Genomic DNA, 282,584 nt, shown 5'->3' on the forward strand with positions numbered 1-282,584 from the left:
CACCTCCAGGCTAGATTTTCTCCAAGGGATTTTCCTCCTTCTGAGATTCTGCCTCCTACCTGGGTCCTTGCTCTGAGTCCAAGGAAAGCCAGTTGGTCATGGAGATGGCCTTTCTGGAGCCCAGGTTTAAGCACCTAAAACAGTTTAGAATGAAAGAACAACTGTAGATTCTCTATATAAGACACTAAGGGTGGTTTATGTGAACAAGTAGCCATTCTCCTGCCCTGCCAGTTTTCTGTCCCCAAACACACGTAATCGCTGACAGATCATGGGCAAAACTCACTATTGAGGCTCTGGGACAGTTTGAAAAAATTCCATAAAATGGTGGTTCAAAATTCAAAATTTATCTCCCTCATCAGCCTGGCCTATGGTGCATTAGTGGCCCCCAGAGCTAAACTCAAACAGTTCTAGTCCTCTTGGCAAGAGGAGGGGACAGGAAGGGATTCACCTTAGGCTTAAAAACAGTCTCTCTTTACTGTCAAGAATGTTCATAAGCCAGAAGGGCAGTCTAGGGAAATGGAGACTAGCCTGTAGCCTGGTCTTTGTGGCTGAGCTCCAATCTTTTGTTCCCCCGACATGGTCCACCCCTTAGTGGAATACAGAAGGAGAAAAAAGAATTTAAGTATCACCATCAGCTTTTTATAGTCTCAAGGAGTAAAAAAAAAAATGGTCCTGCCCCCAAGTGATCTAGGCCTCAATGGACTCTACCCAAGAATTGGCTGGACTATGCAAAAGCTTTTTTTATATGGGGTGTTTAAGGCCAAGAAATCCAAATATCTGTCTGGACCTGATGATCTATTTTGTGGGTCATCCTGTCCCAAAATTCCTCTCAGGCCTTCCCACTTTTCTCTCTAATCCTGCCTTCCATGGCATGACACAGTAATGGTAGCCATCCCTGTAGTCCCCAAAGAGCAATAATTGTGGCCATGGGGGAAACGGGGAAAAGTTGTACCCAAAAATTCCCCCTGGGAGGTACCCCAGTTATGAGAGCACTTAGGTAGGAGCTAGGTTCACCTCTAAGCTGCCTTCCCTCTACTGATAGCCCAGTGGGGATAACCCCAAGACTAAGACTAGTTTGGCTGCCAACAGGATTTGATGATGACTTCGTTAGTGACCATACATTTGGGCTTGTTGTTCTACCCTCAGACCATCTCTGATGCCAGTCCCATGAAACGCTCAGCTTCCATGCTGGGCCACAAGGGCAGGCGCTTGGATGACTACTCTCTGGAAAGAGTTACCCCAGAGGAGAACCAGCGGCACCATCAGCGACGTCGTGAGCGAGGCCACCGGACATCAGAACGCTCCCTGAGCCGATACACAGATGTGGATACAGGTTGAGTGTCACCTGTCCCCTCACTTCCCCTGTACTGGTCAACCATCTAGGCAAGACAGTATCTTATATTGTCCTTCTTTGAGGAGAAAACTTGTAGAAAATAGCATGTTGCCCATAGTAGGCTCGGTGAATCAAGGTATGGGTTTGTCAGGCTACAGATAGCCTCTGAAGCCCCTCCAACTCTGATATTCAATGAAGTATGAAAACAGGAGCCTGGGAGTCTAGAGGAGCAAAAACACAAGCCAGGGAACAACTGGAGCAACCCCTCTGGACAGTTCCTCTGCACTTCCTCTTCAAAGGCTTGAATGTCTGTCAAAAGTGTAAAGCCATATAAGTAGAATACCAGAGCTTGCTCTGCCCTGAGCTATTGCTGTAAAATAAACCAGGCAAGGCAGCTAGATGACTCAGTAGTTTGAGAGCCAGGCCTGGAGACAGATCCTGAGTTTAAATCTAGTCTCAGACACTTCCCAACTGTGTGACCCTGGGCAAATCACTTAACCCCATTTGTCTAGCCCTTACTGCTCTTCTGCCTTGGAATCAGTAATCAGTATCAATTCTAAGATGGAAGGTAAAAGATTTTTTTTAAACTGCCCTCAGGTCACATGGTAGTGACTGCCCCAAGGTCTCAAATCATTGCTGACCTCCCCTCTTTGAGTAAGGAACAAACAATCTTCTGGGTCAGTTTGCCGTATTCCCAGCATTTGGGAGCAAAGGAAGAGCTACAAGAAGCTCAGTCTAATGAGGGAGCCTGGACCAATTTATATGAAATACTCATAGAACACCAGTGTTAAACTCTGCAATTGTGATGGGCTCTGGGAGTTTCAAGAAGAATGGGGCTAGTGTGACCTCTAGGAATCAAAGAAGGCTTTATTTTTTTTTATTTTACCTTCTGTTTTAGAATCAATACTATGTATTGATTCTACAGTAGAAGCCCAATAAGGTTTAGGCAATGAGGGTTAAATTACTTCCCCAGGGTCACACAGCTAGAAAGTATCTGAGACCAGATTGAAATCCAGATTATCCTGACTTCAGGCCTGGTACTCTTATCTACTGTGCTACCTAGCTGCCGCTATGGAAGGTTTTATTATGCAGGAGGTGGTACTTAGAACTAAGGAGAGAGAATATTTCTGGCAGAGATAATAGCAAAGTTAGTTGAGACCAAATGACCCTAGTATATAGAGGATACTGAGGAAGGAGAAAGGATATGGTACTCACCCTTGAGGAGGTAATAGAGTGAGATGCAAGATATGTAGAAGATAGCATAAATAAATGTGTATATTCTATGCAAATTATGTAGATGGGGGAGGGGGGAGAATGAACACAAATGGAAGGAAGTCTGAGCCCAAGGTTGGGTGTGCAGTGTGAAAAATTAAGACTTTGGAGTCAAAAAGCCTGATTTCATGTTCCAAGGTCTGCCATTTCTTATCTGTGTAACTTTGGACTCTCCTCCCTGGAGCTCAAAATTTCCTTGTCTAGAAAATAAGGGGATTGGACTAAGATCTCTAAAGTCCTTTGGGGCTCCAAATTCCATAATATTATGATCATACTTCAAGGAAGACTTCATAGAGGAAGAAAACTTTCATCTGGACAAATAGGGTTAGAATTTTGGGAACCTAGTAAGGATTTCATGATGCATCAAAACAAAATTTATTAATAAAAATTAAATAGGATTAGCATAAATGGAGGTAGAATGGCCTATGTTGAAGGAACTGCATAAGCAAAGGCAGGGATGAATAAAATATAGATGAAAGGAATGATTCTGATATGGGACTTAGGTAATGTGAAACCTGTTCTGCCACCACCTCTGTCACTTCTGCTATATTTTTTAATAATAATACCCATGTAAGTAACCTTGGGCAAATCACTTAACCTCCTTGGACTTGTTTCTTCATTTGTAAAATGAGGAGACTGAATTAAAATGTGCCAAAAGTTGCTTCCAACTCCAAAATACTATAATACTTTAGTGAGAAGTCTAATTGATGGGGAGTCTAAAGAGCAGACTGAAGAGTGCATTTGATCATCCAAGACTCTGAAGGAGAAGCATGATAGCTTAGAAAGGTCTTTTGTTGGAGTGTCAGGGTGGATGGGAGCAGAAGAAAGGACTTCACCAGGGGCAAGTGGAAGCATGAGGTAGTGAGAACTTAGAAGGTCTAGGATGGTATCCATGGAAAGAAGAGTTAGACACTGGTCAGATATAATGAGTAAATCAAAGGATGACTTTTTGAGCTAGGAAGAGAATAATAAGTGGAACTGATGTTGGTGATGGAAATGAGTAAGTTGTTAGGAAAGGGAAGGCACAGTTTTGACAATGAAGTTTCAGGAAACAAGAAGCATCTGAGTAGAGATGTCCTTTAAGCATATGGAGAGGAGGCAGACTTGGAGATGTTGTAGGGATCATCTACAGAGTATGTCTTATGGAAAGGTGTGAGGGGGCCCAGCTTAGGGGCGCTAAGAGGATCTGTTTGAGGTCACCAGCATGAACCTGGAAGAAAAAAAGAGGCAAAGAAGTCTGGGGAAGAAGGGGATAGTTTGTAGAAAGTCTTTTCACAAGAAGGAAATAAGTAACATCAGGAGAATGGGTAGTGAGTAACTCTGGCAGTCTTTCCCAACCCAGTCTCCCCACCCCACCCAGATCCAATGTCTGTGATCAAGGCAAAAGTCTTTAAGGCATCCCTGCCTCCCTATTCCCTCCTCTCTTGTATCATGGCTCTCTCTTCCTATCTCTGGCCCAGGCTTAGGAACAGACCTGAGCGTTACCACCCAGTCTGGGGATTTGCCTTCAAAAGACCGAGACCAGGAGCGAGGAAGGCCCAAGGACCGAAAACACCATCAGCACCATCACCACCACCACCACCACCACCCATCCTCTGACAAGGAGCGCTATTCCCAGGAGCGGTCTGAGTATGGACGGCCCCGAGCCCGAGACCAACGTTGGTCTCGTTCCCCCAGTGAGGGCCGAGAGCATATGGCTCATAGGCAGGTGGGTCTGGCACATTGCCCCTCTCCCCCTGGTTCCACTTGGTCATGGAGAGCAAAGAGATATGAGGAGTAAAGATCAGGCTGGCAGTTTTTAGGGCAGGGCTGAAGAGAAATCTAATTTGGGAGACTGGGTAAAACTGATCCCCCTTCATTCCCTCTATATTCCTCTATCCCCTGAGCAGTCCCATTCATTGGAATGGGGCCTGATTTTGCCACAGCTCTCCTTCAGGACCCACCCTCTCCTGTGGGTTCCTCTAGCTCTAGATTAAGCAGAATAGTGGTAGGATACACTCCAGGGTGTACAGAGTGGAAGGTAGCAACAGAGAGCAAAGGGCAGAAACACATACATAGAAACACTCACTAACAAGTAGCAAAGGGCAATTTGTGCACCAAGTCCTTTTCAAAGGAGCACTGACCTGAAAGAGATTTGTGTTTGGAATCCCTGAATTGGTCATAAGAAGGGCAATGACAAGTCTCCCCAAACTAACCAACCACCAACCCAACACACAGGCAAAGGCCCAGCGACTGCTGTAGCTCTTAGAAAAAACACTCTGAGCAAGAAAGTAGAATGGGAAGGGATCAAAGCCTCTCACCACTAACTTGTTCCCCCCTCTGACCTCACAGCCACACATTTCCTCCCTATCTCCCCTGGGAGGAAAGACCTGCTGACATACCTGTGATGGGGAAAGGCCACAGGCTGAACCCTGAAACTGCCTTTGCCTTAGCCCTGGCAGCTGCCTTCCAAGTTTCCCCATGTTCCCGGTCCCATGAGAGCCCATACATAGTGGAGGTCAGAGAGAGGAGTTAGTGCAGCACGTGTGCACAGGCATACACACACACACACACACACACACACACACACACACACACACACACACACACACACACACACAAGATGGGACATCCATTCACTCCCCTCCAGGGATAGACACCAGCTCTCTGAAGTGGTTCCCATACCCAGGAGGGCACTTCATCAGCGGCCACAGATGTGGTGCCCTCTTTTCCTCCCCATGCCATCCCCTTCTACTGCGGCTACTTTTATTTAAGTTGTTTGAAATCCCTTTTTGGTTTTCTGGACAGTGCCTCAGCTCAGTTGGCCCTGCCTGGCCCTGGCTCATGCCCCCTGCCCGCTGCCCTGCTGTGTTTTTTTTTTTTAACCCTTGGCTTCCCTTTTTTTGGTTTCAGTTATGATTTATTTCTGTCCTCTGGACTCGTGAGTAATTTTGGGAACTTTTGCTACTTTAAACCCCGAAACTTACAAAACTCCATTTCTCATTTCTCTTCTCACTGTTTTTGTGTTTGTTTTTTACTTTATCTCCCTTGTTGTCTCTTATTTTCTCCTCCCTGTGGCTGTTGCTTTCCTCCTTTTTTCCATTAAAATGTTGTGTTTTTTTCCCTTCCCCTCCCTCCTCTGTTTTCTGTTGGGTTTTATTTTCTGTTGTTTCCTTTGCCTCCTTCTCTCCATCTTGTCCTCTGTTTCCTCCTGTCTCTTCTTGGTTGATTTTGTTGTATATTTTTTTTTGATTTCCTTTGTTTCAATTTTCGTGTAGGGCAGTAGTTCCGTAAGTGGAAGCCCAGTCCCCTCAACATCTGGTACCAGCACACCGCGGCGTGGACGCCGCCAGCTTCCCCAGACCCCCTCCACCCCCAGGCCACATGTGTCCTATTCCCCAGTGATCCGTAAGGCTGGCAGCGCAGGTCCCCAGCCGCCGCAGCCGCCACAGTCAGTGCGCCCCTGCAGATCCTCCACTCCTGGACCACGGAGGTACCAGGCCCCCTCTGCTGAGCACCAGGTGGGGGAACGGCCCTCCGGAGGGGGCCACGGCAGTAGCCGCTCACCAGGAATGGAGCGGCATGCCACTGCCCCACCAAGAAATGAGTCCCCGAGGGCTTACCGCCATGCTGGGTCCCGGTGGCCAGCACCTAGCCCCCATACCTCAGAGGGGCACTCAGGACCCAGGCACCACAGCGGCTACTATCAGAGCTCAGACTACGACGCCGACGGCCCAGGGAGCGAAGAGGCAGCCTTCACTTACGATACCCCGCCACATGCCTCCTCTGGTACCGGGCGGTCGCCCAGGACTTCCCGGGCAGGAGGCCCAGCCTCAGTCTCGCCCTCCAGACACGGACGGCGATTACCAAATGGCTACTATCCTACCCACGGACTGGCCAGGCATCGAGGGCAAGGCCCCCGGAAAGGACTGCACGAACCCTATAGTGAGACTGACGATGATGACTGGTGCTAAGTCCTGATGTGTGTGCGCCTCACACACACTCACACACACACAGACACACCCCAAACTCCCCTCATTCACACATGACCTACTATACCTGGAAGACAAAATTACAATAACTGTCATGAAAAATGGGGAAAAAATTTTTTTAATTTCAAACCCTTATTAAATTTGCCTAGCAGGGATGGGCAAGGGGAGGGGCAAGTTGGGAAGGGAAGCTGGAAAATAACCAGATGGTGAAAGAAAACTAAGGACTAACAATTTTCATAAAAGAGAAGAAAGAAAAAAAACTTTCTTGAGAAAAGCAGTAACAAGGGGGTAGGAACAAGGATCTGGAACATGTCTGTCCTTTTCAGACACAGTTAGGGCAAACCCTGAGAAGAAAGGGCAAAAACTTTGAAGTCTGGGGACCTGCTGAATCACGCCACAGCAGGCACTTTTCCTTAGAGCCCTTCAGGAGGACAAACCACATAACTAAAGGGGTTTGAATTTGTTCAGCAACTTTGGAGAACCTTGGGGAAAAGGAAAAAGAGGGAAAAAAACATTTTTAAAAAGCAAAATGGGAAGAAAAAAAGAAAACCTCTATTGATGAGTTTTATCATCTCAACCAAACTTTTCCTTTCCCTAATGAATGAGAAGAAGAGCTAGTGCCCATTCTCCTGGTGGAAGAGGGACCTGATGCAATATAAATGCACACAGCACACCCCCCCAACCCCCTGCAGACCTTCCTCTACATTGAGACAGACCTGCACTCTCACACACACACACACACACACACACACACACACACACACACACACAGAGGAGTGCTTGCTGGTTATACCAAACCCTATTAATACTGCCTGCAGAAATAAATTTTAAAAAAATAAACTAAATTTTAAAAAGGACAAAAAAAAGATTGAGAAAAGCAGCATTTTTTCTGACATTTGGTCCTGCTTGAAACAACAAAAAACAAAACCACCAATTCCTTTGCTTCTTTTTTCCTTTTTCCTACTTTGTTTGAAAACTGTGGGCTTGGGACTGTGAATTATTGCATGAAATTCAAAAGAAAACAAAAAATAAAAAAACAAAACAAAACAAATCAAACCAAAAGGGTTTTTGGGTTGCCATGTTCTTAGTCCTCCTCTTGGTAAGTAAGGTTCATAACCACAAGCAAGCTTTTTCCAGAGACCACAAAGAAGGCAGTATTTTTCTCTTTTTTCTCCAAGGAAGTAAAAGTAATGAACAATGATGAATCTGAAGGATCCTGAACCAGGAAGGGAGGGATGAGGGGAGGTGAGCAAGATGAGGGTCTCCCCTAGCCAAGAGAAACTGGAATAATCTTTGCCTTCCCTAACTGGATCATTTTGGAAAGCCAATTGGAACTGATTTTTTGAGCTAGAACTCAAAGCAAATGACCCACCCACCCCCTGTCCCCTTGAACCTTTATAGTAAGGATCTCATCTGGCTTCTGCATGCTAATGATGAAAGATTCTATCAGCTGCACTCTTTGGGGCTCCAAGTAGTTAATTCTTGACTGGCTCAGAGCAGCCTGGGAAACTGTAGGCCATGGATGCCAAGAGACAGGAGATGCTGAGGCTACTGGTCCATTGTAGAACACCCTCTTGTGAGGTTTCACCAAGAGTTATCTGTGACATCTTTCTTGTTGTGCTATGCAAGCTCTCTGTGGAATGGGCTCCCTGCCCTGGCCAGGTTGGCTTTGGCAGGCTAAATGAGTTTTATTTCATTTGTTTCTTCTGGTGCCAAGTTAGAGCCAAAAAGATTATATTGTGGGACCACAGACTGAACACTGCTAGGAACAATGAGCTGCCTGACAGCTTTCTACTTTTAGGCAGAACCCTTTTCTCTCTGAGCCCCCTGAGACTGGGGTCCAAGGCCAATTGAGTATCAACATATGTTGAATTTTGGAGGCTCTAAGGGGAGATGAACAAGCTGCTCCCAGTTCTCAATGAACTATTCTTCAGATCTTCTGAAAGCTGAGGGGGTTCTTTGATCATCTGAGTTCCTCAAGCCTCAAGAACTTGATTGTCTGCAATTTCCCACACCAACTATTTAGGTGAATCCTACATCTCTCTTTACATGGTTCTCTACTCCAAGATTCCTTTGATTAAGATCTTGAGGAAGAGGTTGGATCAACCAGATTCCAATTCTATCCTCGTACCATATGAAGGCCAGGCAGTGAGCATAAACTAGACACAAGTAATATGGAGAGATGGATTCTAGCTCAGTACATTCTTCTAAATTTCGGCCTAACCCTTCATGGTTCCTGTGTAGAGATTATTGAGCTACTAAAGCTGAAGTTGGGCACTTCAGAGTGAGTTTAGGACTCACAAGTTACTGAGGAAATATGTCTTTGGAAGTTACTACTAATGCCCAGTTCCTTTTGCCAGGATGTTTGCCAGGCTTAACCAATGAGGTTTAAGTTAAATCATTACAGATAGAGTAACTGCAGAGTAATCCCAGGACCTGAATTGGTGGCAGGTATGCAATGAATCATAGCACCTCAGAATTGGAAGGAGCCTGTGAAAACATCTAGTCTAATCCATTCTAGAAGAATTCCCTTCTCCTCACAATATCCTCAACAAGTGGGCATTCAGCCATCATTTAAAGATCACACTATTTCCCAAAGTAGCTAATTCTTCTTTTTGGTTAGCTCAAGTGGTCAGGATCATTTTTATTGGGATTTTGGGGAGTTTTCCCCCCTTAAACTAAGCCTAAACCCACCTCTTTGAAACTTCTAAGCATTAATTCTAGTTTTGCCTTCCAGAGCTAAGAAGAATAAATCTAATTTTTTTTTTCCATATAGTCCTTCAAATACTTGAGAACAGCTATTGTGTCTGTTTTTTCTTTTTCTGGGCAGCTAGGTGGTGCAGTGGATAGAGCACTGGGCTTTGAATCAGGAAAGGTTCATCTTTATGAGTTGAAATCCAGCCATAAGACACTTGTTAGTTGTGTAGCTCTGGGCAAGTCACTTGAACCTATTTGCCTCAATTCCTCATCTGTAAAATGAGCTGGAGAAGGAAATGACAAACCACTCCACTATCTTTGCCAAGAAAATATCAAATGGGGTCACAAAGAGTAGGTCACAACTGTGACAACTCAACACAAAACAACATTGTGTCAGGGCAGCTAGGCAGCACAGTAAACAGAGTGCCAGACCTAGACTCAGGAGGACTTTGATTCAAATTTGGCCTCAGACACATTCTACTTGTGTGATCCTGAGCAAGTCACTTAACCCCAATTGTAAGATAGAAGGTAAGGGTTTTTTTTTTAATTGTGTCTACCTTTCTGATCCTTTTTGTCTACCCCTAACATTTTTCTTCTCCAAGCTAAGCAATCCTAATTCCTTCAACCAGTTTCTATATGGCATGATTGGGAAGTCCCTCATCATCCCAGCTGCCTTCTGAATGCTCAGTGTATCTCCTAAAATATGGCATCCAAATGTGATATGGAACATGACAAAGTATAGACAGAATGTTCATTTGCTTTTTGGCTGTCATATGAACTCATATGACTTGGAAGACCACTAAAATTCCCAGTCAGTTTTTAGATAAACTATGATCTAATCAGGCCTCTTTTATCGTTTACCTTCAAAATGGGTTTTTAACCTACATGTAAGACTTTACATTTAATGCCTCTTTAATTTTTAACTTCTTAGAGACTAGGCTGTCAAGACCTTGATCCCATGGTCATTATCTCACCAATTGTGTGTTATCTACAAATATGATAAATGCCATCTATGCCTTCATCCAAATCACTTTTTAAAATATTGAATAGCATTAGAAAAGGGAGCACTTGGCTGGAGATCACTCTCCAAGCTAACATCAAACCCTTTATGAGAGAGGCAGCTGGGTGGCTAAGTGGATAGAGAGTCAAGCTTGGAGACAGGAAGTCTTAGATTCAAATCTGGCCTCAGATTGTGTGACCCTGGGCAAGTCAGTTAATCCTAATTGCCTATCCCTTACCATTCTTCTGCCTTGGAACCAATATTTAATATTGATTCTAAAACAGAAGGTAAGAGTTTGTTTTTTTTAATCTTTCTGACCACTCCTTGGGTCCAGTTATTTAAGCAGTTCTTAAACCACTTAACTGTACTATCATCTGAGCCCACAGTTGTGTACCATCTTCTCCATAAAAACAGCATAAGAGAATTTTATGGTAACAAAGCTTTCTTCCTGAGAACTAGAGAATCTATGCAAGTCTCACATATTGGCCCTCCTGCCTGCATGCCCCCACAACTCTTAACATCTACTCTCTCTCTCTCTCTCTCTCTCTCTCTCTCTCTCTCTCTCTCTCTCTCTCTCTCTCTCTCTCTCTCTCTTTCTCTCATATCTGTGTGTGTGTGTGTCTCTGTGTCTCTGTTTCTATCTGTCTCCATCTCTCTCCTGTATACTTGCTTTTGAAACTCTGAATGTTTTACCCATGCTTATCTGGCTTTTATTGAAGTGGAAAAAGACAACTTTAGATGCTTCTTGTCTTTGTAAAATCAAGTTTGGCTTTAATTAGAATGAGATTTCAAATACCCTAGGATTGGACTTCCCAGGGAATAGAGCAAAAAGTATAATCTGGCTAGACATAGGGTACAGGCAGAGATCTACACTACATGAAGCTTAACTTTCTTCAAATATGCATGTTTGTGTTGACAGCCCCTGGGGTCTGAACTCCAAACAAAGCCCAACTTAGAGATCCAAGCAGCCAGTCTAGTAGGTTTCCTCTGGTAGCTTGCCTGCTGGGTCTGGACTGCCCTGAAAGCCATGCATAGGACAAGAATTGACCAATATATAAAGAGAGCCCAGAAATGACAGTGCCTCTTTTTGTTTCTGTTCTGAATATTGGCCAAGGACCACCCCTTATCATCAGAAATGTGGAGACTATAGTCATTCACTCCACAAGACTCCAAGGGCAGCAACTACCTCTATGAGAAACAAGATCCCTATGTGGTTTTGAAAGCTACTGCCTAGCATAGGGAGCTCTTTCATAGCAAACAAATTACTAATATTCTTATTGAGAATAATAAAAATATTAATAACAGTTTTTTATAAATTTTTAAACCCTTACCTTCCATCTTAGAATCAATACTGTGTATTGAGTCCAAGGCAGAAGAGTGGTAAGGGCTAGGCAATGGGGGTTAAGTAACTTACTCAGGGTCACACAACTAGAAAGTGTCTGAGGCCAGATTTGAACTTAGGACCTCCCATATCTAGGTCTGGCTTTCAACTCACTGAGCTATCTAGCTGCCCCCTATTTTTTTTAATAGGCAATGGGGGTTAAGTGACTTGCCCAGGGTAACATAGCTAGGAAGGGTCTGAGGTCACATTTGAACCCAGGACCTCCCGTCTCTAGGCCTGACTCTCAGTCCACTGAGCCACCCAGCTGCCCCCACCCCCTATTTTTAACAGTAACTCATATCTACAGCATACTAAAGATTGTTGCAAAGCACTTTCCTTAGAACAGCCCTATGAGATGAATAGCACAAGTATTATCCTCTTTTTACAAATAAAGAAACTGAGTTTCAAAGAATTGTCTAGTCACAGCTAATAAGTGATAAAACCTAAATTAGAATCAACTGACAAACATAAACACACCTGCTATATGTCTGCCATTGTACTAGACACTGCAGATATAAAGACAAAATGAAACTGTCCTTGCCCTTAACGTATTTATATTTTATTGAGGAAGACAATGCATACATATGTAAGCAGGAGCAAAGCTATACAAAAAAACACCAAGACAAGGTAGTTGGAGGGCACTAGAATCTGTAGGGGTCAGGAAACATTTCAGCTAGAAGACAGTACTTAAACTGAGCTTAGAAGGAAACTGGGAATTCAAAGAGGAAGAAGGAGTGGCATAAAGACCAATCTGCAAAAGCATGGAGATGGGAGATATTGGAATATCAAGGGTGAAGAACAACAAGAAGGCTTGTTTGATGGACTGTAGTGCATATAAAAGTAAAGAATAATGTATAGTATGCCTGAACAGATAATTTAGAGTCAAGTAGAAAGAGCTTTAAATGACAGTTTTAACCTCAGAGGTACTCAGGAGCTACTGAAGTTTATTGAAAAGGGGAGTGACGTGGTCAGGCCTGTGCTTTAGGAAAATCATTTTGGGAACTTTATAGAGGGTACCAGAGAGAGGATTATTGATACAAGGAGACAAAGCAGAAAAGTACTGCCATGATCCCAGGCAAGAAGTGATGAGGGAAAGGGGCAACTGGATAGCTCAGTGGATTAAAAGCTTGCCCTTTTCCAGGGGCAGAGAACTAGTAAATATCCAAGGTCACATTTGAACTCATGTCTTCCCAACTCTAGGTCCTAAGTTCAAATCTGGCCTCAGACACTTCCTAGTTGTGTGACTTCAGGCTACCTACTGACCTGAGAGTGAAGTCTGAGAAGAGGTCCTGAAACGTACACTTGGGGCATATCCATATATGATGAAAGGGGTTGAAAAGGAGCCTTTAGAAAGATAAAGGAGAACCAAGAGAGATTAATATCATGAAAACTAAGAAATGAAAGCATTCAGGATAAGAGAGTTCTTTATAATATCAAATGCTGTAAATCATGAAGAAGAAGGATTATGAAAAGGCCATCACATCTGGTAACTAAGATCACTGGCGAGCAGTTTTGCACCCAGATACCCATATCCAGGATACTTTGCACTACATCCTGACACTTCTTGGTTATATAGATTGACCTAACAACCAGGGCTTTCTCCAGTGTTCCAGAGGCCAGACCCCAAACGAGACCCACCTCACACTGTAACCTCTTGCCTCTTAGCTTAACAATCTCAGGATATACCTGTTGCTCTATGCTGTGAAGCTGGCTTTCTGGGCCTCACAGAATATGTTACTACCTGGTGAAGTTGAACTCAGAAAGGAAGGCCTTGAACAGTCTAATCACCTGCCTCTTTTGATGAACTTCTCTCCAACCATTCTCTTTGCCTAGATTTCATTTCTCAATGGTTAACATGCTCCAAAACTCCCAGATCTCTCTCCCCATTCCAGTGATTCTGAACACTACCAATATACTGACCTGGCTCTATGGCCCAACTGTCTGCACTCTTATTCCCATCCCCTTCAAAACTATCCCCCTATAATGTCCACTACAGATATACCCATTCTGTATCATCTTAAACATTTTCCTTTCTTACTCCTTTCATCTTCTGGTATTTACTGAGGCCTGGCTTTCTATTGACAACACATGCCTGGCCACCCTTTCTAGTACTGGTTGAAAATTCACATATGTCTCCCCCATTAGGCTGTGAGCTCCTCAAATACAAGTACGGTCTTTACCTATCTCTGTATCCTCCAGCATTTCAGATGTGTGCCTGGCTTATTAGGAGGTGCTTATTAAATGCTGGTTCATTAACTGAGCAAAGTATCTCAAACCCTGTGTTTTCAGTCCTGCATGCTTGAGAACAAGGACCCATCTGCCTACTGAACTCCAACAAACTCTAAAAACTTGAAGAATTATGTTTCTTTTGTTTCTATTTCCTAGCTCCTGAAACCTCTAAGTCTATATAAACTCTGTAAACAATTTCTAGAACAGCTGTTGCTAGGGAAAACAATGAAACCTAATTTTCCTTGAATTTGTCAAGTTCCATTTCTGAACATAGATAAATATGGGACTCCAATCTCTACCATCACCCCCAGGAGATTCTCCCTCTGGAGAAGGGAGGAGATGGTGCATCTTTGTTTTGGACAAGAAACTTAAGTGTGGGTGGGATTCAGACCAGGGAACACAAAAAGTTCTGATTTCATAAAAGTTGACACTGACTACTACCTTGCAGAAAACCTAGAGGCAAGGATAGAGAAAATACTACCCAAAGAGAACAGGGTTAGCTTGTGGTTTTGTGATTCTGGATAGTATTGTTATAAGTGGGAGTGAGAATACAGAGAAAGTCATGTTTGGGAAAAGCAAGATAGGAAACTGAGTTAGCCCCTTCTAATCCTACCACCTTAGAAACCTGAAATTCCAATAACCTGAATTCCTTTCCTTCCCCTCAATCTGTTCCAATTTTGCATGGCTCTCAATGATTATACACTTTGGCCACTACAAATAATCCAGGATTTGTTCTCATTTTTCCTGGTCTCTTGAAATCACCCCCTCCTTACAGTTTAATGTTTTTTCCTCCATCCCTGCCATCAAATGACTGTACTTTATAAGACCCAAGACTCTCTCTGCTTCTTGCCATGTCAGACACCAATCCCCAAAGACATTTTCAGGGGTGAAAGGCAACATTTGAGTTTAAGAAGACCAACTAGACTTTGTTACACCACTGGCAAACAAAAAAAAGAAAGTTACAATAGTGAAAATTTACCTTCCCAGGCTACCTTCTACAACTCACTTGTAGTTAAAGATAATGGAAGAAATACAGCTTAAGGGCTGTAGATAATGATGGAAGGATGGCTTCTAAAGCACCAAGTGTTTACAGATACTCTACTTAGAGTAAGGGGAAGCTGAAGAAACTTTCAATATCTCAGCAAGGCAGAGGAAGGAATCTGGTGGCTTTGGGACAAATTGGCACCTGTCCCCACATCTTGCATGCCTGTCCATGTAACCCAGCCACATTCTGAGAAGGAATGATGTACACAACAGCCCATAGGATGGGAGGTTGCTTGCTGGCCAGCAAAAGGGCATTGGGAATCCTTAAGAGATTTTAGAGCCATCTACCTGAAAGGGACAGGAACCAATTGGTTAGGCCAACTTTTTGCCTATGGGCCTCAGGATGAAGCCTGAGGCCAAATATCTTGCCTGTACCTTCACATGCCAGCCCTTCAGCTGGCCTGGGAAAGGTAACCAACTGCCAGGGTAACAAGGCACATCTTGGAGAAGGGAAGGCGGAACCTAAGCAGGGCTCTCCTACCTAGGACTTGAGAGAAGTATCCTGCCCAGCCAGAAGATTCTGTCACCTTACCAAAGAATTTCCCCAGAATCAAAAAATCTGCACTCTATTCTCTTCCCTTTTTTAACTTCCTCTATTAGACTACACCTGAGAGGGCTCTTTTGCCTCTTTTTGTATCCCCAGTTTGGTGGTATCCCCAGGGTGTGGTGTTTGGCATATAGTAGTAGGTGCTTAACAAAGGCTTGCTGACTTGAGTTGAAAATCAAGACATTTACCCAACTCTAGCCCTGAGATACCTCTACCATTTTGCATAATCTTTCAAATATCAACAAGTGTGGATGACTCCCTTATCTCTTGAATTCATCAAGAAAAAGCTCTGTATTCTTTTACTAATACCTTGCTTCTCTCTAAAGCTCAGTTTCCTGCTCTATAAGCTAAAGGAGTTGGAGCAAATAATAACACCTCAGGTTCTCTTCCAGAGCTAAATTCTCCAAGGCACTGTGGAATCACTTATGCCATGACAAGATTCCCCAGAGCCAGCTCACTGCCTCTTTAAAGACAATTCTAGCTCTGGAAGTCTCAAAGGTCTAGAGATGAAGCCTCCTAAATGATTGGTCAGGTGACAACCACAGCTGCTGGTGATGCTGGTGAAGCTAAAGGCAGGAAATGGGATAATGGTACAGTTGGCTGGTAGTACCAAATGGGCAGGGAAACCAATAGAGCAGGCTTTTATCTCATCCTCCCTCAGAAGAAAAAAAAAAGTCTCATATTACTATTCAGTTCTACTAGTGGGTCTTAGTCACTTCTCATCCCAGTTGTCAGTGTCCCTAGATGGGGTGTCAAGCATCATTTTGCCTTTTGATTATGCCAACCTAGTCTCAAGACCTCTTTACAATCTCTAAAATCCCTTCCCGCTCAAAGCCCTATGGTGTTCCATGGTTTTATGTGATCACCTATGTGCACGGACACGTCTTTTCAGAGGCATCTTGAGGGGGTAAGGAAAGGCACTTTAAAATAACCCCTTAACCCACCAAAAAAAACCTGGAGATAAAGCCTCCTGAAATTGCTGAGAAGTCAAGTGCAGCTTAATCAGGGCAATAAGTAATGATGCTGGGAAGAAGAAATCCAGGGCAAATGATTAGTGGTCTTATGTATAAGGATAGGGAAATAATAATGCAGACCCTCAAAGAAGCCTGCCCTTCCATGTCCCCTGCCAACCAGCACCTGTTACATGAGAAGAGCTGAGATTAGAAAAGCAAAGGCTTATCAAGACTATAATGCTTGTAAAATTGAACTGTGACCTTAAAATTGACTTCAGCACAAAAGTTGCTTCTCTTTCTCTCAGCATGTCAGAGAAAAAATCCCTTCACATTTGATTTGTTGCTTAAATTCTTCCTCTTTCCAACGCCAAGACTGTAAATGGATAAATATTTAGTAACATATCCTATCTAAACTCAGCTGATGGCTCAGTCTTTCCTTTGCTAGGCAGTATGACTAACTGGGGAAAAGATACTAGGCTGTTCAGGCCATCCTGCTTTAATAGCTCTCTCATATGTAACAAAGAGATCACTCAATATGAGATTCACCTAAAAGAACTGGAAATGTGTTTAGCCTAGAGGAGAAAAGATTCAAGGAAACACATAATACCTGTCTTCAAATATCTGAAAGGCTCTATGATAAAGAGAAATTAAACTCATCCTATTTGGCTCTAGGGCACTGAACCAGAAGCAATGGGGGGAAGGTACAAAGAGGCAGAACTAGGCCTAATGTCAAGCAAAACTTCCTAACAATTACAGTTGTCTATAAGTAAAATGGATTGCTTTGGAAGGTCATGGAAGGTTCCCTTCACTGGATGTCTTCAAGCAAAGATTGAATGACCATTCACTTCTTGGGGATGCTGCAGTGAGGATTCCTTTTCAGGCAGGGGTTAGATTAGATGATCAATAATCCCTTCCAACCCTAAAATTCTGTGATCAATAAGTATTTGGTGAATAATTATTATATTCACAGAATCATGCTAAATGCTTAGGGAACTAAAGAACAAGCAACAATCCCTGTATTCAGGGAGCTTACAATTTTCTATGTCACTTAATGCAAGGTTTTCATTTTGTACTCAAAGAAACTGAGGCACTGAGGTTTGAAATTATTTGCCCAAGGCCACACAGTCAGTTAGCAGCAGAGAGAGGATTCAAAATCACTCTTTTATTCATTCATTTGACTAACTTTTTAAACATGCAAGGTACTGTGCCTGGAACTCAGCATTACAAAGACAAAAAGAAAAACAGTCCTTTCTCTGAAGGAGTTTACATTCTGAAGGATTATCACATTTAAGCAACTACATGAACAAGATGCAATTTGATAAAGGAGAGAGCACTGGATAAGGGGGAGGGGAAAGTTAATAGAAAATATCTCCAATAAATTACAACATTTTAATTAAGCCTTAAAGAAAGCTTAGGATTTTGAGAGGCAAAAAATGAGATGGAAGTATATTCCTGGGCTTCAGAACAGCCCATCAAAGGTAGGAAATGAAATGCCAAATTTAGGGAAAATCAAATAAGCTCCTTTGGCTAGATATCTTTCAAACCTAAGGTCCTTTCCAATACACCAATATGGCTGGGAAGACAAGATATACACATGAAATAGTTAACACCACAAAACAGTAAATAAGCAGACATTATGCTGGGCAGGTACTAGGTACTATGGCAGATTCTGAGATGATAAAATTTAGTCTCTTCCTTGTCCTCAGAAAGCTAATAATCTAGTAAGAAACAGAAGACAAACTCATTAACTCATTCATCCTCAAATAAGAAATAGATCTTAAGATGCATTTTTTAAATTTATTTTTTTAACATTGTTTTATTTGGTCATTTCCAAACTTAAGGTGCATTTTTAAAAGGCATTGGGTCTAGAACAAGGGAGGTGGTCATCCTGTCCTGTTCAGAAATATCTAAGGAACATATGAGGAATCCTGGACCTTTTCAGTTAGTGAAGTGAGAAGGGGAAAGAGTTGGGAGACTGAAAGGTTTGGGAAAGCCACTGAAAGACTACTACAGACTCAGAAAGATTGTATTATAGTCTGAATGTTCTTATCTAACAAAGGTTCTTAACCATTTTGGTAGCATGGTCTCCTCTCTTTGATAGACTGGTGAAGCCTATGGACTCTTTCTCAGAACAATGCTTTTAAATACATAAAATAAATTCATAAGATGTTGGATCTTATAATTTCAAAAAAGGTACATTAAAAGTTATTACATGTAATTGGGAAAATAAAATATCTTTGAATTTTAAAAAATCCTCGATGTTGAATACTGTGTTCAGTTCTAGGAACTATATTTTAGGAAGGCCTTGATAAGATACAAACTATCCATAGGAGGTTTACCATGATGAAGTGACTTGAGATCATTATTAAAAAAGAAAAAAATGTAGTAGGAGAGCTGATAGCTATCTTCAGTATGTGAAGGGTGTGAAGGGCTCTCATGTGGAAAAGGGCACAACCATCCTTCTACCCAAGTTCACAATCTCAGAGTCATCCTCATTCTATCTCTCTGTATTCAATCAGTTGCCAAGTACTTCCATACCTCTCACAAATGTTTTTCCTTCTCTCTTCACATGCTCAGTTCAAATTCTAATTGAGATCCTCTTACCCAAATTACTATAACTTACTTACTGGTCTCCCTGCTGCTCTCTATAGTCTTAAAACATAGATCTGACCATATAACTCTCCATAATTCAAAAATCTTCAATGGCTCCCTATCCTCATGCTGACATTTAAAACTCCCCATAATATGACTCGCATCTACATTACTTAAGTCTTCATATGTTTTCTTGTCCTTTGTGTTTTACTCAAACTTGCCTTCTAGCTATTTACACAACACTATATATCCTATCTTGGTGCCTTTAAATAATTGGTCTCATATCTGAAAGGCACTCCTTCCAGAAACCTATATCACATGCTTCCTAGCTTTATTCACAGTACTACTACACTACACAAGGCCTTGTAATCTCCCCATACCCATCTGCACTCCCTCCTCTTTAAATCACTTTGTATTACTTTGTATATGTTTTATATTTACTTAAGTTTTTTTTTTTTTATGGTCATTTCCAACATTATTCATTGGAAACAAAGATCATTTTCTTTTCTTCCCTCCCCCCCTCCCACCACCTCTCCCATAGCCCACGCGCAATTCCACTGGGTATCACATATGTTCTTGATTTGAACCCATTTCCATGTTGTTGGTATTTGCATCAGAGTGTTCATTTAGAGTCTCTCCTCAGTCATATCCCCTCCAACCCTGTAGTCAGGCAGTTGCTTTTCATCGGTGTTTTTACTCCCACAGTTTATCCTCTGCTTGTGGATAGTGTTTTTTAGATCCCTGCAGATTGTTCAGGATCACTGCATTGACACTAATGGAGAAGTCCATTACCTTCGATTGTACCACAGTGTATTAGTCTCTGTGTACAATGTTCTCCTGGTTCTGCTCCTTTCGCTCTGCATCACTTCCTGGAAGTCATTCCAGTCTCCATGGAATTCCTCCACTTTATTATTCCTTTTAGCACAATAGTATTCCATCACCAACATATACCACAATTTGTTCAGCCCTTCCCCAATTGAAGGGCATCCCCTCATTTTCTAATTTCTGGCCACCACAAAGAGTGCAGCTATATATATTCTTGTACAAATCTTTTTCCTTATTATCTCTTTGGGGTACAAACCCAGCAGTGCTATGGCTGGATCAAAGGGCAGACAGTCTTTTATCGCCCTTTGGGCATAGTTCCAAATTGCCCTCCAGAATGGTTGGATCAATTCACAACTCCACCAGCAATGAATTAATGTCCCTACTTTGCCACATCCCCTCCAGCATTCATTACTTTCCATAGCTGTCATGTTAGCCAATCTGCTGGGTGTGAGGTGATACCTCAGAGTTGTTTTGATTTGCATCTCTCTGATTATAAGAGATGTAGAGAGCACTTTTTCACGTGCTTATTAATAGTTTTGATTTCTTTGGCTGAGAACTGCCTGTTCATGTCCCTTGCCCATTTATCAATTGGAGAATGGCTTGATTTTTTGTACAATTGATTTAGCTCTTTGTAAATTTGAGTAATTAAACCTTTGTCAGAGGTTTTTATGAAGATTGTTTCCCAATTTGTTGCTACCCTTCTGATTTTAGTTACATTGGTTTTGGTTGTACAAAACCTTTTTAATTTGATGTAGTCAAAATTATTTATTTTACATTTTGTGACTCTTTCTAAGTCTTGCTTGGTTTTAAAATCTTTCCCTTCCCAAAGGTCTGACATGTATAATATTCTGTGTTCACCTAATTTACTTATAGTTTCCTTCTTTATGTTCAAGTCATTCACCCATTCTGAATTTATCTTGGTGTAGGGTGTGAGGTGTTGATCCAAACCTAATCTCTCCCACACTGTCTTCCAATTTTCCCAGCAGTTTTTATCAAATAATGGATTTTTGTCCCAAAAGCTGGGGTCTTTGGGTTTGTCATAAACTGTCTTGCTGAGATCATCTACACCAAGTCTATTCCACTGATCCTCCTTTCTGTCTCTTAGCCAGTACCAAATTGTTTTGATAACCACTGCTTTATAGTATAGTTTGAGATCTGGGACTGCAAGTCCTCCTTCCTTTGCATTTGTTTTTTCATGATTTCCCTGGATATCCTTGATCGTTTGTTCTTCCAAATGAACTTAGTTATGTTTTTTTCTAATTCAGTAAAGAAGTTTTTTGGTAGTTCAATGGGTATGGCACTAAATAAGTAAATTAATTTGGGTAGGATTGTCATTTTTATTATATTAGCTCATCCCACCCATGAGCAATCAATGTTTTTCCAATTGTTTAGATCTAGTTTTAACTGTGTGGAAAGTGTTTTGTACAGCATATGGTAGGGTTTTGGATTCTAATCCACTCTACAATTTGCTTGCGTTTTATGGGTGAGTTCATTCCATTCACATTCAGAGTTATGATTACTAGCTGTGTATTTCCCAGCATTTTGATTTCTGCTCCTGTTCCTGCCTTTTCTTCTTTCACTATTTCCTTTTACACCAATGTTTGCTTTTAAACAGTCCCCCTTGTTCCCACCCTTATTTTACTTCCCTTTCTACCCCCCTTCTTATCCCCCCTTATTTTCCCTGTAGTCTTTCTAAAATTAACCCCCTCACCCCATCCCTCTCTTGTATTGCTTCCCTCCCCACCAGACTGTTTGTTACCCTTCTACTCCCCTATAGGGCACAAATCTATTCTCTGCCCCCAAAGGATTGGGTTGTTTTTCCCTCTTTGAGTCAATTTCAAAGCAAGTAAAAGTTGAGTATTTCCTGTCTCCGACCTCTTTACCCTTCCAGTGTATTGATGTTCTCCCCCCTCCCACCATGAGCTTCTTTATGACATATAAATTTATCCCCATTTGTTTCTTTTCCCATTTCTTTTAATATTAACCTATTTTTAAGCTCTAGTTATATATATATGTACATATATATATGCATACTCATGTGTATATGTTTTTGCATGCATATATTTATATACCTATTTATGTCTTGTCCTTTCATCCTATACAGTTTGTCACTGTTCCTTCTAAGTGTACTTCTTTTTGCTGCCCAGGTAATAACAACAGTTTTTAATAGTTACCAATGACCTCTTTTCTTATAGGGATACATATCATTTTAACTTATTGAGTCTCTTAAAAATTTTTTTTTGTTTTGTTTTGTTTTTCTTTTTTCCCCTCTTTTTTAATTACCTTTTGATGATTCTCAAGTTCTATGCTTGGACATCAAATTTTCTATTTGGTTGGTCAAATTTTCTATCTGGTCTTTTCTTTATGAATTCTTCAAATTCTTCTGTTTTGTTGAATGACCATACTTTACCCTGTAAGAATATAGTCAGTTTTGCTGGGTAGTTGATTCTTGGTTGTAGACCTAGTTCCCTTGCTTTCTGGAATATCATATTCCATGCCTTTCTTTTTTTCAGTGTGGATGCAGCCAGATCCTGAGTTATCCTCACTGTGGTTCCTTGGTATCTGAATGACTTCTTCTTGGCAGCTTGTAATATCTTTTCTTTGGTCTGATAGTTCTTGAATTTGGCTATAACATTCCTGGGTGTTGTCAGTTGGGGATTAAGTACAGGAGGTGATCTGTGGATTCTATCAATCTCCCCTTTTCCCTCTTGTTCTAAGATATCGGGGCAGTTTTCTTTAATAATTTCCTATAATATAATGTCCAGGCTTTTTCTTTTGTCATGGTCTTCTGGTAGGCCAATGATTCTTAAATTGTCTCTCCTTGAACAATTTTCTAAATCCTCTGTTTTGTGAATGAGATGCTTCATATTTTCCTTGATTTTTTCATTCTTTTGATTTTGTTTTATAGTGTCCTGCTGCCTTGTGAGGTCACTTGATTCTAGTTGTTGTATTCTGGTTCTTAAAGACTGGATTTCATCCTTAGTTTTTTGGTCGTCCTTTTCCTTTTGGTCTGATTTTCTTTGGAGGTCATCTTTCATCTTCTTCACCTCATCTTTCATCTGCTTTGCCTCATTTCCCAGCTGGTTGATTTTGGCTTTCAAGACACTATTTTCTTGTTTTAGTTCAAGTGCCTCTGTTTCCAGATAACTTATCTTAGTTTTTAAGTTCTTTTCCCAATTGTCTTCAGCCTCTCTTAATTGTGTTTTGAATTGCATTTTAAGTTCTTCCAAAGCCTGTATCCAATTTGCTGGGATTTCTGATTTTTCCTTTGCTGATCCCTCCCTCTCTGTTTCTTTCGCTCTTTGCTCATTACCTGTGCAGAAGCTGTCTATTGTAATTTCTTTCTTCTTTTTCTGTTGTTTGCTTGAGTTTACCCCTTCTTTGCTCCCTGATTTTGTCTGTGCGTTTTCTCCTCTCATTTTTTTTTTGTTTTGGGGCTGTCAGTCTCCCCTCTTGGAGCTTTGTCAGATCTCTTGGTACAGTCTCTACGGGAGGAATGTTAGCTTCCTTGTCCTCTGGAGGCTTTTGATCAGATTAAGTTCAACTGGGTTGGGCTGTATGTGCTCTGAGGCCAAAGACTCCTGGAAGGCTGGGCCACCCAGGCTCTCTCCAGTTCTCTTCAGCTGCTTCCCCGCTGTCGGCAAGGTTCCCCAGTGCCTTTGCCTGCCTCCCTGAGCTCTGAGGAGTCCTGATGGGATTAGGTTCAACTGGATTGGTCTGGATGTGCCCCAAGGCAACGGTGAGACTGGAGCCAGATAGAGGGACCCAGCCCCGGCTGTCTCTCCCTGGCTTCCTCCCCGCTGTCCACGCTGGACACTCTGAGCCCGGCTCCCCGCTGCTCACAAGGTAGACCCTCCAAACCAGCACCTTTGCCTGCTCAGAGGTTCCCGCTGCCGCTGGGAGCTCAGCCCTCTGGGTTGGGGTTGAGGGGTCCTGGGACCTTCCCTCTGCTTTCCCCTTAGACCCAAGTATTCTCGGATTCCAGCTTTTGGGGGGCATACCTTTTGATTTGAGTCCAGAAGGAGGGTTCCCCACCTCTGTCCTGTTGTTCAGTTTGAATTTCGGTGCCCCAGGAGCATTCAGTTTGTAATCAGTAAGGAAGGGTTTTCTGAGGTCTGAACTTTTGCTGTTTGCTAAGCCGCCATCTTGACTCTGCCTCTCTTAAGTTTATGCTTTATCCTACCAGAAAAATGTATTATTTGAGAGAATTTTTTTCTCTGTATCCCCAGTATCTAACCTAACAGTGCTTTAGACAAAGTGAATACTTAATAAATGTTGGTTGAATTGAATTAAATTGAAATGAAGAGCAGGGATTGGATTTATTCTGCTTAGCCCTAGAGGGCAGAACTAGGAACAATGGACACAAGATTCAAAAGGCAGATTTAGATTCCACATAAGGAAAAATTATCTAACAGTTTTGGAACTTTCAAAAATATAAATAGGTTACCTCAGAATAAAGTCTGTTTCTCCTTATTAGAATAATAATGATGATGATGATAGTTTACATTCTATAGCACTAAGTGCTTTACAGTTATCTCTTTTGAACTTCACAATGACCCTAGAAGTGCTATTATCTTCATTTTACAAATGGAGAAACTGAGGCAAGGAGTTGGGGGAGGCTGTTTTGTTGTTATTTAAAATGACTTGCCCAGGGTCACACAGGTTTATGTGTCTAAGGTTACTAAATTTCAGCTGAGGTCTTCCTGATACCAAGCATGACACTCAAGCTACTGTACTACCTGGCTGTCCCTAAAGACTAGAGATTTTTTTCAAGCATAGATTGGATAACCATTTGTTGGGTTAAAGAGGAATGTGATCAAAGAAGGTTAGCCAAGATGCCCTCAGGTACCCTTCCAACTCTGATTCTGTTATTTCTTTATGCAACACGTATTTGTATTTGCCAAGCACTAGTGAGGATTCCAAGTTTAACTAAGACATTGTCTCTGATTTCTTTGACCTTGAAATTTAGTCAAAGTGCCTTAAGAAAGGTGCAGCCCAAATGCTAATTGGAAATACAAGGTGGCATGTGAGCTGGGCCTTAAAGGCAAGCACATCCAATGAGTAACTGAGCCAAAACATGCTATAAAATAGAGTTTCCAAGGAAGAAGAGATCAGCATAAGTATTATTGGTAAAAGTATCATGAAAACTTGATCTGCCTTTGAAGGAAGGGCTGTATCTGAACATAAGGAGAGGAGAATATTCTTGGGCAGGAGGAACAAAAAGGTAAAAGTGGTGACAAGGATAAGCAAAGACTATTCACAGGATATGTAAGGGAAAGGAGTATTCAGAGCTGTGTGGAAAGAGAGAACTGGAGGCTCCTCCGAATGGAGAAACTGAAAGTGGGAAGGCATAGGGATAGTCTGACTTCAGATGTGTATTTTAATAACTTTTTATTATTTTTTATATTGGTGTATTTCCAAATAATTTCTCTTCCTCTTTCCCCTTATCCCACCCACCCCTAATATACCTTCCCTTAAATAAAATTAAAAAGTCTTAAAATTATTTTTAATTATTATAAGTGAACTTTTTACAACTTTTAAGATGCCAGTGGTTTCCTTTCATTGGAGACCTCTCCCTAACAACAGGAAATGAGTCAGGGATCAGAAATCAAGAGAGATATCAAGCTAGAATAAGACATAAAACCCATCTGCATAAATGTGATATCAATGAATATAGAGAAACTCTGAAAAAAGAGCAGATAATCTTATAAGGCAGTGATGGCAAACCTATGGCACAAGTGCCAAAGATGGCACACAGAATACTCTCTGTGGGCATGCAGCCACCCTTACCCTCACCCCCAGAGTTCATTACTAGAAAGGAAAGGGACTCAAGCAATGCTGCTCCCTTTCCCCTCTCCATTGCACCTGATGACATTTTTTCCCATCTCTTGCCCCTCTGCCCAGCTAGCCCAATGGGAACACTCCCCCCACTACAGTGTGGGGTAGGAGGTGGGGGCATGCCTGGCACTTGGTCTCTAAAAGGTTCTCCATCACTGTTCTAGGCAATATATGAAGTAATCTTGGACCTTTTTAGTCAGTGAAGAGAGAAGGGGGAGAATTGGGAAACTTGCGAATACAGGAGTTTAGAAAGCCACTGAAGGACTCAGTGAACTCAGAGAGATGGAATTATAGTCTGATGTCGTGTTCTTAATATTCCCCTAGAGCAGTGGTTCTCAACCTTTCTAATGCCTTGACCCTGCAATACAATTCCTCATGTTGCAGTGACCCCAAACCAAAAAATTATTTTGGTGGCTACTTCAAAACTGTAATTTTACTACAGTTATGATTCAGAATATAAATACCTGATATGCATTATGTATTCTCATTGCTACAAATTGAGAGGTTGAGAACTGCTGCCCTAGAGCCCTAACTTCTTACGTAGCAAAAACTTTAGCCTCACAATTACTCTCAGCAATTTTCAAAAATAATTTGAAATAACCAAAGCAATTAAATCAATAGCACCTCCTAGTGGTCTCCATGTAGCAATTAAAAACACAAGGCTAAAAAAGTACTGAATAATGACATGTAAAACACAGTGGAATTGCTCATTGGCCACGGGAGGGGGTGGGAGAAGGGGAGGGAAAGAATATGAATCATGTAACCATGGAAAAATATTCTAAATTAATTAATTAAATAAATAAATTTCAAATCACACGCAAAAAAAAGTAGTGTATAGAAACCAGAGCTGGGAGAAGGTCCAAAACTCCCATTTGACAGAGGAGAAAACTAAGGCCATGAGAGGGAAAGTGACTTGGTTTCCCCAAGCACATGCAAGTCCCATATAACAAAGTCTCAAATCCAGTATTTTTCTCCTAGATCTCTATGACAGTAAGATCAATTTTTGGCCAAAGACCAGCAGGTAATACTCAAACAACAGACACAAATTTTTAATAATCATTTAGGAAATGCTCAACTTTACAGATAAGAGATGAAAATTAAAACATCCTGGTACCACTTCACCCAATAAACCTGGGGGGAAATAATTAAAAACAACACAATGGGCAAGGCAGAAAAGAAACAAGTATATTCACTGATTGCTGATAGAATTACAAATGTAAATAATTTTTAAGCATTTTAACAATATGAAATGAAAACTACAAAAACAATCATAACCTCTAAATTATTCCATTGTTAGAAAGACATCCTGAAAATGTTATTTAAAAAATAACAATCTATTTGGTTTAATGGATCATTTCAAAGGGACATACCTCCATAAAATATAATCTCCTTAGGGACAGGAACTGTTTCATTTTTGTCCTTGAGTCTAAGGAAACTCTTCATAGTTCTGTAATCTTAAGAAAATCTCACACACTTCCTAGGTGTGAGATGATGTCAGGAAAAGTCACTTAATCTGGGGTTCAATTTCCTCATCTGTAAAATGAGAATATTAATCATTGTATGTACTTATATGGTTATTGAGAGGAAAGTACTCTGTAAATCCTTAAGTAAAATATAAGTGTAAGCTATTATTATTTGCATTTTGCTGCACTGTTTCTATTGAAAAGCCTTGCATGGCCTTTGACCAAGTCAAGAAGAAACTAAACATCATGTCAGAGGTATCATATTGATTCCTTAGCCATATCATAAACCAGCTCAGAAAGTAGCCCACATCCCACTGGCTCTTCAAGAACAGCCAGAGTTCATAGAGACTGATACATTATGGTACAATCAAATGTAAGAGGCTTTTCTACTAGCAACAATGCAAAGATCCAGGACAATCCAGAGGAATTTATGAGAAAGAACACTATCTACATCCAAAGAAAAAACTGTGGGAACAGAAACGCAAAAGAAAACCTTATGATTGATCACATAGTTCGATATAGATATGATTAGGGAAAGATATTCTAAATAAAAAATTAAAATGTTAAAGAGAGGATTTCAAAGCACTAAAAACAAAACAAAAAAAGAACAAGCCAGAGTGACCTTTTGCCTTCTATTCTCAGGCTATGACTCAACCTTTACATCGTTGCTAGGATCTTTAACTCAAGGCAATGCCTTGGCAATAATACAGAAGGAAGGGATCATACTTGCAGAAATATAATGCATGTTTTTTTATTAAAGAAAAGATAGCAGGGCACTTAGGTGGCTCAGTGAATAGAGAGAGAGCCAGGCCTGAAGATGAAAGATCCTGGGTTCAAATCTGGCCTCTAATACTTCCTAGCTGTATCCTGGGCAAGTCACTTAACCTACATTGCCTAGCCCTTTCCACTCTTCTGCCCTGGAACCAAAACTTGGTATCAATTAGGATACAGAAGGTAAGGGTTTAAAGACAGAAGGTAAGGGTTTAAAAAATAAAAGATAGGAAAGCTGATGACAAAACAAAAAAGTTTGTGATCCAAACTTCCCAAAGGTGGGATAGTGACAGTAACAAGACCATGTGAGCATCACATCAATTTGGATCTGGTCAGGCTTTTTAGGTCAAAACAAACTAACACCTTCAGATCTTTGGACAACTTGTCTATCATAGATGCCATTACTGTACAAAGACAAAAGAGAAGGAAGATGATAAAGTGGGAGAAAACTGGATTTACAATCCCAGATGACCTGGGTTGACTGTGTTCACATCCCAGTTGTGATATTTTCTTGCAATGTGATCTTAGGTAAGTGAATCCCTTCCCCTCTCTGGGTCTTAACATATCTGTATAGTGTGTGTGTTGGATCAGATTATTACTAAGGTCCCTCCTATTTTGATCCTATGAGTCTTCCTTGAACTTTGGTGAGAATATTTTCTCCAAAGAACACAGAACAACTGAAGTCCTATCTTACCAAAAAGTGGATTCATATATGTCTTAGGAATACAAGGCTCTTCTTTGTCTTACCTGCTCCCCATCAAAAAAACCTGCACATAATAAGCATTTTTCAAATGAGTAAAGCCAAACAGAAAGGAAAGAGTTAAGAAAAAGCTATAAAAAGCAGGCTTTTTCATGGCCCAGACCATAGATATGCACAAACCTAGGAAACCTAGAGTCAATAAGAAAAGATCACAAAAGCAAGGAAGCACCCAGTGATGCTGCCCACCAAGCAGCTTCTAGTCTGCAGAATAAATAAGAACTTTAGCTATTTTTTGATTCCTATAAATGGCTATTTTTGTGAAGTCTGAAAACCTTAGGAGGTCTTTTAAAACAGCTCCAGAACCAGAGTTCATAGGTGACAGCCTACAGGCATCACAAATTCTTTACCTATGAATAGAGAAGAACAGATGCCATGTGTCGCTGTCTTATCACTGCTAAGGTTTTATTTCTGTTGATGGCCCAGAAAGTTTTTCTCCTTCCTTCTTCCTACCTCTCTTTTCCGCCCACCCTCAAAGAGTTCATTCTACCAGGTTTTTTTGTGAATGTAATGTGCCAATTTAATGTAGCACTTATAATGACTTGGAGTCACAGAAAGGGTCCTCAGACATGATGCCTTCTGTCCACTTGTCCAAGTTCCATCTAAACAGTAATTCCCTCAGGGACCCTTAACTGAATACTGACTCTTATGAAGTATTTAGGAGACTTGGAATCTTGGGTGAGTCACTTCACTTCTCTGTGCTGTGTCATTGCCCCATCAGATCAGATGAACTCTTGGGATTCTTTCAGATCTGAATTTTAGGACCTTATAAATAAAAGAGATCCAGGAAGAATTGATATCAAAAACCGTTTTTAAAAAATGTGTTATGTGCTGACTATGGTCTAGGTACTATAAACATAAGGTCTAGGCACTAACTTTAAAAAGTCATAATTTAGCAGAAATACAAACATAAGGAAAGGTATGCCAATAATGAAGAAAATAAAAAAAAAACTCTTACATTCCGTACTAATATCAGTTATAAGACAAAAGAATAGCAAGAGGTAGGTGATTGGATGTTAAGTGATTTGCCCAGGATCATACAGCTAAGAAGCATCTGAGGTTGGATTTGAATACAGATAAGAAGCACCTGAGGTTGGATTTGAACCCAGGTCCACCAGACTCTGGCCCTGGTGTTCTATGTGTTACCTAGCTGCCCCTAAGACAAGGGGTTCTAAGACAATTTGAGTAGAAAGAAAACACCTGCTTGGAAGAAGGGGGGAGGGAATCAGAAAGTTTTATCAAAGAGATGGCTCCTTTCCTGAGCTTTGAAAAAGAATCCCAAATCTATTGTAATAAAGCCAATTTTCAGAACAGGCAGTAGAAGGCTGGCCAGGGAAAGGAAAGCCAAAGCAGGTTTGATGCAGCGTTCACCCAAGGCAAAGCTCAGCCCTAGGGGAAGCCCAGCTGATGCCTCAACCTTGTCCGCCTAACAACATTAATATAGGAATGCCACCAGAGGGCTCAACCAGCCTCAGACTGGCCCTGTTGACACCACCTGCTTAACTTGCATTTGATTTTCTTCATCCAAATGACAACAAAGCAGGATAATGGAAGCATTCATTTGGGGGGGGGTGGGGGGGTGAAGGGATCACAGTGATCGTTTGGTTCAGACTCTTCATTTTAGAAATAAGGAACCCCAGCCCTAGTTTCAAATGACTTACCCAAACTCACCCAGATATATAGTGATAGGGTTAGAATTAGAAACCAGATTTTCTAACTCCCAGTTGAATCCAGAACTATTTCTACTACCTATAGAAGCTGTACTATGTCCTCTCCTCAACCCCACTTTTAATGTCTTTCTTACCAATCCAGATATTAATAAATAAACAAACAAATAAATAAATGTGAAGGAAGAGAATACTTCAACAAGCCATAACAAAAGTAAGACTTCCCAAAGATACAACCCAAAATGTTGATCAATATGGGGCCAAGAAGGGCAGACCAGGAAAAGCTAATCACAGCACCTTCCTAGGCTAGATGGACTAGATAAACCAAGAGCCTGAGAAGCACCCCTGCTGTGCCCCCCCTACCCTGCCCATGGAGAATTCAGAGTGATCAAGATCTCTCTGTGGCCCAGAGGCCATCCCTATGCCAAGAGGAACCTCATACTGCTATCTTCCTTTGGGTGATTCTTCTGTTCTTATCATAATTCCTATAAAAGGATCTAAGATTCATCATGGAACATGAAAAGGGATGGAAAGGGAGAGGGGAATGAAGGAGTCGGCCACAGAAGGAAAGAAGGGGCAGAGAAATAGTAGTGGGAGAAGAGGAAGAAAGAACTCAACTTTAACAAAAAGGTTAAAGAAGCACTAAGAAAGAACTAGTAACTGGCCCATTACTGCTAAATGACAGCACCTAACCCCCACTAGATCCCCACTGTTAACCTCCTGCCTTGAGAGTTATCCCACAGCAAGGAAAAGCTTACTTGCTATGGTTAAACCTAGAGCCAGTTACAAGAGTCTGGGTGGTCACTAGGCTCTGGGAAGCCTTGAGTAGGAGGGAACATCCCAAGATGGGAAGTCCCTTGTTCCTCCCTCCTCCCACCCCCGCATGGGCCTCCTACACCCCCATGCGGAACTACAAAGAGACACCACTGACTTGTGGATGCCACATACTTTAGACTCATCTCTCCCTAAACCAACATTTTCTCAGCAGGGGATGGATACAGGAGTAAGAACTGTACTTAAATATCTGTCACCTATAAGGCAAGGAAGTTTCTGAAAATCTATCAACACCCAAGTGGGACCACTGTCTGCCTATGATAAATACTGAAAGAGATGTCTACCGTTATGTCAAGGGCCTTTCTTACAAGTCTTTGGGGAAAAACCTCTTCCCTTTGGCATTAAGCAGTACCTTAAACTTCCCATTAGGACATAATAGAAGCTAACAAGTATAAATAGGCTTGGAAATGGAAGAGATAAAAGAGTGCCTGAAGGTCTGTACTATTTTACAGGTTTCTCTTCTCAACTTCATTCCTGCCCATTAAAAGATTAGTCCATAACCCCAAAACTTGCCTTGTTTTTCCTGCTTCAAAAATGTTGTCAGACTTTGCACTCCACTGGAAAAGGGGGTGGAAGAACGCATTATAAAGTTATGCCTTTAAAAGAGGACAACCCTGAATTCCTCTTTCCCCACAGTGACAATAACCTCCATATCCCAGACTGGGGCTTGATACCAGGGATGGCTGAACACCACATATTCTTCCTTCAGCTAAATATATTTCAGCCTCAGTTGCATTCCTTACACCGCACTCATTTCCGCCTTCCTGTCCTGGTCTTAGTGCCAAGACAAAACCTCACTTCCACCTCTTGTAGGGAATGAGGGAGAGAATCTGTAGAGCTGCCTGGAATGTAGCTTTAAGGACCCTGATCCTCTAAGGGAAAAGGAGAACAAGTAGGGGCATGCTCCTAACACACACAGGGAGCTTGCTTCTCTCCCCCAAAGCATAGCTGCTGCTTCTCCTGCACTACCAGGGTGTTACTCACTATTCCAGGCAACCTCTGGCACAAGACCAGGGTTTCTGTGGGATGAAGGGAGGGAATCACTGGGTGTGGAAAGACCTACTTTGGCCTCTGGTTTCTTCGTTTCTCCACACCCACAAGAGTCTTTGGAGCTTTAAAAACAAAACCACATACACAGAAAGAAACAGATACATCATGTGAATCTAAAGCTGGAAAGGGGTAAATTCAGTCCCTCCTGAAGACCTCTTTTGCAGAGCCTAGGACAACAGCAAAACCATTCTCCCAGTGCCTTTCCACAACTATATGGAGGGCACAGAGAAATGAGGAAGGCATGATGGCCATTATTTCAGTTCAAATCTCTAGAAATCAAGGCTCTCACATTATAAAATAAGGACACTAAGTTGTCCTTTCAGTGTCTTCTCCAAGTCCTGGAGCAAAGGGTCCAATAGCAGCAGTGTCTCAGTCCTTTCTGGAAGTGAATATGGTACTCAGATCACCCCCAATCCTCATTATCAGGTGTGTTTTCCCGAACTAGATTAATTCTACAGTTGTATTTGGTGGGGAGATAACCCACGAAACACACGAGGGATCTAAGTTCAATCTATCAAGCAATTATTAAGTGGCATGGCACTCTGCAACAAAGGAGATATCAGAGTATAAAACACAGTTCCTGGGCACAGCCAGTTCTGGGGAGAAAAGTTTAACATACCCCAAGATATAAGAGGATAATTAAGTATGATCCTAAGAGCACAATAGGGATTCAAAGGAATAATAATAATAGATAGCATATATATAGTTCTTTAAGGTTGGCAAAGTCCCTTATACACATTATCCTATTTTATCTTGAAAACAATCCTCTGAGTACTGCAAGTAGTTTAGATTAGCTCAATGACTTATCCAAAGTCATCCTGGTAGCATATACTGAAGGCAAGATTTAACTGAGGTCTTTCCACATTTCTGTTTAACTGCTTTGAGGCAGCAAGATCACACAGTGGTTGAGCAGGTCAGGAAGACCTGCTTGAAAAATCTAGTCTCAGATATTTAGTATCTTTGTGGCCTAGGCAAGTCTCTTAATCTTGGTTGGCCTCAACTTCCTCAATTGTAAAAAGAGGCTCATAATACCTACCTCCCAGGCATGTGAAATGAGGTACTATTTATATAACTCTTAGCACAGTGCCTTGCTCTGTTATTGTTGAGTCATTTTTCAGTGGTCCCCAATTCTTTGTGATCCCATTTGGGGTTTTCTTAGCAAAGATACTAGAGTGCTTTGCCATTTCCTTCTCCGGCTCATTTTTTTATAAATGAAGAAACTGAAGCAAGCAGGGTGAAGTCTTTCTAACTCCAGGCCTAGCATTCTATTCACTGACCCACCTAACTAGCCATACCTGGCAAACAGTAGACACTTAAATGTTTGTTCTTCTCCCCCAATGGAATTTTTTTAAGTCCGGAATTATCTCCTTTGTGCCACTAAGAGAGGACTGTGGGCTCTAGTAGTTAAGTAAGTTAAGAGGTCAGCCCTTGGGGGCAGCTGGGTAGCTCAGTGGATTGAGAGCCAGGCCTAGAGATGGGAGGTCCTAGGTTCAAATCTAGCCTCAGACACTTCCAAGCTGTGTGACCCTGGGCAAGTCACTTGACCTAGCCTAGCCCTTGCAGCTCTTCTGCCCAAGACAGAAGGTAATATAAACAGGAGGTTTATATATATATATATATGTTTTATATATATATGTTTTAAAAAAAGGTAAGCCTTGAGGTGAAATCTGAAGAATGGGTACAATTTAAACAAGGGACAGCACAAGAAAAAGCAGGGAAAGAAATAATCAAGGGTTAGGACAATGAGAATGCCTACAGCTTGAAGGGAAGGGTACATAGTAGGGTAACAGGGGGACAAATAGTTAAGATCTGCAAAACAAACATTTACTAAGCATCCCCTGAGTGGGTCTGGGCTAGGTACCCAGTAGGAAATCAAGTTTAGATAAGATATATCTACAGTAATGGAGTTTAGAATCTAGCAGGAAAATAAAACTCATGTAAAGCTACACTACACTTTACTTGCTAAGTACTAGAGAGCTATCTAACAAAGTGCTATGTAAGATTCCATGAAGAAGGTCCTACTAAATCAACTAAACCTACTAAAACCAGGAGAAGCTCCTGGGGACATGGGACATTGTATCCCCAAATTATAGAAGTATTTCAGGCCAAACTGTGAGCAGGGAAATGCCTGTGCTCCTTTACATCCTAGTGATTCTTGATAAGACCTTAAGAGGAATATTTTCCTTGGATTGTCCTTTAGGTTTGAGATGGACACAGAGACACACCTCCAGGCTATGCCTTGATACCATCAGGTTGTATCTAAGACATCTATCTGTCCCCTAAACTATGAGGGTCACCCCCTATGTCTTCAAGCAAACCTTTGTCCCACCCCACACATACTACCCCAAAGCCACCTATTAACGGTTGTAAAGAATATAAAGACCCCAGAATGGATGTGCTTGAAGAGGCAGCTTCCCATCTATGCTGTCCTCCTGGCCAGATTCAACATTACCTTCTAATTAATACATTTCTCTTTTTATTTTTAAGCTAAGTTGTGGAGTCTTGCATTCTTGCAAAGGGTGCCCTTCCTGAACCCAGGGGGTTCACCTCAAGCCCCCCACAACACTGGTGACTAGAATGGACATTTAGATTGTAAAGGACAAGTAGTAATTTAACAAAAGAGGGGAAAGAAATGCATTCCATAAATGCTGGCACACACCCTGGATTCCTGATAAGGATTTTTCCCCCAAAGCTCTAAGACACCACCTGAGGTCCAAGCAAAACTGGGTCTAAAAGGCCTGAGGATAAAGAAGCATCACAACCTCAGGACAAAGGCATCATAATCCAAGCAAAGCAATGAGGAAATGAACCTGAAGGCAAAAAAAGGATAACCTTAGAGGGGCTCCCTTATTTAAGCCAGTTAAAAGGCAAGGGGCAGCTAGGTAGCACAGTGAAAGAGCGCCAGGCCTGGAGTCAGGCCTGACTCAGGACCTGAGTATATTTGTATTCAGGACCTGAGTACAAATTTGACCTCAGATACTTCCTGATTGTGTGACCTTGGGCAAGTCACTTAACCCCACTGCCTAGCCTTTATGGCTCTTCTGCCTAGGAACCAATCAGGAAGTCCTTGACAGAGCCAACTCCACCAGCATCGAAGTCATGGTCCTCCAAACCCAGCTACGATGGTCTGGACAGGTCATCCGCATGGATCCACAGCGAATACCAAGACAGGTATTCTATGGTGAACTGTCAGCTGGACTCAGGAAACAAGGCCGACCAAAGAAAAGATTCAAGGATCAGCTAAAGTCAAACTTGAAGTGGGCTGGCATGACACCAAAGCAACTAGAACTCGCTGCCTCTGTCAGAAGCAACTGGCGAACCCACATTCACCACGCCGCCGCCACCTTTGAAGATGAGCGACGTCGACATCTTGCCGCTGCGCGTGAACGCCGACACCAGGCCACAACCTCATCTCCCGTAACAACTGGCGTCCCATGCCCCATGTGCCACAAACTCTGCGCCTCAGCCTTTGGACTCCAAAGGCACGAGGGTACACCGTAGATGAAACTGCACAAAGACAATGTCATTCTCAGTCACCGAGAGACTACCACTAAGCCTAGAAACCAAAACACAGTATTGATTCTAAGACAGAAGGTAAGGATTTTTAAAAAGGAGGAGGAAGGGGAGAAAGAGAAGGGGTGCCAGCTGATCTCATTCTCAAGATTAAGAAAAAACACAGAAGTGGGTCCTGACTACTGGCTTTAGTCAGAATGCAATTGTTTCAGTCTCAGAGTAAACCCACAAGCATTGATGGAAAACTAATAAAAAACAAAAAAAGGAAGGGGGCAGCTAGGTAGCTCAATGGATTGAGAGCCAGGCCTAGAGACAGGAGGTCCTAGGTTCAAATGTGACCTCAGCCACTTCTAGCTGTGTGACCCTGGGCAAGTCACTTGATCCCTGTTGCCTAGCCCTTACCACTTTTCTGCCTTGGAGCCAATACACAGTACCAATACACAATATTGACTCCAAGACAGAAGGTAAGGATTTTTTAAAAAAAAAAGGAATAGTTCAAATAAAAATAGGAGGGAGAAAGATCTGAGAATAATGAATTAACCCAGAATTTGTTTCTCAGCCCATTCTTTTCTCATTCTTTCCTATCAAGCAAAATTACAGAGACTAACAAAAAACACTTGTCTACAAATTTCCTGTACACCTGGTGTGCCAAGCTAATCAGGAAGAAGTACACCTCTCTAGCAATAAGTTAGTCAAGACATAAACATAGATAACTAAAATACAGATTATGTGAAGCCTCCTTTAATTCTACCACCCCCAGAGAGGCCAAGAGCACATTAAGTAGATAACAGAAATGTCAAGGCACTGTTCTGATTCTTATTAGACTCTTACTAATGACTACTGGCAAGATACTTAACCACTCTCAGCCTCAATTTCCTAATCTGCAAAAATGGGACTATTAATATTTGCAATCAATTACTTGTGATGAGGAAGATACTTTCTAAGCTTTAAATTACCTTAGAAATAAAGTTATTAAAGGCATAAAATACACAATCACTTGCTTGATCAACCAGACATTAAGATTAAGCACTTTCTGTCAGTCTCAGTTTCTTCCACAGAACAGGGATCATTCTACTTTTCCCAAAGTTCTATTAATAGAGAATATGCCATAATTTGTAAAGCATCCAATATCAAAGAAGAAGCATTGTTCTGCATCCATTCACTTCCATAAAGGTTCCACCTTTAAGTTAAATGAAATGCACTTATCATAGCTCCAAGTGGAATTCTAGGAGTCAAATTGTTGGTACGGCAGGGCTACTCCAACAATCTACAAGCCAAGGCCCAGCCCTCTCCAGGTTCCCAGGTCTCTCTCCCTCCCCTGGGAGCATTAAATAAAAGCTACTTGACCACTTGCTCTGTAGATTCTAGAGATATCTTTTTCAGGTAGTAGGAGAACCTATCTGGTCACTACGGTCTTTTTCAATTCTGAAATTCTGGGATTCCTGCCAGCACCTTGTCTAATGATTTGGAAAATGGGAGAAGCAGCCAGTGACCCAGAAGTGAGTAAGAGTGGCTTAGCAGCATTCTCAGACCTGCTGCAGGAAGCCAGGGCAAGGTTCATCCAGGAAGGGTGTGCCTCAGGGAGGGGGCATGTTTGCTCCGGTTAAGGCTTGTCTGCCCGGCACCACAGCCTAGGCTGGCGCCAGGAAGCCAGAGGCATAGCTTCTAAGTGCAGACTTTTAACGTTCACTGATATGAGTGGTTTGCTCTCTAATCCCTAATACTGAGAATCTCAAAGTACCTTGTCAACAATACTTAGTACTCTATTAGACCCTTTCTTGGCTCTATGAAACAATTCCTACAGGGTTACTGAAATAATAAACTATGATAAGAAAAGCAAGTATGTATGATAGATTTAAAGAACAAAGATGTTCTACTCATTGATACAGTTTCTTTTTGCACAATAAATAAGGGGGAAAAAACCATCTTGGTCCTTCTCTAGCCTCTGGTTTTAGCAAAAATCTGAGGTTTAATGAACCTAATAGCTTCCCCCACCCCCAAAAAAAAAGATTTTAGAAGTTTAATTGTCGAGGTTACTACTGCAGCTTGGTAGAGAAGTGAGAGAACAGAAGAGTTTTAGGGGAAAATAGTCACAGAGACAGGAAAAGTATCCAAAGCCACATTGCAAATTAATAAAATAAATGATGAAAAAACTCAAGAGTATCACTCTGTAGCCACTCCAAACCCAGCAATCTGTATGATTGAGGATATAGCATGCTTGCCATGTAACTATTGAGCCCTCAGGAATAATTTACACAGAATTTTGCCTTTATTTGCTTAAAGATATCCCTATAATATTCTTCTCATAAGAAAGGATTCTGGAAATTTACCAGAATATATCATCAAAAAGGATACAGAAATGGGGCAGCTGGGTGGCCCCATGGATTGAGAGTCAGGCTCACAGAGACAAGAGGTCCTGGATTCAAATGTGATCTCAGAAACTTTCTAGCTGTGTTAATTTTGGGTAAATCACTTAACCCCCATTGCCTAGCCCTACCTTGGAACCAAAACACAGTATTGATTCTAAGACAGAAGGTAAAGGTTAAAATATATATATGAATCATAAGATTTGGAACCAGAAGATCATTCAATTCAGCTTCTTCATTTTATAGCTGAGAAACCTGAGATCCAGAGAAGTGAAACCCAAGATCACTTATTGAGATCTGTGCCCAGGTTCCTGGAATTCTGGAGCTAATGTTGGAGAAAATTTTATTTAAGCCTCTTCTGTGACAAAGTATTATGTGATGGCAATGACTGCTGGTGTCCCCACTATTAAACATAAAAAATGTAGAGTTAAGACTGGAAATGGTACCCTGAAGCAGTTCTTCCACCAAAACAAGCACAATTGTATGTGCACAAGTGAAAATTATTTTCATATTTAAAAATTTATAATTGATTCTCTACATTTTCCCTTACATTCCTTTTCCCCACACCATCTCTGGCCTCCCCGGTCTGAGAAAATAAAATTTGCTCCAGTGAAAGAAATGCCAAGGTTAATGGGAAATTTCTTAATTTCCTCAGTACTGTGATATACATTGTCCTGAATTCCTTCCCTGCATTTCTTCCTCCTCTCTCACCCCCAACCCTGCAGGAAGATGCCCACCCTCCAGAGAGTCCCTTCAAAGCAGCTGTTCCTGTATCTACAAGCTTCAGGCCAAAGGGTGGCTGCTTGGCAGAATGTCGGAAGATAGCACAGGAAAAAGGAAACCCTTGTAGGGCCCCAGGGATAATGGGGAAACAGAGCCGACACTACCTTTTCTCAGGGTCTAGGAGGAAGGGAGGAGATCTACATCCCTCCCACCCCCACCTCACCCACCCTCCCTCAAATGCTGCAATAGAAAGCAGTTTCCTACAGCTAGCTGCCTTTGCCTTTCCACACCATATGGGATCCAGAAATGCTTTGATCTCAGTTCCATTAAGCACATCCCCAGTTTCTTTATTTCATTATGTTACCTACCCCGCCCCACTAGGATGGTTCCAGTCCTGAAAGGAAAAAAAAAGGCGAGGGGTGGGGGTGGGGGTGGGGGTAGTAATCTTGAAAGGTACATTACGTATCCGCCAAAAAAAAAAAAAGCTTCAGTTTATTATTAACTGCCCCCCCCCATCCCGCCCCAACCCTTCCAATTTTTGAGCCTTTCCCTTGTGTCATAATCATTGTCTTTTATTTACTATCACTGTCTTCACTCCTATTTCACATCTGCCTCTGCAGTTGCAGCCCGGGGTTGGAAGGGTGTTTCTACGGTGGGGGTGGGAGACAGAGCTATTAAAATATTCCCTGGAACCTCCTGGGGGTGGGTAAGGAGGGAGAGCAGCTGGCAGCCAGATGTGGGTGTAGGATGTAAGCGCAGGGGAGGGGATTAATTGATGCCAGTTGCACTAGAGAAGGGGGGGGGGGATGCGGCTAGCATCAGCCTGGGCCGGGGAGGGAGGGTTGTGAGGGGAGGCAGACAATTACCGTGGTGATTATTTTAACATTTACGGAGTGCCAACAATGTGCTAGTTGTGCTTTCAATCCAGAGGTCGGGAGCTGGCTGCAGCAGGAAGGGGCCTGCTGTAAAATGTCGGGGCGGAGAGGGAAGGAGGGAACAGAAAAAGGGGTGGGGGACAGAAAAGGGAGGGAAAGAGAAGAGGAAGGACACCATGGGGGGAAGGGCAGGGGTGGAGGAGACCAAGGAAAGGGGGCCAAGACGAGGGGGGGAGGGAGAAGGGCACGAGAAAAGGATCTAGGGAGAAAGGATGTGGACCAAGAGAGGGGAGGGGAGGGGGCGGAGGAGAGAGAGGGGGGCGGGCTCAGGAGGGTTGGCAGCCGGGGACGGAGGCGGGAGAGGGGCCCTCGAGGGAGCACTCAGCCCGCCAGCCCAAACCCGCCCTTTTTACCTTTCTACTCCCCCCCTTCCTCTGGCCATAAGGCCCAGGGGGCGGAACTCTGGCGAGGGGCGGGGGTGTAACTGGCCCCGGCCGCCGTCGCCGCGCCCTCCTCCACTGAGATTTCTTAGCTCCACGTCTCCCGCCCCTCGAGGGCTGCGGGTAGGAAAAGGGACGTGCGCGGGAGCTGCTTGGGATATTGAGGCGCGTGCGCGAGCAAGGCAAAAGATGACTGAAACCCGTGCGCGAGCTGGGAAGGAGACTTAGCCATGCGCGAGAGCTGAGCAAAGAGATCCGCTTCGCGCGCATGCGCCGTATGGATCCGTCGATTTAGCTAGTGGTAGAAGTCGGTGCTGGGTACCGACAGTTGGTCTGTCGAGGTGTAAAATGGTTCTGCCTCTAATCTCAGCTCACCAAAGATCTGGAATTCACCGCCTCCTCCCCCTCCCCAAATAACGTGGTACTGGGGAAAGAACAATGACTCAAGTCAAAAAAAGCTTTTAAACACTGTTCAGACGCTTCCTTTCAGGAGTTTCAGCCTTAACTGTGTCCCACTCTTCGTGACTCCATTTGGGGTTTTGCCAATGCTTTCTCCGGCTCATTTTACAGATGAGGAAACAGAGGCAAACAGTTAAGTGGCTTGCCCAGTCACAACCAGTGAGGTCTTGAACCAGCACTCTTATCTACTTCGTCACCAGTATCCCTGGGCCTCAGTTTCCTCCCATGTAAAAGGGGGTAATTTGCAAAGCGCTTAACAGCTATAAGCAACACAAATGTTAAGTTCGTATCATTATCCCTGAGCCTCAGTTTCCTCTTATGTAAAATGAGAATGGGTTAAACTAACCCGGGATCTCACAGATAAGGTTGAAGACTCGCTTTAGGTGTATTCTCCGGGGCAGGGGGTGAGGCGACGCAGAGGTTCCGAGAGCCCCTCCTCATTCCCAAATCGCAGTTAGGGGAGCGGAGGAAGTAGCTAGAGAAATGGAAGCTTTCAGCGACACTTGGGATTCCCTTCCCTCCCACGGAGGCCAACTAATCCAACAAACCTAAAGATTTTAGGGAAATTGGCGGCCTCTCCCCGCCCCCCACCACAAGACCCAGCGGCCACTTCCTCCCTTACCGGAGACTTCAATAGCAGGATTTGCATATTTAGAACCCCACCCATTTCTCACCCTAATTTGCTCTCGTTCTTACAGTTCTGGGAGCATACACCCTCGGAATTCCCCTCCACACCCTTTCGCACGCTCTAGCCCCATTTCCTCGTCTGGAACCTGGCCCTGGGAGACTTGTCTCCAGACTCAAGAAAAGGCCCCGGGGGTTGAAAACCCGCGGAGCTGGTTTGAGGGAGCAGCCATCAAGACCTCGACCTTCCATCAAACTATCTGGAAGTTCGCCTAGCTGGGGACAAGCCCTGCCCCCACCTGCGCTTGAAGGAAAGGAGCCTGAGGCCTGGGAGAGCATTTCAACTGACCCCAGCCCATAAGCTTTTCCTCATTCCCGCTTTCTAGACCCATCTCAAAGACCCAGCAACTGGTCAGTCCCTGGGTAAGGAGAAGTCGGTAACTCCCTAGCTCCTCTCACTAGAAGGTACTAGAAGCAATGCCAAGAATTAATTCAAAAGGCTTTGAGCTATTCAGAAGCAAAGCCATTCATTCCGTTCTGGCCCTCCCTCCCTCCCAGTGCTTTGTACCCACCCATCCAACTTCCCGGTTAGCTCTTTCCTCGCCCTAGTCATCCCTAAGAATTATGCTCAGGCCCTTCTAGTGGTCAGCCTCCAAGATGACCAATCTCCACTAACTCAGCTAGAAAGATGGTGAGCACTGGTCAGGCAAACCTCGGAACCTGAGTCTCCTATATGGAAGGAGTTAGACTTCCTCTAGGAGGAAGCCCCTGAAAGGTACCTGACTCCAGAGCCAGGGGAAAAGAAAAACCCAGCCTGGAGATGACCGGCAGAGCATAAGTTTCCTTCCTCCGGAAGGAAAGGACTTGATGGTTCCTGTCACAGGATGTGAAGCCACAGCCGAACTGGGGGCCTCTTAGCTGGAGACAAGCCCCCCTCTCTCCAAGCCCTTCATCCCCGGAAATGTGCAGCTTCCCCCGCCCACTCATCCTCTCCACCCGCTCGAGCTCGGAGTTCCCCCGGCGGGGGGAAGGAAGAAAAGGGGAATTAATTGCTGCCTCTGCGGACGGCTCAGGTGCCTAACACTAGAAATGAAAAAAGCGACTAAAGATGGAAATCACCCAAGTATCCTCAGGGACTAGAGAAAGAGGAGGCAGAATTTAGCACTGAAATCTCGAGAATCTTCTGACTCCCTCCTTCATTCACAGCCCTGTTTCTCTGCACAGGGTACGTGGGGGCGATAAGCAGAGTTCCAAGACTGAAACAGATGCAATACTCGGGGCAGAGCTGTCCTCCGTCTCCTATCAACTCCCAAAGGCAGAGGGAAGGTGGCTGAAAAACTGAGAGCACTGTTACCGGAAGAGGGGACTCAGACTGCAGATGCGGTCCTGTAGGACTCTGGGGAGGAGGCGGGAGTGAAGAAAGAAGTAGGAGAGGAAAGAGGTTCCCTCCCCCTCCTGCTCGGCTCTTCCAGCTCTCGGGTCACGGAAGGAGCCAGCTTTGCGCGTACAGCGAGGGCGGGCTGAGACCGGATAGGACGCCAGAGTACAGACCTAGACGAGATCAATTTTGGCTATTCCCCAACTCCCCAGGCAGCCGTCTCCTCCCTTCCCCGCCCTTTTCCAGAGCATCCTACGCTCTACACCACCTGCGGTTGGGCTGGCGGCGCAAAGCGCCGCCCCTGGCCTCCCCCAGATGGAGCCGAAGGCTGGGAAGAGATGCTAACTAGTTGACTTGGGTGTCCGGACACTTTACGACCCCTCCCCCACTGCCTTCTCCCGCCCGCAGTTCCAACCACTCACGAGTCCTAGAAGTCCAGGAACTCTTAACCTCTCTCGGGGAGGTTCCGGGAATATGGCCTCACCCCCTCCTCTCCGCCCTCAGTTTTGCCCGGAGGCTTACTGGGGGCTATTGGTTGGGAAGTCTGCTTGCTTTTGGCCCTAAAGGTCTAAATCTGACCTCTGGCCTTCCTTCCCCCTCCCCCAAAAGACCCTTAGACAAGACCCCATTGAATTTAATCAGCCATCGCTAGATGTATAAAACTTCAACTTTTTTTTAAAGGGAATGCTGAGGCACACAGAACTCAGCTCATCCTAAAGTAGGAAAAGGGAATTCCTGAGAAGGGAGTGGAGAGTAGTAAATATATTGGAGGGATCAGCCTCAGACTATAGGCTCCTGCCACCCACCGGATTTAGTAGCCTCTTTCTCTCCCTCCTTCGTGGTAATCCTGCCCAACCAGTTCCTCAGGGCAACCAGCCAGGAGAGCAATGTGAGAGTCCCACTCCTGCTCCCATTAACTCTCCCTCCCCAAGGAGAGCAAAGAACAAGGCCTGAAAACAGAAGCTTGAATTGAAAAGATCTTTTTATTTTCAGTTTGGCAATATTACAAAAAAAAAACTGGTTTTAAACAAAAATGCAAGCTTGTTCCAAAAGGAGTAACAGAATGTGTTTGTAGGAATATAGTTTAATGGCTTAATAGAACCAGGAGATCCAGATTAGCTCTTGCGACTACAAACTCACTGCTTTGGGACTGTTTTCCCAGGTGTAAAATCAGTGGATTAGGAGTAACCAACAAACGGGTTTTGATGCCTCTTCAGGACCTAAAAAACCCACCTTTTGATTTTGAATTTCCTTCGTTTTATAAACTAACCCTACAGAGTAACTACAATTTTGATGTGGTAACAACATTCCCTTTGATTCAAAGTACATATATTTCTAGGACTTCTCTATTTTCTCCCCCATCTTCATCCAGTGACTCAAAACTAGATGATCAGTCTAGTCTATCTGAGGTGGACAAGGGAATGGAATTTCAAGCCCCTATTTCCGGATCATCATTAGTGAGGAATTTAACAAGGAATCACTACCCTTTCTAGGTTAAATGACTCATAAAACCCTAACAGCTCCACACCCACATTTCACTCCTCCAACAGCCACTCAACCCCCGCAAGAGCAGTCCCACTCCCTCCCAACTCATCACCCAACACTCATACTGAGTTCATAAGACAGCAAACAGGAAGTTCCCCAAGCCCATGATGTCAGTATGATCATATGAACAAGTGTGTCATTGTAGAGGTGGCTGAATTTTAGGGGGGAAGGGAAAAAAGGAAGCCAGTGATACTCATGAAACACCAATGGATTTTATATAAAAACCTTTAATGGGACAGACGTACCGCCCCCAATTAAAAAAGTTTAAACCCTGAGAAAGGAGATTCTACCCAGCCTCCCCCACCTCATCTCCCACCCCAGCAAACACCCTCACACCCAGTACTTGCTGCTCCACCACCGCCTCCTCTGGGCGGCCAAGAACAGACATTAAGTTAGGTAGGAGGAAATACCAAGTCACGTCAATAGCACCATCGTATATGCCTCTTTTCAATAGAAAGATCTGAGGCAGATCTCTTAAAAGTGAAGACCACCAGGGTCTCCATGAGTCTCTGAAGTCAGGATGCGTGCTGGTTGGCTTCACTGACATCCACCCAGTCCGGCGCCGAGGTCTCTCTTTAAGCCTCAGCTGGAGGAAGACTACCGAGATCAGAAAAAGTCCCACATTCTCCTCTCGGGCTAGCCTCTATTTAGCAGCATTATGGAGTAGATTCTCCAGATCAGCAGCTGCTCTCTCGTCCCCCCCCCACCACCACCACCACCACTCCCCTTCTGCCACCAAAGCAGTCACCAGCGCCTGGGGAAAGTCAGGAGTCGAAATCAGTCAGTCTTCTTCCTCTCTGGGAGGTGGACGGACCAGAGTCTGAGGCCCCCCCGTCTCCCCAGTCGCTCAGGGATGGACAGCGGCCTAGACTTAGCTCGGGCCAGCTAAAGCTACGGGCACAGTCCGGAGTCCAAAGCTCAGTTTAGAAAGCCACCACCGTCCGCACCAAGATGTTTATCATGTTGTCTGCTTGGCGGCAACCTGGCTTGAGTTCACAGGAGGGAGGAGCAGTGGGTTTTGGCGGCCCCCCGGTGTTATTCAGGATGCCAGAGAAGCGCTTCTGTAAGACTCGGGCCAGACTCGGGAAGGGGCCCTCCTCCACCTGCGACGGCCGCCTCCCCAAGTCCCCAGCTTCGACTTCAGCCTTCCCTTCAGCTGGCACTGTTTCTTCCTCCAACCTAGCTTTCTTGCTGGGGATCAGGCCAGCATCTCTACCCTGGCCCAAGGTACAGCTCCGACGCTTGCGGTTGGCTTTCATTGAGAGTTGAGGCAAAGTGGCAAAGGTTACCGGAGGCAGGTGGCTGCAGGCTGGCGCTGGCTCGGTTTCCCTCGCATCCTGCGTTTCCATGGGCTCTGGGGCCGGAATCGCCTCTTCAATCGCTTGCGGAGAATCAACTTCAGCTCCCGCTTCAGCTGCCGTCATGGGCTGAGGCAGGTTCAGGGGCGCGGCTGCGAAGGATAGCTCCGTCTCCTCTGTCTCTACCTTGGAGGAGAGGTAGAGTTCCCTGGCGCTCCGCATGACCAGCGATAGCTGAAGACTCCGGTGCAACCTCAAGCCGCCGCGCTGCATGCGTGAATGATACATCTTCCACACAGACATGGTCATGATACGTTGCGCTTCCTTCTGTGCCTCCATGCTGGAACCCGGGGTCAACAACAGAAGATGGGCAGGTAGATTAGTAGGCTATCTCGGGGAGACCCTAGGGCAAAGCCCGGTAACTGACGAGGGGAGCAGGAGATCAAGCCTTCTAGTCTATTTGCTTTCAATCCCTATTCCTAAAGACGCCCGTCTCAAACAGGAGACAAGATTCTTCCCAACTACAAAAGGAAACTGAGACCGTTTACAAGAATGAGCTAAACCCGGTCCGAGGCCGAGCCCTTTATACTTCTACTTGCGTCACCAAGGAGCCGCACCGCCCAATCAGAAAGCCTTACTCGGGCTTTTCGACTCGCCACCGGAGGCCCTTTAAAGCCACAGGACGGAAATGCCGGACCTAATTCAAAGCCCCCGGGAAAGGGGGGGAGGGGAAAATGGCCAGGACTGGACCGAGTTGGATGTGGAGAGAAACCCCTCTTCCTCGACTCCGTGCAATTTTCATTTTGTTTCTGCAGTTGGGAGCATATTGTTTCTGAGCTCGGGATGAGATATAGGGAGACGAGAAGAACCCTTCAAGCGCTGGGTGCGGGATATCCCAAGCCAACCTCTACTAGCAGCCATTAGCCTAGAGACCTGCCGCTCGAATAAAGGGGCAACAGTGCCTTGTCAGCAAGTAACAGCGGGTTCAGACCTTCTAAAGTTCCTTTCCAGGATGTGCCTTGTAGCGGGGCAAGACAAGTCCCCCATTTGCACCCTGCACCATATCTCAAGCATCTAGAAGAGCCCACTGGCATTTTTTGTCTTACAAAACTAGCAATTTCCCAGAGCTATGTCACCTCTGCTAGCTTTGAGACTGAGAAAGGAGAGCAAATTATTAAACGTCATATGTCACAGATTCACTCCTGCTTTTCACGCCCAGACCGAAGGATGATTTTCCCAAAAAGAAAGAGGGTGCGAGTATTTGTGGGAAAACTAAGGGTTTTTCTAGTTTCCATAGTTCCGACTTCCCTAAGTCCGGCCCCTTTAAGAAAAAGGCCCCGCCTCCTGTGACGCTATGGTGCATTCCCGCCACTAGTTCTCGTTTCCATGACTAAATTAGGTAACGGTGACGTCCGGAGGCCCAGAGACGGTTTGCCGGGTGCCGGCTTTGCTTCCTTCCTCTTGCCCAAATAAGGGCAGAGGCCCGGAATCGTAGGGTCAGTGCAGTGTATGAGAAGCCTCCTTCCGGAACCCCAATCCCGAGCCTCGGAGCCGACCCGCCTCCCAACGGAAGGAAGGATGGGATTTAGATCTGGAAGGGAATTTAGAGATCATTTCACAGATAAGAAAATTGAGGTCTAGGAAAGGAAATTGTCAGAGGTTACAGGGTTGTAACTGAGTTAGCGTTTCGTACCCACGTTCTTGCGTTTACTCTTCTTTCTCCTCCGCCTCCACTCCAGACTGCTTCCGGATTTTCTTCTATCACGCCCCTACGTGGGTAACTTCCCTAACCCCTTTAGAGTGTTATCTTTACTCATTAGAATTTAAGTTCCTCAAGGGTCAGGACTGACCTCTTAGTAAATACAAATATATTCTTGGATTAGACAAGTTCCTTAATTGTAAATGCTTAATAAATGCTTATTGACTAGATTTCTTTGGCGTTCTGTCCCGGGAAGATTCCTCCTTATTTTCCCTAGAATTAACTGCCTCTCCTGGTGGGCCATTAGGATCCGGCCAGAGATTCCTCTCCCCCACCCCACCCCACCTTCCTTGCGTAGGTGTATGGCTCACGAAGGTGTAGGGAGAAGTGAGTGGCTCGCCCCCATCCCTTCCTCTCTCCCTCCTTTCCTCCCCGGAGTTGGGCCTTGGTATCTATCTCCTCTACCACCCAACTTTACAGTGTTGTCCGACCCGTGGGCGCGGCACAAAAGAGAGCAGTTTAGTCTACCTTTTGATCCATAAATCTCCTAAACTTGCATTAAAGAATTAATCCTCGTTCCTTTCAAACCTCTTCAGGTCAGTTAGGCGGCTCAAGACCATAGGTCAGGGACTCTAGGGGTTGCGAGTGGAGGAACTGCCTCTTGTAACTGAAAGGGGCAGAGAGCTGGAACTAGTAGTACTTGGTATTAGTGCTTGAGGATTTGAGGATTAGAGACGATTATGGAAGAAAGATTGAGTCCGGAGAGGGAGTCACGTTGGGTGGACAAGACTAGAGAGCCCAGCCCTCTGCCTTTCAGAGGCTGGCTTCTTTGTTTAGCACACTGCCCTTGTTCGTACACATTGTCGGCATGCTATCGCCCCTATTACACACTGCTCCTTGGGATCTGTAGGTCTGTCGGTGTCTCCCTTCCAGGAAGCTGGCTCTGCCCGTAACCAAGATGGTGGGCAGAAATGGGGAACGGGGCCGGGATGCTGATGAAGCCACAGAGAGGGCGGAAGTCTCTGAGTTCCGGCCTTCTGGGGCCGCTCCCACCTCCCACCGCCGTGCCAGGACCACGTCTGGTAGATCCCCGCGGTAGGGAAGGGGGAATTGCGTGTGGGGGCGAGGCCTGCGCTCTTTTCGGAATCTGGGTACTGGCCTCTGCCAATGGACTTGTGTGGCATGGCTCTGGAAGACCTCCTTTTTTGTAGTCCGAGGCCGGCGGCTGAGGTGACAGGCAGCGGCCAAGACCAGCAGAAGATCGGAGGGCCGTCCGGGGCGGAGCAGGGGCGGGGATCGTTCTACCCCGCCCCCTCCCCTCACCCGAATGCTCCCGGCGCCTCAGCTGAGGGGGAAGGCACGTGGCATGGGGTGGGTGGGGTGGGGACTCCCGCTCCCTCCTCTGCCCAACAAATCCAGATCTTTGGCTGGGGAGCAGAGGTGGCCGACATTTCCCTCTTCACCGCCCCTATGGGAGGTGCAGAAGGCTGTGAACACCTCTTGGGGACCGTACCAGAGATAACGAGAGCCCTATTTGGAGATTCAGGTCACGGTCAACAGGAAAGAATTCGACTGGACCACCAATGCGCAACAGCGTCCGGGGCATTGAATGGGACCTGGAGGACCTGCAAGAGACTATTGATATTCTACAAGGTTGAGGGGAAGGGAGAAGGGAGAACCAAGTGTCCAAGAGTGCTGAATTTCAAAGATGAGGCCAAACCCCATCTGAGACACTTAACTAGCAGTGTATCCCTGGCAAGTAACTTTACTTAATGCCCCAGTTTCCTCTTCTTTAAAGTAAGGATAATCGCACTTAAGAGGGTTGTTGTGAACAAATTGAGGTAACATGCAAAGTGAGATATTAAATGTTAACCATCATCATGCTGATCGTATATGGGCATCTACAGACTATATGGCCTTGGGCCAGGCAAATTTTATAGTCTTCCGATTCAATTGAACTTAAAAATTATTGAGGATTTCCCCCAAGGAACTTTTTGTTTATATAGGTTTTACCAATATTTACTGTATTAGAAACTAAAATGGCTTTATTTATGAAGTTTTGACCTCATTGATTACCAGAAAAGGTTTAAGGGACCACCTCACCACATTTTGAGAGCAGCCGGTCTAGATGGGAATAGACTTAATAAAGAGGATAGGAGGTAGGGTCCTGGGGATTCCACCTTACACCCATAGGAGCCTTCTGTCTCCACTTTAACTGACCATTAACTCTACTTATCAGAGTCCAACCCTGGAAAATTCAAAATTGGAGCTTGGGCTTATTTAGTGGAGGAAATGCAGAAATCTGCCCAAGTGGATGAAAGCCCAGGGCTCTGATGGCATAAGAGGCAATAGGAAGATTCTGGACTTGGAACTTGCTTAGGAAGTGCTCATGTTATCCATCCCTAGGAAAGGGGGGAACCATATAGACAGCAGCTACAGCTTTCATTGATAAGAAAAACAAATAGGTAACAAAATGCCTCCTACCTCAGCAGCTCTGCCAAGGATTGTTGTTTGCCTCTTCATTTAAAAAAAAAATTCTTACCTTCTTAAAATCAAGTTCAAGACAGGAGAGGTAAGGGCTAAGTAACCGGAGTTAAGTGATTTGCTCAGCTAGGAAATAACTGATGCCCAGGAACCCTCTTGTCTCCAGGCCACTGAACCACCTAGCTGTCCCACCTACCCCTTCATTTTAATGCTGAATGATTTACATTTATAGATGGAAAAAACTGAGGCTAACATGGTGTGTCTTGCCTGGAAGTGCTGGAGCTAGGGGTGAGTGTGTGTATACCTAGTATTTTTGAGTGCCTAGGTCTCTCAGGTGTCTTTCCCCTCTCCATATGCTGGTTGGTAAGTCAGTACCTCCAAAGACAGTAGCCACTATGATCAGTTGGATGTCCATCTCGTTTTAGCCAAATCACAATACATCAGGGAACTAGCAGGTAAGAAGAGGAAGAGATAAACTGGCCCAGATTATCTGCAGTTGGTGGGACCTGAGAAGTGGGGTTACCAAACCAATGAACCAAAGCCTCCCCATAACTGGTCATGGGCCATCCAAGTCTTGAAAGACATCAGGACAGGCTAGCAAAGAGCTGAATGAGCAGAATGTTATGATACCTCTTGGAGCTTAGGCCCCTACATACAGAGGTAGGAAATAGGTCTCTTGAGGCTAAGCAGCTTGTTGGATGACTATCCAAGAAATAGATGCTACTCAGTCTAGGACTGGATGGGCTCCTCAGAAAATTAGCCAAGGTATCCCATATGACTAAGGGACAGTGAAGAACACTCCATTAGACAATCCTATTACTTTGATCTTCAGGGGTATGTGGAGAGAAGAGAGCTCCAGCCTGGGCCCTTTTTGTTCTCCCTCTCAAGGGACACCCCCTCCTATGCCCCCAGACCAGCTGCAATAGCATGCCATCTTGCTGTTCATTGTGATCCTTATGAAGTTCTGCCTACTTTTCTCCCAGTGACCCCTCAAAGAGGGTAAAAGGACCATGGTAACTGCACTTTAATTTTGCCTAGAGGTGAGAATTGGTTATAGCAGGAGAATTTGCTCTTTTGAACCACCCCACTGGCTGGATTTTTAGCTCAGCAGAAAATAAGCTACTTGGGGGTAAAGGAGTACAACCTTTCCTCCAAGTTTTTCCACATTATATGCCAAGGGCAGTGCCTCTAACCTTGGGTTGGGTGAAAGATCTACTTTGCCCCAAGTACAGATACCTTCTAGATCAGTGATGATGAACCTATGGCACAGGTAAATGGCACACAGTGCTCTTTGTGGGCATGTGCTCACCTCCTCTACCCCCCCCCCCCCAGTTCATTATTAGAAAAGCAGAACTGGAACAGAGCTGCTCCCCTCCCCCTCTCCACTGTGCCTGATGACATTTTTTCACATCTCCACCCCCCTCTGCCCAGCAGGCAGTGGGAGGGCACAGGGGATAAGGTGGGCAGCTCATAGGTGGCATGATGGAGGGGAGCAGAGTGCTCTGAAAAATCCCCTCCCCCTCTCTACACTCACTGAGGACATTTCTCACTTCACTGACAGTTCCACCCAAAAGCCCAATGGGAGTGCTGGGGGGAGGGACCCAGTTTGGCATTCTATCTATTTAAAGGTTTTCCATCACTGTTCTAGGAATATCAATTGAAATAAAAAGCTAGCTGCTTTTTAAATCTTGCTACAGGCTTACCTTGGGCTTCTAGAGTTTGGGGAGGGAATTCAGCTAAAATAGGCGGTGTTCCCTTTATGCTTTTTGATGGGCACTTAAGATGGGGTCAGAACATGACAGCAACTCCTTTCTCTTAAGTAAATAAATGGAAACCAGTTACAAATGCCATTGTTTATTCTTATCAGTATTATTATTCCCATTATTCACATTTCTCCAGCTCTGCTCCTTTTTACAGTAGTTAATGTGCAAGCCTCATTACTGGGGTCACAGGGGGTGAGGCGGGCTTGGGGCTGGGGAGCCTTGTGTGTGTTTTTTGAAGGTCACAAGGTCATTGGCACTTCACACAGACAAATCCTGGCAGCCCCAGGGTCTGGGGAAAATTTTTTTTGTCTTTTTCTGATTTTTTCCTTCCTTTTTTTTTTTAAATGGAAAACTTGATTCTGGGCCTGACTTCTGGAGGTGGTTGGTGGAGAAGCAGCTGCAGCATCAGCAGAAAGCACCCAGCATTCCTGGGCCATGCAGCTCAGCAGAAAGGCCATCAAATGGACAGGGAGTGGGGTGGGGGGTTAGATGAGGGATGGTTGAGAAAGGAAAGTAAAGAGCAGGACCCTGGGGGGGGGGGGGGGGAAGAGAAGGGCTGCCCAGAACATGGCTGTCCATGGGGGACAGAGGCAGCTCCCCTTTGGTAAGGCACAACCCTTGTCTTTGGCTCTCCTGTGAGGAGCTGACTCCCCCACCCCCCATCCCCAACACAATTCAGCACAGTCCCTCGGTTCCATGCCAGGCTCTCTGCACCTTTTGGCATCTATATAATTAGGGGCTTGGACATGATTCCTGGGTCCTTTTCAGCTCCAATAGTCTATGGTTCTCAGAATCACAGCACAAACATCTGTTTGCAACCAGGGAATTTGGAAATCCACAAGTCTCTCCCCTCTCCTATTGCCCACCCACTGCCTCCTTTATTGCTAAATGACACCTCCCCTCAAGCTTCCAGGTGTATAAAATAGGAGATCCTGGTGGCTTTTTCCAGGGAGCACAAGCCTAAAGGGAAGGGGGAACCTGGGGACCAATAAGGGTTGGGGTTGGGGAGACACTCTGAAATAACTATCACACTGGAGGAGAGAGATTAGGCCCGGTATGGCTAAATTTCACCCAATCACTGCTCCTCTCTCATTGTAGCACCCAGGTCAGTGCCCATGGAAGGACAACAGCTCCAGAGCCTATGCTAGGCCAGGGGCCAGGAATGTGCTGAAAAGTAGTTGGTCAACAACTCAATTTTAAATTTCAACTCTGGCCCACCCCCATGCCCCATGCTCTGTTCTTTCCCTCCTAATCCCCATTGATCGAGCAAACAGCTCCACAGGCTACATGGTTCATAGCTGGATTTAGGGACCACAATATATAAGGGATACACATACTGTCCTTCCTCCTACCCCAGGCACCAAGGTAAGACGGGGCTCCCACTCTGCCTCCCCTCCTCACTGATCTCTCCTTCCCCAATTTGGTCCCAGAACCTCATAGGTGACCCTAGCTAGAACACCTTGAGGGGCCTTGTGCTTTGGGAGATTTGGGGAAGAGGAATTAGGGCAGTTTCAGGGAGGGAGGGCAGATAAGGTGCTTGTATTTTAGTGGAAGAAAGGTCTTCATGTCCCTTCCCAGGGGCTTAGGAAAGTGACTGAGAATTAGACACAGAAAATGGTATAAGAGGGCTCTGGTGCTGGGGTAAAAAAACTGCTTGCTCTCTTTCTCCCTTAGCCCATACTAAGCAGGGTTATTTAAAAAGAAGGGTTTATCCTGAGGGCCTAGGAAAGATCAGGCAGACAGAAATGGGCTAGCTTTGGGAAACAGGGTAGGGGGCACAAATTTTCCTCAAATGGCCTCTTCAAAAGGTTTCAGATTTCCCCTCTTCCCCTCCCCCCTTTTAAAGTAACTGGTAGCCTGTAACTGAGCCACGGGGTTGTCCCCTAGATGCACTGTGCCAAAGTCCTCCGGTCCAAGGGATGGGAGCTTCTTCTAAATGCATGTCTCCCTCACCACTATCCCTTGCCAGACCCTGTAGAGCTAGACAATACAGGTGACAACTCAAGTCATCTTGGTGGATAGCACAATAGGGCCCACTGGGCCCTGGGCAAAGTCCTTGGAAAGCAGAAAACATAGAGCCAAACAATGAGAAGGGTAGGTATTCTCTTACACTGTCTGCAAGTGGACCCCAGTACAAAAGCAGAAAAAAAAATCAAGGACAATGCCACAATCCCAAACTCTGGCACTAGGCATTTCTGAAAGAAATGACTCACACATAACAGATTAAGGGACAGTATCCAGCCATTAGACTCTCAGGCAGGGCAGTTCTGACTTTGCCTCTTCTAAGAATCATAAAGCAGAGAAGCCTAGGAATTACATTAAGGGGCAGTTACTGTTTTGTGTCACTTTTTGTCTCTCTATCTCCAGCTCTTAGCCCTTAGTATTGGGCAAGTGGTTAAATCAACAAAAACTTACAACTCATTAGCTGGTGAACCTAGAGATGCAATCAGTGATGATGGACACAGAGCTGCTGATAAATCTGGGACCCTGAGGGATCAAAGAAGTTTCTGCCCTCGAACCTGTAACTGATCCTGTAGCATCACTCTTAGGGAAGTCTGGAAAGGAGGCAGAAGTAACTGCAGGTGCCCTTAGATGCCTAAGCACCTACCCTCAAGGATGGCCTCTTCAGGGCCTTAGATCCAAGAGATGGTGTGGTGAAGAGAAAATAATACTAAACTTGGAGTCAAGAAACTTGATTTCTATGCCTAGCCCTGAAGTCATATACTTTCAGTGAGTCAAGAATGAACAAGATAAGCTCTATATAGTCCCTCCCTTTTACTTGTAAATCTCTGAACCAATGAGAGGTTGAGAAAGAGTATGGGATTTGCCCCAAAGGCAGAAGCACCCTAACTCTTTGGGAGAGAGGTCACCCAGGATTGGAGGGGCCCAAAAGGGGAAAGACGGAGAAGAGACAGGAGAAGAAAATAAAAATGAACCCCCCTAAAAGTCCATGTTCACATATAACAAACCAGAAAAGATCATTATTAAGGAAAAGGAACAGCCACAAATCAGCATATTTAAAATAATGAACAATGAGAACTAACCCCCTAGACAGGGCCTGTCCAGGTTGGACTTGCCAGAAAGTCTTAGTGGGAAAGCCATGGACTGGAAGAAATGAGGATCATAAAGGACAGAAGGGCACATTAAAAGAAAAACTGACAAAACCAATAATACATGGTCAGATTGTACCCACCCTATCCTATCCTACCCAGCACTTTCTAGATCCCAAAAGCCAATTGAGCCTACCTACCACACCTCCAGATTGGGAGGTAGATGACATGAAGGGGGTTCTGGGGAAGACTCACATTCCTACTGGTTTGAAAAGGATCCTGATATTTCCATAAGATTTAACACTTGCTACAAAAGGTATTCTTAAAAAGTCTATAAACAGAGCTTAGGGGAAAGAGACAAAAGAAAGATGGGGACTGGACAGGGAGGGAAGCCCCAGGGCCCCCAGGATAGGTTTCAGTCCACAAAAGATGGGGGTAGGGGGTGATCAGACTTCAGTGTGAATTGAAACCCTCCCAGCCTCATTGCCCCCCATTCTGCCAACCCTGCTCTACCATTCCCCTACTCAGATTCAATCTTGTTTTACCAAAGCAAAACCATTCAAGTCATTCCTACCCTGCACGCACGCACGCACGCACGCACTGCTCTTCCCTCTACACTACCCTCAAATAATGACTTGATTCAGTGCCTGCTCCTTCCTCCAGAAAGCACCAAAATGGATTAAAAATGGGAGGCAGCAAGAGTATGTTAAGCAAAAGACTGCTGGTCCATAAGTCTAGAGAACCAAGTTCTAATCCAAGCCTCCCTGCTCCTTTGCCGTGATATTGGCAGATTGCTTTACCTGGAGGGTGGCAGAGAAACTTCCATTTCATCCCTGTTCAATGGGGTCACTGCCAGTTGCTCTTACTATCCTGCAGTATATCCCAACAATAAAATTAAATAGACGGGAAAGTTCTTTGGAAAAGTGGGGTTAGAATGAAGATGAAAAAAGCCAGAGACTCTGGAGGAAGAAGGAAGGAAACGCAGACTAGAGACCTGGAAGAACAAAGTATGAAGGGAGCCAGAGGCTGACTGGCCTCTAAAGGCAATCTTCCAGGGAGGGCAGGGAGAGTCCAACCCCCCAGATGCCCACTGCCACAGATACTATAGGGGCACTGACTGTTGGGGGTGGGGTGGGGAGGAGAGGGGTAGCTGTTTGCCACTGAGGCAAGACTGTTACTCATTTTCTCTTGCTTGTAGGACGAACATGCTTTTCCTTTCCTGGTAAATATTTATATATATATATATATCTATATATATATTATTTCTAGGTCTATAGATTTCTCTCTTTATATATATATAGTTAGATCATTCTGAGTGTGTTTAAAAAAAAAGTAAAGGAAATAAAACCATGTTTGATACTCTCCCAGCCACTCAGTGCCTGTCATGAAATGGGGAATAGGGCAGGAGACCAGAGAGACTCCCCACTTCAGCCCACACCATGGGACCACAAGGCCACCTGAATTTCTGCTCCTTGGTGCCACGTACACCATGGCAAAGAAGTGGTGCTATTGGAGGGTGGGGGTGAATGGGACAGACAGCAGCGTGCAGTGATCACACGTCCCCTCTGGCAAACTGGACCAGGGAGAGGAGGGGATGTTAACCAAAGAATAAACGAAGTCCAATGTGAAAGGCAGAGAGAACCCTTGCCAAAGGGTAGCCTGCAGTAGGGAAGGAGGGAGAGGAGAAAGGGTGCAGGCCAGGAAAGGCCAGGCCAGGCAGGGCAGGGGAGAGGGGAAGGGTTATTGGAGGGCTTCGGCTGAGGGCCCAGCATCACCATCATGGCTGGCTGTCTCAAAGCCATGCTCCACACCCATCATGTCAGGCTCCATCTTGCCTGTGTCATTGATGAAAGTTGTATATGTATCGCCTTCAGCCATGAGTAGCTTCAGCTTGGGGATCCAGCTCTTACGCACCACCCTTCGGGCATTTGTACACATGTCCGCAGCGATGGCATTCATCTCACTCTCCTTAAAGTTGGGGGCGAAGTTCTGGCAGTAGACTTGGGGAGAGATGAAGGGAGAGGAAGGAAGGGAAGCCTTAAGGATCATGGCTCATTCTGTCTTCCTCACACAGAATTGTGCTAAGCACTAAAGTGGCACTTTAGAGTATTTTCTTAATGAATGAATGCTGCTGAACCAGCCCCCTGGCCCTCCTGGGTACTGACTCTATATTTCCCAAGCCCTGGATTCCCTCCCTTCCCAACATGCCCCAGTGTCCTTACACTTGACAGCATGGAGGACCCGGCTGTCCAAGGGTTTTCGGCTAGGGTCATTGGTGGAAGATCGGATGCCTGTGCCACAACTGTTGGCCAGAGTGTTCCTGGAGGGAGAAGTGGGATCAGAGCTGAACTACATGGGATCCTCAGTTTTACCAGCCCAGGCCAAGGGAGGGCATTGAACCCTTCACTCCAGAGGGGGGAGGAAGGGACAAAGCAATAGCTGAGTTTTCATGGAGCCCTTAGGCTAGGTCTCGGGACTCCATGGATGCACCAAAGGCATTAGTACATGCTTGCTGTTTTTAAATGAAGGGAAGACTGGGCCTCACCTGTCAAAAAAGGAGGCAAGGAGTCGACGAAGGAGAACTTTGTGCCTTGTGCCCGCACTGACGTGACAGTTCATGAGTTGTGCCCTTGTGATGTATACATTGGTGCCTGGTAGAGGGGAAGGGGGAAGAGTGGCATGCTGAGTAAAGGCCAGGCAAATCACACAAAGCCTCTCTCCCTTCTAAACCAATGGCTAACCCACAAAAGTCCATTTAACCCTACCCAGCCCAGCCAGATGGACCTCTAGCCTAGGCAGGGGTTTGGGCACAGTGAAGACAAATAATTAGAGTCAAGGGGCTAAAAATACAGAATGAAGCTGGAAAAAAGTAACTAGGACTTGAATGGAGTTCCAGGAGACATCAAAGCTTAACTGCTATGCTACTGTTCAAGCCTAGCCCAGCTCCTCCTCAGATTCCCACCTCAAGAAGGCTCTCCTGGCCTGGAAATGCCCTCCCAATTCTTACTTTTCTTACCTTGGAAGCCCTACAAAAGTCCCATTTCCTGTAGTCTTTCTTGACTATTCCAAACCCTCCAAAATCTTTTCCCTCTCTTGAGTCCTAAGAATTTAGTAACTGTAAACTGTACCACTCATTTACAACTCTTAAAATTTTTCATAACCACATGTTCTTTTTCTCCAAGTAAACTGAACTCCTTGTGATCAAGAGATCTGATAGCCTTGTTCAGCCCTTGTGTTCCCTATTCCCCCCTACCCCACCCCAGGGTCTAAACACAGTGAGGAAGGCCCTTTCAGACTCCCGGGCCCACCTGTTACGAGCTCCAGCTTCTCAGCAGGGTCTCCCTCATCGTAGAGCTTTGGATGGCATCGATTGCCAATCTGGTTGATGAGCTCAGCTGGCAGTGAGGCCAGGTCTTGCCGCACCCGGATTCGGTTGCGGGACTCGGAGGCCACTTGCTCCGGCAGGGCCTCCACCTTCTCAGCTGGGGAGAGAGTGGGGAGGGGAGGGGAGGGGAGTGCCGATGGGGGCTGTAGGGCCTCCCCGGGGCTAAGCCCCTCCCTCCCCCGCCCCAGGGGGCTCCCCCGCTCACCTGTCTGGCCTACATTCATCATGCTGTACATGGTGTACATGTTGCAGATCTGGCGGTATTGTTCATCAGAGCCCTCCTCCCCTGCATCCTCCTCCTCATCCTCCTCATTGTGGTAGGAACTGGGGCTATCACTAGTGTAGGCACTGGATGTCCCAGGGCTGGTCCGTTCTGATGTGCTGGGCCCACTCCCCATACCCGCTGTCCCTGCTGGCACTGGGGTTGGTGCCATGCCTTGGGGCAGCTGCTGCTGCTGCTGAGGCTGCTGAGCCAGGGGCTGTGGCTGCTGGGATCGGTTCCCTCCTAAGTCCGGGCTTGAGAACTTGGCCATTTTGCGGCTGCCATTGCTACCACCTTCTTTCTGGCCACTGTCCCATAACCGCTTGGCTACAGGCGTGCATTGAACCGAGTCTGACTCTTGTTGCTCAGTCTTAACTCGAGAGACAAGAGGGAGTGGGGCACTGCAGGCTGGCCAGCTGGACGTCTGGGCCACAGGGCTCTGAGGCTCTGACGAGGGCGTTTCTTCCACGTGTAGGCCCTGTGAGTCACAGCTGGGTGAGCTTACCTTGAGGAAAAATTCTGTGCCCTTCTCCATGATCTCCTGGATCTGGAGGAAACCAGCAGTGTACATGAGGAGGAACTGGTCGCCCACATTCATGCTGAGGCGGCCAGTGTAGCAGAAGCTAAGGATCTGTTGGAAGGACTGGGGCTGCACAGCAGCAGGCAGCTCCACCACTGCACTCTTGCTGCTATTAAAAAGGTCCCGGAAGTAGGAGCTGCTGGCAGCCAAAACAGCTCGGTGAGCCTTGAAAGCATGGCCTTTCACCACTACTGACACGTCACAATAGAGACCCTGCAACCGCTGCTCATTCAGGCATTCCAGGATACTGTTGCCAAAGTTGGGGATCTCCATCTGCAGGGTCTGAGCCATGATGGGAGCAGCTTGAGGAGGGATGGGGGAAGCCCCCCTTCCCTCCACCCAGGATGTCAAAGTCCTCACACAATGAGGCTGAGCAAAGCTCAGGGGCGAACCTCCCTGGATAACAAGAGGGAGAAGCTGAGGCACCAAGTGGAAAAATAGACTTGGAGCCTGGGGATCCTAGCCCCCAGGATCCAGGTCTAGGTATTAAAAGATGGGCAAGAATGGAAAAAGAATTCCAGGAGAGGGGAGGGCCTAGATGATAAAGAGGGTATCAAACTAATCCCATTGTTGGGGAGATCTTGTGAACTCTGCCCACCTCTCTGGAGCTAAGCTGATACTGCCATCAGAGAGCTAGTTTCCATAGTAGGAAGAAATATGACACCTGACAGTTAGCCAACAAGAGGGCCCCAAGCCCCCCAAAATGGGCCATGTGGGAATGGAGAAGCTATACAACTTCCCTGCTTAAGCTTAGCCTTTGGGCTATACTGCTGCTCTCTGGGTCCCAGGTGCAGTGATTTTCCAAAGGGATCTGTGGACCAGATGGTCTATTGTCTCTTAGAATTGTATAGCAAGAAGGAACTACCTAGATGATCATCTAGGGCTACTTTTTTTTTTAACTTTTTAAAAACTCCTACCTTCCATCTTAGAATCAATACTAAGTATTAGTTCCAAAGCAGAAGAGAAGTAAGGGCTAGGCTTACTTGCCCAGGGTTACACAGCTAGGAAATGTCTAAGGTCAAATTTGAACCCAGGATCTTGCTTCTCTTGGCCTGGTTCTTTATCCATTGAGCCACCTAGCTGCTCCATGAGGCTACTTAAAAAAAAAAATGTGTGTGTGTGTGTGTGTGTGTGTGTGTGTGTGTAGTATATACATATATGCAAACACACACACATATATATTCTGATAACTCTCCCAATAAAATTGTTTTCCTTTATTTTATGAATTTAAAAACCTTCAGAGGAGTCTGCAGCCTTCCAGAGATGGATGGATAGAAGGGTCCACGATACAAAAAATGTTAAGAGCCCCTGATCTAAGTCAAATCTCTTCATTTTACTGAGAAAGAAATTAAGACTGTAGAAACCAGGTCTCTAGTATCTTCGCCATGATTATGGTAAGTATAGGGAAGGAAAAGTGGCCAGAAAGCAGGTCAAAAGCCTATGGATAGACCCAGATAATAACTGCCCTTACCCAGGAGATGCCAGTTGTCTCCAAAGATAGGAGCTGGCAAGAGGAGGGGCTGAATAGCCAATAGAGAACAGGGAAGACTAAGGAGGCAACAAGAGTTGGTTAGAAGGAATGACAAAAATAAGAGCTGACATTTATATAGCACTTAAAGTACTTGCATACATTATTCTCATGGATTTTGAAGACTATTCTTACCACCTAACTGTCCTGAAAACACCTGAGGCTGGGCTGGGCAAAGGAAGGGAGTTCTCAGTCTCCACAGGGCTTTAAAAAAATTTCAATTAGTAATTCTTGGGGGAGAAATTATTGCAAATTGCTCTGCTAATCAAGCATACATAAAACCTCATACCTGGTTAATTAGAAAGCACTTTTATGGGCTATGGAGACCTAATTGACTAGGGAGAAGAAACCAGAAATGTGTCTAGCTTAGGTCCCCATGTGATTTCTACTGACCCCTGTCAGGTGATGATGACAAATTACTCATGGGTCAATGAACCAGGAGGAGAAAAATGATTCTGGGATTACAGTAGGGTCCAACTGACAAGACATGCAGAAGTCCTCTTGCTGACCAGTGACAAAGTTTAATAATTTGGGGTACATACTTTTATAGGGAAAATGATGAAGGCTAAGGGATTAGGTAAGCCTTTTGCAGGGTGTTAACAATGGTTAGTAATGATTTACAAGATAGAGACAATGGGGATTTAGATTACCTCAATGGCTCTAAGCAGAGTTTTCTATAGGATAATAAATCACAGGTAATTTAACATGTCAATTCCACATGTCAACATATGACTTTTGTATAGAGTACTGTATGTTCTTCTCACAGAACTTCTGCATCAGTAATTTTCTTGGAAGAACAGACAATATTTGTTTTTTTCATGCTAGGGAGAAGGCTACATGTTTGGCAACTCCTAAACTATGGCTTTGATTTTTACTGGGGCCTATTCCCACTACTGGGCTATAGACACCCACTTCTTCAGGGAGCCAGAGTGGGGGGGAGGGGGGGGGAGGGGTTGCTGGTGCTTAAAGAGAAGGGACCAAGACCTTATAGGTTTTTAAAGACTTCATTTACATTTGTACCTCCACCCCCATACCCCAATTTACTTGTTACTTAGCAGTCATTTTCCCAGACTGGCTGACCCTCAAAGGAAGCCAAACAGCCTGGACACTAGTCATGTTCCCTAGACCAACTACCCCATTTACCCACTGCTTGGGGGCCAGAAAGTGAATGTCACAAGTAATATAGGTAGTTTTAAAGACCGATGGAAAGGGAGAGATAGGGAAGGCTAATGGGAAAGCAGCAATAATAATAAATAGCATCTCCAAATTCTTTTAACATTTTCACATGTACAATTTTTTTCTCCCTCAACAACACTGTAGGGTTGGATTGTGCAATTACTGTCTCCATTTTACAGATGAGCAATTGAGGGAGGGAGGGGGACAGGGTTCATAGAAGACAAAGAAGGAGGACCCTTGGAGGTTCTAACATGACTTACCCAATGACACCTACCTAAATTTCACCAACATATAGAGATCTCTCATCAATTCAATGAGCATTTATTAAGAACCTACTGTATGCCAAGGCACTCATGGTCCATGGAAGACTGTGCCAGAACCTGAACTACAGCCCTCTCACTACAAATGAGCATCACTGCAGGAATGAGCTAAGCATCATTTTCTCCATTAAGCCCACTGACTAGGTGAGGGTTCTGCCAGCAACTCTAGTCCTAAATTTCCACCTAAAGCTGGCTTAAACCAGGGATTACAAGACCAACAAAACAGCTCCAATGTTATCTGAGTTACCTCGGTCCCCAAGGAGATGAAGAGTTTCTCAGCCTCACTGGGGTGGTGGTGCCTTACATACCACCACAAAGGGAAAAATGAAATAGATAGGTAACTAGGGGCAAGTTCCTCCAGAAATGCCTTCAAATACACCCATCCTGAACTAAAACTTCTCCTGCCTCTCAAAGCAAATCTTTCTCAAACCCTGGGAGTGATGACCTTTGTTGGTCCCGCCACTCTCAAGGAAAGGATAAGGCCATCCTAAAGCATAAGTCAAGTGAGTACATGGAAACACACTTTAACCTACAGCTCCCCTCTCCTCCCTCTACATAGCAGAAGTTCTCCTTCCTTAGCCATTCTTTCTAAAGTAAGGAAGGAAAGCCTTCTACTGTCACTGGCTGGCCTCCAAAAACCCTCATTTGATCCTGCTGTCCTCACTGACTAACATCTCTACCCATTTCACTGGTAAAAAGTTAAATCCAACTGGACACAGTAAGTCAGTTTTATAATGCATGCAAAATTCTGCAGCCTCCCACACTTTCCATTTTCTCAAATGAATTACTGTCAAGGATCACGCTGAAATTGAAAAGATCATTTCATTTGAAGTCAAAGCACACGGTTTCAAAAACTGAAATCTGGTCCTTACTACTGATGGGACTTTGGGCAAGTTGATTACATCTCTCTGGGCCCATTCCTCCATCAATTACAGGACAGATTAGGACTTGATAAGCTCTAAATGAGCCCTCTTCTAGTTCTAGAGCCAAGATTCCTAGAATTTGTGTTTCTAACTGCTTCCTTTCTTCCCACTTAACTCCAACCCCTACAATTTAGTTCTTCCCCAAACCCTCTCAGCAAGGTTACCTGCCTTCTCTGTAGCCATGGACCCTGGGGATTACCTCCTGCTCTGGCTTCTATAACATAGCATCATCTTGGTTTTTGTCCTACCTCCCTGACTGTTCCTTCTCATTCTGTGTTGGTATTTCTGTATGTATAAGCACTATGATGAAGACTGTGATGCCAATTCTCTATCACTTGTCTTCTGAGCAATTGAATAAAAACTGGATTGTGTTAGCTTCTGTTATCCTTCCTAGACTAAAAACAAGCAAACTGGAAATCATCTCTCATATTTTTGTTTTTGGAATTCCATTGTATTTTATAAAAAGTTTTCTTACCTTTGGGGTCAGAAACTTGAGAATCAGTTCAAGTACTCTACCCAATTACTCTAATCCTTAGTGAGCTCCTCTTTTTCTTAGCACCCATAGGGTAGGCATCTTATTCTGCTGTGCTTTCCCCAGCATTTTAAATCAAGTCAGGAAACATTTATTTAGTATCTTCTATATGACAGACACTGTACTAATAAGCCCCAGGAATCTAAGGAAAACATAAACAACACACACATTCACACAGAGCTCTCAAGAAGTTCAATCTAATTGGTGAGACTATGCAAACAACTATGTACAAACAAGATATGTAATAATAATAGCTAACATTTATGTAACATTATTATGTGCCAGGACCTAAGCACTTCCCAATTATTATGTCATTGGGTCCCCAAAGCAACCCTGGGAATTAACTGCTATTATTATTATTCTCATTTTACAGATACAGAAACAGAAGCTTTAAGGGGTAAAGAGACTTGTCCAGGTAAATTTTAGAGAGAAACTTGCTCAAGGTCACACATCTAAGTAAGTGCCTGAGGCTATACTTGAACTCATGTCTTCCTGACTCCAGGCCAAGCACTATACCACTTAACTATTCTAGATACACACTGGAAAATTGGAAATACTGGAAATTGGAAAAAAAAAATTGGAAGACACTAACATTAAGGAGGAGTAGAAAAGATCTCCTGCAGAACATAGAATCTGAGCTGAGATTCTTAGGGAGCCAAGGAAGTTAAGAGACAGAAAAGAGAGAGTCCTAGGCATGAGGGATGGCCAATATTCAGGAGATGTAGTGTCTTGTTCAAGAACAGCAAGGAAACCAATGTCACTGAATGGAAGCTGTAAGATGTTAGGAAAGGTAAGAAGGGGTCAGATTATAAAGGGCTTTAAAAGCCAAACAGAGGGTTTTATATTTAATCCTAGAGATAATAGGAAGCCACTAGATTACTGAGTAGGAGTGATAGTGAGGAAAGCTTGAGTGGATGATGGACTAGAATGGAGAACGATTGCTGGCAGGTAGCCATACCAGGAGGCTACTGATATAATCCAGGCATCAGGTGAAAAGAGCCTGCACCAAGGTGGTGGCAGTCAGAGGAGAGAAGGGAATGTATATGAGAAGACAGACTTGACAGGTCTTGAAAACAGCTTGGATTTGAGGTGAAAGTGACTAACTGAGGATGATCCTTAGTTTGAGCCTGGGGAACCAGAAAGAGGCAGTGCCCTTAGAGCAATACAAAAGATTAGGAAAAGGGGAGGGCTTGTGGGAAAAGATCATGTGTTCCATTTTGGCCCTGTCAGAGCTTAAATGTTATGGTTCAAACCCCAGCTCTGCCACTTACTACATGCCTCTGTGAATCCTCTCTGATTCCTTCCGAATGGGAAACCAGACATTTCTTACTTTTCTGTTATATCCCAATAGCTTACTTAGCATAGTGCTTGACAAAGAGTGAGGACTATTAAAAAAACAAAACAACAAAAAAAAACCCCAAAGAGTAAGGACTTAATTTAAAGCAAACAAAAAAAACCAAAAAAAAAGATGGAAGGAAAAGCATCCTACCAATTAAAGTTCTGTGAAAGCAGATTATGATGAAATTCTCACTTATGGGAAGTTTTTAAGGAAAGGCTTGGAGTCCACATGTTGGGAAAGCTCAGGCAGACAATATGGTTTTCAAGGTGCTAGTCAGCTCTGTGATTGTCTCATCAGGTATCTTGACATTAATTATCTCAGGAAATATCAAACTTATACTATTGATTTCCCAAACCAATTCCCTTTCCCAACTTCATTCCTACTCTCCACAGCACCAGCCTTCTTCCTATCTCTCCACATCATCTTCCTATCTCTCTAGATCATCTCCAAATCCTATCAATTTTTCATTTCTTGCCTCTTACTTCTGACCCGGCCATTTTATTCTTATATGTGGTATGTGCAAGCATACATATCCATGACTCCCTGGCCTCTGTTTGAATTACCACAACCTCCTAAACAAGATTAGGGTCTCAATCCATCCTCCACAAACTGCCAGACCTAAAGTAGAGATGACTGATCATGTCACTCTATTCACTAAGAAATATTCAGTGACTCCCCAATTGTCTGTAAGAGAAGCCAGTTATGGGTAACCTTGGCTAGGGTGACTATGGGTGATTAGGCTAAGTAATTTTAACTTGATCATGTAGACAATTGGTAGCCACATGAAACCTAACACCTTTGTATTTTTTTCAACAAGTCCTCAACCAATCCTCCTATTTGCCCAAGCTCCAAATTTAGGAATGAGATTGGTTCTTCTTTTTCCAGATCCCTATAACCAATCAATTGCCAACTGTTTTTTCCTCTTCTTTTACATGCATCCTTCCCCTCCAGTCAAACTAGTCTCTAATCATACACAATGCTCATTCTGACCTGCTAAACTTCCCTTCTACTCTTCCTTTTGCTTGGAATATCCTTTTCCATCTCTAAATCCCATCCACCTCTCTTCCCTTCAAAGCCAGCTCAAATATTCTTCAACTACTCTAATCCCCAGTGAGTTCCTTTCTTCTCTGAGCATCACTATGATAACTCAGTACTTACTTACCATAGTGGTTCAAATTCCAGCTTTTCTACTTTATGACACGGTGACCTGGAGCAAGTCCCTTAAACCTCTGAATGAGTTTCAATGACCTCACCTGTAAAATGAGGATTTTGGACTAGATGACATTTGAAGTTACTTCTAGTCCCAAATCTATAAGATCAAAAAATCACTTCAATGGAATGAAAGAAAAGCAACTTCTGAGAAAAAGAATTCTTACTTCCCTTTTCCAATTTACCATCTGTCAATGGTACCATTTCCCAGACTGGATAGAAACTTTTAGTCATCTAACCTTCCCTAGCCTATACCCCAGTATCCAAGATATTAAAGCTGTTACCAAGACCTTATTATTCTTCCTTCACAAAGTCTAGAGGTAGTTCCAAACAATAGTTCCTCTGTGCCAAGCCCTAGGCAGTACTCTATTGGGTGACAAAGATCACCAAGAAACTGTGGTACCTATCATCTCAGAACTTCCAAATCTGGTAGATGAGTCGAGACAAATGCACACAGAATGCTCTTCTTTCATCATTATAATAGGAGTCACCTGAATCTAATCCCTCCTCATCCATTCTAGGGATCCTATAATAAATAGCCTGCCACTCAATTACCCTGCAAAATCACTTCCCCAAAGCCTACTTCTTTCTCATCAACTCCCCAGAAAACAGTGAATATGATAGGGTAGAAAGAGTGAAAGACTTGGAATCAAGAGGTCCAGAGTAAAAATCTCCATCCTGTGGTTCCTTTCTGGGGATCAATTTCCTTATTGGTAAGAGAGGATTGTCTGGAATGATCTCTAAGATTCCATCAGGCTCTAGAACCTTCCATCCCATACTCAATCAAATCTCTCAACCCTAATCTGACATTCAAAGTCCTCCACAATCTGACCTTAAATTTACTTCTAAGGTCTCCCTGGACACAAACATTGGCAACCTAGTTTCACTATTATCCATCTTATCCTAGAGTGACTTCCTCCTTTCTTCTTGTCAATCCAAACTCTACCCTTCCTTCAAGGGAGGGATTTAATACCATCCCAATTCAGAAAATCTCTCCCCAACTCCTCTGGGTACTCCTATAGAGCCCTCCCTCCTCCGGTTCTGATTGCTTTTTTTGTACTCCAAACACTTAAAACTCTCATTTTCAGAACCTTCTTCCCACTCCTGACTCTCTGCCTCTGACTCACATATCAACATCACTGATTCTAGAAAGGGTCTGTCAATGCAATGTCATATTGCTCCACTCACCACCTCTAAGACTTCCTAGGCACCATTCACCCTAAATCAGTTGAAAGGATATAAATAAAAAATTCCTTCCTATCAACTGAGCCTCCATTTCTTCCCAGTTAAATATGAGGTGAGGAGAAGGAAGTTAAGGAGGGTGGGAGGGAGGGAGGGAGGGAGGAAGAAAGGCTCTATCAAATATCTACTAAGGGCCAGATACAGCAATAAGCACTTTACAAATAATACTTTATTTGATTCTCATAATAATCCTGGGAAGTGGGTGCTATTATTCTCATTTTACAGTTGAAGAAACTGAATCAGAGGCTGACTAGCCCAAGGTCATACAGCTAGTACCAGAGGATGGATGTGAACTGGGTCTCCTGGACTCCAGGCCTAGTGCTCTATATAGCACTCATCTATAGAAGAAAATGAAGCAGGAAGGGGGTCAAAGGATAAAGTTCTTTATGAAGCATCACAGCATGTAGAAAAAGAGAATGAGAACATGGATGCTAGATTAACAATGTGGTACAAACTGCCACAAGAGCAAGTAATTCTTGCAGCTGCATTTTCCTTATCTGTAAAATGGAAATAAACATACCTGACCTGCCTTTCATAAAAGGCTGCTAAGCACTCTGTAAGCAACAACCCACTATACATATCTAAGGGAGGATTATAATCAAACTTCTTTGCCTATCACCCAAAGTCTTCTACAATGTGGCACCACCCTACATTTCAAATTCTCCTACTGTTCCCTTGTTATACTAGCCACACTCCAGTCAAACATGTTGGCTCTTTCTGCTGCCCTTCAGGTTCTGGACCTTCACTTATGTTGGCCCTTGTGCCTGAAAGACTCTCTTTTCCACTTTCTTGGCATACTAGCATTCCCATTAAATAGCTTAAATATCATTTTCTCTGTAAATTCTTCCCTGCTTCTGCCCAGTGGGTGACAGCTTTCCCCCCTGAATCTCATTTTGCTTTGCAACTCTCTAAGACATGTAATAATGTATATATTCTAGTTATCTGTGCTTGTGTCTGTTCCCTTTTACTAGACCTTGAGTTGTGTCAGGAAACCCAGCACAATGCTCAGTCAACATCAGACATTTAAAATGTTAGTTGATTGATTGAAACATTATTCTTACAACCACTACTGATTGCTCCCTCTCCACCCCACCCCTCATAGCCTCCCACCTTAAGAAGTCTGTCCTCATGACTACCCTAAAGCTGGGAACTGAACTCAATGAGAGTTCTGGCAACAGAGCAATGCTGTCCTGACCAACTGTACCTAAGTAGAATTTAATCTCTCTGAGGCCCTAGAAATGCCAACACAGCACCAGGTCCTACCTACTCCCTAGCAGTATTTTTTTAAACTAAGTTTTAAGGAAGGATTCCTCATCTCCAAGAAGGGACTAGCCTTCCTACCCCTTAACTCCCTAGCCCAGAACCAAGATGAGTGAGGCTAGAATGTAGTTGTTCCCCAAAGGGACAGTCTCAGGAGAGCCTCCAAAAGTTCAGTTCAGGTCTGATATGTGAAGGATATTGGCCATAGGTTTCCTACAATGAGACTTGGGGGGTGGGGGTGTAGATTTCTAACCTTTCATTAAACCTGGAAGAACTGGCCCAACCCGGTATTTTGCTCAGGCCTTGGGGCTCCCAAAACATCTTTCTAGATATCATCCCAGTAAGATGATCAGGCAAGAGAGGAACTAAGAAACAACTAAGAATATCAGGGTGGAAATGCAAAGCTAGGAATGAACAGTCCCAGACCAAGCAGATACAATAGAACAGGATTCCAACCAGGAGCAAAGTGGCCAAAAGCACAAAAGCCAAGCCCAGATCCCCTCGGGAAGGGAAAACAAACACACATACAAATCTGAATCCTACATATCCCGAGGGTATTGTACCCAGAATCTGGAAACAGAAGAACCCTTCCAAGACAAAAGGACCCTTTTCACCAGCCCAAAGACTACTCCAGGCTGGGGCTACCAGGGTTTTATAGGTTTCTTACAAAACAGTGTGCATTCAGACCTTCAAAAAAGGAATTGGGGCATAAAGACCTTCTCTTACCCAGGACAATTCTGGCACCTTTTCATCTCAAAGGACTAGGTAGGTATCTGTTCTGCTTCCTAAAAGCAAAACTCCCTCTAGGCCAAGCTCAGTATGAGCAATCTGGAAGGTTATGGCTTCTGAGGATGCCAAGGGACAAACACTATGGTTAACCGGCCCAGCCTGACAGTCTAGGCTGTATCAATGAGACTCAACTGCTTCCCAGAAGAAATTTTCTTCTGCTCTCTTCTAAGTTCCAGAGGACAGGCCTACATCCCTACTGTTCTGCAGCACTTCCTTGAGATCCACTGATCCTTTGGTCAGGGAAGGTCTGCATGTTTCCTATGCATTTCTTTGGCCCCAGATTGTGAGCTCCTGGAGGAAAAGGACCCAATCTTCTACTTCTGTGGTCATCCCCGTTTCTTATAAATGAAGAGCTCAGGGACCAGAGATGGGAAAGCTCAATGGGTTCTGGACAGCATATCCCAATGGTGATTCCCCTATCTTCAAACCATATGATACAAACCAATTTCATCCCATGGAGGCTATACAGGGAAGAGAAAAGCCTAGTATCTTTAATTGCTAAAGAACACAGAAAAGGAATAGGGATGTGGTATCATGGAATCTCTGCTAAAAAATCAAGCAGACCAACCCCAAAAGGAATCTTCTCTAATACTCCAGCCTCCCCCTCTTCTCCCCTCCCCACCCTACCAAAGCAGGCACACAAACTTTTCAAAAGATAGCTCTCCAGGGAACAGCTAGGTGGTTCAGTGGGCACAACACCAGCTCTGGAGACAGGAGATCCTTGGGTTCAAATCTGGCTTCCAACAGTTCCTAGCTGCCTGACCCTGGGCAAATCACTTAACCCCAACTGCCTAGCCTTTACTTTTCTTCTGCCTTGGCACAGATACTAAAGATTCTAAGATATAAAAGGTAAGGGTTTTTAAAAAAAGATTTCCATTAGTTCCCAAGGCAGTTCATTTCTTTTTTGGACAATTTTTATATTCTCTACGTCAAACTTAAGCTTACCTTTCTGATAATACCACCTAGTGCTCCTAGCTTTGCTTTCAGGGCCAAGGAAGAATAAATCTAATCACTTCTTCAAGGTAATTCTTCAAATACAGGTGCAAAATCAGTCTGAGGGTGATGCTTATTCTCCTCATGGGCTAGTAGAATAATCAATGAGAAAACATCCCATGTTGGCTCAAGGGGTAGATGAGGGCCACTCCCAACTCTCATTTAGGTCCAGGACAGTTATCAGATCTTTATCAGGGGAGCTAAGCTTGAGGGGAGCCATTCGGGAAAGCCTTCAGACCAAGACCTTGGCTAGTTCTAGAGCTGGCTAGATGGGGACAGCCTCTCAGTGACCCAGACTCACTCTACTGGATGAGGATCAAGCAGTCATTAACATAACTAAGCACCAATACATTCATCTCCACCATTCCTTATCTCTTCAAGTACCTAGAAAAAAAGACTAAAACTTGGGTTGAAGAGATAGCAAATCTACAAACACATTTCCTTTTCTAGAGCCCTCAAGGAGCAAAGAATAGGAAACTCCAAGAAATTTGAGCTAGGGAAGGCACTGCAAAGCACACAATGTTTGTTGAATGGAACTGAAGGCCCTGGCATTGGGCAAAAAGATGCCCAAGCAGCTGCACTCCAGCCCTCCAATCCCAAGGCAGGCAGGAGGAACAAAACTATCATTCCCTGGCAAAAGGCTAGCCAGGCCCTCCCAGGAACCTTTTCTATTGGGTTGGGGTTGAGGGAAGGGGAGGGGCAACTACCCTAGGGCCACCCCCTCAGAAAACAAAATGCCTTCGTTAGGTGTTCCAGGCTGTTTCTAAAGCTGCCCACATGCCACCCACCCAACCAGCCGGCACCCAGCAAGGCAAGGAAACACAGCAGAGTCATAGCCAGCACTGAGCTAGGAAAGGAGAGAAAACAGCCTTGGGAAATGAGAAAGAAGAGAGCTGCACCTGGGGAAGGGAGTGGAAGAGAAGAGTTGAGGAAAGGAAGAGCCTGTCCTAATGCCCAGTCATCTGTGTCCCAAGTACTTTTTAATTTCTATCAGGACACCAAATCCACAGCCTTGTCATCTCCACCCCACCCCAACACATTCTAGGTTCTCTCCCACCCCAAAGGTTTCAAACAATTAGAAGTCACCAATCCCTTCAAGGCCTCACAGCCATCTCTGAAAGCACATGGCCTAGATTTCCCCCCTTCCCCTCCCCTCAACAAACACAGCTGCCCAGCAACTCCCAGTGAGGAGGGGAGAGGGATCACCCGGGTTACCCCCCCCCCTCTTTTCCCCAGGAAGACAGGGAAGTTTGCTTTATCTGGCCCCTCCCTTGAACCTTGTTTGCTAGAGGGGGAGGAGAGCACTGAGGAAGAAAAGAGAGGGAGGAGAAGGGATGGATCTCCAAGTCACCTCCTCAGCCGAGCTAGGAACAGGAAGGGGCTGCCCAAGGTTACCAGGCCACACAAGGCTGCTGAGGGGTGGAGCTGCAGAGGATGGGGAGGGTCGAGGAGGTACCTAGGGATACAGCCTACAAAGTATTTCCAACCTATTAACTCAAATTTGCCTGAAGGCAGGGCTAGGAGGTGGTGGTAGGGAGGAGGTGAAAACCCCAGGGCTAGGAGGAGGGGGTTTTCCGGGACCAGCCCCCTCCCCCAAACTCCAGAGAAAGAAGGGGGGTAGGACACTGGATTTTAGAAGGGAGATGATTAATTGGGGGGGGAGGGGAGAGAACAGGTCTGCAAACACTAGACAAGCTAAAGGGGATAAAGGGAAGGGGGTGGTCACCAAAAGTTCCTGAATATGGAGGGTCCAGAAAGGTAGCAAAGTGTAGACCTGGGGGGGGGGGCAGGGGGAGAAGCTGAGACCCAGGTTTGGGAGGTGGGTTTACTTGAAATGAGGCCGAGGAGGGGATATAAGGAACCGACCAGGGTGGAGCATGGTTGGGTATGGGAAGGAACCTGGGACCAGAATTAGGATAAGAACATAACCGAGGGGTCTGGACCCTGCTGAGATGATACGGGAAAAAGGGGTCTAGTCAGGGGTCATGGGGCCAACCAGAGTCTAGGCAAGGGTCGAGTCTGGAGCCGGGGTCTGGGTCCAAGGCCGAGGGCTGGGGCTGGGATCGAGGTTTGGTCCCGAGGTCAGGGTCGGGGCCTGAGCTGGTGTGGTGCTCGCTTACTTGCTTGCTCGCTCACCTGTCCTGGGCCGGAGCCAGGGCCGGAGCCGGAGCGGCCGGCAGGGCTGCGCCGGCTCGGGCCGGGCTGTGTTGTGCTGCGCTGGGCCGGGCCCTGCTCTGGCCTCTCTCAGTTCCTCGGGCCACGGGCCCGCGCCCGCCTCGCGCCTTCACCTCAGCCCCCACGGCCGCCGCCGCTGCCTCGGGCTCGGTCCCGGTCCCGGTCTCCTCCTCCTCCTCCGTCTCCTCCTCCTCTTCAGCAGCAGAAGCAGCAGCGGCAGCCGCGGCGGCCATTCATTGTCGGCCCAGGCCACCTCAGCCGAACCCAGAGCATACGATCGCCGCGGCGGCTACGGCCAAAAAAAAAAAAAAACCGGCCTCTGCTGTGACGGCGGATACGGAGATGGGCCGGACGTTTCCTTCTCTTCCCGCCCCCTCCCCCCTCCCAACTTGTGCTCGGGGCAGACCTGACCAGCTGAGCGCCGAGGGCTTATGCGCTCCTCCTCTTCCCTTTCTCCCACAGCCTGCGGGGGAGGAGGTAAAAGAAAAGAGATGGGGGGCTGGGATTCACTAACGTTGGAAACTAGCGAGAGTTAACTCTCCACTCTTCCCCTAGTTCTTTATCTCCAAACTATTCAAAGGGGGGAGGAGAATAAGCTTTACCAAAGGATTTCCGTGGAAGAGGAGATGTATTACTCCCTGTGCTAGGGCTCAGCCAATCAAAAGGAATCATCTGCAAGGGCAGATAAGGACCAACACCAATCCCCACCTCTTTTGGGGAAAGTGGCTTCTAACTCTAGGAGTCAGTTCCATTGAGGCACTTCATCATTTGCAACCTAGAGGAGTTAAGTAGGGCCAGGGTAGAATGAAAGAACACTCTGGAATCTTCCCAGCCATGTCCTTGATCAAGAGTCCTTGGAAACCCACTAAGCAGTGCTTGCCTGACCCTCCTGCTGAGTGAACCCTGTTACAAGAGGGAACTCTCCTAGGATTAGTTTCTCTTAGTAAATAAGTAGATGTCACCTCTCTCCAAATATATAGTTGGCAGCCTTGAGGAGATCTAAGGTAACGGAAAAGGGGTTTGTCCCTCCAGTTTCCTTCACTTGTATAGAGAGCAGGGAATCAGCCTCCTTTACCTAGAAACTGAGTCACAGATGCCCAATTTACCTGTCTACCCAGAACCAAGGGTTGTAGTAAGGGTCAAAAAAGACAAAGTGTTTTGTAAACCTTAAAAGCACTTTATAAATGTTCCCTATTTTCTCTCTTAGAACCAGCTTCCCCAGGGACCCTCTGCCAGGTATTTTAATAGCTATGGGACCTGTTTCTAACCCTGTTAAAATGTCGAAATGATAGATGCCCTTCTTCTGCTGTTTTTTGGATTTGAACATTAACTCCTTGGGGGTCAGGGGATAATCCTTTCCCATCTTTGTATTTCCAGTACCCAGCAATTAATAGGTATTTAATAAATAATATTTGTTTACTGACATTGATTGCTGTACCAAATGAGTGCAAGTTTTTTTTTTTTAAGTCTAACTGTAAAGGCAGAAAATAATTAATGAGCAGCTCCTGGCATGGACCTGGCATCAAAGGAGATGCTCCACAAGTTTGCCTGGACAAGTTAAGAGTTAAAAAACTTTGGTTCAAAACTCTCTCACCTCAATTTCTACACCTTTAAAATAAGAGTATTGGACAAAATGGTCCCTAAGCTCCCTTTCAGCTCTAATAATCAGTGAATAGGAGTAGAGATTTGGGCTGTGTCATCCATTTAGGCTTGTTCTATGGCGAAGTTACACACTAGGTCCTCACTTCAGAATCTACCCTCTTCTGGTCCAGCAAAGTCTAGCTCGCGTGTACAATTTGTCCCTTCTATCATTCCGTAGCCGTCGTCTGGGATTGGCTATTAAGATCACCTGACTATTTACTCTCCGGGGGCAACATGGCGACGCCCGAGAGGTAACTTCAGAAACGTGTTCCGTTTGAGATTTCCGGTTTGCTGTTGCTACTGCTGCTCCAGATAAGGTGAGAAAGATCTTTTCGGCGTGAGGCAAAATGACGCAGTGCCCGGCCCGACTCCGAAGGTGCTGACGGGGAGCTGTCCTAGGTTTCAGGCTCTCAGGTTGCCTTCCTGTTGTGGGTGGCCGCCCAGAACAGATACCCAGTTACACTCTTAAGCCCCTCCCTATTCCTTGGGGGAACGTGAGACCAAGCACCACCTTGAGGCTAAAGACCCCCAGCGAAAAGGACGTTGTGGGTGGCGTCCGATATCTGGGTATTAGAAAGTTGGGGGTCCAATTGCAATTTGGTCTGTTGCTACTCTTTTTACAAAAGGGCAAATTGAGGCTCAGAGTGGTTAAGTCACTTTCCTAGTCGCATAAAGAGTTAGTAGGAAAGGGACCTAAGTCCTAAGGACTCCGAATATGAGGAAGAGGGGATCATAGGGTACTGGGACCAAGAGATTGGGTTTTAGTTTTACCTGAGGTTCTCTAATCAGGACTTTGACTGTTACTTCTCCTTTCCCTCACCCTCACACCCACACCCCAAGCAAGAGCCCTGAGTAGATGTTCGTTCGGGCTGCTCTGTGGCTCCAACTTGGCTTTCCCAGGGTCCAGAGAATTTCTCAAAGGTTCTGCCAAACCCAGTTCATGGAGGGTACGAAGGCTTCCACACAAGGTCCCCCAACAGCCGACATAGAGAATGGTGCCTGTGGAGAGCAGCCCCAACCTGAAGCTGAATTGGGAGAAACGGTGATTTCCGAGGGGGCTGTCAGGATTGTTTTCCCCAACAGCAATGAAGTGTTTTACAACCCTGTTCAAGAGTTCAACAGAGACTTGACGTGAGTGGAAATCCCAGACAGACTTAAGAACTGGGGTCAGGGATTGGTCTGGCTAAGAATTGAGGGCTGGGATCATTAAAGGTTAGCTGAGTCAGGGGTCACCCCAAATCAGCTGAGCCTTATACTTTCCTGCTTGTAGACAATGGGCCTGATCTGCCCCTTCTGATACCAGAAGCAGATCCCAGGCTGATGTTGGGATGGGGGTTAAGGGTTCCCATGCTTATTACCCTGCCCCTACCCCTCAGATGTGCCGTCATTACAGAGTTCGCTCGGATGCAGCTCTTGTCCAAAGGAATTCAGAGTGAGAGCCTTCCTGTAACACCTCCTCACCTTACCTCCTTTCACGATAATTCTCTGCCCCATCCCTGTGCCCCCCCTCCGCTGTTGACCAGAGATAGGGCACACTCCTGGGCTCTCTCATATCTTTGGGAGTTTTTCTTTTGGGTGTACTTTAGGATAGGACTGGGTGGGTCTCCCATACCTTCCCCATGTCTGGAGTCTGGGTATCCATTGGCAATCAGGGAAGCTTTCATAGAAAACCTCTGAGTCATTGATCCCAGATCCCTGGAAGACAAGGATGAGGGGAGGGGTGTGGTGACTTCCCCTGGAGGAAGGGATGGGGGGGCTTCCCTGGGAGGAGGGATATGGAGGCATCCCTAGAGGGGAGGGGTGTGGGGGCTTCCCTTGGGGCAAAGGGAGGGCACAGATCATCCCTTATACCAGGATGATTTGGGGGGGTGGTGGCTATAGTTGAGGTGCCAGGTGAGGAGAAGCTTCAGAAGGTGGTTGTGAACCTGGCTGAATCGGAGGAGGGAAGCATGGAGCCCTGTCCCAGGGACCAGCCCCAGACAGCAGCTGTGGGGAACGTCTGTGAGGTGGGGCTGACTGGGGTCTTTATGGGGGTTGGGAGGGTAAGGGAGGCAAGGGTCTGCCCTCTAACTCTCTGGGAACAGGGAACCCTTATGGAACTTATGGGTAGGAAAAGGCTGGGAGGTCTAGTTAGATTGTAGGAGCTACTGCCCTTTGACCTAACTCATTTCCCCTCTCCTCCAGGAGGGGTTACGTGTGCTAGAAGGCTTGGCAGCATCAGGCCTACGCTCCATTCGATTTGCCAAAGAGGTCCCAGGCCTCCAGGTAGTGATAGCAAACGATGCCTCCGCCCGGGCTGTGGACCTCATACGATGCAATGTCCAGCTAAACAACATTAGCCACCTGGTTCAGCCTAATCTAGCTGATGCTCGGTATGAGAGCCTGCCAGAGAGTTTTGTGGGGAGAGCCAGGGGGTCTGGGCTTGCCCTAAATGACATGTGCCTCTTATTCCCAGCTTGTTGATGTATGAGCACCAAAGAGGATCTCGGCGATTCGATGTCATTGACCTAGACCCCTATGGAAGCCCAGCCATATTTCTAGATGCTGCAGTGCAGGCTGTGTCTGAAGGAGGTAACCATGTAGCAGAGAGGGAGAAAAGGCCTTTTCTGACTCCCAGTTCCCTGACTTGCAAAGTATTGGACTTGAATTAAAGAATCTCTAAGGGTCTTATTAGTTTTAGAACCTGTCAGCAGCATAGCTGGCAGCCTCTAGTCCCTGTCTGTTGATTTCTTCTTTCCCCAGGCCTACTGTGTGTGACCTGTACTGACATGGCTGTGATGGCAGGGAATAGCAGTGAGACATGTTACAGCAAATATGGAGCCATGTCCATCAAAAGCAAAGCCTGTCATGAAATGGTAAGGGCTCTAGGGAGAGCATAGTCTTGCCCCTCCTCCTATGCTTCTGGGTCCAGGAATGAGTTAGATTAAGAGCCAGTAAGCATTAATACATGCTATATAAGCACTGGAGATAAAAAGGAAGACCTCTGAAGACAATCTCTGTCCACCAAGAACTCCAGCTAATGGGAGAGGCAATACAGAAAAAAGAGACTGAGAATCACTGGACTGAGGGGAGAAGATGGGGTGGACCCTATACAGGCACTATGTGCAGTCCAGAAGGAAAAGCCCTGGGTTACTGCCAGAAGAGCTGAGTTCAAATTCATCCTCCTCTCCATATATATATATATATATATACACATGCCTTCTCCCAGGCTTACTGCATTGAATGCCAAATTTTAAAGAGTTTGGTTGTAATATTAGCTATGCTAATTACTACCTGTGTGATACTAGACAAGTTCTTATTTTTATCTAGGACTTAGTCTCCCCTTCATATCATTTTTTTTTCATATTGCCTTTTCATTAAGGGGATGTGGTGGTTGTATTCATCCCCTTTGAGAATTTTCTGGTTCTAGGACACTTGTATTAAAAAAAGTGCTAGAGGGGCATTCAAGCCCCAGCCTATAAGAGCTAGAAATCCCATGATCCTTTTAACCACTTCTCCTTTAGGCTCTAAGAATTGTGCTGCATAGCCTGGACCTTCGGGCCAATTGCTACCAGCGATATATTGTCCCCCTGCTCAGCATCAGTGCCGATTTCTACATCCGAGTCTTTGTTCGTGTGTACACAGGCCAGGCCAAAGTCAAAGCCTCAGCCAGGTCAGGCCCCTCTGACTGGGCTTTCCAGAACCCCTGGGACCATGGGCTCACTTCTCTTTGTACAAGGGGTAGGGTAGGCCAGGGTGAATTAAGAAGGACTTCCTGGAAGAGGGTGGTCTGTGATCTGGTAAAGAAAATGACTAGGATAGGAGGGTGACCTGCCTGTCTGAGAATCTCTTCCCCCTACCCCTCTACTGCTTATCTGTCCCTAGTAAGCAGGGCTTCGTGTTCCAGTGTGTTGGCTGCGGTTCCTTCCACTTGCAAAGACTGGGCAAGGCAGTGAACAGTGGTGGACGGTAAACCATGAAGCTGTTATCAAGGGTTGGGGCTGGACCCTGGGGATACGAGACAAGGATGAGATGGAGGTGTGGAGAATAAAGCCATGGCCATTGTCAGAGACCAAGTAATTAAGCTGAGATGGGGAAAGGGGAGGCAGAGCTAAGAGAGCACATAAAGGCCAGATCCCAAAGTAGGGAAACTGAGGCTGGGGATGTGAAACAGCTAGGCCCAGGGCAGTAATGACAGAAGCAGAGAGGGATCAACCTCTGAAGGGATGTGGGGAGAGTCAGAGAGAACTGACTTGGGCCAGAAAGTGAGGTCAAAGTAAGGGGGGAAAGGGAGTATATCTGACTTGCCACTCTTTCCTGTGTCTCATATCCCCACAGGGATAAATTCTCAGCAGCCACAGGCCCCCCAGTGGGGTCTGAGTGTGAGCATTGTGGGCAGCGGCATCAGGTGGGTCCCCATTTAGGCTGAGCAGATAACAAAGGCAAGGTGGTAGAGTGCTTATTCTCATTCTCCATCTGTGTGTGTGTGTGTGTGTGTGTGTGTGTGTGTGTGTGTGTGTGTGTGTGTGTCTCCACAGCTGGGTGGCCCTCTGTGGGCAGAGCCAATCCATGATCTGGACTTCGTGGGTCAGGTCCTGGCTGCTGTCAGCAGGAACCCTGGGCGTTTCCGCACATCAGCAAGGATCCGGGGCGTCCTTAGTATGGTTACTGAGGTAGGGGTCAGGAGCCAAGGCTGGGATGCTTGGGGGAGAAGCCTGAGTTCACATCCCTTCCCATTCCTACCTAGTGTGTCCCCTCTGACTCCAGGAGCTGCCAGATGTCCCCCTGTACTATACTCTGGACCAGCTGAGTAGTACCATCCGTTGCAACACACCCAGGCTCTTGCAGCTTCGGTAAGGGACACAGCCCAGCCACCACTCCTGGGGCAGGACTGAAGGGAGATATCCATAGACACAGGACACAGTAGCAGGGATGGAAGGGGGAGACCCACAAATGCAAGGGATCTGTGTGGAATCCCAGCTGCCCAGTGTGTGCACGTGGATATCTGTGGGACCACAGGCTCCGGGAGGGTCGAACATGAGACACGTAGATGTGTAGGAGGAGATGAGGGCCCAGATGGGCACACTCTTAGGGGCACAGAGTCCCTTGTCTGGTGCCCTCTGGGGGTCAGATGTTTCATGAAGCATATATCTGGCTCCCAGATCTGCTCTTCTCCACGCTGGCTTCAGAGTGAGCCTTTCTCATGCCTGCAAGAATGCTGTGAAGACAGACGCTCCCCCCTCTGTGCTCTGGGACATCATGCGCTGCTGGGTGAGTAACAGGACAATAGCATTAGACTGGGGTTGCCCAAGGAGCCTCATCGACTGCCCTCCCTCCCCAACCCCTGACCTCCAGGAAAAGGAGAACCCGGTGAAACGAGAGCGACTCTCAGAGACCAGCCCGGCCTTCCGAATCCTCCAGGTTGAGCCCAGGTAGGAGGGTACATGTGGGCACACGAGAACACGTGGCTCTGAAACACGCCTTCCATTTGGCAAACATTGTCCATGGTGGACATTGGGGAGCTTAGGTTCTTCATGAAATGCCATGGCTGCAGACACTCAGCTAGGCACACACAGCCCCCCACACTCACCCACATTCACTCATCCTCCCTCCCACACCCCACGTCATCCTCAAGGCTGCAGGCGAATTTCTCCATCCGGGATGATGCCAACCCCAGCTCCCGACAGCAGGGACTCCAGAGGTTCCAAGCTAATCCTGAAGCCAACTGGGGGCCAAAGGCCCGAGCCCGCTCAGGGTAAGAGTGGGCTCAAGAATGGACAGGGGGAAAGCGAGCCAGAGGAGGGGGGTTGGGACTGAGGGAAGAACTCACAGCAGTTCTTGCTCCCAGGGGAAAGGCCACCCTGGAGCTGGCAGAGAAACGGCAACAGTTACAAAATAAACGGAAGGAGCCCAACAGGGACCAGGGAATGGAGAAGCTCAAGGCCTTCCCTTGCAAGAAGTTCAAAAAGGTGGAGGGAGCCTCTGTCCTCCTGGGTGCTCTCCCTTGCTCCCACCCATCTTTCTCTGCTCTCTCTCCCATTCTCTCCTCCTACTCCCCTCCTCCATCCCCTACATTCTCTTCTTTCTGCTATCCTTCAGTGTTGGGAGCATCCTGGAGATAACCCCATTCCTGTCTCCTTGCAGGGCACTTGCCTCATGGGGAATGGATGCTGGTACTCTCACAGCCCTGAGGAACCCCAGGGCCAGCCCGAGCCCAGCCCAGTGCCCTTGCCTTGAGGGCTTCCCACCAATACTACCCATTTTGTATTCTGATAATAAAAAAATACTCCTCTCTCTCCACCAAGAATGAGGCATATGTTGTTGATTTTGCTGGGCCTTTGGGGGGGGTTGAAGGGGAGGCGGGGTGTGCCTGGCTCTCTCTGAGGCTGTGGGAAATCTCTTGTTTGACAGCCATTGGGGAGAAATGGGGATCCAGGTGCCCTTTGTCAGCAAAGGGGGATTCCAGAGACTCCCAGGTGGGGTTTTATCTGAATCTGTAAAGGGCTTCATGTCTTAGAGTATGGAGTTCTTTGTTGGAGGCTAGCATTAGCTACAAGTTAGCTACAAAAAACAGAAATGAAACAATCTGCCCTCAGGGAATGGATGTTCTCCTGTAGAAAATGAGTTCACTGTGTACATCAATCTAGAGTGATTTCAGGGGGCAAGAAGGGCAGAAGGGCCAGGGGATGAGGAAAGACTGAGCCTTGCAGGAAGCTGGGCCTATGTATTATAAGAGGTGGGGAGAAAACGAAGACAAGAGAAGGTTGAGGGCAGCTCGGTGCTGGGGAAAGAGCCCTGACTCCCTCTAAAGTACAGAAAGTTCTTGTTATTGGAAGAGCTCAGGGAGAAGCCAGGCGAGGCACCCTAAGACCCAGATCCGATTCTGCCTCGAAATCTTCTGGGCCAATTCATTTAAGCTCCTTGGGCCCCCATCATTCTGAAAAACGAGGTGGAGCGTGTCAGCCAGTCCTTGTGGGTCCCTTCGGCGTATCATAGGATCATTGGGGGCGTCTTGCCTTGGCCAACAGAGGAGGGTAAGAGGGTGTTTGGGTGGCTTTTCTTTCTTTTTTTAAAACCTTTCCTTACATCTTCAAATCAATACTGTGGATCCGGTGGCAAGGGCTAGGCATCGGGGGTTGAGTGACTTGCCCAGGGAGGCTGGATTTGACAGAGCTGCCCCGATGGCACGGCAGAAACTTGAGCGGGCCGGGCGAGTTTGGGGGAAGGACAATGGGTCCTTTTCCAGGAGCGGGGGGGGGGGGGGGGGGGGGGGTGGGGGGGGGGGGAAGAAGCACTGTCTCTAAATCCGGGGAGCCTGTAGGGGGCGCTGTTCGAAAGTCTGTGGAGGAAGAGTTGATTGTAGAAGTGGGGGTGGGGAAAGGGCGGGGACCCTTGAATCTCGGCTACGGAGTGCATGTGTCTGAACCGAATCCTGCGGCTGGCCACACGGGGGCAGTGACGAGATAGAGCCGCCAACACTTTTGAACTTGGCCGCAGAGCGGCCACCGGCCAAGCTAAGCTCCTCTACCCCGAGGCGCCCGCTGCCTGCCCAGCCACCCCCAACTGCAGGGGCCCCAGCCTCCGCTCCTGCTCGACCTGGAGCCACCATTAGGAGACAGCGTTGGCGTAGGAAGTTCAAAGAACATTGGCCTTAGAGTCAGAGGATCTGAATTCGAGTCCTCCTCTGCCTTTGCCTAACTGGACAGCAACTTTGCGGCAGTTTCTTTTCCTGTCGGTTGACTCAGGAGGACAGACTTAATGGTCCATCCTTTCGTGATACCCCTCCGCCCCACACCCACACGGCTCTCCGTCCATCCCACACCCCGGGGGAGGAGGGGCTGGGGTTTGAGGAGGGACTGGAGAGCTCCAACCACGTGTTCTCTGGACTTCGGATCACTTTCTCTTTCTATCCCGCCACTGGGCTTTCTGATTTCTGCCGCCCGCTCTGTCCAGTCCCTGATGAGCCCCTCCTTCGATTCTCCTCCCCAAAACTTCCCCACATCCCCAACCCTGCCCCCCACTCCCGTCTGAGGGGAGTGCCCCGCTGTGGGCTGAGCCTTCGCTAGTCTAAACCGACGGGCCCCCGAGTGGCTCGGCGGCGGGGGGGGGGGGGGGGGGAGGGAGGGGAGAGAGGGAGGGAGTCCAGCTCTGGGCCGAGTCCCGGAGCTGGCGAGCAGGAAACACCTGGCGGGGCCGCGGATGCAGCCTACGCGTGTTTCCTGTCCGGCTTCCGCCCCCGCGGGGAGAAGAGAGATGGGTGAGGGGGGCGCAGGCAAGAATAGAGGGAGGCGGTATTCGGCCCAAAGAGGGAGAAAAGCCCCAGCCTCAAGCTCTGGGGACCTATGGTGGAGGGTGGGGGAGGTGCACACAGGTTTTGCACTTGTGTATCTACTCCCTTCCCTTCCTTGGCCCTCAGTTTCCCTGTCTGCAACGAGAGAATCCTTGAACCAGATGAGCTCTCTTACAGTCCTTTCCAGTTCTGAATGTCTGGTTCTGAGTGTTTCTGTGAATCCTTGCGCGTTGTGGAACTGTGCGTGCCCAATTGTGAGCCATAAACCCCTGCCTCCCATCTTTCTAAGGGCAGATTGTTTGGGGAAGTCGATGTTTTATGGGCTTGGGCTCTTGTCTTATTTTTGGTAGTCAGTACAATGAAGGTTTTTGATAAGAATTCATCTCTTCCCTGACACTAGCGTTCTGGGCCTTAGTTTCCCCATTTGTAAAATGAGAGGACTGTTCCATCCCAAAGGTCTCTAGTGATTTCTTTGGCATAGGAAACTCCTTGATGAGGAAACTAACTCTACCAATGTAGGCAACCACCTACCTGCTTTTGCAATTTTTTTTAAGTGACTACCTCAGGGTCACAGAGCTAAAATGTGTCAGAGGCAGAATTCGAACCAAGATCATTCTGGCTTCCAAGTCCACTCTCTATCAACTAAACCACTCCTCTCAATTTGGGGTGGGGGAAGGGAGGATGGATTTTGCTGTGTTCCAGACTTGTGACTTCATCTGTGGGAAGAAAAGATACCCAATGTAGAAATCACTGGATGCACTTTGGCAACTCATTTATCATTTGCAGAGAATTTCCCATAAGCACTCAAAGGGTTTGGTCCTTAGCCACAGTCACATAACTGTTTCAAACTCAGTACTCAATTCCAGGTCACCCTGACTCCAGGACTGGTCACTGATCCATAATTCTAAAGTGCCTCTGAAGTGTCTATATAAGCATATTTGTGCATGTGTGTGTGTGTGTGTGTGTGTGTGTGTGTGTGTGTGTGTGTGTGTGTGTGTGTGAGACAGGATCCTAGCATGTGACTGGGGCTGAGCCAGTTTGGATGTATATGTGTGTATTTGTGTCTGTAGCTATGAATATTTGGGTACATAAATAACGGTGTCAGTGCCTGGGTATCAGGAGGGCTGGGAACCATCCCCTTCTTCCCTGCCCCTCATTAGGATTTCAGCCCATCACCCCCCAAAGCCCCATTAAACAGTGGTGTTTAATTTGTGCCAAGATGGAGGGACTGAAACTCAGTTTTCCCCAAATCACTGGTCAACTTGACAAAGAAGCTTCACCCAAGTAATTTAAGAAGAGAGGGTCAAACGTGAGAGTGCCCCATTCCAACTCCCCTTCTCCCATCTTAGCCAGGGTCCCCATCTTCAATCCAGAGAAAAGCCCCTCCCAGTCAGTGTCCATCGTTTTCTCAAAGTATCTTTCTGATGCTGCATCTTCCGTAAAATGAGATGAGGTTAGAGTCCAGTTACCTGATCATGTGAGAAGAACATTAAATTTGGAGTCAGAAGCCCCGGGCTTAAATAGCCTCATTGTGTGTGACCTTCCCTTCTTTTAGAATCAGTTTCCCTGGCTAACAAATTAATTTGGGAATAGAAGGACCCTTCTAGCTCTTGAAGCCTAGGTCTACAGTGAGGGGAGGAGTGGAAGAAGATCAGAGACAGCCAAGGAAAACTCATTGGGCTCCTTTCCTGGATCCACCCCTAATTCTGAAATCAGGGCAAGAGGAGGCACTTATCTCCCGCTGCCTCTCCTCCTGATTTTCTGGATCTCGATCTGTCTACCTTTCTATCTTGGGATATTTTCTGGAGGACAGGAATGGGGATGAGCTTTCATCCAAGCGTCCCTGTGAGGTGGGAGTGGGGTTGAAAGCTTAGAAAAGACCTTCGACCCAAACTCTGCAACCTCAGGGACCCCATGTAGCTTCTGTCCATTCCCCTGAGAGAGAGAATACTTGGGAACAAAATGCTGCCAAGTAGCCCGGATGCCAACCCTAAAGAGTCTCCTGTGACAGTTTCTGAAGTCCTTTTGTCTGGCCACCTGCTGATCCCTCCAAACCTGGTCACAACAGACAGGGCAGGGAATGGGATTGGGGGGGTAAGGGGGATAATAAAGTCCCAGGAGTCCCTTCCTACAATGTTCAAGACCCCAAACCCCAAGGAATTTGGGACACGAGGAAGAAGTTTATTGAGGAAAAGGAGGGTGTTTAAGGAAAGAGGAACAGAGGCCTAAGGGATGGGGGTGGGGGTCTGAATACTCAGTCACAAGATCAGCAACTCAGGAAGGAATGTGCCCTCCCTCATCCATCTGGACCTACTGCCATGAAATCCATGTCACCCCATGGAAGGAGGGAGTATGGAGGAGAATTTGAGGGGGGTGATGGGGAGTAGGCTAGGTGAATAGCCCAGGTATCCCAGAACTCCCAGGCTTAATGAGCTTGAGAGAGATTGGAAGCTATTTTAGGGGGAGGGGAGATAGAGAACTACTAAAACTTCCTTTAACTCACCCCCAACTTCCCCAAATTAGAAGGGCCTCATGGTGCCTCAGCTCAGAGCCTGACACCACCCCTACCCCCTCCACCCTGAGGGAGCCTGGTGTGGTGGAAAGACAGTGGTTTCAGGACTAGATGACCTGGTCTATTTTGAATTTGAATCCTGGCTCTACCATTACTGTATGACTTTGGACAAGATCTCTGGTCCTCAGTTTCTCCACCTGTAAAATGAGGAGAGGCCTTTGTTTGTCTGTATAATTCCTTCCAAATCTAAAAATCTGTAATCTTTCTTCCTTTCCTTCCTTTAACTATTGGGGAGAAAATTACCGAGAAACTCCTCAGAAGAGCACAAGGGCTCCTTTATGGAACAGAACACCAGAGAAAGAAAGTGACTTGTCCACAGTCATACACCCTGTATAGTTATTAGCCCCATTCTCCTGGCCTCCAGAGTGAAGTTTTCCGCCGTGCATGGCTGTTTCACAGACATACAATGTGCCTCCCTTAACACTAAGTCTTGGGGAACTCTGACAACTTCTGGGGAGCCAAAGACACTGAATTCCCTGAAGGAGATAGGAAATAATGATGGCTATTCTTCAGCTCCCACCTGAGGTCTAGACAGCAGTCAAATGGGCAGGGTCCATGCGACCTGGTGCTTGAATATCCCTGCCCATTTCCTCCAGGGTCGGCACCAGCCCAGAATCCTTATCGGTGCTGGCCAGGCAGTCCCCAGGCCTTATCTGCCCCCTCCAGAGCATCCTCTGCCTCCGGGGAGGAAACCCGCCTGCCGAGGAGGGGGTGGTGAAGAGGGCGGGCTGGAAGAGATGGGGGCGGGGGCCATTGGAGGCAGCATTTCCTCTGAGCAGCACACTGTGTCAGGGTGGAGGGAGCCTGGCCGGACCCAGTGCCCGGCTGGAGGGGGCAACCCTGGAGGATTCTGGAGGCAGTGGGGCTTAAGGGTAAGAGTGGGAAGGGACGAGGGGTGGCACGCAGTGGGTGGCAGATGACTGGGATCGTATGCCCTGTCTTGGCCTGGGGCACTCAGACCCTGGCACACACGTCCTAGGACGCTTGGGCCCTGGTACATAATATCCAAGGCCTCTTGGATTCTGGTACACATGTCCTGGGACTCGGGCCCCAGAAGCTAACATCCTAGGCCCCTTAGTCCTCGCTATGTATGCTATGGGGTCCTCAGACCCTGGAACACAAGTCCCGGGATGTCATAGATCTTATTGCATATGTGTATGGCTTCTTAGATCCTGGCACATATGTCCTGGGCCCCTCAGCTCCTCCAACGTGTCCTAGGCCTCGGATGCTGGCAGCACCGCACCTCTGGACAAAGAGAATTCCAACCCAGTCTCCTCTGGTTTCTAGTTCCCTTGGGCTCTGGATACTTCCTCTGAGCCTGGAGCCTTGAGCCCCATGCTCTCTGCCCCCAGGGACATCCCCTCGGCCCAGAGAAGAGAGTGATCAGGTGAGAACCATCAGAAAGGAAAGTGCTAAATCCAAAAATCAACCCTAAAAATCTCACCTAAGATCAGAGGCTGGAAACCACAAGGCAGCCAGATTTGCCTGAGAGGGCTTCTTGCTGGGGTTCATGTGAGCTCTTCTGCTTAGGGGGAAGGGAACTAGGGGAGCCCACGTGGCTGGAAGCCTCTTTGGTGAATGGGAAAACTGATGTACATAAGGGACTTGTGGAGCAGACCCAAGACCATAGGGGAGAGTCCTAAGTTCCCATAACCCTGTGATCTTTCCATTCCTCCCACATGCTTACTTCTGAGGCCTACTGTTCCTCAGAGAAGCAATGCCCTGGTCTAGCTTCCAGGGGATAGGACCATGCCCTTCCTAGATCCCAGGCAACCCCACACTCTGGGAAAAGAGACAATGTAGAATCAGGAGATACCGATTCTGGGGTTTGATTCTTGCTCCAGACACAAGTCTGAACTGAGCCTCTTTGATCCTCAGTTTCCTCCTCTGTAAAGTGGGATAATAATATCTCTAAGACCTAGCCCCTAGGCTCATTTTAAGGCTTCAACAAGATCATGTGTGCTAAGGCTTTGAGCTAATATAAACGCTATCATTATAATCCCCTCCTTCAGGCTACTTAACCCAAGGTGGCCCTTCTGCCTTTCACTTACCTGACCAATGTGGCTTCCCCATTCTTCCTTGGCCACAAGGTATTAGACCATAAATAGACTAGAGGGATTCAGTCTGGAAGAGTCTGAAAGAGGATCTAGTTCAACCCCACTCCTTATTTTATAGAGGAAGAAACTAAAGTGAGGAGAAGGCAAGCAATTCCTCTAAGGTACTACTGGTAAATAGTAGAGTCAGGATTAGAACTCAAGTTCTCTGACTCTAGGCTCTCGTCCCCAAATAGAAGTAGTTTAAAGGATCTAGGACTGGAAGATAATTTTTAAATCATCTGGTCTAACTCATGTTGCAGCTGGAGAAATTGAGGTCCAGCAAAGAAAAGGGACTTTCCCAAGGAGCCCAGCTGGCATTTGAATACCGGTCCTTTGACTGGGCCCATTTCTGAGGGTCCTCAAGCTTGGGATCTGAGCATATAGGGCGTAGTAGTGGAGATGGAGATCATCAGATAGCATTCCCTTCTCGACTTGGTTCCCCTGCAGGTGAGCACCAGTTCCACTGAGGGGCCATCATCCTCTGGGTCCATGTGCCCTCCGGGGGACCCTGTGAAGCTGGGCCGCACCATGATGGAGAAGCTAGAACCTGTGCCTGCCCTACCCTGCTCAGCTCCCTCTCCAACAACCAGCAGTCTCTCCCCTGTGTCCGAGCCTGAGCCAGGCACCCCGCAGGATGGGGACGATGGGCACCCTGCCTCATCCCCAACATCCCCCAAGCTGCCTTCCCACATACCCGTCATCAGCCTGGGCCACAGCAAGCCTCCAGCCGTGGCTACCACTGAACTCACCACACCTCCCCCACTGCCCACACTAGTCCCGCTCTCTGCCCTGACAGCTGGCCCGCCCCCACTGGCCTTGGGTGGCCTGCTCCCGACACACTACCACCCACACCCCTTTCTAAGCAGGTCAGTCTTGGGCTGGCCCTCTTTTTCCTAAGGGTTGTGGAAGGGGCCCCTAGTTCTGGGGGAAAAGGAACTGGGGGAATATGGTCCATCTTGCCTCCCCTGAGCCTGTTGCCCTGGTGTTCTGGGCCCCAAGGCCTGGGGAGGGGAGGGTGAGAGGGTCTGGGTGCTCAGTGACCCCCTGTCCCTCTCAGTGTCTACATCGGCACCACTGGCTCCTTCAGCATCTTCCCCAGCAGCCGACTGAAGCGGAGGCCCAGCCATTGTGAGCCTGACCTCAATGAAGGTAATGGAGCGTGTGTGTGTGTGTGTGTGTGTGTGAGTGTGTGTGAGTGTGAGTGTGAGTGTGAGTGTGATCGGCAGAGACAGAGAAAGCACGAGCGCATCCATCTTAGGAGAGCACATGGTTTCCCCTTCAGTGGAACCAGGAGGCCCCCAGCTCTCAGTCTCAGAGAAATCCCCTAATCCTGTCACATTCATTCACACACATACACGAGCAATCACCCCAGAGACAGCCATACATAGTAATAGCCCCAGAGACAGCGACAGCCACAACCTCACACAAAAAGAATCACAGCCACATACAACCATAAAGACGACGTAAAGTCGGACAGCGATAGCCCCACACACAGAATTCAGCTGTTTTTTCAAGCACGTACTAAAGCAGATGTGTTGGGTCCCCGTAAAGCAAAGACAAAAAGAAAACAGTCCCTACCCTCAAGGAGTTTATATTCCACTGGGAGAATGCAACTTGTATACGGATGAGTAGGTAAAAAGATGATTTGGGTTTTTTTAAACCCTTACCTTCCATCTTGGAATTAATACTAAGTATTGGTTCCACGATGTAAGAGTGGTAAGGGTTACTAGGCAATGGGGATTAATGACTTGCCCAGGGTCACACAGCTAGGAAGCATCTGAGGTCAGATTTGAACCCAGGACCTCCCATCTCTGGGCCTGGCTCTCCATCCACTGAGCCACCCAGCTGCCCCCATAAAAAGATAATTTGAAGGACTAACAATTGTGTACATAGGACTTGAGGAGCAGAAAAGGTCTAGCAGTCTAACTTGACTTGAACCTTGAGGTTTGCACCTAGGGATCCAAAGAGATGGAGTCGAGGGGGTGGTGGAGGGAGAGCATTCCAGACACAGGATAAAGGTTTTGTGCCCTCTCACACAGTGATGAAAATGAAATGCCACTCTCAGATAAGTCGGTTTGGCAGGAACGTAAATTTTATGAAATGCAGTAATAAGAAAAAAGGTCTATTAAAAACAGAAAGCAGGACAGAGTCAGATCTTGGAATAGTTTATCTTAGAAGTAATACCAAGCCCAGGGATTGTAAGCATTTTGGGCCCAGGGATCAAATGACCTTTTATTTTAAGAATATTAATTTGGCAGCTGCAGAGAATGGGTTGGAGAAGGGGAGAGACTGGAGCAAAGGTAAGCAATTAGGAAGGAGGCTAAAACAATAGCCTCAGACGGAGGTGATATGGGCCTGCACTAGCTAGGGGGATGGTGATGAGAAGACAGATGAGCACAGATACCAGGGATGTGGTGGAAACAGAATGGTGAGTCTTACCTTGGCACCTGACAGATTAAGGGAATAGATGGACAATCCATGCCCAGCAACAGTCACTCAGACGTCACAGATAAAAAGATTCACACACAGATTGGTCAATCGGCCCCAGATATCTCCCTTACAGACCAGTCACCCACCACACTGATGGGAGACAAAAGAATCTCAGGCCCACAGTGCCAATTAACTACATATAGTGACCATTGCACCAAGAGCATCCCTATGCACATGCATAGCTATTCTTCTAGCCCTGATAGCCTGTGCTCCTCAGCCCTGGAAGGATTGTTTACATCCGGGATTTTTCACCGGTGGGTGGCTTTCAGGAGGTACATGAACTTGGGGGGGGGGGGCAGAGTCCACCTTTATCTTCACTAACCTCTAACTGAAATTCAGTGATTCAGCTACCTTCTTCTGAGAAGGGATTCCTAGGCTTCACAAGACTGCCCAAGGGGTCCATGGCAAAAAAAAAAAAAATCAAGACCTGAATTAGATGTGCCCAGGCACCCTGCCTGTTGGGAAGGGGATGGCCTAACTCATTGATTCCAGGACAGGAGGGAGGGTTGGCATATACTCTACAAGGAAGGGCAACATGGCTGGGGTGGAAGTTGAGAGGCAGATAAAACTGGCCCATCCCCAAGAGGAAAGGAAGCTGAAGGCTCGGGCACACCTCCTAGTTCTAAACCCTGGGGTTGGGGTTCAAAGAAGGCTGGACCTAGACAGCCTAGATTCGCACTGAGCTGTGTAGGTTGCAGGGAGTAAGACCCTTGGACTCCCGACACCCCTTTCGGGCTGTTTCCCTCACAGGGCACCAACCCCTGAAGGTGGCTCGCCGAGTGTTCACCAACAGCCGGGAACGCTGGCGGCAGCAGAACGTGAACGGAGCCTTCGCGGAGCTGCGCAAGCTGCTGCCCACGCACCCGCCCGATAGGAAGCTGAGCAAAAACGAGGTGCTCCGTCTCGCCCTCAAGTACATTGGCTTCCTGGGCCGCCTGCTGCGGGACCAAGCGGCCGCCCTGAGCCCCGGCCCGGGCCCGGTCCCGGCCGTAGCTGGGGTGGCTCCGCGCAAGCGGGAGCGCAGTGGTGCGGGAACGAGCGTAGGCGAGGGAACGCGCCGAGTGCCAGGGCGCAGGGCTGAGGCCGTGCGCTCCCCTCCAGCGCCCCCGCCCCCACCTGCTTCCCCCCACCCAGAGGGAGCTGAGCAGCCCATCAAGAGCGAGAGCTCGCTGAGGGACAGGACGACCGTGGGGTGCGAGGCTCGGTGACCCTCGCAGGAAGGGATGGGAGGAATACTACAAGTGGCATCTGAGCGGACCCCAAGAAGGACATCGCCTCCGAGGAGAAAAGGGAGAACAGACCTTTCCCGGATTGTCCTGAATATCACAATCCCCTCCCTTCCCCCGTCAATCCCCTGGGTCAAATGGATCCACCGGGAAAGAGGGATGGAGATGGGCAGGGGTCGTCGGTGGGGAGAAATGGGTGCCTTGGCTGCTGGCGGGGGCAGGGAACTGGTCTAGGCTGGCCGCCCAGGTACATGGTCGGGGAAGATGGGCGAAAGGCCATCCAGTGTCTCCAGAGATCGGGGTATGACGTTATCTCTCACCCCCTTGGCACTCTTAAGTCCTCCCCACCACAGCCTACTTTAATCTGTTTTGCAGTCAGCCCAGCTCAACCACCTAAATGTCCTCCTCCCGGGAGCACGTTTCTTTGGAGGTTGGGATCCTACACCAAGAACAAAGCAGACAGCATGAAAATAGTGCCTCATTATTCCCGCCGGGCCGATGCCTTGGGGAAAGGGCAGGGGGTGGAATAAAAATTAAAAATAACAGTGCTGGAGCATCTAGTTCAACGTTCCCATTTTAGAGACCAGAGAGGCAGGCAGCCTAATGGAAGGGTAGAGAGCCGGGAAGACCCAAGTTCAAGGTCTGACCGCCTCAGGCATACCTTGGCCAGAAAAGCCAAGTCATTTAACCTCTGGGTTCTTTGGGCAACTGTCATTTACAAAGAAGGTGCCGACCTGCACGCATAGAAGCAAGTTTCTACACCACGAAAACTCTTGTTCGGGTCCTATCCCATCCGATAACAAAGAGAATTCCGTTACGGAGGCTTCTGAGACTGTAGTCCATGGGGTGGGCGAGATCGTAAGTGGCTTCTGTCTTGGGCTCCAAGTGGGGGTGGGGGAGGAACTCCAAACTAGGAGTGGGGAATAAACCTCACCCGACAGTTTCTTCCTCCGACCCAGGGGTTTCTCGACCCAATAGACGGCAGTCCCTTTTCTGAGTCCTCCCAATCCCTTTCTTGGTTGTTCGAGAAATCATTTTAGTCTTAGGGACTTTGCCCCAGTAATTCTGGAGAAAGTGGGCGTTACCCTCCCCTTGGGATCAGTTTTGGGGACTCTTAAACGTGGGAAGTAGGGTCTCCGGCTCCCCTTGGAGAATGGAGGGACCCAAGGGCCAGGAAAGAGCCCCAGAGCGAATTGCCCAGAACTCCGGCCACCAAAGCGAGCTCTCTTTTTAGGAGAGAAGAGGGAGTGGGAGAACCCCCAATTCCCGATGGATTCAACCCACCCTGCCTTCACCGCCCCCACCCTCCGTCCGCTCTCGCGAAGGTTCAAGATCTCTTCGTCTTTGTTTTTCTTTATTTCTTTATTTCACATACACATTAGCCATTCAATGGAGAAGCTGGAGAGAGTCAGGCAAAGATGGTGTAACAGAAGCGCAGTGACAGGGGCCGGGGCGGGAGAAGGGGCAGGGGAAGGGAAGGGGAACATACGGGCTGGCTGCCTACCTGCATTCCGCTAGGACACTGAAAACCCAGAAAACAAAACAGACAGTAAACTACCCTTGTTTCTTATGTATCTCAGTGCGGAGATGGGGAAGGGAAGGGAGGGGGACCAGGCTGAAGGAGGAGCAAAAGGGACAGGGGGATGCTAAGGGGAAGCACACCAAATCCATTAGTACTATATAGAGATACTCATATATACTGCGTTTCTTAGCCTAAGAAGAAACTTGTTTGACGGGACGGGCGGCTTTGCTGTCCGCGATGCTGGTGCTGTCCGGGCGCATGGATCTCCAGGGAAGGGGGGCGTGAAAGGAAAGGGGTAAAGGGCTATATAGTGCGGCTGGCCCAGGCTGGCGTGGGGAGTGGTGTCCGGGGGAGCGCCCCGGGGATGGGCAGGGCTGGAGGCCCTTGGATTCTCCATTGGGGGAGGGGGACAAAGTCCTCTTGACTTTATTGCTCCTTTTTTTGTGTGATTTTGTTAGTGTTGTTCGGAGTCGGGCGAAGGGTCTGGATTGGGAATTTGGGGATGGGAGTAGGGATTCATCTGATCATCTGGTCCACTCTGCCCCTTTGGGAGCTAGAGCGCGGCGTCCGCTCCACCAGCACGGGGGAGGGGGGGTGGGAGTGAGGAGAAGGCACTAGGTTGGCCGGCCAGCGCGGGTGGGGGGGGGGGGGTGTAAGGCAAGTCGATTGGGTTGTGTTGCGTGTGTGTGTGTGTGTGAGTGAGTGTGTTTTATGTGTCTGTGGGTGTGATGGGGTTGGAGGGGCCGGTGTTATTTGAGTTAGCAGGTTTGGTCCTTCCCTGAAGCGTCAAACCCTTTCCACAGCCTCCGGCGGGCGCTCTGTGCGGCCGGTCTGCCAGGGGTGCTGAGTGGGGCGGGGGTCAGAGGAGGGCGCCGGGGAAGGGAAGGGAAGAGGAAACTAACCAACTTGCAGAGCGCTCCCTGGACAATGCTGGTGTGGGGCAAGTTGGCGTCTGGCTCAAAGAAAGGCGCTCGAGGGGGTGGCGTCGGTGACTGGACACTGACCTCTGCAGGGGATGGGGACAGGGGAGGGGCCTCTGTGTCCGGATAGGGGAACGTGGGTGGCCCCTGGCCAGGGGCCCCCAGGAGATCCGCGCCAGCCCGGGGCAGCCTCGCCCAGCCGCCGAGCGCAAACCGCTGTCCCGTGCGTTAACATAACAAAGGGCTATGCGTGGTTCCTAACGTGCGGTATGATACTTAACTGGTTCATAAACTGACGTATAATAGAGTTGGGTGGTTTTTTTTAAATGTACTTTATAATGTACAAAGCACCAGGATTTTTTTATTTTTTTTATTTTTAACTTTTTTCTTTTTAAAAATTTTCCTCTCGTCCTTTTCCTCTCTGATTCTGTGGTGTTTAAATGTGGTTTAAATGTGGAAATCCTTCCTTCAGCCCTCCCACCGACCCCGAGAACAGACGGCGACGCAGGGCAAGCCCCGGATCGGCCTCGTCCACGCAGGCAAACGGCTTCAAGAAAGAAAAAAGAAACAACCGAAAACGAACGAACGAACGAAAAAAAAAAGAAACGAAAAAAAACAAACAAACGGAAAACCCACTTGGGCATCGGTGCCCGCACGCGGCGGGCGGCCCGCTTCTTTAGTGTCCCCAGAGCCGCGAGGACATTGCAACAAAAATAGACTTTTTTCTTCTTCTTAACAATCTCTAACATACAAAGATAGGAAAACTCTCCAATGCATTGCACTTGGTTCAATGAAAAAAAAAGTTCATTCCCCCGTATATATATTTTTGTTTTTTTTAAAGGTTTTTGTGTTTTTTCTTTTTTTTTTTCTAACAGTCCCCGCTTCCTGTCGCCACCGCCGCCTCCTGCCCTCAAACCGAAATGATGGTAATCAGGGAAACAAACGGATTCCATGCAAATCCCCACCCCACCCCACCCCCATTGCCGCGGCCCGCTTCTATCTTGCTCTACCATCCCCCCCTCCCCAACCCCCCCAACCAAGACGACTCTAAGCCGAGACTGTCCTAATTTGGGGGTTCCCTGTGCCCCCCTTCACCTCAGACTGCCCCCCCACCTAGGCTGGGCAAGGAGGTGAGGCACACGCAGCTGGCCTGCAGCTTTATACCTAGTGCGAGGAGGGAGCAACAGAAGCTCCCCAAGACCCCAAGCTAGGGCCTGGCTCCGTGAGGTTAGGGACACATACAAGGCCCAGGCACGGAGGTTTGTGCGTGGCAACGATTGTCTGGGGGAGTCCCCAGGGAAAGGGGTGGGTGAGCGGAGGCAGGGAGGAGGCTGGACAGGTCAGCTTTAGGCTCTTCCCTCTCCTCTCCCTGCTGCAGGTCTGACCCTGTTTTGCCAACCGAACTGGAAAATCATTGCACTTTGACCAGGTAGCACCCCTGGCCCCAGCCCGGCCTCAGCCGCCCAAGCCGGCTCCTAACCCCACTCTGAGTTGGGAGAGCAGCCAGCACATACAGGGAGGCCACAACCCCCCAATTCCTCCCCTTCCCTCTCTTTCCTGGTCCTTGTACAAGGCTGCAGATAGGGACAGACACAGTCCACTTTAAACATTCAAACCTCTTATGGCTGAGTTGAGGAGGTGGGGGCCACCCTGGGCAGGTCTGAGGCTCAAAACTACCTTTCCTCCCCACCCCCCACCCCACTCCCCCTCTTAGGGCTGGCCTAATCTCTCCTGATCACACCATCCACAGCCATTAGCCAATGCAAAACCGATAGAGCCCATTGCTCCCCCCAACCCAGTGCAATGTTGGACAGAGGCTCCCAACCTGGGCTTTATGTTTCCATAGAATGTGTGTGTGAGACACGAGAAGAGAGAAAAGAGGAGAAGAGGAGAGGGAGGAGGAGGAGGAGGAGTCGAGACCAAAGAGAAGCGAGGAGGGAGTAAGGCACAGAGAGAGAAGTCACACAGAGTGAGAAGGAAGTCCTGGAGAACCTAGAGCCTGTCTACCTATGGATGTTGTGTGGGCCTCGAGTCCCCTGGCCCTTTGCCCTTGCCCAATGCAAGATCCTGCCCAGCCAAGAGAGAAGACAAAATCAGCTGGTTGGCTTTTGGGCCTCTCTCCCTGGTCTGAGCCCATGGTGGGGGGAAGGGAGGGGCACAGAGAGGGGCAGCTTTCTAGGACATGTTGATTTCTTTTTGTTCCCAATTTGATAACAATTTCCCAACTACAAGAGGAAAAAAATACAGCTAAAAACGGACTAGAGGAAAGCAGGGAAGGAGAGGGGATGGAAGAGGAAAAGTGGGAGAGAGAAAGCTCTGGAATACTAAATGAAGTACACCACCACCCAACCTTTCCCTCTAAAGGAACATAAATGAGAGCAAGTCTGTGAGCACAAAGCCTACCTAGGGTAGATGTGACTTAGCATCCCAGCCGAAAAGCTCTCAAAAGGCCGGCAGCCAGCTGTGGACCTGGGGCTGGTAGGGCTGACTTCTCTCCTCCAATCCAGCTTCTGACTTCACCAATCCAGCTGATGCCCTTGACGTTAGTTTGGCCTTTTAGGCCAGCCCAGGGGGAGCCACAGGCCAGGGCTATTCAATTAGCCTCTCTGGAAGATTGTTGTTTTGGGGGGGTGGGGAGGGGTAGGTGGAAGGACTGCTGGTGTCTTAGAAGAACTGGGTTGGAGGAAAAGTTAGAGGGCGAAAAGAGCCAGGGAGATTCTTGTGGGGACAGGCCAGTTCTCCCTTTGCTCAGACACTTAGAAACTGCCTCCCCAGAGTCCAAGCTCCAGTCTTGGCCTCACTCCTTCCCATCTCTTTTGGGCCCTGTCTCCAGGGGGTTAGGGGAGGAGGGAGGCCAGTGTAGAACAATGGAGCATCCAAGGCAACAAGGGGGGCTTAGGAGGGGGACAGCTGGCTGGTCCTGTTGAGAGCATTTCAACTTGTTCCTACAGACTGTACATAATGATAAGGTGACACGAAAACTGTCTTCAAGGCTGGTGTGGGGAAGAGGGTACAATACTGGGCTAGGTCTATTCCAGGGGCAGGCTCTGCCTCTCTTCCACGGGCTCCAGCTGACTGGCACCCCCTCTGGGTCAAGTTCACATCAGAACTTAGTCCCCTTTTACCCTGGTTCATAAGAATAAAAGCAGAAAACAACCACAGTGGTTCCAGTAAGGTATCAAAGACCTTCCTGGATCCTTGGCCAGGCCTAACTCTCTGGGGCTCTCCCTCCCCCAGGCCTTCGGCTCCTGGGTGTTGGAACAATGGAAAGAAGCCTTGGAAAGTACCCTTACACACCCCCCCCACAACCAAGGTCAGATCAGAATCAACTGCCCATGCTGGAGGAATAGGACCAGGCTAGGAAGGGGGTGGGGAGGGGGAAGAGGGATAAGAAGGGTTCAAGACCCTTGGAGATTTCTATCATAACACCTCAGTGAAGCCAGTTCTTCAAGCCCCAAGGGGACAGTGGGCCTGAGGTGTGCTGGGGAAGTGTGCTTTGCCATCTACCAAATAAACAACCTTGGGCAGGAAGGGTAGAGCTTGGGACCCTCCCAACAAGGTTGGTTATAGGTTGGAAAACTTTTCAACTTTCACTCCATTCCCCTTGGCTTTGCCTGGGCTGTAGCCAGGAGACCCCAGTAGTGAGTGTGTGAGAGTGTGTATATGTGTGTGTGAGTGTGTATGTGTGAGAAAGAGAGGAGGGGTAAGGGATGTCAAGGTGGAGGGAGTGGACAGGGGGACCGCTCCTTGTCACCCTTTTATGTTTGTGTTTGTTTTTTAAATTTGTTTTCCCCAGTTTTCCTTTCCTCCTGGCTGCTGGTGTGTGGTTCCACCCCAGGCCCCTTCTTCTGGGTCCTGACAGCTGGGCTGGGCTCTGTGGGTGCCAGAAGGGATCCCCTGGCAGGAGAGGGTAGAGTGGGTGATGACTTTTAAATATTTGCTTTTTGGTGGGGTGGGACTAGTCGGGCTAGGCTGAGCTGAGCTGGGCTGGGGGATTTTTCCATGTCTCAAAATTTCTTCTTCCCCCTTTATCCTCTTCTTTCTTTTTTTCTTGTAGATCTTGTCAGAGGAACCAGGACTGGAGAGGGATAAGAAAGGACAAGAGAATGAAAATGTGCTGGGGCTCTAGGCCAGATGGCTTCATGACCTGATCGCCTCAGCTAGTTTGCCCTCCTTATAGGGCCTCACTTCTCCTCCCCTCATCCCAGGGGGCTAGAGCAGTGATGCACCCTAGAAAAGAGTCACAAAATTACCACTCTATCTGGACCCCCCACCCCCTTCCCAGATGGCCCCCTGCCCCCAGTGCCAGGGAGCCCAGCTGGCCTTCCTGTGGGCACTCTGCCCAGTGGGTAGGACCCCCATAGCTGGAGCTGGCACAGGCCTAGGATTTGGTCACGTTTCCAATTGTTTGGGTTTCTGTATGAGTTCTGGAGGGTGGGGGTGGAGAGAGAGAGGATGCCAGGCTGGGGCTTTTGTCCCTAGGGTATGTGTGTGTGTTGGTTGGGGGGGGGAAGCTTCTGTTCGATTTTCTCTCACTCTGTCTCTTTGGATTGAAAGCTGAAATTCCCGTCTGTACATCACAGAAGAGGCCCCACCAGCTGAAAGGTTAGGGGCATGGGGTGTGTGTTGGGAGGGGGCCTGGGTGAGGCACCACATGGCACTGATACACTCCCTGGCAGTGCCAACCCCAAGGGGAAGGGGCATGTCACAAAGCCTGTTACCATCTGCAGCCGCCTGCTTGCACAAGTGAAACTGCTTCCCCCCAACTGCTCCAGGATCCTCCTCTTTAAGGACCTCTGGGAATCCGTGGAACAGCTATTTCCACTATCAGCCAGCAGGGGGCACCACACTCCCACAGAATCTGCCTTGTAAACCGTGTAAATGGGACCATTGATCTTGGCTCAGCATACAGAGACCCTCCTTTCCCTTCTAACCCAGTCCCTCAACTGTACCAAGCTATAGTCCCCTCACCCTTCCATGGGAGGAGAGGCAGTAGGTGGGGAAGGATGCTAGCCTCTCCTGCAGGTACCTTAGTCCTTTGACACCTTTGTCTGTGGAGGGTCGAGGGGAAATAGTCCCCCTGTTTTCTGGGGTGCTATATACTCCTCCACAGGCACCCTGACTGAGGTGAGCTCGGCAGCTAATCGTAATCATGGGGCCACGCTCTAGGAAGGGAAAAGCTGGAAGTTCTTTACTGTGCTTAATACATTCATAATTATACTTACAAACAATTCATTACACTTATTAATAACCGATGAGTAAGAAGTACTTGCTAATAACTAATCATTCCTATTTCTCTAGCACTTTAATGTTTATGTCATTTACAAAGGGCTTTCCACACTGTGAGAGATGTAAATTTCCCATTTCATAGATGAGGAAGCAGAGATGAAAAGAATTGAGTAACTTGCTTGGGGACATGGAATGGCAGAGCAAAAAGTCCTCTCAAGTCAAAGGACCTGAGTTTTAATCCTACTTCTGAAGATGGCTACATCTTTCAAAGATTACCTTCCCTGGACAACAGTTTCCTCATTTGTAAAATGAGAAAGTTCAATGAGATGGCCTTGGAGATCTCGTTCATCTTTAGAGCTACGATTCTATGGTCATACAACTCTTAAGGGTCAAAGTCAAGAAATGAAGTCATGGGGCAGCTAGATGGCTCAGTGGATTGAGAGCCAGGCCTGGAGATGAGAGGTCCTGGGTTTAAACATGGCCTTAGGCATTTCCTAGTTGTGTGATCCTGGACAAGTCACTTACCCCCCACTGCCTAGCCTTTTACTGCTCTTCTGCCTTGGAACCAATACTTAGTATAGATTCTAAATCAGAAGGTTAGGATTTTTATAAAAAGGAAACAAGAAATAAAATCAAGTTCCTTGGATTCTTTCCACCATTATAGGTTTATAAAAGCCCTCATTGGGAATCCTAGAGGGTAGGATGTGCACTGTCAGATATATTCTTGTCAACACTAGCAGGTATGTGGCGAAAACTAAAAGAAACTGAGTTTGTATGTTGGCCCCTCTCCATTAGACTGTAAGCTCTTCAGAGGGCAAGGGCTATCTTTTTCCTGTTTTGGTCTCCTAGCTTAGCACAGGACCTGGCACATAGTAAGTGCTTAATAAATGGTTAGCAATTGATAGAAATTGATTCTGAATCCAGAGGACAATCTAGGGAGGAAGGATAGCACTAAGTGTTGAATCCCTTGAGAAGGAACACCTGATGCTGAGAAGCAGGATGAGGGATTAGGGTAGGGGCTGACTAGGACTCCTCTCATTGCTAGGATCAAAGAACTTAAGAGTAGGAAGAATTTTCCAGGTTGGAAATCATCTAAGGTCTCCAAACCCCCATTTCACTGGTAAAGACCAAAATCCAGAGAAAGTAACTTGTCCTGGGCCATACAGGCAGTAAGGAGAAGAAATGGGATTTGAATGCAGGTCCTTTGATGCCATAGAGAGAAAGGCACTGCCCTGTATTCCTCCTCACTCTCAAATATACAAGCTCAAGTCCTATTTCAGCACTCTTCCAGGTCTTGGTTCCCTCTGGGAGCCCAAAGACAGACATGTGCCTTTCTAGACCTAGGGCACAGAGACAGGTCACTCACTAGTCCCAGGCAGAGACAAAGAAGGCAGCAATAGGCAGTCACTAGTTAAAGAAGTGTGTCTCTGCCAAGAGCCAAAAGGCCAAGGTCTCCAGAGCTGTGTGATTTATTTGATGGCTTCTCCTGCATTGGGTACACAACTGGATGGATGGATGGATGGGTGGATGGATGGATGGATGGATGGATGGATGGATGGATGGATGGATGGGTGGAAGCAAGACTGGATAGATGGAGGAATGAATTGATAGTTTCAAACACAAGGGAGGGAGGATGCAGTCTCAGAGTAAGGGAATGAGTGGTGGGCATTTACTCTAACAGGTGGCTCAGGTAGGGGGTCTGACCCCTCCCCGCAGGGGACCAGAATCTGAGGGCCTAAATGGAAGTGTCTTATTGCACACTCCTCCTTGTCTCTTCCCCAACTGATTAAAACATGGGACAAGGCACTGCCTGGAGAAAGAGAGCAAATTGTTGGAATTCTCTTTTCTTTCCTTATTCTTTTGTTCTCTCTCCATCTGGTGCTCTGGGGGATCAGCTAAAGTCACTGGTTACTGTGGTAACAGTGCCCCCCCATCTTTAACCAACAGAGCACAGACCCCAAGCCCAAGGGACTTACAGTTTGTCTTGCTCTTTTGCCCCTCCCCAAACAGATACACCTACTTGCCAGCATTTCCTGCCCTATGTGAATATTTAGAGGGGAACTCTTTCCCAAACTTCCCAGAACTTTGACTTGGCTTCAAGAACACTGAGCCTGGACAGCCAGAAAGGGAGACTTTGGGGTGGGGGGTGGGGTACAATGGCAGCCATCCTTGGAGTGCCGTCAGAGCAGCCCAGGGCTCTGGGCAGGCGGGAGAGGATCCACTCGGCCGCCCTCTGTTTCTGCCTAGCCCAGAGCTATGTGGAAACCCAACTGGCCTCTCTTCCTCTGCCCTCCCTCCTTCCCTCCCTCCCTCTCTCTACTCCCCCCTCTCTCCCGGTACTCTGCCAGCAGGGCTCTCTCGGCCTCCCTGGCACAGAGCTGAGGGGGCTGGCTCCAGCCCCTGCTCAGGGCCATTGTTTTTCTTCTCAACACCCCCAAGTTCAAGTTCATCTGGGTGTTACATCATGTCTGGTTGCTCTGGGAAACCAGACGGGTCAGACGTGACTCCGGGGAGAGGGGGTGGGAGGCAGGGAGGGGGGTTTGAAGCTCCCCTCCCCTCCTTGCCGCTAGGGAGCTCTGAAGTTCTGAAGTTTGACAAAGTTGGGGTTTTTTTTGAGGGAGGGAAAGGGGGGAGGAAAACCCCAAACCGCACAAAATTTCAACCAACTTTCTCTGGATGCATGCAGGCCTGGCAGCAAAGACACTGAACATTAGCAGAAAGGCCTGGCCTCTACACTCACTCTTTTTTCCTCCCTTTGGTCTCGACTGTCCTGTCTCTCACAAGGTTCAGGAGGAAGAGCAGACAACTCTTCCAGGGGGTGTGTGCGGAGTTCCAATAGACTTGATTGTGTAAAAGTCGAGAGGAGATTGGGGTGTGTGTGTGTGTGTGTGTGTGTGTCTGCACGCCAGGGCACTATGGGGAGAAGTGAAGGACAGGAGCAAGGGGGGGGGGTGGTCCCCATTAGGCCAAGGACCTTCTCAGACTTGGTCCCATCTGAGGGTCCTGGGATGGGGGCAGCCCCCTTCTCCTTAATCGGACTCAGCTGGGTGCCTGGGGGGGCTGTTGTCCCGAGGTGGGCAGTGGCAGTGGCAGTGAGAGAGCTGCTCTACTTAAAGGTGCTCCAACCCCAGAGTCTGGAGTTCACCCAGGCTTGCTCCGTCCCACAGGGCATGCTATAAGATCCCTAAGCTCTGGGAGTGAATGGGGAGGCTCCTGAACCCCAACTCTCCTGGCTAGAGCTAAGCCAACCAGAGGGCCAGAGTCACGGAGCATAATACCCCGTTCTTCCCCTAAGGCCTTGGAGTTCAGATTTTCATGGCCTTCCCAGCCTTCCCCAACCAGTCAGCCCAGCCCCAGCACAGTGGCCTTGGCTGCCTTCCCCCAGGGCCTGGGCTGCCAGGGCTAATTAGCCAATTAGCTGATTAGCCTGTGAGCCTGGGGGCTGCCTGGGGAGTGAAACAGGCTCAGCCAGGAGGAGGGAAACCCTGGGCCCAGGCTCTGGTTCTGCTTTCCTTTCTGGCCACAGAACCCCTGTTCCCCATAGGCAAAAAGGACTCTCCCAGAGGAGCCCCATCCCCTTTACGGGGCCTAGGACTAGAGAGGTACAGCCTTGGAGCTCCAAGAGGCCTTAGAGACCCCCAAGAAGGCCCTTGGGGCCAGTGGGGCCTGGCTAGGATGGGAACCAGGGCTCTTGGACTTCCAGGACAGCCCACCGTCGATCCCCCTGGCCTTTTAGGTGCAGAGGGGCTGATGGGCAGAGCCCTCCTACCTGAGACTGCTGTGGGATGTTTAGAAAGTTGCCGTCCCGGGGTCCGATGCTGACAAACCGGTTGGCAGAGGAGGCGCCTGTCGTTGAGAATGCTGCGGGGGAAGGAAGGAAGGGAAAAAGGGAGAGACTTGATAAGTCCAAGTTGGCCCTGTCCCCCCTACCCGGACACTGCCCTCGAGGGCTGCTGAGAAAGAGAGAGAAAGAGAGAGAGAGTCTTGGTTAGGAACCATCATCACCCCATCTCCTCCAGCTAGACAGTGCCCATAGGGGCCAGCTTGGAGGGGAGGATGTCCTCTGGGCCTTCCCCTACCCAGATTACACACACACACACACACACACACACACACACACACACACACACTCACACACACTCACACTCGAGCTCTCTCTCCTCACACAGATACACATTTATACCCATACTGCATACTATAATTTAACACAGCCACTCTTGTGCTTCTCCCCTCTCCGCCCAGCTTCCGAGCCCCAAATCACATCTTTTCTGAGGGCCCCAGAGAATGAGGTGGAGGGGGCCTGGAACACCGGCTCCTCTAGCAGCCCCAATGTCCCTCCTATTCCTGCCTTACCCAGCAGATGGGCACCAGAGGCAGGCCCTAGGCCTATGGAGCTCAGGTGCTCCTCTGGTCCTACGAACAGCTTCTCTCACTGCAATAAACTCTATGCTGGCAAAAGGCTTTAGGAGGGAAGATTCCCTTGGCATAGGCTGAGGCTGTGGTCACTCTTCCCAGCCTGTTCCACACCAGGGGCTAGTAAGAGAATCTTTGGCCCACCCCAAAAAAAGGAGACTCTACTCTCCGAGGCCAGTCCAGGACTGCTCTTCTTTCCATGGTGGGCAGTTCTGGGCAATGTCGGGCAAAGCCACGCTGGACGTTCAGATTTGGGTCCAGCAGGGGTCTGAAAAGAATAGGCCCAGCTCAGCCCATGCCCACTCCCCCTACAATTCATGTGGACTCTTCCTCTCCTGGGAGGGGCTGGGTTTAATACTATGGTATTCCTGGGAACTGACAATTGAGTCAGGCCAAATGGTCCCGATGTCCTCAGGACCCTCTGAGCTGAGGGGTCAAGGCAGCATCTCCGGGGCTGGTCCGGAGGCAACTATCCCAAGGGCTCGTGATGACACAATTCTACTGGGGAGCAGAGGAGGGGGAAGGAAGAGGGAGGGCTATGTGGAGGTGGGTGGCTGAAACTTGTGTCGGCTTCTCCAAAAGGACAAAAAGAAAAATGTCCTTAGGGTTAGGCCACTGGGATAGGGGGTCCCTACGAGCTTTCCACTGCTGGGCCTGAGTTGGGCCCTTACCAGACACACACCAGAGACCACATGCTCACCAAACTCTTCTCCGTCTCTCTCCAGTAGAAGCCCCTACCCTGATCATTCAGGGTATACCTTCTCCCACCCTTCTCCCAAGGACCAAGCCTGTGTGTTGGATGGTGAATGGAAACAAGGGGAAGACATGGAGAAGATGGAGAACAAAAGAACCAAAACCATGAAAGAGGAAGAGAGAGACATAAAAAAGGCCAAGAGCCAGTGAAAAACATGGAGAACTGAGCCTGCCTCTGCCCCACCACAGTCTAAAGTCTACAGGAAACAGAGAACCTTTAAGCCCAGGCTCCCAGGCCACCTTCAACACTGTCCGTCTGCCGTAGGTACCCTTCTCTTCCCTTAGGCACCACAGCCCCATCTCTATCTCTCCACCATCTCCTTTCCTTGTCTCCAGGCCAGACGTGTCCTCTATGCCTTTTGACTCTTTAGATTTCTCTCTCCCCTTTGCCAAAATTGTTCATTGCTTCAGAAACTGCGGGGATGGGGGCGAAGCTCAGGGCTCCCTGCCCCTACCTCTAAAATGGGAGGATGGGTATTTGGGAGCTGGAGGGGAGGTGGAGGGGAGAAAAAATAAGAGGAACAACAATGAGAAACCAAATGTAAAACTGAAGGAGTGAGGGTTGGGAGGAGGCAAAGGTACTGCATCTTTAAAGACCTTACGAAATGAAGGGTGAGGTAAAGAAGGAATGGTGGTAAGGTGATGGTGATAGGATTGCCTTGAGATTAGATTTTGTTTTGTGTGTGGATGGTTTTTGTTTTTAATTTTTTGTTTGTTTTTGGTGGTGGGTTTTTGTTTTGTTGGTTTGTTGTTGTTTTTTTTGAGGGTTGCATGGGCTAGGGTGGGAAGGACAAGGAGACAAAAAGAAAAAAAAACAGCAATCACGCATGAGGATGGGATGGCTGCACCCACCCCCCATTCCCTCCCGCCAGCTCCCCTTGGCCCAGCCCCGCCCTGGCCCGTGCCCCCTCCCGCCCCCCGGAGGGGCCCGGAGCAGCAGGCAGTGGGGAGTCTGGTGGGGGTGCTGGCTGGGTGGAGGCCACGGTTGATCTGGGACTCTGTGCTGTGTCCTGGAGCTCTCAGATGGGTAATTTGACTGGTGCTGGTGGGCCAGGGACTTTTGGTTTGATTTTGGTTTTTCATCGTCCACTTACAGGGTGATGTAGGAGTCAAGGCGGCGCCGTCTGGGGTAGTGCTGGTGGATTTGGTATCAGGCATAGGAAGGGGCACAGGTCTGGCCACTGGAGGCGGCGGTGGTAGCAAAAATGACCCCGGGACTTTGCCCTGGCCACTACCGTTAGGCTGCGAACAACATAAATAGAGTGACGCATGAACGCACATCACATGGCACACAGACACATGCTCCCTGCGCTGGGGCTGGCAGCTCCCTTAGGAGGTACAGCCTCACTGGCTGGAGCACTGGCTCCCTCGTTAAAGATGCAGTATTTGGTTCCTCCATGGGACAGGGGCTGGGCTGGGCATGGGGTTAGTTTCTCATTTTGGTCTCTCAGATGTTGCTCTTTTTTTTCCTCCTTTACGTTTGGGAGTTCAGTTGGGTTATCAGTCATTCTTGTTTGGAAAAATGTTTTAATTATGAATTTTTCAAAATGCATGTTTTGATTATTGTGTAAAAGTGGTAAGTGAAGCTGCACCAGGATAACTATATGGCTCCTGCACACTGTCTCCTGTGAAAAGAAAAGACGGCGTTGCATTGTGTTCCCTCCACAACTCACCCTCACCCCCAAGTCCCTCCCCATTAGGCCCAAGAGGGAAGAGTGACCTCTATGCCTTTGGCCTTCAGCAGATGTCCACATTAAGTAGAAATTCCTAAGGAGACGAGAGAACTCCGACACCTCCCCATCCCCACCCCACAGCATCGGAAGCCCTCTAGGTAATGGTATACCTGCATTGCCCCTGCAGAGATAATTTTGTTTTGTTTTTTTTATCTTTAAACAGCCAGGAAAGGGAATCCATACATTTCGGTACCCGTGTCTAAAGCCTCTGATCGAATGCTTCCTTTCATCTACCCTAAGTCTTTCCAATAGTTATTTCGGGCTCACCCTGCCTTGCTCTAACCAGAGAGAAAATGGAGAACATTTTGACCATCTCCCCGCCACCTTGACCCCCTGCTCCTTTTCTCCAGGCAACATGACCACCAGCTTCAATCAGCATTTCCTCCGGGAACCAGCCATTCCAATCCATGCCCCTCTTCTTCCTCCTGGAACGCAGTGAGGCAAGAGTGGGGTTCATGCTGTTCCAGTTCCAGCACTTTCTGATGCCTGCACTGCTCACTCACATTCAGATTGAGGCTAAGGGAGATCAGGGGTTTGAGAGAGATCCTTCGGTTTGGGCAGGCTTCCTTACGCATCTTGGGCAGCCCAGTGACGAGGTGGGAGACCCGGACTCTCCAGAATGGTAGCCTCCGCACTGTGCTCTGTTGCTCTGACTAGCTCATGCCACTTAACTCTGCTTGCCCATCCCAGTGTGACCATGGCCAATCAACAGTCTCTGATGGAGGTAACCCACTGATATCCTCTGTTCCACTCTCCAAGAAGAGAACATTGCTAAGAAGTGCCGGCCCTGAGCCCTACTGAGTGAGCGGCGGTCATCCCTGCTGTCTGCCTCTCCCGCTAATTCCCCAGGTCCTAGGCAAACAGGAAAGGCCAGAAAGGAAAGGTTTTTAGATGTGAAGGGACAAACATGGAACAGACCACAAATGTTCCTGCGTTAACAACAGTCATTGCTTTGTCTCATCTCCCCAGTCTTGTCCTATTTCGGTAAGAGAATAATCATAACAATAATAATAACTCACATTTTTATAGAGCTCTAAGTACTTAAGAGAGGCTTGACAGCCACAGGCCAGTCTGGTTCTTCCCCAGAACTGCCTCAATTCAGGGCCTAATTCACAGAGATCGGATCCAAGAGCTTCATGGGAATCAGCTGAGTGGCCCCAAGTACAGTTTGGGAAGAATACACATAACATTTGTTCCTTTTTATTCTTCCAACATGCTTGTCCAATATGGGGCTCTGCACACAGCAGGTGCTTAATAAATGTGTGTTGAATTGTCATAGAGCATTTCATAGGATATTAGAGCTGGATGGGAACTTTAGGATCCTGAAGTCTCTCTATGAAACAACTGAAAATTCTGAATCCCATTGCCTGGAGCCCGGCATCAGAGTTTGGTTATTTTATTTTAGAAATCCTTTTCCATCGCTTCTTTCTCTATTCTGGAATCACAAACTGTGAGAGCTGGAAGGGTCTTGGAGATCATCCTCTCCAATCCACTCATGTTACAGACCATCTAGAGGTCTAGAAAGAAGGGAACTGCTCAAATTCCAGGAGTTTAGTAAGAAATGGAACTCGGGCCTTCTAGTCAGAAGCCCAAGCCCAGTGCTCTTTCCACTGAACTCTTCTCTGTTGATCTGACCATCTTTGATGAATATGGAAGCTCCCTAGAAACCATGTGAAGTTTAACACAACCAGTTCTTTTTCTCTCAATTATTTATTTTTTTGCCTCTTCAGCTTGAGATAGATTTTTTTAAATGGTGTGTGTCTGGGGACCGGGTGGGGGTGTTTCCTATGATCTCCAAGATGTGTTTCTACTTCTTGGGCTTTGTCCATTTGGGAATCATAAACCCTGACTTGTACTATTCTCTCTCCCTTCCTCAGGTTGGCCCTATGACCTTGGGCCTTTTACCCATCTTCAACTGTAATTGGTTTCATCCTTATGATAACCTTGGCAGAGCCTCGTTTTCTCTGGGGAGCCTCTGGTTACTCTGCCAAGGCTGCCTTCAGATGTCCCAACAGGCCCCAAACAGTAAGACTTTTTCTTCTTCCTACTTTTCCACCAATCCTCCCCCCCCCCAAAAAAAAAGCAAAGTCACTTTTACCCACTGAATGTCAAGATCAGTCCCCGGTCTAGCTAGGCACAGCATGGTGAGTGCTGCTGTCTTTGTTTCAATCCCTGTGCCTACTTCCTGGCTCTGTCACTGTTCTGCTGCAGGGAAAGGATTCTCTATCCTTAAGATAATAGAAGCTCTCAACTCAAAATGAGACTGATCAGCAATGGTCAACAAAGAGTAAAAATGACGGATGTGAAGGACCATTTGTATGATGTCCGAATACCTAAGCTCAGGCTACCGCTGGGCTAGACCTTATTTGTGGGTCATTGTGGTCTGCAGGAACCTAGAAAAGTCAAGCTAGTCCTATAATCAACAGGGGAAGGTGAAGCCTGCCTACAGACCCTTGGACTAATTGCATCTCCAAGTCCAACTCTGAGCCTCAAGAGCTGCCTTAAAGTCAATCTGTTCTCAGAACTATTATGTGCAGGGTTAGGTTTTAGTAGGTTCAGATTTATATCCTGGTCTCTCTCCCTGTTGGCCTTTAGCTCTAAGGCTAGATGTAGGGCTTCACAGCAGCCTCCAGTGGTGAGAAAACAAGATTCTCTGTTCTTTGGGAGCCATTTTCCTGACTCTCAGTCTCTCTGGGGCTGGGAGATAAGCTGGTTGGTCTCCTATGGCCCTACGGACCCAACAAATGCGGGCAGAAAATATTAGAAGTGATCCTTATTTGAAGTCTTTCCTTACAGACGCCTATAATTTGGGGGGGGGCTGATGGTGAAGATAGAGGTGGATGAAGAAGGAAAACCAGTGCCAAAAAGTGAACTAAACAATCAGCAACAGACACTCTCTTTCCCCACAGGATGGGGAGGCTAAGGAGGAGAACAAAAGAGATCATAAGAAAGGAAGATGGGAAGAATGAGAGGAGGAACCTGTATAAGGATGTCAAGAAGTGAGAAGGTAGAGAGTGGCATAGGGGTTGAGGTCTAATGATCTCTACTGCTAGTCTGCCAAGCCTGGAAGAAGAGGGAAAAAGGTGAAAACTAGGGTTACACTGTGTGAAAGGAGAGATGAGTCAGCTCTAGTATCTCTGCCCAAGTAGCCACATTTGCACTAGAGAGAGAAAAGTATCTGAGGTACCTTGGGGAAGCCTAGTAGTTATTTCTGAACTTGGAGTCTCCTGGTTTCCTCCTTCCCTTACTTAGATTCCAGGCTCCAAATGGGGTCCACTCTGTTTAGGCTTTTCAGTTGGCAAGGGATGTGTTGTGATGAAGAGGTAGGCATGAAAGGATGTACTTTAAAGGATATGCCTCCCCACTCCCCCCCAAAAAACCTCCTTCTCACCCTGCCACATGGCACCATCCAACTGTGGCTCTGGCATCTGGCCCTAGAAACCACTGTTTTCTGGCCGTCGATGTTCCAGTAAGGAGGTGAGACTATGGCTCCAGAAGGGAGCCTGCTGGGCAAGGAAGACCTCTTTGTTGGGCTGGGTTGTCCCAAAGTCCTAATCCTTTATAGTTGGGTCTGGGCACTATGTAATATGTCAAAAGAACCAAAAAAACAAAACAAGGCTAGATTTTAACTACTGTCCTTCCCTGCCTTGGTCTCCCAAGACATCTGAGATTGTAATTGGACCTCCAGGCTGGAGGATGCCCTTTGTTCCTTACTGTCCTGCCTCTAGATGGATCCTGGGGTTTACAAGTCTCTCTACTGGCTCCAAGAGACAGGCAGATAGACAGACAGACAGACAGACAGACATATAACAGACAGAAAGACGGGAGGGATGACATTGCAACCCAGGCTTTCTGGGGCTCCCTCAAGGCTTACCTGCCCTGTAGCCTGGCCTGTGCCATCCGAGCACACGAACTGCACAAACTCCTTCAGTGAGTCCTGGCCATGGTGGTGGTGGTAGCGGATGGTCGGATGGGTGAAGTAAGGGCTCGACTGCTGGATGATGGAGGTCGAGGGAAAATGCAGAGCAGAGGCTGTCGCCCGGGGGCTCCCTGCAAGTACCACAGGAAAAGAAGAGTCATGCATAGAGAAGTGTGTGATAGGGCTGAAGGGGCAGGAACAAGGTAGGAGGGCAGAAGGCTAAAGATCCAGATCCTAGGGATGAAAATGGGAGGGGGCAGGGATTTCTGTTCCAGGTTCCGAGTGAGGAAGCTGATAGAATGGGTTGCCACTGCTCCACTGAACTCCATACTCATCTCTCTTCTCATTTATGTCTATGGACACAACCCTGCAGGCACACACACAACTCCGAGTCTCCTTGCAGCCCCATCTCGCCCTCCACTACTTTAAAGACGTCTAATTTAGGCGGGGTGGACAGTCAGACTCCCACAAACACAGATTACGGCACCTCTGCAATTTTTCCTTTCTTTTAAACCCTCACCTTCCATCTTTGAATCAATCCTGTGATCAGTTTCAAAGCAGAAGAGAGGTAAGGGCTAGGCAGTGGGAGTCAAGTGACGTGCCCGGTGGTCACCCAGCTAGGCAGGGTCTGAGGTCACCTTTGCACCCAGGACCTCCCATCTCTAGGCCACTGAACCACCCAGCTACCTCCACCTTTACAGTCCCTGAGCATCCCCATGGCTGAGCAATGTGTTGTTTCCCTGGGGCGAAGCCAGTCAGTCTCTAAGCTAGTCTTCAGACAACAGAGGTCATCACTCTTCACATGAATAATCTGGCTATACCTCCTGGGCACATTTTCTAATGGGCACCTTCCTCTCAGATGCATGGACCTGGGCATGTTCAGCCCTCCTTCATAGGCACAAGCACAGACTGCTGCAATGAGTGGGCACAGAGGCACACTTCTCACAGATGCAAACATACAGGCAAAGCTCTCACAGACACAAGCACACATTTCACACACACACACACTCGTCCCTGCTTCCCCCCAGCCCCCACTTCAGCCTTTCCCTGTTTCCATCTCCCCCTCCCTTCCCCCTGCCCGTCTGTTTCCAATCAACTAGCTTTACTCTCAGTTTCATTAGGGGGCAAAGGAGATTTGGCTTCTCTCTGGAGTTCATAAAAGCAGAGTCTGGAGCCCAAGATGATGGGGAGGGGGCTGCCTATAGGCTCCCCTTCCCCCCAGACACATTCCCTCCTTCCCTCCCTGAATCCGAGTGCTGCCTTTCCTGGATTCTCTCGCCTCTGGGCTCCTAGCCAGGGGGCCCTGAACCCTGAAGTGGAAGCTAAAAGGAACGAAGCTCCCCATCCTTTCCGCTGTTCCTCCCCCCAACCCCCAGCACTTTAGAAGGGACCAGAAGCTCAGGCTGGGCTTACATCTATGAAAAAACCGAAGAGGGCCTCCAAGGGATGTCTCTAGATTTTAAGACAGAAGGTTGCTGGTGCATCAGAGCAATGAGAAGTGGATGGGAGACCAACTGCTCAACTCTCACCTTTCCAGCCTGCATGCTCCTCAAATACAACCCATTTGTCCTGGTGGTCCCTAACCAGGTCTTATTCATTAGAGTGAGAAAAAATGACTATAAGTTCATTAGGACTTAGGGTTAGAATAGGCTTAAGGGATTGTTTAACCCAATGCCCTCAACTTACAGATGAGGAAACTGAGGTCCACTGAGGCATATGACTTGCCCAAGGTCACACTGACAGAAGAGCTGGCATGGTTTAGATACAAAGACAACCAACAATCCTCAGTGGTAGGACAAGCCAATGAGAGCTGGCCTGGGGGCAATGTCCCTTTCTCTAGGAGCATTCCTCTGTCTCTGTCTCTGTCTCTGTCTCTCTCTTTCTCTCTCTTCCCCTCTCTCTCTCTCTCTCTCTCTCTCTCTCTCTCTCTCTCTCTCTCTCTCTCTCTCTCTCTCTCTCTCTCTCTCTCTCCCCCTCTCTCTCCCCCTCCCTCTCTCTCTCTCTCTCTCTCTCTCTGTCTCTGTCTCTCTCTCTGGGTGTGTCTCTTTCCTCTCTCTTCTCACTCTCTCTCTCTCTCTCTCTCTCTCTCTCTCTCTCTCTCTCTCTCTCTCTCTCTCTCTGTCTCTGTCTCTCTCTCTGGGTGTGTCTCTTTCCTCTCTCTCTCTTCTCACTCTCTCTGCCTCTCTGTCTCTGTCTCTGTCACACACACACACACACACACACACACACACACACACACACATGCACACTCCCTAAGATGATTCTGAGGAACCTAAGACTCAGCCATGGCATGGGGGGATAAGGAAGGGGAGAGGAAGGAGTTCTAGGAGATGAAGTTTATCTCTGCCCATCCTAAATGTGACCAGAAAACTGATCCTCAGACATGGGGATGAAAGGGGGCCTCTGGGGCATGACCCTGGATCCAAAACAATGATTTCCTTCCCCTCAGGAGCCTTCCCATGGGTCTGTGGAAAGTAGAGGGAGAACCTTATTGAATCCCCAGCCCTGCCTCACTAAGTCTCAGCCTTTTGCTACTGTGGGAAGGAAAGGGAAGTCCAGTAGGCCTCGCCTAGCAGACAAGGAGATGCCCTATACCCTGTCTTCCTTGCTGTCCTGATCTGCCCTACTCTGAGAGAAAGGGAGAAGGGGCAGGGGAAGGATTTCACTGCCAGTTTCAGCTGCTCCACTGACCTCCTCAGAGGGCTGGGGGAATGAGGGGGTCAGAAGTGGCCACTGCTGTTTGGAAGCTGCTCCCCATATCCCTCCTCCCAGCCTCTCCAGCCCCCCTGGCCTGGCCTGGCCTATTCAGAAAGTTGGGGCAGAGGGGAGAAATGCCACTCCCAGATGGGGACCACCCCCACGCCATGCCCTGCTGCCCTGGCCTGGCCTACTCAGAGAGCCGGGTCGGAAGGGAGGAGGGAGGAGAGGGAGCACGCCCCTGCCAGTTTGGGGCTATCCCCCACACCCCTCCCACCGGCCGCCCCCTCTTCCCCCCCCTCCCCAACCTCGGTTCTCACCTGGTCTCACTCCAGCTAGCACGGGCAGCGGGTGGTGGGTGAAAGCCATGCGCGGGGAGCTGGTCTGAGAGGAGAGGGCACTGCAGAAGTCCAGCTTTCCTGACTTCTTTAGAGAAGCCGGGCCTGGGGGGGAGGAACCAGCAACATAGGGTGGGTTTAGCAGAGGCCTGGGGGCAGGGTTGGGGTGAGAGGGGGTGCAGTGAAGCATGAGAAAGACGGGCAAGCCCAGCAGCTCACTTCTTTCATGATTCCTACCCAAACCCAAGGTCTTTGTTAATGCCTTGCTACCCCCACCCCACCCCTTCTCTCTCTCTCTCTTTCTTTTCCCTGCCTGTAAGACAATACCAAGGGCATTCTGCATGCCACGCTATGGGATAATGTGGGCCATTGGGGCACTGGGAAAGAGGCAGGCAGAACGGTGGCTACTTGGGCTCAGATATGTGGAAGCTTCGAAGGAAGGCCCTTACCACTTCTCTACATCAAGAGCAATAGGGAAACATGCAGGAGAATCTCCAGGAGCCAGGGCAAAAGTCTCACAGGCTTGGCAAGAAAAGGAAAAAAGGGTGGTGGACAGGTCTTGGGGGGAGGGAAGAAACCAGAGTGGGACTCAGATGGACAAGATGGTCAGGGGATAGTTCACTGTTTCTCTCCCACCCTGTTATCTCCCCTTCTCCCTTACATCTTGCTTCCCCTTCCTGCCTTCTCCTACTCAGTAGATACCTGGGGTATGAGGGGCAACCTTGGTCTCTGCCGCTTATTCTCCAACAGAGTTGTCTACAAAAATGGAGAGGGGGTGAGGAATCAAAGAGGCTCAAAAATCAGAGTTCTCTCTGTTCTTACGGAGCACAGATGCAGGCAGAGGAGTAGCTTTGAGGCCATGGTCCCTCCAGAAAGAGCAGGACTTGGGGCTAGGGAGCATCCTGGACAAGGCCTCAAAGGGCAATGGAAAAAAAAAACCAACAAAAACTCTATCAAAGACAAGGACAGCTAACATTTAAAATGTTTTGTCACACACTCTCCCAGATAACCAGATAAGACTGGGCCTAAGCCTGCCAGAACTATTTCTCTCTGGGATGATACATGGTTAGGGGAAGAATATGAGTGGCTAGGTCACACTAGATTCACTATTCACTCTCTTGAGATGTCACCATTAGATTCCAGGGCTAACACTCAGCTGAAAATGAGGATGGGAGAGAGTGAGAGAGAGAGAGAGAGAGGAGAGAGAGAGAGAGAGAGAGAGAGAGAGAGAGAGAGAGAGAGAGAGAGAGACAGAGAGACAGAGAGACAGAGACAGAGAGACAGAGAGAGAGAGAAATAGAGAGAGAGAGGAGAGAGAAGAGAGAGAGGAGAGAGAGGAGAGAGAAAGGAGAGAGAGAGGAGAGAAAGAGAGAGAGGAGAGAAAGAGAGGAGAGAGAAGAGAGGAGAGAGAGAGGAGAGAGGTCAGAGAGAGAAAGATGAGAGAGAAGAGAGAGGAGAGAAAGAGAGAGAGGAGAGAGAGAAAGGAGAGAGGACAGAGAGAGGACAGAGAGAGAAAGGAGAGGAGAGAGAGGAGAGAGGAGAGAGGGAGAGAGGGGGGGAGAGAGAGAGGAGAGAGGGAGGAGAGGGAGAAGAGAGAGAGGAGAGAGGAAAGAGAGAGGAGAGAGAGAAGAGAGAGAGGAGAGAGAAGAGAGGAGAGAGGAAAGAAAGAGAGAGAAGAGAGAGGAGAGAAAGAGAGGGAGAGACAGAGACAGAGAGAGGAGAGAGAGAAGAGAGAGAGGAGAGAGAGAAGAGAAAGAGGAGAGAGAGAAGAGAGGAGAGAGGAAAGAAAGAGAGGGAAGAGAGAGAGGAGAGAGGAGAGAGAGAGACAGAGAGAGAGATAGACAGACAGAGAGAGAGAGAGACAGAGAGAGAGAGAGACAGACAGAGAGAGAGGGAGAGAGAGAGAGAGAGATCCTTGCCTGCCCCTAACTCTGAAAGCTCTGGGATTGGCAATTACAGATGTCCCTGGGTTTCACTGGTGCAGTGTCTGAAGAGCGCCAGGTTAGAGCAGGTGCTACTCTGCATGGCTTAGGGGCAGTGCCTTCCCCTTGGCAGGAAGGACCCTTGCGTTGATGGCAAGGGGCACAGGAGCCAGGAGGTAAGTTTAGAGGTGCCAGGGTTGGGAAGGGGAGAAAAGAGGTGCCAAAGGCTCTAGGGCTGACTTCTTCAGGGGACAGCCAAGCTGAAGGGATGTGAGAGCCATCCAGACAGCAAAGAAGAGGAGGTGGGGGGGGGGGATGGGGAGAGGAGAGAATGGAAGAGAAAGGGAGGAGGAGAGCTCCCAGTCACCAGCAGAAGTGTTATCTGGCGGCAGCTGTGTGCCACCTGATAGCTGGCATGACAGTGGGGGTGGGGGAGCTCCCGCCAGCTGTGCACAGCTGTCCCCACTGCCACACAGCACCTCCCCAGCTGTTCCTGGTCCTGCAGCTGGGCTGCTTAATTGGCGATTTGTCGGCAGCACCGGGAACAACATGAATAGAGTCGATGAGGGAGAAAGGGAGAGGAGGAAGGGAAGGAAATAGAGGAAGAAGAGGGGCTCAGGAGCCAGGGGCTAAAGGGCAGCTATCCATAGAAGCAGGGGTTGCAGGAGGATAGGGGCAGCATTGGCAAGGCTGGAGAATCCTCACTCCTAAATGCCACACACTAGAAGGAAAGTTAGTGCAGGGGAAAAGCAGACCTACTAGAAAAGAGCCTAGCAGGGAAGGGTCCCTCACTCTTCCCAGGCTCATAGGACTGGCTGCTCAATGCCAACTTGATGGCACTGACATTAGGGCACTTCCCCCTCCCCATGGGATAATTTCTATAGTCCGGAGAGGAGCAGCTGCCTAGTTGTGCCCCACTGCACTTAATGTTTTTTCATGCATTCATTCGTTTATACATTCATTCATTGGCATTGGGGCATGGAAGCCTTCTCTCTTGCCCTCTAGTCAACCCAGTTCATTCTCTACAATGACTTTCCCACTTCTTCAGTCTCATTTCTCTCTTCATCCTCACACCTACCAACTCCCTCAAGACAAAACTCAGAACCTCTGTTTTGGTTGGCCTAATTCAGAGGGGGCTCCAGGTGCCACACCAAAGCAGCAGCTGTCCCCAACAGGGCAAATTTTGGGTAAAGCCCAGGATCTTAGAGCCCCTCTGCACTCTAGACATGAAGGTAAGCACTTCTTTTCCCATTCTGAGGAACCAAAAAACAAACAACCCAGAGATAGTATTTGGGAGGGAAGGCGAAGAGGCAAGAGTGAAAGACAAAGTAAGAAAATACTCAGAAAACAGTCCCATTTCCCTCTTCCCATCCCCTAAGTCCTTTTCAAATGGAGGAAGACCCCAAACCGGCCCAGCCTTGTTTCCAGGAACAATATTGCCTCTATTCTTTGCTTTGAAAGCTCTAGACAAGGCAAATGTTCTAAAAGCAACAGGATTTCCATCAGTTAGAATTAGGGTCCCTAATTCGTCCTGTAGACCACTCAAAGGCTTGGCTGTTCACCCTGTTGTACCCATACCATGTACATCGGCCTATTTATGGGCCCACCCATCCAGGGGTTGTACAGACACTCATGAATTCTCACATCTATGCCTGTATGCCTACGTCTTTATCAAACATTGTGCAAATAGCCTCCTTCCATCTTACCATGTGGCCAAGCTTCTCTGTCCTGCCCACAAGCATGGAGACATTGTACCATCCTCTCCACAAATGCATAAGCTACCTGTTCATCAAGGTACCAGGCATGTCCTCTTGACCCACCTGTCTGCACAATGCAGTATAATTTACATGTGTACTCATGCTCACACCTACTGAGGCTTCCTGGACATATGCTCCTTACACACACCTCCAGTTTTTGCAAAACCCTCACCTCACAACCTATGGGACAAATATGCCCACACGTGTGGCCTTCACATACCCCTAGGTGGTGTATATATTTCCTCCTCACAAACAGGTAAGTCTATACTCACAGACACATCCACCCATGTATGCACAGAAAACCTGGGTTTATAGAGGCATTGCTCACAGACTTTCTTTACACACACACAAATCCATATTTCTTCCTATCGGAGTAGAAGGAGGTAAGAGGTAGGGGGTGAGGAGGTTCAGGGATAGGGTCTCCCTGCCTTGGGAATAGCTGGATAGGAATAACTAAGAGAGGTTCATTTTTTCTTAGGGTTAACTTATTCCATGAATTCGTCACAAGACCCTTTCTCTTCCCCAAACTCCTCACTCAATCTAAGACTCTCTCCATCCTTTTCCCCTTTGTCTTGGGCCCCTCAGCTTTCTCCACAGGTGAGTTCTTTGAGCAGTGAAAAGGAAACCAGGGAAATGGTAGTGATTTACTTGAAAAAAGCCAGCAACACAAAGGCTGAGAAAGGGACTGAAAGAGAAATGAAAACTTTCTCACTATGTAAAGCCAGAGGTTTTCTTTTCTTCAGTCTCTGCCCTCCACTTGCCATCTTGGTCACTGGTAAAGGGGCAGTAAAACTCTTCCTAATAATTATTGCTTGGTCTGGCACTCACTGGGAAAGGTCAGGGTAGGGGGAAAAGCACCCCAAACTCAGCAATATGGGGATCCCTAGGGTAAAGTCAGAGGGAACAGGCAGAAGGGCTAGAAAAGGAGTGTCTTTGTTATATATACCTAAGTCACTTATTGAAGAGAAGAGAAGGAGTTCACCCCAATTTAGGACTAGCCTAGACTCCCTAGTCCCTGATTCTAAGCTGCTGCCATGGTATCTGTACCTGCATCCACATCATTGGGCCAACCACTGGACTGGCTGCTGCCAGCTGCTGGGGACCGTCCTGTACCAGGGTAGAACACATCATCCACGGGGCTCTCCATCTCGCTGTCATCTATGGACTTAGGGCGCTTGGTGGTGCTGAGGAGGAGAAAAGAAAGAGAATCAGAAAAGAGAAGAATGGGAAAAGGTTCCAGGAAGTTATTCCTAGTTATTCTTCATTCCCAAGAAGTAGAGGAGAGGGAAAGAAAGAACTGACTGGAATAGGAGTAAACCCCTACAATTTGGAAGTTTTTTTACCAGCAACCTGGCATATATTAAGAGAAGGGGGCAATCTCTATGCCTCCTGGCATTATCTGACACGTGAAATCCTGGGGTTGGCATCCCTTTAGAACTGAAAAGATCCTACCACCCCAAGTCTTAATAGGCTACTATAGCATTCTAACTTATACAACCTTATTTATCTCTGCGGTGTACCAAAAGCCTGGGATGATATGGACAGAGGGTCAGTGAAGGACAGAAAGTTCAGTGAGTACCAAAGGCTTCACCTACCTGGTGGAAGGTGGGGAGGTGATGGACCGCCGCCCAAGGGTCACCTGGTTTATGTTGTAGTAACTGGGGCTCTCCAAGTCCGCCAGGGAGAAGTTAGGCCCTGACGCCGTAGCAACAGGAGCTAAGTGAATGAGAAAGGAAGCCATTAGGTCAGAGAACAAGATAGATTAGTCTTTTTTAGGTCTCTTGTCTTCAAGAGTTTAGGGCAGTAATGCAAATATTAATAATATGGAAATAGTTCTTGATCAATGACACATGTAAAACCCAGTGGATTTGCTCATTGGCTACAGGAGGGGGTGGGAGGAGGGAAGGGAAAGAACATGAATCTTGTAACCATGGAAAAAATATTCTAAATTAATGAATTAAATAAAAATTTTCAAATTAAAAAATTAAAAAAAAAAAAGAGTTTGGGGCACTTGAGGCTGACCCTTCTCTTTGATCAGGATGGAGAGCTTGGGCTCGAGCATCAGGCCCATTGTGCAGTTGGAGGCCCAAGATAGGCATGGGAGCAAGGCCATATTCTTGAGTGGGGAGGGCCTCCCTCCTGACAAGCTTTTTTATAGTATAAGTTTTCTCCTCCATGGTGGTGGAGATTAAGGCAGCAGGCCAGTCTTTCTTAGGGTCTAAATAGCTTTGCCCTTGATTGACTCTTGTTGAAGTCATCAACTCTGCCCAAGAAAGGGGTGCAAGTAGTGAGTATTGGGTAGAAGAAGGAGAATCCTCTGTCCAGAGGGGTCTCCATCTGCTTTCTCCCCAAACCTAGCAGAAGAAGGAAAGCAATGGCCAGGTGATCAACATGGGCAACAGTGGTGTCCCTCCCAATCCAACCTTCTCAAACAGCCTGGTTCTCAGCCCCAGAGGAAGGGGGCTCACTTACTCTGTGATACTCTGACCAGCTCAGTCACATTCCAGACCCCAGAGGTCACAAAGCAGTCCTGGAAACTTAAGTGCCCTATAAGGGAGAAGAAGACAAGTAAGCCAAGGGGAGGGAGAGAAGGAGACTCTCTCCCACTTCTCCCACATTTGCCCTGGAAGTGAGTATTTTGGGGCCAAGGGAAATGGAGTCCCCCCAAATGGACATCCCTCCAAATGCTACAGAAACCCTTGAAAATGGGCAGTTATGTGGAAGGAAGGATAAAACCAGACGTGGGTAGGTCAGGGAAGAATGGGAGAGAACAAGTAGAAGGGGCTCACCATTGGGCAGTGGTTTGATGTCCGCATCTCCTTGCTGGTTTGAACTGTCTGATTGTCCGGATTCTGCCAAAAGATACAAAAGAGCAGATGGGGTCAAGGCTCAGGTTTCACCCCAAGGCGGGCTGTCGAGCTGCACAGGAATAACCTAACCCTAATTCCCTTTTCCCCACCCCTACCCAAGAGTCATGGCCCAGATGTCAGCAGAGGGGAACGTTCCAAGAGATCTCAGGAGAAGGAGGTCAGAAGAGAAGAAAGGGGGTTCAAACCAAGACATGGATGAAACTGAGGAAAGAATTCAGCTCCCAGACCAGGTTTCCTCCCACAACTAAAGGGAGGCCTTAGGCGCCCCCATCCCCCACATCCTTTTGGCTGGCAGATGAGATGCTCCTTTAATTAATTAACTCCATTCCCAACCATTCTTTCATGCCCGTCTCCCCCCTTCCCTCCCAGATACACCCTACCCCACCCTACCCTTTCACCTTTAAGCTTGCAGGCACTGCCTGGCAACCCAGAGGGGGGAGGTGTGCCCCCGACGCTGTCGCCCGTTTTGTGCCAGCCAGTCTGGGGCTGTCTCATGCCCCAGTGCCACAGCTGCTCGGAGCTCAGACACAAGGGTCCTATTGTACAGCTCTCAGAGAGGCAGGGATAGTGTGTGTGTATGTGTGTGTATGTGAATATTTTGCTGAGCTTGGGAAAGCCCCCTTCCCTTCCCCCCCCCCCATCCACCAATGCTTTGTGTGCCAGGGGCACTACAGGGACCTCCAGAATGCCCGCTTGGGCATGGCAGTTGGCAGGAGGCTAAAGAAACGGGGGGGCCAGAGGCCAGTTGGGGGTGGGGATCTAGGGGGAGACAATGTGGACACCTCTGAGAAAGGATGAGGACAGGAGCTAAGTTAAAGCAAGTTCAAAACTGGATTGGAACTGGGCTGTCGGGAGGTATGTGGGGGAGAGATTTGTCCTGGAGGGGGAAGAACCACAGAGCCCTTTCTGGTCTGATGTCTGGGGATTTCACTTTGTTGACTTCCTGAACATAGAAGGAGCCAGAATCCTGGTATTCCTATCAAATGTAGAGCTGGAAGAAACCATCTCTTCCAAATGCCTCATTTTACAGATGAGGAAAATTGAGGCACCAAGAGATGATTTCATATAGGCAATAGGAAGAAGGTCTTTTGACTCCAAATCCAATGCTGTTTACTACATTCCATTACTTTTCTTCTGGGGAGTCTTGTCTTCAGACTACTCCCCCACCAGAACCCCTATCCTTCAGAGCCCCTGTTGGCAAGGGAACGATGGTGCCCAGATCCTACTTCAGCCACAGAAAGGGGAAGCTGGGATGGACAAAGCAAAAAATACTATCAATGCACCAGAATTCTCAAAGGAAAGGTCTTTCCACACCTTGGACCTGGATTGCAATATAGAAAGGTCTTAGTTTCCCAGCCTGGCTCAGCCTCCCAGTGAAGGGCCAAGACCATGCCCCAATCCCATTAGCCTATACTGTGCCAGCCCTGGGCCCCCTACCTCCCACATAGCTTTTACTGGATAGGGAGAGACAGCTGCCCACAGGCCCATTTATTTGCATGCTTTCCTAGGCTTTGGAAGGAGCCGATGAGAAAAGTCCCACTTAATGAGGAATCAGACTAAAGGAGCTGCAAAGAAGGAATAACTTCTCTTCTAAGGAAGTGCAAAGCTAAGAGATAGAAGGTGGGAATATGTAGATTTCTAGTCTCCTTAATTCTCCGACTCTTGAGTTTCCTCACAATTAGAATGAGAAAAGTGTCTAGGAGGGAAATGGGCCCCCTCTCTAGGTAGTGGTTCCCATCATCCAGGATTTTCAAGTGGACGCTGGATACCCTTTCTGGCGATTTTGTAAAGGAAACTCCTGCTCATCTCCGACATGGGTTGGTCTAGATGACCGGCAAAGTTCCTTTCAACTCTTCCAGGATTCTTCGTGGAGCTCAGTTTAAGCGCCTGTCTTAGCTAAAGGATTACTCTTACTGTAAGATAGATGTAGGACCATTAGAGGCCATTTCCTCGATACCCCTACGGTGGCTGCTACTCCAACCCTTTCACCCACCACTAGGGTCCTCTTTCCCTGACCACAGGTTCTGTTGCTTGTCCCCACCTTCTCATAAGCCTGGACTTCATGGTCCCAGAGGCAACCTAAAGGTCAGAGCGGCCTAGGAACAGAAGGCCTTCAAGGAAAGCTGTCCAGGATCATTCCACCCCAAAATTCAACCAATATGGGGGACACGGAGCCCCCCAACTGTCTTTCTCTTAGCCTGGACCCCCTTCCAAAGTTCTAGAATCTTCCTGCCAGTCTCATGCCACTTCCCTGCAAAATCTCACTGCTTTCTTTACAATAGCCCTTAGTTGGAGGAATTGGGGGACACAGAGACTCTACCCCCATAGTTGAAGGAATTGGGGACACAGAGCCTCTGCCACCTTAGTTAAAGGAATTGGGGGACAGAGAGCCTCTGCCCCCATAGTTGGAGGAATTGGGGACACAGAGCCTCTGCTCCCATAGTTGGAGGAATTGGGGACACAGAGCCTCTGCTCCCATAGTTGGAGGAATTGGGGACACAGAGCCTCTGCCACCTTAGTTAAAGGAATTGGGGGACAGAGAGCCTCTGCCCCCATAGTTGGAGGAATTGGGGGACACAGAGCCTCTGCCACCTTAGTTAAAGGAATTGGGGGACAGAGAGCCTCTGCTCCCATAGTTGGAGGAATTGGGGAACACAGAGCCTCTGCTCCCATAGTTGGAGGAATTGGGGACACAGAGCCTCTGCCACCTTAGTTAAAGGACTTGGAGGACAGAGAGCCTCTGCCCCCATAGTTGGCAGAACTGGGGACACAGAGCCTCTGCCACCCTAGTTGGAGGAATTGGGGGACAGAGAGCCTCTGCCCCTGTAGTCAGAGGAATTGGGGGATACAAGAACCTCTGACCCCCTAGTTGAAGGAATTGATAGCGTTGTGACTTTGTGGGGAAAGAAGTGAAGGGGAGTCTTGGGGGAAAAACACACATGCGGCCCATGTTCTGTTCTTGTTCAAAGGAAGGCCTAACCTAACTCGGAGGAGTCCGTGGAGCTGAAGACCCACAAAGTCACACTTCAAACCTCCCAGGAGCTGGCTCTGAAATTCCCCTTGGAAGGGACACACCGCTAGAATTGCCCCATCCCATTCCCAAATCATCAGGTGAAGCCAAGAACACACACGCACACGCAGGCAGACAAAAGGAGAGAGACACACACAGGCAGAGACTCAGAGAGGGAATGTGGGAAAAGAGCAGTCAGGAAATCATTTCTCCTCTCGGAACTCACCCATAAACATTATTATTATCATGATGGTGGCTGTTATTACTTTAATTTCAAGGCAAGGAATAAAGATTTGGGTAAGGGATATTTCCTTCCCCCCAGACTAAAAGCAGATCCAACTCATCCGAACCCCTCTGCCTCTCTTCCCGTTCGCTTCTGGCAGCCATTTTAAACCTTGGCAGCCATCTTACTGCTGGCGGCTCCGGCCAGAGTCCCCACAATGCTGACAGCCGCCAGCCCCCGAGATGCTGAGCTTAGCCCCAGGACAAAAAGACTGAGAAATCTGGATGTGGGTACCGGTTGGAGGGGGGAGGCTGAAGAGCCAACCTGGGGGCAGCTGGGTCTGCGCCCCTCTGCTTGATCCGTCACAGAACACACCATTTGCACCCTTTTGGTCAGCAAGGGCTGAGAACATGGCTGTTCCTCCGACAAAGGCCCCGGTCATCTAGCTAGCACACAAATACCGGATAGCATTTATTTGGCACTTTAATATTTACAAAGCGCTTTACAAATAATATTTCATCTTCAGGACAGCCCTAGGAGAGAGGTGTTTTATTCGTTCCCATTTTACAGTTGAAGATACTGAGGCAGACAGAGATGAAAGGATTTGCCCAGGGTCACATCTGCAGATTTGAACTCAGATCTTCCTGGCTTCTAGGCCTGCAGCACTCTCTCTGCTCCGGGTATTTTTCTGGACTGGAGACAAATTAGCTAAAATATAGGAAACCCATTACGCAGATAGAGAAACTGAGGCTCCAGGGTTGGATGGGAAGCAATGGGTGTCCTGGTAAGGCATGTGGGAATGGATTTATCCGTCCCCACTGAAAGGGTTAGAATGGGCTCGTCCTAGAAGCGGTGCCAAGGCCCCTTCCTCTAAGGCTCCAGCAAGGCCGTTGGGTCCCTCCTTCTCCTTCTCCGTGGATCCAATTCCAATATATAACACGGAGACCCCAGCGGCTCAGATTCAGCCCTATAACAGGGAGACCCCCTGGGCAAGCTTCCTGGGGGCCCCTTCCTTCAGCGTTGGCCAGCGGGTCCTCGGGCTGTTGCCCTGCTTTTCAGGCGCTCACACTGGCTGAGGAGAGTCGTGGGACTTCTGGGAGGGCTTCCCAGCCCACCTGCATCATCATCATCCCGTCCTTCAAGGCCTGGGCTCCGAGAGGACCCTTCAGGCCAAGGGCAAGGCAGCCAAGGGAGGAAGAGAAGGAGGGAGGGAGGGAATGGCTCCTTCATTACGCCCCCTCCCCAGCCCTGATCTCAGAGCTCTGGCTTTTATCTGGCAGAATATGGCTTATCGGAGCCACCAGCTGAACAAACACACAAATCCACGGTTAGTGAGAGAAAACACTTTTCCTGAACTCTTTATCTCCTGTTCACAGGCCCTGCTTGCTCCCCACTGCCAATAGCACAGGAGGGGAACTTTGCTGCTGAACAGCTGTTTCTGCCTTTATTCTCTGCTTCTAAAGGTGGAGGGTTTTCACTCTGCCTCTAACTGTGTCCCTTCCTCGGTCTCCATTTCCCCCTCTCTCTCAGTTGTTCCCTTCCTTTCTTTCTCTCCCCCAAACCCCAAACCCCAAACGCTCTTCACCTCCCAATTCCCTACTGGTGTGTATAGCTGGGCACACACTGATCTCCGTGCCTTCACTTTGGAGGCTGCTTTCTCATTGAGAGACAATAGGCCAGCTGGTGGCCTGTGGGTAAGGGAAGGGGGCAGGGAGGATGTTGGCTGGCATGATGAGGGCAGGTGCCCAGCTTCCTTCTTTATCCTCCCCAGCCTAGGCCCTCAGCAGCCCCCCAGCCACCCCCGCCAAAGCCTCTCCCATTTAATTCCCCACCCTGGCACCGTCCACATGCTCCCAGAGGATGTGTTCTCAGCCAGAGGTCTCCCCTACAGCCTTTACCATAGAAACAGGCACCTATCCCACTGCCCTGGGGCCCACCCTCTCTAAACCCAGCTCAATATCTTCACCCAGCTGGTCACCTGGGCAGGGGAGAAAGCTCCCTTCTCTAGCCACAAGCTCTTAGACTAATTTATCACATAAAAATATTCCTGATGGTAGGATTTGTCATATAAAGATGCCCTTGTTTGATTTATCACATGAAAATATCCCTGATCATGTTTGTCACATAAAGATGCTCATGACTGTTTTATCTATCACATGAAAATATCCCTGATCATGTTTGTCACATAAAGATGCTCATGACTGTTTTATCTATCACATGAAAATATCCCTGATCATGTTTGTCACATAAAGATGCTCCTGATTGTCTGATTTATCACATGAAAATATCCCTGATCATATATTTGTCACATAAAGATGCTCCTGATTGTATGATTTATCACATGAAAATATCCCTGATCATATGATTTGTCACATAAAGATGCTCATGACTGTTTTATTTATCACATGAAAATATCCCTGATCATGTTTGTCATATAAAGATGCCCCTGTTTTATTTATCACATGAAAATATCCCTGATCATATGATTTGTCATGTAAAGATGTTCCTGATTGTCTGATTTATCACATGAAAATATCCCTGATCATATATTTGTCACATAAAGATGCTCCTGATTGATTTATCACATGAAAATATCCCATATCATATGTTTATCATATAAAGATGCCCCTGTTTGATTCATCACATGAAAATATCCCTGATCATGTTTGTCATATAAAGATGCTCCTGACTGTTTTATTTATCATATGAAAATATCCCTGATCATATATTTGTCACATAAAGATGCTCATGACTGTTTTATTTATCACATGAAAATATCCCTGATCATGTTTGTCATATAAAGATGCCCCTGTTTGATTCATCACATGAAAATATCCCTGATCATGTTTGTCATAGAAAGATGCTCCTGACTGCTTTATTTATCACATGAAAATATCCCTGATCATATATTTGTCATATAAAGATGCTCCTGATTGTCTGATTTATCACATGAAAATATCCCTGATCATATATTTGTCACATAAAGATGCTCCTGACTTTTATTTATCACATGAAAATATCCCTGATCATATGTTTGTCATATAAAGATGCTCCTGATTGATTTATCACATGAAAATATCCCTGATCATATGTTTGTCATATAAAGATGCCCCTGTTTGATTTATCACATGAAAATATCCCTGATCATATGTTTGTCATATAAAGATGCCCCTGTTTGATTTATCACATGAAAATATCCCTGATCATATATTTGCCATATAAAGATGCTCCTGATTGTCTGATTTATCACATGAAAATATCCCTGATCATATATTTGTCACATAAAGATGCTCCTGACTTTTATTTATCACATGAAAATATCCCTGATCATGTTTGTCATATAAAGATGCCCCTGTTTGATTTGTCACATGAAAATATCCCTGATCATATGTTTGTCATATAAAGATGCTCCTGATTGATTTATCACATGAAAATATCCCTGATCATATGTTTGTCATATAAAGATGCTCCTGACTGTTTTATTTATCATATGAAAATATCCCTGATCATATATTTGTCACATAAAGATGCTCCTGATTGTCTGATTTATCACACGAAAATATCCCTGATCATTTGAGAGAGAAATAGTAAAAGGAAGGGAGTGGAACAGTGAGCTACCTGGATTCTGGCCATAAAACAAACATGTCTCCTCATGGGTCTAGACATGAGGACTTTTTAGCCTCATCATCTGATCACAGATTTAGGACTTGAAAGGCTCAGTGTATTTATGCCCAACACCTTCATTTTATAGATGAGGAAACTGAGGTCCAGAGGGATTAAGTGATCTGAGTGGTAGTTAAAGATCAAAGGAAAGATTTAAACCACAAGAGTGCCAGGCCTGGAGCTGGGAAGACCTGGGTCCAAAATCCAGCCTCAAACACTTCGTAGCTATGTGACCCTGGGCAAGCCACTTAACCCCTTTTGACTAGTCCTTGTTGCTCTCCTGTTTTTGAATCCATACTAAGACAGAAGATGAGAATAATAAATATAAATAATAAATTTAAGAGATAATAAGAAATATAAATAATAAATAAAAAATAATAAATTTTTAAAAAAAGATTTGAACCCCAGTTCCTGCAACCCAAGAGCCAAGGTATAAGGTATATGCCACGTACCATACTATAATGCTTTCCTAAGCTTTGTTAAAGTTAGAGGTTAAAAATGGTGTTTCTCACAGAAGAAAAATATCTCCTCAACCACATGGCTCGATGGGGATATGATCGGGGGATGTAGACTCTAAATAGATACAATCAATAATATGGAAATAGGTCTTGATCAATGATACACATAAAACCCAGTGGAATTTCTCCTTGGCTATGGGAGGGTACCATGGAAAAATATTCTAATGTCATTAAATAAATAAATATTTTTAAATGGTGTCTCTGTATCTGGAACCCCTGCCCACTACCACAAGCTGATGAGCCGGGTCTGGGGAAGAACAAGAGGGTTCAGTCTCTCATTGGGGACGGGCAAGAATGGCCCAAGGGGAGCAGTAGCCGGCGTGTGAAGGAAGCGGAGAAGGGACAATTCCGAATTTAGTTCCAAAATATTCCGGCTCTAAATTTTATGCTCCTCTCACTAAGGTCTAAAGCAGAAACCTAAACTGACAGACTTTGCTGAGGGCTCTGGCTTCCAGGTAGAATTCAGAAACCCTGAAAGAGGGGAAAAAGCAAAAAAAAAAAAAAAAAAAAGGAAAAAAAGGCTGTGGGCTGGCGGTTCCTGAGCAGCCTACTAGGGAGTGAGTTCCAAAACAGAATTTGGCAGAGGGCTGCAAGGGGCCCCCTTCAATCACTTGCACACATGTGATCCGTTACTCCCCCACTTTCTGAGTGTGGGGACTGTAAGAACGTAGGCCTCTCAGCCCAGAGCCAGGTTTGGCAAGAAGCCACCAGCACTGGACCCTTCCTCTAACTTGGGTTCACCCCGATGAAGAAGTGGGCCTCACCACCCCCCTCTCTTCCTCCACAGCTTCCTGGCCTCATTCTGCCTTGTCCTTGTTTAGCCCAGTCTCTTGTCTTCCTTCTCCCCATTGCCCCTCTGGGTCCTTCTCAGAGGTTGTGTGTGTGTGTGTGTGTGTGTGTGTGCAAAAGAACACTCGCTGCCTTTTATTTGGGGTTTCCATCCTTGATGGGAGGCTACAGTTGCCAGGAGGAGCCCAGCACTGCATATAAACCCCAGATTGATGGTGTGTTTTTAATATATATATATATTTTTGGGCTACAGACAGGGAGATATTTATGGCTCCCGCTAGGTGAGGAAGGAATGTCCTGCTACAGCGGCCTCAGCTCCCACTCCTAACAAACTCTGCTCTGTTAAAGGGACAGTCCGTAAATCACCACCCAGCTGCTTCCCACAGACATTGATTGCTCCACCAGCTCTTTACGGAGCAGGAGGAAGAACACACACGCTCACTCCCTGGAACATGTGTGCACTCACACATCGTGCTTAGACATACAAACTTTAAAAGAGACATGCAGAGTTATATGTACATTCAAACATCTTGCAAACGCACACATACAGACACCATGCTTCGAGATACTCCTACACGTACACCTAAGAGTTTGTTCCTCCCTTGCCTTTCTAGATTTAGAATTAGAGGACCTAGGTTCAAATTTTGAGCTGGCAGCTAAATCACTTGATTAGATGGTCTCAGTTTTCCCATTCATAAAATGGGACTATTATCTTTACACTACCTGTCTCATGGTGCTATTTATTGTAAGGAAAATTGCTTGTAGACTTTAAAACTCTCCAGAAACGTCAGCTGTTATTCACTGGAAGATCAATTGCCCCTTGGGAAGTGATATGGATGATTCTTGTGCCTGCCCCAGCCCATCTCTCTTTAGTTTCTCCTTAAAACCAAGATCCTTCTTATAAACAAGTGGGGTGTGTGCTCTGGAATGTGGGCAGAATCCCAGGGGGTGTGTCCCAGATAGGAGACAGGCCTAGGATTTGGGGTGCCCAAAGGGGTGCCTATACTCTAGTCAAAATGACAGTACCCAGCTCCCTAGAAATATTCAAGAAGCCAGGCTACCCTGGAGCCCCTGCCTTCCTAACATCTCTTCTGCAGTGCCAAGGCATAAGAAATCCAATCTTGGGTTGGGGGAGGCGTGGGTCCAAGAGCCTGGACTATGGTAGGCAGAATTGAAGAATGTGACTATTGTGCGTCCTGAAACTCAAGTCTAGGAACCTGAGCTGTCCCTTAGAGCAGAGAGGGTCTAGAGGGGTGGGAACGGGACACAGAGGCTTCTCCCCCTTCCTGGTATGGGGAGGCAGTGGACCAAAGTGGCCCTTGAGAACTCAACGAGACAGGAGGGCACATGAGACGCAGACTTCAGACCTTGAAGAAATTGCGATCCTGGGTGCCAGCCCTCTTCCTCTAACTTTCATATCTCTCTCAGCCTAGCCCCTCAAAACCTGCAGCTTGGGGCCCAGATGTTCCTTCAAAAGTTAAACAGAATTCAGAGTGGAAAGGGGTCAAAACAATTAATCAAATACCTCATTCACTCTACTACATGGCACTAAATCAGAGCTAGCAGAGATAGGGTTTGAACCCAGGTCTCAGGATCGTAGAGCTGGGGTTCTGTTTGCCACATTTTCTAAACAACCAACCTGTAGACTCTCCCAACAGAGGAAGGGCTGCCACCCTCATATGAGCTCAGAGGAGCTCAGGCTAGTACTTTGAAAGGGTGGAAAGAATGCTGGTGCCAGGTATTGTTGGGGCAGAGGCAAATAGGTATACAGTGGCAGGGTCTTATAGTTGGAGTACATCGCTTCCAATCTGGCTTTGGTACCTACCACTCATGTGATCTTGGATGGACATTTAATGTCTCTAAACCCAAGTTTCTACCTTCGTAAAGTGAAGGAGTTGGGCTGTGGGACCATCAGGAAGCCTCTGGCTCTATATTCTGTGTGCAATCTTATAATAACAAAAAATAATAATAGTCAAAAAAGCATTTATTAAGCACTTAATTCATGTTAAATACATGCTTTATATGTTATTTGTATTTGTATAGTATATATTTTAATACTACATATTATATTAGATAAATGTTAACTATACCATTAAGCACAGTGCCAGGTATTATGCTAAGCTAAGCTTGCATGCTTTCAGGAACCCTCTTTCTTCTCTGTCTCTCTGTCTCTGTCTCTGTCTTTGTCTCTGCATCCTCTGCCTCCCCTTTCTCCCAATAATCATAGACCAAAAGATGCCCGTATAACCCATGGGTAAAAGTGAGTGAGTAAAAGGGGAAGCAGGAAGTAAGGAAAACAGAACAAAGAAGGCTAGTGATTGAGGGGGGCAGCTGAGATACCCCCACTGACTGGTAGTGGGACTTCTCCCAGATAATGGGGGCTGAGGGCTTGGCTGGTTGGCAGATTAGAATACAGGATCCAGAACATGGGGGAATTGATTGCCTGGGGGCCTCGCCAGTGGGTTAGCTGTTCTCTTCTCACCCAAAACTAAGGTCCTCTAAGAATTCTTCATAGCCTAGCTTAGTCTGAAGCACCTAATTTCCCAGGAAACTCATAGAGTGTTATCCTAGCTGACTTATTTTATGCCATAGACACTGCATGTCTATCCTGGAAGTCAGAGTTATTTAGCCTGGAATTAGAGCAGCATGTTCAATGCCCAGGATGCCAAGAGACCAAGCAGAAGCCTGAGAAAGCTGGCCCTTAGGGCTTGGGACACAGCTCTCCCCATTTTACTCAAAAGAAAAGAATGCTTTGCTCTAGAACAAAACTTTTCATGCTCTGACGTCCCATTAAGAAGGCTGCTCTGAGCCCCTTTTAGCCATTGGGAATACTGGATTCTGCCCCCTTCTTACCTTAGCCACATCTATCCTCATGCAAAGCCAAAGAAATTGCTGGTATGTTTGTATCTCCCCACCTTGAAAACAAATGAATCAGGAACCCCTAGCCCCATCCCCAACAAAGAGAAGTTCCCTGCTCAGTCAGCCCCTTGACTCACAGGCTCATCCAATCTTCTCTCTTACTTTTTATGTCACTAATGCCCTCTTTCAAGTTCCTGTCCTGTCCCTTAAGAGAAAGCTGGCACTGCACTGTCTAGCCTCTGCCGGAGAAAGCTTCTTCCGCAGCCATCACATGTACCAGCATTCAGCTGGCCCAGGGAAAACCCCTTAAGATGGTGCCCAGGCACTGGGCAGGCATCTAATGCCAGGCGAGGCAAAGTGAATTCTGTTTGCAAAAGCACCGTCTTACTCCATTCTAAAGGACCATAGGAAAATAAAGGAAGTGGGGAGATTCTGTAAAAAGAGATAAAAGAAATAAAGAGCTAGAAAACACGAGAGTAAGGAAGAATCTAGGAGGTGAGCTGAGCATGATTTTTCCAGCCTGCTTAACCAGACGCTCAAAGCCCCAGCCAGAACACACCCAAACTGCTAGTCTTAAGTCAATAAACAAAATCCCTACCAATGGAGGGGGGAGGGCACAGAGCTGGACAAGGAGATGACAAGCCATGGCTGCCCCTACCCAAGCCATGGTACGGAGCATGGTAGGTAGTAGGCAATCATTAATAATCCATTTCTATAGCCCTTTAGGACCATGGAGCTCTTTACTCACAACTACTCTTGGGAGGGAGGTAGAATGAGGAATAGTTACTCATTTTATAGATAGGGAAACTGAAGCTGAGAGAGGAAAAGTTATTTTATTTGTGTTGCAGTCGTGATTCAAACCTGGGTCTCAAAAGACCCACTCTTCCCCACTACTGCTGAATGAATAACTACGGTAACACAGACACAGACTAAGAATCAATCACCTACTGTTTGAGCTGAAAGGGATCTCAAAGATTGCCTACTCCAAATCCCTCAGTTTATAGGTAAGATAAACTGAGGCCCAAAGAATTAAGTAATTTGCCTCCAGGTCATAAGAATGAACAAACTAACCACTGAATGACACACACATGGAACCATTGCCTGAACGCCTTTGGTGTGGACAGGCGTTATGGTCTTTTCCTGGGGAGAGGGCTCAAAGTTGCTCTTCGGTGAGTTTAAATGGGAAGAATTAGCAACAAAAGAATGAGGCAGGCTAGGATCAAAACAAGGTGAGGTAGAGAGGAGAAAAGAGAAACAGCTCTTGGCCCAGCTGGGCTCATCTCCCTGCCGCAGGGTTGGGTTGGTTTGACTACATGGCCTAATTTCTGATCAGAAAGCGACAGTCATCTCAGAACTAACCCTTCATGGGAGGGTGATGACTTTACTTCTCTTAGAGGGAGATACCATTTGGATCAAGGAACTGCATCCTTGTGACTATTTGTGTAGGGGTGGGATGGGTAGTGAAGCCCAAACCCAAAGAGTTGGGCACCATCATCCACACAGAGAAGAAACAGAAGGGAAGAATGTCATGGCCAAGTCTAGCAAGATGGGGGCAGGACCCATCATTCCCCATCCCTCGTGGTGCCTTGACACAAGAGATTTCACACAAAATGAGTTACAGTGACTGTCTGCTGGTAACTAAATACATGCAAATCATATGAACCAAGCCAATGGGCAAAAAACAGAAAAATGAGCTCCATTCCAGACTAAGAATGGGCCTGGGGGAGACAGACAGGGTGGGCAAGGAGTAGGGTGGGTCCAGTCTCCTCATCCCAAGTCAATTTTCAATTCAATTCAACAAGCATTATTAGTAATTCTTATAGCAAACAAACAAATAAACCCAAAAAGACAGAAATGAAGTCTCTACTCTCAAAAAAATTTACATTCTACTGGGACATACAAGACATAAATAGATAAGAAAATCCAAGAGAAGTTGAAGGAGATACCACTAACAACTAGAGATTTTAAAAGCAGAAAAGCTTCCACTAGGAGGTGGAACCTGAGCTGAGCCTTAAAGGAAACTTGGGATTCCAAGAGGTGGGGGTAGAGGAAGGGGGAGGAAGTACATTCCAGGTTTGAGGATGAGCCTGTGGAAAGGAGGTGGAGATGAGATGCCAAGTTTGGGGAGCAGCAAGTTGGCTAGTTGGGCTGGAACTGAGTATTTGAAGAGTACTTGTATGCTTTAAGGCTAGAAAGGTAGGTTGTAACCATATGGCGCAGTGGCTTAAATGCTAAGCTGAGGGAGTTTATATTTTATCCCAGAGACATTAAGGAGCCAATGGTGCTCCTTGGGCAGGAAAGTGACAAAGTCGGACCCGTGCTTAGGAATATTAGTTTGGCAGCTGGGTGAACAATGGATTGGAGAGACAGTTGAGGCAGAGAGAGCAGTCAAGAAGCTACTGAAATAGTTGAATGAGAGGAGTCTAGTGCAGCTCCTAGCCTAGGCCTATCCTGGCACCCTGGCTGAGTGCCAAGAGGCAGCAAAGGGAGACATGACAAACCAGGGAAGGGGATTCAAGGTCAACTCCCCTCCTATCTCTCCACCCTGCCCTGTGCTGCAACTACTGATGGGTGAATGTGGGAGTAAGGGACAGCTGAAAGCCCAGTTCCCCATACCAATGTGCATATGCTCTCTTGTCTCTGGGCCAGAAACAAGCCCAGGGCTGGGTCTCAAAGGAGCCCCCATATAGTATAGTCCCAAGAAGGCTCATCTCTCCACCTCCCACCTCTATTTCCAGCACTGACCTTTGTTGAGTCCCAGCTCCCCCTTGAGCCTGCCCAGCCCAGGCCAGACCAGGCTTGACCCCTCTTGCCAGCTGTTCTTGGGACTATTAATAGTGGCCCCCACCTCCCAGGGCTGAGCAATCCTGTCCCACATTTACCCTTTGTCTAGTTATTTTTAAAGGGGCAGAAGGCTTCATCTAGCACAGGAAATGGGGCCTTGCTAAGCCAAGCAGACCCATCAGACCCCCTAGTCCTGAGCCCGGGAGGGAGTGGGAGTCTCTAGAGGGTCACTGAGAATAAAATGCACCTGGGAAAGGACAGGAACTTGAAAGAGGGCATTAGTGACACGAAAAGTAAGAGGCACATACTGATTAAGAGAAGCCCATATGGACAACAGACAGAAATGAAAAAGAGCTGAAAGGAAGAATGAGAAAGAAAGGATGAGAATACAATTAAATCTAACAAATATTAAAATAAAAGACTAGAAGTGAGAGGCAGAAAGTTGGGGGGGGGGAAGGGAGGAAAACACAAGAGAAATAAAAGGAGGAAATTACTCCTTTAAAAAAACAGAAGGAAAAAAACTTTCCTAAAAATACTTGGTGGTGGCGGCTGAGTTGTGCTGAGCCCGTTGGGCTCCATCCAGCTGCCTGCATCTGTTTGGCAGGCACTCAGCAGCAGCAGCAGCAGCAGGGCAGGTTACCCCGTGGGGGGTGGGTAGGGTGGGATGGGGGGGAGGGGTTGATGGCAATTCAGAAGAAAGGAGAGAAGGAACCCAGGTCCTACTACCTGGGATTCAGGGGGAATAAGAGGGTCATAGATTCACAGAGTAAATAAGAATAGACAAAGGAGCAAAGCCTAGGAGGAGGGAGTCTCCAGTGAGGAAGGGAAGCACCTTGGGTGGTTGTCTGGGAGGGAGAGGTATGGGGAAAATAAAGTCAGCCCACCAGTCCCTCTCATACCTAAAGAGAAGGAAGAGAACCAGTCTTCCCTCAGAGCTTGGGACTGAAGAGGAGGGAGGGAAAAGGCAATAGACAACTCCCTGGCCTGCTTTCCCATGATCACTAATTCTGCTACATAGAGTCTTTTCCCCTGATACCTCTCACTATCCTTCTAACTCCCTAGGAAGGGACTGTCAGGAAAACTAGGAGAGCTATGGGAAGAGGAGCCCAGCACAGCTGGCAAGACAGCTGGTCCATGCCTGCCCCATGACCTGATCATGCCTTCCCCTCAGCCCCAGCTTCTGCCTCCTGGGCTGTCTGAACATATGGACACTGAGGCCAGGGGCCATCATGCCCTCTGTCAGTCTGTGGGCCAGCCCCAGTTATAACAAATGACCACTGAGTGGGACCTTAAAACTCCATATTCCTATGGTTGTCACAGATATATTAGAGGTAGAAGGGGCCTTAGAGCTCACCTTGTCCAACTCCCTCATTTTAGATATTGAAAAACTGGGACTTTGAGAAGGAAAGGGACTTGCCCAAGTTCACACAGGTAATCATCGGCAAAGACATTCCAATGCTTTTTCTGCTAAATGACCTATACTAGCCAATCCATTCAAAGTACCTATTATCTGTCTGGCTCTATGCAAGGCATGGTGAGGGACCCAGAGGAAATATCTGGCCCTCAAGATGTTTACACTACATGGGGAAACAAGACCTGTGTAATAATTAGATCACAATAAAAAAAACAAACCAGGATCCAAATGTGGTTCCCCTCTCTTGCCTTGTGGCTGGGATCAGAGCAAGGCATTCTTGCCTGGTCAGGTCCTGAGAGAGGTTTGGAGGCCCAGAGGGTAACAGGATGGGGCAGGAAAACAGGATCCTAATAAGCAGGATATCAGAACCAGTGAATGGACTTTCAAAAAGCAGGCTGGCCATGAATGGGAGAAAATTCACCCAAAGGCAAAGAAAAAGAGGTTGGCTGGCACTCTCACCCAAGCTGAAGCTAAACTGACCATTTCTTTCCTCAGACAGATATACACAGCCGTGGGCTCTGTACCAATCAGAGAATCTGCATTAAAACAATGGCTCTGCCTAATCCTCTCACAAAGGCTGGATGTGGGACAGCCAGCAGAAGAAGGGGAGGCATGGAGTACCACTTTCTTCTCTCAAAGCTGGTAAATAAGGGCATAACTCTTAAGTAAAGAAAGAGAAACTTCTTGCCCTAGACTCACTATTGGGCAAGAAGTACTGGACAGTACAGGGAAGGGGGTGAAGGACCTTGATGGCAGTGTTCTCTTTTCCTCTCTGTGGTGGAGGCAAGACAGGGATAATTAAACTCCTTCCACCCTTTCCAAGGACTGAGAAACAGCATCAGAGAATTTTGCTCCTTGACCTCAAAGCCCCAGCTCAGATGCTGAACCAGTCAGGAGTGTGAGTTCTCAATATGGCTGGGGAAATGATGGGGTAAGGACTCTCAGTCTGGCTAGTGCTTTCCAACTCAGAAAAGCTGTAATGGCCCACCAGGAACCCAGATGGGTAGCATCAGGTTGGCAAGGCAAGTCGAGTGACATTGGGCACAGCTGGGCATCTGGCAAGGCAATAGCTATAGCCATTGTTGGTGCTACAGAGCAGAGATGGTCAGCCAGGAAAGGGCAGAACTGGTCCAGGCCCAGGGTGGGGGGTGACAGGGATGCCATGACTTAGAACTTTTGTGCTTAAGGTGGCCATGTGACCAATTACTGCTTTCAGTTTCCAAATGTAGGAAATACAAGTTCATCCTAGAAGGAAACTACCACGGGTGTGAACTGCCAAGCTCAAGGTGCTTGCCCACCTCCATCCCAGAGAAGAGATGTACTTCCAAGATGCCATTGCTAGGTGGCGCAGTGAGTTAATGCAATATATGCCCTCCACTGTCCTAGGAGAGCCAAGGGGCAAAGCTAAAGGCAGGCTGGAGACCCTGGCAAGAGCTCCAAGCCATGGATCCTCCCTCATTCCTCAAAACCACAAGGGCCAATAGGAGAGCAGGAACATTCCCTGCTGAAGGAAGGTATCCAGGTTGTGGCAGCAGCACTGCTTCAGGGCATCAGGGCCTGTTAAGGGCAGGGCAGGGTAGGAGGTAGCTCAGGCACTAGGCAGCTGGGGCTGAAGCAAGGCAGGGCAAAACGGCCACTGCAACCTCCTCTGCCAAATCCCATGATGTGAAGTGAGGGGCTGAGCTTCCCCTTCTCACTGATTAGGAACAGCTTGCAGTGCGGAGGCTGGAGGAAGGGGAGTGGGGATGGGGGTGGGGGTGGGCTGTGCCAAGGAGAGGTGGGAGGGCTGGGCTTGCCAGGTGCATGGACTGATTCTCGATGGAGAAGAGTACAGGTAGGGTGATGGGTCAGTCTATGGCCTTCCTGCCAGGCTTCCCACCCATGATGCTCTGGACTGGCCTTGCCCAGGCTAGAGGAGGCTCTGTGTGCTAGGGAAGGAATCTAATTCAATGAGCCCTAGAGGGCCATTTTCTGGTCACAGGAGCCCCACTCTTGTTCTGCCTCTCGGTGTATACATAAGCCTCTAGCTATGAATGGCTTGCTCACTGTACCACCCACCATCTACCTTCATGTACAAAAATCTATGGCTCCAATTCGTGTGTCTCTTTGGTAAGGAGAATGAGAGAGTGTGTGTGTGTGTGTGGGGGGGGATGGCGGTGGGGTCAGAGGTACAATTTTCTTTGCCCTTGCCTACATGTACATCTTGAGGGGTTTCCTTACTACCTTGACTCTACATACAAGCTCATTCTGTTTCTGACTTTCCATGGGCCCATGAATGCATCTGCCCTTATTAATACCTGGAAAAGAGGATGCCTCTCATTTGTCACAAAGGAACAAAGGAAAAGTGGGAGCCAGAGACCCAAAGTCAGAGATAGAAGCCCAAAGACAGGGTGAGCAAAGAAGAATCAGGAGAAGGAAAAAACCTCCCGGCACTGGCAACAGTGGCCTGGACCCGGCACACCCTCTCTTCGGCAGTGGAGAAAGGCTCCTTTGTTCAGTGGGGAGGTTAGTTGAGGTGAGGCCCAGCCCCCCTCCTTCCTCTCCCCTAAACCCTGGGTAATACAGTTCACTAGCCTGGTCTGTCCTACTTCCTGGGCCCCCTTATAATGACCCCTCAAAATTTCCTTGCTCTGTGTTGACCCTCTTTCTCTACTTGATATTAGATTTCTATCAGATATAGGGCCTTAACTGCCTTCTAAATCTAAGAGCAGAACACAGGATGTAAAGGCAAAGGTGGTCCATCTCCTTTTAAGCTCTATTCTCCCCCCCCCCAGACCAGACACACTGACCAGAAGATAAACACTAGTTGAGTCAAGTAGGCCCTCTGGAGCTGAATGTTTGGACCCCATAAATATTGCCTTATATTGAGCTAAAATCTACCTTCGGCATTATCCTCACATTACTCCTTCTGCTTTCTGGGGCCATGCAAAGCAATTTTAATCCTGCTTCCATATGACAGCCTTTCAAATATTTGAAGACATCAATCCTGTTCCCTCCTGCTTAACTCTCCTCTTTTGTAGACTAATTATCCCTAGTTTCTAGAGCTTCAGACTCCCATCTTTACCTGAATGTCCAAAAAAGCAAATTTCTTATCTTTTCCCTAAACTTGCCACTTATTTTCCTATTTTTGCCTGAGGTGCCACCATTCACCATTCAACCCTTAATCTCTTGTATTTGAAATTTTTCATTCTTTCCTCCCCTCTTCACATCACCACCCAACACCCAATCTGTTGTCAAGCCCTAAACTTATCACCTAAACTGGCTCCTTTTCTTCATTTGTAAAATGAGGATAATAATACTTGCTACAACTACAAATAAATCATAAGTGAATGTTGCAAAATTGCAAAGAACAAGCATGGCTCCAAAGAAGAGATGGGAGTTGATACCTCCCTCTACTCCTTTGTAGAGTTTAGAGGTCAATGCATAGGATACAATGAATTTATTTCAGAGGGTGCTTTTTCTTATGTATTGATCGGTTTTACTAATTCTTCTTCCCCTTTTTTCTTTTGCATTCTTTAAAATGTATTATTTTTATATAAAATTATATTATATATGTAAAATGTATTTCTGTAGGAACAATCTCAATCCTCCCCATTCTCATCTCATCATCACTGCCCATATCCTCTCCCCTGTGCCTTCTAACTGGTTTTCTTCCATCTAGACCTTCCTTGTGTACAGATCTGACTTCATCACTCCTCTACTGAAAACCTTTCGGTGGCACCCTATTGCCTACCAAGTCAAATTCAAACTTTTTAGGCTAACATTTAGGACCCTTCATAATCTGACACCTCCTAGCCTTTCTATGCTACTAATCTTCAAATCCTTACACCAAAGTGCTGTCCTTGCTATCTCCCATACACATCATCACCTCCCCCATCTTTGTGCCTCTGCTCACAGACTCCCCTAGGACTGAAATGACTTCCCATTTGCTGAAAAACTATTCATCCTTTAGGGCTCAACTCAAATGCTACTTCTTTGGATAAGCCTTTCCTAGTGTGGTTAGAAAATGGGAAAGATTCATTTGGAAAAGACACGGGGATTTTTAGTGGCCTAAAAGCTCAGTCTAAGTTACCAGCATGACATAGCAGTTGAAATATTAATGGCATCTTGAGCTACACCGTCCAAAAAACAGAGGGTGATCCTGTTTGTCCTTGCTTAGAGCATCCTAGGAGCATGGTTTTGATTCTATGTACCACATTTTAGGAAGTCTATCAGCAAGGTGAAGTACATATGGAAGAAAGTGACCAGGATGGTAGAGGAACTGTGTGTGAATAAGGCCATTGCAAAGAGTAGCTGAAGGAATTAGCTTCCTACTACAGGCCAGGCACTGTGCTAGGTGCTTTACAAATACCATCTCCTTTGATCCTTGAAACAATCCTAGGAGAGAGATGCTATTGTCCCCATTTTACAGCTGAGGAAACTGAGACAGAGAAAGGTTAAGTGATTTGCCCAGGGTCACACTGCTAATATGGATGAGGCCTGATTTTGAACTCAGATCTTCAGGCATTCCAGACACAGCACTATGCCACTTAGCTAGATGGATGTAGGAATGGTTAGTCTGTAAAAGAGAAAACATGGAAGCTAGAAAAGGGGGGGGCACAATAAGAGGTCTTTACGCATTTGAAGAGGTTTCATGAAAAAAGCTGCATGGTCCCCAAAGGCAGTAGTAGTAAGAGTAATTGGGAGAATGATCCAGAAAGATAGTTTCAGCTCAATATAAGGAAAAATTTCCCAATAATTAGAGATATTCAAGACATAGTGGAGTAACTGATAGAAACCTGTACCTGGTGTCAGGAAGACTTAATTTCAAACCCTTAACTATCTATGTCCACACCATCTCTGGTCTGACACTGCCAACACTCTAGTGAAGACTCTTATCACCTCACATGTGGACTATTTTAATGACCTGATGGTCTGCCTGCCTCAAGTCTTTCCCCACTCCAATCTATCCTTCAGATTTTCCTAAAGTGAAGGACTGATCATGGTGCTCCCACATACACACTCAATAAACTTCAGTGGCTTCCTATTGTCCCCAGGGGCAAATACAGAATGCTCTCTCTGGTATTCAGAGCCCTTTAAAACCTGCTTCCTCTTACCATCCAGGCTTCTTACAATTTACTTGAAGCCACAATACTCTTTAATCCAATGACACTAGCTTTCTAGCTGTTCTACAAACAAGACACCTCATCTCATCTCTCAGATCCAAGTATTTCCTCTAGTTGTTCTCCATGCTTAGAATGAGTTTTTCTTTTAAGTTTCAAATAAAATCTCATCTTTTACAGGAAGCCTCTCTCAACCTCTCTTAATTCTAGTGCCTCCCATCGGTTACTTATTTCCTATTTATCCTATATATAGCTTGCTTTTTATGTGTTTATTTGCATGTTATCTCTATTAGATTGGAAACTCCTTGAGGGCAATGACTACCTTTAGTCTCATTTTTTTTTATCCTTAGTGTCTAGTACAAGTGCCTGGCACATAGTAGGTGCCTAATAAATGTATCTTGATTGATTATGTGACCCTGGAAAAGTCACTTAATCTTTTTGTGCCTCCATTTCCTCCTCTACAAAATGAAGGGTTTTAAGTTCTTTTCCAGCTCTAAATCTATGATCCTATGAAAACTGAAGCAGGCTGCTCTAGGAGATGAGGAATTCCTCCTATTTCAAGAAATTGAGATCTTGTATAGGGTATATAGAGGATGATGTGGGTTTAACTTCACAATGATACAATTCTATGCTTAACCTATTAGTAATACTCTCCCTCTCTGACCTCAATAAAACTTAGTATCTCTTTTGTGCTTATCATGTATCATTTTGTTGTTGTTCAGTCATTTCAGTTATGTCTGATTCTTTGTAACACCTATTTTAGGTTTTTCTTGGCAAAGATACTGGAACATTTCCTTCTCCAGCTCATTTTACAGCTGAAAAAATCAAGGCAAACAAGATTAAGTGACTTGCCCAGGGTCACACAGCTATTAAGTGTCTGAGTCCAGATTTGAACTCAGGTCTTCCTGACTCTGGGTCCATTAAACCACCTAGTGGCCCCTGTCATTTTGTGCCAAAATTATAGATGTAGTTAGTATTCTAAATATAGTGTATATATGTCCCTCTGCCTCAATAGAATGTAAACTCCTTGAGGGCAGAGACTCTAAATTTTGTCCTTGTATTTTCAGTACCTGACATACAGTGGTGCTTAATAAATGTTTGTTGAATTAAAAGGAATTGTAAAAAAAAAAAAGGAATTGTATGTGTAATGTACTACTAATGTTTGTGTACTACCAGGAACTATACCTCACCCTTCAGCACTATTCACAGAGCATTTATGACCTGAATTAGGTGCTTAAGAAACATTCACTGAAGTTGTCATTGAAGGAATCTACCAGGCTGTGTCACTTGCTAAAGAAGCTTGGTGCCCATGAGTCATTTGTTCCATTTATGCCAACAGTAACCACAGTTCTTCCCTCAAATGGCTAGGCAATCTGGGATCTCTTGTTACCCCATCCTAGATAAGGGCTCCAAGGAAGTCTAAGGGAAAACTCCTTCCCCTGGTTCAGAGAAGCCAGAGGGATAGTAATAGCTTCCCTATGGTACCATGTGGGCTGAGAATTCCTGTCACCAAGCAGTGAGGCTGGATACCCCCTGGGGCAGCCATTAAAAGAAACAGAGAGTTAGCCAGACCCAGGCTATGCTCTCCCTTCCCAGGGGACTCAGACATACTCTATACATGGGGAAGTTGAGAGGTGGGTTCATCTGTCACCAGTCAGGGTGAGCTCTAGGAAAGGAACCCATGGCCCAGCAGCCAGTTCTTGCCAAGGATGAGGCTGTTGTGGGGGTGGGCAGGGGGTGTAGGGGAGATATTTTTAAATCCGTCACCTTTGCTCGATGCTATTTCTGTCCCTGAAAAGCAGAGAAGCGCCAAGAAGCTCCCTCTTCTGACAGCTGGGGGGGGGGGGGAGGGCGGAGAGAGAGGAGGAGAAGCTGGAAAGGCAGCTGGCTCAGGGTAAGGGAGGTCACTGTCTACCCACAGGGAGCACCCTAAAGGCTCCCTCTGTCCCCTGGAGCTGGGCTTTCCCAAAGCTCTGAGACATAAACCAGATTTGGTTTCCTTCTGTCTCTCTTCCCTGGAGTTAGATCCTTATGTCTTTTTTTTTGGGGGGGGGGTGGAATCCTTCCCCAGGGCCTCATTCCCTGGCCTTCTATAACCCTAGTAAGGACAAACAGGCAACAAGGAAGTCCAAGGGAAGGCGAAAGAACTAGACTATTCTTACTTCCGACACCTGCTTACCTTTTTAATGGGGTTACTTTATTTCCTCAGAGCCCCCACAAAATCCTCAGGAAGCCTAGCTTCTAGGACCCACCCAACCAGAGGCAGAATACCACATGGCAGGAGATGGGGGAGGGGGTGCCTGGCTCAGAGAGTAAAATAAGACCCTAGACCACCCCCAACCCCCATCCCAGACCTCAGGCCTGGCCTAACCTGGCCTGTTGCCCAGAGGCCACTGGGGCCTGGCAAATAGGAAAAAGGGAGGAGAAGGGGTTCTGGCTGGGCTGCCCCACAGGGAGCAGCAGCAGCTGGAATTGCATTCGGGCCTGAAAATCCCCCTGAAATTGTCTGCAAAGAGGCTGAAGCTCAGATACACAATGTCCTGCCAAACCGTAGCCCTTTTAATTCAATTAAGCAAGGAATAGACTTCCCAGATCTGCGTGTACTTGTGTATATATGCGTGTGCATGTGAATGCATCCTGATGTACATGAATCCTGGTGGGGGCGGGTGAATCCTGGGGAGAGTATGTAGGTGAGTGAATTCTAGAGGGTTTGTGAGCATATCCTGTGTGTGAGAAATCCTAGAGAGGTTTGTGGATGAATTCTAGGATGGGGGTAGTTGAATGTGTGGGTAAAATCCAGGGGGAAGGAGATATAGATGTGTGTGTGTGTATGAATGCTATTGGAGAGGGGGGTAGCTCACAGGGTCCTAAGCAGGATATACACATTTCAGGGAGTAATGGGTCTTTATATGTCTCCTTTGCCTCCCCCTCTACCCTTATTCTTTGGTCTTAAACCCTGGAGTAAATGACATCATGGCTCTCAACTATTTATGTGCTTGGCTCCCTTTCTCTAAACAGCCCCCTATTCCCTGGCTTTGGGAAGGGAAAGCTGGAAGGATACAGCCCTGGAGACTGAGGAGAAAAGTCAATGGGAGAGTGGGGATGGGAAGCAGAACCTCTCGGGTAGGTGAAGAGTAGAATTCTTCTACTACAGTAGGCAGGGGGGAAATCTGTTGTACGTGGACCCTTCAGTGAATAAAGATTTAGAAATGAGTTTTGGAGAAAATTAGAAACACAGCTGAAGCCAAATCCAGCTCCCACCTCAACCCTTCCAAGAGAAGTTCAGTTAAGATTCAACTCTGTTCAGCTGCTAAGGACAGTTGTGGGAGAACAAGGGAATGTGCATCACTCTTGACTTCCTGCTCGGCCCTTTCCCATCTCATTCCTAAGGAAGCTCTTAGGTTTTTGCCTCACTCCCCCTCTCCCCATATCTGCCACCACAACTCACAAGGCTGTCTGTCCCTCCCTTTTCCGGTCTTCCAGTTTCCTAAAGACTCTTCTTCTCCCCCCCCCCCCCAGGTGTTAGGAGGCAGGAGGGGGGGGGACTGGGTTCCTTAATTCCAGTTGCTTCCAGGATGAAATCTCCAGGGGAGTAGCATCTGAGCTTCTCTCTACTCATCCTCTAATTCTATCTTCCTTCTCATCCCTTTTTGGGGGGGCTCTCGGGGCTACCATGGCTAGCATCCCCCATCCGCTTCAGTCCTCCCACCCCAGATCCAGTAGGCCCTCTCCTCTCCATGCAACACGACAGGGAGCTCATCTTTCCAACGGGCCCTCCAGAAGCCTCCGACAGCCCGGATCCGGGAGCAGAGCCAAGAAGAGAGGGGAGGAGGATTTTTATAAGCAGCGGAAGGATTGAGGTGGGGGGGAGGGGAGAGAAGGGAAAAGGCACCGAATCTCCAGGTAGTTGGGGGATCGGGCAGCCTGAAGCAGAGGGTGGAGAGGTCCTGAATGTGGAGGGAGGAGTTCTCTTCCATTTAAATCACTAGCTTTTGGAGATAAATGGATATAGAAGCCTTCTCGTCTCCCACGCCCCAGCCGGCCCCGGGACTGCGCTGAAAATATCCCTTCTCTCTTTCCCTCAGCCACGTGTAAGCAGCCGCAGTTTCAATGCGCCTGTGGCGTCCAGTCCAATGGCGGTTTCTGGCCTGACTCCTCGCCCCACTCCCCTCCTGTCCTATAATGGGCAGGAGCCTGAGACCAAGAGTGCAGATCTGATCCGCCTTGCGGGCCGCAGGTGGGTGCAGATTCTGCCGGGCGCCCCAAGGCCGCCTTGCTCTCGGCGAAGAGCTAAAGGGCCGGGCCGCGCCGAGGAGTGCCAGGCTTAGCTGCGATGCGCTGCCGGAGGGGACCCGGACTCCGGCAGGCGGGCGCGGCAGGAGCGCGAGCCGAGTCCCCCAGCTCACAGGGCTCGGCGCGCACTAATGGGAGGCTGGCAGCGGCAAATTGTTGTTTACTTTTAATTAAGTAAACAATGTCGGCTTTCCCGCCTCCTCCCCTGCCAGCCCAGCCAGTAATTTGGGGGATGACAATGGGGTTGTTTCCTTCCTTCCTCCTGCTCCCCCCCACCCCACCACACACCCCCTTTGCCGCACTCTCTCCGCTCCACTCTGCGCAGCGCCGCTGCCGCAGCCGCTTTAGAGCAGAGCCAGGAAGGGTCTGGGCACCGGGTTGGGGTGGGTGGAGGGATGCTGGGCCTGTGCATCGAGAAAGAGAGAGCAGGGAGGCTGGCAAGGTCTTTCCCAGGAGAGCTAGGGCAGACTGGCCAGGACGCTGACCACAGTGCCTCTGGTGCGAACACAGAGGCCGTCTATTTCCATAATGCTTCAGTACTGAAGAGGGAGGGGTCACTTTCCCTTAAGAATCTCAAGGCGGTGTCTCTTTTCCATCTTTTCTCTAGAAACCCCTCTAGGAGGGGCAATGCAGGAGGTTTCTCTACAAGAAACAGTGGGAGAATCTGGGAGGACAATATGGTGTAGGGGAAAGAGTCCTGGATTTGCAATTGGGAGACCAGGTGATCCAATGACTTATTTTAATGTGTGGGAGGTTGAGCAGGTTATTTCATCTCTATGGAACTCAGTTTCCTCATCTGTAAAAAAGAGAGAGTTGAACCTCTAAATTCTATGAAACTGAAGCCCTACTTAAGGCCATACTCTCTGCAGAGCAGAATGTTTAAAGATAGGTTACTCTGAGAAGGAAATGATGCTCAGAGAGATCTTACCTAGCTATATACAGAGCTGAAGTTCCAATCCAAGGAAGGATTCTAAGTGGGAATCCATTGCTTTCCACTACATCATACTCTCCTTTTGAATATCTCACTGCCCCTCAAGTAGTCTATAGTCTAGAAAGGGGATAGGACACATACACAAGTAACTCAATTCAAAATGATACCTAAACATTTGAGAAGAACAAAAGTATGGTATTGTGGGAATAGCTAAAGGAAGAGATCAGGCTTCCTGGAGGAGGGGGCATACCAGAGTTCTATTTTAAAAGGTGAGTAAGATTTCGACAATGAGACATGTGGGAGATAGGTGTAAAATAAGAAGGTATTTCCTTCTTTGCTGAAAGCAGCAAAAGCAAAGGCAACAATGGGAATCTCTAGTGGGACAGGGATCTTCCCTAGAAAAGCTCATTCATATAGTACTTTACAGTTTTAAAAATACCTTCCTTGGGGGCAGTTAGGTGGCTTGGAGGATTGAGAGCTAGGCCAAGAGGTAAGAGGTCCTGGGTTCAAATCTGATCTCAGAAACTTCCTAGCTATGTGACCCTGGGCAAGTCATTTAATCCAAATTGCCTAGTCCTTAAAGTTTTTCTATCTTTGAACCAATATACATTGGTTCTAAGACAGAAGGAAATGGTTTAAAAGAAAATACCTTCCTTGTAACAATATGATAAAATCAGCAAATTCAAGTACTACTATACCCATTTTAGAGATAAGAAAATTGAGGCTTAGAGAGGGTTAGATAATTCACCCATAGTCAAGGGTTAAAGTGGTAGAGCAGAGCACTTGAACTTTTGACTCTGGAAAAAGTCCATTCTTTTTTCCACTATACCACATAGCTTCCCTAGGTTCTCAGGCACCTTCTGGATCAGTATGCCTGCAGAAGAGAGATTCTCTGGGAAGAATGTGAGAATCTGAAGTTGTTGAGTCCTGTCTGACTCTTTGTGACCCCATTTTGAATTTTCTTGGAAAGATATTGGAGCGGTTTTCCATTTCTTTCTTCAGCTCATTTCACAGATGAGAAAACGGAGGCAAATTGAGTTAAGTGACTTGCCCAGGGCCTCACAGCTAAGTAAATATCTGAGGCCAGATTTGAACTCAGGTCTTCCTGATTTCAGATCCAGAGCTCTATCTGCTACAATGCCTAGCTGCCCCTGGAATGCCTGAAAGAGGGAGGTGTAAAAGTATATGAACATCAGTTGCTTAAGAGCACTCTTTGCCAGCCAGTCTCTGGATAATACCATGAGTCCTAGAAAGGGAGGAGGGGTTGAAGAGTAGGTTAAAAAGAGTTAACCTCACTTCTTGGGTCTTGATGTTGTAGACAGTATAGCCTCATGGTTTCTAGAACATCTCTGAATAGATGAATAGGCTCTGCTTCAGAGAGCTCCAGAGAGCTCTAACCCTACTACTCCATGTCTTGGAGTAAGCCAGATTTCAAATGAGGCATACTGACATTGGTGGGTAACCCACATCTCCAGTTAGTCAGTCCCAAGTGAAGACTGGTCAAAGCCACTGGCCCCTATGTTTGATCTTCATGGATAGCCCCCCATACACACACACACACACACACACACACACACACACACACACTCCCTCTTTCCTGTATTGCTCACTACTCCTTCTTGAGGGTGGAGACTATGGCAGCAAGGCAAGCTAGGGATGGTTGCAATTTCAGTCAAAGAGTAGGCCCCCCTAGCTGGAAGCAATTTTTTCATTAGGACCCCAGGGCCTCCCACCCCTTGGTTTTCATCCTTCACTTCCCTCCTCCAAAACTGCACTCTAGTCAGCTCATATATATAAACAGGGCAACATACACGTGCACCAAGCCACCCTCGATCACCAGGGCAGCCTGAGTGAGGCAGGGGGAGGGGGGGGCGGGGAAGGACACTGCTACAAACCTTCCATGGCCTGGAAGAGAGGACAAAGCCTGGGGGGAGGGTAGAAAAAGGCTCAGTCCCAAAAATGTTAACTAAGCCTAACAGGATAGAACGCAATGCCTGTCCCTGGCACCAGCCAAGTCTGCCCTGCTGGTTCCAAAGGGCTCTAGAGCCACAACAAGCTAGACCAGAGTTCAAACTCCAGGGTCTCTTCCCAACTTGCCTCAGAAGAGAGACAGGTTTGTGGGGCTCACCCTCACAAAACTAGAAGGGCCTCCCTACTCTAAATTTCACCCCACATCCTCTAAAGGCTAAACCCACACAGTCTCATTCTAAGGTCCCTTGGGCACTACCTTAGTTAAGGCTTTCCTGCTCCGAGCTCATTTGGGACCTGGAAAGAGCAGACGAGCTCTCCAGGGGGTAAATGCTCTCCCTCTCCACCCCAGGGTCTTCCAATAGGGGGCAGATGCTACAAGGGTGCGGGAGGGTGGTCTGGGCGGAGGGCGGGAGGCCCAGTGAGGGGCGGCTCCACTCTCGGCAGACACATGTGGTTGGACTTAAAAAGCTATTAGGGGAAAGAGGCGGCTGGCGGAGTGACGGCCGGCCTCACACCGAGGGGGGGCGGGGCGGGGGCAGGCGGGGAGATGCCGAGGCGGTGAGCTCAGCACCTCCCTTACTCCCTCCCTGTTAGAGGCCCCTGGACACGCGGACTCCAGGGACCCTACTTCAAGCACGAAGACAGATCCAGAGCCCTGGGTGGGGGAGGCAGATGTGTCCACTCTCTGGGTCTACGTTTCACCTTCGGTGCTAGAATCGAGGATCACCAGTAATCTGGGGACGCTGGACAGAGGCTAGGCTAGAGCTAGACCTCAGGCTCCTGCTGCTCCCCCTCCTTCCCCGGGGTGGGGTGGGGGTAGGGTGGGGATCTCCTTCAGCGGGTGCCTGGGGCTGGAAGTCGAGGAGGGAGGGAAGGGGGGAGCGGGCCCCACCCATCACGGGGCCAGAGAGAACCGACGGAAAGTTCCCTAAAGCCGCCAGCTTGTAAAATGCGTTTTTTTTTTTCTTTCCAAATTATGAACATTTTTTTAACGAGGGGGAAAAAAGGCAGAGCTGCCATCCAGGTTTTCATTAGGACCGTGTGTTTGTGTGACTTTGTGTGGCTGTAACTGGGATTGATTGGGGCTGTGTGACTGTGACTGTAGGTGAAGGGTGTGTGTGTGTGTGTGTGTGTGTGTGTGTGTGTGTGTGTGTGTGTGTGTGTGTGTGTGTTTCAGTATTCCTTTTGGAAAGAAATGTTTTCCTACCCCATTGCTGCCTCTCCCTTCCTTCTTGCCCTGACAACCAACAGGTTCCACATTTGCTTGGCTCCCCATCCCTTCTTTTGGAAGCACTTTAAGAGTCCCTCCAGAATCCCCTCTATTTAAATTGATGCACCAGGAGAAGTCATTCCTCTGCTCACTATTTCCATTGTGTGCACAGGAAGGTTGGACTTAGGAATCCACCTTCAGGGGTCCCAGGCACCCTGACCTTCCCTGCCTTCTTCCTAACTGACAACAGCAGGGCAGGGATGCTCTGGGAAGCCTCGCTGTCAGAAAGGCTTAGAGGAGGAACGGGGAGGAGCACTAGATATGGAGTAAGGGGGCTTGAAATCTGTTCAACCCTTCACTAGCTCTGTGACCTCTGACAAATCATTTAAGCTCTCTGGGCCTTGGTTTCTTCAACTATAAAACAAGGGAAGGGGACTAGATAAACTGAGAATAGCTCATTATCATAGAGGACCAGAGTACTGCATACACAGTCAGGGAAACCTGCATTCAAATTCTGCCTCAGTCTCTTATGAGATGAGCAAATCACTAAACTGTTCAGCCTCAGTTTTCTCATTTATAATCTAGAGATGATAATAATAGTGTATACCTCCTAGGTTTATTTTGAGGATAAAATAAAATTATGTTCTCTCTCTCTCTCTCTCTCTCTCTCTCCATATATATATATATATATATATATATATATATATATATATATATATATATATATATGTATGTATACACATAAAGTGCTTTATAAACCCAAAAGTCATATAAAAGTTGTTATTATTATTAATACTGTTATCATTCCAGCTCTAAATCCTAAAATCACACTGCCTTTCAGCTTACTCCAGAAAACCAAGCCTTGGACCCTCTTACTCTTCTTGGAAAATAATTCTTAGTGAGGATATAAAACCCCCTGGAGAAAGAAATGGAGAGGAGAAATGAGAAAGGGTCCAGTCCTAGTTATGGTATTTTATTCAATTCCCAATTCAGTCTTGCTGACCCTTATATGCCTCCCCCCAAAAGCCTATTTTCACTCAGAAGAAAGCACCCTGGACAGTTAGAGCATGTGGGGTTCCTCGAAGGCTGAATGTCCTTGGTGGGTGACAGGAAGGAAAAAATGTGTGGGTGTCATGTCAGAGGGACATGGGGACTACCAGGCCAGAGCCCCAGGCCTCATGAAAAGGAGTCAGGCTGGGCGGCAGGAGATCCTAGTGTAAGAAACATTTAAAGAATGTGGCTGGCAGCTGGCCAGTGGACCAGGACCACAAAGAGCCCTTTGTTTATGTAGTGTGTTGGGGCTGGGGGGGGGGGGGACAGAGTATGGGGAGTGGGGCGGGAACTAAGTGGAAAAGTGCCCCCTTAGTGGATGGGGGGGTTGGTAGGGGATGCCTGCCCTTTCTCCCACCTACAAACCGATATCCTCCCAAGACTAATTACCCCAATCATAATAATGAACCTTCTCTTTAACTCTAGAAACTGCTTTCACTTCTAAAAAGCAAGTTTTGTGGAAATGGGTGGGGGATATTAGCTCTCTCCTCCCCAAAACTCTGTTCCTTCAGGCCCAACTACTCTACTACTGTAATGAACTTTTTTTCTTAACAAAGAAACTCTCTTCCCCACCTAAAATGCAAGTTTTGCTGATTGTGACACTGAAGTAGTTCACAGTGTCCCAAAAGCATCTCAAAGTACCCTTTCCCAGGGTTTCCCTTTTGCCAGGGACAGGGGCAGGGACAGGTCAGCAGAGAGGCAACATCACTTTATGCCCCCTGCCAATGGGTTTAGAACACTGGGCAGGTATTTCCATCTGGCCCTTATCACCTTTGGACTGAACTATATCTGGAGGAGCCAGGGTAGTCCCTGACAACCTGTTTCTCACTAGGTGCCCAGTTGCATCCCCTTCTCTGAAAAAGGAAAGAGAAGCCTTAGAAAGGATTTCCCTTCCCCCTTCTCAGCAGAGTCCTAGGGCCTCTCTGGCCCTTTCCTGGCATCTGGAAAAGTTTGGGAAATGAAAAAAAAGTTTGGAAACTTTGTTGCTCCCCAGCCCTGCCAGAGAGCCAAAGTCAGGAGGGGGAGGGAAGGAGAAGGAAAGTTTGAAGAGAAGCAAAGCACCCAAGGCAGGAGGGAGGCACCCAAAGGTGCCCATCCAGATAGCCTCCACTAGAACCTCAGTGTTATTTTATAACCTCCACTGGAACCTGCCAACTTCACTATAGCCAACAGCAGGACAAAAAAACTCATTCACCAAAACCACCCATCACACACATGCCTGTGGTTGCTTTTCCCTGCTTAGTTCAGCCAGAACCTTCCTTGTACTATCCTCTTTGCCTATGGATGCAAACTGTTAAACAGATGTATACTTCCCTGAACAGCTGGGCTCTAGTCTGGGCAAGGGGGCAAACTGCAGGTCTGAGAGCAGAGCCACAGTCTAGCTGATGGAAGAGACACTGTCAGGCTGCAGGGTGAGAGGGGGAAGGATATCTCAAGTGTCAAAGCCTAGGAATAGAGAACCAAATACTGTGGGGTTGTAGGACATGGCTTAGAATTGGGGAGATGAATTATACATTCTACTCTAGGTCTTCCACTACCTAAATCCTCTGTAAGCAAGGTGTAGGGATAGAAAATTAGACCAATAGATTTAATGGCTAGGTATGTGGCATCCAGGCTCAGCAAGAATAAGGAATGAACAGAATCCTGGGGGAAGGGATGGAGAAGGTCAAGGAGCAGGTCTCTCATTGTCCTTCTCCCTGTCCTAGAGGGAAAGTTATCCAGCACCATCTTTATCCCTGGAGGCCTCAGGTCCTGTTATAGCTAATTTGAGTTGGTTCACAGTTTGTTCTCTTGCTAGTGTAGTATGAGAAGAGAATAAGGCTCCAGTTCTGAAGTAGAGAGAAGCAATGGTCCAGGTCTGGACATGCCCAGTGCTCTCCTAGAAGAGCCCCCCAAGCAATGCTAGTAACTGGGCAAGTTTATGTATGGAGAGAGAATAGGGCAGCAAATGGACAAAGAGAGAAAGAAAGACGGGCTTTCCCGTAGCCCCAAATCTGACATCAGCATGCATATAATTCTACCCCCAAATTCTGCTCCTCTCCACAAATGAAGGGCAAATAAAGGATCCACCAATTTCTATGGATGGCCAAGGACTGCCCTGCCTGAAGGCAGAGAAAGCTAGTCAAGATACCATCTGGACTTCTTTGTCAGGCCTAGAAGTCTAATAACCTAATCCCAACACCAATTTAATGTGGTTTAGTCTGCTATGATCTCTTAGAGTTGGGGCTGGGGAAAAAGAGGGAGAAGTATCCTTTAGTTGCCAATAGATTCTCCTTTGAGTCAAACTAGCAGGGGAATCTATTTTGCTATCAACTAAAACTACACCTGTCTCATTCTATAAGATTTCACCATACCAGGCTATACTCAAAAAGTGGTTATCACTTTTTTTCTCTGATAGGCTCAGAGGTTCCCTGTTTTCCCTGTTCCTGGTAGTACTCAGTAGACCTGAACTGGCCTTGCCAATATCTCTTCATCCTTCATTGGACCCTACAGGATATTGGAGAGAAGATCAGAGAGTCTCAGTCTGGAAGGGACCTTAGCCATCATCTAGTCACAAAAGATTTGAGAAGGGAAAGGGAGGAGGGCCTTTTCTTGGGTGGTCTCAAAAGTGACGGCTGAGTGAGAAATACAAGTCAGCCTGTCAAGTTCCTTGTTTCATCTACTTCTAGAATAGACAGCAAAAAGAAACCCCACCAACCTTCTTCCTCAAATCCTCCTAGCAATTGAAAAACAAACATCCAGACCCCCAAGTTTCCACAGAGGTAGAAAGAAGAAAACAAAAGCTATCTGCAGAAATGGAGGAACAGGGGCAGGGGGGAAACAAGGAGAGGACCATTGAGAAGGAAACTGAAGAGGGAGAGAAAGAAAAAAGCCACGTGGAAAGTCAAAGAACTGGGGAGGGCTTCTGCCAGGCTAGGGAAGTTATTTGTCAACCAACTACCAAGCTAAGAAGCTATCAGGGTACTCCCCTTTCCAAGGTCTTCTTCTGAACGTCTGGTTTGCCCTGCTTATTCCCACAACCCCTAGGGGCTGGGCAGACGACAGTCAGCTCCTCCCCTTCCCGAGCTTGATCCCCTCCTCCTGACCCCCTTCCCCCACCTAGCATTCACACCTGCCAAGGCAGTGCTGGGGTTTGTGTTTCTCTAACCCATGGGGCCTGTTGACACAGATTAGTATCTGCTGGTCAGAGGTCAAGAGGGAAGGATCTTGGGGTCAGGACCTGAACAACTGGAGCTGTAATGAGCCACGTGGGGAAGAGGCCCTGACAGAGGGGAAGGGAAGGGAGGGGAAGAGAAGGGAGGGAATGCCTGGACCGAGATCTCTGCTGCATCCTCCCCAGCTTTGAAGCCCTATGAATCAGTATGACCTTCTCAAAATGGGAGAGTGGGGAAGGGAGGGCTTAATCCTTTCCTCCCTGCCTGCCTCTACAGCCCCTGTGGTTTGAAAAGACCTCCTATCCCCCTTGCTCCCCATTTCCCAGTTCCTCAATCCACTGCCTCCGCTAGGGGTTGGGAGCTAGAAAGGAGAACAGGAGTTTTAGCCCCCAATAAAGGAGAGGGGCTAACATTATAGAGTACTTTAAGCCTACCAACTCTATGATGTAGGTAAAGGAAAGATGGGTTATGTTCATAAAAGCCACCCACCCCTCCGAGGTAAAGCACTTACTAGAACCCTTCTCCACTCTGGTCCAGAGCTTTCTGGGGTTTGCTGGACCAGGCAGCTGCTTGAGCAGTGGGCAAAAGTCCCTTCTCCCTCTGCTTCCCGAGGAGCCAAAGCAAAAATCACATCCGGCTGGCTCTTCTGTACAAAGACATTGACTCTGGTTCCTCCCCCATGCCTGGCATAGCTTCTGGTTCTACCTGAGCACCCAGCCTGGCCTGGCCCTCCTTCCTCTGGGACACCTGGCAGCAGGCAATCTGGCTGACTCACTTGCAGTCCTCTAGCCGCTGGCAAAGCTGGCATGGGGAGTTGGGCAGAGCCCCAAACACCTGGCAGTGCCACCCTAGCCCCACCTCATGAGACTGAGTTTGTACCCAAGCCATGGAGCTGCTCCTGCCTCACACTGCTATTGCTTCTTCCTGCCCTTCACCTACTCCTCCTGCCCTGGAGTTTACTCTGCTTCAATCCCATTACAGTGAGGCATCGAAGGACAGAACCCCGAGGGCTGTGCCCGTTGAGCCAAAAGCTCCCTGGACACTCCATCACTAACAGCACTGAGCCTGTAACCATGTTCTTTCCTCCAGTGGCCTACAAGGTGTTCTTCCCTGGCCTCCTCTGACCCTGCAAGCCCATGTGCAGCATTAGGCGATAGGCAATGGGGCAGGTAAAGAAGCATTCTTTCCAACAGGTAAAGCAGCACCTAAAGACAAGACGGTAGATGAAAGATGGTATGATTTAAGTCTATGTAAATGTAAATGACAGGGCATAAGGTAGGCACACCCATACTTATAAAGTCCAGGTGAACACGAGAATTAAGTTAGCTAAAGAAAGGAGTCATTTTAGACAAATATAAAGGTGCTCCTGCTTAACAAGACAGGGAATACCCACTTAGAACTCCTTTCCCTGACAGGTAGTGCAGGCCAAAAATAGAAACCGTTTCAGAGAGTTTGGGGACAAATTAATGGACCACAGCACCATAATGGGTTAGTAAAGGGAATCCTTCACAGTTGTTTCTGCAGATCCTTAAATTTTAGAGACTAAATTCAAAAAAGAAATCATGTTCTCCTCAAATCCACTATTTGGTATTCTGAAGAGACCATAGGACAAACCCAGACAGATAATTCTACTAGGTTTAGGTCTGAATGGCAGCCCCAGCCTCCTCCCAGGTGCTCCTGCCAATGTCAGCCCTCCCCCAATTAGAGCAGACTGAAGATAATTGGCCCTCCAAAAAGACCAGGGACAGCTGCTAGGCCTATGGGCTGCCCTTCTAATTTAATTGCCCTCTTACTGGCCCTTTAAGAGTTTTAGTCTTGGTCTGCTTCTTAGTCCCCTCCTGTTTTGGGTTTAGAAGATAAAAATCTCTATTTGTGTGGGCAAGCTAAGCCAGTGTCCCAGGAGAAACAGATGAGAAAGGAGAAGGAAACCTCGGGAATTCGCATGGAAACTATCATGAATATGCTGCCATGTATATGCCCGTGTTCACCAGCTTCTTTCTGTCTGTCTCTCTCACACACAAGCATGCAGACACAGGAAGCACATGAAAAGAGCCACAAAGATTTTACATGAATATAAGTTCCACAACCTAATTTACAGAAAATTTATAAAACAAAAAATCAACTCGCAATGTTTGACAGGTATCTCCTCCCCTCTTGTCAGAAGTAATCCAAATCCCAAACAGGGCTCTCAAAGATGAGTAGCACAAACCCCAGGAAGAGAAATGGGGTGAGGGGGAGAGAGAGAGAGAGAGAGAGAGAGAGAGAGAGAGAGAGAGAGAGAGAGAGAGAGAGAGAGAGAGAGAGAGAGAGAGAGAGAGAGAGAGATGGAGAGAGAGAGAGAGAGAGAGAGAGAGAGAGAGAGAGAGAGAGAGAGAGAGAGAGAGAGAGAGAGAGAGAGAGAGAGAGAGCAAGAAGAGAGAAGGTAAAATTATAAGGTTGGAGCTGTCAAGGGAAAAAAAGAAAGAAAGCAAGAAAGCAACTCCACTATTAGGGTCTCCATGTGAAACCCGGAATACATAGTAGCTGAAAATCTCAGGCTTTGTCTGGAGTAAACACAAAACACAAGCACACAAGGGTTTGGGGAGAAGCTAGGAGCCACACATGGATAAGAATGCACATATTTAAACTCACAAACATCCTACAATACAAATAGCATAATGGAAAATGGGCTGGTTCTGGGGCAGGGAGATCCTGGGTTCAAATTTGACCCCTGGTGTTTATCTTGTGTGACTTTGAATGAGGCACTTAATGCCCCTATTCTCTTAGTTTCCTTAACAGCAAAATGAGAGTTCAGTCATATATGGTCTCTCAGGCCCCTTCCAGCTCTAAATCTAAGATCCTAAGTATACCTGACATCTTTTACCCAACCAAATACAGATATCCTGCAATATAGCCACATAGAAGACACCCCATTCTCCCTACCATAACCCAAGGTATTCTCTATAAATGTGTCCTTCCCTCTAGGGGCAAACAGGGTTGTGCCAAAGTCAGAAACAAAGGAGGGGTGGCAGACAACAGCTCCACGTGGACCTTATACCTAGCAGACAGTGGATAAATACTTGTTGAACAAATAAATGAGACTTCAAAACCAACCAGTTGAGAAACCAACTCCTCAGGGGGCTCTCTTCTCTGTCCTCTGACCTTCCTCTCTGCTATAGCACTAAAATGGGCCAAAAGCATAACTGAGAAAAGATGTACCATGGACTTGGGGTCAAAGAGAAGTGAGTGTGTGATATGTGAACATACCCATAGAACAGTTTGTCTCCTGAGGGGAACTGATACCAAGATCTCCTTTTTCCTCCCCTCCCTGCCACGATGGGTCTTCCAAATCCTCTCCTCCTTTAACAATCCCCATCCCACCCCCAAAGAGTTCTGTAATCCTGAGCACTAATGGGTGGAAACACGAACTTTGGTAGGAGCAGGGAAGAGACAGCTGAGAAAATATCAGAGCAAGGGGCACCTAAAGCATTCAAAAGTCAGGCAACTGTCTTCTAGGGTGAGTCCCTGTCCTTAACTCCAATTTCCAGGGGCATTTGGAGGGAATTTTCCTGTGGAGGGGGGTCCTAGTTCCATAGGAATAGAATGAAAGAGAATTAAAGCCCCTGATTCCCACCATTTGGTCAGTCCTTATTACCTCAATGACTATTTCTACCAGAAGCATTTAGAAAACCTACCTTACAGGCACTGTTTTGGCCCCTCTCACTGAACAGGGAAGTCTTGGAACCCAAGACCAAGGAATCTTTCGGTCTTCTTATATAGTTCTTTCCACAGTTCCCTCTACTTTTTCTTCTCCATACCAGTGTGCATATCCCTGAAGCCATTCTTCCCATTCTTATTCTGCATAGAATCACAACCCCACTAAAAGGAGACTGGCAGCCTCCTGAATAGGCATGTGCCATACATGAGCATAGAATAAACTGAACCTCACAAACATGACCACTGGGCACTGAGCCCTTTGCAAGCATAGGGTCCTGGACCACTCCTTGCCCTGGGCTTTCTAATTCCTTTGCTTGCTGCCCTCCTGTCCCCAGTCTCCAGAGGGCATGCCCCTGACATGTCAGAAACTCTTGGCCCAGAACCCCCATGATCTTGAAATTAAACTCTTTCAATCAGGAAAGAGTCCTATACCTCTGCTCCCTTCCGTAGTGCCTGCCCCCATTCCCTGTCCTGGCTCCACTCAGCTCAGCTCCCAGGAGGGGCTGTTGTCCCTGTGCCACATCAAAACACGAGGCTTTTAATAGCAGCTTCCCGTGGGGCCGGGCTCCCCCCGCCTCTCACTCAGCCCTACTCCTGACGGCAGAGACTCAGCGCCCTGTAATTACGGCAATTGTAATCTCTTTTACTAACAGGTAGATTAATAGCAAGGCAGGTTCACAAAGAGCCCAAGAAGGAAACTGCTCAGCTGCTGAATAGACTGGAGGGAACCTGACACATCCCAGCAAGCACTATCACAGACACACACACACACACATTGACATATACTGTGGGATTGTGGGATAATGGAAAGAACTGAATTAGGATTAATGAAATTTGGGTTCCAGTTTCGACTCTGCCCCAAAGGAACTGTGTGACCTTAAGCCAATCATCTCAAGTATTTGGGCTTCAGATTCCTCAAATGTAAAATAAGGGGCTTAGGCTGTAGGATTTCCCATAACTTTTCTGGCTCCAGAATTCTATAATATACACATTGACATTTGCAGGCCCTCGTATTGACCCAGATACTGATGCTGGAAGTACCCAAAGTCGATCTTAAAAAGCCTTATATTCATTGCAGATATTAAATCCACTTTTTGTTGAGGAGGAAAAACTGACCAAGTCCTAGGAAGCATGTCTGCCTCAAGTAAGCAGATATATACACTAGTCCAAGGTGCCCAATGCTTCCTAGCACTACCTCTTCATACCCACTGGCATACTCTTACCCTATTTTAAGATGAAAAAGCAAAAAGACTCCCAAGTAGTAGGGCTGCATTTGACCCTGGGTAGAGGCCCTGGGTACAGATCTTGGTTTGGTCATTTATGTAGTAGTACCTACATGATTTGGGGCAAATTCCTCCAGAAGCAGTTTTCTGATCTCTAAAATTAAGAGGATGCCCTAGACCTCTTTGTTATTTTCCAGCTTTCTCCATTTCAACTAGCTCAGGACCAGTCCACCATGTTGTGTGATGGAAGAACTTGCAGTACTGGATTTGGAGTCATTGGATCTGGTTTGGAATCCCAGCTCTGATCCTACTTCTGTGATCCTCCTCTACTTCCCACTTCCTTCCTCTAAGACTATGTTTCCTCATCTATTTAGGGTTCCATTATGCAATCATTCAACTTGGACTCAAAGACCTACCTTTCAAAGCTTATTACAGACAATTCTTCCCTTCACACACTACAATCCAACTAAATGATTTTTCTTGCTATTTTTCACACATGATATTCTATATCCCATCTTCATGCCTTTGCCTAGGCTGAACCTCATTTCTTTCATGCCCATTCTTTCTACCTCTGCTTCTTAGTTTCCTTCAAAGCTTTGCTTCAATGTCACTTTCTGCATGAAGACTTTACCAATTCTCCTAGTGTCTGATCCCTCTGACTGATGCATTTATTTTGCATACATTCCATTTATAATTATTATTCCCCTTATCTCTGTAGGCTCTTTAAGGTCATGACTCTTTCTTTCTTCTTCCTTCCTTCCTTCCTTCCTTCCTTCCTTCCTTCCTTCCTTCCTTCCTTCCTTCCTTCCTTCCTTCCTTCCTTCCTTCCTTCCTTCCTTCCTTCCTTCCTTCCTTCCTTCCTTCCTTTCTTTCTCTCTCTCTCTCTTTCTTTCTTTCTTTCTTCCCCCCAGCTCTTAACACAGACACTAAGAGGAGAGTAACCAGAAATAAAGGCTCTCCTAGGACCCTGAAACAAAACTAGGGTTAACTACAACTATGATGGGTCAGATAAACTTAAGAAAGTTGAGTATTCCAATACTCCAAAATAGCATGCTATGTGTGACTAAACATGTATAAACACAGGACAATGCTGCCTCATATATATGATTGGGGATGAAAACAGCCAAGTATGCCTCTATTCATCAACACAGAAACTGTCAGGTCTGGATAGGTAAGGGTAGGGACTCTGGATTATTCTATGTCCCTAATTCAAGGGTGGCCTTTATGTACATTCATGTGTGGGAGAAGGACCTAGGGAGAAGAAGAGGATCTGGATCCTGATGGATCTCTGTATATGTAATGACTGGCTGCCCAGGGAGAGGGGCTCTTCCTCCCTCACTTTACTAACCTTCCTCTGCCTGCTATTGGGAAAATATGTGTGGCGAGTGGCCCAGACTCCTAGGAACAGACCATGAAGCCCAGCAAGACCTCAGGTGTTGGTGGCAGCTGTTTCTCCATAAGCTCTCAGGGGGCATGTGCTGGCCGCCACTGTGGGCTCACACCTCCAGCAGCAGCGTTGGGGGAGCGGCTGCCATGAAGGAGCCACAGCCGGCACCTGCTTATGCCAGGCAGCTGTACCAGCCACTTCTGCAGCCGCAGGGCTCCCCCGACAGCCTTTGGCAAGGGGGGGCATTGCCATGCCTGGCCCACTGTGGCCATGAGGAGAGGAGACTTGACAAGGCCCTCTCCTCCTCAGAAAGCTAACTAACAAGGAGCAGGCTATGAATATTTAAGATCATCCCTTAGTCTCAGGCTCCACACAGGGTATTTATTATCTACTACTGGAATGTCTTTCCCAAATATGCATATGGGTTTGGAGTCTATGTATGCTGAATATCTGGTGGGTGTGTCCCTTGGTGGTTTTTACAGTGGGGGAAAGAATGTGTGTATCTGTGATTATCAAGGGATGTGTGTGTATAAGTGAACAGAGGATAGATGAGAAATTGTATTTATCCTATGTCTGTTTATCAGGGGAAGGGAGTGTGTGTACATATGAACAGCATATTAATTATACCCACACTCTCATCCCACAGTGGAGTGTAGCATTTGTGTGTGAATTTTGAATGTAGGCGACTATAGGTTCAAAAATGGTAGATTAACATAATGTTGTATGCACATGTATGTACCAGGGATGTGTGTGCCTGTGCATACGTGTAGGTGATGAGTAGGAATGAGATATGGGTGTGTCTGTCACCAAATAGCCTGATGAAGCAACCTAACAAAGACAGTACTACCAAACAGAAGCCATCAAAAAAGTAAGCAAGGCAGAAATTGTCCCTGCCTGCCAGAAAGTATCATACTAAAAGTAACAGAATGAAGCCGACCTTGGCTCATGTAATACAATCTTAAATATATGCTACATTTAATAAGGGAAATGTGCCTTTGGCCAGAACAGAAATACATTCTGGTAAATAGCTGTCCCACTGTACTCTAAACAGGTTGCACTGTGGCTAGGTGACCATGGTGCCCTCGGTGTAAGGCAGAAGAGTAAGGCACTGTGGTCAAGCCTTCCCCTTAAGTAGGACTTGATGCCAGGAAAGGAAGATAGACTGTAAGGAGGATTTAGGTTATGAGAAAATATGAACAAAAAAAAGCAAATTAGACAAAGGGATTAATGATTCCTACTGTGAATGAGGTAGAGAGCAAGTGAAGGCTAGATGAAAGAGAGGACGTTCATTAGATGGACAAAGGAAAGATAGGCGCCAAGATACCTTTAGATGAAAGGGTAGGAGGCTTGAAGGAGAAGATGGAAGGCAACAAAGATGAGTTGGGTTGACTCTCCCAAAAGAGACTCTCCAAGAGAGGTTATTAGTAACCTATAATAAAAGATGACTCCATTTTAAGCTATTAATAATTAATAATTAGCATCAATAACCAAAACCACTAAAATAGGGCCAGTAGAAATGTCCCAGCTAAAGGACAGCAACAAATCTCAGGCCATGCCATCATAGTAACCTCTCAGAGCCTCTTGAGGGATATGACATTTCTTTTTCTTCTTTTCATCTCAGGACATTAGGATGACATTGGATTTTATCTATTTGTTTTTAAATTTTTTATTGATGTTTTCTGCTTCTTATATAACCATGGTATCCCACTCTCCTTCCCCCTTCCCTTCTCTTCCTTTTACTTTCAGTCATCCTATATAACAAATAGTACTTTTTATAAAGAAAAAAGAGTCAGCACATCTGATCAATACATTGAGAAAGTTTTAAAATATGTGCAATGTGTAACATCTGTTAACACCTCCATGAAGAGGTAGGTTGGGATGTCTTCAAAGAGAGGGATCTGCTTTCTGACAAGACAAAAATTCCAATGGGCACACACAATATTATCCCTGCCAGTGTGTACCAAGGGGCATCAACAAGAGAAGCATGATCTGGCAGCAGAAAAGATCCCTGTCTAGGGATGAGTTCAGCAGCCCTGTAGGACAGGTCTGTAAAACACATGGGATCCAGAAAGTATGAATACACAAGACGCCTTCCTGGGTAACTCCCATTCAGGGACAGCCATGGGGTAAAAGAGGAAGCTGACCAGACTACAGAGACAGAAGGTCCAATGACCTGAGAAGCACTACTCTAAACCAAGGCCTTCAGATGCATAAAGAGTCAAGAATCTGACTATTCTCTCAATCCTCATTCTCTGACACCTTCTATATTCACTAACATAGATAAAACATATTTGGGGAAACAGTTATTCCAGCTTATTTCAACAAAATAACAAATAGCTTCTTCCTCAATGCCCACAATCCTCAGGGACCTCCCTAGACTCAACTTTCCAAAATCAACTAAAATATTCCCAACTCAAATCAGGGACTCCACTCTTTCCACTTTTTTAAATCCCTCCATCTCCCTTATCTCTAATTTCTAAAACAAAACAAGACTCTAAAGCTAACCATTTCAGCTTCTCAAACAGAGGAAAGTCAGCTCCTTCCTACCTGAATCCAGTAACAACTTTCCTACAACTTTCCTTTCCCAAACAGAGCAAAAACCTTGGCCTGATAGCCCCTGCTGCAATACCAGCCAAGGCTTCTTGGTGATGGCAACCCCTAATACACCGAAGCCCTGGACAGCACTTGACAGCAGGTGGCAGATTATCAGCTTCTGCTGCAGGGAGAGGATATCTGTTGCTGTTTCTCCTGCAGGGAACAAGACATATAAAAGCCTTTCCATGCTGTGAGAAGCAAGAGCTGCTGGGATGGGAAGCCAAGCCCATCCAAGGAAAGGGGCAGTGGCCAGGCCAACTCATGCACTCTGTCCATTGTGTGGGAACAAGGAATACCGAGGACATCCTGACAGAGCTCTTTGCTAAAGATAAGGATGGTTCAAGAAGAGTCCTTGCCAAGCCAGGCCAGCATTTGAGTAATTATATTAATGAATTTCTGGGTTGCAAAATCTAATATTAGCCAGTGACTCTCAGCACTGTCTTCCTCAGTCATCACCCCACGTGGGGCCAGGTCACTCCTGCCCAGCAGCATTATACTAATAGTCTAGCTGGAGGTAACTTAGAAGAAATGGCTGATTTTGAAACTGTGCCCAGAGATTCATAGGCAGGTTCTACTTTATAAACCATGACACTATAAATAAAATGTCTTGCCCCATCTCCTGGGCCCAGAGCCTCTCCCTTGGATAGGCTGAGCTGGCTAATATCTGGAGGATTGTTGATCCACTAGGCTCCACTGGTCTTTTGTTTTTGGAGGTACAGCTGCTCTCCTTGAGGCTGCTCTTGGACTGAGCAGGCAGAGCCCTACTGGGACCCCGTGGGTACTACATCCCCATCCATGCTCATTGGTGGTGGTGGTGGTACCACTCCAGGACCTGGAACAAGAAGCTGGGCTAAACACACAAAATTGAAGACATAGCTCTGCTGAACCTCTGTCTCTAGTCAACTTCTTCCTCAAGACAGATCCCTGCACTTTCAACCTGGACCCAGTCTTGAGGACAGTGGTAATGATGACCCTGTTGGTAAAGCCATGCTTCACATTCCATGGTTAGGCTCTCCACAGTCTGGCAGAACCTTTTAGCTCCTCAGGGTCATCCTTCTGACTTTGTATCTACAGATGAAGGCTTAAGCAAGCACTGTTGCAGGCAAAACAAAATGTTTCCAACATTATAGTGAAAAGTCCACAGCATATAATGTGAAGTAATAATACCTTGTGATATGAACTACTAGGATAGCTTAGCTGGTTATTGGGTTTTTTTTTTTGTTTGTTTTTTTGGTGATTGTTGGGGTATTGGGAGAGAGAGAGGCAAATGGATCTGTAATTTCATCTATATAGGGAACTTCTGATGTGAAAACTCCCTTCACTGATTTTGATCTTTTTTCCCCCTGTAATTCTCTAGTCTTAGAGAGTTCTGTGGGGACATGGAGAGTTTAAGGGACTCAGCCATATTGGGGTTACAAAGCTAATACATGTCAGAAAATTTTGAATCCAGGTCTTCCTGATTCCAAGCCTAGCACTCTATCCATTTTGGTATAACTGAGTATGTAGATTTCTGGTAAACAACTACAAAAATTGCAAATCAGTTAATAAAGTAGTGATAATACTGAGGATGGAGAGAGGGTATAACCCTTAATTGCCATGTCAAGGAAAAGGCTGAATTTAGATTTTTCACAACTTTTTCTTATTTCTTGCCCAGTCTGTATCATGTGCCCTTCGCCAACTGGGCCAAGGGCCCTATCCTCAGTAACTGGCTGACTGCTTCATGTATTCCAGTAACTAGTGATTCTCATTAGTGGCCCAATGGGAAGAGATACCCCAAAAGCCCAAGGGATAGGGGTTCAACTTTCACTTCTTAAGGCTCTTTGGTGAATTATTGGTGAAAACAACAGTGGAAAAAGATGTATTTGAGGGCAATAAATACCTTGCAAAAGCTCCCCTCTGTGGGGCCAATCTTCAGCCAAGTCAAACTACAGTTTGAAGTTTCTCTCTCCAGGGGATTCTACTCTTCTATAGTGATATTGTCCTTGCCTTAGAAACAGCCTAAAGCTTATTATGCATCTAGACTTTAGGGCAAGGAGATGATCAGCATCACTGACAGATCTATTCCAGTGCACACCTTTCTCTCCTCAGGGCTAACTTTAATCTTTTCATCTTCGGGAAAAGACTACATCCTCTCCTGGTCTCAGAAGATATTCATAGTTACTCATCATCTTATACAAATAATATTTCATACATTTGAAAAAATAATTGTCAATGTTCTCCTCCACCTACTCTCTATATGTTAAATTGTCTTAATTATTTTCCTCTTTCTTTCTGGACCCAATCTCCTAAGGTTTTATTATTTCCTTGGCTCTCAGGGACGCTACCTGAAGTCTACACTTCCTCTTTCTGGTAGCTTAGAAACCAAAATGGGGCCAAGGACTTTAGAAGGGCCCAGTTTAAGTGGTGGGATTCCTTGTCTGAAAAAAGGGAACAGAAAAACACAGGAAAGTGAAAGGAAAACCTTGGAAGAATGGGGAATTTAAACTGCCCAAGATTGTTATCCTAATCCCTAGAAGAGATGATTCCATTGGACTTCTCTCCTCCTCACTTACTGATATATTTGTGTGTAGGGGGTTCATTTCCTCATTTGGATTTTTATCCATATCCCCCTTCTTTTAAAGTCTTCTCTTTGCTTTGTCCCCCTTGGGAGCACACGGTTGCTAAGGAAACGATGATGTCATAAGAGATGGGTGGGGCCAAATATTCTCACCCTCCCTTCCCCCCTCCGCCTCCAAACGCAGTAAGGAGCCTGTTGACGTCACTCTTCGGAAATTTATAGCCCAGCTCAGGAAAGTATTTACATGATGGTTATGATGTGACCACATATCCAGTGTGAGGAAGGTGTCTATACATAGACACATATAATATCCCTACTGTCTGTATCTCCGGCTGAGCGTTATATAACGGACATTATGTAATAACGCCCATTATACAATAATTATATACTAATGGTGATATAATCTGCAGGAATAATAAGGGTATACTCCCAGAAGGCTACACCCGCCACAGTCTCCCGGAGATCGCCTCAGGGGAACCTCTACGCTGCCGGACGCCCAGTCTGCAAGAATCACCAGGTGTCAGTCCCCTCTTCCCCTTCCCCGCGAGGTTTGGTGCCCAGAGGGGCCTACCTAGCCTCCCACGAGCCCTGCGGAGATTCTCTGCCTCTCTCATTCTGAGTTTCGGATTTCCACAGGCTGGATCTCCAGTTCCCGACCCTGACTCCGACCCCTGCGGCCGGCTCTCCCACATCTGGGCTGGAGTAGGAGCGTCCTCCCCCACCCCCCCGCCCCACCCCAGCTCTTTCCGTTAAGAGTTTTGCTGCCAAAAACAAAGCATTAGAATAAAATAAGCCCCAGAAGGCGAAGCGTTGCCGTTGCTTTGGTCTGGGTTTGGAGCGGGAAATGGGAGAAGGAGGAGCCGTTTCAGTGACCCTGCAAATCCCTAATGGGAACGAAATGATGGGGAATGGGGGACGGCTGGGGGAAGGGGGCAGGAGGAGAGCTCCGACGCCTTGGGTGGAAGCAAGGCAGTCTTCCAACCTAGGGAACAGATCGGACCTTCCGGCCGCCCCAACCCCCCCTTCCCCCCCAGTCTCTTGCTATGGAGGGAAACCTTTGCTCTCCTGGGAAAGGTTAGGGAGCCGGGCTCTTCCCGACAGCTAAGCTGGAGCAACAAGAAACTGCCAAGCAGGCCACTTCTCGGCCAGCAATCCCGCCTTGGCCCCTGGGGAGGATTGAAGGAGCCGAGTGATTCGGCTGCTCCCAGCCTGCCTCTGGGGCTCGGGAGCTGGCCAGGCCCAGCTGACAGGCCCACACCACACCACCCTGCCCTGGCGGATGGAGGCCTGGCTAGCTCTGGGGCAGCGTGTCTCTTCTGTCCCTCTTGCCTGCAGGCCAGCTCCAGGATCCGGGTTTTAATAATTCCGTGTCCAAGCCAGTCCCAGAGCAGAAAAAAGGCTGAAATTCCTGGGGAGGGGCAGGGGAGGGTCACATACTCCCCAGGCTTAGTCCAATGATTGAAATACTGAATGTCTGGGCCAAGGCCTAAAAGGACAGCTCTGGGGTGATCCATAATGTCCCTTCTGGCTCGAAATCCTACAGTACCGTGATCCTAGCTCCCCACATAGATCTGAATGAATATCTAATCACACAGAGAATACCTACAAAAAGCCTGGCTAGGGTCACTGAATGTGCAGACTTATTCCTCTCCCACAGCAAGTGCCCAGGACACACTGACCGCCACACACTGAGCTACCTCTGCAAAGCAGGAACTTCCTCACATCTGCTGGCAGGAGAATTCGGAGCTCCAAGATAGGCATGTTATTCCAGCCAGCAAAAGGCTCCTTGGGAAGGCTCCTCAGAGAGAGAAAGGGAGGGGAAACCGAACCAGACACCACAGATCTCATCCTTTGCAGTTCCATTCCTTTGTTCCAGTAGGTCAGAAATGTAGTTGGAGCAAAAGATGGAAATTCCTCTTACTTTAAATACCTCTATTTCTTCATAGAGACCTGCTCTATTTTCCCAGAGTCCAAGTTCCATTAGCCAGAGCCAATACATGGGAACCCAAAGCGAAGTACCCTTTCCCCACAGATTCCTAGAGTCCCAAAGTAAGATGAAGAGGGTGGAGTCTTCAAGAAAAAGGCCAATGGTGAACCCAGAAAAGAAAGGATCAACTAAAATCATTACATTCATGTTTAAAAATTAAATTCCAAACTGATTCTTAGCATAGCAGCTTGGGTATAATGCTAACCAGGTTGTACCAAGATCCCCTCAAAATTGCAGCTCTTGGAAAGTACACTAAGAAACTGGGGTCCCAGACATCAAAGGCCTCACCTGCATTCTAGGTCTGTATCAGTACTTCACCCCCCTGCCAAGAACTAAGTGTGCTCCTATTCAACTGGGCCTGTCAGTAGTGAGGGTGAGATTGGCATCACAGACAGCAGTGCCGGCTGGATGTCTTTCTCAGCATACCCTGTGTGCTCGGCAGAGGGGGGAGCTCTCGAGCTGAGTGATGGCCCAGGCTGGGAGAGAAGAGGGGGTGAGGACCAGGGTGGGCCCTGGCATCCAACCTCAAGTTCAACTTGGATTTGTTGGGAACAGATGTTGGGAACTGCCTTGTCTAGTGGGTTTTTTTCAATTTGGCAATATCAGGGAAGTTCAATATACTACCCCAGTGATGCTGGCGTAGTGAGAAAAGCCTAGGGCTTGTATTAGAGATCAAGATTCTAGTCCCAGCTTTGCCACGAACTTGCTGAGTGACCTGAGTTACATGATCTCTCTAGGACTCATTTTCTTTAACTCTGCTTTAAGGGAGTGATAAATACCTGCCCTGTCAACTTCAAGGTACTAATCTGAGGAGAAAATGAGACAAGATATGGAAGTTGTTCAAAAGGCTTGGCCATCTATTGAAGCCCTAGAACAGAGACCTTGATGTCCTAGCACCTCATCTCAACAGCCTCCATCTGATCTCCCTTACCCTACAACAGAAGAGGACAGAGCTTTTCTTTCCTTAAAGAAGAGCTCTATTCCTCTTTACCATGCTTGAGTCTGTCCACCCCAAATTATGCATTTTACAGTTTGCAGACTCTTATTCTCTGATACATTGAGAGGTTGTAACTTTTCTTATAGATTTGATAGTCATTTTATTCATCTATTTATGGTGTGAAATCATTTCTGCTCTGGCAGTCAAAATTAATCCCAATTTTTACCTAACCAAAAAAGGAATGTGGTTTTACCAACTTGCTATGTATTTAACTAGGACGCTACATCTGATTATGTACTTGAATGCTTCTGTTAACATGAATGCTCTTTGAGTGAACTAGAGCTTGCTCAACAAGGAGAGTGAGCTGGAGTTTTCTGGAGTACTAGTTCTATTAATGTTAGCCCAAGGTTGTCAGAGACTGACATTACCAAGCCACTTTAAATGTCAAGGCCCAGGGTGACTTCCACCAGAAACGGTATGATAAATTGGGCTGATTCAATGGTAGTTAGGAGCAGGAAAAAGAGAGAAGCCTACTTAAAGCCCCTACTGAGGTCAGGCCAATAAATGATTGCCACCACTTAGAGAAATATGGTACTCCTTTGACAAAGGCAACACAAATTTTCAAAGGAAAAGCCTGGGAATATTTGGCTAAAAGAGAAAATTTGATTCTATTTACAGCGTAATAACAATGGACTTTTCCCCAACAGCCCCTCCAATGCTAACTGTGGCTACTTGTGTGACCTTAAAGAAGTTAAGTTTCTCTAGGCCTCAGTTTCTCCATCTGTAAAATGAAGAGGCTGAAGTAGATGATCTCTAAAAATCTCTTTTAGCCCTTAGTTCTATGATTGTGCAGTTTTTTATCGTCTTTGCCAATTTAATGGGTATAAAGTATACCCTCAGAGTTGTTTTAATTCATAATTCTCTTATTACTAGTGATTCAGATTATTTCATATGTTTGTTAATGGCTTGCATTTCTTCTTTTGAAAACATTGATTCTGTCTTTTGACCACTTATCAAAGTATGGCTCTTAGCGATACATTTGTATTAGTTCCCTACAAATCTTGGCTATAAGACTTTTATCAGAGCTATTTGATGTAAAGATTTTTCCCATCAATGATGTTTCTTCTTAATATAATTACATTGGTTTTGTTAATGCAAAATTTTAATTTTTTGTTATCAAAATTATTTATTTTTATAATTACCATTATCTCTTGTTTAGTGATGAATTCTCCTCCACTAAAATTTTGAAAGGTAGCTCCTTTTGTACTTGACTGATTTTTTAAATGAGTGAAGTCTTGGATGTAGGTCATATATCCATTTGGAGCTTTCTGCGGTATAAGATGTAAGATGTCTTTCTAAAATATGTTCTGCCATACCACTTTCCAGTTTCCCCAAGCAGTTATTGTTGAAACGTATCTTCTTGAGTAGTTTAAGTTCTTTGATTTATCAAACAATGCTAAGACTTTACCTCTTCCTCATCAAATTGTTGAAGATAACAAAAAATAGAAATAAACAATGTTAGAGAACCATTGGGGAAATAGAAACAATGATACTTCATTGATGGAGCCGGGAATTAGTAAGATGATTCTGGAAAACAATTTGGAATTATGCAAGAAAAATCATGGCTATGCCATTCTTGGGCATATGTCTAAAGGCTGATATTTATATAATACTTTATCTTTATCTTTTGTGGTCCCCTATATAATACTTTAAACTTTGCAAAGTGTCATATAGATATCACATCAGATATTATTATACCCATTTTACAGGTGAAGAAACTAAGGCTCAGACAGGTCGTGAATTGCACAAGGTCACACAGCTAATAGGTGTTGATGGAAATATGTGAATCCAGGCCTTATCTCTGAGACCAACATTCTGTCCACTATATCACTTTTGACTTTCCTACCACAAGGAGGTCAATGACAAAGAAAGGTCCCGTATATAACAAAATATTAATATTAACCCTATTTGTGGTTGCAAAACAAAGCCCAAAACATTGAAAACCAAGTAGGCGCCCATAAGTTAGGGATGATTGAATAAACTTTGGCATATGATTGCAATAACATAATTCTGTAAGGAATGACAAATCTGAAGAATTCAGAGAAACATGGAAAGACTTCTATAAATTGATACAGAATGAAAAGAATAGTACCTAAAGAACAATATACAAAATGATTCTAATAAGATAAAGAAAAACAATACTAAAATACTGTTGAACTGAGATTAATTTTAATGACCAATCTTGGTCCTAGAGAAAAGAGGAGGAAACTTACCTCCCTCTTCTAGGTAGAGAGGTAGGAGATCATGCATGTGGAATGATGCATGTACTATTGTCAGATGCAGGATCTTTGGTGGTTGGGTTTTACTCAATTTTTTCTTTTTACAAGGGAAGATTCAATGGGGGGAGTACATTGGGAAAATGATTCTGATGTTTAAAAAAAGCATAAATAAAAGTTATTAATTGGGAAAATTAAATTACAGTTTTTAAAAGAAGTCCAGAAAACAGGCCACAGACAGGTAGAACAGGGTAAAGCGAGGTCCAGTAAAGCACCCCCACAACCACCCAATGCTCTGAACATTCTCTCTGCTTACTGGAACCCCCTTCTTGCCTCGCTAGCTCCACAGCTCCAATGTCCTTAAGATGGCGTCAGCGGCCTACGGGGCTGGGCATTTGTCATAATGATTTCCATGGTGCCCTCAGTGCCAAGAAAACTAGTCTTCAGAAATGCCAGCATCTAAATTTACCCATCTCTCAACCCCCCAGCCTCCCCCTCCCATCTGCCAATGAGGTCCTGCTAAATTGCCCCCCCCAACCAATATATTCTCCCTGCTGTTGATGCCCATAGTGACCCACCCAGTAATTAGGGTCTTTGGTTTCTCTTTCGATGGAGGTATCTACATATCTGTCTGCGTTTCCTAATATATCTCTTCTCTCTCTATTCTTCTATGTATGTCAGGAGACGTGCTAAACATCCTATAATGTTCATGTGGGTATTTCTTCTTAATCAACCTCTCCGTGCTCACTTCAGGTAGAAACACCTAACCCAATACTGTTGCACATCTAATATAGGATAGATTAGACTTTGAGAATTAAAAAACAAACAAACCCTGAGCTTAACTGATTTTTCTCCTGTTGCTACTTATTCAAGAACTACTTATTCAAGTACCTACCTCTGTAGTTACAATAATGACCAAAAGATATCTGACAAGAAACTAGGGGCAAAGTCACCCCAGCCGTGCTCTACGAAACTGCTTATTAAGGGCACAGATAGTAGGGCAGAGGTCTCGGGAGTCAGGTATTCATTCTATCTCCTCCCTCTCTGCACCCAAATCGTGGTAGGGTCTAGCCAAGTTCCTACCGTCAGTTCTCTTGATGGCAAAGGCTTGATCCTTCCTAAATCCATCTCTACCTTCCCTCACACTGGGGTAGTTCTACCTCCGGTCCTCCCCTTGCTTGGACACCCCCCAGAAAGTTGCTGTTCTTTTTCCTACCCTCAACTCTGTACTGATGTTCCAAGGAGCCAAGTCCTCTGGGAATGAAGCAAGCAACCCAAATAAAAAATTTTTAAACCCAGAAGCTCTTTCTCCATTCCCCCTCCCCCTTCCACTGGCAAATGAAAACAAACAAGAAATCAAAGAGCCCTTTTGTGTGAGCACCGGGCTGACACGGCTGGGGCCTTTGAAAAGACCTCTGAATTGGACACTAAAGGATAAAATAACTGAAGCGTGGCAGGTCCTGAGACAGAGGAAAGGAGAGGGAGAAAGAGAGAACCACCTCCCCTGGGCAGAGAGGGCAGCCGAGTGTTACCCTCTCTGCCCAGCTGCTCCAGGACACCTGAGTGGGGAAAAGGAAAAATGATACTTCCCTCTCATTTCTATTCTTGCCAATTCCCCCTTCTAATCACTATCCCAGGCAGTTCCCTTTTCCTTGGCATCCCAGGAGTATGGCCTTGAAGGAGGTCCCAGGTCTCCTAGTTCAGGCCTTAGACTCTTACAGGAACATTAATATACTTTATAAACACCCAATTGGACCCTTTCTCACCTGAAAATGAACTAATCAATACAGGATGAGAGGACCACAAGAGATGCCAAGGAAATGGAATCTGCATAGTATTGTGGAAAGCAAACTAGATTTAGAGTCAAAGACCTAGTTTTAAATTCTGACTTACCACTTGTGAGACCCTGGGCAATGTAACTTCTTGAGCCCCAGATTTCTCATCTTTAAAGTGAGGAGCTTAAAAGAGATGATTTTGAATCAGGTTCCTTCTGCTCTAAATCCTCTGCTCCTATAAACTCTCTGACTGGTGCAGTATTCGAAACATTAGCCACTTTCTGTGTACAGAAAAGGGTAGGTGTTGGACCTCAGGTCAAGAGACAATAGGCCGATCACATCTGATCTGAACATCCTGGCAAAAGTGGTCCTCTTTCCTTGCTCTTTTATGGTTATCCCATACCTTAGCAGACCAAACTAAGATTGGGATGTTTTCTTTTTGCTCCTGCTTCCAATTTTCCAAGAAACAGACACTTCTATAAATTAGCCACCTACACCAGGTAGGGAGCCACAAGGACAAAGTATTATATAGTAGGTAAGCAGGACACCAGCACGAGAAGCAACAAGAAAAAAGTCACAGTTAGGGTGAAGCTGAGTCTGACTTTTCTTCTTAGTTTTTTTCCTCCCCAGGGAATCTTGCATAGGAAAAAAACAAACATGAGAAACCAGGGACCCAGTTTTGAGTCCCAGTTCTGTTACCTGTAAGCTGTACACACATAAGGTATTTAATCTGAGTCTCAGTTTCCCCATCCATAAAATGCAAATAATAACATTTGCCCTACTTTCTTCACAAATCTTTTATAAGAAAAGTGTTCTGTAAATGGTAACACTAAATGAATATAGCTACTTTTATTTTTATTACCTACCACCCACTGCTGAGATCATGTGTCCCCTATGCACCTGTACCCAATGATCCTTCCATATTGCCACCTGGTGATGGGCACCTTCTTGAGGTAGCTTCCATTGCCTACACTCCCACAAGCTAGAACAACCCCAGAGGATACATACAAATGTCATTTCAGGGAGTGGCAAAGTCGGACAGCAAATGGATAACCACCTATCTGTTTCTCCTAGGAAGGAGTTGTGAGAAGGGCAGGAAAAAGGAGACTCAGGAAATGGGTGTCCCCTCTCACCTCATCTTTTACTGGGAAATAAGACAGACCTGGGGGAAGCAAAAAGTACTGGCTGTGGCACATTTGAAACTCAAGGACAGTAGCAAAGCCAACAGGACAGCTTCTTTACTTTCCCCTAAACAACCCATTGAGTAAAGAGGGGAGCAGCCCCTAAACTCTAGCTCTAGCAAAGTTCCAGCTTCTGGAGGGATAGGGAAAGGGAAAAAAGAAAGCTCTTGTACCAGTGGACTTCCCTAGACCCTGGGCAAAGTTCACCTGGAGTTTGAGGTAAAATGGGCACTTGGTTACCTGCAAGATGAGGGGCAAGGAACTAACCAGGTACTCAAGGCAAGGTACGGCATGTCCATCATTCAGTACTTTTCATGCTAGTATTTTATGCTCCCAAGGCTGCCACCCTTTGTAGGTTGCAAGATTAGCCAGGAGTAGCAATAGATGTACAGCAAAGCATCTGGGCATTGAAACGGGTCTTGTTTTTTTCAGTTTTCTCTTGCCTTTTAAAAGACCAGTTCTCATGGCAAGGAGGGTTTGATGTTTCTCACCTACTACACCTTAGAATTCTTCACTGGAGTTTGGGGACAATAGCCTCAGTACCACTTCTGTAACTCAAGAGAAAATTGAGAGATTTTAGCCTCATCCTGTATCTGATCTCCCATTCCAGACTCTTTTCTCTCATAGCAGGAAACTCATATGCCTCCCAAATCAAAAGGCTTTTTTTTTCATGTTGAGGAAGCGTTCTTCTTTTTCGGTAAAGAATGAAGATTTGGGGAACGAATGTTAATTCGGACACCATGCTTTCAAAGTGGAATGAAGCTCTTCACACCACTGTTATTACGTCCTCTTTCTCCAGGCAAGCCATTTCCTCAAGCTTCATCTAAGGAGCAACCAATGGCCTAAACGCACTACAAAAACCCAACCACCTGGCAAATGGCACAACATCCTTTCAAACTCACCTTTATACTACCTCAAACGAAAATGGCTCACTCTGGGACGTGTATTTACTATATTTACAGATGAAAAATCAAAATTCTCCTTTCTAAGCCAAAGACAATTTCCCCAGGGACCACCATCTTATAGTTGGAAAGTGTGGGAGAGACTAACAGAGGAGATAGGGGAGGATACTAAAAACAATCAATATCCCTTCCCAAACTGTCATTGTTCAGGGCTGGGCACAAGCTCCTAAACTATCCAATGTGTTAAGAGAAGAGGGTGATAATTCAGCTTAGGGAATAAGCAAATGGAGAGGAGTTCTAGTTAGATCTGACCATGAAGGAATATACACTACTACAACATCCCACCTCCCAACTACTTTTCTCCTAAAGGGAAAAACAAAGAGTCCCACTTGTGGCCCAATTGCCCTACATATACCCTGAATGCCCCCAAATCTCTCTAGCCTATATGCCATTCAGCTCAATCAAAGAAGTGAGCTGCTATTCAAATTGAGACATAATTTTTTTTTTACTTTTATCCATCTGAATTATGTAGGGTTTCAGGGCCTAAATGATTTGATGAAGTGCCTTAATTCTCTTTTTTTTTTTGACTGTGGAGACTCAGCCTTAGCAGAGTTTATTTACTATGCCTTAAGTATGTCCAGGCTATAGTTCTGACCTGTTTAGTCCCCAAAAAAGACAATGTAAGGACACAGAACATAGTGAGAATCGTTCGTTCAATCCGACAAGGCCACTGAGCTTTTTAAGTCAGGTCATTACTCCTTTCTCCGAGAAGTCTGCCTGGTTAACTCCAGAGATGTAACAGTGAAATGGTTTCTTGTGACATTCTCTTCATCCCAACTCTGATGTATGTTTATGGAAGTCAAGAATGTTACCTAAAATGTGAGGAAACTGAGGACTAATTCAGCTGTAAGGATTCAAGTAGAAAGCTGGATAGGGCTGAATTGAGGGAAAGGAAGACATATCTTGACTAAAATGGTTAGCCTTCCTCTGACCTTATCAGAGGATACACAACCCAATTCCTAAGACATCTGCAGGTTAACCTGGGGTCAAAGCTGCCCCACAGGCTCTGAAAATGGCATGATGAAGTTCCAAGTCTCTCCTGTCACTTCCAACCAAAAATAAATAAAAAGACTTTCTGTCTTAGTCAGCAGACTTGAGAATGGAGTTACTTTTTGTTGTTGTTGTTGTTGTTTAATCTTTCAAAAAAGAGAAGTCTCCTGATCTGATAGTTTACTCTTCACCAGCAATAGCCATATTTACCCCACACCTTATAGGGCTAGTCATGGATCTAGGGAGGCGCAAGAAGGCAGTGCCCAGTGGCAGTGCCCACAGCCACCGTGCTAAGAAAGCCACTTCTTTGGGCATGAAAAAACAGATGAAACAGGAGGACAAAAATAATTCTTTTTTTTCCAAAGCTCTCTTCCTATGTAAAACTAATACTAACCTCTATTGAGTTCCTATAAAATCAAGACTCAGAGTGCCTGAAATTTTATTTATGTATGGACACTCTCCCTAGTACCCAAATAGAATGTTAATAGCAGCAGTTTCCCTTCTTTTTTCCTGTTTCTTGAATGAAAAGAAGACACATGTACACACACACACACACACACACACACACACACTATGACACAGAAAAGAACATTTGAAACAGTCCATTAAGTTCAGCTACGTTCTCCTATGATTGCCTAACCAGAGAAAGGAAGAACTGAGATGAGAAAGAGAAAGCTAGAATACAGGAAAGGGGAAGAAAAAAAAAACACACACACAAGAAAAAGGTTTGGTAGCCCTCTCATTACAAGTTGGTTGGGCATAATGTAAACACACTTCTGCTTTGCTTAATCACAGAGTGCCGGCTCGTTTGGGTTTCAAAGGCGGCAGTAAATTGGGCGTAGCTGAGTGGAGGCTAAAAATTAACCAGCCATCTCTGTTTCAATTTGTAAGAAAACAAAAGCAGAAAGAAATTATAAAAGGGAGAGAAAGAAAAAATAGAAGAGGAATTAAAGCCCCAAACCCCAAAAGCAAAGTGAAAAGGGTAAAGAAGAAAAAATTACTAAAAAAAAATTCTTATAGAGCAAAGAGATTAAAAGAAAAAAAAAGGGGTTTTCTAGGAGGGAAAATATTCTCTGCCAAAGAAAGTGGCATGAGAAATATATCATTATAAAAACTGCCATGCCATCATCAATGGGCCACACAAGTGTGCCTGACTTTTATTTACTATGCATTAAGTATGTCCAGGGTACAGATCTGACCCGTTTAGTCCCAAAAAAAGACAGTGTCAGGAGTCAGTGCTTTGGAAGGGGAAAGCAGAGTCTCTCAAGTTCCCCCCACCCCAGCTTTCTCAGTGAAATCACTGCCCAATTCTTCTCCAGCAACCACTAGGCCTAACCAAAACAAGCCCCTTTCCCATTCCTACCTCGTTCATCTTCAGCCTAAGAGTCTAAAGCGGGGTACCTTAGCGTTGGGCACATTCTTTCATTTTTACTGATTCACAGAGGGGAGAATCTAGTCTGATATCCATAGAATATTGCCGTTTCATTTCCCGCTGACATTAACACTGCCTAGTACCATGCCAAAACAACATTTAACAACAACACAGGGGGTAGCTGTGGTGCCCCAATGCCACTTCACTTTCTTTTAAATATATAACAATAAATATTGAATTCTCCCCTCTAGCAATCTCTCACCAACACAGGACAAATCCTGGGCCATTCCAGTTCCAGACCAAAGAGCCATGAAGCTTTTCTGAAACAAATAGTCCTTCAAAAGATGGAGACATAAAATAGGGGATGTGGTAAGGGTATTGAATAGAGAAAGAATAAAAAGGGAAAGAAAGGGAAAAAACAGAAAAGAAAAAGTAAACCCTGGGAATAGGGCAGGCCCCTGCTAAAGTGTTACTGAGGCCTACTGTGCTTTGATCTTTTTTTAAAACAATAAAACAAATAGGAAGATAGTTGTAAATCCAATTAATAAAATAAGATGAAAACTGTTCAAAATGACCTACCAGGAGTGTGGACAAAGTAAGCCAGGTAAAGATCCAGTTCTTTGATTGTGACTCCAATGTGGTGAGGCTGGACACACAGGCCGGGGTTGGAGCACTGGGGTGACTTGTAGAGCCGCTCCCCATCAGTACTTTCCAGGGGGATCCCCTTAAACAAAATCACCATGACCAGGTCGAGCCGCCACACCTTATCGGCCTGGCGCAGGCAGTCAATCCGGCGGATCTTGCCCTTCTGGTCAGGGTTGGAGAGGACACAGCAGGGGGCCTTCTTGCCGGTGATGGTCAGCACAAAGTCCTCACGGTACTCGGGCCGGATGTCCTTGCGCAGCTTGGCCAGGAGCCGGGACGCCCACTTCTGCTTGATCTCGGGCTTCTCCCCCAGCAGCTCATCCTTCACTGCCCGCTCCTCGTCCTTCGACATGCGCTTCTCATGTTTCTTGAAGTACTTGCGCTTCCGCGCCTGCAGATTGAACCAGGTGTAGGAGAAGGCACGGACATGAGGCAGCAAGGCCTCGATGAACGGGTGGAATTCATCCTGCAGGCGGCAAGACGGGAGCATGCGGGGCGAGGCGGGGAGCCGGCAGGAAGGGAGGGAGGGGAAGATGGGGAGGAAAAAAAGAGGAGGAAAAGAGAACAAAAAGTGTTAGAAGAGGGATGCTACCAGGAAATAGACTCCCTCCTTCCCCCCCAGTTCTTTTCCTTCTAGTCACCCCTGGAAACTAGGGTTAGCCAGCTTAGCCAGACAGGCACTTGCTCCCATCTCACTCCCAGCAACCAAAGGAGAGAGAGCCACTGAGTGCCTATACACACACCTATTCTCATTCTCTCTCTCTCTCTCTCTCTCTCTCTCTCTCTCTCTCTCTCTCTCTCTCTCTCTCTCTCACACACACACACACACACACACACACACAGACAATATCTCTGTTCACACACACAAGCAGCTGATATCCCCATTGCACTCTGTTGAGCCCATGCAATATCCATGTTATATTGCAGGGAGGATCTCTGTATTATCTCATGGAGGTACAGTATCTAAACATATATGTCTGCACACTCATGCACAAGGACTCGTGCATGCAGAAACCCCCATGAGCCCAGATACTATTCAATTTTGGCAACCCCCAAAAAAAGAAAATGACACCCACAAGAGGCGAAAGAGATTTAGATCTCCACCCCCAGGTGCCTTTTCATTTTCTTCCTTCTAGATCAGTTTTAACATCTACCCTAGAATTTATATTGATCAAATACAAATCTTAACTATGGAAGCATGACATTATCAATAACATCAATAATAATGTTAATCAAAGTAATAATAAACCAGACATTTATTATTCTATAAACAAATAAACAAGGTGACTGGCCTTGGTCACATCAGGGTTAAAAGATACTGGGTCCTTTTCCACCCTCTTCTCTATCTTCCCACTGACCCCTTTACCCTCTTTTCTCTACTCGGTCAGGTGTAAAGAGAGCTAAGATTTCTTTCTTTCTTTTTTTTTATTTGGGGGTTAAATAATATTTGACTCCTATTTGCTAAATATAAAATCTGGAAAAAATAAATAATTACCATTCCTCCGAAGCATCCCGGCAAAGCCCAACACCAGATTCTGAAATTCTGGACTCAACAGAGTTGTGAGTTGGGGGTGGGGGGGTGTGGAAAGGAGGGAGTGGGAGGAGGAGGAGAAAGGATAGGATGAAGGTAAAAATTTTAAAAAGGAAGGGGGTGTTATTGGTTTTCTACCGAAGGGGGGCTGGGCTTGGTTGGATTCTCAGATCCCCCCCATTTCCCCCTTAACCCTTCATGCACATGGGGGGGGGATTATTTTTTTTTTCCTTTGGAAATAAGAGAAAGGAAAGAAAGAAAGGTCAGAGATGGCAGGCAGTGAGAAAGCCCGTTGCCAAACACGCCAGGTAAACAAAAGCCAATTTTTTTTTCAATTTCCCCTCCTGTGCATCCCTCCAAAAAAAAAAAAAAAGATATATGCAGAAAGAAAAACCCAAATCCAGCTCCCCACCCCTATCCCTACCCCACCCCCACCCACCCCACTCACACCCCCCGCCAAAAACCCAGGAGAGAAAAAGCAGCAGCTGAAGAAAAAGGCTTTCGGCTTTGGCAACGGCACAGGGATGTAAACTTAGATCTGCCTCTCTCTCCGCCTGTTTGGAGGAAAAGGGGGAGATCGCAGATTCCCGGGGAAAAGGACGAGTTCTGACCGGCTGCAGACCGTCGCTGGCAAAGGGGGGGGGGGGAGTGAGAGAGAGAGAGAGAGAGAGAGAGAGAGAGAGAGAGAGAGAGAGGAAGGGAGGGAGGGGGAGACAGAGACAGAGACAGAGACAGAGAGAGAGGGAGGGAGGGGGAAGAGGAGAGGGAGAGAGAGAGAAAGAGAGAGAGAGAGAGAGAGAGAGAGAGAGAGAGAGAGAGAGAGAGAGAGAGAGAGAGAGAGAGAGAGAGAGAGGAGAGTGTGCTGTGGTGTTTTTTTTTTTTGCTTCTTTTCTCTCTCAAACTCCCTCTCTCTCCTTTCATGCTCAATCCCCATCCATTTGCTTGTGCCAAAGCCAGAAAAAAAAGGGGGGGAAGAGAGAGAAAGAGAGAGAGAAGGATCCACCTATTTGGCAAAGAGACATCTACTGAACAGCCAATGGCTGCATCAAAGGGGAGGAGGGAAAGGAGGAGAGCCTGGGAGGGTGGGGAGGGACTGGGCGGTTAGAGACCAAAAACAATTTGCCAAATCGACAAGTTCATATCTAATGAACAAGCAAAGTCCAGCAGTTATGAATTTTTTATTCCATGCTCCCACTCTGGTAGATTTGGCAGCAAGACACAGCAAATTTAAGGGGGGGGGGGCAAGAGGCGGCTGCGGAAATTATATTTTTTAGCCAGAAAAATAAATAAATAAAGGAATGCATATAAGCGGGAGCCCCAGAAGGCCTTGGAGAAAGCAGCTGCGCCTTCTTTCTGTATTTTGGTTTCAATCTCTCTCCCATACATGCATGAGCTCTTTTTCTGTCTCTTGCTTCCTTTTTTTTTTATTTAGGGAGAAAAAAATGGGGAAAATGGAAGTTATCATCCCAAGCTATATAGGTTGGTAGTTCTACAAAAAGGAAGAGAAAAGGAAAAGAGGAGAGACAGAAACGGACAAAAAGAGACAGCGAAACATAGAGAACAAGAGAGGAGAGGCATACAGAGACAGAGTAGGAGAAAGGATATATATATATATATAAACAACTCCTCCTAGTCTCTTACTAAATAGAAAATTCAGCTGATTACACCCAGTCAAAACCTTACCCCTGAATCCCTAGATTTGATTATTTAAAAAGAATGATAGAGAGACGAAGGAAGGGAGGGAGGGAGGGAGGGAGGAAGGAAAAGAGGAAGGAAGGGAGGGAGGGAGGAAAGGTGGGAGGAAAGGTGGGAGGGAGGAAGGAAGGAAGGAAGGAAGGAAGGAAGGAAGGAAGGAAGGAAGGAAGGAAGGAAGGAAGGAAGGAAGGAAGGAAGGAAGGAAGGAAGGAAGGAAGGAAGGAAGGGAGGGAGGGAGGGAGGGAGGGAGGGAGGGAGGGAGGGAGGGAGGGAGGGAGGAAAGAAGGAAGGGAAGAAGGAAGGAAGAAAGGAGGGAAGGAAGGAAGGGAAGAAGGAAGGAAGAAAGGAGGGAAGGAAGGAAGGAAGGAAGGAAGGAAGGAAGGAAGGAAGGAAGGAAGGAAGGAAGGAAGGAAGGCCCACAACCAAAACCAAAGACAAAAAACAACTGATGATAGTTCTTTACCAGACTTCTTCCCAGCCTCCATCAGCATATAGTCCTCTATCACACAAGTTTTGAAAAGATTCTATGAAAAGTACCCACACAGTTTAGTTTGCTACACTGAAACAATGTATTATCACTGTATATCCTTTATCCCAGTCCTACACTGAGGGGCCTGTAATGAGCACCAAACAACAGGCAAACCAATAGAGAAATTATAGCAACAAAAAGATTCATATTCAATTTTAGAAGTTACTTCCTGACTTTTATCATTTTTCCTTAGATTTTTGTATTCCATTTTCTTTCTCACTGTTATAATTTTTCTTCCTCTTGTTTAAGAATAATTTTCTTTTTGAAAGGGGATTTTCAAACTTCTTTATTTGGCCACCTGTCCTACTCTCCAAACTTACTCAGAGTGACATGAGAGGCCTAACCTGCATAGCACAAGGTGTCTATGGCAAAAGAGCAAACAATGACAATAAATTAAATGAAAGTGAGTGAAAGAAGTGGGGGGAAAGGGATGGAAATGGGAAATAAGGCAAGGGCTTTGATTCAGATGAGTTGGATAAATAAGGAGAAATGGGATAAGGAGAAGATCAGTGCTCAGCCTTGGAAGAGCCCTCGTAGTAATTCCTTATGGTAAATAGCTCTTCCTCCAAGACCCTCTTGACAGAGCCAATAGTTGAATACTGTGAAAAGAGGCAGAGACCTAAAGAACAGTGAATGTCTGAGAAAAGAAGTTGAGGAAGTCTCATATTTCTCCCTAACTATTCCCTCCAAAGAAGGTCCATGAAGAAGTCACTGCATTGGGACCTGAGAAGTAGCTAAAGTTAGAGAGGGGTGAGAGAGAGAGAGAGAGAGAGAGAGAGAGAGAGAGAGAGAGAGAGAGAGAGAGAGAGAGAGAGAGAGAGAGTGCTCAAGGCCCTAGTCTCCAATTAGACTAAGACCTAATCTAGCAGTGGGGGGGAAGGGGATAACCTTATTTAAAATATCTCACACTATTGCTTTATTTCAGTAAAAGTCTTATGGGTTCTGAACTCTTACATAGATGCAGCATATAGACAATAGCAAATTGGAAGGAGGCTAAAGCTAGCCTGTTATTTTCCTCAAGTGGCATATATACAAACACATACACACACATACACATATATTTAGAACTGCATATGGGAAGAGTAGAGTAGTATGTATAAGTATGCTATGGTTATTTTTCAAGAATATGTCAGATAATAATAACTGGCTAATGTACCTTGCCAAAGTATGGGGTTGGGGGCATGGAACCTGTCTGATATAAACCAAAATTCCAAAACAACTTTTCCCCTTGAGATGTAAATAATGTGCAGCAAAGTCAATAAGAAAAGACTCCATCATGCACTCAAACGTGCATATATAGAATAATAGAATAAGTATATGTTTTCTAGTAATTTGTTTTTCATTGATCATTAGACACTGACCAGGAATATATTTGGCCTTAGCCAGTCACTGAGCATTAGCAGCAGTTTCTCTCTGTGTTTATGCAAGCACACAATCCGGTGGTGTCAACAAGACAAGGAAATAAAAATTTTAAGGCAGGTAACCAAGAGGTCAAGTAGACAGTAGACAGATCATAGCTGGAAGTTTGTGGAGTGGTGAGGGACCCATGCTCCTAAGGTGGACCCAGGCAGATGGGTAAAAATGTTGACTTCAGAGATGGACAAAACTGATACCAGAGGTTAATTGTGCTTCTAACACAATGCCGACGTCCGTCCCCCCCACCCCCATACACACATACATACACATACACACACACTCTCTCTCTCTTTGGCCCTCTTCAAGCCTCAGAAAGATGCATCAGTGACAGGACCTTCTCAAGCCAAGGAATCTGAAGAGAAAACAAGAGTTAATTGTTGATTTGCATGGTGGTCTGTTTCCATTGCCTTTAAAGGTGGGTAGAAGAGAGGTAATAGGGAAAGGGGGAACTCTTACAGGTTCTCAGTCAACTTTATATTTTTTCTCTCACCCACCTCCCTCAGGTAGCAGTTAAGGGCTATGTTCCATAGGAACACACAATGAAGAAAGGTATTTCCATTATACTGTTGGGTATACCCCAAATACCAAAAGAGGAAAATTTCCCCCATCAAAATAAAAAGAAATTAAGTCAGTCAAACCTCAAGCAGCACTGTCTGCCCTCCTGTCACCCCGCTCCACCTGTGTTCCATTTGTGGCAGACAGCAACCCTGGGAACACGCCCCTCAGGAGCCCCAGACAAAAGGGGACTGTCCCCCTTTTGTTAGTAGAGTGAAAGCTCTTGTTAGAAAACTACCTGTGCCCTGTATCTGCCTCTTTTCCTCCTTTTCTCCCTCCTTTCGTTCATCAGGGAGTTCAGACAGCTCTACACTGGGCGGACCAGGGCCAAGACACAAAAGCTTTTCGACTATTAAAGGTTTCTCTAAGTTTGAGTCACCCAGAAAGTGCAATGGTTCAGGAGATGAGAGAAAAGAAAAGAAAAGACAGGCAGGTAGCTGGAGACAGAAAAGACAGAGAAAAGGGGAGGAGGCAAAGAGAAAAGTCAACAAAAGCAAAAGGAGGCTCAAGAGGAAAGATGAACATATTAAAGAGGCAAGAGTAAATAAAACCAAAAATAGTAAAAGAAATTATTAAATAAAAGCACCATCCAAAATGGTAGAGAATGAAAAAGGGAGGTGTTTGCCCTTAATTTTTTTTTTTACCAAAGTCAAACACTGTGCTTTTAAGAATTTACTTGAGTCTTCTTGTTGTAGAATGAAATATAGCTTGTCTGTGTGATGGAGAATTCTTTGTTGCTACTGTACAGAATCTGAGAAAATGGCAACAGTTTGTACTGAAATATACAAAGTATATATGTAGGTTTCAGTGGACACTAAATATACAGTCTCCAATAAAAGGGCTCAGAGAAAAAACAGGAGAGAGGAAGGAAAGAAAAAAGGAATGAATGGTCCAAAAGAGAGCAAGTAAAGCCCTGGAAAAATATACCCAAACCAATGCATTATGAGATTGGCAAAAAAGAAGAGGAGTGAAGACAGAGATGAAGGTAAAGAAGACTAGAACAGGGAAAGACAAGCTACAAAAAGGCTTATTAAAGATGTGGGAGAAATTTTTGGGAAAAATCAGCAGTTGGGAAAAACAGCTATTTCTATGCTGTTAAAAAAATAATAAAGCATATTGCTCTAAGAAAATGTAGTGCTTTCTTCAGAGGCCCAGTGGATAATTTAAAAGAAAACAGGACATAATACCTTTATCTTGTAAGGAGTCCTAAAAATTCTTCAAGTCAGCAAAAACCTTTTCCCATTCCTCTCACACTTGCCAATAGTAATGTGACCATAAAGGCTTTAGTGGTCATGAGAACCATGACCCAGGATTGTAAAGTCAAATTTCCTTTAAAAAAATATCCTACTTGCTTACAGCCTAATTTCTTTAAGATCCAGCTTTAATTCCTCTAGACCCTGGCAGTCTAAAGAGCCCAAGGTAATTTAATTGGCATAGTTATACTACAGTTAGTGTAAATAATCCACAAGTCTAGATAGAAAGCACCAGATAGACTAGTTAGCACAAATAATCTACTTTACTATATTAGCAGCCTGTGGAAAAGGGCAAAGGAGAAGGGAGGCCAAAAATGTTGCCTCAGTTAGTTTTTCCCCTTCCTGTGGTTTTACAATTCAAACCAGCACCTGTACTAGTCCAAGGGGACTCAGCCTCTAACTCACTATGGCCCTGTTCAACACTTTTAGTTCCCGAAACCTCACCTTCAATTTCCCCATAACACCTGGCTGAAGAATGAATGGTCAGCCAGTGGAGAGGCATCAGTGCTATGTGAAGAGCCAGGCAGCGGGGGCAAGAAGGGACCAGGGCAAAGACCAGGATCACGGAACAAAAGGATAAGGAAGAGGACACCAAAAACTGTTATACTATGCAATTGCCAATGCTTGCCGAGAGGAAGAAAGTTCTTTGTGACCAAAGCAAAGCTGATGAGACAGTTACCTGGAAATCAAACAAAAAGTACTATTGCCTGAATGATCAAGTAATTTGGTCAAAGCGGGTTTAGGGTCTAAACTAGAAAGACAATTGCCTACATCTTCCACTTTGCTTTGTTCACAAAGACACAGCCTCGGTGAAGTCCTATCTTCAACAATTTGCACTGGAAGTAAGTAATAGTCGAAGTCTTTTTTTGTTTCTGAGTATTCTCCTCATCCCTTTCCCCAGCCTATTTCCCAGTATTCACCCACCCTGGAGGGAGTCCAACCAGTAATGGGTGCAGAGTAGGGCAGACATAAAAAATAGGCCCAACTACATATACCTTCGAGAACTGGAGGGCTTCCCCCATTCTTTTTCTCTCCTTTTCTTTTCTTTTCTCTCCTTTTCTTTTCTTCTTTTTTCTAATATTTTGTTTTTCCAGACAACATGCTGGGCTTCTTTGGACTGGGTTTTGGCCAGGCAGTCAGCCTCCTACCTTCCCTCCCCTTTCTCTGGCTTCCAAGTATCTCCCACTCCTCCAAGCACATGCTCCCCCCCCCCCCCCACCTTTGGCACTGAGCTAAATGAAGGAGAGGAAAGATTTTGGGGGAGAAAGGATTTGGGGAAACAAGGAATCCAAACTCTTCTCTCTTGTGAAAATGGAAATTCTTTATTTTCCCTCAAGCTCCACATCTCCAGTGAAACAGAAAAATAGAATCTTTTTTTTTTTACTTTTATAAAAGCAAGTCAAAAACACAGTGGGTAATGATTCTGTCTTTGCACACCCATGCCTCACCAAACAAGGTCAATAAAAAAAAACTTATAGCCTAAGCACTCTTCTTTACATTTTATATTACTTATACATTAGTCCTCCTCTACAAAGGATTATGTCTTTATACACATATGTACTAGAATTCTGTGCCTGGATAATGAAGAAAATGGAGCATAATTCCATCCTGAGGTGTGGGTCTATCTAGTTTGCTAGACAAGGATGGCAATTAGCTCAGGTGCTTTAAATGAGTAATCCCTGAACCAAAATACTCTCCCAAACCTTATACTTAAAAAAAAAAGTCCAGGTTTGGCAGGATGGGGAAGTGGGGATAAGGTCTAGCTCATGGCCAGGTTCCCTGGCAAGGCTGGCTTATGTGTCTAGGCCTGTGCCTTAGGGAATCTAAAAGGGGGAAGGAAGGAAGGCCAGGACAGGCAGCTCAGAAGAAAAGTCTCAGTAAGTCCCACAGCAAGCGCATCCCCATCCCTGGAAGAGGACCTGCGATTCTCGTGTGGGGAAATGCTTTTTCTTCCTAAATCCAGTCACTTCGGACTGATGGTTTTTTCAGGAGCACTGCAGATACAGGCACAGTAGCGAAATTCCAGAATCGACCTCTTTCATTTCTAACCTATTCCTTCTGCTCCCGAACTGAGCTCCCAAGTTCGTGCCCTGTGACTAGCTCTGATCCTACCTGTTTAGTTGGAAAAGGTCGGTAACAAAGGGCTTCTAGGAGCTAGACAAACATTCTGCTTTAAGAAACTTGAAGTTTCACTTGTGGAGTTTTCTCGTTTTGGACCTGCGCGCACAGACATACACTCGCACACGCGCGCACACGCACACGCATTCACACACAGAGTCTCCCTACCCTTCTAGCCCTCGGGAGCAGCTTTCTGCAGGTTGCCCCGGCAACAGGAGGTGCCTGGAGTCTCGGGCAGAGAGAGGGGGTCCCAGGATTTTACTATGGGTTAAAGAAAAGTCCGGGCAACACTATTGTGAAGGGCGGTTTCCTTGGTCTGCTCGGGACCGAACCTATTTAGATAGAGGATGACGACTCCCCTCCAAAATGTTTTATTACTAAAAATAAATTATTGATAGTGTTACTGCCAAAACATGGGGATAATGCCTATTCGCACAATATCAGAAGCCAGTGAACAGGGGCACAAATATGAGTGCCACATTTAAGTACACTAGCAATACGTTTATATAGGCTGACAGACAGTGCAGGCTGAGCTTTCCCTCTCTCTCTTGATCTCTTTCCTTTTTTTTTCCCACTCCCTTTCTCCTCCTCTGAGTTCTCCTGCTCTAACATAAACTGTTTGCACGGGAAGTTTCCCTCTATGACCCGATTCAACACACACAAGAGAAAACTGTGTGACAGACTCAACGTCCTAACGAACTGGAGTTAATTAATGCTAAGAAAGAAAAGAGGCTCTCAGGCTGTTGAATCATGGTTCACTAGCCCTTTCAGTTTGCTGTGGGTAGAGGGGGAAAAAAAAGGCTTTTTGGTTCAAATATTTTTGGGGGGTGAATAGAAAACAAAAACATTGGGGAAGGGCTGGAAAGGAGAAAATGGTCAATACCTGCCCTGAAGTGTAGGCAACATGAAGTCAGAAAAGTGTTAAGAAAGGAAGGCTTTTCCCTACCTGAGTGATTACTGGGGGAGAGTAGAAAGAAAATGAGATGGGAATGTAGGGGAGAGGATTAACTGGTTTATCAAAATGACTATTAAAAAATTCAACTAAACCACTAACAATACCAACAATATGATTTGAATAGAGCTGGGAAATGTGTAAATTGTACAGAAAACTGAATTGGAAATGGCAAGATAACAAAAAAAATTAAATGGGGGAAGGCATTGAGGGGGTCAATAATTGAGGGGGTCAAGGAGAACAGCTGCAGTTTTGTTTTCCAGATGTTGATAACAAAATATTACTGGCAAAGAAAGAGCTAACTCTTTAGTGCTTTTACTCTTTGGTCTCAGGGTGTTCTAATTGTAGAGACAGACACAGAGAAATGGACAGACAGGGCTACATATCTCAAAATGAGGCTCCAAAATCCTTGCAACGAGTCAGATCAGTCCATAAGTATTGTCACAGCCCCAGGATTTTTACAGTCCTGGAGCATTCTTCCCTGGGAGACCAGAGCGGGGCAGCTGGAGTCCCTGGAGAAGGCAAAGACAAGCTAAAATGGCACATTTTAAAATTAAAATCTTTCCCCAAACCTGATTTTTTTTTAGACCAGGCCTTACATTTCTCTGATTTCTCTGGGTTACAATGTTTCTTCTCCCCTTTCCCCCAAAAAAGGTGTTTTAAAAATATCCATAAACATAGGCAGCAGCAATATCACCATGAATTTTTTTGCTTGCATTATAAGTATATAAAACATATACTATACAGGACTCTATTTTTCCTGTGATAAGAACCAAACGTTTAATTACAACAAGCCCTAAAGAAAAGTGCTGCTGAGAAGACTTGTGTGAATCTAATGCCTACCCAGTGAAGCCACAGTATAACCCCTTGCTTGAAGTCGTACTGTATACATATTGGTTTGGTGGTGCCTGAGACGAACTGAAAGCAAAGCTTTCTGGCAGAGCCACTCCCAACCCCTGCTTTTACAAATGGGGCAGAGGCCTGTCAATATTTTGGGTCAATTGGAAAAATGAATCCAAAAGGGGTCCGTATCCCTTCATGTTTGGCAAAAATAAGCACCAAGCTGGGACAAGTCTATGCCAGTCCTTCCCTTCCTGGCCTGAGGTGGGAGGGAAGACAGAGTAGTAGATAATAGGGGTCCTAGGAATGGGAGAGAGCACGAGGGGGTGGGGCGAGGGTGGGGTTCAAGGACCCTTCGAATTTTGCTCCAAAATTGAGAAGATCGTACTGACTGTCTAAGCCATGCCAAGTTCCTGCTCACTCAAGATCACCCCTCACTTTTCACTAAGTACTACATTTACTTTATAATTGGGGGGGGGGGGGGAATTTAAGTCAAGAAAGAGAAAGCGTCAAAGAACACCTCCCCAAATATCATTCCACTAAGAAAAAAAAAGTTTTTGCACTTATTTAAAAGACAAATGCAAGGAACTGCGAGGGGGAACAGAAGACTAAATAACTGGGGTGGGGGGAAGGAAACAGGTTTAACTAAAAACGTCTGAGACAGACAGATAGAAATAGAAAGAAAGAAAGATAGATAGATAGATAGATAGACAGACAGACAGACAGACAGACAGACAGACACACGTGCTCTCATCGGAAAGTAAATACCTACGTGCTACCAGCCCGCGAGGTCTTTGGGTGTAGACCCCTGCGAAAGTTTAGCTCCACGCTTTTTTTTTTCTTTCTTTTCTTTTTTAGAGAAGAAGACAGTCCTCAAGAGCCTCTATTTTGCTTTCCTCTGCACATGGCTGCCCTAGCAGTCACTACTCACCTCTGAACCCTGCTTTCCACTTTTCCAGAGTACAGCCCCCTACCCCGACCACTGTCCTTGGGTACCAAAGCTTTGGCTTTACTCTTATTCCCAATTCTTTGTCAGCCTCAGGTATATTATTTGTCTCCGATCCTCTCCCTCTCCTGTCCCCAGTCCATTTTCACTACCATAAATCTCCCACCTCTCCACGCATACTAACAGAGCCTGTCCTGGGTGAGGCTGCTCCAGGGAGCGGCTGTTGCTAGAGTGGGGGACTGAGGGCTCAGGAACTTATGTGACCAGGCGTGACCCCCGAAATGTCTGTCTGCGACGGCCTCATTTTCGGTTTTAATTTGCAATGAGGCTTTTTCTTTTCTTGTTGGGGTGGGGCTGGCTTTCTGGAAGAGATGGAGGTTTGGGGTTTGTTTTTTAAAGACAAGAGCTTCAAGGAACCCGAGCCGGGACGCCATTAAAAAGAAAGCTTGATCCCCCCCCCCCCCGGGGTAGGGGCAGGCTGGAAAGGCGGTGGGGGTCTACGCTTAACAACCTCCCCTCCCCACCCCCGACTCCGAGTGCCGCCTGGAAAACGCGCCCTCGGCTGGCACAGGGTACAGGAACCCGGCTCTTTCTTTCTTTTCTTTCTTTCCTCTTTCTTTCTTTCATCGCTCTATTCGGTCTCCACTGCAAAACAGCTAGTGGGTCAGGGCCCTCGGGGGTGGGAGGGAAAGGGGTGAGTGTTGTCTCGGAGAGAAGAAAAAAAGACTCCAACTCTGGCGGTTCTTCGCCGCAAGTTTCCTGGCTTTTGCCAGTTTGGGGATTTGCGAATCAGACCGGAGCGAAGGGAATGAAGGAAAGAGAAAAGCCCCCATTAAACCACGCAGCCCTGCCGAAAAGCTCGGTTTCCAATCTTAAATAAGACAATGCCGAGCAGAGAGGGGACGAGTTATTTCTCGTTCTTTTAATTATTCCGACGCTTAGCTCTTACTGAAACGCCACACACATCCGCCAATTCAACCCCTAAAACACGAGTACTTTCCCCGATCAGAGACTTTGTAAAGGCAAACCCTGATTCCAGGCTGCAGAGGCACTGTGAAATTCTGCTCCCCAAAGAGGCACTTTTGGGAAAAGAATAACAATTCTTTGCATTTCTCTATTGCATTTTCAAACCCGCCGGAGGTTCCAAACACTTTCCTACGATTTCGCCGCGGCAGTTCCACAGAGAAGTCTGACAACGAGCCTCATTTAAGAGGAAAGGGCTTTACAATTCCAAGAAGCTTTGTAAATAAGAGGGATTTCTCCCTCTACTTAAAAAAACATCTTTCCATAATTCAGCTTCTTTCTAACTCAACTGTTAATTTTTTTTTTTTTAACAAAGCCATTGGGAAGTTTTCGGGTAATTTTTTAAGGGAAAAAAATGATTAAAACCAAAAGGAGCCAAAAGCTGCAGGAAAGCTCTGGGCTCAGGCTTCGCTGAGCCATGCTGAGCCGCCTCTGGGATCTTGGGGCCAAGTGTGCGGTAGGCCAATAACCTTGCTCCTGGCCCCAGAGCTCACTGAACCGGGTTGAGCTCTCTGTCTGCACAGCAACGGAGTCCTCAGCATTCAAGGAAAACCGGCGAACATCGCCATCAAAATGGGAATGATTGAGATTTGGTTGGGTGAGAGTTGAGATATATGTTACTGCCTTCCAGGTGCTGGGATAAACCACCTGTGAGCAGAGCGGGGCAGAATCCTGGACCAGCAGGAGGCTAGGGTGCTTTTACCGGAGCTGGGCCATACCTTAGGGGTAGAAGCCCCAGGGCCAGCTATTTGCAGCTTGCTTCACCGCCTTCTACCCAACAGGTATCTCCTCTCTATAGCCATTCAAAACTGATTTTTTTGGAAGTAGTTAAGCACCCTCTAACAGAGGAACTGAGTTCGCTAATCAAAAGAAGAGCGATTCCTCACTTTCGCGAAATTACTAGGAATTCGGATCTCACGCAGGGAGGGAAAATCAAGAGAAGGTCGACAGTTCTCCAATTCCCTGGCATTGCCTGGGACACTGAACACATCTGCACAAAACTGGGGAAGGTTCTTGTGGTCTCTACTCAACAGCCATCACCCTCCCTTCCCAATCGGCCTTAAGTGCAAAAATAAAGTGCCAACCCTCTTTGCCAGCAAAAAGGAACTTGCATTTGGTTCCTTGATCAGAGTTTTGGGGAGCAGTGGAGAACTAACTCCGAACTCCCTAAACCTAGAGGCCAACAATGTTCCCCCAATGAAATCCCCTTTCCTGACTGGCAACCCCCAACACAGCAAAGAAAAGGGCTCTAAGGTCTCACACCTAAGCTACTGTGTAGCTAACCTGTGTAGCCAGGTCAGGACAGACCTTTGAGCTACCTGAGTGTCCTCCTCCCATCCCCGGCCGCAAGTGATCCCCCTATTTGTCTGATGATTCTGGGACTGTTACAGAACCCCAGTCAGCAAAAGAAAAAGCGGGGGTTCATAGGGCTTATGGAAGGTTTTTCCATCTCCATAGTTTTCAGCAAACATCAATTAATTGCCCCTTCATAACATTCTCTCTTCAGCTTTCATTATTTTGATTTTATTCGGCATGATAATAAGGAAGAAACTGAGGCAGAGTGTGGTTTTTTTTTCCCCCGGTCTTTGACTTTGCCAGGGTCTCCATGAGAAGGCATAGACACCAAGGAAGGAAAGAATGATGAAAAAAGAAAAGAAGGAAGAGAAGGAAGGAATAAGAGAGGGGAGAAAGGGAAGGAAGGAGAGAAAATAGGGCTGATTGGCCCAGAAACCTGGAGACAGAACTCAAAAAAAAAAGCATTTGTGTTGAAAGCAGGGTCCACCCCATGTAACCAGGCATGGGTCAGCCCAGAGGATCCACAGGCTCAGTGTAGCAGCCTCTGTCCCCAGGACTGAGGGTGGTAGCACCTCTGTGGCTGGGGAGGCTGGGGGACTGAGTGGCAGCAGAGCTAGTTCTACTCCCCTCAGCCTGGCCCTCAGGCATCTGAAAGACTGAATGGGGGTCTTTAGCCTACAGCCTCAGTCAGAAGGTGAACCCCTCACTCTTCGATGTCCTCAGCTTGGGGTGGCCAATTTGGCTGAGGCAGGGAGAAGAGGAGGTTGAGAAAAAGGGCCACAGTTACAAAAGGGGCAGGGGCAAGAGGGGGATAACAGGGGACAGAAGAGGATGAGAAAGGGGGAGAGAAGCACGGGGAGCAGAGGTGGCAAAGAGGAGGATGCAAGAGGTGCAGGGTGGAGAAGGGACACGAGTATGAGAGACGTGCAAGAAAGGACACTGGGATGAGAGGAGGTGGAGGGATAGGAGGGGGATGAAAGAGAACAGAGGAGAATGAGAAGGGGCAAGAGGATCGTGGGGACAGGAGAGGCATGAGGACAAGAGGGGGTAAGGTGATAAAGGAGGACGAGAGAGGCACTGGGCCTAGAGAGGACACAGGATATGAGGGGACAAAGGGCCTGAGTGGGACCACCTAACGTAAAGAGTCCGCGGAGACCCCAGCGGGGCTAGAGGGAGGAAAGTGAGGCACAGCCGAGCCCCATTCTGAATATGGGGGCGTCAGGAAGGAGACAAGAAGAGGTGAGGGGTATTCTGGGCGCTGAGGATGCTGAAGGATGCGACAAATTCTCGCTGGGAAAGGCCACAGGTCCAAGAGTGGGGGGTGGAGCAGGGGACTACTGGCAGGCGCCTCCTCCCCAATCTAGTCCTTCCCTCACCTGCCTGCCACCGGGAGGGTCTGAGCTTCAGGATTCTGCGGTCCTCAGGGCGAGGATGCTCCACCCAAGGACTTGCGACACGCGACGGCTCCCCCAGCTTGAGGGCTCGCGCGAGTCTCGGGGCAAGGATGGGCGCACCGTGGGGAGGGGGCACCGGACTCTTTCCCGCCTTTTCCCTCTGCGCAGGCGTTTTGGCGGGGCTCATGTGCCCTTTGCTCACTCGCGAGGGTTGCCCCGGCCGCCGAGAGCTGGACTAGAGAGAGCTTCTCACCCCAGACTCGGGTCTGGGGACTTTGACAGCCGCGAAACCCGGAGAACTCAAGCGGACCACTAGGAAATGCTGCCAGCGGCCCTGAGGCAGTGGTCATCCCATGGCCAGAAATTTGGTCAGCCCAAAACCTGGGGCAAGGAAAAGTCAAACATTTTTCTGAGAGGAAAAAAACAACTAGCAAATAAATGATTCCCTAGATTCAGGCAGTCTGGCAATCGGGCTTGGGCCATAAAACCCAGACCTCCTTAAAGACAGAACCCCAGGACTCCAAGTTCCTTAAATATCAGGAATTGGAGGGGCCAAGGAAGGAAGGAAGGAAGGAAGGAAGGAAGGAAGGAAGGAAGGAAGGAAGGAAGGAAGGAAGGAAGGAAGGAAGGAAGGAAGGAAAGAAGGAAGGAAGGAAGGAAGGAAGGAAGGAAGGAAAGAAGGAAGGAAGGAAGAAAGGCAGGGAGAGAGAGAGAGAGAATTCTCAAACACATATAAATTACAAAAGATCCAAGGGTGGCACAGAGAGAAAGAGAGCTGGGGCAGGCTTTGGTAATGCCAGGCACTGACTGACCCCAGCATGGCCTATTGTGAACATATGTAATTTGCCTCCCAAATTAGGGTGCACCTGTCCTGGGAGGAGGAAGAGACACTGGCAATGGGCAGGTAGACAGTAGCAATAGAAAGGGGAGCAAAATCTTTGTGGAGCCCCCATTCCCTAGCCAGACTCAGCCTGGGGACTCTAGATGGAGCCTCTCCACTCTGCTCAGCTCAGAGCTACTGGTGAATAAATGGTTCTTTGTGGAGAGGAGTTAAGGGCTGTCTGTCACTCAGGATTAATTTAAGCAACAACAGCAAACACCAAAAATTAAAGTCCTCCATTCTTCCCACACACACACACCACTACCCTCTGCAAAAAGCACAAAGTCAGGGGATGGATTTGGGTGGGTTAGGGGCACAGAAAGGTGACTATTAACCCGTCAGGCTAGGCCACCTACCCCTTCCATAAGCAGAACCAGCTGGTTCACCTGGGTTAGCCCTTGCCCTGAGGATAAGTAGAGCTATAAGCATTTCTGGGTGAGGAGAAAAATAGATGTTACCCCTAATCTCTTAGGGCTCCCTCATAGACAGAATGCTTAGGCAAAGGAGTTTGGGGGGGGGGTAGAATATAAGTCAATAGCAGATGGTAAAAGGATGGGAGAGGAATGTGAGGCCCAGGTATAAGGAGAGGGGAATCAGAGTGTGGGTGTAAACAAGAGGGGGAGTCATAAATAAATAGGCATTGGGGGGTTGTGTGTGATTGATTCACTCAGAGACAACTCTGAGATGCAGGTAGGGGTTTTCCATCTTGGTTCAAGTGGAATTTTGTAGGTTTTACTGTATTGAAAATGGAGGTGGTGAAGGGATAGATTCAGTGATAAATGTGATATAAAAACAAAAAGTCTTAATAAAAATAAGATAATTGATTTAATGAAAAAGCCAATCAAAGCCAAATTTACACTATTTTAACCTTCCCCCTCAAGTTTAGAGTATATACATCCCAGCTCCAGACTGATATAGGCTGAAAAGCTTGGTATGCAGGGCTAGATATCTCTGAAAGTCTCTTTCAGAGTCCTTCTAAAGCATAAATGTATGTCCTCATGCATGTTCCCCTTTGTGCATGTGTATAAACACCCAAGGGAAATCCAGGCACTTTCCAAAGCCCTTAGAGGTCATCTCAATCAGCCCCTGTCATTCTTACTTCCCTCCCACACTTTCCATAGTATAGTTGTGAGTAGCCCACAGTCATGCATGCTCCAGTCTGCTCACAAAACTCATTCTCTAACCCAGAGCCAGGATCTCACCCAGAAGCTGGGCCAAAGGGGAAAGGCCCCGCCAGGGTCTAACCGGGATGTCATTAGTGACTATTATTTTTGGCTGAGGAAGGTCCAATGAGGGAAGCCCACGGGGAGCAGGAATAGGCAAGGCAGGGGGAGGGATGGTAGAGGGTGGAACAAAGAAAGGGAAAGGGGGAAACAAAAAATTTTCAGATTGAGGAGGAGGAAGCGCCCAAGAATCCAGGAATCTGAAGAGCCCACCTGGTGTGTGCCAGGCCCTAGCTCCCAGAACTAAGCTGCCCGGAGGCTGGCACCTGGGCAATGCCTGCTCTCCCAGTTTGGTGGGAAGAGAAGGCCCTAGCCAGGAGATACACAAAAATGTATGCGCACGCGCACACACGCATACACACACATACACACACAGAGCACACTCACACACATCCCCACCTACACACACACACACACACACACACATATACACACAAAGGAGATGACTGCCAAACAACCTGGCACAGTGAGAGAGGGGAGGGGAGAGGGGCCACTGTGCCAGGGGAGCCCACCGCATGCCAGGCCTGCCCCCGCATTATCCGCCCCGCTTGGCTTGTACCTCTGCGGCCTCACTCTCCCCCGCCTCCCACACTGAAGGCTGAGCCAGAGAGGGAGCAGGAGTGAGCCCCTGAGCACAGTGGCTAGAGCTGGTTTAGAAAGGAGGGGAGAAAAGGGCACTGGGGTTTCAGCAATGTGGGGTGGGATGAAATCCTTGCTCATGCTAGCAAAGGACAGGCACTGCCTCTGAATCACCAATGGCTACCCCAAAACACAGGGGTCATGAGAAATGGGGACCATTTTTCTTGCCATTATGTCCCAGATTACAATGTTATTCCAAATCCTGAGTTTTCATTTTTCTCCATATCATTTCAGATTCCCCATCCCCCAGTTTTCTGCAGCTTCCAGGGCTAATATAGCCTCCTTCTCAGAGCCATTTGTAAACATATCCAGTTCCTTACCCCCCCACGCCTAGACTCACAGTCTTACATATACCGAGTGCATGCAAAAGGTATACAACTAGATACCGTAACATAGGACACACACACACATCCCATATACATATGAGCTACACACTCAATATGAGATACACCTATCCTTTCTCACATAATACCCCTAAACAGGAATGAGGGGGGAACAATTTGAAGAATGGATCAGGTTAAGCTGAAAGCAAGAGACTGAATGCAGGGAGACTTGGAGTAAATTTAAATCTGGGGACAGGTCTCTGAGCATTTATGGGAGCCCCAGAGATTTCTCTTCTCTACTCACTCAAACCCAGCCTAGCACTCCCCCAACCTTTCCCTCCAAGGCTTACCTCTTAGAAAAGGTGTACACAGCCAAGGTTAGTGGAATAAAGGCGGAAGGGGAAAAAAGGAGAGTGAATAGGAAGAGATAATGGAGTGGGGAATAAGGAATAATTATAATAAATAATAATAATAATAAATAAGGAGTGAGGAGGGTCTGTGTCTCTGGCTCAGGAGTGGGGACCAGAAGGAAAGGGCTTGAGATGGAAGGATTGGAGCATCAGGAGAAGGGGACCTGGTCCTAGTACTCCCTCCAACAGTTGGCTCAGCTTCATGATGGGCCCCTGCTCTAGGCCTCTCAAAGCTATATTTGAGAGCCTGCACTTTTTTTTTCTGCCCAAAGCTGACCTCTTTTGGAGAGGTCTTGAAGATCCTTCTCCTCAGGCCTAAATCCCAGTTTGATTCAGGAACCTTTAGTCTTCTTAGCCACTCCTAATCTCAGGTTGTTCCCCTTCCCTTGGAAATCATTAGAGAAACTAAGAAAATCTAGTTGTCCACTAGGCCAAAGTGACCAGAAACTGGGCAGAGGATAGGGAAGACAGTCCTAACATGGTGAGAGAGAAGACTGGGGAAAGGTCTCAGGTTCCTATGCTGTATAAGCAAGCACATGAGGGGCTCATTGCCTTCCTGGTAACCTCCCTGAGGATAGGGACTACATTGTATTATGCTTATGATACCCTGTAGCTTATAGCAGAGTAGATACTCAAATGACTGTCAAAGGAATCAATGCAATAAGTAAGTGTGGGGAGTGAGTTTGATTGTGACTGGATGTGTGTGATGTCAACCAAAAATGTTTATAATCCTAGGTAAGAGCGTAAGAGGGATGTGTGTGTGTGTGTGTTTGTGTGCATAATTCTCAACATAAGACTGGGTATGTGTCTAATGGGGAGTAAGGAATATTATAGAATTGTAAAATTTAGACTTTCGATATCACCTCGTCTTATCTCCCCTTCCCACTCCTCTTATCCAGGAAGGCACAGAAAGAGGTCTCAGGTCCAGACCAGGGAGATCTTTGGATGCCCCTTCCAACTGGTATTTAAGGGAAAAGAGAGTAAGGGGCTCAGTGTCGGGTGGGGAAATGGCAAGCCCCCTCAACAAAAGTCCTGGAACTCCTCTTTCAGGCTGAAGAATGACTAACCTCCAAACTGATTCCTTTCTAGTCACTTTGACCCCTGAAAAATAGCAACAATAGTATTGGGCCAGATAGGAGGAAATGATACAGAACTTTGAAACAGTCTGAGCCCAGCAGCGGGAGTGAGACCAGATAAAAAGCAAGGGCAATGGGGATGAGATCAAGTATAAAATGTTCATTTTCCTTTTCTCCCCCCCCCCCTTAAATTCTGATTTGTCCCTCCCTATTTCTTCAGTTTATGATTCATCTTCTCCCCCTCTACTCTGTTCTGTGCCCCAACCTCCCAGTCTCTCCTGCCCTCAATTCTTTTCTTCCCACCTTCCATCGGCCCCCTCTTCTCCTCCCTTCTCCTTTCTCTCTCTCCTTTCCCTTCTCCGCCCTTCTAAGTCCCCTCCCCTTTCCCCTCTTCTTCAGAGGTGTTGGGGGGGCCTGAGGTGGAAGGGGGTTGCTGCTTGGCCTCCCTCCCTCCCTCTAGGGTTTGGAATTTCAAACGGGGCCGGGGCTCTTGGGTTGGGAGTTTGTTGCCTCTGGGCGGGGCTAGGGGGCTGGAGGGAGGAACCTCTCTGGGACGGGAAGAGGTCCCCCCCCACCCCCAGCTGCTGTGAGTTCAGTGTGAAGGAATCAGAGACATATGGATCCCATTTCCCACCACCACCACCACCACCACCCCTACCCCACCCCAAGGGGGAGGGGAGAGCTCCGGCAGAGGGAGATCGTTGGGAAGGGGGGTAGGGGTAGACAGAAGGAAGAGAGACCTTGGAAAAAAAGATAGGGAAAGTGGGGGGGGGGGCTGTGAGGCTAACAGCAAGGGAAGCTGGCCTAAATGCCCAGAGCAGTTAGATCTTCCCACCTCCTATCACTCTCAGCGAGGAGATGAGTGTGTGCTTCAGTGTGTAACTACATTCGAGTGTGTGCTTCAGTGTGTTGGCTAGGTGTAAATGTGGCAAGGAAGCTGAGCCACCCTGTTCTAGGCAGAGCTGGGTATAAGGCAGTCAGGAAGGACCCTTGTTGCTGTCTCCCCCCTCCCCGAAAAAGGCCTGGCAGAGCAGGGGCTCTTACCCAAGTACCCCTCACCAGACATATCTCCAACCCCCCCTCCAAAGATGCCAGTGTTTCTGTGCCGTGCCCCAACCTGGGTACGCAGGACCACCCCCCAGCACACCAGGGCATAAGGGGAAGCAGTGTCGGGAGCACCCACCCCTCCACCCCCCTCAGATAGTGTGTCTTTAATACTCCACAGCAACGGCGGCGAAAAACAAGTTTCCACAGCCCGCTCTGGGCTCACGCCAGCCCGTCCTCAAATAACATTGTAAGTAACTTAGCAAACTTTGTTTTGTGCAGAGGAGCAGGGAGCTGGTGGGGGGTGGGGAGGGCAGTAAACCGGTTCTTCCAATGCCCCTCACCCCATGGGGGGCATAGCTGCCTTTTGGGCATTGCCTGACCACCACCCCGCTTTCTTCTGCATCCAGCCCAGCCCCCTCCCAAGCCCCAGGCCTCTTCTTCGTGTCCCTTTGCCCCTCAGCCCATAGGACCAGTCCAGCCCTACTCAAGATTAAGGTCAAGGCCAGTACCAGTTCAGAGCTGGGGGAGGAGATGGGCATGTGTGCCCAAGGCTAGGGTAAAGAACCCCACCAACCCCTCCCAAACTCCAGGGCAGAGCCCCCCCTCAACCTTGGAGGCTTGGGGAAGGGGGGAGAACACTCCCAAATACCAGTGGTTGATCCCCTTTGGTGTCTCAACTAATCCCTTCCCCCTCCCTTATCTCCCCACTTGCTTCATACTGCCCTGAGACCTTTGGCATGGCAGAACCCAGAAAAGAATTGAAGAATCAGCCTGGTCCATGTGTCCACTGAAAGCTAGAGTCCAGGACAGTGTAAGAATCTGTCACTAAACTCTCTCCAAACTTATTCTCATTCCACCTTCATTCAGCAAACATTCTACAGAGCCTATTAGTGCCTGTGGCCCATGAACAAAGCACAGAGCTAGGCCCTAGGATAGAAACAAATAATAATAACAATCTCTGCCTTTAAGCTTACACCTGACTAGAGAAGGAGATCTGAGAATAAATATAATAGAGGTGAGAATGAGGAAAATAGAGGGGTCAGAGAGATAGGGGAGGGAGAAGACAACCTCACCCTCCTGGTATTGGCAGCACAATCACATGTATACCCAGCTTAAAGGAAAAATTGAGAAAAGATGGGAGGGTGGCATCATGCCTGTAGTTGAGGGTCTCTCTCCCCTCTCTTCTCCCTCTCCTCTTTCCTCTTCATCCTTCTCTTTCTCACAGTCTCCTCTCTTCTCTCCCATCCTCTTTCTCCCTCTTCCCCCCCCTCTCTCTGTCTCTCTCTCTCTCTCTTTCCTAACTCTCCCTCTGTCCCCTTTCTCTCTCTTTCTCTCTGTCTCTGTGTGTCTCTTTCTCTCTCATCTCACTCTCCCTTTCTCTCTCTCTTTCCCCACTCCCTTTCTCTCCCTCCCTCTCCTCTCTCTCCCTCTCTCTTCTCTTTCTTTATCTCTCTCCCTCCCTCTCTCCTCTCTCTTTTTCTTTCTCTCTTTCTTTCTCTCTGTCTCTCTGTGTGTCTCTTTCTCTCTCATCTCACTCTCTCCCTTTCTCTCTCTCTTTCTTCACTTCCTTTCTCTCCCTCTCTCTTCTCTTTCTCTCTCTCCCTCCCTCTCTCTTCTCTTTCTTTATCTCTCTCCCTCCCTCCCTCTCTCCTCTCTCTTTTTCTTTCTCTCTTTCTCTCTGTCTCTATATGTGTCTCTTTCTCTCTTTCCTCACTCTCTCTCCCTTTCTCTCCCTCTCTCTTCTCTTTCTCTCTCCCTCCCTCTCTCCTCTCTCTCTCACACTCTCTCTCACTCCACACACACATTCACACAAACACAGACCCTCTAGAGGTTCACCAAGCAATGCTAGCTAGCTGCCCCTCACAATAGTACCACAGGCATGGGAGGGGGGCAGTCATTCGGTCCAGTTTTTCCATGGCAAAATCTGGCACCCCCTCCCTCAGAGATCCCTTTTTGGGGAACACAGAGCTCAGATCAACACAAAAAGCCAAAAAGCCAGGGGAGAGAATGGCTTGGAAGCAGAGCCAGAGCCAGAGCTGTAGGCCAGCGGGGAGTGGGGGAGGGGGAGGGTAGAGGAGATGCCAAAAACCCAGCCATTACAGAACGAAAGGAGAGACAGACTCCGAGTGAGTGAGGGAGAGAGACAGAGATGGAGGGGGAAGGAAGATGGCAGAGGGAGAAGGAGCAGGTTCTTCTCATTTATATAAAGCAATGATGAAATGGGAGAGAAGGTGTTGCATTTCAGAAAGCAGTGCCACCATGAGAGGGGGAAAATCTGGTGCTCCATGGCACAGGATGAATGGGAGATAGGAAAAGGGAAGAGATCAGGTCCTGATCTTCCCAGTGCCCACTCCCCTCCACCCAACCCCCAACGCTACAAAAAGCAGACTGGCAGCAGCAGCCGCTTGGTCTTCTCCCTGGGTACTGAGTGGGGGATGGGGGCAGGCACTATGCCAGGCCAAATGCCACCATGCCCACTGCTGCTGCCCATCCTACCCCTCCCACCATTGTGGGGAGGGAGGATAGTCTGGACATCTTGGGAGACACCCCCCTGAAAATCAGATTCTGATCCTGGCACCCTGTAGGAGCCCGAGAAGATGGGTAACAGTAAATAGGGGGACCCATAAGGCAGAAAATGCTATGGAATCACCAAGAGTTGGCCTCCTAGGCAAGACCCTGGCACAGACCTGACCACTGGACCAAGGGTAAAAATAAATCTGCTGGGGGGGAGGAATGGGGCTGGATAGCTAAATCTAGGTGCCCAGGTGGACATGCCACTCCTGGGCATGTCAGCTGCCCAGTATATGCAATGTAGCACCCCCCACCCCCAATCCAACAGTAAACTGTTACTCAGAGACAGCTTCACAGAGCCTAGAGAAGGGAGACAGGCAAAGCTCTGATTTACATTTCTAAATAGAAGCCCTATGACAAACCCGGATTCATACCATATCTCAGAGTGGATGAGCCAGTTTACATTATATCCAGGACTCAGGACAGTAGGGTTCAAGTCTCAGCTATATGGCATTGGGCAAATCACTTTATCTGTTTGGGTACCAGTTTCCTTATATTTCATCAATATTTTTAAGGATCTGTGATCTCCTAATATGACTTTTTCCCTCTACCAAAGCTCTTAGCAATCTTTGCACCTTAGAAAATGGTCTTCATTTTTTGCTGTAGCTAAAAACTTCAAATCAATATGATTCTCTGAATTTCATTTGCCCAGCCTTCTGATGAAAGGCTTGTAGCTTGTTCTTTCCTCAGTTAAATGGGCATCACACTTGCCCTTCATGTCTCATAAGGCTGTTGTATGAATCCATTGAGGTGATGAATGTGAAAATGCTTTGTAAACTGTAAAAATGCATATGAGAAATTATTATTTATGGCACCCAAGGTTCAGGGGAATTTTATTCCCTAATTAACCACAGACTAGAAGACCAGGAAAATCCTACCTAAGGAGAAAGAGGCCAAAATAATAACCCAACCTCATCTAGGTTAAGAGATAAGCATGTATACCTCAGGGAATCACCCAGTAATAAAATTTTAGGGCCTTAGAGATTATCTCATTTAGTCCCCTCTTTGATAGGTAAGAAATTTGAGGCCCTGAGAGGAGAAGGGACTTCCCCAAGATTATACAGCCAGTTAAGGTCAAAGCCTAGAATAGGACATAGATTTGACTCACAATCCAACATACTTTTCAAGTTTAATTCTGACCAGATATCAGAATGTTCCTAAAGGAAATGGGATATATTGGAGGTAAGGGGATGGTGGGGTGGGGAAGAGGAGCATATCTGAAGAGGATCTTTGGGGGAAAGGCAATGATAGTGATTCAAACTCCTGAATACCAAATTCCTCAGTTTGGCTTCCTAGGGAAAGACCAACCAGGATAGAAATGGTCAAGCATGCCAGAGAGAAACAAATGCATTGGGAGGAACCTGATCCTGAGCTGTGACTTCCCCCTACAAATTCTCTCTGAAGGATCTGTAGGTCAAAGTAGGCCTCAAGATAAATCCATTTCTCCTTTGTTTAAATGGTCAGGAGGACAGTTGGGAGACCAAAGTCAGGATGTAAAATGGAGCAACTAAAATTAAGAGGTGAAAAGAGTTAGCTTTGAGGTTCTTGAAAGTACTGTTTTTCCTGAAAAAAAAAAAAAGGTCAATGAATGGAACTTAAGGTCCATAGAGACATTTATGGTACAGAGAGGAGAGAAGAAAGTTCCATGGCTCCATCCAGAGATCAAATTAAATTCAAGTACTGGCTCTGCTGTGAGACCTTTAGCAGGTCCCTTATCCCCTCTTGGATTCAGTTTCCTCATTTGTAAAATGAATAGTTAGAGATGATCTCAGGGTCATTTCCAACTCTGTAATCCTATGACTTTACTAATATCTCTTGAATATATCCCCTTTTCTCATCTGACACTGCTACTACCCTGGTACAAGCCCCTCATCACATCATGCCTGGATGGCAAGTGGATCTACCTGCCTTAAGTCTCTCACCACTCCAATCCATTTTCCATTCAACCACTAAATAAATCAATTTTACTCAAATGAAGGTCTGATCATCACCCCTCTATCCCTGTCCCCCATTACATACACAATCCATAAACTCTACAGGCTCTCTATTGCCTCCAGGAGCAAATACAAAACAATGTTTGGCATTCAAAGCCCTTCATAACCTGCCCCCCCCTCTTCGTTTCCAGTCATTTTACACCATGTTTCTGGACTCATTCTCTTTAATCCAGAGACACTGGCCTCCTGTCTGTTCCACAAAAAAGGCACTCTTGGCTCCAGACATTTTCTCTGGCTGTCCCTCATTCTTGGAATACTCCTCCTCTCCAGCTACTGGCCTTCCTGGCTTCCATTAAGTCCCAATTAAAATCCCACCTTCTCTAGGAAACCTTCCCTAACTCTTCTTAATTCCATGGTTTTCCCTCTTTTTAATTATTTCCTATTTATCCTTTATATCACTTGCTTTGTATATATTTGTTTACCTGTTCTCCTTTAGGTTGCAAGCTCCTTGAGGGCAGGGAGTTTCTCTTCTGCCTCTTTTTTGTATCCTGGAGCTTAGCACAGTGCCTCATACATAGGGAGCATGTAAGAAATGTTTACCAAATTGAATTATTACCTTATGTACCTTAGCAAGATTTCAAGGAGACTATAGGAATGCCTTTTCCACTAGATGGAGGTTCCCATTCAACATAGGTTTTCATCCTGAGAGAAAGACTGTATAGGAGTCTCATCTCTGACATCATGTGTAGAGCTGGTCAATAATCATTTATTATTGTTATTTATTATTATTGATTATTGGTCAATAATAATTTATTTTTGTTATTTACTATTATTTATTATTGGTTAACAATAATTTATTTTTGTTATTTATTATTATTGATTATTGGTCAACAATAATTTATCTTTGTTATTTACTATTATTGATCAATAATCATTTATTTTTGTTATTTACTGTTATTGATTATTGGTCAACAATCATTTATTTTTGTTATTTACTATTATTGATTATTGGTCAACAATCATTTATTTTTGTTATTTACTATTATTGATTTTTGGTCAACAATCATTTATTTTTATTATTTACTATTATTGATTATTGGTCAACAATGATTTATCTTTGTTATTTACTATTATTGATCAATAATCATTTATTTTTGTTATTTACTATTATTGCTTATTGGCCAATAATCATTTATTTTTGTTATTTACTATTATTGATTATTGGTCAACAATCATTTATTTTTGTTATTTACCATTATTGATTTTTGGTCAACAATCATTTATTTTTGTTATTTATTACTTACTGTTATTCATTATTACCATGTGTCAGGCACTTTGTATTCTTGGAGACTGAAAGGAAAGCAAAAGAAAGCAGCTGCTCTCCAAGTACCCTAGATCCTAATGGAGAAGGTAATTTTTAAATAACAGGAACCTTATAGGAAGTAGATGGAAGGTACTCTCGGAGGGAAAGGCACTACCCAGCAGCCTAGGAGGCTAGGAAAGGCCCTGGTACAAAAGTTGGATATGGAGCTGATGGTATCTCTGGTCCTCTCCCACCCTTTCTCAAGAAAGGTTATTGGGGCCTAGAGTTAAGCCCAAGGAGACTCTTCTTCCCCCAGCCTTAGGACAAAGAGAGAAGGAGGGAGGCAATTGGCATGAATGAGTGGATGGGACCTGAGCTCCGTCCCACATTCTCCACAGCACAGATGTTCTTTGGGCCTAATGGCACACCAAGGAATGGAAGGATTTACTAACTCAATGAGTGCCTCCCCATCATTTTACTAAGTCATGTCCTAACCTTTTTACTGGGTAGCAGATCTCTCCTGGGGCCCAAACCTCTCCCCACTACTGACAGACACACTGAAGGAGTAGAGAGAAAGGAGGCGAGAACAGCAGTGCTTGGAGCCTGAAGCTTCTCTATAATCTGGTGGCTTGTAAATTCTTCTGTTCCTTGGAATATGTTTTTCTCTGTACATGTATGTTAAGATGTCTATGTGGGTCTGAGCAAGTGGGTCTTGCTGTAGTGTTCCGGGCATCAACTTTCATATATATGGATGAATGGACAGAGAGATAGAAAATAAAGACGGGAACAGGATTAGTCTGTTAGTACTAGATAGTTTTGACTACAGATTTTTTACCTGGGATTCATGAACTTGTTTTTAGATATTTTGACAACTGTCATTTAATTAATTGATTTTCTTTGTAATCCCCTTTGTAATGTATTTTATATTGTGTTTGATTTAAAAGTATTATTCTGGGAAAAGGGGTCAAAGGCTTCATCAGACTGTCAAAAGGGATGCAGAACACAAACACACAAAAACATTTTTTTAATCCTGATTTACGCCAAAGAAGCTTTTTGACCCAAAATCTAGATTACTTGGCTTCCATCTTCCCCTTTATCTGCCTGTCTAGCCCAAACTCAAGAATTAGCTTATAAAGGCCTTACTCTAGGGATCTTGGAATCTATTTGGGGTCTCTTAGTCCTCTGACAGACTTTCTATACCTCGATAATACCTTTTCTCCTTGAACCTCTATGAGACCCTAGTGGACGCCTCCCTGATACCAGGCCCTTTGGGCCCACTCGGCCTGGTTTCCCTTGTTTGTGGAGGGGAAGGGAACATTCTGGATTAGGCTTTCTCCCCCTGGTCTGTGCAGGGAGTTGGCACTATACCCCAGGAAAAGGGGTTTCAAGGCAGCTTTGGTCCAGTCCTAGGGTGGATATTTTCCGCTGCTTACCTCAACCCCTCTTTGGTGATCTGTGTCTGGAGGGGCACCCAGTCCCACCCACCTACTGGCTACCTCCCAGCTCAGTTCCCCCTGGGGTGGGGCCTGGGGGGTGGTGGTAATCCCTAGCGAAACTGAGGCTTCTGATTGGCTGTGGTAGGCCGCAGTGCTGCCTGCCTCCCTCACTGCCGGTGGTAGTGACTGCGGCAGCTCAGAGCTCAGTACACAGCTGCAGCCCCACGGCTCTCTGCCAGCCCAATGAGCAACCAGACTTTACTTTGGGAAGAGACATTCCTCCCCCACTGCCCAGTCCCTCATCACCCCCCACCCCCTGCCTAGCCCTCACCAGTTCTCAAGGCTTGTCCTCTTAGCTAGGCACTGTCAGCCTGTCCTCCCCTGCCACTGGTACCAGGAGGAAGGTGAGAAGGTTTCACCCCTTCCCCAGGCAATGACCACCGTGCCACCTGTAACTTTCTCCAAAGGAGTCTGGTAGTAAAATTGTCCAAACGCCCAAAATGTTTGCTTTCTCCTACCCTCTACCCCATCCCCATCTGATAATGCTTTACCTCCTCTCCCACTCCTAAAAAAATAAATTGCAGTCATTTGCCCTGCCTAGCACTCATCCCAAAGCCCCTCCCTCCACATATAGATGCTCCAGTCCCAAAACAGAATCCATTTCCCAGCTCTAAAGGATCTTCTAGTGACTGGTGGTAGCAGAGGTGGAGGCTGAGGAGAATGGAGGACTTCGAGACCTTCTCTTCTTAGTGCTCGGGCTGGAGCCAAAAATGAGGAAGGAGAGATATTCAGTCAGGGCCAAAATGCATTTGGCAGGAGGGGGGAGAAAGCCAGTGAGAGAAAGGAGAGGAGGGAAAAAAAGGAGGGGGAGAGAGAGAGAGAGAGAGAGAGAGAGAGAGAGAGAAAGAAAGAAAGAAAGAAAGAAAGAAAGAAAGAAAGAAAGAAAGAAAGAAAGAAAGAAAGAAAGAAAGAAAGAAAGAAAGAAAGAAAGAAAGAAAGAAAGAAAGAAAGAAAGAAAGAAAGAAAGAAAGAAAGAAAGAAAGAAAGAAAGAAAGAAAGAAAGAAAGAAAGAAAGCTGTCAAATTCTTATCACTTAAAACTTTTTGCTGATAAAGGCCTCGGCACCCTTTGAGATAAGGAGATTGCTAGTACTCCACAGATAAGACAATCTGGATCTAAAAGAAGAGAGGGGATGCCCAAGCTGGATAGACAGACAGCCATGGTAATCACAGGGCAGATTCAGAGAAGTGGCCAAAATCAATCTCAAATGGACAGAAGGAGCCACAGAGTAGACAGAGCGAGGTCTGTCCAACTGCTTTCCATCTCTCCTCTCATCCTACTGCTTGATTCCCTTACACACACACACACACACACACACACACACACACACAGAGCAGTGTCTCTGCTGGGGAGAAGGTGTAGGGAGAAGCTTTAAGCCACCTGGCCCAGGTGTGGGGTGTCCAGAGAAGGACTGGGCTCAACAGGGCTCAACAGACTAAGCTGAGGCTTCTACAGCTTTGGTCCTGCCTTCATGGAGGTAGCTTCTCTGGACATAGAACAAACCTGGCATCTATACCAGGTCCCTCCCCCTCATGGAAAAAGCTAGTGAGCACAGGCCACCCGCCTGTCCAGCTTACCTCTATGTACGGAACTGCCAGTGGGCCTTGCTAGGCTTTAGCACCAGGGCCCGCCAGAGGAAAGGGCTGATGAAATTCTCTAAGTACTCAGAAGGACACAATGACATGGATGGACCTATAATTGCAAAAAATATCTGTGCTTCCTCTCATGTGAAGAATACTTCACAAAACCATTTTACAACTTTTATTTATCTTATTAGATCCTCACAACTCATGAACGGGGCTAGGCTAGACAGGGATGATTCTCCCCATTTTACAAAGGGAAACTGAGCCTAAGCAAGGTAAAGTGACCTGACTAATGCCACATTCAGAATGTGGTAGAGGCAGAATTAAAACTGTGGACCTCCTGACTCCAGACACAGATCTTTCCACTGTACCCTGTTACCACTGTGTGCCAAGAAAAATATACAGATGGACAGAGATGTTCGATGGAGGCATCCCCACTACCACCATCACAATTACACACAAACCAACAAGCTTAGAGGAAGAGGCACAAAAATCACCAGAGAAAAGCGACAGACACAAGGATGCCCACTCGTCAGTATGGCTACAAAGCTCATCTCCCACCCCCTCCTGCCACTCCCACCAAGCTCGGGCTCTATTACCATAATCTACAGTGCCATGACCACAGGGACTGGTTTGGTAGAAAAGTGCTTTGCTCCGTTCCTCTGTGCCTTACCCTCAGGGGAGAGAGGCTAACACAGCCCCTGTCCCACAAACCTGAATCCAAGGGGCCTTTCCTGAGAACCAGGATGGGGCTTGGGAGAGCCTTCTCCCATCTTCCTGCCTTAGATTCTATGTCTGGGGAGGAAACTGAACAAGAACAGAGCAGCAGGTGAGATCATTATGAGAATAACAGCAGAGACATGGAGAGAGAGTCGAGAAACAAAAGAAACAAAAACCAAAACACAGTCTGACCCCTTTCCCAGAGCCTCATCACAAAATTAATATACATACATGTATGTATACACCCCCCACCTACAGGGAAGAGAAGGAGTAGATCGTGGAGTCCAGGGGACTTAATTCAGATTGGGTGTGAGGGACCTCTCTCCTCTGAGAAGCAATGAAATAGAGGGCCCAGAAAAGCTGAGATGGCAATCAAAAGGCCTTATTCGGGACCTTGTCAGAGCAGTGTGCCATGTATTAGCCAACTCAGTCTTCTGGTGTGCCATCGTCCCCTTTTTGGCCAACGTTTCCATAGATATCTTGACACCAGGATTCACAGTACTTGGTCTAATTTAATCCTTTCTTCTTTGTGTCTGTGGTTGTATAGTTTTTCCCCCCATAATCCTGCTCCATCTTTCTCATAGTTTCCTTGTCCCCCTCCTCTGCTAGCGTCTTACTATGGCCTTCTTTGTCCAGATAACTCCAATCTGCACAGATACGAGCCACGTGTCTTCATTTCATTCCTTCACCCAAGGAAGGGGGTTTGACTCAACCTTCTGACTCCTAGCTCAGGCCCTAAAGCTTTCCCCAAGATGGCTTCCTTCTTGCCCTTCCTGATCTCTACCCTCCTTCCCATTCTAGCCCCTATTTTTAAAGCAGCTCCCTCCTCCCTCCTCCACCTGGCTACTTGGGCTCCTATTTCTGTATACTCTGTGGACTCGGTTTTCTGGAGATCAGCCCTTTTACTCTGTCGCTAGATGCTACCCTAGATGGTACCCTAGATGGCTCCTCCTGGACAACTCCTTCCCATCCGGAATGAAGGTCTCTGTTTCAGTGTCCCACCTCCTGCAGCTCCACACCCACAGGCCAGAGGTGACTATCATGCCCCTCTAGGTTCTCCCACATGCCGCCAACCATCCTGTCCTCAAGTTCCCTCATGCTGATTTTCACCCCTTTCTCCTGTCCTCCTGTATCTCCCATCCCATCCCCACCTCCAGTAAGACAGGGTACTAAGCACAGTGCCCTGGCACACACGAAGCAATCAATTGATCAGACTGAATTGGAATAGCCAAGTGTGCCCTTGCCCACCCCTTTTCAGTATGGCCACAAGGATGGATGAGGCTCAGTCACATCAGCCTAGGTCACTCTGAGGATCACCACTTGGGTCTCCTGGCTTTAAGAGTTTTAATGGGAGAGGAGGGGGAAGAAAGACTGGGGAATAGGCCCTTAGGGGCAAAAGGAATGGGAGGTAGCTTCTCCAAATAGGAGCCATTCCATATAGGAGGAAACCAGGTTCAGGGGTTTACAAGGGTAGAAGCCTAAGCAGAATGACGTGAATAGTCCTAAGAAGGCTGGGGCAGGAGACCAGGGAAAGGACTTTCCAATATTACAGGATCCTCCTGGAGTCATATACCTCGTTTGAACACGTGGTCATGTGCATGTCTGTTTATATGCATGTCTATGTTTTTATATGTGTGCCTTGTGTGACTGTTCATTTGTATTTCTGTATATAAGGCAGCCTAGGTCAATATAAAGAGAATTGATTTGGGAGCCAGAAGTCCTTGGTTCATGTTCTATCTAGCTCCAACACATAAGACCCTGAGCAAGTTCCTTCACCTCTCTCAACATCAGTTTTCTCATCTGTAAAATAGAGGTATTATCACCTATCATAGACCTAGTATGAGGTAAGTAATTCACATAAATCCTATAGCTTTGGGTGAGCTATAATTTTTTTTCTGTATGTAAGCATCTAACTGGGTTTGTATCTACATATATTTGTGAGCATGTGCCTCTGTGTTGGTATGATTCCCCATCTATTTCTATGTGTTTCTTTGTATGCCTGTGTGAGCATATATCTATGTACATGTGCTTCTCTTCTTATCTCTGTGTGTATGCATGTTTCTGTTATGTGACATGGGGTTTCTCATCCATCCATCCATCTCTGTCTTGTCTGGGTGACAAGGCTCTGAACCCCTCCAGGCCCTGGCTCCACTGTTCCTGCCCCAGATTTCTCTGCTCTTCCCAAGAAATTATTTTCCCTTTCTTCCTCCCATCTTTTATCCATTCCTCAGTCCTCTGGCTCCCTTCCCTCCCTGCCTCTCTTTCTCTGTCTCCTTTCTCCCCAGATATTTCTCCTTTCCTCTCTTCACCCATCTCTCTTCCTCTGTCTCATGTCACTTTCTGTTTCTTTTCTCTGTCCCTACTCTTCATCTCTCTTCCCTTGTCTTTTCTCCTCTCCTCTCTATTACTCCCTCTCCCTCACCCTTCTCCCATTCTTTCCTCATTTATCTCTTTTCCTCCTATCTCCCCCTTTCTCCATTCTTTACAGCTCCTCTTCACCTTTTCCCCTTTCTCATTCTTTTTTCTTCCTTCCCTCTCAAGATCTCTTCTTCCATCTCTTTCCTCCCTTTCTTTCTCCTTTCTCTATCCTCCTCCATCTTTTTCCTCTCTCTTTTATTTCCCCCCTTTCCTTCTCTTTTTCTACATCCCTTTCTCCTCCTCCTTCTCTTCCCTCTCTCCTCTTTCCCCACTAGGGCCCCTGCTCTGCTCTGCTCCTGCTCATTTATTGACTTTAAAATCAAAGCCAATTTTGGTTTTAGAGAAAGAGAGTGACAGAGATGGAGAGGGAGACAGAGATACAGAGAGAACACAGAAAGGGAGAAAGACAAAAGACCACTGTCCTTCATGTCCAGTCCCAGGATCATACAGAAAAAGGGAAGGGGCAGCAGCCTGGTGTGGGGTTAGGACCCAAAGGGGTTTTTCCACAAGCCACTTTCTGGGTCCATCAAAGTCTCTGGTGTTGGATGCACTATAGAGAAACCTGACTGGAGTGGGGGGACAGTGGAACAGGGGAGAAATCTCCACAAGTCAGGGCTGAGATGGCCCAGTTTGACCTACCCTTGAGCCGAAGAGCTAAGGAACCCGGATTGGAGGCCCAATCTGTTTCCTTTGATCCTCTCCACCCATCCAAACTCCTCAACCCTCTCTCTCTTGCTGTCTCCTTGTTTTTGTAACGTTTTCTGCCTTCATCTGAGTCAATATGAGTTTTCTTTTTGGAGGGAGACATTACATTATTTTTTTTCTTTTTAGAAAGTGATAAAACCCACCCCACTCCCAAATCCCGGATAGATTGTTGATTGACTGGCTCAGACTTGGAATCCCGAAAAATCACTTGAAGCCCGAGTCAGCTCCGAGTTCCTCTTCACACATACCCCAATGCTCCCCTCCCCAACCCACCGCAAAAGGTCTGGGGTTTCCTGGAGAGGGAAGGTCCTCTGAGTCTCCCACCACTCCCTGTGTCAGCCCCAGTTCAGGTATGCTGTCTCCCTGCCTTTTTCCATCCGCAAGTCAGCAGAAGAATCAATATTTTATGCCCAAAGCGATTCTGAAATCCAAGCAAATGAGAGCCGACTGCCGGGGCTTCCTACCCTGCCACCCCTAGGTTCCCAGTCCTTGGACTCACCCCAGCTCCAACTGCCCCCTTCCCTATCCTTCTCCACACCCCCACACCCCGGGCAGGAACCAGGATTAGAGCTAGAGACATGAAGAGAGAGAGAAATAGAAACAAGGGAGAGGAGAAAGATGATAAAGTTACTTTTTTTGTTTAACAGATGGAGAAGAGGAGGAAAGGGGGAAAGGGAAGGAGGAAAAGAAAATTGCAGGTCATTAGAGCGGCTTGAAAAGAAAAGTACAGAGTTGGGAAATGGATAATTAGGCAGCGGCTGGGCCGTCCTCGCCCACAAACACCCGTGCTTGGGGGGAAGGGGGGCCGGGGCTCAGGCCCCTGCCCAGAGATTGCGGAGCCAGTGGACTTGCCAGCGTATGCTGGGGGGACACTGGAAAGAATGCAAGATTCTCAGCTATGGGATCGGTCTTAGGGACAGTGGGCTAGTAGCGGAGCCAGCAAGAAGAGCGAGAAGGTTTGGAAGCCAAAGGAAAACTCCTGGGTCCCGAGTGTGAAGCACGTTAGATCTAAACCTATGGGAACTGGGGCCTTATTTTCTCCAAATAGGGATCAGTCTCTGTTTCCCAGCTCCCTTCCTTTACAGTCCTCTGTCTCCACACTGAAGTTTTGTCGGCTAGGAGCGACTGCTGAGAACCCAAGCTCAGCCATTAAGGGTTAATGGGTTGAAGGGGAGAACTGGGGGCTACGGGCGGAGAAGTAGGCTGTAAAGTTAAGAAGCTCGGCCCAGCAGGTCTTCAGGGCCTGAGGTGTTGGTGTCCCAGTGCCTCAGCTCAAGGGTCAGAGGCAGGGTGGCCAGTGGCTTGCACTCTCCCAAAGCACAGCCCCTCAGATTCGGCCACTTCCACCAACGGGAATAGCCGAATTCTAGAGTCTGAGTAAAAAAGAAAGGAAGTTCACACATCCACACATCCATAATTCATATGAATACACAGGCCTACATTCACTCCCTCTGAGGTACATTGTAGATAGAAATTTCCAATGCACACATTCACTCACATTCTCTAAGTCCTAGGACGGACTCGCGGAGAAGCTGCCTCGTCTTTCCATGCAGGGATCTTCAGTTCAGCCAGGAGAAGGCTCAGGGCCCCCACCTGCCCTGCCCTGCCCTCTCTCTCTCACCCACTAACCCCAGGATCCCGGTAATCGGCTCTTCCTCTTTTTTGCTAGCCATCCTTACACCCGCTCGGAGGAGGTCCCGAAGACTCGAGTCACCTCTTCCCTGAGACCACCCGAGGGGGCCGAGGGACACTCCAAACTTCCACAAACCTGACTTCCCAAAGGGGGTGGATTCCCAAATTCTATGGCCTTGCTCCCCTTTCCAGGAACCCCTTTCCCTGGGCTAGGCAGAAGGGCCTTATTGAACGTCGGGCGATTGGGGTTATGGGGCCTCGGGGCGTGGAGACGACAGAGAAGTGGATCTTTCCTCTCACTCGTGGGGTCCACACGTAGGGAAGCCCCGGAGCAGAGCAGTGAACACGGTCTGTGCCTTGAGCTCCCACTGCGGGTCCTTAAATCGTGGGTTTTGTTAAGCTCTCTATTGCGTTCTATGGCGCGGGGCCTGTTGCGTCTTCTCTTCGGGTCTGAGACAGCTTGTCACCTAATTGAGTAAAGCTCTGGCTTAGAGTGCGGAGCCCTGTTCGCCCCCCACCCCACTGTCACCTCCGGACCCGAGCTGGGGGTCAGAAGGCACGGGGATTTCCTGTCCTTCGGGAGTCGGGCCGGGAGAGGACTCGACTCAAGCTCTGCCTTTTTACCACAAGCCGCACATAGCTTGTGCTGGCTAGAAAGTTTGCGGCGGAAAAAGTTTATGGAGTGAGCGGGGGGCGGGGAGAGAGGCCCGGGAGGGGAGGCAGCGGGCGCGGGAGTTAGCGGGAAGGGAGGCCCTCTGCGCTGTCAGACTCTGTCTGCCTGAGCCCCGGATTGGGATCGGAACCGGAGGTGGAGCGCCGGGAGATCGCAGCCCCGGCAGCGGCGAGACCTAGACGAAGTCAGAGAGGAAGACTTGTGGAGGGATTGACGAAGGGAAGGAGCCACGGTGCCCGAGGGGGCCGTCAGCGCCGCCCGCCTGAGTCCGAGCCGGGGCTGGAGGCCGAGCGCCCCCAGCAGCTTGCAGCCCGCCGGCCCGGGAGGGCTGCTCTCGGTCTATGCCTCACGGCGACTCCGGCTCTTTTTTATTCCCGAAATAAATTTGGGAGACGCGCCATTTTCTGAACTCTGCGCCCATGTGCGGGGAGGAAAACAAAGGCCCTGGAGAGTGTGGCCCGCCCCGCGGCCGCCGAGCTGAGCCTGGCAGGGCCCTGTGGAGGGGGGTGGGGGGGAGCGGTGGGGGAGCGGGGAGCAGAGCCCCGCACTAAGGCGGGCAGCGCCAGGCCCCGCTGAGAGGGCTTCCCCGGCCCCCCTCCCCCTGGCAGTCACACCCTCCACACGCTCTCCCACCCCCAGCCCGACATTGACACTGACACTGACACACACTCACGCTCACACTCATTCGCAGCCTGACACTCTCGCAGACACACACACGCAGCCTGGCACACGCGCGCCTACAGCCGCCGTTCCACACTGTCTCGCACACACCACCCTCGCGCAGACTGACTGACACGACATGCAGTCTCCGGGAGGCAGCCGGACCCACTCGCAGACAGCCTCACACGGAGCCACGCGCGCGCGCGTACACACCCTCCCAGCCCCGGGGCGGGGGCGGCGGCGCCCGGTTACCTGGGTGAGGCAGTACGGGGAGTACATCGCTCGCTGTCCGAGGAGCCCGCGGCTGGCGCGGTGAGGCGCGACTCAGCTCAGTTCAGCTTGGGCCGGGCAGTGGGGGAGCCGCGCTCCAGCTCTGGGCGAGCCTGCCCGGAGCCCGGCGCCGCTGCTGCAGCCGCCGCCGCCGCCGCCGCCGCCTCAGCTGCCGCTGCCGCCGCCGCCGCCGCCTCTCTGGCTGCCTCCTCGCTCGCCCTGCTCACTCGCTCGCTCCCTCTCCTCTCCGACTCTCCTCCTCTCTCGCTCTCTCGCTCTCTACTCCATGCCGCTCGGTAACCCCGCCTTGCCGTGCTGTCTGAAAGTGAAAGTTTAGACAAAGTTTGGAACCGAGCGCACTTTAGAGAGAGAGGGAGAGGGAGAGGGAGAGCGAGAGAGGGAGGGAGGGAAAAAGGGAGGGAGGGAAGCAGCCCGGCCCTCCCGCCCCGACCGCGCCCGCTCCCACCCCCGCCGCATACACACGGACACACACTCACACCCACCCCGACACATACTTTCACACATACACACACACACTTACCCTAACACACAGCCACACACGGACACACTGACACCCACGGACACACAGTGACACATCGGCATGCTTAGTGGCACGCCTCCCCTCTCCCAAACACATAGACAAGCCCACTCCCACTGGGTCGTACTGACACATTGTCGCACCACAAACACATTGTACATGTGTGTGCTCCTGTCACCCCTTTCTTTCTTGGTGACGGGAGGTATGTCTTTCCAGGGTCTTCCCCAGCTTGGGGTTGCCCCTTGCCCCCTCCCCCCACAGGGACACTTCTTGCCATTCTACCCCCCCCCCTCCCATTACTGCTGGCTTCAGGATCCCCTGACAGACTGCCCTTTCCTGGCTCAATCCCAGTCTCAGGTGAGCCCTCCCCCTTTCTGGGCAGCAGGGAATGGAGGGGTTTAGAGCAGCTCGGAGTTGGGGGGGGGGCAAAAGAGGGCTGGAGGTGCCGTTGGAGGAGAGGAAGAGGCAGAGAGAGGATGTCCTGGATTCTGGCTCAGGAACATTTTTGCTGAGTCCCAGTTCAGCACCAGGCCCACAATTTCATACTCTGAGTCAAGGGGAGAAATGAAATAGGAGTGGGGCTCCTGTGGGTGTGGCCTCATGTCCCTAGACCTAGAGAAGGGGGAGGTGAAATAATTTTGCCCACCTCCAGTCCACGGGGTAGATTCTGTGGAAAAACCTGGATATTCTTTCAATTTTCATCTTCACTTAGCCTGTGGGAATGAGGGCTTTGGTTTGGGTGTGTGTTTGGGAGGGTGGGTGTTATATATGTGTGTGAGCCCCCCACCCATGTCTCCATGCGCTGAGGCTCACCCCCAGAAGATTTCAGGGCCCTCCATCCTCCCGCTCCTCTTTTCCCCAGCAGCTGCCGATGAAAAGACTTGGGCAGAGAGGGAATTGATACGTCCTTAAAAATTCAAGGGCTCCTCGTAAACAGAAACTTTTAACACCGTTTAAAGTTTCAATACTGCTGAGGAGGGGGATGGGGAAACTGGGAGGGGGATACTGGGCAGGGGGCCCGGCTTCTTTTGGCCAACTTCAAAGGGGCCAGTCTCCTCACCTGGCCTAAGAGGACCCGAAAAGCAAGTAGTCAAAATCAAGGATAGTACCTCTCCCTACTCCAGATGCCCATATTATCATGAACACTGGTGGGCATTAAACCAGCCCTCCCCCCCAAAATCCACCAAATGTATCATTCATATAACTCCAGTTCTTCAGAAAGGATCCATGAAGCTAAGAGTAATTAGGGAGTATGAGGCATTATCTCCTCCTTTTGGACCCCCAATCCATTCTGCTGCCACCTCAGCAACTACAGAGCCCCAGGACTCGTATCTTCCTCCACACAAACCCCCCAAATTGCACATTAATCCTCTATGGAAATGAAATGAACACAAGAGAATCTAACTGGAGGCATGAAAATACCACCTCTAGACATACCAAAATACCTATTCTGGGGGCAGCTGGGTGGCTCAGTGGATAAAGAACCAGACCTAGAGACAGAAAGTCTCCAGTTCAAATTTGACCTCTGATAGTTCCCAACTGTGTTACCCTGGGCAAGTCATTTGACTCCAGTTGCCCAGGCCTTATTGCTCTTCTTCCTTGGAATTGATACTTAATATTGATTCTAAGACAGAAAGCAAGGATGTATGTGTGTGTGTGTGTGTGTGTGTGTGTGTGTGTGGTGTGTATTCTGGGCTGGCTGAGAGGCTGAGAGGGAGGGAGGAGGCAGCTCCACATTCAGCCTAGGCACAGATGAAGTAAGAATGAATGGAAGTTCAGGGTTGAAAGCCCTCTTGCTTGTCTGTGAACCTAGCCCTGCCTGCCCTTACTATCTGTGCCCTGGGCCAGCTTAAGGGGACAAGTAGGAAAAGAATTATTTGCCTAATAGAAACACAATAGGGGGACAGCTAGATGGCTCAATGGATGAAAAGCCAGCCCTGGAGATAGGAAATCCTGGATTCAAATCTAACCTTAGATACTGCCTAGCTGTGTGACCCTGGGCAAGTCACTTAGCCCCAGTTACCTAGTCCTTACAGCTCTTCTGCCTTGGAACCAATACAGCATTGATTCTAAGACAGAAGGTAAAGGCTTAAAAAAGAAAAGAAACATAATAACATGTGAACAAATATCTTCCTTGACTTTTCACTTCAATTAACTCATCTGAATCTAAGGCTGGATCTCGAACCTGGGTTTTCATATACTGTGAGGGGGCATGTATGGGGACAATGGAATTCCATTCATTTAGGGTACTTTTTGGGGAGGAAGCTCCCTCTACCAATATAGAGTTGCACCTTCTCTTCGACTTAGTTTCAGAGAGTTGCCCAGAGCACTTAAAGGTGAAGTGATTTGTCTGAGGTCCTTGGATTTGAACCTAAGTCTTTCAGGTTCCAAGACTCCATTTACTAAGCCAGAGTGTACGAAAAGCATTTCTTAAGCTGCAAAACACTAGCTGTATAAAATATATATAACAACTCCTCACATAGAAGATGCATTGTTATGCCATGATGGAAAACTGTTTCCCACTGCCACTATTCCCTTTTACAAACTTCATTGACCACCACAGTGTACACATGCACAGCCAGAAGAAACAATTATATTTTCATTGTGTTTCACTCTACAACTGATCTGGTGGAGGAGGGGTGGGGCATTGGTAAGGGAGAGGAAGCAGTAAAGATGGTCCTGCATACACACATACACACACACTCCCCGATCAGGTACCCAGACACACCTGGCCATTGAGAAATCATCCAGAAGGAGATGGGGGGGAGGGGGGTTCCCTGGAACAAGCCTCCAGCAGGTAGGTTGGGCACAGCTGGAATGTCACAGCTGGAATGCCCCAATGTTCCTCCTGGCTAAGGCTGCCCACCTGGCCTCAGTTGGCAGCAGGTGCGGCCCTTTCACAATGCAGGTGTGTGTAGGGGGAGGGGGGGAGACTGAAAACATCTAGGGGCCCAGCTGGCAACTTCCAGGGCTTTGGAATGTTTGGAGCAGGTGAGTTCCAGGCGGGAGTGGGGTGTGGGGAGAAACTCTTGGAGAGGTCTACCCTGCTCAAGTGGGCTGGGCTAAGCTGGAAGGTAGGGGAGAGAGCCTGGAAACCCCTGGAAGTCTCTTTAGGGCAGCAGCTGTATGTGTTCCACCTGGGGGACAAATGGGCAGAGGATAAGCTGGGGATGGTATGTGAAGATGCTGTCTACACTGCAGAGCAAAGACAGTGGATGATTGTGGTCTTGGGGGCTGGGGACAGATTTGTGCTTGACACTTCCTCTTCAGCTCTCTCCTCCCCACCCAACTCCTTCTCTCTAGCTCTCCTTTCCCCCTCTCTCACTCTTCCTCACATCTCTCTTCCTCCCATCTCTCTTTACCCTGGACCACCTCTTTCTCCCAAACCCTCTTCTCTTTTCCCCCTCTTCTCTCCTCCCTAGTTCCTATCTCTTTCCATTCTCTTTTTTCCTTAGTCCCCCCTTTTCCTCCCAGATCTCTGTCTCCCTTCAACCCCTCATTCCCACATGACACTCTTTCCCAATCTATTCTTTCCTAGCCATTCTTTTCCTCCAAACCTCAGGCTCCTTCTAAGCCTTTTCTCTCCTTGCCCAACCTCTTCTGTTTTTCTTCAGTCTCTCCATCTCCCATCCCCATCAACCTCTCATCTTTCCCCATCCAAGTCCTTCTTGTCCTTAGGCTAGGGTTCTCCCACCAAAGGTAAAGAAGCTCACTGATCTCTCCCTCTGACATTCCTGATCACTAAGACCTAAGGGTGGAACTGGTTGGTAGGACTACCTATGAATAGAGATAAATAATCTCCTCAAAATTCCCCAAGAGAAGAGTATGTCAGAATCTCCAGAATCTCTACACTCAAAACAAAGATCCTCAAAAAAAAAAGATTCATCTTATTTTTATCTTTGAATCCCCAACATCCAGTATAATACCAGCCCAGTTAATAAATACTCCTTGCATTAAAAGCAGCTTTGGGTTGAGGAACTGTGAAATTGGGGTGTGGTAGAGAGGTATTGGACTGAGTTAAAAATCATTTCAGGAGGCAGCTGGGTGGCTCAGTGGATTGAAGGCCAGGACTAGAGAAGGGAGGTCCTAGGTTCAAATCTGGCCTCAGACATCTCCTAGCTGTGTGACCCTGGGCAAGTCACTTGACTCCCATTGCCTAGCCCTTACCACTCTTCTGCCTTGGAACCAATACACAGTATTGATGCCAAGATGGAAGGTAAGGGTTTAAAAAAAAAACCCAACAATCATTTCAGTCCCTGTGTCATGATTAATTTGCTGTGTAACCTAGGATAAATAGCTTCACCCCTCTGTTTCCTCATCTGCAACACTGGGATACTAACACCTTCCCTGCCCAACTTGTGAGTATCAGATGAGGTAAAGAATAGGGAAAATTTCATATAACTTATTATTATTATTAATATTACAGTTATCATAATCTCCAGAGGCAGGATTGCAGGGCAACTAGACTGTAGGGCTTGAAATCAAAAAACCTGACTCTGAGTCATACTGCCAATACTTAGACCCTGTAAGACCTGGGCACCTCATTTAAAAGAATGTTAATATCTCTTGTGAGAGCTGATGTGGGCTCAAATAAGATCACGTATATGAAATGCTTTGAAAACTTGCACATTATTATTGTTCTCTTTGGAGTTCTGCAGCATACCCAGAGAGTTCTAGCACGCCAGGCCCTTAAGGCAACTAGTTTTTTCTGCCTTCTGGATACTCTGGAAGTTTAGCATTGATTCAGCTACACTTCAGGTTTTATACATACACACACACACACAGAGTCACAATTACACTGTACACCTAGTAGGAAGGAGGGGCCTGTGGGTTTTCCCTAAGGCTGTCCCTGGGGAAGCTGAGAAACCATTTGGGAAACTTTTCATTTTTTAGCCAAGAGACCCCAGGAGACCCCAATGGAAACTTGGAAATGTGGTCTGAATAAGACTTCTGTTTGAGGAAGGGCAAGGCAGGGCAGGCTTCTGGATAAACCTCTGTGTGTGTGTGTGTGTGTGTGTGTGTGTGTGTGTGTATGTTGGGCTGGGTCTACAAATGAGTGTGCTTGTGTATTTTTGTGAATATGCGTATGAATTTCTGTATTTGTAAAATGTGGGTGTTGAACTAGAGAATTCCAAAGATCCCTTCCTTCTCCAAGTCTTATTTCTTGATGATGTGTTTTTGTCTCTATCTGCCTGAGTGTGAAAAAATCTATTTGGGTAGATCTGTGTGTGAGCAAGTGAATATAGAAGCATGTCTCGGTTCTCCAGGATTGTGAGTTTATAACTGTAGTGGAACTCCGTCTAAGTCCTTGTGATTCTATGCTTGTATCTGTATGAGTGTGAGTGAATCTGGGGGAGTGTGCCATGTGTAAGTGTGAGTCTATGGCTAAATGTATGTGTAAGTTATGCATACAGTCTGGGTCTAAGACTGAGTGTAGGAGTGGGTGCGCTCTTCGTGTGTCTGTTTTGTGTAGGGCTGCCCCTGGGGGTACAAATCTGGATAGGTGGATGTCCCTGAATCACTTGGGGTGCTTGGATCCCTCACAGACATTCTCCCATTTCAGCCGAAGGCTGAAGAGCTCTCTTCTCCTCCTGACTCCCCTGCTCCTCCACACAAGTCTCCCTGACCCACAAGCATGTGTTCCTCCATCCCCCTCCTCATTTCAAGACCCCCCCCCACAGACTGAACAGTCCAGCTCTCATCCTCCAGACTCAACCCCAAATCTTCCAGGGCTTCTAGGATTACCCCCTTCTCCTCTAACAAAGAAAGGGAACAGCAGGTTTCAGTGCACTGGAAGCTGTCTATACCCTTCAGACCTGGCTGCCGCTGCCTTGGGGGCTAAGCATTGCTGAAGACAGGGACCAGCCAGGGGAAAGACAGAAGACAGAACCCACCCCGGGGTAAAGACAGCTGGGGGTGGGGAGGGGCAGCTGGCATCTCTTGGGAGAGGCTGCATTCCAGCCCCACTGGGTCCGCAGCTGTGCCCAGAAACGAGGGCCAGGCCGGGCTCGACTGGCACTGGCAGAATTCCGTTCCTGTGCCCATTCGGTAGGGGGCGGGGGTCGGCAGAGAGACTGAGGTCCAGGGAGGGGCGGGATCAAGAGCTGGGGCAAAGAAAGAAGTCAGGAGTCCTGACGCCATAACTTTCCTGGCTTTCCCCTTGACAGTGATTTAATCCGACTGACGGACAAACCGTGACCTTGTTCTCTGTTTCTCTCCTCTTCTCTTGGTGTCTCTGGGTTTCTTTGGCTCTCAGTCTCTCTCCCTCGGGGCCGCAGATAACAGGACTGTTAGGACCAGGGGAATGGAGAGAGAAGTGGCACTATCTTCTCTCAGGTGCGGGACCTCGCCCCGCCCTTCCCAATCGGACCCTGCCCAACTCGGTCCGGCCCCGCCCCTCACCCCCCACTGGGGGGCTCTGGGCGCCTAGCCTACTTCCCCAGGTGTGCGAAGCTGCCCCAGGCCGCCCTCCCTGTTCTACCTGCCCAATTTTCCACGGGGGAGGGACCTGCACCAACGTGCCCTGGCCCGGCTAGAGCGGGGGCCCACACGTGCCTGGCACGGGCACCTGTGCCACATCCCCACCTTTCCGATCACTGAGGGAACTAGAGCCTTTTCCCCAGCAGCGCCGAACAGGCCCTGAGCTACACACACACACCCGGACCTCCCTCAGGGATACACCCTCCCACCACTGCCGAGAATACACAGCCCCACGGACACACACTACAGCTTCCAAGAACACACACCCTCGAGATAGAGCCCCGAGGACACTTTGTCCCTAGATTGCAACCCTGGAACCCACAGTTTCGTGCGGACACACAATCACAGTCGCAGGATTACATATGGACCCACAATCCCACACCTCGCACTGACAGTCTCAGAGTATCTCTCAGTATTTCTCAGTCTCTCTCTCTATCTGTCTCTCTGTCTCTCTGTCTCTGTCTGTCTGTCTGTCTCGCTCTCTGTCTGTCTGTCTGTCTCTCTCTGTCTCTGTCTCTGTCTCTGTCTGTCTCTCTCTGTCTCTGTCTCTGTCTGTCTATCTGTCTGTCTGTCTCTCTCTCTCTTCCTCCCTCCCTCTCTTCTCCCCCCCCTCCTTCGCGGTCAGGATAAACTGGAAGCCCCTAAGGGGGGATAGGGGGGAGGATGCGCAGCTGTCTGCAGTGGGTGCCAGCCCCACTCCAATCCCCAAATAATGAATATTCATTAGTACATTGGGCCTCCCCGCGCGCAAGCCTTAGGGGAGCGCGCAGTCTCCAGACAGCGACGTGCGCGCTCGAGCTACTCTGTGAGCGCGCGCGCGCACACACAGCCTCTCTCACCGTTAGCACCCCCATTCCCCCCCACCCCACCCCACCCCCGCGCCAGCCTGGGCCTACCAGCCCAAGCCTCCTGAGTAGGCACTACTCGGGGTCGTAGATTCGTTCCGCCAAAATTCTCACACCGAAAATTGGGAGGGAGGGAATATTTGGTATTGGAAGAGAAGAAATCAGATGCAGCAATAACTTTCTCTCAATTATGGGGCATAGAGGGGGCACGGACCCCAGAATATACGTACAGAGTAGCGTTTTCAACCTATATATATCCTGAAGGCTTGGGGTAGGCAGCATGAAATAGGGGACCAAGGAGAGTTGATCTCAGAGCCAGGAAGACCTGAGTTCTGAGTTCATCCTCTGATACAAACCAGCTGTGGAAACCTCAGAACTTTGGTATCCCCAAGCAACTCTCTAAGGCCGAACATCACAGAGAAGCGGGAGTCGTCGGGAAGTTTTCTATGACGAGGAAATCACAGGTGCCTCACCAGCCCTAGCATCCATCCCCAACCCCCAAGATACTGTGCGAGAAATGCACCGGGGAAGTATAAAGCTTAGGTCCTATTCTCATGAAATTCACAGTCTAATAAGCCAAAGCAAAGCAACTCCTCCCCTCCTCTCCTCTCCTCTCCCGGTGGCCTCCCCTACAAGGCTTTCTTTCAGTCCTGAGATCCTCCCGTGCTCCTGCTTGCTAGGCTGGGGTGGCCCCCAGGATGCCTAAACTACCTACCATCCTAGAAAGGTCTCTCAGTTGCTGTCCTGGTGATAGATGAGGAGGAGGTCTGGTTATTTCCCACCAGGACATCTATCTCTACTTCTTAGAAACAGTTAGGCAGTGCAATATGTATGGTTAGAACCCTGAGCCTAGATCAAGAGGACTTGGGTTCAGATCCAGCCTCAGAAGCTGTGTGATCCTGAGTAATTCACTTATCCTCTGACTCAGTTTCCCCATTTGTAAAATGGGGGTAATATAACTTTACAGGGTTGTTGTGAGGATCAAGTAACATGTTCCTTGAAGGTACTTTTAACAAATCCTTGCTCCCTCCCTCTTCCCTTTCCAGAAGGCAAAAAGTAGACACTAGCCCTTTGGGGCACTTAGGTAAGAAGGGACTTGGGTCCTGGGGCTGGCAGTTTTGATAAAACACAAACCCATATATAAACCAACCACATGATACCCAATAGTTTGCACAGGGACTTGAGTTCAAATGCTAACCTTTCCATTTAAGTCCCCTTCCAATTAGATTAAGAACCTACAATCCCATAAGCAAAAGGATAATTTCTCTTTTTTAAGTTTATTTAATTAATTTAGAATATTTTCCCATAATTACAAGATTCATGTTCTTTCCCTCCCTTCCAACCTCCCCCCCTCCATAGTCAAGAGCAATTCCACTGGGTTTTGCATGTGTCATTGATCAAGACCTATTTCCATATTATTAGTATTTGCATTAGGGTGATCGTTCAGAGTCCATATCCCCACAAAGGGATAATTTCTAATATCTCTTCCACCACCAAATCCTATAATTCTATTCGTGTATAGGTTGCTTTGAAAAGCAAGCAGTCTGGGGTCACAGCTATTGCTCTGAGGGGAGGCTTTCCTTAGGGGATGGTACATGCAGAAACATAGTGGCACTGCTTCCTTTCCACCCTTTATTCTTTAGGTGGGGAAAAAAAAGACTATCAGAAGATACCCCCTCCCACTTTTTTAAACCAGTGGAGCTTTAGCTATTCCCCAATCAGTAATAATAGCTGATTCTTTTTTTTTTTTAACAAAGTGATTTGTATTATTCATATAATCACCACCACAGGAACCCTGGAGGAGGGTAATTCAGATGTTGGGAAATGACTAGCCCAAGGTCAAACTTGGAGTCTTGTGCTCTTTGGGCAGTGCTTAACTCAAACCTAGTCTCTCTAGGTCCACATCCCTTGTTCTATGAACCACTGCTAAAACAGAGTTGTCAGTCCTCCAGAGGTAGCTCACAGAAGTCGAGACTGGGAAGGCCTGTTGTGGTTATCTGGTCTAGTCTTCTCATTTCACGGATAGGAAAACTGAGGCCTTTGCAGGGCAGGGAGGCGGCTGACACGCTAAGCAAACGGAAGAGGCAGGATTTGAACCCCTGGACATGGCGCTTTTCCCACTACATCACGATAACGGCCTAGGAAGGAGGGTCTGGAAAGAAAAGATAGGGCCTGGGAACGTGTACACAGACATACCCACAACTACCCACCCGCGCCCGCAGCCGGACGAAGAGGCCTGCCTCTACGTGTGACGTGGGTAGGGACCCACGCTTGCCTCCCGGTTGGCGCAGAACCTGGACTGGGGTCCCCCCCCTCCCGCTTTGTGCCACGCTCTTCACCCCCCCCCCCCCCCGCCCCAGGTCCCTGGCTCCCTCTGCTGGCCGGTGTGTGCAAAGCTTCTCCCCAGCTGCCCGTGCCCGCGGAGCTGGGCTCCTTTAAGAGTGCGCGCCCGAGGCTCGCGGCTCCCCTTTGACGTAACCATGGCATCTTCTTGGCACGCGCTGCCCGCGCGCGGGGGAAGGGAGGGAGGGAGTGGGGGCGTTGCCATGGCGCCGGCGGGCACCGCGTGAATCGGGCCATTGTTAGGAGCGGCGCCCGGAGGAGGAGCTGGGGTTTCGCCACAGAGACCCAGAGAGATCCAGAGACACCGAGAGACGAGACAGGGATACAGGGAGGGAGGATCGGGCCTGCGGGTCCCTGGGGATCGGCCAGCCCCAGCCAAGGGGCCGGAGGCGCACGCGCACCGGCGCGCTCCCGGGGATTCCTGGCCCTGGCGCGCGCCCGTGCGTGCGGGGTGGAGGAGCGCGCTGCCGAGTCACCATCTGCTTCCGCTCTCCATCTCGCGTGGGCGGGTCGCGCTGCCCTCCTCTGCGTCCTCTCCGAGGCTTGGCCCGCCCTCCCCCGCCTCCCCTTCCCAGATCCCAGAGTACCGGTCGACCCAGCCCCCAGGAGGCTCACCAGATGTTGGCAGAATGAATGTATCTCTGTCTCTCCCTTTGCCTCTACATTTCGACCCTGTCTCTGTCCCCAGGAATCCCTAGCCCTGGCCTGTCCGGCCCAGTTCAGCAAGCATTTGCACTCCGTGTGTATCTTTCTCCCTCTGTGCGTCTACTTCTGCCTCTCTCACAACCAAGATCCCTCTAGTACGAGACCTAGGCCACAGGGATTTTCGAAGTTTGTTGATTAAATGTCTTCCTCTTTGTCTGTCTTTTTCCTGAGTCTGCCCTTGGCTCTGTCCCATAGAGCCTCTATCAAGGGTCTAGCCCACAGGAGGCTTCAGCAGACGTTGTCTGCGAATGAATGCCTTTCTCTGCTTTTGCTTTATCCCTTTCTCGGTCTCTCCCTCCCTCTTCTCTCTATTTTTTTTTAAGCTCTCTTGATACTGTGCAGGGCCTGGCCCACAGGGGACTTCAGCACATGTTTGCTGAATCTCTCCTCTGCCTCTGTCTGTTTCTCTTTCCTCCCGTTCTGTTTCTGTACGTCTCTCTACCCCACCCCACCCCCATCTTTCTCTGTCTCTATTCCCCCCTTACACTGAACTACAGGATATTTCAACACATTTTCTGAATCACTCTTATTTGTCCCTCTCCCCCCACCTCTCTCTCTCTCTCTAGTGTGTGTCCTCCCCCGCACCCCTTCCCAATCCATACTTGGTCCACAGGAGACTTCGGTATGTTTGTTGAATGAATGTCTCTGTCTTTACGTCTGGATCTTTCTCTGCTTGTTCCTGTCTGTCTTAGTCCCCGACATAGCACCCCTGCACCAATCCCCCTGAGTTTCCCAGCACCCCAGCCACCACCACCCCCCCCCCGCCTCCCTTGTGCCCCCGCCCTGTGCGCCCCAGCACGGCACGGCCCGCGGGCTCCAGATGGCTGCACGGCTGCCGCGCTTCGGGGCTCGGCGGGCAGATGTGCCGGACGCCAGGACGCCAGATTGGGCGCAGATGTAGGAGGCGGCGGCGGAGCTGGCAGCGGGGATCCCGGGAAGGGACAGCGGAGAGTCCCCCGGGTCTTGAATCTAGGAGGTGGGCAGAGGGTGAAGGAGAAGCCGGCGGGAAGCGGGACTCCTGGGTTCTCCCCGGCCCTGGGAGCGGTCCCAGCTGGGCCTCTCTCTCCGAGGGCGAGGGGGACCTGAAAGTGTGCGGAGAAGGCTTAATGGGCCAGAGGCGTGTGCAGGTCTGCGAGGGCAGTTGTGTGGGCAAGTAGGAATGTGTTTTGTGGGAGCGTAGGGAGCAGCGCGGCCCCTGTGTGGCTCTGCGGCGACCTGTGGGTGAAGCACGAGAGCATGCGCCTGTGCTCCGCGGGATGGTTTTACTTGTGTTTGTGTCAGTGCGTGGGGGTCACTTTGTGAAGGTGCCTGCTTTATCCGCGGACGTACTCAGTGTGTTTCCAAATCAGGAATTCTGGGGGCCGCACCCAGCGGTGGATGCTTGGGTGGAACACCGAGGGCTCCGCTCGCACGCAGGGGTGGGGAGGACCGTTGGGCTGTCGGAGACGCAGTCCCCAACGCTCCTGGCTCAGCCAGCTGCGGGTCCCAGGTCCTTGGACTCCTGGGACGGCCCAGACCGCCGAGGTCGGGAGCAAATCCCGGACAATGGCGGCCCCTGGTGTCCACAGTATGTCCCTGCACCGGAGCTCAGCTCTGTCCTGCCCAGGGTTCTTCCAAACCCAGGCCAGAGCTCCAGAGCCCCAGAGTTTAAGCTCGCTCCAACCCAGTGTACCGCAGCAACCCAGCTTAGAACCTGGAGTTGACTCTATCTCAGAGCGCAGAAACCAACCAAGCCTGTCCCAGGGACACCCTCCCGGGACATGATTGTTGCACCCCCAAAGAGACAGGTAGGGCAGGAAGAAACAGGCATAGACCAAGAGCTTGAAAGGGAGACCCGCGGAGCAAGAGGGAGAGAAGGGAGAATCCAGCAGGGGGATTTTAGGGGAGAAACAATTGTCAGGAGCAAAAGAAAGTTGGGAAGGACCAGAAATACGCTGTTCTGCTGGCAGTTGCCCCCCAGACTTGCAGTCACCCACCTGTTCCTTCCCCCCAAGGACATGCATTCTCAGACAGCACATACCCACACCCTGGGGCACACACATGCACAGACACACTGGAACACCCAATAAGATTCTGTTCTCCAAACGCTGGGGTCAGAGAAGAGATGAGGGAGGCGAAGCCAAGCCAGGTCTCTATGGAATCCATGTGTAGGGGCCCCTGCCAACCTGCATCCCTGCCTGCCTGTATCCCTCCGGGCCAGTCCTAGGCTCCGCAGCATCCCCCCGGGCCCGGCAGCCTCGGCTGGTGGAGGTTTAATACAGATGCCAAACTGGTAATTGTAACCAGGGGTGACAGGGTCACCTTGAGTCCCAGATGCTCCACCGTGACAGATGGTGTTGGCAAAGCTGATTAGCAGCCGCAGTGCCAGCTCCCGTGCCACCTGCACCACCCCTCCCCCCGCTCCCCAAGCAGCCATTACAAACCCATTATTCCTAGGCCCCGGAACTAGGGGCCTCCTGTGCTGGCAGCACCCAGGGAAGGGGCGCCGATGCCCTTACGCCCCCAGATACAATGTTTTCCAGCTGGTACAGAGGGTGGGCACAGCAAGCAACATCCCTTTGCTACTTGGGAGGAAAGGCTAAAGGCAGTGCCAGACCAGGTAGCTGGGAGGGAGCCACCAGGCCGCCATCCTACATATGGGCATACATTCGGGGGTCAGGGATGGGGGCAGTTCCTATTGCCCACAAGGGGCATGGCCTGAGAGGAGAGGAGGGAGCTGGGAGCTGGCCAGGGCTGTCCCCTGCAATCCTTGCCACCGATGGAGACCAGGCGGGATCCTGGGCCTCCATCTCGTGGAGAGGAAAGGGGCGAGGGCCTGAATGGATTGTGTGTGGCCTCTGACCTCAGCCCCCAGCATCACAGGCTGCCTGCCCGAGCTGGAAAAATCTCCGTACTTTGCCCAAGCGGCAACCCAACAAGGAACCGTCCTGTCTCTGTTTGGAGGCCTCCCTATCTCCCCAGGCAGTTGTTTTTGGACAGCTCTAATTGTTAGGAAGTTTTTCTTTATGTTAAGCCAGGAAGCAAAGGGGCACGGAGGGCCCAGGACAGCTGAATCTCAGAAGGGATGGAGAGGACCCAAGGGATGGAGAGGTTTGGCCACCGGCGTTAGGCCTATGAGGTCGATCAAGAGGCCGCGTTCCCCGTGTCCACTTCTGAATACCCAACCTTCCATCTCCATCAACATGTCTCCCCTGGGAAGTGACCCAGGCTCTCCCCACCTCCAACCCCTGCGAGCTTCCAGCCAACCCTATTCCCACCCATCTCTGCCTGTTGCTTGGCCTCCTGGCCTTTCGGCCTAGCCCCACCAAGTCAGGAGGAGTTGGTGCCAAAGTCCACGAGTCTTTACTTGCCTGGGAACCAGGCTCGAAAACTCCCCCTCCATGGGAAGCCCAGAGATGGGGATGCCGGTAATAAAGGCCGGGGTGGGGGTGGGGGTGCTGTTGAAGGATGGCAGAGTGAGAGATGGTGGATGAGGAAGCCGAGGGCTAGGGGGCCGGGGGTTCTTGGAAGAACAGAACCTTTTCTTCTTCCCCCTCCAGGCAGCTCCCAGGTCCTCAATTTGGCCCTGGCCTATCCATCTGTTTCCTCAGGTAGTGCCTCCCCCACCCCCATCCTGCTTTCTTTACCTGGGAGGCTCCCTTCCTGAGGAAGGGAGAAAGCTAAGGGGGGTACAGAGCAGCCCCTCACCCCCACTCCTGGGGGGGTGAGGAGGCGGGGCCGCCAGGGGAGGGGAGTGAGGAGGCAGAGTCACCACATGTCCCCGCGCCTGTGCCAGACGTCCGCCATCTGCTTGGGGGCCCTGTTCCAGCTCCTGCACAGTTCCCGGTTCCCTCCACCTTCTCCCCCACACTGATGGGTAGGCGGGGGTGGCCTAGAGCCCCAGAGGGGGGGACTGCCTCAAGGGCAACATCCCCACTACCCCCCAACTTCCCCCCCCAAACCAAGAGCCCCAACAGCTCCCTCCAAGCCCTAAAAGCTTCCTCTAGAGTCCTAGACAGGGAGGCTTAGTAAAGGAACGCTATGCCCACCCACCTACCACCTCTTGGCCCTGAGCCCAGGTTTCTAGGTCAATTTGACCCTGATGCCTCTTCCCCAAGGCCCCCCAACACTCCCCAAAAGCCTGGAATTTCCCCCAAAGGCCTGGCATCCACAACCCATCCCAGCCCCCCCTCTTTCCCTCATTGCACCCAGGTTGGAAAATGAGCTGACACAGGCAAGGACAGTTTCGAGCAAGCAGATCCTTTATGTTTTTACAGGGCAACTTAACTCTTAATAAATAACTCTGGAGGCCCAAGGCTTCTAGAACCTTTGGGCCTACTGGTCTGGATTGTATCAGGCCAGGGACCATCGTAAGGAAGATGGGAGAAAAGGAAGCCCAGGAAGGTCAACATAGGCCAGAGAAGCCCTTCAGGGGCCCACTGGGGAGCATGTCTGACAATGGGAGCATCCAGTGGGCATCACCTTCCTCTCGCTGTACTCCTGTTCACATGTGTGTGTGGCACTGACAGGCCTCCACGAGTGAGGTGGACACCTTCAGCCGTCTATGGGTGGAGGGTTTGCCAACTACCTGGCACCAGAGGACCACGGACACTCGGCGCTGGCGGGAGGGCAGGCAGCTGTTGCAGAGGTGGGACTTGGTGAGGCCTGCGCTGGGAATGTAAAAGGAGCTGCAGCGGCCGAAGCAGAACTTGTTCTGGAGGCGGATGGAGGTACAGCCAGGCCGGGAGACCACCTAGTGGGCAAGAGCAGAGACAGGCCTAGAATGGCGGAGACCCACACAGTGAAAGGAGAAATGACCAAAAGGCAGAGGGAGAGAGATGGGGAGGGTGAGCGAAAGGCAAGCAGAGACAGAGATAGAGAGAATTGGATCACAGGGACAGGACTAGGGCCCAAACCCTAGACCCAGCTCTCTCTCTTTCCACTCTCCTGCCCCTTTCCGCCTAGCTGCCTGAAGACTTACCTGGGTGAAGGGCACAGTCTTGCATGTCTCCCCAGCCACATCCTGGGCACGGAGGGGCAGGGACATGGCAGGCATCTCTTCTTCTTCCAGTGGCATCTCCCTCTGGAGATTCAGTCTTGAAGCACCTTGAAGCTCCTGCTTGCCAGGCTCGCCAAGTTCCCCCGAATCTCCTCCCATTTGCAAACCCAGGAAAGTCTCCCAGCTGTGGGAGATAGGGGTGGGTGAAGCAGAGATCTGAGCATCTCCCGCCAGCATCTCTGGCCCATCTCCGGAGCCCACCCCCGGAGGGGGGAAGTAAATGCTGGATCCTTGGGAAACCGGGGAAGGCAAAGGCCTGAGCATTGGAGCTGTCGTCTTGGAGGATGGGGGGCTGGACCAGACCCCGCTCATCAGGCTGAGGAAAGCTGTGAGTTGTCTAACCAGCATCTTCTCAATGACCAGGCCCTCCGGGTTTCTGTGCGAAGATGCTGCTGCTGTCACTCCAGCCGGGACCAGGGCTCAGGGGTCAAAGCGACTGACCCTGCTGTCTACGAGTTTCTGTTGTGTGGGGTCTGGGGTGAGCTGGAAACTCACTCTAAATAGACCTCTCTCCATGGGAAACCCCACAGGAGGGAAGAAGAACAAATTTGCTTGGGCCCACTCCCATGCCTCATTCCCCACAGAGTTCTTTCAACTCCCTCCTCCTCCTCGGGCTGTATTCCCAGCCCCAGGCCAGCTAGGTGTGTGGTCTGAAGCCATAGGAGAGCGGGAGCCTGGATGAAAGGCTTGAAGACAGTAAGGTAGGCATAATGGAAAGAGCCCCAGATTTGGGGGAGCCCAGATCTGGGCTCTGCTACTTACTACTGGTGACACCCTGGGCACGCCAGCCAGAACTCCATCGGGCCAGTGGGTTGTAGCCAGAGAGGCAGAAGGTCCTGGAGGTAGGCTGAAGCCTGGATGGGATCTTGGGCGACTGGGCCTGATCCCTTCCCTCCCCCATCTCACACTCAGGTGAGGAGCCCCAGAGGCCGTGGGAACAGGGCTATCCCAAGCCTCCCAGCTTCCCCCATTCCCCCAAACTCCCCAGCAGCCAATTCCCAGCTGTGCAGGTAGGCATGGTGAAGGCTGCCCTCTGGTGGTCTCTTTCTTCCATGGGGAGCAGAGCCTGCTCTAATTTTCTGGGTCTGGTTCTCATAAATCCTCCCCATATCCTCATCCATCCTTAGCAAGGAGAAGCACAAGATAGAAGACAATGCCGAAGGACTTTGGAAAAAGAATGCTATCGTATCTAGAGAAAGAACTGTGGAGCAGAAACGCAGAAGAAAACATATGATTTATCCCTTGTTTATCTGGGGATAGGGTGGGGGGTTTGGGTTTTCAAAGATGACTCTATTACCGAAATGACTAATATGGACGCAGGTATTGAGTGATAATGCATGTATAACCCAGGGGAATTGCTTAGCAGCTCTGGGAGGGGGGAGGGAAATGGGGAGGGAGAGAACATGAATCATGTAACCACAGGAAAATATTTAAAAATATAAATAAATGAATAAAGATTTGGGTTGAGGGGAAAAAGAAACTCCAACAGAGTCAGATCTCCCAAGATGTCAACCTCAAGGAACCAGAGACCCCCACCAACAACAGCTGTTTTGAAGTCCTGAAATAGGGAGCAAAGACAAGAGGGGCAGAGGGCAGGTATTAGATGAGTTCTAATGAGAACGGTCTCAACATTGAACAGGTTTCATAAGGTAAGACCCCATCTCTGGAGGTCTTTAAGCCTTTAGATGAATATTAAGGCTCCCTCAGAACTCTTAGGGCCTGGAGCCTATGTCCTGACTGGGTTTGGGGGAGGGGAAGCTTCCCAGAAAGGCAGAATAGGTGATTGATCCAACCTCCCATTCTATCCAGTAATCCCAAACTATAAGCCCTCATCTCAGACTCACCTAGTCTCTCTTGGAACCCCCTCTGAACCTTAGGTCCTTCACCTGTAATATGGGAAGGTGCATTAGATAAAGGATCTATAGAGCCCCTTCCAGCTTTAATGAAAGGTTTATTAATTGACCAAGGATCAATGACCGAGATTTCCATTGATGGGAAGCTCTTGGGCCATTTTCCATTTTCAGGTGACTCCTGGTTAAAAACTAACATATTTGCCTTTGAATTTTCTCCAATGGTCCTAGTTTGGTCCTCTGATCAAATTTTACAAGTTTCCTCCATCTTCTGGGTAATGAGAATATAAGTAATAAGGTTGGAACCAAAAATCCTAGAAGATGCACTCCTCCAGGTAACTCCTAGAGGCTCTCCTACAGCGCAGCTACTGCAACTGTCTTTTGGAGGAGCTGGCCCTGAGCCACTCACTCCTGAGGTTGTTTCCATGATCTTAGAAGTGCTCCCTACCTGTTAAAGTCTGAATTTGGCAGACAGTCCATGGTGGCTGAGATGGGGTAGGGGATTCAGTTCCAATAGGACTTTACTGACCATCACATGAAACCCTCATTGGCTTCCTGATACTCTCTAGGCAGGAACCAGACTTGCCTATCCTTTTCCCCTTGAAAGATTAGCCAGTAGTGGCAGCTAGGTGACTCAGTAGATTGAGAACCAGGCCTGAAGATGGGAGGTCCTGAGTTCAAATTTGGCTTCAGACATTTCCTGGCTGTGTAACCCTGGGCAAGCCACTTAACCCCAATTGTCTAGCCCTTACCACTCTTCTGCCTTGGAACCAATACTCTGTTTCTATTCTAAGACAGTAGGTAAGGATTTGGTTTTGTTTTTTAAGTATAGCAGTAGGGGCAACTAGGTAGCACAGTAGATAGAGAACCAGGCCTGACACTAGGAAGTCTTAAGTTCAGTTCTGGCCTCAGACACTTCCTAGCTGGATAATCCTGAGCAAGTCAACTCCAATTGTCTGGTTTTTCTTCAATTCTCTTCTGTCTTAGAATTGATACTAACATATGGGAGGGGGTTGGGGGGTTGGGGGAAGGGGAGGGAAAGGACATTATTTTTGTAATCCTGGAAAAATACTCTAAATGAATCAATTAAATAAAATTTTAAAAAAAGAATTGATACTAACATTCCCCAATTACTAAATGGGCAAAGGACATGAATAGGCAATTTTCAGAGAAAGAAATCAAAACTATTAATAAGCACATGAAAAAGTATTCTAAATCTCTTATTATCAGAGAGATGCAAATCAAAACAACTCTGAGGTATCACCTCACACCTAGCAGATTGGCATGACAGCTATGGAAAGTAATGAATGCTGGAGGGGATGTGGCAAAGTGGGGACATTAATTCATTGCTGGTGGGATTGTGAATTGATCCAACCATTCTGGAGGGCAATTTGGAACTATGTCCAAAGGGCACTAAAAGACTATCTGCCCTTTGATCCAGCCATAGCACTGCTGGGTTTGTACCCCAAAGAGATAATAAGGAAAAAGACTTGTACAAGAATATTCATAGCTGCACTCTTTATGGTGGCCAAACATTGGAAAATTTCGACTTTCGACTGGGGAATGGCTGAACAAATTGTGGTATATGTTGGTGATGGAATACTATTGTGCTCAAAGGAATAATGAACTGGAGGAATTCCATGTGAACTAGAATGACCTCCAGGAATTGCTGCAGAGTGAAAGGAGCAGAACCAGGAGAACATTGTACACAGAGATGGATACACTATGGTGCAATCGAATGTAAAGGACTTCTCCATTAGTGGCAATGCAATGACCCTGAACAACTCGAAGGAAGATACGAGAAAAACCACTATCCACCATCCAGAGGAAACACTGTGGGAGTAAAAACACTGAAGAAAAACAACTGCTTGAATACATGGGTTGATGGGGATATGGTTGGGGATGTAGACTCTAAATGATCACCCTAGTGCAAATATCAATAATATGGAAATAGGTCTTGATCAATGACATAAATAAAAACCCAGTGGAATTGAGTGTTGGCTATGGGAGGGGAGTGAGAGGAGGGGAGGGAAAGAACATGAATCGTGTTACCATGGAAAATTTTCTTAATTAATCAATTAAATAAACTTTTGAAAAAAAAAAGAAAGAATTGATACGAAGATAGAAAGTAAGAATTTTGGAGGTCAGATTCATCTTACTCTCCAACCTAATTGTTAGATTGAACATGGGCTCCATAAAGAACTGGGGGGAATGAAAGTGTACCAGAAATTACTACAGAGTTCATCATTGCCTCAGCTTGAGGGGCAACCAAAGAGCTAAATGTAACACTTTATCTGTCTTCCCTCTCCTTTTCCCTAGAGTTCTACTGTCAGAGCTTTGTCTTTACCCACCTGGCAGAGAGGTTCCCAACTCCCCACTTCCCTCCAATAATTCCTTCCCTTCATTAATCCTCCATATTTCTTCAGTCCTCCTTTCCCTTTCTCCTCTATTTTGTTTTTCCTTCTCCAATTGCCCTTTCCTCTTTCAGTCCTCCTCTATCCCTCCTTCTTCCCTCTTTTCTTCCTCCATTGTACCTCCCTCCATTCTCCTCTTTCTATGAAATATCTATAAATAGTAAATCCCTTCCTTTTCCTAGGCCTCAGAGTTACCATCTATAAAATGACTCTTTCAGGAAACTTCCATGGATAAGGGGCAAGCAGGGACTCAGACACTCCCTGCCACCCCTTAAAGAAATTGTTGCAGAGACAACTAGGTGGCTCAGTAGTTTGAAATCCAAACCTAGACATGGAAGGTCTCAGGTTCAAATTTGGTCTTATACCCTTCCTAGCTGTGTGACCCTGGACAAGTTACTTAACTCCCATTGTCTAGCCCTTAATGATCTTCTGTCTTAGGATCAATGAGACAGATGGAAAGGGTTTAAAAATATTAATAAATTGTTGCCCCTATTCCATGGTCCAATTGCTGGTCTCCTAAGGAACCCCCTAGTCTTAGTGCGGTCCATCCTGAAACTCAAAGAAAAAAGTTCTAAAGTTAGGAGAGCTGTTTGAGTCCTAACTAGCTATAGAGAAGATGTAAAATCTGAGCTGATGAAAGTACTTGTGCTGTCTGCCTCAGTGCCTGACACTCAGTGGGTTTTAAATGCTTATAGCTTCGACTTGTCACCAGTCAATATGTTCCAGGCACTGTGTTATGCAATAAAAATAGGAAGAAAGGGAAAAGATAGTCCCTGCCCTCAAAGAACTCGAAATCTATTGGGGACACAGCTTGCAGTCAACTATTTACCAAAAAAAAGTGTATATATGTAATAAATTGAAAATAATCAATAAAAGAGAAAAAATACTAGAAACACAATTAGGAAAATTTTTCTATAGAAGGTGGAAATTTAATTAGAACTTGAATGAAGCCAGAAGACAGATAGTAGGAGTGAGACCATTCCAGGGACTGGAAAGAACTGATAAAAATGCTGAGAATCTAGAGATGAAATGTCTTGTGCTAAGAACAGAAAAGAGGCCAGTGTTATTGTAAGGAAGAGTACACAGAGGGTTGTAAGATATAGAGAAAACTGGGAAGGTTAGAATGGGCTTGGTTGTAAAGGGCTTTGAATGCCAGAGAATTTTATATATGATATTAGAAGTGACAGAAACTCATTGGAGTTTATTAAATGGATAGGAGAGAGGTTAGATCTATGCTTTAGGAATATTAATTTGACATCTGGAGGATAGATTAGAGTTCAGAGAGACTTAAAGCAGGGAGAACCATCAGCCAGCTATAGTAATAGTCCAGACTTGAGGTAATGAGAGCCTGTACAAGGCTGGTGGCAGTGTCAAAAGAGAAAAGGGGACATAAACAAGAGATTTTGTAAAAAGAAAAATCAACAAAACTTGGCAACAGAATGAAAATGGAGAAATGAAAGAAGGTGAAGATGATACCTAGTTTGGAAACCTGGATGATTGTGAGAATGGTGGAGATTGGAAGGGTAAAGGAGAAAAGATGAGTTCAGTTTTGGACTATTGAGTTTAAGATGTCTACTGGACATCAGGTTTGAGATGTCTAATAGGCGGGTAGAAATTTGAAACTGGAAGGAAGTCAACAGAGAGTTTAGGGCTGGTAGATCTGAGAATATTCATCATGGATATGATCTTGAAGCCAGAGGAGATAAGATCACCATATGAAATCATATAAAAGGAGAAGAGGGCTCAGGATAGAGCCCTATGGGACCCTCATGGTTAAGAGGTGTGACCCAGACAAAGAACCTATAGCCATCCACCAACTATATAATATTCCTTCACAGGTAGACCACCTAAAAGGGAAGCTAGGGACTGAGGGAATATTATATAGTCGGTGGATGGCTATATTTGGTGCCCCACATTGGTATGACTATCTTTGTATGTAGCTAAGGTAGAATGGGAGTGTGGGTCATATGAAACAAGTAAGTGGAAGAACTATGAGGTTAGGATGTTTAAGGACTATCTATATAAATGCTGAGTTCCCTAATATAAGGGCAGGAGTTGAAGAGGATAGAAAGACGGTGATCTAGACACTTTCCTCACCGAAGAAAGAGGAGGAGTCTCCGATAGACAGAGTTTTGATTTGGTGGTAGATATGGATTGAATGACCCTCAAAGGAGGAAGGAAATACACATTAGTAAGTACCTACTATGTGCAAAAGTACCTTAAAATATTATTTCATCTGATCCTCTCAACAATCCTACAAAGTTGGTGATATCATTATCCCTACTTTACAGTTGAGGAAACTGAGACAAAACGTGGTTAATTGACTTGCCCAGGGTCACATAGTTAGTGTTTGACACTAGATTTGAAGTCAGGTCTTCTTGACTCCAAGTCCAGCACACCACCCAGCTGCCTAGGGGAGGCTACTGGGTGATGGAGTTAAAGAGAGAACCTGGAAGTAACAATAAGGAAAAGGGAGCAAGCCCTCCACCATGACCAATGAGTAGGGAGGAGTAAAAATGCAGCCAGTGCTGGAACGGGAGGTTAGGGAAGAGAGCCAGGTTTCAGTCAAAGCTAGATGCCAGAAAGAGTAGGAAAAGAAGAGTTAAGATGAAAGCAAGTTTGTTATTTATGGAGCAGGCATTCTAGAGGGCACAGGAAAAGGGATGGGTAGCTTTAGAGTAGAGGGAAAGGGAAAGTAGGGCTTAAAGGGACCAGGAATAAGGACCAGGCAGTGCAGACCTGGGTTTTGAATGATGTTGAAGGGGTCAGAGAGTGGATGACTGAGTTTGTTAATCACTGAGGAATGAGTTCAAGTAGGTTTTCATTGTTCACTGGAGTCCAGCTTCAGGATGGAACTCTACCCTGCCTTAGGTACTTCAGACTTTAGAGCTTAAAAATACAGGAAAGGAGACAAGTGCAAGAAAAGTAGGAAGGAAACAAGCAATTATTACTACTATGTGCCAGGCACTTTACAAATATCTGATTTTATCCTTAAAACCATCCTATGGTAGGTGCTATTATCCTCATTTTACAGTTGAGGAAACTTAATAAAATGCATTTAAAGATAAATGACTTGCCCAGGGTCACATAGTTACTAAGTATTTGAAGCTGAATTTGAACTCAGGTCTTCCTGACTCCAAGATCCAGGACTCTAACCCCTAGACCACCTGGCTAAGAACTATAGCTTAAGAACTATAAGAATAGTGCTATTCCCCTACCCGAGGCAAGCTAGCAGGTTGGAGACTTTATGGATCAGCTTTTCTCCTAGTCCTCACAGAAGGAAGTCCTGATCAATGAAATAATCTTTCTCCTCTTCCAACTAGAGTGAGGAAACCTAATAGAAGACTTGTAGCAAACAAATGGCATTTTATCCCCTTATCCTCAAAGGCAGAAGACCTGGTGCTCATTATAGAAAAATTCTTTGCTTGATAAACCTTTAAGCATCTTCAAAATATAACAATAGAACTTTGGGTTTCTTACATTCCAATAGAATATAAACTCTTTGAGTGCAACATTTGGTGCAGGATTAGGGCTTAATAAATACTTGCTAAGAAGCAGTTCAGTGGAGATGGTAGGACAAGGGTTCAAATCTAGCCTCAGACCAGCCTTTCTGTGTGACTCTGAACAAGTCACTTAATCCCCACTACCTAGCCCTTGCCACTGTTCTGCTTTGGAACTGAAACTTAGTATGGATTTTACGACAGAAGGTAAGAGTTTAAAAAATAAAATAATACATACTTGCTGAATCATGAAATGAGTCAAAGGAGCACTGGATTTAAACTTGGAAGAGATCTTATTGATCCAGTAGTATCCCCTTCCTTCGCAAATAGGAAAACTAAGACCAAGAGACCTTATCCAAGGTCACATTACAAGTAAGTTTATCGGATTTAAAGTGGAATAGACCTCATCTGGCTCTCCCACCCACCCACCCATTTTATTCCGCAGATAGCTTGCAGACCCAGGGACACAGAGAAAGTGATTTGTCCAAGTGGTCATACATCTCAGCTAGTAAGTAGCAGATCCCAAAGCCCCAGGAATCCTGGCACTGAACTCCCGCTGCTCTTTCCATCAAACTAAACTGATATTCAAACTTGCATTATCAGCGATAATCTATGTGATGCCTAGGGTTGGATAACTTCATTTAATTCAATGTGCATTTATTAAGCACCTAAAATGCTCCAAGCTCTGCTCTGGGCATACAAAGACAAGAAAAAAAGGGCGCGCCTGCCCTGCAGAATTTGTATTCCCCTGGAATCACTCGCACAGACTTTGGGAACACATCCGGGAACGGAGTTTGCCAGTCGAGCATGGGGAACGAGAGCGATTTTTTCACCCGGAGTGACGGGAACAAACGGCGGATAACGGATCAACTACGGTGCCGACAGCCAATCAGCAATGGCTTGGCACACCCCGCCCCTCCAGGTTGCTCCAGCTCTGACGCAGGCAGCGCAGCAGACACCCCGGAAACACTCGGCCAGGACCCAGCCGGCAACCAAGATGGCGACGCCCGTATTGCGGGCATGCCGCGTGCCGGCTTTGCAGGCTCCCCCGGGAGTCCTGGCTTTTCGCGCCTATCGTGCCCGGCCACCCCCGCACCGCCCGCCAAGGCCCTTCACCCCGGACCCTGCGGACCCGCTGACCCCGCGCTGGCAGCTGCAGCCCCGCTTTGCCGCTAAGCAGTTCGGGCGGTTTGGGGCCGCCTCTGGGGTGGCCCCAGGCTCACTGTGGCCCACGGTCCCGCAGCTCCGGGAGCTGGAGGCCGAGGAACGCGAGTGGCAGCCGAGCCTGCAAGCCATGCAGGAGGCGCTGCGGGCCCGAGCAGAGGCCCAGGAACGAGAGCGCCGGGAGAGGTGGGCGCGCGCACCGTGGGGGCTTGGGAGGGAAGGCAGGCTCCCCAGGGGGGCAGGGTGGGCCCCTTCCTCCGCCAGCCTTAATCTTGTCTGTATAAAGAAGTTGCTCCAGTCGAGTATGGCTTGTATCGAGGCGTAACCCTGGGCAAGCCCTTACCGCTCTACAACTCACTATGCCTCGTTTAGAGTCGAAAGAGACCTCAGATTATCTAGAGAGGAATACAACCTCTACAGCCCCAGAAAGAGGAAAAGGTGACTTGACGCCGTGTGTCTAGCAAATGGCAAAGTGAGAGTTAGAACCCAAGACTTCTGCTTCTAAATCCAAAGCCCTTCCACTATGCGACACAGCTTTGGTATGCAAAATGATATATGTAAAACTGTTAGATTAGAATGTAATCTAATCCAATCCAGAGGTGGCAAACATGGGTTTGTGAAGTAGGAAGCAGATTAAAATGTAATGAGGAGACAGGGATAAGCATGGCAAATCTGGTCTCACTGGGCAAGTCACCTTCACCCTGGTCAAATCTCTTAGCTCTGTACTATTCTAAGACAGAAGGTAAGAATTTTTTTTTTTAAGGTGACTGGGAAATATTTAACAAAATAAGAAAAAATAGATAAAACATTGGTAATATTAATATGTGTTTTTTTCAAAATCAGTGTGGCCTGTGGAATACTTACCTATGGTTTAGTGGTCTGTTTATAATTTGTGTTTGACACTCCTGGATTAGATGATCTCCAGGCAGCTTCCATTTTGGGTGTGGATCTTAGTACCCTGTGTTATGGTACACAGGAAGAAACTGAGACCTACTCCAATGAAAGGAGCTGGGATGCCTGGGGACTAGTCACATGGAGGCCAACTGAAGTACAGAGCCATCATTTTAGAAAATTTAGAGGTTAAAGTCCCTTAGAGATACCTTTTATCTATCCACCTTATTTTTCATAGTTGAAGACTAAGACCCAGAGAAGAGAAAAGATTTCTCTCCCAAGATGATGTGGTTATCTAGGACAGCTAGGGGATGCATTGGTTAGAGTGTGGAGCCTGGAGTTGGGGAGATTTGAGTTCAAATCCAGCCTCAGACATTTGAGTTGTATAGCCTTGTTTGCTTCAGTTTCTTCACCTGCAAAACGGGGATTATTTTCAATAGCACTTCTCTCCCAGGAAGGTTGTGAAGATCTAATCAGATAATAATTATAATGCTCTTAGCTTTACCCAGGGCACCATATAAAAGCTGTTATTATCTAGTTCAATTCCCAGTTTCCTCAGTGAACTCTTACAAACTGAGACAGTTGGAACACCATGGATTTGAAGGTAGAAAACATGGGTTTGAATCACAAATTTATCACTTGCTAGCTTATGTGATTTTGAATCACTCCTTTCTAGGTATTTGAGGGGTTTTTGTTGTGTTTTTGTTTTAAAGAACAGATAGGAATGAAGCAGGCTAAGAGAGGAAGAGAGCATTCCAAGTTGAGGGAATCAAATGAGGAACAAAGACATAATTAGGAAGGTGTAGGGTATGCTCTGGAGGTAGAAACTGCCCTGGTTTAGCTTTAACACAGATGAGTAACATGAGAGAAGGCTTGAAAAAGAGAATTGTGCCAGAGAGTGGAAGGCCTTGGAATGCAAGGTTTTGGAACTGGAACTTTCCTTGGGAGGCATGGGGAAGAAGGATTCTGGCAGTGGAATGTTCCTTCAAGGCAGAAGTCAGGTGACTTCCTTGGACAGCCTTTTCTGATCCACTTTTTAGAATTTTCTCCCTCTTTATTACAATTTCCTTATTTTTACCATTTTCTATTTTCCTCCCTAGAATGTAAAGCTAAGTGATTTGGTTTTGTATCAGTACTCACCATAATGCTTTGCATACAGTTGACACTAGGTGGCATAGTGGATAGAGTGCCAGGCCTGGAGTCAAGAAGACCTGAGTTCAAAAGTAGCCTGTTACTAGCTGTGTGACCTTGGGCAAGGCATTTAAATGCTGTTTGCCTCAGTTTCCCAATTTGTAAAATGAGCTGGATAAGTAAATGGCAAAACCACTCCAATATCTTTTCCAAGAAAACCCCAAATAGGGTCACAGAAATTGGACACTTCTGAAACCTCTGAACAGATAATAAATGATCCTTGTTCTTGTTTCTTTATCTGTAAAATGGAAGATGAGATGATCGCTAATAAAATCTCTTCCAGTTCTGGCAAACTATTAACTCAAACTAAGAGCTGGGTGGATCTTGGAGGTCAGCATATAGTATATTGATGGAGCTGGGGTCTGGACCTCAAGTCTCCTCTCCCCTTATCAATCAGTCGGTAAACATTTTTATGTGCCTGCCATGTGCCAAGAATTGGGCTAAGAGCCTGAGATACAAAAAAAAGCAAAAGACAAATCCCTGACCTCAAGGAGTTCATGATCCAATGGAGGAGACAACAAGCAAACAAATATGTACAAACTATATGCAGAATAATGAATTGGAAATAATCAACAGAATTAAGAGGGATTAGGAAAGGAGCCCTTATAGAATATGGAATTTTAGTTGATATTTAGAAGAAGCCAAGGAAGCCAGCAGGAAGAGATGGAAAGGTATTCGAGGAAGACAGCCAGAGTAAATGCCCTGAGCTGAGAGGTGCAGGGTCTTGTTCATGGAACAGCCAGGTGGCCAGGGTGGAAGGATTGAAGTGTGTAAAGACTTGAGGTGGGGAACTATAGATAGCCAGGCCTAGAGTCAGTCAGCCTTAGATTCAAATCTGGCCCAGACAGTTCCTGAGACCCTAAGCACTTAACCCCCATTACCTAGTCCTTACTGCTCTTCTGTCTTAGAACCTATACTTGAATGGATTCTAAGAGTTGTTTTTTAAAAAAGACTGGAAAGGCAGGAGGGGGCTAAGTTAAGAGTTTTGAATGGCAAATGCAATGTTTTGTATTGAATCCTGGATGCAATAGGAAGTTTGAGTAGGGGCTTGACATGATCAGATCTGATCTTGAGGAAAATCACTATAGTGGTTGAATGGAGGATGTTTTGGAGTGGGGAAGAGACTTAAGGCCAACAGACTCACCAGCAGGTATTGCAATAATTGAGACATGAGGTGTTGAGGGCCTACACCTGGGTGGCAGCAGTGTCAGAGGAGAGACAGGGATGTACTTGAGATGTTGCAAAGATGAAAATGACAGTCCTTGGCAACAGGTTAGATATGGAGGAGGGGGTGAGCAAGAGTGAAGAGTTGAGAATGATGCATGCCTAGGTTAAGAGTCTGGGATACAAACAGACTAGCGGCACCTCTCTATGTTAGGAAGTAGGAGTTGGTTTAGGGGGAAAAGACAATGAGTTCCTTGTTTTGGACATGTAGAGTTTAAGATGTTTATTAGACATCCAGTTTGAAATGTCTGAAAGGTAGTTTGGAAATGTGAGCCTGGTTGTCAGCAGAGAGGTTGGGGCTAAATAGGTAGATTTGAGAATCATTATTATAAAGATGATAATTATATCCAAGAGAGCAGATGAGTTGACCAAGTGAAATAGTATAGAGGAAGAAAAGGGCACAGGATGGAGTTCTGAGGGATAACCATGGTTAGTAGACTTGACTTGGATGAGGATCCAGCAAAGGAAACACAGAAGGAAGAGTCAGGTAAGAGGAGAACCACAAGAGAGTGATGTCCTCAAAACCTAGAAGAAGGGTAATCCAGCAGTGTCAAAGGCAACAGAGGTCAAGATAAATGAGAATTAAGTAAAGGCCATTGGATTTGGCAACTAAGATCATTATAGATTTTGGTGAGAGCAATTTTGGTGGAATGATGGTGGAATGGAATGAGTTAAGAGAGTGAGAGAAAATAAATACATCTTAAGGAGGCCACAAAGGCAGAAGAGATATCAGACAGTAGTTACTGAGAATGGAAGGATCAAATGAGAGTTTTTTGAAGATGGAAGACATTTGTAGGCAGGAGAGAATGAGCAAGTAGACTGGAAATAAAACAGGAAGAAACCATGTCACTTGAACAAGTTAGGGCTTAATCTTGCTGAGGAATAGGGCTACTAGATAGTACAGTGGATAGACCACCAGGCCTGGAGTCAGGAGGACCTGGGTTCAAATGTGGCCTCAGACACCAGCTGTGTGACCTTGGGCAAGTCATAGTTGCCTAGCTCTTGCTGCTCTTCTTAGAACTGATACTAAGCCATATGGTAAGGGTTTAAAAAAAGTAGTAAGGGTACTTCACCATGTGAGACAGGAGTGAAAGAGAAGGTAGCAGAAGTCATATCTGAGAAAAGAGGTGAGGAAGAGGACAGGAAAGGGGTCATGATGAATGGCCCCCTTTTTTTTTTCTGACATCCTCTTGGCAGGATAGCCCCAAGGCAGCACCCACAGGAAACACTGAATAAAATGCCCATCTGTTATCTGTTTTAACAATCCTGAAGTGGGAAAATTCTGCTTCATGGGGGGAATGTATAGAGCAATAGATTTGAAGCCAGAGGATCTGAATTCAAATCCTACCCTGACCACTTCTTATAGGGAATTGGGCAAATCACTTTATTCCTTTGGGCCTATGTTCTGATTCTTGAAAATGAAAGGGTTATCTGTCTTATGAGCCTACAGTAGTCCTAAGCTGAACTCCTTTGTAGTGGAAATAGAACTGCATTTAGGTTCAGCAGATCTGGGTTGGAATCCCGGCTCACATTAGCTGTGGGCTCAGATATATCACGCCCCCATTTGTTTCCATATTTGCACTGCTACTCTCACAGAATTTGTGCAGGGAAAGTGATTTCTAAGTTATAAAAACAAAACAAAAGAAAAAACCTGAAAAGCAGAGATTTACCCAACAGGGCCAGTCCCCACTCACCCTGCCTCCCTGCCCTCCAGGGAGCAGCTTATTGAGGCCAAAATGGCCCAGATGCCACAAATGATTGCGGCCTGGCGACAACAACAACAAGAACGCTGGGAGAAGGCTCAGGCTGAGAAGGCCCGGCGGGCAAGGCTGCAAGCAGAAGCACAGGAAAAGCTCGGCTACGACGTGGACCCTCGAAGCTCCCGATTCCAGGAGCTGCTGCAAGAGCTGGAGAAGCAGGACCGGAAGCGTCTCAAGCAGCAGAAGAAGCAGCAGAAGGAGGCGGCAAGGATGGCAGCCCTGCAGGCCTCTGCCGAGGCCACCAAGAGCCCTTAAGGGGCAGGGGGCCCAGGCAGAAAACCTTTCCAATAAAGCTTAGTGCCCCGCAGATTTGTCTGTCCAGCTTCTCTTCCTCCTGTCCCGGAGCTGGAGATACCCCACCCAGTATGGAGCTGAAGGAACATTGTGTTTGGAGTCGCTTTGAATCTGTACATCCCCTTCCTCTCCCTGGGACTGTTTCTTCACCTGCAAAATGAGGGGGTTGAACTAAATGATCTCTCAAGTTCCTTCCAGCTTTGAATCTTACAACCTATGAAGGGAGGGTGGCTTAGGCTCTGCCAGTATCTGGGGTCACTGGCCGAAGGAAGGGGAATCCCCAGGTCCTACCCCCACTTTTTCAGCTGCTGGCTCCCTGCCCATACAGGGGGCTCTCAGCTTTGCCAACCACTGGGGGAAGGGGCAGGGGGAGCCGATGGGGAAATAATGGAAGAGCAGATGGTGGAGGGGGAGAAGGCTTCTGTTTACCAACATTAATCTCCGGTAATTAGCCAATTACCAAGGGGGAAAGTAGCCAAAACAGACAGCAGTATGTGTATCGGAGGGAGGGCTTCACCCATCCAGTATTTCTCCTAGCTTGGGGGGTGGGGGTGGGAGCTCCCTCCTGGGCCAGAGCATCACAGGGTTTGGCTCTGCAAAGCTCACCAAGCAGCTGACTCTTGAGGAGGGCCAAGCCTGAGCAGCTGGGGCAAGTGAAAGGCTGATTTACCCTGGTAAGGGCTAGCCATCCTTCCCAGACTTGATGAGATAGTGTCTATACTTCCCCATAGCTCAGGAGCCTATTTACCGATTAACTTATCCCACCTATGGCCACATTTTATTGGTGAACAGGGCCTGGTTACTTCATACCCTCACAGGACAGAAGACAGGAACTAAACCAGCTGCCCCTAGCTTGTTTCTAAAACTTTATTCACTTCAAAACCTTTATTGGAGACACTGGGGATGGGGCAGGTAAAGAAGGCAAGGGGGAAGGAGTCAGGACAATCTTGCCCTAGGTTTAGTTTCTGCCCAGACAGTTCTCTCTAGTGAACACCCTACCCTAAGCTCCAGCCTGTTGTAATTCAGTTCTTCCTAGAGCAAAGAAAGAAGGATTCACTCTCCCTTGCTCTTTACTAGGTAACAGGAAGGAGCAGAGGTGCTTTATCCCCTTTAGCTGTGTACTTAGAAGTTTTTTGCTTGAATTCCAACATCCCATCTTCTTCCCCCTAGCACTCAGGCTGGTGATAAACAATTAGCCCTAGCTATCCTTCATCTGACTTTCCTTGCAAAAAGCCAGATGGAAGAATTTGGACAGTTTCATTCCAAGGGAAGATCAGGTTCCCTCACTCCCCCACCCCTACCCCAAGTCAGAAAGGGGGCAGAAGGGGTGGAGCTGGGCCACCACAGACTCCCTCTAGGAGGGGGTGGGGACATCAGCAGTTTCAGGGGGAGGGAGGGAGGAGAGACCTGCTTGCTGGGAGCTGGGGCCAAGGCTCCATCTGTCTCAGCAGCAAGCTGGGCCACAGGCCAGGAGGGGCCCATCTGTCTCCAAATCCCCTGGCCAGGCCGCCAGCTCCAGCTCACACACACAAACACTCTTTCTCTCACACAGATGCACATGTGCACACTCAGAAATGGGGGGGAATGCCGGGGCAAGGACAGTTTTACAGCTATGTGTGGCCCCAACTTCTTTGGGGGAAAGGGAAGTTAAGAGGGCACTCGAGTATAGTCTTTTTTGTTGTTTTTTTTCCATTTAAATAAACATGAATATATATATATATATATACACACACACACATATATATATATATTTGTTTTCTTCTATAAAACTTTTTTGCCGGCAGTGGGGGTAAGGTGTGGGGGGGGGGTAAGCTCAATTTCCTTCCCTCTCTCCCTGTATCACTCGTCATCCAAGTTCTGACTCAGGAGAAAATTTGCTGCCAGGTTCTCATTCTTCTCACAAGCGAAGTAGGCCTGGATTACCAGGCTCTCAGGAAATCCCAGGGCCTTCAACTGCAGGAGATGGACCAAAAGATGAGGGTGAGGAGTAATAGTCACAGGGATCACACTATTTACAACTGGAAGGAAATGCCATCCATTTTGACCCCCTTGCTTTATAAACAAGGAAAGAGCCCCAGAAAGGGGATATGACTTGCCCACTGTCCATAAAGAGTAAGTAATGGAACAAGGATTCAAGTCCAGGCCTTCACTCCAAATCCACATAGATAAGGAGTAGGAAATACATTCCCTACTCTGAGAAGCCTGGAAGTCAGCTCTCCTTCCCCACCTCCCACCCTTGCTGGTCCCTTACCCTCTCTATGGCTTCTTTTTCCTGTGGAGTGACCTGGATGTAGTTCATCTGGGGGGACTCCTCACCAATGGCTCCAACCTCCCCTTCCACATCTGACATGTCTGCCAGCTCCCCTGTGGGCTCATTCAACATCTGGATGAACTGTTCCTGGTGCCTACTGATTTGCTGGGAGGGAAAAAATAGAACAAGCCAGGTCACAGATAGGGTCACTAATCTACTATCAATTGCAGTCACCAAGCCCAGCCCAAACCAAAGATTCCCTGCCTACCTGCAGTAATTGAGGGTTCTCCTGGCCCAGCTGCTGTAGCAGGGCTGGGAGCAAGGATGGGTTCTGCTGAATCACTTGTCGCATGTTCTGGAACTGAGGCTGGTCACGGAGGAATTCCAGGGGGTTCTCGCCTATCAAGGCAGATGGAGGAGGGAGCAACCTTTAGATCTGGGTAAAAAAGGTTCCTCCTTCCTGTCCTGTTGCCCATTACTTACCTCCCTCTGGGGCAGGCTGCTCAGGGGCTTGGCTCTCCTGTACAGGGCCACTCTCAGGCTCTGGACTTCCTGGGATCCCCTGTAGGGCCAAAGGGGGTAGAAGATACCCATTCAACCTTATTAGCATAAGCTGAGTCCTTTCTACCAGGTACCCAGCTCTATGCTACCTGGGGAGCAGAGGAAACAAGATTATGCACATAACAATGTCAAGGCACTGGCCCATGACACCAGAGCCTAAATATCAGAGATCAAAAGTGGATCCCAGAAAGATCCTTCATCCCGCCCTGCCCAAATTAGATCTGGAAAGAACCATTAAAAAATCTCTTCATGCTACAAATGGCAGAAAAGAGTGTCGAGGTCATATAGCTAAGTAAAGAATAGCAAAGTAGGATTCAAACTCGGTGCTCTTTCCAAAACACGGCTGCTTGTTTTTACTTGAAGTCATAGGTTCTCTAACTTGGATTAAATATCTCTCCTCAGGGAAAATCAGGGGAGGCCCAGGTGGGTGACTGTGAGCCAGCTCACCATTAGCAAGTACTCCACTGCTCGATGTGGGTTGTTGTAGCTGGCCCTCAGGGCAGCCACCACACGCTCACGCTCATAGCCCATGGACATGATTTCTGTCAGCATCGTCTCATATTCAGAGCCTGTCACTAAAGGGGGAGAGAAAGAAGGCTTTGGGACTACTGGGCTGGTTACACTCCCTTACCCTCAGCCAGAAGCCTTTCTTCCTTTTTCCCATTCCCTACCCCAGAGCCCTCATTCTGGTGCCCACCCAAAGATATGGTTTACCACCCAGCCACCCACCTAGTGTAGAGGCTGCATCATCCTCCTGCCCGCTGCTCCCTGAAGAGGGAAGAGAGCTGTGGAGTTGACAAAACATTTTCATCAATGACTTGGATGAAACCACCAAAGGGAAGCGTGTCAAATTTGTGGAAGATGTCAAGTTGGCTGGGACAGAGGAGGAACACTAAAATTCTGGATGATAAGAGTCAGAATCTAAAAAGAGCTTGGCTAGAAGGGTACACCAATTGAATAAAGTCAAGTTTAATAAAAGTTGATGTTAAATTGTATACTTCAGTTAAAAAACTTAACTGGTTATACAGCACAGTGCTGCTCATGGTGATAATCTAGGAGTTTTCACAGACTACAAACTCAACATAATTTTGCAGTGTCACAAAGCAGCCCAAAAAAAAAAGTTCAAAATACTCCAAGGCTGCAATGAGAGTAATTTTTAAAGCAAGGGAGGTGAAAGTTCCGCTCTATTCTGCCCTGACCAAACCATGGGTAACATGGAAGCTTCAGGTTGGGGCACTAGGGTTGGACAGCATGGTAAGAGGATGGGAGAACAAAAAGACTCCATGAGACTCAGTTGAAGGAATTGAGGAAGTTTAGGTTAGAAAAGAAAATATCTGAGGCAAAGGAGAACAGTTTAATTCTCTGGAGAACTATCATATGGAAGACAGAACACACTCCTACTTGGCCTAAATACAAGAAATAAGTGTAAGAAAAAAACAAGCAGAGCTGTCCCAAGGCAGCAGAGGGTGGGCAGGGTAGAGTGGGGGAGAGCTCCCTCTCACTAGGAGTCCTCAGTAGAAGTCAGTGACCATGTGTGGGTGGTTGCATCAGAAAGGAATCTTGATTAGGACCAGGCTGGACTCAGATTGAGCCTGAGATCCCTTTCCAAAACCCAGATTCTGTAGCTCTGATTCAGGCTCCACACAGTGCTCCCCTGGGCTGCCTCCATCATCCCAGGGACCCTGGGGTTTACCTGGGAAGGGGGATAAGGGTGAACAAACTCAGGGAGCCATGAAAGTAGTCTCATATAAGTGAGTTGGATTAAAATAGCTTTGATGAGCGTTAAATGGATAAAATTTGGGTCACAAAATCATTTAATTAGAGCTGGAAAGGGCTTTGGAAATCTCTCACTATAGATGAGGAAACAACACCTGGAAGTATAACATGTGCAAGTTCACATAATACAAAGTGAACTCAGATGGTCTGATGCCAGGGCCCTGGTGTACAAATGTACAATGTGGTGAGTAGAATGGGTTGGAGTTGAAGGCAGATTTTGATTCAATTTAGGAAAAAACCTTCTAAAAAATTAAGTATGTCCTAGAATTAATTGGACTGTCTTAGTAAACAGTTCTGTGTTATTGGAAGCTTTAAAGCAAAGGCTAGATGACAAGTGATCAGGAATGCCACGAAAAGAATAAGTCATTTAACCCCTTTAGGCCTTGGAATAGAAGCCCTCCAAGATCCCTTTATAGTATAGAGATTCTGGGAAAGAAGTACAGAGCTCAGAAGTCCCCCAACCTCACCCTAGGGAACCCTTACCCAGGCCTAGCCTCTGGAAGTGTCCCAGCAGCTGACTCCTCTGTGGCCTTCTTCTCCTCATTGGGGGCTGGTGGAGGCAGGGGCATGGCAACAATGGTAGGAGCTGGTGGGGTAGGTGTAGAGGGCTCCAGAGTATTGGCAGAAGCAGGGGCAGAGGGCTCTGGAGGCACCGAAGTGGCAGGCCCTGCTTTGGCCTGGGAGGGCCACCAAAGAGAAGATATGTCAGTCTTGTTTTTATCAGCCCCAACATAGCTGGGGATAAGACTCCACCCTGGCCAGACTTAATCTATTTTGGACACAGTTGGTGACACCCCACCTCCTCCTCACCAACCCCAGGATTCAGCCTGTCCTCACCTTAGTCACCATGACGACCACAAAGTTTTTCTCATCAATCTTATAGTCTCTGATGGGGACATCATCACTGAGAATCTTTCCTGCATAGATAAGCTTCTGTCCAGAAACAGGGAAGGCATCACGACCTTTCTCTGCCTCGATCTTCTCCTTGAGCACCTTCACCTGAGGGGGAAATAGAATTTGGGTCAGGAAAGAACCTTAGAAAAAGAATCCAACCCCCTCCTTTTACACACAGGGAAAGGATTTGCCCAAGAGCCACACAGTGATAGTCAGGAGACCAGGGAGTAAAGGGAAGGGTGATTGGTGGCCTTATAGATTGGGTCCTCATCACTTTGGGGACCAGAGGAAAGGGGAACGCATACCAACATGGAAAGTAGCCCAGACTGAAAGTCAGAAGCTTTGATTTCTCATCTCAGCTCTTACTCACTGTGTGAACCTAAGCAGGTCCCTTTCTTTTTTCTGGGCTTCGATTTCCTCATCTTTCATATAAGCAGAGGATTTAGAGATCAGGGGATTTAGAAGGGACCTTAGAGTCCATTTAGTCCAACAGGGTCTGTAAAAGGAGGGATAATCCCTTCCCTACCTCAGCACAGAGTCGTCACTAAAACTGAAGCAAGTGCACACAATACTTTATATGTAGAACTACTAATTATCCTTCGTCTACCTGTCACCCTCTGCTCCTCCCATTGGCCTCCTTTACTCAAGGAGACAATCCTCCCACTACCCACCTAGCAAGGTTGTAGAGCTGCGGTAGCTAAAGCTCGCCATCAAAATATAACCTACAAATGTCATCATCATCGCCCCAGGCTGGGGGGGAGGGGGGGAAGAGGGGCAGCTGTCAGGCCTACAGTTCTGCCAACAACCTCATCCTTCCCCAAAAAAGCAGCCCGGGGGGTGGTTCCCCACCCGCATAAGCCCAGAAAGACAGGGAGGTGGAGGAGCCGCTGGCCTTTTGAAGGAGGAAGGGAAGAGAGCGAGCTGAGTCTGGGGGTGAGGAAAGAGGGAATAAGGAGGAAAGAGGGAACAAGGAAGGGGGAGAATGAGTTTGAGGAGCCTGGGATGGGAGCAAGGGTGTGGGAAGGGGAGGAGGCTGCATCTGGCCCGCCCCACAGGGAGAAGGGCGAAGGCGAGTCGGACTTGTGCTGTCCCGTCCCGGCCTCCGTCCCTGTCCCCGGTCGCGGCCTCACCGTCTCCCCTGGCTCCATGCGGATCTTAAACGTTTGTTGCTGCAGCGTCTTCAAGGTGACGGTGACGGCCATGGCTGGGCCCAAGCGGGCGGCGGCGGCTTCCGTCCGTCTGGTCTGGTCCGTCCCCTCACTCCGTCAGACGCGGCGGCTCCGGGACAGTAGACACACTGGAACATGCAACTCACGCCGCCGCCATCTTAGCGCCCCGAGCCACGCCGGGAACTACTTCCGGGTCATGCGCTCCTCGAGTCCAGAGGAAGGAGAGAGACGCGCTCGCGCGGCGACCCTGATCACGTTATAGAGGTCGATGAAAAGATGGGCGGAGAGAAAGAACTTTCTCGCTCGGGCGTTTTGAGGAACCACCTTGTCGCTGTCGCAGGGGCTGCACACCTACCCCCTCCCCCTCGGAGCTTGCGCATTAGGGGCTTCTCACGTGGTGACGTCATTGTTTTGAGTGGTGTCGTGATGTCACAAAATGGCCCCAGGAGATAAGAGTGTGATAGATTTAGAACAGGAAGGGATATTACAAATCCAACCCTTTCATTTTACAGATGAAATTGGGTTCCAGAGATGTTTAGTGATTTACTCAAGGTAGCATAAATGGAAGAACAAACCTGGTGCTCTTTCCATTGCACCTTTTGGCCTCATTTGTAAGGGGATGAATAGAGGCTGTTTTTATCATATAGCTCTTCTCTTGTCCTGAATTTCTCTATTTCCCCATCACCTATACTAGCAAGCCCTTCCCCCCAGCGAAGCCCAAGCTCCATCCTTTCAAAAAATTCCACTTATTTCAGAAAATCACCTAATCTGGATCACCCCTCTACTTTGTTTCTTTAGATACTAAGGCTTTCTTTGCCCACACTTATCCTTAAATGAATGCAATATTCAGGTGCTTACTCTGCAAAGCACTGTTCTAAGCACCAGAAAATCAAGATTATTCCTGATCTCTAGGAATTTGCATTTTACCAAAGGCAACACATATAAGCAGGGATTCCCAAATTTTTTACACAGGGGGCCAGTTCACTGTCTCTCAGACTGTTGGAGAGCCGGACCTAACCCTAACCTTAATCTTAACCCAAACCCTAAATTCATGAAGTATACACAGTGTGGAATCCCCTCTACCAGATTGCTGCTCACCATGCTGACATCTTCCATTGTGCAGCCACATAATCCTTTGCATGGCACCTCATTCTCAGAACTAGGCACCATGCAAAGGATTATGTCACTGGAAGTACTACTGTATGTGGGCACATACAGTGCTCCTCTCATTGACCATTGAAAGAGGTGCCCCTTCCAGAAGTGCAGTGGGGGGGTGATACATGGCCCCAGGGGGCCTTGTGTAGCCCATGGATCATAGTTTGGGGACCCCTGGTATAGGTTTCTGCTGAAATCAAATGCAGCAAAGAATCTGGATATAGAGGATTTGTTGCCAGGGAGTGACACTTTGGCCTAAAAAGTACAAGAGTGATAGGTGAGGTCATAGTCACCACCACTCATTTTCTCCAACACACAAATGAAAGTTCCTGCTCTCAAAGAGGTTACAATTTAAGAATGGATATCCAACATGTCAACATGGAATCTAGAAACCCCCCCAAATTTTAGCCTAGTAAGATCTGATGAACCCCAAGTTTAGGGTTAACTCATAAACCGGAGAGAGTTTGCCCCTAGGGAAGTTTCAGATTCAGCTAGTCTCATATTGAACAATAGATCCTAAAGTAAATGATGATGTTAGGTGAGGCTAAGCAAATGCTAAATTTCCTTTTATCTTAGTTTCCCCTGTTGTATCAGACAGGTTCCTAAGAAGACCAAAACCTGGACAGGGGCCATCCTTTTAGTATCCATTGTAAGGTAGGCTCCCCTAGCCTCTGACTATGGTTTCTGTCCCTAGCCTGTCTGCTAATTTGAACACTCCCATTGCCTTGTGACCATGGTAATGTCAATTGATCATATTTTTCTATCCCTCGGTTTCCCAAAAGGTATAAAAGTTTCCCAAATTATTTTGTTCCTTGAAGTTGTCACCTAGCTCAGTGGCACTCCCAGGGATCAGTGACCAGAGCAAACCAGGGTCTTGGGACTCTGTGTGGAGGCTTTGAGGAAAGCACTGAACCCCTTTCCTTAAAGAGTGGTTTTTCTATTTAAGAGTTCTGTGGGGTTTTTTAAAGTTAATAAACATAATAAGCAGCTCGAAGTGGACAGAGCTGTCAGGCCTGCAGTTGGGAGGATCTGTTTTAAAAATCTGTCCTCAGATACTTCCTGGCTGTATGACCTTGGGCAAGTCACTTAACTCCAACTACCTATCCCTTATCACTCTTCTGGCTAGGAACTGATAATTGGTATCTATTCTAAACACAGAAAGTAAGGGTTAAAAAAATTGTATTGCAGCAAAAAAACAATGATTAGGTTTTGAAAAAGAATCTTCATTATGCCCTGACTGGGTGAATTTTATTGAAAATCTCAGAGATTTTCTTCTCTGGGTCAGTTTGTTCATCTTCCAGAGTTTGAGTAGGACTTGAGGGCCTTTAATTTCTCTTCTGCCTTCAGATGAAACTATTGAAACTACAACAATGGAAGGATCCTCTGAGACCATCTCATCTGTTCCTGGTCAGAGATCCAACAACATCTCTAAAAAATGACTCAAGGCTCTTAGTGAAGAGAAACTCATCACCTATTGTACAGCACCATTTGTTATCAAGTTTTTCATTATACAGAGCCCCTGTGACTTCCATGTCGAATTCCTGGGTCTGCCCCCAGGGACCAAGCTTAATAAGTCTTCTTCCAATCAGCTACTTCTGGAAGGCAACATATACTCCACCTTCTTACTCCAGCCAAAGATTCCTAGTTTCTTCCACTAATCTGTATGGTCTTGAGGCTCCTCAGAATGACCTCTTCTGGATACAATCCAGCTTGTCTACCTTTTCTAAAATTTGGCAGAAGCCTCTTCAGACAGTGTCAGGGGACTGCATGGACAAGACAGCTACTGGTAAAGTGAATGGAGCCAACCACAGAGTCAGAAACATCAGAGTTCAAATCCAGTCTCTGACTGTCCTGATGTGACCTCTCAGCAAGTCACTTAACCTGTTTGCACCAGTTACCCCATCTGTAAAATGAGGATAATAATAGTATCTATTTCCCAGGGTTGTTCATGAGGATAAAATGAGAAAGTTGTAAAATGGATAGCGCTCTATATGTTAATTCTTATTCTTTCCAGATTCCCCTTTGGAGACCCCATCTGCTAAATCAACTATCATGCCTGGATCTCTCTCTGGACTTTAGTCCCCAGTGCTCCTGCCTTTCTAGTATTTGCTAGCAAGGTACCTAGCTTGAGGCCCAACAGTCACTTCAGGTTCATGCCCAATACAATATTCTTTTTGACAATGGCCACACCCTCTTGAGGATCCTCCTTCTGGGGCTCAGAATTGTTGCACTTTCATTTCCTCCATTCAAGCAATTTGTTTGCCATGCACAAAACAGTCTACTAGGCCTTGATGATACAAACCTCTAGAATCAGCTCTCAAATTCACAATCTAACATTATAAAGGCCTCCATTTGTGTGTGAAAAAAATAGCCCTCATCCCATCATTTTGGCAAGAAATTGGGATTATTCCAAGTCACTGAATATTACATACCCTTTGATCCAGCAGTTCCACTGGAATGTTTTGGTCCATCCCACCTACTCTTCACCAAGTGATCAAGGAAAAGACCCATAAATGCAAAAATGATTCAAAGCAATTTGTATTGTGTCGAACTGGAGATAGTGGGTGCCGTATTATTTGGAGGATAACTCTGCACACTGCAGTATACCCCATTTAATGGAATATTTTTGTTAACGACTGAGAAAAAAATACATATAAATTGATGCAGAGTAGCAGAGCCAGAATGTATAACCTAACAAAAATAACTTTGAATGGCTTTCAAAGAACTCATCAATACAATAATAAGTGATGACTATAGAAAACTTGGGAGCAGGCCTCCCATCCCTTGACAGAATGGACTTTAGGGCAGAAATGAATGTACATTTTCAGACATTGCTATTTTGTGAATTTTTTTTGCTTGTGTTTGGTACCAGGGAAGGTTAAGAGTTGTGTCTTGGAAGTAGTGGCAATACTGATGAAAAAAATAATTCAAAAGAGAATATCAATTAAAAAATTAGAGGTATCCAGAAGAATAAAGGGATACATAGTACTGTTACTATCACATTAAAACTTACACTTACACAGAATAGTCCACTTTTACATGTTGTTTTATATATTACAAGTTATGTTTGCTAGGCAATAGTTGTTAAAATGGTCCTCCCAAAAAGCTATCCTTCATAATACAGCCTTCAGGCTCCTGGAGAAAGGCTTTGAACCCTATGACAAGGGTGGAAAAATGCAGACAAACCCAAGGCACAGAAGCCAGGAGAAGAATGATACTGTATATCTCTAGCCAAAGCTACCACTTAGATGAATGTAGGAAGCAGCCTAAGACCCTCAGCAAAGGTCTGGGCCATAGACCAGCTGATGTTGTCATGAACCTCACCCTGAGGCCTCTCCTCCCACCACGAACAAGATGTTCCCTACAAAATCATTGATGTATGCATTTCCCTGGGTCTCTAAGTATAGGCTGTTACACATTTGATTTATTATCCTATAGAATCTGTCTAAAGCTCAATGAGATATTGTAACCGTAAAGCCACTCTATTTAATCATTACCTTTTACTATGTATGTGGAAGCTTGTCCAAAATCCCCAGCTTGTTTTGCCCTCCCTATAAAGTAGCTAAACTCAATAAACCTTGCCTTGATAGCTACCAGCTATCTTGGTCCTCCTGATCCCATCATTTTTTCCTCATTTTCCTTACCACCCTTTGACCACTTTGTCAGGCTGGGCTTGACAGATGAACACTTCACAACCACCAGAACAACTAACTGTCCTACCCCACCAGCTCCCATTCCTTCCAAGTCCAGAGCTAGACAGCAAAAACCAGGAAGCTTTAAAAAAAAAAAGCCACCTCCCCCCCCAAAGAAATCCAACACATGAAGGAGACACAAAACTTAATTTAATAGAAATTTCTTTTGTTGTTCTTACATTCTCAATGTGACCAAGCAAGAACTGACATCCCCTCCCTACCCCCCCAACCAACAGGGGCTCTGCCCCAACCCCTGCCCTCAGCCCTGGCAGAGGGAAAAAAGGGAGCAAAGAGTTTGGCTTAGGCGCTACTGGCCAAACCCTAGCCCCACTCAGTGCTATGGGATGCCTAAGGGCAGAGCCAGGCTGGCAGACCCCTCTCACCTTCTTTCCTCTAACTGGGATACTCTGGCTCCTGAGGATGGGGGGGGGAAATAGGAGCCAGGACTTGGGGCCAATTGGGGAAAGGAGGCAGCTTAGGATCAGAAGTCTATATCCCTGTATAGTCATCAGGGAGGCTGAGCATCCATGCAGAGTGAAGTCCTGGATCCCCATGCCCCTGACCCCATGGCTAAAAGGTGCCCCACATGATCTGCCATCCCCAAGAGGCTGAAGGGGAGGGGGGGAAGGGAGGGGGCAGAGACCTGAGGGAGAGTGAATAAAGACAGACACCAGTTAAAAAAAAAAAATCCCAACCCCAAACAAACAACCCCACCCAATGGAAACAGTTCTCCAGTCTCATAGAGACATTAGTCGGCTCCCGGCCCAGCCCCCCGGGGTGCCCCCAGCCTCAGTCCTGGCCCTGGCCAGGCAGGCAACATCCCCTACAGCTCATCCTTGGGCTGGGCGCCATCTTCATCCTCCTCATCCTCTTTGTCATCCTCATCATCATCATCTTTGTCCTCCTCATCTCTGTCATCCTCATCCTTGTCATCTCCAGCCTCTTCTTCCTCCTTCAATTTTTTCTCCTCTTCTTCCTCTCGCTGCCGTTCTGCCTCATCCTGCTGTTCCTTCATCTTCTTTTCCCCATCCTGCCATAGGCACATACCCTCCACCTCAGAACTTCTCCTCACCCTCCCAGGGCCTCCTGCCCCCAAAACTGTATGGGATCGAAAAGTAATACTGAGCCTAGAGTAAAGGCCTGGAGTAGAAAACAAGCCAGCCTCTAAGATATGGGACTCCTGGATAAGGCCTAACCTTCCTCAAGCACAAAGGAAAGGACCCCACCCACAATCATTCCCCTTAAGGTTACTGTCAGGAATGAGCTACAGAAGTGTAAGGAGTTACCTTTGTGGCACCCCAGGTCTCTTCACCAAATTCTTCTGCATATGATTCATCATTGGTGACAAGAAAATTATCAAAAATGGTACCAGATTTCACCTACAAATAGAGAAAAGGGTCAGAGGTGGGACCAAACTCTCCCCTTCTGTCCTAGTAGATTGTAAGGCATTATTCCATACTTGATGACATTTTCCTCACCTGCCACAGGTCCAAGCCCAACACGCCAAAGCTATCATATGCATAAAGGTTGGGGTCAGGTGTATACTCGGGATTGTCAATCTCAGGATGCAACCACTTGCCCTTGTAGTCGGGGTTGTCAATCTGCCGAGGCTTCCATTCACCCTACAGAAGGGAGTAAGAAAAATGGGAAGAGACAGGCATGGGGTACCATTCCTCCCACTATCCCTTCTACTCCACAGGCCCCATCAGGCAACTTCCCAGCCTCACCTTGTACTCAGGGTTCTGGATTACTGGTGGCTCCCACTCCCCATCCATCTCTTCATCCCAATCCTCAGGTTTCTGAGCATCAGGGTCAGGAATGTGTTCAGGTTTCTCCCAGTCCTTGGGATTAATAAGTAGATGTCATCAGGCTTCTCAAAATGGGGGAGTAGAGAGGAGGGAATGGATGGTCAGTGAACTCAAGCAACCCACCTCTGGCTTTGTGTCAGTGGGATCATCAATCTTGGCTCGCTCATCCCAGTCCTCAGGCTTCTTGGCCTCAGGATCCTTGATTTTCTTGGGAGGTAGGAAGTCCCAATCATCTTCTAGTGAGCCTGATTCTACCTGAACGTTGTCTATCTTTACTTCATATGTGTTGTCTGGCCGAACAATCAGAGTGTATAGGTGGGTGAATTCATCATCCTAGGAGCAGTGAGGGGACAGTGGTTACAAAGGACCAAAGCCTAGGCTCCTTCCCTCTGCCTCTCCATGTTAGGCAACTTACCTTGCATCTAATGTCCTTATTAATCAGCATGTTCTTGCCCTTGTAGTTAAAGATAACATGAACCTTCTTGGTCCCTGGGCCACAAATGTCAGGGCCTGAAGGGGAAATGGGGGAACTGATCAGAGAAAGTAAGAGTTCCAGTGATTCCCAGAGGCGACATGAAGGGCAGGTGGGAGTAGCCTAGAGTGAAGTGCCTTTCCTTCATCAATCCTCAGTTTCACTGATGAGATGGCCAACCTCAGCCTGGCATCCTAGGGACTACCTAGAACCATAGGAAGAGGCGTGGACATTCCTAAGGACACTTACCAAACATGATATTGTATTCTGAGTCTCCATGCATGCTGGACTGGTCTAAGTTGGCAGGGAACAACTTCACATAGCCACCACCACAATCGATGTTCTGCTCATGTTTCACAGTGAACTGTACCACCAATGTCTGGCCCTTGTTGCTGAAGGACTCCATTCGCGAGGACAGAGCATAGAACCGGGCATCCTGACTTGTCTGTAGCCCTACAAGGATAGTGAAAAAGTTGTCCTCAGGTAAGGGGTTTCCTGCCCCAGTGCTCACTACTCTACTTCCAAACTCTGGCCAACAGCCAGTCATACCTTGGCCTTCTGTCCCAGGTCCAATCCTGACCCCACCCCCACACCCTTAAACAGGTACAGCCTCAAAGAATCAGAGAAACTTTCAGAGCAAATAGGTACTTTAAAAGCCCTAAACCTAGCCTCCCCATACTTTATAGATGAGGGAACCGAGTCCTAAAATTAAACAAAGGAAGGGACTTCTCCAATATTAAACTTCTAGCATGAGCAGAACTGGAATTTGTCTGCCAGAGACCTTACCTTTGTCCTTTTCTTCATCACTATAGAACTTGCCAGAGGATAGCCTAAACTTGCCATAGTCACTCTTGTGCTTGGATTCCACCCAACGGTCCTCCCAAGTATCTGAAGAGAGAAGGAGGTTAGTGTCTATGTGTTCCCCTGATGAATCTAAACAGTAGGTGGAGGGCTCCCCCGACCCCACACATATATAACATGCAAAAAGAGTGTGTGATCATCTTTCCATTCCAGTCCACCATGACCTAGACTTCCACAGGAAGCTTCAGAGAGCTAAGCAAGCATTCCCAAGGGCCTCTACTTTGCTCATTCTAGCCACCAGCTGGTAAGGAAAGGAACCTCCAACAATCATTTCCAGGTAGATGACATGCAGCTTCAAGACCCTAAGAATGTCAAAACTGGAATCTTTTACAGGTCATCTAATCTAAACTTCACTTTGTGAATGGGGAAATTGAGCCCTAAAAAAGGACTTCTACAAGGTCAACAAGGCTTAGGGCTGAAATGCTACCTTGAGACCTTCCAGTCCAGCTTCTTCTTTTTACACTGAATAAAAGCCAAAGCTCAGAGATGAAATTTGATGAGATTTGCCTGGCTCCTTGGTTTATGCACGTTCATTAAGGTATATTTTAACTCTCCAGGAACCTTCCCCCACTCGCCCCCCCATCCCTCCAGGTTTCCATGGGCACAGACAGGATCACAAGCAGAGGGGTCCCAATTCTCATATTCAGGCTTCTGACCGGAGTCTCGGATCTCTGCCCAGTGGATCCTCCCCGTCGCCCCACTCCCACTCCCCCCCCCCACTACCGCCCCCCCCAACAGCAGCAGGCTCAGCACAGACTGGGGAAGGTTTCGAGGGAGTAAGCCCGAGGCAGGTGGCAGGTGGCTGCAGGAGGGAGAAGGGACCTGGGCGAGATGGCTCAAGGGACCCGCTGTTGGCTACCCTCCGGGCTAATGGAGGGAAGATGGGGCCCCAGGGAAGGCCGTAGCCACTACACCGGGGAGGGGCGGGGATGCAGCGCCGTCCTAGGGGGAGAAGACTAAGGCCGCCTCCCACGCTCCAGAGATGACAAGAGCGGCCGGGGTGCGACCCCTACCCCGCCCTCCTCCGTGACAGCGGCGGACAGGGCGCGCGCGGACCCTCCAACGTCCCCCTCCACCCCGATACCTGACCGGCTGCTGGGGTGGTCAGGACCACGCAGCGCGGGTGAAGCACTCTGGAGGGCCCGGGGCTCCCCGGGCGGGGCGGGGCCGGGCCGCAGGCCCGGGTGCCTCTCATTTACCTCCGTCTAGGAATTGCTCCTTGAAATAGATCATGGGCCCAGCGGCCTCGGCTAGGCCTAGCAGGCCCAGCAGCAGGAGCGGCAGCATGACAGGAAGGGTCAGGTAGGGGCGCGGGGAATCGGGTCCTGACTCAGACTCCGCAACGGACAGCAACACTTAGGCTCTGCAGTAGGGACAGCCGCCGCCGACCACCTACCTCCTTTATACCCGGCCCCCCTCAAACCAACGCCGCCCGGCCTGTGGGCCCGCCCCCTAAGCCCGCCCATTGGCCCTGGGACCTGCAAGGCTCCTCCCGATTGGCCCCGAGCCGGCGCAGCACTTTAGGCTGCGCCTCGGAACGCTGGGTTCCCAGATGGCCGCTTTCTATTGGCCGCAGCCACGAGCCAATGAAGAACGACCACGCGTTGTGGGGGACGCCCACAGCTCTTCTTGAAGGGGGAGGGAAGCGCACGGACCCGGCTCGGATCACGTGACGAGCCGACCGGACCCTTCTACCCTGCCCCCCACTATCTCTCCTCTCTAGTTTACCCTCCTTATTCACCAGTTTCTTAAAGGTCGAAGTGGGCTGGGAAGAAGAGAAGTGGTCGGCTCCCTCTCCTCCAACTTCAGGCCCCTTCTCAGAGTTTCCTGGAATCCTTCAGCTCGAGAAAGGGGACCTCCTTCTGCCCCACCACGGGGTCCCAACTTCCGGCCCTTCTGGCCACGTTACTTTCCCATGGGACCTTCCCCTGAGCAGCATCCGCATGACCCCTGAACTGAAGTGGAAGCCCCAGAACTGGAGGTTTCCCCCGCCCAGCCACAGGCAGTTTGTCCCCAGCCATGCTGGAACTCCAAAGGCTCCATCCACCATATGTGTGAATGGTGCCAGGGCAAGATGACTGGGTGGGCAAAGTACTGCCATGAATGATGAAATGGGTGCTGCTCATATGTTCTTGGTTTTGGTAATTTACCCTCCATTTAACTATCAGAAGCAGAAATGCAAAGCTCTCAGTCAAAAAGTTGATTCCAGAGATGTAGGGGGAAGAGTCCAATGGGAAGGGTGTGGGCAGAGATTGTCATAGGTTACTGTGGCAGGGTAGGGCAGGACTAAACTTTGTATGGTTCAAAAAGTCTTAGATTTTGGAGTCTGATGACCTAGGTTCCAGTGGATGATACCTCATTTTTCATATAAGGAAATTTGGGAGCAGAAAGCAAAACACTTCTTTCAAGACCACACAGAAAGTAACAGAGGTAAGACTCAAATACAGATTGGATCGTCTGGATTGAAAATCTCTGGCTCTTGTGATGAACATGCTTGTTCTAGTCCCAGATCTACTTAAAGCCTTGTGATCTTGGACAACTCGCTACTCCATTTGGATTTTATTTTCCTCCTATGTAAAATCAAGTTTGGACTAGTTGATTTCAAAGATTCTTAGAGTAGGATTAGAACTCAGTGACCTAATGCAATCCAATTTTGAACAAGGATACTCTACACTATCTTTGACAAGTGGTCACCCAATCTCTAAATGGAGCCCTCCTGAATTTGATGGAATACTTTTATGTCTTAGCTCTTTCTTTGGAGATCAGATGTCTGCCAGATGGGCTGACCAAAGGATCCTCTTCTACCGTCACTCTGTGTGGCTCCTCTATCATTGTGCAAGAAGCCCTTATACTTGGTGGGGATAGGGGCAGATGAGCACTGTGGTCTTCCACAAACTGCTGAGCTTTTGTAACCCAAACGGCTTGGCCTGGGGAATGAGTGACTGGGGAGCTAGGGAGAGAAAAAGAGACTGTGCTTGCAAGATGTGGGCTCCCCTTGCCCCCCACCCCCAATGAAACAGATTCAACTGCCATGAGCGACCCCTTGGCAACAACCAACTATTAGCCTTTTCCTCAAGTTCTAGGATGAACCCTCAGGAATGAACCAATCAGTATTTATGACATGTCTATTGTGTGATAAGCACTGAGGAAATAGGAAGAATGAAACAATCCCTTCACTGAATAAATGAGAAGAAGAAAAGAGACCCAGAGCCAGACATATCTGTTCCTCTAAGACACATGGTCCCTAGGAGGCTCATCAGAACCTAGGGTGGGGAATGAGACTTCTGACCTCACTCCCAGACAATAAGACAGTGTCAGGATGGCCTAATGCCAAATGTACAGTCAATACTGGGTTAAAGGATTTAGTGTGGTAGTCCAGTCTTACTAGGGTTTAATATTGGAAGGAACCCTAGAGACTAACTAGTCCAACTCCCTCATTTTATAAATGAACAGGCTGATAGCGCAAAGTTACAAAAATAACAGGTCCAGGATTTGTGTCTAGCTAGGTCTTCTGAATCCAAATGCAGTGCACCATGCTGCTTCTGAGAGTTTACTCTGGGGTTGGCAACTATAGGGTAGAGAAATTCACCCTCAGCCTTAAAAAGATGTGACAGTATAAATTACAAGGAGAGGGAACATCTTGGAAAACAAGCTCATTAGTATAAAAGGAACAGTGGCTATGAGGTAACAGAGTGGCAGGCCCAAGAATCAGCTCCTGACCAGGACAAGGTCAGTAGAACATGAAGGAATTCTTAAAGATGAGGAAAAGAGAAAAGAGTAGCTTGGCTTGGTGAGTAGTAAGATCTCTAACATAGAAGCCAATTTTTTTTTTTTTTAAGGACACTAGTTTGGGGGAGGGATGGGCCCAGGGCCAATAGTATTCCTACCTAACCAGTTGGTTCAGCAGAATAGGTATGAGAAGATAGGTCTGGAGCTTCAAAGCAAGAGATATGAAAACCCTTCCCTAGAGCTTCTCAGGGATTAAAGCTGTGTCCACCCAAAAGTAGTGTTATCAGAAGAGCAGAGCTCTCATACAAGCTCCACCATTTGATAGTTTTGTGGCCTCTTTTTCCTCATCCTGTCATAATTAAGCATTCCTCATTCAGATTGTGTGGAGAGAAAAGAATTAATTTGTTCTTCTCAGGGTGGTATTCCATTAGAGAAGGAAAACCTGTTTGGGAGTTTAGGAGTTCAGAATAACATTTCAAGGACATTTTGTTATTGCCATAGGCTCAGTGGGTTGAAAGATCTCTTATCTCAAAGAAAGCAAACCATTAGACTATCCTACCTCTTTATCTACTCTGATCGTTAGACATCAGAAGTGTCCCTCATTTTTATAACCCCTGCCCCCACCTGATAGGGCTCATGCTGTGGAGGGGGTGCTCATGCTTAGTAACTGTTTGCTTTCTGATTGGGTAGTCTTCACACCTACTTGCTTGTAAGTTCAGCTCTAGACCACAGGTATGGAGCAGAGTGGGTAGGGGTTTGTGTCAGGAATCTATAAAATGGTTGTATCTGCATCCATGCATGGGACATGACCATTAGAGCATGACCCCTTCTCATGAGAAAGATTAAACCTTGCCTCTGTTAAATAGTCTCTATTTCTTTAAGCCATATTGTCTCATACAAGATGAATAACTGCACTAACTACATCCCAGTGTTGTTTTGAGGAAAGTGCTTTGTAGACCTTTTAGCATAATAGAAATGTAAGTTGTTTTTGTAACAGTGAAAATAGGACTAGGTAGGCTTGTTAACCCTCTGTGGGGACTAAGGAAGGAGGGTAATTTATAATAGAAAAGGCCCAGTTTTAGCATGAGGAGATCTTAGTTCTAGTCTCAGCTCTGCTTTGTGACCTTTTGATTCCTTTTTCTCTGGATCCCAATTTCCCAACCTGTCAAATTCAACTTAACAATTAACCAACTTTATTCAAATGCTTTACAACAAGCAAGGCGCTGAAAGTAAGTCAATCTCTAGACACTGTTAACTCAAGAGCAAGCACAACTGAGGTTTTTAAATGAAAATGACAAGTGGAAAAACATTTTAGAAAGTACAAAATGCCTTAACAGCTATAATTCTCTCCTCCTCTCCCCATAGCAGGCACAGCATACAGTAGGTACCCAGTACAAACAGTTCTTGCTTTACTTAAATGGACAATTTAGCAGACCTCTTTGTAAATCAATTTTTACATAACTTGAATTTGCCCCTATTAACCACTTCACTTAGCCTATACAATAACAAAGGCATATACAAAATATCTTTATACAAGTTATAAGATGCACTAAAATGCGGGCATATTAAATGCCATACTATGATAATACCTAGAATTATAAAATAAAAGGTAAAGTTAATGACAAAGTATGCACAGTACTATAAACAGGTTTGCAATATGTTGCCCTTTCCTCATGTACTTGCACCCAGCCTTTATCACTGGTGGTTGGCTGTGTGACTTTTTGAGAGATGTTTAGATAGTGGCTCTCTTTTTTTACCTCTCATATCTGATGATTGCAGGCAATAATTATCCTTACCTAGTCTTTGGCCTTCTAAAAATCTTTAAGTATGTGGATCCATCTTTTAAATTCAAGAAAAAGATTCATTCAAATGATGAAAGGTTTCTGCCAATTATTTCTTTGTGAACCTTTTTGTTTCTCCCTTGGATTCCCTTTCTTCTGGAATCCTTGCAGCTAGCAACTCATTAGAACCTCATGCAGAATTCTAATTCAGATTTCTTTAAGAATTCTTTACTAAAGTTGAATTTACAATGAGAATTTACATAACGCAAGAACTATAATAACTTAAACCCCTCCAGGTTAGAACCCAAAGAAACTTTAGTGAAAACAACCCATTTCTGTAGTGTGTCAATTCAAAATTTACAAATCACAAGGACCCTATAACATGGGTAGGGAAGAGATTATTTTATTGAAGCAGAGAACTTCCCAGGCGTTTCTGAGCAGGAGGAAACAAGGGGAAGCCAGATTTCCAGGTTAGGTGGAAAATGGTGTGGGTCTGGGGCCAGGCCTGGTGGTTTCTTTGCTCTGCTGGCCTGGCTTGTTTCATTATGGCATCTGCTGCTATCCCCAGACTTGCACAGGCTGGGCACTACCCAAGGACCTGGCCCTTAAGCTCTCTACCTGTCTACCCTAAATGAGGTCCATTTTTTTGGTCCTTTGGTCCATCCCACCCAAGGTGTGAGGCTTTGGCGATCACAAGCTCCCTCTGAGGCCAAATCGCTGTCTCCTTGAATTTGGACCTTATGAACCACCCTGTAGAGCTCTCAGGTCAAATGAGATCTACAGAGGCCATAGTAAGCCTTTAGTTGAGGGGGATCAGTAGGATGCAATAGGTCGATGCTTGGGGCCACAGCAAAGAGAGCCATGGAGGAAGTGCTGGCTTTCTCCCCGCCACCTGTCTCACAGACACAAATGACACTGACCCAGCCCTTCTTTCTTTCTCCTGTCCCACTGTTGGCCCTCTGACCCACTCAAGGTGGCGGCTCGAAGTGGTGGGGTTTTGTGCCACACTCAAGATGGCGTATTCCAGGTCCTCGCTTTTCCGGGCTGCGGAGCTTCCGGTTCCGGCATGTCCCTTCCCATCTTCACGGCGCAGACATGGCTGACGGGCCGGTTGCTCAGTTGCTTTTGCAGCGGCTAGCGAGCTGCGATGGCGGCTTGGATAGCTTGGAGCTGTCAAGCGCCCTGGGCCTTGAGCACCAGGTTGTGGTGGGCGCCGTCAAGAGCCTGCAGGCACTGGGGGAGGTAAGACGGTACCGGGTCTGCAGACTAGGGTAGGCTGATGCAACCGGGCAGGAACTGGCTGCATGAAAGGAGCGTCCACACGTTGGGCTCCAGAGCGGCCAAGCGGCGGGAGTAGTGGTCTTGGGCAGGGGACCGCAGACTGGGACCGGGCGTGGGGAGCAGCTGCGTCCTGGCAGTGGAGGGTCGCTTCCTAGGTGCGGAAAGTCGGGAATGGGGCTGGAGGAGGGAACACATCTGGGCATGAAGAACCATGGTTGGAGCTGGAAGGAGAGAGATTGTGTCTGAAGACTAGGATAGGGACAGGATTCAAAGTCATCATCTGGAGATGGGATATAAGATGGGGGAGAGGGAATAATACATTAACAATGTCTTGGGAATGAGGTGGGAAGAGGTGCCATGGAATAGATGATGCATAATGCAATGATAGGGGAAAGGGAAGTGGGAAGTTCAGTCTTGGACCTGACAATTGCATTTTTTTTCTGGGCCTAGGTCATTGAAGCTGAACTCCGTTCTACTCAACGATGGGAGCTTACACCTGAGGGCCAGGAGACAGCCCAGGATGGCAGCCATGAGGCTAGAGTCTTCCATAGCCTCCCTCCAGAGGGTCTGGTGCAGAGTGAGCTCATGGTACTGACTGACTCAGAATCTAGAGGAGGCTGGTTCTAGGTGTTGCTTCAGTTTAATAGATATTTATTCATTGTCTACTATGTAAGTGATAGTAACTTGAGGACATTTACAAAGATTAAAAGATGTGATTCTTAAAAGTTATAGTGAATTAAATAGTAGGAGATGGACAGATGCACACACACACTTATAATTTGGAGTACAGCATATGATGGAAGCAATTACTATGTGCCAGTCACTTTGTTAAGTGTTGGGGATACAAAACGAGGCAAAAGACAGTCTCCGCCCTCAAGCAATTTACAGTCTAATGAATCCAAACAAAATGTTCTAGGAAAATTTTAGGAGGGATTGAACACTTTGTAATAGTGCAAAGAAAGGAAAGATGATGTAGTAAGGCCAGAAAAGGTTGTAATAAAACTTGGCTAGATCCTATAATGTGGAAAACAAATTAATTTTATAGTACTGGAACAGTAAATTATAGCCAGATCTTAAAGAATCTTAAATATTAGACTTGTATGTGATTTGTATTTTATTCTGGTGGCATTAGAGGCTCATGTAAAGCTTTTGGACAGAAAAATGATTTTGGTGTTTGTGTGAAGAAAAAAAAAAGAAGGGAGGAAACCACATTGAGATCAACTGGAAATTATTACATTAGTCCAAATCAAGGTGATGAGGGCCTCAACTAGGTTTCTGACATAAGGAATGAAGAGAAAAGTGTAATGATTAGGGTGTTGAATTTGGACTCAAGAAGACCTGCATTTGAATTCTGCTATAGATAAATATTTTTTATTAATTAATTGATACTTTGCTCACCTAATCTTTTTGGTCCTCAGTTTTCTCATCTCTTAAAATGAAGGGGTTGAACTCTAAAATCTCTAAGGTCCCTTTCAGCTCTGTGTCTATGATCCTCTGAATTCAAGAAATGTTGTTAGAGATTGCTGCTGATTATATGCTGTGGGTTAAGGCTTGACTTCTCTGCCCTGGGGAAAGAGGAGTCAAGAAGAAATTTAAGGAGCCCTCTGGGTCAGTATATGAGTCCCCATGATCCCAATGATCTCTTTACCCATATCATTTTCATTCCTTAGCTTAGCTGCCACCCCCTTCAGTCTCTTTTGTCCCAATTATTGCTCTCTTCTCTTAAACTATATCATATTTAAGCATTTGTATGCTGTATCCCAGTGTAAGTTTAGTGAAGGCAGGAGTCTTTTTTGTATTTGTATTCCCCAGCACCTAGCACAGTGCTTTACTCACAGTGCCGTAATAAAAGCTTATTGAATACCATCTTCTGTCTGTCTTCCTCCAGAGATTGCCCAGTGGGAAGGTGGGCTTCAGCAAGGCTATGTCCAATAAGTGGATCCGAATAGACAAAAACGCACCTGGTGGGCCCCGGGTGTTTCGTGCTGTAAGTAGGGCTGGAGCACTAATGGTTTTGGGGAGTGAGTTGGATTTTGTGACTTCCTGTGGGGAAGGAGACATGTTTCTCTGGATGGTATGGAGTTGAAAAAAGACATAACTGGGAAGGTGAGGGAGATATGGATCTTCTCTTTGGGGTTGAGGATAAAAGGAAGAACCCTCCCTAACTATATCATCTTATGGTTTGAATAGGATAGGAACTTTCTTTGGATCAGAACATCTGTCTCACTGAAGATTAGGCTTCTTCCTTTCTGACTGTTTTCTCCCGCCCTGTTTTCCTAACCTTTTCCTTTCTTTGGAGCCCTTGCCACATCATTTATTCAAGCACTCAGCAGATGTTAAGTGCCTACTGTGTGCTGAGCACTGTGCTGGGCTTCTAAGGTGATACCAAGTTTAGATAAGACATGGTCCCTGTTCTTGTAGAGTTTGCCGTCTAGTAGGTGGATACGCTCCCAAACACACTGTAATACACCGGCCTAGGTGGACAATGTGGAGGACTTGGTGCAGGCAAAGCTGCAGCTGGTACAGGATGGGGAAGCTGAGCGTCTGAGTGAAAAGGAAAGGAATGAACTGAAGAAGAGGAAATTGCTATCTGAAGTGTGAGCCCTTAAGTTGTTCTTCAGTAACTTTTTTATTCCCTCATTATTCCTGTCTTAAACTGTCTTCCTTATGTGCCCCCCTACCTTCCCTTCCCCATACTTAAATGTAGTTGATATTCAATTTCCCCACCAGGGGGCAGTTCTTTGTGTTAATGAGGTCATCCCACCAATCCCTCCCTTCTCTGGCTTCAGGACCCTGAAGACCTATTGGGTGAGCAAGGGAAGCGCCTTTAGCACCAGCATTTCCAAGCAGGAAGCTGAACTCAGCCCTGAGATGATCTCCAGGTGTGTTCATTGGGCCATGGGTTCATGGAGTGGCCATGCTAGCAGTGGAAATCAGGAGCCTTAATCAACTGTTCCTTTGCTTCTAGTGGCTCCTGGCGGGATGTAAAGTTCAAAGCGTACAACTTCTCATCAAAAGGTGTCTTACCAGAGGGTGGTCACCTACACCCACTGATGAAAGTTCGCACACAGTTCCGACAGATCTTCCTGGAGATGGGGTGAGCAAAGGAAGGGGGAAATCTTGGGCCTCTGGTGGGTAATGGGGATAGGACTGAGGCTAATGGGGATTGTGGATAATTCTTGGACCTCCCTCTAGTTTCACAGAAATGCCAACTGACAATTTCATTGAGAGCTCCTTCTGGAACTTTGATGCCCTCTTTCAGCCCCAGCAGCATCCAGCCCGAGACCAGCATGACACCTTTTTTCTCAAAGGTTAGTCTTTGATCCCTTGGTATCTCTTTGGGCCCTCTCTCTTTCTTGTCTCTAACTTTTTATCTCTCATTCCCCTTCTGACCTGTTAATGAAATTTATCATCTTCAGTGGTCATCTTTTCCTTCCCTAGACTTTTCAGGCCTAGCCACCAGCTCCCCCCCCCCGCCCCCCCCCCAAAAAAAACATGGCCCTAGTGGATTCAGTGCTAGACTTGAAAGATCAAGAAGACCTAGGCTCCAATCTTGGTTCTGACATTGTCTGGGTGTCAAATCATTGACCTTTATGAGCCTCAATTTCCTTTCTGTAAAATGAAGCTGATATTAAGATAATATGTAGAAAGTTCATTGAATGCCTTAAAATACTATGTGGGGAGCAGCTGGGTGGCTCAGTGAATTGAGCCAGGCCCAAAGATGGGAGGTCCTGATTTCAAATCTGGCCTCAGATACTTCATAGCTATGTGACCCTGGGCAAGTCACTTAACACCCCCCCCCCCCCCCATTGTCTATCCCTTACTATTGATTATTAATTCTAAGATGGAAGGTAGGGTTTAAAAAAAATACCATGTGTCTGATATTGCTATCATTAATCTTTCCATCTCCTCCTTCCTTTGGCCTCTTGTTACTTCATTCTCTCCCTCTCTCCCCAGACCCAGCAGAGGCCCTGGATTTCCCCATGGATTATGTGGAGCGTGTGAAGCGGACTCACTCTCGGGGTGGCTATGGCTCTCAGGGGTGAGAGCCCAAATGGTGTGGAGATTGGTGGTTGGAGAGGTGGAGGGGCAGAGGAAGAATGGGTATACCCCTCATTTCCATTATCTCTCAGATACAAATATGACTGGAAGCTTGAAGAGGCCCAGAAAAACCTCCTACGAACACACACCACAGCTGCCAGCGCCCGGGCACTCTATCGCCTTGCCCAGCAGGTACCCAGGGGAATGCCATTGCAGGTGTTAGCACACTTCTCTCAGAGTATCTTTGTCTCAGTTCATTAACTCTTGGGTAACATCTGAGCTTGATTTTGAGCCCAGAAGCATTTATTAGGAACTCAAAAGATACACAATTGACACGCCCTCGCCTGTGTGTGTGTATAACATGCATGGATGTTGGCCTATGCGTGGGCGCCAGCACACACACACACACACACACACACACACACACACACACACACACATATTGATGTTGATCAGATGGTATTAGAAAGTTGTTAGTACAGTGAGGATATACTGCTTGTGCATTGGTCTAAGGTGGATGCCCTCACATCCAGACTAGTGGTTTGTTGCATGGTTTTGGAGGAGGATTTCTTGTACCTCTGTCTCAGATACCAGTTCCGCTTCCAGAGACAGTTAACTTCATCTTGATTAGGTCCCAAGAAAAGCCAGCAAGCTAGAGTCCTCTTGGTAGATTGTCTTCAGTGGGCTATTTTTGAGCAGAAATTTTAGACCACCTACAAGCTGTGACAACACCCCGTTGGTCATTTTAAAGCCCTTTGCCACATCACCCGGTTATTGGCATGGTTCCTGCCATACTTATGGACTGCCCAGGCCTGTCCAATCAAGATGAGGAATCCAGAGGTAATGCCTGCAAAGTGCTTTCCCAGTAGCCAAATTGGCCATTTGAATATAAGCACAATAGCAGAATGTGTAATGATCACTGTCTGTTATAAATTCGTTCGGTTTACGTGTCCAGTACTGTCCTTTCCTGTGGTTAATCTGTTTGACTTTGTTTCTATCTATCCCTGGTGCTGTGCTGCTGTCTCCTGTTCCTTCCCTGTCTCTCACCTGGTTTCTTAATCCCCCATATATTCATTCTTCTAAGTGGGCTGAATCTTCTGTCTCTCTAGAAGCCCTTCTCCCCAGCCAAGTACTTTTCCATTGACCGGGTTTTCCGTAATGAGACATTGGATGCCACCCACTTGGCCGAGTTCCACCAGATTGAGGGTGTAGTAGCTGACTATGACCTCACCTTGGGCCACCTCATGGGTATCCTCAAAGAGTTCTTCACCAAACTTGGTAAGAATTCCCAGCAGGGTGGAAGGGGCTTTGGCATAGGTAGCCACAGAGAGGCCCTGTCCACAAGGGCTATTCTTTTGGGGAGGGATGGAGGACCTGGGAGGCTAGTTAGCACAACCTTTCCCCTCCTTCTCCCCAGGCATTACCCATCTTCGATTCAAGCCAGCCTACAACCCCTACACTGAGCCCAGCATGGAGGTCTTCAGCTACCATCAAGGTAAGCAGATTTGGAGGCAGAATCAACTTGTATGTCTGGTAACCATGATGGGAAGAACGGGAGCAGGCAGGGACAAGAGAAAGGATGGACAGATGGAAGGACAGGTGCCTGGACAGACATGGAAGGATGGGATCAGAGACAGACAGATGGGCAGGAGCTGGCACAGAGCTCTCCCCACACACCTGCTGGGTGAAGCAGAGTGCAGAGAAAGCAGGAGGAGGGGGAGACACAGGTACTCTAAGACAGTACAGACTCAGGGAGTCCATCTGCCAAGGAAGGCCTTTTGTAGGCCTTGCTCTGCACAGCCTATAAACGGGGGCTCTTCTGGCCGTGGAGTCCTCTCCTTGCTAGGAAGAAGAGAGGCTATTGGGACTGTAACTTGAACTCCTTTCTCTTTCTTTCTAGGTTTGAAGAAGTGGGTAGAGGTGGGGAACTCTGGGGTCTTCCGGCCAGAGATGCTGCTGCCCATGGGGCTGCCTGAGGGCGTGTCTGTCATTGCCTGGGGCCTTTCCTTGGAGAGGTAGGGAGGTGACTGCACACTATGGAAGTGTGAGCTGGAATGGTGGGACTAAAGGCTTACTGTTGGAGGACTGGTGTGAGGTGTGTGCGAGGGTGTCATGAGCTTGGACAAGGGCCCTAGAATTATGGGCACTGAAAGAATCTCTGAGTATATGTCTGTAGGCTCACCTCCAATGCCTAACCTTCTTCCCTTCCCCCCAGACCCACTATGATCAAGTATGGTATCAACAATATCCGAGAGCTGGTGGGACACAAGGTGAACCTACAGATGGTGTATGACAGCCCACTGTGCCGCCTGGACACCTAGACCTCGAAGTTTCCCCCTGGGACCCCCCTGCTCCATGTGTTCAACTCGTGCTCATTCAGAAACTACTTGGGCCCTCCCAACTTCCCTGGATGTCTAGAGCCAACCTGGACCCCCTCCTCCTCTGGACACCTGAATATGTGGAACTTAGCTGTGCTCCACCTCCTTCTGTCCCCACCTGCCCACCTCTTCCCTCCATATTTATCTGAAAAGCTGAGCCCAGACTTCCCCCTCCACCAGTAGGGCTGGCTTACCTCCCAGGGCAAACTCACTCCTCATTTAGGGCTGGACCCCAGAGCATGTCTTCTTGAGCCAGAGTCTTTTTTGTACCTTCACCAGAGCTGGCTTCTGTCCTCACTTGCCAAGTCTCAAGTAGGGCAGCAGCCAAATATCTGTCCTTGAATAAAGTAGTTCTAATTCCTTGGCCTAGTAGGCTTTCTCCTAGAAGTGGGCATGTGAAAGGTGTATATCTGTTCTCCCCCCAAGGTTTCCCAGGTCTTGGGCAGAGCCCAAGAGCACAGGAGCAGAGCACCCTCAGCAGGCAGGACCTAGCCTCTACCTCAGTAGTTTGGACCTTGGTTTGCCTCTGTTCTTTTTTCTTGGCCTAATACCACAATTGCTGATTCGGAGAACTTTAGGAACCTTGGTTTAGGTGGTATTTGAGAGCTTTAGGTCTGAGAAGACAGTGTGTCTTTGGGTAGACTCCACTCTGATGTGATGGTGGTGGTAGTGGGAACTATATCTTGGGAATCAGGGACATAAGTCGTGGCCCCTGGATAATGGCTACTTTCAGGGAAAAAAAGTAAGATTGGGTAGAGGTGATCATTTCTTACATTAGAAGGCCTTAGGGCTTCATAGGCTTATTACCTGATCCTAATCTTTTAGCTCTTTTGCTAGTGTCTAGGATTCCTATGACGTAGAATAAAAAATTAAAAAGATTAACTGACCTTGGATTTATTGCTAGAAGAGACCTTAGAGATCATTTAATCTGATATCCACATTTGCAGATATTAAAGCTGAGTCCCAGAGAAAGTGGCTACCTAAGAATTTGTTAGAGGGGTCCTTAGTTTATTCCATTCCATTCCCTTTATATTCTGGAACCTGAGACGAACAAAAGGCAGAGAATAGCATATATCTTCTCTTGCTTCTCTGTATTTTTCATATTCATTGTTTCTTAGGATGCAGTAGGACATGACACAAATGTTCCATAATTTATTTTGCAATTCCTCAATTGATGGCTGTCTACTTTATTTCCAGTTTTTTCTACCACAAACAGTGCTGCTATAAATATTTTGGTGTATATTAGATATATTCTATCTTTGATCTTAAAATACTATGCCAAGTAGTGGGATTTTTAGATTAAGGGATATGAACATTGTAGTTACTTTGTTAGCATAGTTCCAAATTGTTTTCCATAATGATTGGACCAATTTGGAGCTCCACCAAAAGAATATTAGTGCACCCGTCATTCCATAACTCTTCCAATGTTTCACTTCCCATCTTTTGTCATCTTTGCCAATTTTCTGGGTGTGAGTTGCAATCTCGGAAACATTTTGATTTGCATTTCTCCTAGTGATTTGGAGTTCTTTTAGGAATTGTTAATATCTTTAGCCAAAAAGGTGGTGGGGATAGAGTCTGGTCCAGAGGTTGTTGGGAGGTACAGCTGAGCCCAGAGAATCAATAAAAACAGAGGTGGCTAATTAGGCACAAGGAATATTAACTAAGGGATGTGCCCTACTCCACCCCTTCCACAAATGGGAAGGATTCAATGCTAGAATCACCACTTCTTCAGGACCTCTTTGGGTTTTGAAAGGAGGGATTAGGAAGTAAAGGAGTTAAATATGAACTCTAGAGAGGCTTATTTCTTCTAATTGTGACCCTGACACGCTATAGTACTTCATAAATGCTTGCATGTCTTCATTTTGCCATTCTGAGGGCAAAGCTCCTAGGATGCCTAGCAGATAGTTATTAAGTTGTGCCTAACCTTTTGTGATCACACTTGGGGCTTTCTTGGCACAGATGCTGAAGCAGTTTGCGGTTGCCTTCTCCACCACATTTGACAGAAAAGGAAACTGAGGCAAATAGGGTTAATGACTTGCCCAGGGTCATACAGCTAGTAAGTATCTAAGACCAGGTTTGAACTTGGGAAGATGAGTCTTCCTGTTGTCAAGCCTGAAACTATCCATTGCACCATCTAGCTTCCCTTAGCACTTAGGTACTTAGTTTTTTTTTCATTCTTGACTTGTTTGTGTGTGTGACTTTATACTCCCAATTTTACATTGGAGGAAGGAAAGAGGGAAACAAGGATTTATTAAGCGGTTCCCAATTATTTCATTTGATCCTGACAATCCTGGGATATGGTCACAGATAGTGTCTGAAGCTGGATTTAAACTCGTCTTCAAACTCGGGGCTCTCTCCAAAGTCCCAGAAAGTTAAATGATTTAATCATGTACCTATTATTGAAGATAATATTTAAAGCTAGGTCTCTTCCATGAAATATAGCCGCCTTCTTAACTAGGCAGCTTCTTTGTGTGTCCGTGAATTTGTGTCATGAAAGAGGCCATTGGGTACAAGCTTCCTTAGCCTCTGCCTTTCATGGCTCGAAATTCTTATCAGTCAGGGCTAGCATACACCAGGAGGACCCATCGTGGCTTCCAGTTGGTTTAGTGATAAGCAGTCTGTCCTCCCTCAGTTGTCAGATAAAAGAACCCTCTGGGCTTGTGTGTTTCCCATGCCATCCCTCCTCACCCCTAAAGTCCCAGACCTTGCAATGGTCGTGTCCCTGAAGCTAGTCTGAAGTCTGCATCTCTGGACAAGCCCTTGGGAGCCACACTGTCTTCCACAATGGTGGCAGAAAGCCAGATGTACCCCTGGCCAAATAAGCACAGTTCAGTGGTCTAGCCAGCTTTTGAGGATGGGTGGGCAGCACCCTGCCTGGGCGGACATAGGATTAATCGTTCTCTTTCCAAAATGTTAGCTGCCCTGGGCCATCCCCAGAGGGGAGCAGAGAGGCAAGATGGCGCATCCACACAACCAGGCCATTCAAAGTGAGAGGGCATAGAAGAAGAGGCCTAATGAGAAAGAGACCACTCGTGGCCCCACAAGTGCAGAGGCTCTCCAGGACCCTCCACAGTCGAGCCACAGCCAGGGCCTGAGGTGATAAGGCAGCAAAGTTCCCTGTCCCGTAGACCTCTAGCAGGAATGAAGCTTCTTGCCCAGGACTGATGAAAGAGGCAGGTCAGATCAGCGTGAGGAAGTCAGAAGACTTGACCTGGTCCTCTACTATTCACATCTGCAAGCTTGGACACAGCGATTTGGGGGGGGGGGGGTTGCATTATGGTATCTCTAAACGCCCTTCCAGCGACTAAATTCTGTGACCTCAAACTCCTGTTGGGGGGTGGGGTGGAAGGATGAGAGACAGTCAAGCATTTATTGGAGTTAGTGTTGTGTGTCAGGCGGTTCTGATAGGAAGAAATAGCTGATAGAGAATAGACTGATGATTTCATTAGTGCTGAGGAAATTCCCTCTACTAATGTGGGTCAGCACCTTTTTTACAATTCATAGTCTTAGAGAGCAATCATTTATAGCCTTAGGTGGCTCAGTGGTTAGAACACCAGGACTGGAGTCAGCAAGACCTGAGTTCAAATTCAGTCTCAGACACTGACTAGATGTGTGTCCCTAGACAAGTCACTTAACCTCTGCCTCAGGATTATTACAACTGCCTCCTAGGGTTGTGAGGATCAAATGAGATCATTGTAAAGCACTTAGTACCCGGCCTCCCTCTCAGGAAGGGCTCTAGAAACATTAGCTCCTTAGTAAGTGTCCAGAGCCATCATGGGCCAGAGGCACCTTTTGAATTCAGGTCTTCCTGGCTTCCAAGTCTAGTGTCAGGGGAATATGATATGTAAAAGATACTCCTATCAAATAGGCTGTAACCCATACAAAGAAATACAGAGCTGGGAGGCAGTGGGCCCAGGGCTGGAGGGAGGGCTGGCTGGCTTCTGAGGCAAGAAGCCGCTCTCAGTTCCTGCCTCTGACAGAGGGTAAATGATCTCAGCTCTGGCAGCAGCCAAAGGCTGTCACTTTGGGAGCAGATGTTGGGCTGCAAGAGGAGAGAATTTCCACGCTGGGATGAAATAACAGGGCCTGGCAAGAAGAGAAAGGCACAGAGGGGCAGAGGGACCGGGAAGGGCCTGGAGACCGTGTCCTCGTCAACTGCCCAGAGAGGGAGGGCGGACACATTTGACAGAGATGCCGGGTCCACAGGGTGCTGGCGCGGAGGTAGCAAGGACTCCGGGGGAGGAGGGGAGGAGGCTGTCTTCTCCCCACACTGACGCTCCCTTTGGGCGGCGAGGGTCGCTTTGTGCCCACGGTGGAGAGTCAGGATGGCTGGGGGGGGGGGGGGGCGGCAGGCAATATTCGGGCCCTAAGCTCAATCGTCCAGCGCCGATCCTGTCCCTGTTCCTCGTTTCCCCTCCTGTTTCCCGGGACGTGTGGTTTTGACTCGGGATCCATCAATCAGCCGAGACAGCCAACCTCTCTGCTTTTTTCTCTCTCTATTTCTTCTTCCCATCTGTCGCCCTGCGAAGACAGGGTGGGGGGGTGGGGGGGAATCAATCGCTGACGGCAGCAGCAGACGGGGCGAGAGCCGAGAAGTGTGAAATACTCGCTCAAGAGAGCGGCTGGTGTTAATGAGGAGGCTTCGCTTCCCAGCCGGGGAAGGGGGCGGTGGCGGCAGCCGCGCTCGGGCTGGAGAGAGGGGCTGGGCTGGGGGAGGGGGGGTGCTCGGGCGGGACCGCCGCGGACAAAGTGCTGGAGGTAGAAGAACGCGGAGCCCCCTACAGGCAAGAGCATCTGTAAAGGGAAGCACACCTGTACACAGGTAAATGATCTCGAAAGGAAAGAGGGACCCAGAAGTGTGCTGGCCAATGTTTAACAATCGGACTTTCTCCCGGGAAAAACCTCTCTCTCATCCTCCTCATCCTCTCTCTCTCTCTCTCTCTCTCTCGTTTAATTCGCATTATTAACATTTTCTTAAGTCTAGAAATCAACAAAAACAATAAATTAAGTTTTTATTTCTATCGATTGCAGATTTTTGAGGTGTAAATGCTCACACTGCAAATTTAACGATGGGCTCTCGGCAGGAAGCACAGCAAAGTCACATGCTCTTGCCATAAAAAGAGATCTGCTGATATAGACTCTTTTTGCATTCGAGTAAGAATCCGGCTAAGAATGTTTCGGTTAAGAAAGGCGGAACCACCCCCTCTCCCAGAGGAGGAGACTCAGACTTCGGTCTTCTGGGCTGGCTGACTCCCTTTCCTTTGGCCAATCCCTTAGTCCTCACAGCCAAAACACCTTTAGACTGTCCCCACCCTACCTCTAGGTTACACCAGAGAGGATCCGAGAAACCTGCGTTTCCCTTGACTAACAGCCAATTCTGCCAGCCTCTCCCATCCCTATCCCAGGAATTGGGACTGTGCCTGGCTCCTAGAGTCGGCTTTTTCTGCTTTCAGCATCCTCTACCTTGGCCCCCTGTTCTGCTTGTGGTCGAGGATGCGGCTCCCCTTTCCCATGCTTCCCGCAGGGTCCCCACTTATTGCCAGATAGTAGTTCTTCTGGCACTATTCTGTTCACTCAATAAAACACTTCTGGAGGTAACTGCCAGTTTGTCAGGACCCCTATCTTCTCCATCTCCCCTATTTTCAATATCTATCTTTGGGTTTTCTATCCCCTTCCCTATAGAATAGGTCCCTCCTCTCTCCTCTGCCAGGTAAGCCATCCCTTGGAACAAAGATTAGAAAAAGAAAGAAAGAGATCACTCTATCAAAAATAACCAGTCCAATGAACCAAAGCTAAATAGACCCCCATCTTTGCAAAGGCAAGATGACATTGTAGTCACTGGAGAGAGACAGAGACAGACAGACAGGTAGATAGAGATAGGGAGAATGAGAGAGACAGACAGACAGAAAGGCAGACAGAGAGAGAGAGAGAGAGAGAGGGAGGGGGAGAGAGAGAGAGAGAGAGAGAGAGAGAGAGAGAGAGAGAGAGAGAGAGAGAGAGAGAGAGAGAGAGAGAGAGAGAGAGAGAGAGAGAGAGAGAGGGAGAGAGAGAGAGAGAGAGAGAGAGAGAGAGAGAGAGAGAGAGAGAGAGAGAGAGAGAGAGAGAGAGAGAGAGAGGGAAGGAGAGAGAGAGAGAGAGAGAGAGAGAGAGAGAGAGAGAGAGAGAGAGAGAGAGAGAGAGAGAGAGAGAGAGAGAGAGAGAGAGAGAGAGAGAGGAGAAAGAAGTAGCCAGGGCCAACATATGAAGAGAGGCTGTGGCATGAAGGCATCACATCTTGTGACTTGAAGGGAATCAGAATAGTAGACATCTCTAGCCTCTTCTCACAAGGAAACTTTAATTCCTTCCAAGAGGAGAAGAAAGAATTTGGGACCAGGGGGCAGCTGGGTAGCTCAATGGATTGAGAGCCAGCCCTAGAGATGGGAGGTCCTGGGTTCAACTGTGGCCTCAGACTTTCCAGCCGTGTGACCCTGGGCAAGTCACTTAACTCCCATTGCCCAGCCCTTACCACTCTTCTGCCTTGGAACCAATACCCAGTACTGATTCTAAGGCAGAAGAAAGTAAGTGTTAAAAAATGGAATTTGGGACCAGAGGTCACCACTCTTGTTCTTCTCAAAGAGATGGGGTGCTGAGCTAGAATTATATCCATTTGTTCTCTTAAATATTACCTGTCTAGAAGATGAATGTGTTTTAGGTTCAAGTCAACTTCTGGTTATTATTTCATATTGGGAGGGGGAGTGGGGAGGAGGACCCTAAGCTCTTTATCTGAGCCTTAACCTCTTTCCCTCCAAATACCAGTTCCCTAATGGACATTTATTATAGCAATTATCAAAGAAAACCCATTTATCCGAACCAATAGAAAAACAGAAATCAGAGAAGGTATACATAGAACAATATATACCAGGCAATACAGAGTGAAAGGCTTCTCTCATTGATAGTGAGATACCCCAGCCAGAGAGATATGCAGACAGAGAGATGAACAGAGACAGAGATAGAGGGAAAAGAGAGAAAGATCTAGAGCCAGAGTCCTAGATCTCATCCAAGGGGAAGTCCTCTGAAGTCTCTGCTATAGCAAGCTGGGGATAGGTTCCTGATGGAGATTGCCAGCTCCCCTCATGTCAGCTTCCTCCCAGAGTCTTTTCCTTCAACAGCCTAAAGTGTATTTGGCTTGGTCTATTTGTCTTGAAGTTGGAAGCCAAAGTAATTGAAAGCTTGAAGAGAGCTTGGAGCTTGAAAGAGACTGAGGAGATTCTCCTTTCTCTTGCTCCTGACAAGTCTGCTTGCCCTCTCACCAGATACAGGGCACTGATCTTTACCAATCAGGAGAGTCCCAAACCAGTGAGCTTTGGGACTAGGGTTATATTGAGAGAGAGAGAGAGAGAGAGAGAGAGAGAGAGAGAGAGAGAGAGAGAGAGAGAGAGAGAGAGAGAGAGAGAAGACTAGATAGATAGATGGATAGAAGGAGAGAGATAGAAGGATAGAAAGAAAGATGTATAGAGACAGACAGATAGACTGACAGACGGATAGATAGATGGATAGGAGAGACTGAAAGATAGATAGATAGATAGATGGATGGATGGGTAGATAGATAGACCTACAGATAGACAGGTAGATAGAGAGATACATAGATGGATGGATAGATAGATAGATAGATAGATAGATAGATAGATAGATAGATAGATGGATGGATGGGTAGATGGATAGATAGACCTACAGATAGACAGGTAGATAGAGAGATACATAGATGGATGGATAGATAGATAGATAGATAGATAGATAGATAGATAGATAGATAGATAGCTGGATGGATGGGTAGATGGATAGATAGACCTACAGATAGACAGGTAGATAGATAGATAGATAGATAGATAGATAGATAGATAGATAGATAGATAGATAGACAGACAGATAGATAGATAGATAGATAGATAGACAGACAGATGGACAGACAGATAAATAGATGGATGGATAGGAGAGATAGAGACTGAAAGATAGATAGATAGATAGATAGATAGACAGACAGACAGACAGATAGATAGATAGACAGACAGACAGACAGACAGACAGATAGATACATAGATAGATGGATGGATAGAGAGATAGATAAATAGATGGAGCATTTGTAAGTGCTTCCTATTGTAGGCACTATGAAGAGTGCTGGGAATACAAATATAAGCAAAAAGCAAGATGAAATCCAAATGGGGAAGATAACACATAAAAAGGAATTGAAAGGGAAGGGAGTCAGTGGGTGGATCAAGGACCAGGAAGAATGTGAAGAGTCATGGGCTGAACCAAGTATGGAATAAGCTTGGCTGAAATGAGTGATTCTTCAGATGGAGGTTCAGGGACAAACTCTATCAGGAGGAGACTGTAAATCAAGATGGAGGCCTGGCTAACGTGAAGATGGAGACTAGAGTGCAGAGTGTGTATAATTGTCCTTGTTCTGCTGATTTTACTCTACATCAATTTGTAGAAGTCTTCCCAGACTCTCTAAATTCTTCATATTTCTTGTTGCTTTCAGTACAATAATCTAATGTTCACTATACTCCTAGACACAATGTGTTTAGTTGTTCCTCAGTAGCCATTTCTCTTTTCCCCCAATTCTTTAAGACAAAAAGCCCTGCTATCACTATGGTCCACCTGTTGCTTTATTGCCGCTCTCCATGGCATTGCATTTAGACTGTCTGCTGAGATACCGGATGCCAAATGTCCATTTCCTGATATCCCTGCTTTCGACCCTCACAGCAATTTAGTGCATGAGCCTGGGACATCTTCTCCACTGGTGGCAAACTTGCTGGTCTGACTATTCACGACATCCTGATTCCCTGATTTCAAAGTCCTGACTTCCTCCCACTACCCTTAAGTCTGGGCTTTCCTGAATCACTTAGCTTGTCCTGAGTATCATGCAGTCTCCTAAGTGAGCAAGATCTCAAATTAACTGAATCAACAAGGCTTCAGATTAGTTGTTTTTAGCCTCAACATCTATCTCTCAGAGCTCAGAAAATCTACTAAAACAGAGGGACCCTCGTAGGGCCAGGCCAGAACCAACATGGTGCTATGGAAAGACAACCAACTAGACTTGGAGTCAGAAGACCTGGCTCTGCTGCTTGCAATCTGTGTGGCCTTTAGTAAGTCTTTTCTCCACTTAGGGCTTGTTTCCTCATTTATGAAATAAAAGAGGAAAGAGATAACTATGGGGCTCCATGAAGAGAGCACCAGCCCTGGAGTTGGGAGGTCCTGGATTCAAATCTGACCTCAGACACTTCCTAGCTGTGTGACCCTGGGTAAGTCCCTTAACCCCCACTGCCTAGCCCTTACTGCTTTTCTGCCTTGGCACCAATACACAGTATTGATTCCAAGATGGAAGGTGAGGGTTAAAAAAAGAAGAAGAAGAAGAAAGAGTGGACTAGATGGTTTATAAGGTTATAACATAAAGTTTTTAATCCATTAAATTATAAACTCCTTGAATGCAGAGACTATCGTTTTCTCTTTTTATATCCTCAGCACCGAACACAGTGCCTGGAATAAAGTAGGTACTTAATAAATGCTTATTGATTAATTGATTATAAGGCTCCTTCAAATTTTAAATCTTCTGAGTCTAAATATACCCTTTAAACTCCATTTCTTTGAGAGACAAGAAGGCTGTCCCATGGGATTTTTTTAATTCTTGACTTCCCACCTCTCAGGGTACTTTCCTGAGACAACTGCATATCAGGAAGCAAGACTCAGTGTCATCTCCCATCCTGCTGCCTTTTACCACCTTGGCAGGAGGAACAATGAATGCCATTCAGAGAGGTTTACTCCTCAGCAAAGCAAGCCTTTATGCCAAGGCTCTCATTTGCTAAATCTAAGCAGGTGTCTGGGGTAGGAGGGACTCTGCCAAGGTCTTGGGGCAAATAACCTTAACTCTCTAAACATATTTCATTAAAAAAAAAAAAACCTTAACTTACATCTTAGAAGTATCTGTCCCAAGGCAGAAGAGCAATAAAGGCTAGGCAATTGGGATTAAGTGACTTGCCCAGGGTCACACAGTTAGGGAGGACAGCTTTGAACCTGGGACCTCCTATCTCCAGGCCTGGCACTCTATCCACTAAGCTACCTAGCTGCCCTGACTTTATGACTTTCTCAATAAAAATGTTCTTCCTTGTTTACTATTTCCCAAAATATTTGGTTTCCCCAACTGTGAACTTAAGCTCTTTAAGGACAAAGACAGCTTCATTTTTGTATTTGTATAATTCATTGACTGATAAATTATTGGTGCTTAATAATTACTTCATTCATTCATTCATTCATTCATTCACATGACCTAAAATTCTACAGGAGAACTCAGACCAGGAAGGATGGGAAATGCTCAAGAATTACTACTACTACTATTACCATAATGCCTACTATGAGCCAGGCACCGTGCTAAGTGCTTTACAATTCTGAAGACACAAATTCCAGCATAGAAGAGAGGGAGAGAGACTGATGTGGATATAGGGAAAACTCATCAAACTATGATTTGTGTATGTGTGTGTGTGTGTGGGGGGGTTTAAAACCTTATCTTCCATCTTGGAATCAATAGTGGGCATTGGTTCTAAGGCAGAAGAGTGGTAAGGGCTAGGCAATGGGGGTTAAGTGACTTGCCCAGGGTCACACAGCTGGGAAGTCTCTGAGGCCAGAATTGTACCCAGGACCTCCCATCTCTGGTCCTGGCTCTCAATCCACTGAGCCACTCAGGTACCCCCTATGTTTTATGGTTTTAAAAGATGTATAGAAAATGAGAAGTGAGCTGAGAGTCTGGGATCAGGCAGTAGAAAGTGACACTCAGAGTTAGGAAAATCTGGGCTCAAAGCTTGCCTCTGATACCTACTAACTGTGTGATTCTGGGCAAGTTATGGAACCTCTCTGGGACCACAGGCAATAATGGTCATCTGCATTGAGAAATGAAATTCCTTACTGGAAGCTCCCTTGATGAATAAAATCACAGGTCCATTCATAAATACACACACACATATATATTTACATCTATAATATATAATCATATGTTATATATGCTATAAGAGAATACTCATATAAAACCAAACCTCCCCTCCAAAAAAACTGTAAATAAACTAGTGTGAAAGATGGTACGCTTTGATCTGCATCCAACTAGCTTCTTTGTCGTAAATTCTTCAGAATTATCCTGGGTCACTGTATTGCTGAGAGTAGATGAGTCTTTCACAGTTGATGATCATATAATATAGTTGTTACTGTGTATGATGTTTTGCTGGTTCTGCTTATTTCACTCTGCATCAGTTCATGCAGGTCTTTCCAGCTCTTTCTGAAATCATCCTGTTCATCATTGCTTATAACACAATAGTATTCCATCACCATCATATACCACAATTTGTTCAGCCATTCCCCAACTGAGGGACATCCCTTTGGTTTCCAATTCTTTGCCACCACAAAAAGAGCAGCCATACATATTTTTGTACAAGCATATCCTTCCCCCCCTTTTTTTTCTTAATCTCTTTGGGATACAGACCTAGTTTTGCCATTTCCTTCTCCAGCTTATTTTTTACAGATGAGGAGACTGAGGTAAACAAGATAGGCACAATTTTATAGCCCTTTGGGCATAGTTCCAAATTGCCCTCCAGAATGGTTGGATCAGTGTGAGGAGAGGAACCTTAAAAATGTATCTATATTTATACGTGTGTGTTCATATACACACACAATATATAGAATGCTTTAATATGTCATCTATATTAGTATATAGTACCCTATACTATATTGTGTGAACATATATCATGAGTGTTCAGGGAGGACTAGCCCCTCGGGTGTGAAGGCTCCCTGAGCCCCTTTCAGGGCTGCCCATCCACCTGTGGTCTCTCACCCATAGCTCCCAGAAGCCATAGCGTGTTCAGTGGCCTTGTTAGTTAGTTAAATTATCTTGACCAGCAGACTAAACCAGATTAGTGGTAACCAACGAGGCTCAAACATGCTGGTGAAATATCGAGGTGTCTAACCCAAGCATAAGAAGACTTTCCCCCCAGTAGGATGGGCCAACGAGAACAATTTGTTGCAATGGCCACAGAGGCAGCTACAGCAGGTGCTGTGGAGCACTTAGAGTTTGGTTGGAGGACGCCAAGTTCATCCAGTGCCACTTGGGCCATCACTGGTCATCTTGACTTTTGTCCTGCCTCTGGACTTCGATGATGATGACCTTAGCAGAAAGAGTGAGGCAAAAGACTTTGTGTAATTCTGCCGCACTTCGAGTCAATTCACTTGAAAATCAAGCTATCACCCTGTGATGTCAACGGTCCTCTTTGAAATGAATGGTGCTCCATGTGTGT

At 47.1% G+C, this 282,584-nt stretch overlaps 11 protein-coding genes and 2 long non-coding RNA genes across 50 annotated transcripts in view; 6 read left to right on the forward strand and 7 right to left on the reverse strand.

Annotated features, from left to right (window-relative positions):
- CACNA1A (calcium voltage-gated channel subunit alpha1 A) overlaps positions 1–7,627 on the forward strand; it is a 401,231-nt gene extending 393,604 nt beyond the window's left edge. For 16 of the 23 annotated variants that reach the window (XM_056822623.1, XM_056822635.1, XM_056822636.1 and 13 more), the window contains 3 exons: positions 1,147–1,333; positions 4,066–4,313; positions 5,863–7,627. In XM_056822623.1, the coding sequence (XP_056678601.1) occupies positions 1,147–1,333; positions 4,066–4,313; positions 5,863–6,558 (1,131 nt within the window). In that variant the 3' untranslated portion in view covers positions 6,559–7,627. The remainder of the gene's footprint in view (positions 1–1,146; positions 1,334–4,065; positions 4,314–5,862) is intronic. The other 7 variants (XM_056822646.1, XM_056822645.1, XM_056822640.1 and 4 more) reach the window with 1 other exon arrangement.
- LOC130458295 (uncharacterized) overlaps positions 1–41,148 on the reverse strand; it is a 49,288-nt gene extending 8,140 nt beyond the window's left edge. Inside the window, exons 1-3 of the long non-coding RNA XR_008917423.1 lie at positions 40,115–41,148; positions 27,053–27,215; positions 1–134 (exon numbers count right to left, since the gene is read on the reverse strand). The exon at positions 1–134 is cut by the window's left edge and continues 8,140 nt beyond it. This is a non-coding gene — a long non-coding RNA (uncharacterized LOC130458295). The remainder of the gene's footprint in view (positions 135–27,052; positions 27,216–40,114) is intronic.
- A 2,418-nt stretch (positions 41,149–43,566) lies between these two features.
- Positions 43,567–47,369, reverse strand: IER2 (immediate early response 2). The gene has a single exon (XM_007489117.3). The coding sequence runs from the start codon at positions 45,782–45,784 to the stop codon at positions 45,071–45,073; it is 714 nt and encodes a 237-aa protein (XP_007489179.1). The 5' UTR covers positions 45,785–47,369; the 3' UTR covers positions 43,567–45,070.
- Positions 47,370–51,469: 4,100 nt separating this feature from the next.
- NACC1 (nucleus accumbens associated 1) lies at positions 51,470–72,445 on the reverse strand. Of its 5 annotated transcripts, XM_016432162.2 has the most exons (8): positions 72,116–72,445; positions 69,932–70,068; positions 63,091–63,289; positions 58,032–59,064; positions 57,750–57,923; positions 56,987–57,092; positions 56,664–56,761; positions 51,470–56,441 (listed from the first exon to the last, which is right to left on the reverse strand). In XM_016432162.2, the coding sequence occupies exons 4-8, from the start codon at positions 58,957–58,959 to the stop codon at positions 56,182–56,184; spliced, it is 1,566 nt and encodes a 521-aa protein (XP_016287648.1). In that variant the 5' UTR covers positions 58,960–59,064; positions 63,091–63,289; positions 69,932–70,068; positions 72,116–72,445; the 3' UTR covers positions 51,470–56,181. The 5 variants fall into 5 exon arrangements, with proteins under 5 accessions (XP_016287648.1, XP_016287649.1, XP_056678630.1 ...); XM_016432163.2 differs by lacking the exon at positions 69,932–70,068; XM_056822652.1 differs by lacking the exon at positions 63,091–63,289.
- A 1,515-nt stretch (positions 72,446–73,960) lies between these two features.
- On the forward strand, positions 73,961–80,081 carry TRMT1 (tRNA methyltransferase 1). 4 transcript variants are annotated; one of them, XM_007489119.2, is made up of 17 exons: positions 73,961–74,112; positions 74,640–74,926; positions 75,172–75,227; positions 75,677–75,801; positions 75,980–76,167; positions 76,251–76,366; positions 76,538–76,650; positions 77,299–77,447; positions 77,660–77,743; positions 78,113–78,182; positions 78,313–78,447; positions 78,542–78,627; positions 78,937–79,045; positions 79,130–79,206; positions 79,410–79,529; positions 79,623–79,743; positions 79,919–80,081. In XM_007489119.2, exons 2-17 carry the CDS (start codon positions 74,652–74,654, stop codon positions 80,009–80,011), a joined length of 1,917 nt encoding a protein of 638 aa, XP_007489181.1. In that variant the 5' UTR covers positions 73,961–74,112; positions 74,640–74,651; the 3' UTR covers positions 80,012–80,081. The 4 variants fall into 4 exon arrangements, 3 of the variants coding, with proteins under 3 accessions (XP_007489181.1, XP_001377642.2, XP_007489184.1); XR_465750.2 differs by having other exon boundaries at positions 73,993–74,112; positions 74,636–74,926; positions 79,610–79,743; XM_001377605.5 differs by having other exon boundaries at positions 73,993–74,112; positions 74,636–74,926.
- Positions 80,082–85,358: 5,277 nt separating this feature from the next.
- Positions 85,359–93,730, forward strand: LYL1 (LYL1 basic helix-loop-helix family member). Of its 2 annotated transcripts, XM_056822661.1 has the most exons (5): positions 85,413–85,508; positions 85,806–86,023; positions 87,180–87,598; positions 87,790–87,881; positions 89,973–93,730. In XM_056822661.1, exons 3-5 carry the CDS (start codon positions 87,222–87,224, stop codon positions 90,428–90,430), a joined length of 927 nt encoding a protein of 308 aa, XP_056678639.1. In that variant the 5' UTR covers positions 85,413–85,508; positions 85,806–86,023; positions 87,180–87,221; the 3' UTR covers positions 90,431–93,730. The 2 variants fall into 2 exon arrangements, with proteins under 2 accessions (XP_001377655.2, XP_056678639.1); XM_001377618.5 differs by lacking the exon at positions 85,806–86,023 and having other exon boundaries at positions 85,359–85,508.
- On the reverse strand, positions 91,786–212,577 carry NFIX (nuclear factor I X). 7 transcript variants are annotated; one of them, XM_056822654.1, is made up of 11 exons: positions 212,170–212,575; positions 175,011–175,542; positions 118,441–118,503; positions 118,124–118,198; positions 117,247–117,367; positions 116,699–116,835; positions 111,955–112,077; positions 108,893–109,068; positions 104,380–104,527; positions 101,889–101,980; positions 91,786–96,968 (listed from the first exon to the last, which is right to left on the reverse strand). In XM_056822654.1, exons 1-11 carry the CDS (start codon positions 212,194–212,196, stop codon positions 96,954–96,956), a joined length of 1,509 nt encoding a protein of 502 aa, XP_056678632.1. In that variant the 5' UTR covers positions 212,197–212,575; the 3' UTR covers positions 91,786–96,953. The 7 variants fall into 7 exon arrangements, with proteins under 7 accessions (XP_056678632.1, XP_056678633.1, XP_056678634.1 ...); XM_056822655.1 differs by lacking the exon at positions 212,170–212,575 and adding an exon at positions 176,572–177,557; XM_056822656.1 differs by lacking the exon at positions 111,955–112,077 and having other exon boundaries at positions 212,170–212,577.
- Positions 117,361–121,781, forward strand: LOC103105809 (uncharacterized). Its single transcript, XR_001629310.2, has 4 exons — positions 117,361–118,280; positions 118,622–118,751; positions 120,030–120,141; positions 121,491–121,781. It is a non-coding gene; the product is annotated as an uncharacterized LOC103105809 (long non-coding RNA).
- A 14,744-nt stretch (positions 212,578–227,321) lies between the features above and the next one.
- On the reverse strand, positions 227,322–230,983 carry DAND5 (DAN domain BMP antagonist family member 5). The gene is made up of 2 exons (XM_007489125.3): positions 228,059–230,983; positions 227,322–227,830 (listed from the first exon to the last, which is right to left on the reverse strand). The coding sequence occupies exons 1-2, from the start codon at positions 228,482–228,484 to the stop codon at positions 227,582–227,584; spliced, it is 675 nt and encodes a 224-aa protein (XP_007489187.1). The 5' UTR covers positions 228,485–230,983; the 3' UTR covers positions 227,322–227,581.
- Positions 230,984–236,671: 5,688 nt separating this feature from the next.
- On the forward strand, positions 236,672–242,437 carry GADD45GIP1 (GADD45G interacting protein 1). The gene is made up of 2 exons (XM_001377659.4): positions 236,672–237,250; positions 242,085–242,437. Exons 1-2 carry the CDS (start codon positions 236,796–236,798, stop codon positions 242,383–242,385), a joined length of 756 nt encoding a protein of 251 aa, XP_001377696.1. The 5' UTR covers positions 236,672–236,795; the 3' UTR covers positions 242,386–242,437.
- Positions 242,018–249,479, reverse strand: RAD23A (RAD23 homolog A, nucleotide excision repair protein). 2 transcript variants are annotated; one of them, XM_056822662.1, is made up of 9 exons: positions 249,037–249,288; positions 247,850–248,011; positions 247,496–247,689; positions 245,966–246,021; positions 245,684–245,811; positions 245,159–245,237; positions 244,944–245,074; positions 244,676–244,840; positions 242,018–242,574 (listed from the first exon to the last, which is right to left on the reverse strand). In XM_056822662.1, exons 1-9 carry the CDS (start codon positions 249,106–249,108, stop codon positions 242,425–242,427), a joined length of 1,137 nt encoding a protein of 378 aa, XP_056678640.1. In that variant the 5' UTR covers positions 249,109–249,288; the 3' UTR covers positions 242,018–242,424. The 2 variants fall into 2 exon arrangements, with proteins under 2 accessions (XP_056678640.1, XP_001366912.1); XM_001366875.5 differs by lacking the exon at positions 242,018–242,574 and adding an exon at positions 243,278–244,377 and having other exon boundaries at positions 249,037–249,479.
- A 4,576-nt stretch (positions 249,480–254,055) lies between these two features.
- CALR (calreticulin) lies at positions 254,056–258,530 on the reverse strand. The gene is made up of 9 exons (XM_007489128.3): positions 258,263–258,530; positions 256,989–257,090; positions 256,452–256,655; positions 256,146–256,240; positions 255,854–256,063; positions 255,650–255,763; positions 255,401–255,544; positions 255,209–255,301; positions 254,056–254,952 (listed from the first exon to the last, which is right to left on the reverse strand). Exons 1-9 carry the CDS (start codon positions 258,348–258,350, stop codon positions 254,746–254,748), a joined length of 1,257 nt encoding a protein of 418 aa, XP_007489190.1. The 5' UTR covers positions 258,351–258,530; the 3' UTR covers positions 254,056–254,745.
- Positions 258,531–258,659: 129 nt separating this feature from the next.
- Positions 258,660–270,634, forward strand: FARSA (phenylalanyl-tRNA synthetase subunit alpha). The gene is made up of 14 exons (XM_016432167.2): positions 258,660–259,493; positions 263,547–263,815; positions 264,305–264,442; positions 265,743–265,841; positions 266,333–266,451; positions 266,644–266,736; positions 266,823–266,951; positions 267,050–267,165; positions 267,812–267,896; positions 267,988–268,087; positions 269,005–269,173; positions 269,313–269,390; positions 269,796–269,910; positions 270,111–270,634. Exons 1-14 carry the CDS (start codon positions 259,412–259,414, stop codon positions 270,214–270,216), a joined length of 1,698 nt encoding a protein of 565 aa, XP_016287653.2. The 5' UTR covers positions 258,660–259,411; the 3' UTR covers positions 270,217–270,634.
- The last annotated feature ends 11,950 nt before the right edge of the window (positions 270,635–282,584 follow it).

Source organism: Monodelphis domestica, chromosome 3, assembly GCF_027887165.1.
Source record: "Monodelphis domestica isolate mMonDom1 chromosome 3, mMonDom1.pri, whole genome shotgun sequence".
Classification (NCBI taxonomy): domain Eukaryota; kingdom Metazoa; phylum Chordata; class Mammalia; order Didelphimorphia; family Didelphidae; genus Monodelphis; species Monodelphis domestica.

Coding starts and splice junctions, on each gene's coding strand:
- LYL1 (XM_001377618.5), top strand. CDS start 85,374: ATGGGGGCGGGGGCCATTGGAGGCAGCATTTCCTCTGAGCAGCACACT. Junction 85,509..87,179: donor GGAGGCAGTGGGGCTTAAGG/GTAAGAGTGGGA, acceptor GTTCCCCTGCAG/GTGAGCACCAGTTCCACTGA. Junction 87,882..89,972: donor TGAGCCTGACCTCAATGAAG/GTAATGGAGCGT, acceptor TTTCCCTCACAG/GGCACCAACCCCTGAAGGTG.
- CALR (XM_007489128.3), bottom strand. CDS start 258,350: ATGCTGCCGCTCCTGCTGCTGGGCCTGCTAGGCCTAGCCGAGGCCGCT. Junction 257,091..258,262: donor GGAGCAATTCCTAGACGGAG/GTAAATGAGAGG, acceptor TTCTCTCTTCAG/ATACTTGGGAGGACCGTTGG. Junction 254,953..255,208: donor AGACCTGGGGTGCCACAAAG/GTAACTCCTTAC, acceptor TGCCTATGGCAG/GATGGGGAAAAGAAGATGAA.
- DAND5 (XM_007489125.3), bottom strand. CDS start 228,484: ATGCTGGTTAGACAACTCACAGCTTTCCTCAGCCTGATGAGCGGGGTC. Junction 227,831..228,058: donor AGACTGTGCCCTTCACCCAG/GTAAGTCTTCAG, acceptor CTTGCCCACTAG/GTGGTCTCCCGGCCTGGCTG.
- NACC1 (XM_016432164.2), bottom strand. CDS start 58,959: ATGGCTCAGACCCTGCAGATGGAGATCCCCAACTTTGGCAACAGTATC. Junction 57,093..57,749: donor GAAGCTGGAGCTCGTAACAG/GTGGGCCCGGGA, acceptor CCCCTCTACCAG/GCACCAATGTATACATCACA. Junction 56,762..56,986: donor CTTGCCTCCTTTTTTGACAG/GTGAGGCCCAGT, acceptor TTCTCCCTCCAG/GAACACTCTGGCCAACAGTT.
- FARSA (XM_016432167.2), top strand. CDS start 259,412: ATGATACCTCATTTTTCATATAAGGAAATTTGGGAGCAGAAAGCAAAA. Junction 266,737..266,822: donor AGCCCTGAGATGATCTCCAG/GTGTGTTCATTG, acceptor CTTTGCTTCTAG/TGGCTCCTGGCGGGATGTAA. Junction 269,391..269,795: donor GGTCTTCAGCTACCATCAAG/GTAAGCAGATTT, acceptor CTTTCTTTCTAG/GTTTGAAGAAGTGGGTAGAG.
- NFIX (XM_056822654.1), bottom strand. CDS start 212,196: ATGTACTCCCCGTACTGCCTCACCCAG. Junction 118,199..118,440: donor CATCAAACCACTGCCCAATG/GTGAGCCCCTTC, acceptor TCTCCCTTATAG/GGCACTTAAGTTTCCAGGAC. Junction 101,981..104,379: donor CTTGACTCCTACATCACCCT/GTAAGTGGACGA, acceptor CTTCCCCCGCAG/CATTCTCAACGACAGGCGCC.
- RAD23A (XM_056822662.1), bottom strand. CDS start 249,108: ATGGCCGTCACCGTCACCTTGAAGACGCTGCAGCAACAAACGTTTAAG. Junction 245,238..245,683: donor CAGTGGAGTACTTGCTAATG/GTGAGCTGGCTC, acceptor TTGGCCCTACAG/GGGATCCCAGGAAGTCCAGA. Junction 245,075..245,158: donor GCAGCCTGCCCCAGAGGGAG/GTAAGTAATGGG, acceptor CTGCCTTGATAG/GCGAGAACCCCCTGGAATTC.
- TRMT1 (XM_007489119.2), top strand. CDS start 74,652: ATGTTCGTTCGGGCTGCTCTGTGGCTCCAACTTGGCTTTCCCAGGGTC. Junction 75,228..75,676: donor CTTGTCCAAAGGAATTCAGA/GTGAGAGCCTTC, acceptor TGGTGGCTATAG/TTGAGGTGCCAGGTGAGGAG. Junction 76,367..76,537: donor GCAGGCTGTGTCTGAAGGAG/GTAACCATGTAG, acceptor TTCTTTCCCCAG/GCCTACTGTGTGTGACCTGT.
- GADD45GIP1 (XM_001377659.4), top strand. CDS start 236,796: ATGGCTTGGCACACCCCGCCCCTCCAGGTTGCTCCAGCTCTGACGCAG. Junction 237,251..242,084: donor GAACGAGAGCGCCGGGAGAG/GTGGGCGCGCGC, acceptor CCTGCCCTCCAG/GGAGCAGCTTATTGAGGCCA.
- IER2 (XM_007489117.3), bottom strand. CDS start 45,784: ATGGAGGCACAGAAGGAAGCGCAACGTATCATGACCATGTCTGTGTGG.